General features: G+C 32.1%; 4 protein-coding genes and 3 long non-coding RNA genes across 17 annotated transcripts; 3 read left to right on the top strand and 4 right to left on the bottom strand.

Annotated features, from left to right (window-relative positions):
• Positions 1–2,189: 2,189 nt before the first annotated feature.
• On the bottom strand, positions 2,190–32,144 carry LOC143073069 (uncharacterized). 3 transcript variants are annotated; one of them, XM_076248320.1, is made up of 9 exons: positions 31,935–32,144; positions 27,349–27,426; positions 25,068–26,135; positions 23,169–23,260; positions 8,988–9,020; positions 8,084–8,945; positions 6,060–6,311; positions 4,606–4,842; positions 2,190–2,792 (listed from the first exon to the last, which is right to left on the bottom strand). In XM_076248320.1, exons 2-9 carry the CDS (start codon positions 27,413–27,415, stop codon positions 2,701–2,703), a joined length of 2,703 nt encoding a protein of 900 aa, XP_076104435.1. In that variant the 5' UTR covers positions 27,416–27,426; positions 31,935–32,144; the 3' UTR covers positions 2,190–2,700. The 3 variants fall into 3 exon arrangements, with proteins under 3 accessions (XP_076104435.1, XP_076104433.1, XP_076104434.1); XM_076248318.1 differs by having other exon boundaries at positions 2,191–2,792; positions 8,084–9,020; positions 31,935–32,140; XM_076248319.1 differs by lacking the exon at positions 31,935–32,144 and adding an exon at positions 30,414–30,491 and having other exon boundaries at positions 2,191–2,792; positions 8,084–9,020.
• Positions 32,145–59,280: 27,136 nt separating this feature from the next.
• Positions 59,281–217,596, bottom strand: LOC143073064 (vitamin D3 receptor-like). 9 transcript variants are annotated; one of them, XM_076248312.1, is made up of 10 exons: positions 217,510–217,583; positions 203,205–203,334; positions 199,964–200,044; positions 183,176–183,317; positions 166,047–166,118; positions 135,102–135,211; positions 87,193–87,378; positions 80,774–80,891; positions 71,794–72,233; positions 59,281–67,309 (listed from the first exon to the last, which is right to left on the bottom strand). In XM_076248312.1, exons 6-10 carry the CDS (start codon positions 135,198–135,200, stop codon positions 66,824–66,826), a joined length of 1,329 nt encoding a protein of 442 aa, XP_076104427.1. In that variant the 5' UTR covers positions 135,201–135,211; positions 166,047–166,118; positions 183,176–183,317; positions 199,964–200,044; positions 203,205–203,334; positions 217,510–217,583; the 3' UTR covers positions 59,281–66,823. The 9 variants fall into 9 exon arrangements, with proteins under 9 accessions (XP_076104427.1, XP_076104425.1, XP_076104429.1 ...); XM_076248310.1 differs by lacking the exon at positions 203,205–203,334 and having other exon boundaries at positions 217,510–217,596; XM_076248314.1 differs by lacking the exon at positions 183,176–183,317.
• LOC143070936 (uncharacterized) lies at positions 118,393–119,193 on the top strand. Its single transcript, XM_076245036.1, has 3 exons — positions 118,393–118,475; positions 118,596–118,641; positions 119,116–119,193. Exons 1-3 carry the CDS (start codon positions 118,393–118,395, stop codon positions 119,191–119,193), a joined length of 207 nt encoding a protein of 68 aa, XP_076101151.1.
• A 19,152-nt stretch (positions 217,597–236,748) lies between the features above and the next one.
• Positions 236,749–244,119, bottom strand: LOC143073068 (uncharacterized). The gene is made up of 2 exons (XR_012977385.1): positions 237,815–244,119; positions 236,749–237,451 (listed from the first exon to the last, which is right to left on the bottom strand). It is a non-coding gene; the product is annotated as an uncharacterized LOC143073068 (long non-coding RNA).
• Positions 243,724–246,491, top strand: LOC143073067 (uncharacterized). The gene is made up of 4 exons (XR_012977384.1): positions 243,724–244,031; positions 244,723–244,792; positions 245,048–245,113; positions 246,379–246,491. It is a non-coding gene; the product is annotated as an uncharacterized LOC143073067 (long non-coding RNA).
• Positions 246,492–246,854: 363 nt separating this feature from the next.
• LOC143073066 (uncharacterized) lies at positions 246,855–249,859 on the top strand. The gene is made up of 3 exons (XR_012977383.1): positions 246,855–246,924; positions 247,580–247,643; positions 248,153–249,859. It is a non-coding gene; the product is annotated as an uncharacterized LOC143073066 (long non-coding RNA).
• Positions 249,860–262,159: 12,300 nt separating this feature from the next.
• On the bottom strand, positions 262,160–284,607 carry LOC143073063 (catenin alpha-2-like). Its single transcript, XM_076248307.1, has 21 exons — positions 284,508–284,607; positions 281,085–281,207; positions 280,529–280,718; positions 279,934–280,100; positions 279,300–279,419; positions 277,418–277,507; positions 276,514–276,687; positions 275,819–276,022; positions 273,839–273,919; positions 271,890–272,042; positions 271,275–271,367; positions 270,860–271,016; positions 270,204–270,404; positions 269,789–269,940; positions 269,363–269,432; positions 268,582–268,810; positions 266,936–267,041; positions 266,422–266,556; positions 265,791–265,883; positions 265,391–265,411; positions 262,160–264,077 (listed from the first exon to the last, which is right to left on the bottom strand). The coding sequence occupies exons 2-21, from the start codon at positions 281,193–281,195 to the stop codon at positions 263,910–263,912; spliced, it is 2,715 nt and encodes a 904-aa protein (XP_076104422.1). The 5' UTR covers positions 281,196–281,207; positions 284,508–284,607; the 3' UTR covers positions 262,160–263,909.
• Between the last annotated feature and the right edge of the window lie 3,751 nt (positions 284,608–288,358).

Below are 288,358 nucleotides of genomic sequence, written 5' to 3'. Positions count from 1 at the left end.
AAACATTGAATTTTCAAAAAACTAAGGATGTTCTTATCCTAGGCATAGATTACCTTAGTCGTATTTGGCACAACTTTTCGGATTTTTGGATCCTCATTGCTCTTCAACTTTGTACTTGTTTGGCTTTATATAAATATTTTGATATGAGCGTCACTGTGCACTTAAATTAAAGCCATGCATAATCATGCAAGACGTTGTAAAACTGTGCACTTGAATTTAAACCATGAATAATTATGCAAGCAGTTGTAAAACTGTGCACTTGAATTAAAACCATGCATAATCATGCAAGAAGTTGTAAAACTGTGTACTTGACTTTCAATAATTTTGCCGTGTTTGCTAAAATAAATCGTGTAATACTATGCATGCAGCATTTTTCTAATAGTTCTCGGAACTTATAAAACTGGCTGAATTGTGCATGCCCGATTATTCTGATCTTTGTCTTTTTGGGCATGCCCAGTTCTACAATTATCTGTACCCATTCATACCTGTCACTGATGAGTCTTATGTAGACGAAACGCGCGTCTGGCGTACTAAATTATAATCCTGGTACCTTTGATAACTATTTGGGTATCGCCAGCCGAGTAGTCAATATTTTGTTTTTGACATGAATATCAATAATGCAATCATTTTTAATAATTTCCTGTTTACAAAACTTTGAATTTTATTATCCCAAGCATATATTACCTTAGCCATATTTGGCAAAACTTTTTGTAATTTTGGATCCTCACTGCTCTTCAACTTTGTACTTGTTTGGCTTCATAGATATTTTGATATGAGCGTCACTGATCAGTTTTGTGTAGACGAAACGCGCGTCTAGCGTACTAAATTATAATCTTAGTACATTTGATAACTATTTGGGTAAAACAGATTTTGCACCTTTTCAATGATTTATAGGCTTTATGGTCAAACCGGTCAGAGAACATTTGGTTGTACTTCCTTATTTTTCTTCTGCCAATTTGGGGTTGTTTTTATCTAAATTTTGTTTCATGTTTAGGTTAATTGATTTTAACTTCATAATGATTCATGAAAAAATCATGTGGTCGCAGATAGGTTGACGTATGATCTTTAATAACGTCAATCGGAAGTAAATGAGTGGAAACCGAAAGTTATTTCATGTTTGCATTAATTCAAGTGGAAAGAACTAAGTAACCGTATATTTTTTGAAATAAGCATGCAGTTACTTATCAAATGACACCGGAAGTGACCTTTTGCTAACCAAAATAAGCTAATGATCTACCTAAGAACCTATATCCTTTTTTGAGACAATGTTATGATTGCCCCTCACATTTTGGTATGTTACCGTGAGAGGTTGATTATCTACCTTATATTAAAGAAACAACCCTTACAACCATATATTTTTCAGATCAGTAAAAAAGTCCCTTCATATGACACATAAAGTGACCTTTCTGCTTCGTTTCACAGAAAAGTCCTTGCCAATCAAATATGTTTTTAAAACATTAGGGGAAAATTTCTTTTCATTTATCAGAATATACATATTCTGAAGGGAATTTGCTGAACCTATTTATGTCTATTAATTCTTTTGAATGTATATTGATTCTAAATATTTGTTTAGGGTTAACCATTTTCTCACATATTAAAAGTGTTAACATGAAACATGTTTTAGCTTGAACCACAAACCCGTTAAAAGGGAGAGAAAAAAAAACGTTTAAAAAACTATTAAAGCTATAAACCATTTTGAAAATATCTAAAATATAATTCCATTTAACCGCATGGTTAAGACCGACCCGTCAAAAAAATGTTAACCATAAAAATGTGTAAAACCAGCTTAATGGTTCAGAATATAAATACAGGCCTTTTTTTTTTTTTTTTTTAATATATCAGTAATGAAATTATCACGTTGAAAGACTTTCAAATGTTCTTTGGCCATTTATAACTTAATCTTCTAAATATATTAGTCATACTTGTAATCAAACTTGATTAAAAAACATATATGTATGTGAATTAAAGATAGCTATTGTCTTATATGTACTTCTGACCATCTGTAATGCAGCGAGCAAGTATTTATATTCAAATTTATATCATATTGTGATTTCCAACTATTCAGACTCTCCCAGGCTTTATAACAGTTATTTTGTTTTTAAATATTTCAATTTCGAATGTATCGGTTTGTTTTCTATGAATATTTATTACGACCAAAGACAACAACCACTTTTTTCTAAATTCCAATATCTATTTAATTTGATTACAAAGGTAATCCAATATTTAAGCTAAAAGTATTAACGACTAATTTTGTCCGTAGCAACAACCTTGATGATAATGTCAACTATGTTTGCTATCTCATCTACAGTGAAACTATCGTCTACACTATCTTACAGTCTTTTTTAACTCTGACGGTAACACGTTCAGTATTAGACATCTTTTGATACATCCTCTCAATCTGCATGCACAGTGTGGATTTCTTTCAGTCATCATGTTGCAAATCCCTCAGTTTCTGTTGTTATTGTTTAACCCATGTCTTGGTCAATTTTCTATATTCTCCGACTTCCTCCGTACAGTCGATCGCAAGGGAAGCCTTATTCTCTGTTATGACTAGCCCTTCAACCTTCTGCATAGTGGCGTGAAAGTTATTTCTCAGATGCATTTTTTTGGTGTCGGAATTAAAAAGGAAATAAACTGTTCTTGGATTTAGAATTTGTATCGCAGATGGTTTAAAGGATATAAATTCAAGTTTATCATCATCTATGCATCCTGATCAAGACATTCATAGTACACCTGAACTTTTAGAATTCGACCTTCAATTTTGTGTTGTCTGTTACATACCTGAAGTGCACCTAAAACAAAAACGACCAATAAGACAATATAGTGGTTCACGTCATAGTTATGACAGATTTATTTTGAATTGATTATTAATAATAGCTATTTAAACTAGAGGCTCTAAAGAGCCTGTGTCGATCACCTTGGTATATGTGCATAGTAAACAAAGGACACAGATGGGTTCATGACAAAATTGTGCTTTGGTGTTGGTGACGTGTTTGTAGATCTTACTTTACTGAACAATCTTGCTGCTTACAATTATTCCGCCTATAATGAACTTGGCCAAGAAGTGACAGAGGAAAATGTTTTGAAAACATTTACAAAAATTGGCTATAAAGGGCAATAACTCCTTAAGGGGTCAATTGACCACTTTGGTCATGTATACTTATTTGTAGCTCTTACTTTGCTGTACATTATTGCTGTTAAAATTTATCTCTACCTATGATAATATTCAAGATAATAACCAAAAGCTGCAAAATTGTCTTAAATTTACCAATTCAGGGGCAGCAACCCAACAACAAGTTGCCCCATTGGTTTGAAAAATTCAGGGCAGATAGATCTTGACCTAAGGAACAATTTTATCCGCCGCATATTTGCTCTAAATGCTTTGGTTTCAGAGATGTGAGCAAAAAAATGCATTTCACCCTATGTTCTATTTTTAGCCATGTCCGCCATCTTGGTTCACGGGCGGAGTCATCGAACACATTTTTTAAACTAGATACACTAATAATCATGGTGGACAATTTTGGTTAAATGTGTCCTTGTAGTTTTAGAAGAGAAGATTTTTGTAAAAGTTTACAAAAATTTACCAAAAATTATTAAAAATTGACTATAAAGGGCAATTACTCATTAAGAGATCAACTGACAATTTTGGTCATGTTGACTTATTTGTAGATCTGACTTTGCTGAACATTATTGCTGTTTACAGTTTTACTTTATCTATAATAATATTTAAGAAATTAACCAAAAACGACAAAATTTCCTTGAAATTACCAATTTATAGGCAGCAACCCAACAATGGTTTCTCCGATTCAATTTCAGGGCAGATAGATCTTGACCTGATAAACAAATCTTCTTCAGTCAGATTTACTCTGAATGCTTTGGTTTCAGAGATATAAGCCAAAATCTACATTTTAACCCCTATGTTCTATTTTTAGCAATGGCGGCCATCTTGGTTGGTTGGCCTGGTCATCGGACACGTTTTTTAAACTACATACCCCAATAATGATTGTGGCCAAGTTCGGTTTAATTTTGCCCAGTAGTTTCAGAGGAGAAGATGTTTGTAAAAGTTAACGACGACCGACGACGGATGCCAAGTGATGTGAAAAGCTCACTTGTCTCTTTGGGCCATGTGAGCTAAAAATGTGGATTAAGATAAACACTAAGGTTATTCGAAAAACAATTCGATCATACAAAAATTAGATTTGTTGTTAGTTTTACGTTGCACTTAAACATATAAATGCCTCGCACGACATTTTTCTTCAATATATCGATTTCGTTTTTATACTGTGCTATCATGGAATAGTAGTTCTTTTACCGTTCCAAATTACAGAAATATTCTGCATAATTATTTCCAATGGAAGAATTATTACAGTATTTTTTCTGGCGGAATTAAGTTTACAGAGTATGAGTTCAATCACGAACAGATTTCGCTATGTTTTATTAAAACAAGTTTCCAAAGGAACAGATATAAGTTGACACTGCGACTGTCATACTAATTTTGCTTTTATCAACAGTGGTGAACAACATATTTGAAAATATCAACAATCCTCCTATTTTGAGCATTATACCAAACTGAAAGGTTTATGTACTTTAAAACAACAAACTTACTCTCAGGATCAATGAAGTAGACCAGAAATTTCCCTTCATCTTCCACTAACTTCACTTCCCTTACACCTTCGACCCCTGATCGCCTTTTATTGTCAAAGTAGTATTCCATTGTTTCTGATGATGTATTCTCTATGTATCCAGTGACAACAATACAGTCTGTTATAGGAACTTGGTGTATGCTAAGATGACTTCCATCCAATTGTCTCCTCATACATACTGTCTGTAACTGTTCCATGTCTATAATATGATTTTAATATCACGATAACTTACATATGTTTTAATACATGCTATCTGTTTTCAAAAACAGTTTGAATACAAAAGACCATTTATAAATTATGTCTGAAAAAGAGACTTTGCTTGCCTCAAGTATGAAGTTTTGGGTCCAACATTTGACTGGTTCCAAAACATTGCTTTGAAATTGGTATTTGGTTAATTAAGTCAAGACAATTTAATATTTAGGTGTATTATCAAACGTTTATATTATAGCATTAGACTAATAATGTTATTTATCGGTCGTCCCACTGTCTATATCACTCTGTTCAGCTCTTAATATTATTCCGTATCATGTCTTTGTGACGTCAAATACGTTGACCCGGCCTTAATAACTTTGACACGGACATATCAGCGACGTCATAATGTTTGAACCGACGTTAATAACTTTGACCCGAACTTATCAAGTCATCTTTTGTGTGCTGGTGAAACAAAGAAAACACTTCTGAAACACGCAAATATAGCCCGATAAATCGATTATCAGATTATCTGCATATTGATATTGTAAAATATTAGCTGCTTGATATTATATGAAGGCTTTTTGATCTCGTTCGCTACGCTCACTCGACAAAAAGCTTCATATTATGTCTCGCAGCTGATATTTTACGATATCGACATGTAGATAACCTGATAATCGGTACTGGTCCTTCTGTTGGAGTTTTTCCTTCTGACCTAGCATCTAAAATCTGATATGTCGATCTGATACATTGCAGGTTATATTTTGTTTCATTAACATGTTCTCGTCCTAAATAAACATGTAATATTTGACGTTATACGTTGAACACATCAATCATTCAATTTGTCTTATTTGTGGAGTGATTAAAAACAGTAGAATTATTCAGGCAATACACGTTCAATATTTTTACCCTTTTAAATTCTTAATCTTTTACTTTAAATAAATTTGTTTTATTTAAACCACTGGTGACTTTTGGGCTGTTTTCTACTCTTTGGTATAGTTGTTGTCCATTTCCATTTTCAATTTCACTATTCGTTCTTTTATGCAAATAAACTATAAAAACAAAAACAAAAACAATAGAAGAAAATGAATTCCATTCTAACGATTCACTTACACAGTTTATTTTTGTAATTGGTCACCATTATAAAGATTAAAATGCCATTTTTAATCGTAACATCGGGCTCAAATTGTCATACTTTGAGGTAATTTTGCATAAATTCATTTTTACCTGGTGGTTGTTCAAATGTAACTATTGCAGTGCTTTCTGCCTCTCCAAATATAATCTCTTCTGGGATGCATTTAGATTTAAGTTCCAGAAAATTCTCCAGTCCGTCTTTACTGGTTTTAGGACTGATATTTGTAATGAACACTTTATCTTTATACTTAGGAACATACTGCAGAGGAGGAGGTTTGACATAACGTTTTACATCCATTGTATGTCCATCAAATCGATGGGTCTTACTCATAACTGCTTCAACGGCTGAAATGTATAATTGAAGTGTGATTTTGACTTATTTGTTATACGATCTGAAAATGTGCAAAGTTGATATGGGTTAAAAGAATGATCAGCATCAATTACAAAAAAATGTAATAAAATTCAAAATTTCACACTATAGTGTACTTTACGCCCTTTTCCTTTCACTACTAGTAAAATAAAATAAAAAATTAAACTTTACTAGTTTCGTCTACTATAGCTCATATAAGGTGTCCACTAACGATGCATGACCATCTAGTTATTTCTTACTGATTTTATAATTGTTTGTATGTTGTGTTGTTTCACCTCTGTTTCATGTTAGTGGGTGGGTTGGGCGCTAACACACATTTAACATGTTTAACAAATTTTTTACGTGCCTGACCATGATCAGTGTCCTCTAATTTGGTATCATTTCTCTAGTGGACATCCTTCATAACATGACAACATATACTGTGGATTCATTTATTTTCGTGGGTATCAATTTTAGTGGATTGCTGAAATCCTGCATATTCGTGGATATTTAATTTCGTGGTTTTTGCCAATATCTGTATACAAAGCCTATTGAAAATATAATATTCGTTGAACATTTGAATTCGTGGTTGTCCTGTACCGACGAAACCCACGAAAACTGGTATCCAACGAATAATAATGAAGCCACAGTATACTTATTTTTCATAAGGTATCATTTATTATAATCTTTGAACACAAAGTTACTAACCATCCTCCTCCTCAATCATCTTGATGCTCTGTTCACTATCTTCTACAGTATATGGAAAGTCATTTTTTACTTTTGAATTGGAGATTTCAAGGTTTGAAAACGATAAATGCAAGTAATGTCCTTTCAAATTAATTTGAACTATAAAACTGTATTATCAAAAGCACGAACAAGAAAAGGTAAGTGACCTCCTTACCTACATCAACTTTTATTACTCTAGTGGCATAGTTACAAATCATACTTCACTGCCATACAGACAGCAGATAATAATTATTGTAAGTAAGCTTTATTATATCACTGCACAGTATATATGTAGTGTATACATTCGATTATATCTCTAAGAGAAGTTTGGTAACACTGCTCACCTATTGAAAAGTTTTAAGTCAGTCTGATTTTATTACTGGGGTAGGTAAAATTCAAAATTTAGAGATTTATTATTTTTGATCTATAAATCTTTAGGCAGAAGATGAAAGCTAAATAATTATCAGAATTAGTCTTAGGTCACTCAATTGTAAACGACACATATTCAGTGTTGAAAACATGATATAAAATGCATTTTATATCATGTATTTTGTTTGATGTCACAAGAAATTGAGCAACTGATTGCATTTGTCATGATCTGTTCCATATGGAAAATGACAATTGTTATATTATAGTTCGTTTCTGTGTGTTACATTTTATGTTGTGTTTCTGTGTGTCATTGTTCTCCTCTCATATTTGATGCGTTTTTGGTTTTAGTTTGTAACCCGGATTTGTTTTTTTTCTCAATCGATTTATGATTTTCGAACAGCGATAATCTACTGTTACCTTTATCCATCAACTGTTACAGAAAAAGTAAATTTTGAAGAGAATGGTGTGGATAACAGCAAGCAAGCTTTTCCAATTTTTCAATCCTCAATCAATCCTTTAATAAATGCTATGCAAAGTAAAAACATAGGCTCATAATTGGTTAAGATGACAAAATGAAAAAATCTCCCTTCTGAAAAATGATTTTTTTTTTTAAAGTGAAATGCACAAAACTATGTGTGAACATGGATTTTAATTACATAGAAGGTTCTGTTACCTTTATTCTCCTTTGTATTGGTAGATGAAGTCTCCTGGAAACATTCAATTTCTCTGCCAGCTTCCATTGATTCAAAGTCTCTCCCCTCATCATTGTTAGATCCCACTGGTTTAAATGATCGATCAGAACTATCCGTGTAAGTTTTTTCTGGATTTTGTATTTTTGTATCAACATAAGGTTTATGCATAGGACTTTTAATGTTAATATGGTCCAGGTCTACTGGTGGATGCGGAATTTGTCCTAGTCCTGGTCGAGGTGTTCCCATGTCACCATCTCGGGGATAAGGATAATGTGGATTGACTGGATATCCAGGATAACCTTGAAAGAACTGTGGATAATAAGGATAGGGCTGAACTGAGGGACCTGGAACATCACCTGGACCTTTTTTCTCGCTTAAATTTTGTTCAAGAGGTCCATAATATGAATGTGAACAATGACCTTGTGGCGTGTATGCTCCAGGTTCATTTGGATTATATTCACCTAGTGCATGCTGATTAAAGACTCCAGGTCCATATGGATATCCTATTTTTGGCACATTTTCATCAGGTGGTGGTCTATTCATCTCATGGTCAGATTGCGGTATCTTTAAATCTAGATGAGACGGTGGTCTCTTAAACACTGGTTGTGATGAGTATCCCCCATATGGGGGAAGCTGATTTGAATTATTGTAAGGATATCCTTGTCCCGATCTTTGGGTTGGGTATGGGCAATATGACTGACCTTGGTCACCTTGTGGTTGCTGTGGAAAAGTTGGTCCTGGCATTGGCATACTTTCTGTATGATATATGGCATTATATGTTGGTGGTACGTTTGTTGCTCCCTCTGATTGGTGTATTGCTTCCTCTGGTTGGTTTGTTGCTCCCTCTGATTGGTGTATTGCTTCCTCTGGCTGGTTTGTTGCTCCTGCTATGTCAAAAGAGTCGCTTGAACTTTCTTCCTATAACATACAGTTACCTTGAAATAATTGCACTGATTAAAAAGAAATATGGATCTTCATGATTTTACAATAAAACTGCTAAGTGATAAAACGGAAGTAATATTTAAAGAAGACTTAAATCTAGTGCAACATTCTTTGCAACGTTAATTATATTGGACTAACGCTTCAAAGTTTAGTACATCAGTTAAACGATTGCTTCTCTAAAATTGAACTCACAAGGGAAAACTTCGTGTGTCTGATTTAGATATATTCTTGCAGTTTTATTATAATGGAAATAACAGTATTGTTTTAAAGATATATGGGCATCAGTTTTTGATTTGATGGTCGCAAATATCTGTTTGCTGGCTTTGTGATATGAAACACCGTTATCTCTTAGACTTTTATTTCCATGAGGGAAACATTTTTTTCCATATTTTCCACTTTATCAATCACTTTCGTAATATGAATATGAATTATCATATCGAGATACATTGATGGGGATACTTGAAGATTAATAATCATCATGCAAAATGATGCTTCAGATTGCGTTTTTGTTATTTCACGATAAATGTTTAACTAGTATATTCTTTCAAATACGTCATGCATCAATGGAGGGGTAGATACTCAATTACACACAAAAACACCAATTTGTTCACATACATTTACCAAAATGTATAATGGTATACATTGAGACAGCAACCAAAAGAATTATATACTTTTATGAACAATGTAATTTGATCACAAATTCTAAAGCTTGAAATAAATAACCAGTCGATCTTGAACAATTTAAAAACTATCTGAGATATTTCCTACAATAAGTTATTTCTGTATATTAGATGTTCTTTCTCATATAACTACATGTAGAATTGAGAATGAAAATGGGAAATGTGAGAACAACAGCTCAAGGCAACTAATTGGTCTTCAACGCAGCGAGAAAATTCACGCACATAGGGGCAGGCTTCAGCTAGCCACCAAAAATAATGTATTCTATTTCAACGAAATGGACACCACGAAAACATATAATTGATCAAAAGTTGTAAAACCACAAATCTAAAAAAGCAAAAATTTACCGATTTTGAAGTCGAGGTTAAAAATGTTTTGTGTGATTTCAACCCTCCCACTATATCTCTAGCCAATGTGCAATAACAAACACAATTCTCAGAGTAAAAATCACTTCAAAAGAAATCTGAGTCCGATTTTTATAACATTATCTGCTTCTGTCTCCGAACAATCATGGTATTATTAGTGATTTTGGTTCTAGAAATGAATGAGTTCTCGGATCATATGCCTTTATGTTTTGAACTTACCTTTTCCCCTATATGTCAAAAGAGAACAAATACTGCAACACGCAATTACATTAAATGGGAAACAAGTAAAAATGATGAAAATGCAAAATGTTACAACCTCACAGAGAAAAACTATTGTCAGTTGTGTATAATATTACTTCAGATGTCGACATACAATGCCGTAAGAGAGATAACTCGTATTATTTATGATAGTGTTTTCAAAGTGTTTGGACACTCAGTTTCTATTAATCAAAACATAGATCGTCAAAATCGACCGAATAATGAATGGTTCGATGAAAATTGATAAAATGCCCGAAAAACATTTCATGTCACTAGAATTTTTTTTCTACGTCACCAAACAGATGCAAACAGGAGTGAATACGTAAGTGCTAGAAATTTTTACAATAAAGTGAAACGAAATGCCCAGTACAATTTTAAGAGAAAAAAAGGTCTGGAACTTTGTAGTATTGCAAAAACGAATCCAAAGAAATGTTGGTCAACCTTAAAGCCAAAAAAACAAATCAAAGTGTGTAGCGGACGACAAAGCAATGTTTAGTTATTTTGAAAATTTCTTTGTATGAACCCACCCGAGCTATCTGATGCAGTGTTAGATATTTTAAACAACACTTATTTTGATGGTGTAAATATAGACTTATTAGATACAGACATCTCTGAAGACGAAATTATTAAAGCACTAAAGAGATTTAAATCCGGGAAAAGTGCAGGTAACGATGATATTGTTTTTTTCGCACCTATTTTAGAAACTTTTTTCAACTTGATATTTGCTATCGGAGTATATTCAGAAAATTGGACTGAATGTTTAGTTATTCCTGTTCCAAAAAGTGATGATCTTACGAGTCTGATTAATAATAGACCTATAATATTAGTAAGCATCCTGTCAAAGTTGTTCACTAGTATTCTAAATAAACTCATCATAGATACCAGGACTAATTTTAGTATATACGCCAGACGCGCGTTTCGTCTACAAATGACTCATCAGTGACGCTCGAATCCAAAAAAGTTAAAAAGGCCAAATAAAGTACGAAGTCGAAGAGCATTGAGAACCAAAATTCCTAAAAGTTTTGCCAAATACAGCTAAGGTGATCTATGCCTGAGGTAGAAAAGCCTTAGTAATTCAAAAAATTCTAACTGACCGTTTGTTATCGTGGTCTTAGGACGAAAATCATATAATAGACAACCAATTTGTACGATTAAATTAAATTAATGAAAGTATCTGATTAAATTAATGATTACATTGGCAAAGTAATCATGATTACATCTGATTACAATGAATTTAAAAACAAAACAATTTGAATGATGTGGATGAATAAATGTTTAATATAACTATAGCGTTTTTGAGAACGTATTTTATTTGGTTCAATTATAAAATGATAACTTCAAATTAAACTTCATCTATTTAAATAAACACCAAATTTCACTACATATATATGTTACAGTGAATTTGTATAATCAGGAATGATATGTAGAATCCCTGATTTTTCAGGGAATATGTAGAATCACTAAAATCATTAGCAATTATTTATAATCCCTGAAAATGACCAGTGATTTTACATAATCACTGAACATTTTAATAATTATTCTACAAATTCCCTAATATGATTTCAGGGATTATCAATAATTTGAGGATCCTTTGTTTGATAAAAATAATGAATATAGACAAATTATCATTTTTTTTCTTTCATGTTCCCTTGTCAGATGAAATAATATTGCTTTTAAACACAGGATGATCTCAAAGATATAACCAACACAGGGTTTCGAGATGAAGTTGAAGACTTCAAAATTAATGATATCAGCCGGTGTCAAATGGGTATTCGTGTATTATTTGTACATCCACAGAGCATGTTATTTGTGGTACATGTAAAACAAATAATTTAAAAGATTATGGAACATCTTCTTTTTTTGTGTGTGTTTTTTTTTTTGTTGTTCAAATGAACGAGAAATTCATACTGAGAGAACTTGCGCATCTAAATGTATATAAAAAACAGGCAGAACTAAGGATTGACAAATATAACAAAATTTTAGAGGAAGCTGGAATTTGGTGTAATTGTTCACAAAAAGTCTGAAAAACGATATCGTCTGTCAACGAAACATGGTATCTTGATCGAAACAGTTCAAGGTTGCTAATTCCCCCCTTTTTTTTTGGGGGGGGGGGGGGTGTTTACTGATACTTTATTTCTCTTAGGCGTAACGATAAAAATCTGATTCGATATGTGAAGGAAAAGGTCTTGTTAAATGTGGATTTTGTGGTAAAACCAAATGTGAAGCACATTATTTTAATATATTGTGCCTAACATTTTAAAAATTGGGAGTTATCATTTTGATAAATTGTGCTTATTATTTACAATTTGTGTTTATAATGATGTTTTAATATGTTTTTATACAATACAGTATTTGACTTTTATTCATTTTCTTTATAAATAAAACTATTTCTTCATTTCAGTTATTATGTATAATCCCTGACGTTTTTTCTAGTGATTATACATAATCCCTGAAATTTTTAGTGATTATATATAATTCCTAAACTAGCCAGTGGTTCTACATAATCCCTAAAAATTTCAGGGATTCTACATAATCACTGATTATACAAATTCACTGTAACATATATACATTACACTTTATCACCAATGATCTCTAAATTATTTTGAATTAAATTTAATAAAGATATATCATAATCAAGAGGTTTTTTTGTTTGTCTTCTGACCTCTTTCATAATTTATAAGTATTCCAAGTTGCAGTTTATGGAAGTTTAAATATGGATGAAATAAAGTTACATTTGTACCAGTTAAAACTATGTTAAATTTTAATAGAAATGTTTAATCAAATTGTAAACAATATGTATTAAAGTACTAAAAATCATTGCATTTTACATGTCCAGTCCATATACAAAAAAAAAATTAAACAACACATTTGTCCAACTTTTAATTTAGTTTGTGCTAATTAGATAAATTTTCATGTCTGATTTATCTTTTATCATATATATTTCCCTACAGTTGTACTCAGTTGGTAATTGCAATAAAAACAAACCTTAATTAGTCTCCTACCTGTCAATTCAAAGTTGACAAAAATCACAAAAAATTAACAAAAGATATTAATTCAGAGTTAAAGAAAAGTATTACTTGAATATATAACAGTTATTATTGTATAGCAATATAATATTTCAAACAGAAAGTAACCAAAAGTTAGCGTGCAATAAATTCCAATATTGCACTAGTGCAATAAATCTTCAAATTTCATGACGTCATCAACGACAAAATCTTAGTTGAAACTAAGTTTTACTTTCAAATATTATATTGCTATACAATATATATGCAATAATAAAATTGAGAAAGGAAATGGTGAATATGTCAAAGCGACAACCACCCGACCATAGAGCAAACAACAGCCGAAGGCAACCAATGGGTCTTCAATGTAGCGAGAATTCCCGCACCCGTAGGTGTCCTTCAGCTGGCCCCTAAAATATGCATAATAGTACAGTGATAATGGACGTCATACTAAACTCCGAATTATACACAAGAAACTAAAATTTAAAATCATACAAGACTAACAAAGGCCAGAGGCTCCTGACTTGGGACAGGCGCAAAATTGCGGCGGGGTTAAACATGTTTATGAGATCTCAACCCTCCCCCTATACCTCTAGCCAATGTAGAAAAGTAAAACAATAACAATACGCACATTAAAATTCAGTTCAAGAGAAGTCCGAGTCTGATGTCAAAAGATGTAACAAAAGAAAATAAATAAAATGACAATAATACATAAATAACAACAGACTACTAGCAGTTAACTGACATGCCAGCTCCAGACCTCAATTAAACTGATTGAAAGATTATGTCTTCATCATATGAATATCAGGTACAATCCCTCCCGTTAGGGGTTTAGTATCATACTATCATAAAATATATGAGAAGAACATAACCCGTGTCATGCCAACAACTGTTTTTTTAGAAATAAATGTGTTTAGTTCCGATGCAAAGACCCTATCAGTGAATCAATGTTAAAGCCAAAATATGCAATCTTTAATGACCTGACAACAGTATCGTAACTATATCCCCTTTTAATAAGTCTATTTAAAGGTTTTGTTAGTTTCTGAGGAGAATACTGACATTTTTGTGCTTTATAAAGAATATTTCCATAAAATTTTGGATGTGAAATACCTGAACGTATAAGATGTCTGCATGTTGAGTTATATTTACGAATTATTTCCTTATACCGGTGATAAAATTTAGTAAATGTTTTGACCAGTTTGTGATATCGAAAACCCTGGTGTAATAATTTTTCAGTAATACATAAATTTCTCTCGCTAAAATCTAATACATTGTTACATACACGAGCGAATCGTACAAGTTGAGATATATAAACACCATAAGATGGTGACAAGGGAACGTCACCATCTAAAAATGGATAATTAACAATAGGAAATGAAAAATCATCTCTTTTATCATAAATTTTTGTATTAAGCTTCCCGTTTATGATATAGATATCAAGATCGAGGAAAGGGCAGTGGTCATTGTTATCATTAGCTTTATTTAAAGTAAGTTCTACAGGATAAATTTCTTTAGTATACATACTGAAGTCGTCATTATTTAGAGCCAATATATCATCCAAATATCTAAAAGTATTGTTAAATTTTTGTATCAAATGTTGTTTTGATGGGTCTTTGCTAATTTTAGTCATAAATTGTAACTCATAACAATACAAAAACAGGTCCGCAATAAGTGGTGCACAGTTAGTCCCCATTGGAATTCCAACAACTTGACGATATACGGAATCTCCAAAGCGAACAAAAATGTTATCAAGTAAAAATTCAAGTGCATAAATAGTATCAAAGCATGTCCAATTGACATAGTTCTTTTGTTTATTGCTACTAAAAAATGATCTAAAAGAGTTTGAACATATGTACTCGCATTCCGACTTTTTAAATGCCCAGTTAATTAGGGATGTGAATTTTTTCTTAATAAGAATATGAGGCAAAGTGGTATATAGGGTAGAAAAATCAAAACTTTGAACAGATTCAAAATCACCAATATATGCATGCAATTTATCAAGTACTTCCAACGAGTTTTTGACACTCCAAAAGTAATTAATTCCACTATTTTCAAAGGCCTTATTTGAACAATTTATTATCAGGTTTTTTATTGTACCAAGTGTACTAGTAAGTAAAACAGACAATTTAGTAGTTGAACAATGGCTGGAAGATGAAATAAATCTATATTTGTAAGGTTTTTTGTGCAGCTTCGGAAGCCAGTACATAGTTGGGACTTTCATTGTGTTTGGTTCTGCTTGTAAAGAAGTAGCTAAAAGTTTATGTTTGTTATGCCCGCGTCACACTGTCCCGATTTTTGTATACGATGGACACCCGAATGCGAAAATTGTAAGTTCGTACGAAGTTGGTCCCGATCTCTTTAAAATACCAAAAAGTGACCGAAGCAAGTACGATGAATAACGAAGTCTATACGATGGTGCCGATATTATAAACGATAGCAAAAGATGGACATACGAAGGTTAACCGAAGACGTGTATTTAAGCTTCATATCTCTGCCGAAGCCTACACGATGGATCACGAAGGCTAACACGATGGATTACGATGATGGTGCGATGGCCATACGATGTCAAAAGATACCAACATAATTTCGACAACATATCGTTTCTGTACAAGTCTACCATGCATGGCGGGAAATCGATATTTTTGTCTAATTCTTATAAAACTTAGTTTATTATCCCCTCGCCTACTACATATAAGTTGCGTGTAGATAAAATTGTTATGGACACTCTAGAACCAAAATGCTCAAAACTTGGTATTGTGTTACTCGTTAAGAATATCTTAAGCGCTATTGACTTTCAAGTTCAAAGGTCAAGGTCACAGTGGCAGTTGTAATACAAGGCAATACCACCCTTGTGGACACTCAAAAACCAATATGCTTCAAAAGATTTTAACCACATTTTGGTATATTGTTCCTCCTTGTAATGATCTGACATTTTTTACGTTCAAGGCCAAAGGTCAAGGTCATGCAGATGGACTTATTTTTTCTCCTTGAAATAGAATAATAAACAGGAAATTGGTTGCTAATTTTTTTACCTGCTGGTTCTAAAGATAATATTAAAGGTATTTCCAATTACTGAATGTTTTGGTTGATTTCTAAAAAAATAGTTTATGTATCAAATATGCATATTCAATTTACCATTTTCTGCATGTGTCATATACAAATATAGTGTCCATATTTGTCCCCAATATGTTACATACGAGGGGATTTCACGCTCGGCATTGCCTTGTTTGAACTGTAAAATGTGTGCATAAGTCTGAACAATCACCCATAATTATGCCCATGTTTACTGATCTGTCTTAAAGGTAAGGAAATGGGTTCGTTGATCCCTTTTATTCAAAAAGAGCTGGTTCCAGGAGAATATCACAATAATATAGATAAAAGGAAGGATGGGGGAAAGCAACAAATGCGGCAAAAAATGACATATAGAAAACAAAATGGTTATGGAGTAAACATTCGTGTGACAACAACTCAGACGATACATAAAAAATCAGAATAATGAAGAAAAAGTTGGTTTCCCTGTATACGTGTACCTGCAGTGTTGGTGTACGAGGCGCGTTTATGATTTTCATTATGCTTACTTGATATGAAAAATTGACAAAAAATAATATTTTACTTGTAAAAGTAAATCCTAAGCCTGTAATAGCTGCTCTTCTTGTTCCATTTGAATTAATAGAAACAACGCTGTCGCCTTTCTTGTTCTCGTAGAATCATATGATATGAGCTCCATGTTTTGTGAACGTTTTTCTTAACTGTCGTATTAGACTGACCAGTGCATATCGCGCATGGTACTTAAAATGTATTTTTGTGCGAAAATTAAAATTGAGAATGGAAATGGGGAATGTGTCAAAGAGACAACAACCCGACCAAATAAAAAACAACAGCAGAGGGTCACCAACAGGTCTTCAATGAAGAGAGAAATTCCCGCACCCGGAGGCGTCCTTCAGCTGGCCCCTAAACAAATATATACTAGTCCAGTGATAATGAACGCCATACTAATTTCCAAATTGTACACAAGAAACTAAAATTAAAATAATACAAGACTAACAAAGGCCAGAGGCTCCTGACTTTGGACAGGCGCAAAAATGCGGCGGGGTTAAACATATTTGTGAGATCTCAACCCTCCCCCTATACCTCTAACCAATGTAGAAAAGTAAACGCATAACAATACGCACATTAAAATTCAGTTCAAGAGAAGTCCGAGTCTGATGTCAGAAGATGTAACCAAAGAAAATAAACAAAATGACAATAATACATAAATAACAACAGACTACTACTAGCAGTTAACTGACATGCCAGCTCCAGACTTCAATTAAACTGACTGAACGATTATGATTTCATCATATGAACATCAGGCACAATCCTTCCCGTTAGGGGTTTAGTATCATACCATCATAACATATATATGAAGAACATAACCCGTGTCATGCCAACAACTGTTTTTAGAATAAATGTGTTTAGTTCCGATGCAAAGACCTTATCAGTGACTCAATATTAACACCAAAATATGCAATCTTTAATGACTTGACAACAGTATCGTAATTATATCCCTTCTTAATAAGTCTATTCAAAGGTTTTGTAAGTTTCTGAGGTGAATACTGACACCTTTGTGCTTTATAAAGAATATTTCCATAAAAAATTGGATGTGAAATACCTGAACGTATTAGAAGTCTGCATGTTGAGCTATATTTACGAATGATGTCTTTATACCGATGATAAAATTTAGTAAATGTTTTGACTAGTTTGTGATATCGAAAACCCTGGTGTAATAATTTTTCAGTAATACATAAATTTCTCTCGTTAAAATCTAAAACATTGTTACATACACGAGCGAATCGTACAAGTTGAGATATATAAACACAAGGGAATGTCACCATCTAAAAACGGATAATTAACGATAGGAAATGAAAAATCATCCCTTTTATCATAAATTTTAGTATTCAGCTTTCCATTAGTGATATAGATATCAAGATCGAGAAAAGGGCAGTGGTCATTGTTAGTATTAGCTTTATTTAAAGTAAGTTCAACAGGATAAATTTCATTAATATACACACTGAAGTCGTCATTATTGAGAGCCAAAATATCATCCAAACATCCAAAAGTATTATTAAATTTGTTTATCAGATGTTGTTTCGATGGGTCTTTGCTTATTTCTGTCATAAATTGTAACTCATAACAATACAAAAACAGGTCCGCAATAAGTGGTGCACAGTTAGTCCCCATTGGAATTCCGACAATCTGACGATATACGGAATCCCTAAAGCGAACAAAAGTGTTATCTAGTAAAAAAACAAGGGCATATATAGTATCAAAGCATGTCCAATTAACATAGTTTTTTGTTTATTGCTACTAAAAAATGACCTAAAAGAGTTTGAACATATATATTCACATTCTGATTTTTTGAATGCCCATTTAATTAGGTGTGTGAATTTTTTCTTAATGAGAATGTGAGGCAATGTGGTATACAGGGTAGAAAAATTACTTACATTTAGCTGGATTTATTGCCGTCGTAGTTCCATCTTGTCGCTTTCGTACTTTTATTCGATGGCAACACGACGGGATTACGAGGTCTTCACGAAGTCGTGTTGCCATCGTAAGACCTTCGGGTATCTTCGTGATGCATTCGTGTAGACATCGTAATGTCAAAACTGCCCGATGGAAACGATGGAAACACGAATGCAATACGATGTGCAAAGATGCATTCCCGGTGACATTACGATGGTGAGGATGGTGAAACGAACTCAATACGAACCCTCAACATCGGACGCACCTTCGGGGATTTTTTAACATGTTAAAAAATTTAGAACCCTTCCCGAAGTTGTCCCCGAAGGCTAGAAAAATTGGCCGATGGTATTACGATGGTTAAAGATGGCACTACGAATAGCCCGATCTGGATACGATCAGTCCCGATATTGAAAATTTACATAATCGTGTTGCCATCGGCGTAAAAATCGGGACAGTGTGACGCGGGCATTACAGATGTCGTTTTCTGAAAATGAAGTCAGTTGGAATGTTGGTGAATTCGTGATTTCCTTTTGCAGAACCTCTATATAAAATTTACGTCAAACAATAATGATATTATTAGCAGCTTTATCAGCCGGGACAAAAACAAATTCCTTGGCTAGTTCTGTTAGTTTATTTTTGATACGCGAAATAGGGTTTTTATAGTTTTTGTTGAGGGTAAAATGTTCTTTAAAATGTTGTATTCGAATATCAACTATCTTCATTACTGAATTAAAAAAAGAGTCCAAAGATTTTTTGTCAGCTTTTTCCCGTTTTACCCATTTCAAACAGTAGGCGCGGAGTGAGTCGTTGATGATATTACGACACTCATTCCAGTTAACAGTTGACGGGGGACGATATTTAGGTCCTTTACTGAGGAATGATTTTAACTCTCGGTCGCGAACGATGTTAAGGTCTCCTGTTATAACATGGGAAATTGATCCATAGGTGTATTCTGAATTACTGCAATTACACGACATAGGTGTATTTTCAGTGATATTTACATCTTTACACAATTGGCTATAATTAAACACATATTTTCGGGTAGATTTCTTGTAAATATAACAAATGAGAGGGAGTTCAGTATTATCAAAATATCCAGGAATTTGGTCTTTAACAGAATGGTCGTTAAAAATACCGGCAATATTTACAAAATCAAAACCTTTATTGACATACTTTATTTTAATAAAATGTTTTTTATGATCTTCAGGGCGATCAATTTTTGGAAACAGTTTAGAATAACAATATGCCATTATAATTTGGACAATTTCATACTTAGGATTGTAATATGAAATTGTGTTGCAATCCTCTAAAATTTTATTTAATTTATTTATAGGTAAAGAACAAAGCTTGGTTAACAGATAATGTCTGCCGTTGTTTTTTGAAATGGAAATTAGGTCCGAAATATTTGTATGGTTGGTCCGAAATTTTCTTTGATTGCGATTTTTTCTGCGTCCATGAGAACGCATATATTATTGTATAGTAATATAATATTTCCCACAGAACGTAACCAAAAGTTAGCGTGCAATAAATTCTAATATTGCACTAGTGCAATTAATATTCAAAATTCATGACGTCATCAACGTTTAAATCTAAGTTTAAACCAATTTTTACTTTCAAATATTATATTGCTATACAATAAAAGGGTTATTGCATGAATATTGGGGAATATTGTCGCGAGTAGAATTTTATATTGCACGAGCTTGCGAGTGCAATATATGTTCTACCCTATATTATTGTATAGCAATATGATATTTCCCACAGAAAGTAACCAAAAGTTAGCGTGCAATAAATTCTAATATTGCACTAGTGCAATAAATCTTCAAAATTCATGACGTCGTAGAACATATATTGCACTCGCAAGCTCGTGCAATATAAAATTCTACTCGGGACAATATTCCCCAATATTCATGCAATAACCCTTTTATTGTATAGCAATATAATATTTAAAAGGAAAAATTGGTTTAAACTAAGATTTAAACGTTGATGACGTCATGAATTTTGAAGATTTATTGCACTAGTGCAATATTATACAATTACTGTCTTTTGATGAGGTAAATATGCGGTTTTATTGACTTTTGAAAAACTGATATTCACTGAGGCCGACGGCCGAAGTGAATATCAGTTTTTCAAAAGTCAATTAAACCCCATATTTACCGAAACAAAAGACAGTAATTGTTTTATTCCATATTCCGAGAGAAGAACATGTATTTAAGGAATAACATATACCAAAATAAATTTAACATGAAAAATCTAACCATAACAAAGCGCGTGACGTTTAGCGCGGTGAATAACACTTTCTCAGGTGAATATGCTTTTTTATTCAAAATCCAATTCATAAAGAGAAACCTACTAAAATAATACCAATATGGAATAATAGAATTTATTGCACGCTAACTTTTGGTTACGTTCTGTGGGAAATATTATATTGCTATACAATAATATAGGGTTATTGCATGAATATTGGGGAATATTGTCCCGAGTAGAATTTTATATTGCACGAGCTTGCGAGTGCAATATATGTTCTACGCAATCTCGTAGAACAATTGCGAGTGCAATATATGTTCTAACGCAATCTCGTAGAACATATATTGCACTCGCAAGCTCGTGCAATATAAAGTTCTACTCGGGACAATATTCCCCAATATTCATGCAATAACCCTATATTATCAAATATTAATATGAAGATTATACAACGATGAATATACATGTATGTACAATATCTTTTACAAAGATAAAGGTTTATAATTGTATTATATGTCTCTGCTTACGCTAATGATGACTTTTAAATACTGTAACAGTTTATTTTTTTACTGAAGTAGACATGCTTAAAGTAACCAAACCATTTTAGTATGTTAAAAATTTATCAAATATGAACAAAGAGGTTCATTTAATGATCAAAAACACAATTTTAGATTTTTTTTATTGTAATCAGAATGTAATCAAAAAGTAATCATGATTACAGGGTATTTTTAAAAGTAATTGATTAAATTAAATTACATGATTAATGATTACACTGATTACTTGAAAAATTGTAATCAATTACAGCTGATTAACGATTACAATTACAATTACCCCAAGTCTGGTCTACTGTTGACGCTATATTTACACTACATGGAATTATTTCAAATACTCTTCGGCATAAATTAGATTTATGCTTATGTTGTTAAGTTTGCCATAGCATGTCTATGCTTTTGCAATAAAAATTCATTCATTCATTCATTCATTCATTCATTCATTCATGCATTCATTCATTCAAAGAAACTAAGTAAATTAACAGTAATCAACATAAATCAACAACCGACTACTAACAGTTAGTGACACCTCAGCTCCAGATCTCAATTCAACACAGTCCCTCCCTTTAGGGTACTAGTATCACATCATTTCATATTATGCCAGAAGAATATAGGCCGTATCATGCCGTTTATTTCCGATGAAAATACCATATGAGAGAATCATATGAAAGTATTAATTTTAATTCCAAAAACAATGTTATCTTTTATGTCTTGACAACAGTATCGTCGCTATATCCCTTCTGAATAAGTGTTTAAAGGTTTGATTAGCTTTTGATAAGAAAGACGACATTTTTTGGCTTTGTTCAGAATATATTACTATAAAATATTGGATGTGAAATACCTGAATATATACGATGTCTGCAACGATGATAAAATTGAGTAAAAGCTTTGACAAGTGTGTGATATCGAAAACCTTAATATGATAATTTCTCAGGAATACCGGTAAACATATTTCTTTTGTATAAATCAAAACGTTGGACATGATTTCAAAAGGATGTAGTGTTGATATGTGGATACACATATTGACTTCACAAAACAGCCTACAAGAAGTGGAAAGAAATTTTAATTATGAGCAACATGAACCTCACGCAAAATAGGGGTTCTTACTAAAGACTGGTAGATCCTGTTCTACTAGTATCACTCGTCGTAGGAAATAATTTACGTTTTTTGTCATCATCAACAAAAAATTCCTACTAGAGTTATACCTAACCATTTCTTAAAAAATTGTTGAATGCTCAACTACATATATATTCCCGGATTAGCATTACCAAGTAATGAGATATAAAACAGTCGTTTTAAATGACATACGGAATTTTCAATCGTGAATATAAAATTCAAATTAAGTAACATTATAATGTACTTTTTGTCATCTTCGCTAGCCAAGGTTATGATTCGCTCACTTTCTCTTCACAAGGAGAATGGATCGTAACCCTTGGCTAGTGAAAAATTTTTGTACATTACACCTAGTTTCGTTTTTTTTTTTTTTTTTTATCAACAACAGCTTAAATAGCATATAAGATGTACCACCTGAAACCTGTCCTGTGTAATATCACATGGTCTCGAAAGATAGTTTTCATCTGCTATCTGCATTATCATCTTTTCATTACAGTTTTCGTCCTCTGTGAAGAATACAAATAGATGAGGATCATGAAACCAAGCATGAATATTTTCATTATATAATACAGAGTTATCTAAACATACTATCGAAATTTAGCAAAATGACCTTAACATAAACAGTAAAACTTGTCCTATATAGACATTTCAATTTCTTAATGGAAACTCCATACTACAATTTTCGACAAAAGAGACGATTTTTCATTCATTAATTTTACTATTTTTAGACGGCGATGTTCCATTGGCTCCATCATAGGGTGTCTATTTTTAGACGGCGATGTTCCATTGGCTCCATCATAAGGTGTCTATATATTCCAACAATATTTGTAAGTAAAGTTGGCTGCCCCTTTAGACAAACTTAGTTCGTATCTTATAATTTCTGGTTATATTATTGTACTAATGGCGCTGAAATAACTATGTAATCCGTGTAAACTCATCGAACATTGAAACAAACTTATTAGTAAATGTTTTCTTATTAATGTTCGAGTTGTAATAAGATCTTTGAATATTGTTTGCATTTCATAAATAACGATGTTGTCATCATCAAATAAAAACATAACTAAATTTGTAATTTTTTTTCCGAATGTTTCATTTATGTTCATTTTCTATATTGAGATTGCTTTGACTTTTCATTTAGCGATATTTTATCCAAGGTTATAGTTGACTTTTTTACATTGATTTTTATCGCCCCCTTTTTTTTTATTAATTTTGTATTTATATTGTGTCAGAGATCAAATTTATCCGTTCAGTGTGTTTTTACTTGTTTTTTTGTTAACATGTCGTTTTGATTAAGTTAAACCATCCATTTCCATTGATATTTCATTGTTTGTTGTTCTATGTTGTAATGTTACACTACCATTTCAGGTTAGGGTAAAGCTTGTCGTCTGTAAAAACATTTAAACCTGCTGCACCTGTCCTATGTCAGGAATTTGCTGTTTAGTGGTTGCCGTTTGATGATGTGGTGAATTGGTGTTCCGCGTTTCTCGTTTGTTTTAGTGTAGATTAGACCGTTGGTTTTCCTGTTTGAATTGTTTACATTAGTAATTTTTGGGACCTTAATAGCGTGCTCTTCGGTGTGAGACACGGTTCCGTGTTGAATGTTGTATTTTGACCAATGATTGTAAACTTTTTACACAGTGAGTTTGGATGGTGAGTTGTCTCATTGACAATCATACCACGTATTCTTATTTCTATGATACATCCACTAATGAATCTAGACGTTAAGAACATGAATTTTAATGTTATACTAGTATTCATAAATCACTTCCATTGTTTGGGGTTAGTAAAACATTTTGTATAGATTGTCGGCTTTTTCGCATAAAATTTTGAAAGAAATATCAATTAGGAGATAACTGTATTTTTTTTTAAGTCTGGCCTATGTAAAATTCAGAGTTTACCTAGCGACTCGTAGCGGAGCTAAGTAAACATATATTTGCAGTAAGATAAAGTTTTACGAATGCCAAACTTAAAGTACAAACAGTGAGTTATCTTCATTATTGTGAACATACAAAAATTTTGTCCCGTAAATAAAATATGAACGTGTCCCTATAACTTTCAATATTCATGAAAAGCAGGAGTGGTTGTATATATTCCATTAGCATCCAATAACTGATCAGATGACTTCATCTTGAGGTTTGTCGTTGTATTTTAAGATTATTTTTGAATTTTTGAATTTGTCTTTATTACTGTTAATTTCTACTATTACAGTTTGTGAACATTATCATTGTAGTACTTGTCTTTTGTTTCTTTTAAATAGTTAAATCTACTGAAAAGGTAAAAACTTAATTTAAGTACGGATAGAAGTAAACATACCAACACCATTGTAAAATAACTTCTCCTGCTGTAGAAGATGCAACATAAGACTCTTAGTTCCAGCAATATTTATACTTGACTTGGTTGTCTCAAGGAATAGCAACTTGTTGTCTTGTTTCTTTGTTATATCAACAAAGATATTGCTTTTGCAAAAGTTATTTTCATTTTGAGATGTTTTTGAAAACCCTGTGGCCAAAAAGTTTTCGTAAACAACTGCTTTAACGGCATCTGTGTTGATTTTTGTTTTACTAAAAAGATAGAGATGAGTACTATCAATTGACGAAACGACTTGGAGCTGTTTCTTTTGAAGAGTCGTTTTGAAAAGTTCGGAAGCCTCTTTACACATCAACAGTTTCAGTATCAGTGGGTCAAAGTGTAACGTCTTGTTAAACAAAGCTGACAACAACTTATGTACTTCTTTTTCTGCTTTGTTAATAGTGATATCTCTCCCTTTTAGATACACACTGGAATTGTCTTCCTGCAGACGAACGACTACGTCAGTAAATGTTCTACCGATTGTTTCAGCAATTCCAAAACACTTTATAGCTTCAGTTTTCCATTTATCTTCCAGTTTTACTACCTTTTTAGCAGTTACTCGATGGATCTCGTCAATCTTTTTACATATGTAAGACTTCTTCGTTTCAAATCCAACAATGAATATATTGGTTTTGTCTCGCATAAGGGCGATGCTTTTCTCTTTTAAGTCGTGGGTAAATAGCTCTTCAACTAAGCTTGATGTAAACTTGAGTCTTTGAATAGGTTTCATAACAATTCCATCAGTTTCTCTAGCTAAAGCGCTTTCAATTTCAGTAAGAACATCTTCATCTTCTATCGACTTTAACTTTATTTCCAAAAGTTCTTCTGTCGAGTTAATGCCTTCTACTGTTGAAATATCCAAATTGCGTATAACATTCTGGACTTTTAAGAAATGATGAGTCATTAAAAACTGGATTTTCATTGGATCAAGGTACCCGGAAGAGTTCTCCAAAACTCTGTCTTGGGAGCATAATTTGATACGAAAGTTTTTCCATTGAGGCTTCCAAGTAAAATCATTCTCATTCGTCGAATCTATAAAATTGAACAATTCGATAACGTGCTTAATCTAGTTCATGGAAGTTTTGCTTCTATAGAAAATGATTCCGTGATCACATGATATCTGATTAAAAATGACTATAGTTGTTATTTTCTGTGTCATTTGGTCCCTTGTGGAGAGTTGTCTCTTTTGCAAACATACCGCATCTTCTTTTTTAATATGTTGCTTTGATTAAATCATTTGCTGCATCGGTTTATTTATTTTTATTTTATTTTACAATGCACCGAAATATCATTAAATGGCCAATAATAAAGTACCAAATCGTTTAACATACATAATGTTTTGATAAAATAAAAAGTCATTGATCTAGGTCGACTTACGTATAAACTTTGTTTCCAGTTTGTATTTGGTTATGATTGGATTTTTCAATTATAAACACTCCCTCAAACAATAAACATACAAGAGGCTACCAAGAGGGTTACCAGATGCATTCAATTCTTCCATATTTTTTTCAATGTGTTTTTATAAGATCGTCATGAATATAACTGAAATATTTACTGTGAAAATCATTCGGATGTTCGCTGTATCAACACTTCATGTCTGTATTCCTAGTTATCTGGTACTCAGCTAACTACTACACTTTGTTTGAGTGTAGCGTAATAGTGGCGGATTCATGTTTATATTCCCATTTTGTGTTTAGGTTCTTATATAATTTGTTTTTGTATCGATATTTCTCTGCTATCTCATTTTGAATTTTCTCATTTGCTTATGTAACTTCTTTTTTATTTCAGGGGAATTTTGCTCAAAATACATTTGCATTCATGTAATTTTATAGCGTTTAAAACATTTTTCTATCTTTGGACCCAAGCAATGACCAATATTTTCAATCAATTGTGTACCCAGAACTTTAGATGCGGTAGTCGTTTCAGGCGTTACAGGAGACATATTGGCGCTAAAAGTTTTGGAACGTTTTGGCGTGTTAAAGAGTTAACACCTTTATTTTTAAAGCGATTAAAAATTCTATAATACGTTCATGTGGATATGTTAGGGCAAGATAAAATCTGAAACCTTCATCTGAAACTTTTAAATAAACACCTAAGATTGGATGCGTTATGATCTTTTGTACATTGAGTTTGAAAAAAGACCATTTATGAACATGTTATTTTTAATGTCAGGAACGCCAATCTATAAGCCAAATGCAGTTCCAATGAATATGAGGTTTTTTTGGCTTTTTTTTTTTTGTCTTACCGATCTGAGAGATCCAATTTTCCCAATCCGTGCCACAGGTATCACTGTCGGTATCAGATCCTGACATTATCCTTTTTACTGAAAAAAAAAGAAAACACATTTATTTTATTGTATGATAAATGTAGCAGAAGAATTGATAAATGAGCACTCCATAAACTGACATTGTACATTATGTAAATCGAATATTTCATCTAGTTGGTTTTACCTTTTTATACTAGTCTTCACATTTGGTAAATGCTTTTTATGAACAAATAAATATTGGAATACAGTGCAAATTGAATCCCGGGAAAGCTTTTTCCAAAGTTTTCATAATTTGAAATTATAATTCCTTACAAACCAATGCAATCCCTGAAGTTATAATTCCAAGTTCCCTCGTATTTGTTTTTATACTTGAACGGTCGGATTCAGAAAGGTTAAAACACGAAGTGCAAATAGATTTATAAAGAGCCTATACAAGATTCTTTGAAATAATATCATCAATTTATAACAATTTCCTTAGAATCAAAATATTATTTATTAACTACATATATTGCTGTTCAGGTCAATACCGTAAAATGGTTTCTTGTATTGAAAGATCTTGGCTTTTAAATGTTTCAATGAGCATCGAAGGATATCTTTAATCATAATGTTTAAGTTAAATAATGTTTTTTTTTATTAATACAACTTCAGGTATCATTCGGACGCATATCTTAATAAAAAGAGAGAGTAGACAGATACCAAAGGGACATTCAAACTCACAAGTCGAAATACACTGACATCAACAATACTAAAATTGAAACAATCTGACAAACAACATTACACAAACATTACATAAAAAATAGAGACTGATCAACACGAGCAAAATCTAAAACTGGGGTTATCTCAGATGCTCTGAAAGGGTAAGTAGATACTGCTCCACATTTGGCACTCGTTATGTTGCTCATGTTAATACAAAGCTGGTAATATATCTAATTCGATAGGTCACATTCGTGAAAAAAGGGACGGTATTGTTGTCATGACTGAAATCATCTGTGAAACGGTTGTTCCATAACGGTCGACAAACTCGTAATAACGTCCGTAAAATTAATGAAGGGATGATTTCAACTTTACCTCTTGTAACTCTTAGCTCAATGGCTCATTGCGAGCAGCAATCATATATTAAGAAAATCATGATAGGAAATACAAGCCGTGGAATATTAATCAACTGGAAGATAAATAATCCAAAAGCAGGCGTTGCAGGAATATTGCTACCCATAAATAAATGCTAGTATTTGGTTAATGAATACTCTGACTCGTTTGTTTTGCCCTTTTAGCTGCACTGTACTTTTACGTTTAAAATATGTGCCCTCCTGAACTATTAAGGGTTCCTATGAAGATAATTCCAGAACAAGTGTTGTGTGCACTATTACCAGAATCTTACAATTGTTAGGATTGTATGGAAAAAAAGTTAGCATTATACTTTATGTTCACTTTCCGTTAAATTGATTATGTCCTCTCGATAAACAAACCAAAGATTGCTGACATATTTAATGCATCTATCATATCGAACTTGAAGTAGGAGATACAACAGATATAGTCAAGTCTGTCTCGTATCATGACTTACATTAGACATTAACAATGATTGTCGGTACAGACCAAACGTGATAATTTCAGCTTACCAAATTTAAAATTACTATTTCTATGTAGCAACAGCCCAGTGGAGCCTGAATATGGAGTATATAGATATAAGAAGGTGTGGTGTGAGTGCAAACGAAACAACTCTCCATCCAAATAACACTTTATTAAAGTAAACCATTATAGTTCAATGTACGGTCTTCAACACGGAGCCTTGACTCACACCGAACAACAAGCTATAAAGGGCCCCAAATATTACAAGTGTAAAACCATTTAAACAGGAAAACCAAAGGTCTTATCTAAATAAAAACGAGAAACGAGAAACACGTGTGAACTACATAAACAGACGACAACTACCGTACATCAGATTCCTGACTTAGAACAGGTGCAAACATTTGCAGCGGGATTAAACCAACGGTTTAAGCTATATAAAAAACCAGAAACGAGAAACACATATAAATATCACGCAGGTAATATTCCAGGACTTGTATTTCCTATCATGATTTCCACAATCGGAGGTTGTTGTTAAAATTGAAGCTTAAAACCAAGAGTTCTGAATAGTAAAGATGAAGTCATTCCTTCGAACAATTTGACAAATGCCATCACGAGTTGGTTGACTGTTATGGAATATCTGTTTCACAGATGACGACGATATGTCCCAATTGTCGTTATCACAGTTGTTTCCTCTTTTCCTCGAATGTGACCCCTCCGAATAAGACTAATCATCGAATTTGTTCTTATTATTAAATTATCAACACCAAGGGTGTCACAGTGTATGATTACCCTCCCGGAGCACCTGCTATCACCTTCGGTGTTCGTGTTGGTAAATCTTTAATTGTATATTTTGTGTTTTGTGTAATTTTGTTTGTCTTCAGGTTTTTACCTTTTTAAGCCATAGTGATGTTATTTAATTTCCGTCTCATGAGATAAAAGTTCCCTTTTATATCTTTGTCCTCTCCCTTGTCAACTATTTGTCTTATTTGTCATTGTAGTTAAAGTAACAAGTGATCTTACTTTCTGGTTAATTCTGCAAACACATAAAGACCAGTTTGACCTTCTCTTTCAACTTAGATGGGTGATTCAAACATCTATAAATTATGTCAACGTCATAAACAAACTTTGAAAATGACCAACTTTGAAGAGATGAATGCATGATTAGTTTTATATCTAATTATATTATTAAAACCTGTGATGTGACCCTTACTTTTGTTATCGATTTTCAAGTTTATTCTAGTGGCCCAATTTGCTAGCATAATATTACCAAAATATGTAATCACCATTATGTATGGATACTTCCAAACAGTATGTATAGACCAACCAACAACGGAAACAAATAACTGATTAATAAATGAAATAGTATATCACATATCGCATTTTTTTAAAACAATAAATCTGCAAATTGATAGTGCTTTGCTGCTTAATGTAATTCCGATAATTAAAGTTGTAATGACATAATGATAAATAAACCTTACCCTAATAGATTTCCTTTTTTGTCACTACAATTTTAGAAATGTGAAATATCGATTTCCTTGAAAGACGGAAGAAAGAAACTTCAGTTTCCTGAATGATTCAATAAATTTTAGGAAAGTTTAGATTTGAATATTTGACAGATTATTATTTTCTGAGAAGGAAGCGAAAATAACGGCAGTCCTCAATTTTGTGCCAAATTATGTCATTGGTATGCAAGCATCCTTTGGTAGGTTTGATGACGTCACAAGATAGATAAAGAGCCCAATTTTGAAGCTGCTATATGTGTACCACATAAGTTGTCATATTTAGGAAAGTCAATAACGATATAATGATCTTAAATGGAAAAGAGGCTGAAGATATCAAAGGCACAATACAAACTTGAAAACTTTGACCTATAATGGTTTACTTTTACAAATTGTTTTTGGATGGAAAGTTGTTTCATTGGCACTCACACCACATCTTCCTATATCTAGAGAAAATCAACAAAAGGACAAACAACAGTTTACTTAACACTACATTAAAAATAAAGAGTGAGCAACACAAACCCTATAGGTAAACTGACTGGATCTAATATGTGAATCCTAGTAAAGTTTGATACCAGAGGGACATTGAAACTCATAAGTCGAAAACAGACTGACGATGCCATGGCTAAAAACAGGCAAACAGACAAACAATAGTACACAAAACACAATGTCGAAATCTAAAGACTGAGCAACACGAACCCCACCATAACTGACAGTGATTGGTGATCTGGAAGGGTAAACAGATCCTGCTTCACATATGTTTCTTGTCTTATGTATTATGGAATATCGATTTCATATATAATCCGGATGATCAATTCAATGAAAATACTTTAAAAAACATCCGTTTTTATAGAATAAAGTATGATAGAAGGCAAGGATTAGTCTACTTTATAAAGATTTATAGAGGGCATACTACAGTTTTCAAAAATATACAGGTGTTTAAATACAAAGCCGTAAAATGAAATCATTAAAATCGATCAAATACCGAAAATACTAAAATCGTTATTTAAATCAAAATGGACATATTTTTAGATACCTTTTCAATGCCTTTAGACACATAGATTTAATTTCTTTTTGCACTTTTTTAGTGAACATGTTTTAGTTATGCATACATACGAAAAGTAGTTTGACTGTTACAATAGTCAGATTTTAAAGTTGTTAAATATTAACGAATTATCAAAATTCGCCATTTCCTACCCTTAAATATATATCCACTACATAAATGTAAATGTTTTCTTGCGAAACTGTTCCGAAGTCCTTTATAAATTTTGTCCAGTGAATGAAGTTTTAAAAAAATAATTTGAATGACTTCGTATGGTAGTATTATAAGTATATATCTAAATCGAAAGTACTTTTTTTTCTAAAAATTACTTTTCTATCTACTCTCATTAGTAATTGTCGTCTGGTCTCTAGAATTTCTAGTGATAAAATATATCAACAATAGAATATAATCAAATGACCAATCACTTAAAACATTTAGAATTATTAAAACTTATTTACCTGTATTTGCGTTATATCGTTAACGACAGGAAAGGGATGTAACTGTTAAAGTTAAACTAACACTCCATTTCAAGTTTAAACTAGATATTCTGCATTCCTTGCTCTAATTGTTATACAAAATGCGCGTCTGGCGTACACAATTTAAATCCTGGTATCTATGAATAGTCTTTTTCTCATCGAAGTTTTTTTTTATCAGAAGGGATCTTATTGTCAATCAAAGTTAGATTCATAGAAAATGAATATGTTACTATTTTTTCCAAGATAGACGTCACAACTATAACCCTTAATGTTAAGGGCTTAAGATACGATTCGACAACATGATTTATCTTTGCTTTTGTTTTCGAACATATAAACAAAATTTAAATATCAAAATAACCGAACTCAGAGGAAAATTCTAAACAGAAAGTCCCTGTGTATGTTAAGTGTACACAAAACTAGGCATGCAGAACCTAAATTTCACCGTCACCATGTATATTTGAGGAAGAAACGATTTTTGAATATAATTTATATTTATAACAATTATTAATAAAGTTCTTAAAAGAAATATTTGTCTAAACTTGACATATTTATTTGTTATAGAAAAAAAACTTTACGTAGCTTTATTAACCCCTTATCAAGACTCAAAGCATCATCATTGCAGAACACATAAATCATTTAAAAAAGTTTTCCCGAATCGACTGGACGTACAGAGAGATATTTGCCACTGGTCGTCACTTCAAACAACGATTTACTCATAAATGCATTACTAAAAATGTGATGTAAATTTTATTGTTTGTCTAGTATATCAGATCCGTTAAAATACACTTAGAAATAAAAAAAAAAGAATAGTAACCCTCCCTTTGCCAAATACTCTTTGGAGAAGAAAAACAAACAGAAAAGATAGAAATATAGTGATCCTAAACATCTCATTCCTTTTTCTTCGTCTGTAAGTGTTCTGCTGCAGCCTACGTTTTCTAATGCGTAATTGAGTCATCTTCAGTATCGTTAAACTACTGCAAATCATAAAAATAGCTTTTAGAAAGTTGCAACCACTTAACTTCAAGAAGGGGGGGGGGGGTATGTGTTTTTTCTGAGTCAGATTTTTTCTTCAGTTTTTTTCCCGATGCTAGCTATCAAATATTTTTTTTTAATAATGAGGGATCCTTATCCCGAAATCCCGGGCTTAAAAGGTGAAATCCAGAGGTCCCGAACTTAAAGAAATGAGTATCCCGATATCCCGAAATTCGTAAGAATTCCCGGATGTCGAAAGAACCAATCCCGAAATCCAGTGCTTAAAAACACCCGATCCCGGAGTCCCGATAAAGGCCCTATAATGTATAGGGAAACTCTGCATTCGGAATATTTTCTTTTATCATCTGTATGGCCAGACTTTTTTTTATTACGGAAAACCCCCCTCCCCTTTTTTGAAGCCAGAACAACCTGTCCGAAAAATTTGTATTCGGTTCTACGTAACGAACATTTAAATGACATATAGTTTACAAGTGAGAACAAACTTTATGTACAGGTAATTAAACCAGGTGTATAGATGTGAACAAATTTAATGTGAAACCAGTCTACATGACATTAAACTAATTGTAAACATGTTTACTGTACATGGCTTTTAGTGTGAACACGACCAAAATCAAAAGCTTCAACACATAAAACGAATAAAGGAACCAAAAATTGATAAATAAAAAAAGCATTATAAGCATTTAGTTTGGTTCTGTTTGGTCAAAATAGTCATCAAACCTTCACTCCAGCAAATCAATACTTATTTCTCATTCAGGTGTTTATGCAAACGATCGCATAATTTACCTCAAATGAAGATGATAATGAAAAGCATGTCACCTGGAAAAGTTTAACAAGGAATTCGATAGGCAGACCGATTCAGCTGATTGGGTCGATTAACTCAAACATTATTTTACAGGCTCTGACGCAGAAATTTATTAGACGTTATTTTATTTAGTGCCACTGGGTCGATTGCACTGCTGCTTGACTGTTCGGTGCCAAATGTACACACAGTTACATTCACGGTCATATGATCTGTCGATACTAGTTCAGTGATAATGGACGTCATACTAAACTCCGAAATGTACACAAGAAACTAGTACTAATATTAAAAATCATACAAAAATTAACAAAGGCCAAAGGCTCCTAACTTAGGACGGGCAGAAAAATGCGGCGGGGTTAAACATTTTTTTTTAAATCTCACGCCCCTCCCCTTAATACCTCTAGCCAATGAAGAAAAAACAAACGTACAACAATATGAACAGTTAAACTCAGTTCACAGAAGTCCGAGTTCGTTGTCAGAATAGGTAACAAAAGAAACTAAACAAAATGACAATGATACGTAAATAGACAAAGGACTACTAGCAGTTACTGACATGCCAACTCCAGACTTCAATTTTACTGATTGAAAGATTATGTCTTCATCATATGAATATCAAGCACAATATCTCCCGTTAGGGGTTTAGTATTATACCATCATAAAATATATGAGAAGAACATAACCCGTATTATGCCAACAACCGGTAATGAAATAAATGTGTTTATTTAAGATGCAAAGACCCTATAAGTGAATCAATATTAAAGCTAAAATATGCAATTTATTTTTATGACCTGACAATAGTATCGTAAATTTTGAACTGTAGCACCACTGTCTTATGTTATATATTTTGTACATACATCAAGCCGTTGAATCTCTCGTTTGTATTTTTGTACATGTGTCTTTCTGTTGCCTTTTATAGCTTTCCGTGCTGTAAGGTTTTTACTTATTGTTTAAGACCGTACGGTGACCTATAGTTGTTGACGTTTACAACATTTGTTCTCAGGTGGACTTGTTTCTTTGGCAATCATACCATAGCTTCGTATTTCTATGTAACTATTAAGTTCATTAGTCATCAGGAAATTAACTCTTACTATTAGAACATGCATTCTTTAGCTGAAAACTGGCGTAGATTTGATGCCACCTAAAACAAAACAATTTGACGGAAAGATAACGATTGGAATCATACGTATTGCATATAAGAGCGCAATATTTCATGGAAGTTCGGTAATACAAAAACATGTTCTTTTTATCTTAGCAACAAGGTGCACTTCTATATGTATTTTCCTTTGTTTACATAATTGTATGTTTTTATAGTGATTGAGATAATAACACAATTTTGACTGCTGTATCCCTATTTTTTACATTTTTACTGTCTGTTAGTTTTGTTTACACATTGTTGTCAATATAATTGAATATTGTGCGACTGTCATACAAGTGAGAGAGAGGATTTGCTAGCTTTATAACAAGGACGTTTGTACCAAGTCAGGACTATGGCAGTTGTTTTCCATTCGTTTGATGTGTTTGGGCTTTGATTCTGCCATTTGATTTAAGAATTTGTCGTTTTCAATTATCCTTGGAGTTCAGTATTTCTGTTATTTTACTTTTTTCTATATATTTTTTTTTCATTCAAAAGAGCTTCCAACAAAATTTATACAATGATTCAAACTCCTTAAACTCTCATTTGATATAGATTCAGCTATTCATATGAACCATTTTGTACAAAACATACACTGCTCTGTTCTTTTTGACCGTGTTGAATTAGTGGTGTCGCACGATTAGATGTTTTATTTGTATCTATCTACAAAAAATGTAATTGTTTCTAATCCATTTTGGTTTAATTTAGCAAATTAAATATGTTTAAACTAGACAGAAAAATTAAGAAATGTAATGTTATAAATCATATCGATACTTTTGCTGATGATACATTAGGGACTACCATACCATCAGCATCGGTATCGACAAAAATGATATATTTGGTGCGCTTTTAAACATGTTCTGTATTTAATGTACTGTGGATTCATGTCTTTTCGTGGGTATCGATTTTCGTGAATTGCTTAAAACTTGCATATTCGTGGATATTGTATTTCGTGGTTTTGCCAATATCTGTATACAAATCCTATTGAAAATGCGTTATTCGTTGAACATTTGACTGCGTGGTTTACCTGTATCAACGAAACCCACGAAAATTGGTATCCAACGAATAATAATAAATCTATACTCACTTAAATACGCAAGGAGGTATATTATCAACAGGGATCTGAGAGAATTCGAATATTTCAAGAAAAAGGAATGTTTATAAATGACTATACGGTGTTGTTATATTTTTTTATGTTGGTAACATTGTATAATATAATCTTTAGTTATAAATTACACTATAGAAAAGAATCACATTTTGAATGGTTAGATATGTCAACTTCTGCGACTAATTGTATTTGGTGTAAAGGTACATTGCTTGCAAATACGCTTTACTAATTAATTGTTTATATACACACACAAAAATTTTTTTTTAAAAAAACTACGAAGAAAATTCAAATCGGAAAGTCCCTAACAAGCAAACGAATGGAAAAAACAACCGTCATATATTTTTGTATAAAATGGTGGATGAAACCTGATGTTTATAGCTTGCCCACCAGTACTGCTGTCATTGTTTTTTATGTATTTCAAATGAGATGAATTTCATATCGTTTCCACATCAAATGTATAGGAAAGATACAAAAGGCATCTTGATTCAATTGAAGTTGACATTTTGTAATTTAAACAAATAACCTGTAAGTGTCTGTAAAGTAGTGATAGATTTTTTAAAGAAAATACATATCTGTAATTAGCATAGAATGTCATGTTGACAACAACAGGATCTTGTGTCGATGAAGTAAGGGAAATATGAAAAACGAACAAAGGGAATGCTAATATAGATACAACATTGAGACACCGCGTAAGTTAATATTGCTTAGAAACTTGTTAAACACATCAAACATCCAATCGTTTGATGTGTTTTATCATTTGATTTTGCCATTTGATTAAGAACTTTCCGTTTTGAATTTTCCTCTGAGTTCAGTATTTTTGTGATTTTACTTTTTATTACGTGAATATGCAATGAGAATATTAGAGGGAGGATTTAATATAGAAAACGGATTAATATATGTTAACAGCTAATTTCCGGATCCTATTAATTACTATGCCAAATTTTGTACATTATTCAACTTGAATTTAATTAATAAAATATGCTTACACTAAATAGAAAACTTATTAACAGATTAACGCATACCTTTACAAGAATTAATCAAAGAAATATAGATTCCACAACTGCAACAAGTGTATTACGATATTTCTCCACTCGAGACAGCTAGATTTTAATATTTAAAGCGCGAGGCTTGCCGAGCTTTTTAAATAATTAAAATTTAACTGTTAAGAGTGGAGAAATAACGTAATACACGAGTTACAGTGCTAGAATATGTTTCTCTTATGATTTTTATCCTTCCCTTTCAAAGATGTGAGGAAAGTTGTGTAAATTTGGTGTGACGTCATCAGGCATGGTCGCCTTTTTTCATGACGTTACAATAAGAAAATTCAGAAGAGAAAACAAGAAAAAAACACCACAATTGAATTTCAACCAATCAGTTGCCGAGAACAGATTTTTCACTAGTGAGGAGAAATATTTTCTTAACACCGGTCAGGAAATGTGAAAATAGCACAAAAATTACAGAAACTGAAGTTTCATTATAGATGTTGAGTTTTTAACCATCAGTTCATAACATTTACGTCATAAAAGTATAGCTATTAAATGATAGTCCGAATATGTCTATAATGTGCAGTTTTCGGATGTTTTTGGTCCAACTTAAAAAAAAACATATATAGACGATTTTGTTATATGCTGTGAGTTAGCATTTATATCATATCACATATGTTTGAACATGTAAGAGATGCAAAGATAAATATGTACGAGTAATTACACAGGATTGCTGTGGTGTCTGCTGGAGTAATTCAGAACAATTTGGAAAAAAGTATTTGACACTTCAAGAAGTTAAATCGCATGCTAGAGAAAAAAAAATACGATTTTCTTTCCCTACTTAAAAAAATGAACAGATTTGTAAGAACTGTTGGTTTTCAGTGTTCAAATTTGTAATGGCTTTTGCTTCCCAGTTGTATTTATAAAGTCTCTTCTTCAGATGTTCTTGTGTATACACTAGATGTCAGTGTTTCTAATATACTTTATAAAATAATTAAGCCTGATATCTTTGATGACCTTTCCGCACAATTGATTAAAGAACACTGATGGTTGACGTTCCATTCTCGAGATTATCTACAAAAGACCAATGAGTGACGCTCGAATTAAAAAAAAAAGGTTATACATGTAGTACGAAATTGAAGAGCATTGAGGACCAAAAAATCCTAAAAGTGTTGCCAAATACAGCTAAGGTAATCTATTCCTGAAGTAGAAAAGTCTTAGTATTTCAAAAATCCAAAGCCTTGTTAACAGTTAATTTATAATTATGAACATATCAATGATAACTGAGGTGAACACTTAGTGCTGACTCCTGGGCTGGTGATACCCTCGGGGAATTAAAACTGCACTAGCAACCCAATGGTTGTAAATAAGTTCATCATAGATACGAGGATTGAAATTTATATTTGCGCCAAACGCGCGTTTCCTCTACAAATGACTCATCAGTGACGATAGAATAAAACAAATGTTAAAAAGGCCAAATAAAGTACGAAGTTGAAGAGCATTGAGGACCAAACATCCCCGAAAGTTTTGCCAAATACAGCTAAGGTGATCTATTCCTGAGGTAGAAAAACCTTAGTATTAAAAAAACACCGCTTTGTAAAAACTAACTTATAAATATGAACACATCAATGGTAACTCAAATTCAACACAGAAGAGCTGCCTAGTGCGCTAGTGATACCCTCGGAGCATAAAAAGTCAACCAACAGTTGCATCGGCCTAGTGGTTGTTAATAAGCTCATCATAGATACCAGCATTGAAATTTTATATTTGCACCAGACGCGCGTTTCGTATGCAAAAGACTCATTAGTGACGCTTCTGGGATAGACTTTAGGGAGCTACCATTTGATTTTTATGGGGGGGGGGGGGGGGGGGGGCTAGGATGAAATTTGAAAAAAATAGGCAGGACAGGAGTTTTGAGTAAAAAAAAAGGCAGGATGTGACACTTGCAAAAAAAAAGTCAGGACGACAATTTAGGTAAAAAAAAGTCAGGATAAACTAAGAAAAAAAGGCAGGACCGATTAGAGTGAAAAATAAAAAGGTAGGACAGAGATTACAGCTAAAAAAAAAAATGCAGGACAAAATTTTTCATCCTAGCCCCCCCCCCCCCATAAAAATCAAATGGTAGCTCCCTTAGAACACAATACACGTGCTTGGCGTATTTAATTTCAAGCTTGGGATATTTTGTGCGTTATTGCTTGACAAAAGTCTATTTCATTTGGAGTTGCTTCTCTTTCGCCAGAAATAAAGGTGAATAACTAGGGAAACATACATTTTGTTCCAAGTTTTGAGAACGATATTATCTAGAAAATATCATTATGGGCTATATTTACCCTACTTTTTAACTTTACCCCCGCGAAATGTACTCTTGACAGGCAATGCTCAACTGGAAAAGCATTTTAGTCGCAAATGACCAAGCAAGTTAAAAGTTTCAAAAACTCAACACTTTCCTGGATTTTGATGGGTATTTTTTTCATAGTAACAGATGAAGTTTATAAACTAATATGTATAAATAAAGGCAACAGTAGTATACCGCTGTTCGAAACTCATAAATCGATTGAGAATAAAACGAATCCGGGTTACACTAAAACTGAGGGAAACGCATCAAATAAAAGAGGAGAACAACGACACAACAGAAACACAACATTAAAATGTAACACACACAGAAACGAACTATAAAAGTCGTTGAGATACTAGTAGTTACACGGGTATCATTCGGTTTAACGAGAGAAATGGTCGTGAAAGAATATCTAACGGCGGTCAAGTATTGAGAGACGATCGTGAAAGCTCTGGTAACGGATCGTGAAAGACATTTAATGAAAATTCTAGGTCAGAATCTTTGAAAAAATCGCTTAATTTTCAAAACGCGGAACAAATCCGAACAAAAAAATATGTCTGTCAAAATGATTTAATTTCCTTAACATAACTGTGAAATAAGATAGAGAAAATATGCAGTACTTTATGAAAAAAACACAAAATACGCAATGCATGTCTATGAAATTAATTACAAATAACAAGCTTTTTGTACCTATAATGGTCATATTTCAGTTTATCGTGATATGTTTGAAATTTAATCTTTAGTGTATCTGATAGTACAGTAAAATTAAGGTATGTTCTTCTCTTAAAAGCATTAATTTGTACATGAAAACCTTGAATGTGTTGAATATCCATCAGACTTGATCGTGAAAGATCAGGCAACGCATTATGTTGATCGTGAAAGATAATGCGTGACCAGACTTATTACTAGTAATCAGAAATCCGTATTTCTTTTACCATTTGATAAACCTGCAACTGGTTGAAACCTGTAATTATTTTGATAAGGATGAACATTAAAGCTATTTTCTTTTTATTCAACAGTTTACCTCGTTAGTTAAAAAAAAACAACAACTAAAAACATCTCTAAATAAGTTTGAAAGATTCAGCTCTGAGAATCGGTCAAGTGCAATTCAGGCAGACCGACACTATTTAGCCAATAATATGGATATGCAACGTTTAAACCAAAATGATATCCATCAAACAAAAAGTTACAGCAAAACAGCATCTTTCATGAGTAATTTGAGATTGAACGATAACCAACACTTTGTGCAACAGTACTTTCTTAAGTTCTGTATATACAACGCAGATGTGGATTGATTTAACTATATACAGACTATAGAATACCAGAGCGCAAATGCTGTAATGTCTCGTCTGCTTTACTTATGATAGTTAATTTTTGGAACGTCTATAATATCAAGGGTTTTACTAAAAGTGTCAAATGTGCTTAATGCGCTTAATGTATTTTTGTCCATCAGATGAGTTAAGCCTTTTCAATTGATTTTTATAGTTCGTTCTTATGTTGTATTGTTATACCACTGTCTCAGGTTAGGGGGGGTTGGGATCCCGCTAACATATGTCTAACCCCGCCACATTATTTATATTTTTGCCTGTCCAAAGTCAGGAGCCTGTAGTTCAGTGGTTGTCGTTTGTTTATGTGTTACATATTTGTTTTTCGTTCATTTTTTTTATATACAAATAAGCCCGTTAATTTTCTCGTTTGAATTGTTTGACATTGTCATATCGGGGCCTTTTATAGCTGACTATGCGGTATGGGCTTTGATCATTGTTGAAGGCCGTACGGTGACCTATAGTTGTTAATGTCTGTGTCATTTTGGTCTCTTGTGGATAGTTGTCTCTTTGGCAATCATACCACATCTTCTTCTTTTTTTAAATTATGATTGTCAATGGTTCATAAAAAGAGTGCAAGGTCAGATGAACCATGACATACATATCTCTACAAATATCCCGTAGACCAAATAAATGTGTTCCGATCCTTACAGTGCCTTAGAAACTGACAAATGTAAAAGTTATGCTTGGCCAATTAATTCGAAACATAAGGTCAAAAGTATATGAACCCTGACCGACAGCCATATATAAACATCTTACTATCATTGAATATATCAAATACAATTGACGTCATTATGGTCATATATGAAACATGCAGACAGACATGTACACCATACACGAAATACCATAGCGCTTTAGCATACAGGTATATATCCAAAAGGCTAGACAACATAAAACGAGCATTGCCGAATGATGCATGATAATGAGTTCGATGTTATTTGAAATCTTGCAGAAGTCGAAAATGTACACCTCACAATCACAACAATAGACAGTTATCATAAAGCTTACGAATCCGCGATACGGAATTGACCACAAAAATGAATCTTCATCCATGAAATAAGGCAAAATCGGGGTCAGGTGAATCCTGTCTGACGGACATGTCGTTTATAGGATCCAATATACAAAATGTGGGTATCCTGTAACTCGTGATAAGTGAGTACTTCACATGACAATCAAAAGCTTCATCCTACAATCATTTAACTATTTTACATTTCATTTTCTGAAAATATTAATACTTTGAAAAGCTTAAACCTATTGAGGATGTTGACCTATATAGCTTTTCTCAATACCAATAACAAATATTAATTATGATATAATTGAAGAATAATTTGAACGTCTTCGTAGCATCAGATCTTTCACGATCCTTTTCACGATCTTTAAAAATGCGGTACGTGATCTTTCACGATCCGAAAAATCAATTTTTGGGTAAATAGTTCTTTATTTACCCAGTTTATGTTTATACAAAATAACTATGAGAACCATTTGATTAATTCAAATAGAATGCCCTTATTCGTATTAAAGTAGTTTTTCTAGTCGAATTTGTGAAAAAAATCATGTTTGTTTACATTTTTTATGTCATTGAAATGTCGAGAAGCAATCTGCCTTTTATTGTTTTGTAATAACTATGTACTTTTAAAACTGGATATTCTCACATACTGATCATGATGTTGAACCATTTTGACAGACAGTTTTATTTTGTCGTAAATTTGTCTGTGTAATTAATTAAATTAGAAAATGTATTGACCTTTCATATGTCTTCTCGATTAAATGTCTTTCACGATCCGTTACCAGAACTTTCACGATCGTCTCTCAATACTTGACCGCCGTTAGATATTCTTTCACGATCATTTCTCTCGTTAAACCGAATGACATCCGTGAGTTAGCTGTTGTGACAACTTTATTTCACTTGTATTTAATTGACAATCTTTTTGAAATTCAGATCCTGTGTTCAAGATTTGCAAAGCTAGGACACAGGATTAACATTGCAATCAGATTGTTGAATTCGTTGATATTGATATTAAATATCATGCAGGTTCGAGTTCATATTCCAAAAAGAATTACATAGATAATTACCTTATGATCATACTTTGTAATAAAAAAAAATTATATCATATTAGCGTTTTAGTTTCGTTGTTTTATTCTTTTACATGTACTTCTTAGAGCTTTATTGTTCTAAATATGCTTAAGGATAGAGAATTATTTTGATAATCTAAATCGTCGTTTTATCATCGTACTTGAACAGTATTGAAATTAGTTAATACAATTTTCAATGCACTAAGTCATCTTTTTGCATTCGTTTTTTTGGTAACAAATAAACAGCAAAAGTATTATGATTACTTTATCAGCCATAGTTTACTTGCCATTTACAAAATAATATATACAACAAGTGGGTAAAACTGTTTACCATTTCGGAGTACCTTCGAAGTTGTTTCATCCTCTTTTCTTTGTTGGGTTCGTGTTGCTCAATATTAAGATGTCTTTGCATTGCTTGTTGATTGTCGATAATCTTTTGATCATGCATTTGCCTGTTTTTCGTTGACAGAACCTGTACCATTTCCTTGGTATCTTCTTTTCGTTTTTAAATTAAAAACGTGCTTGAATAAAACTGGACGCATTTGTAATATTCCATGTCATATAGAATTCAACTTTTAAAGTATACATTCCCTAGTAAGATATAACCATATTAATGGATACAAGATTTTGACTCTTTATTGGACTAAGTTCCTTTTACACGGCTGTGAAAACTAGACCTTTTCCATTGTGATTTGATTTTATTGATCGCATTGAACATTTAGAAAAATCTTTTCTTTTCAGTGGTGCTCAAAGCAAGCCTCCGAGCTGGTTTATAAAATTGACTTATATTTCTTGCAATAAACTAGGCATTGCTTTCATCCATCCACTTGGGGTAATTTTTTACAGTATTTATTCATCTTTTAATTTTTCTTTTCATAAACGTTTGATTCAGCCCGGCACGCATTTTTCTATCTTCATCTTCACTCCTTATAACTGACTATCATTACGGCAAATACTAGTACAATAGGATTCGCTAGCCCATGGTTACGACCCAATCCCCTACGATCCACCCTTGGCAGATTAAGCCAACATTTGTGATAACAATGCTGTGCCATCTATCGGTTGATCAAATGTCACACCCATTTCGAATACATTATTCTTGAACAATTTAAGCGCTTGGACTCTCTTCAACATGGTAGCATCTAATGGTAATAAATTTGTGAAGCAAAAAACAAAATACTAGTATATGTTGACATTCCAACATTTGTGCAAGAAACACACACAGGAAATTCCAATAGTTGACAAAGAATATTTGAATTGTCACTTGATATTATCGTATGTTTGTTTTTTGGGGGGAAGAGTTGTTGAACAATTAGAAAGTGCCAACTGTTTACTTACCTTGTTCTACATTTACACGTGATCAGTCAGTGGCGGATCCAGGGGGGGGGCGTAAAGGGCGTACGCCCCTCTTTTGCTTGGACTTTTTTTTTTTTTTTTTTTTTTTTGTAAAAAGAATAATAAGTCTAGACTTCGTGAACTTTGCCATTTCCTGTGTATTCAACTTTTAGGAGACAATTCTTTACATATAAAGATTTTTTTTCGCCAGTATTTACTGATTATGTCAAAACTAAAATTACAAAATACTGAACTCCGGGGAAAATTCAAAACGGAAAGTCCCTAATCAAATGGCAAATTCAAATGATAAAACACATCAAACGAATGGACAACAACTGTCATATTTCTGACTAGGTACAGGCATTTTCAAATGTAGAAAATGATGGATTGAATCTGGTTTTATAGCGCTAAACCTCTCACTTAGATGACAGTCGCATGACAGTAGATAGATTCGGTATGGTTGAGTTGACCAGTTCGTCGAAAAAACGTCACTCAGTCATTTTGAAATTCAAATTACAGGAACACATATGCAATTCTGAGCATGAAAAATCATGACACCTTCAAAGCGACAAAGGAGTGAGCAAGAACGTATTGACGTCTATTTCACCATTCAACCAAACAGAAAGTTATACTCTATTATACTCTCATGAAAAAAAGTTCCATATTAATATTATTTACCTACAAGATTATTTTTAACCACAAACGCCCTCGCCTATCTTAAAATAACATAGCTGAATATTTACCCCCAGTCAGTATAAGCTCTGAATAGATTTAAAGTGCAAGGTACGAACCATTTGTTTGAGGAGGTTTGCATGAACTGATATATTGAATACTTTTTAAAGATCAGACTGCAACCTGCCTGCTGGGTATGGCCTTTATGTCTCCATTTGTCGACCGTCATTCATAATTTCGTTGTCATTTCAGACTCATTCGTAGCCTTTGGTTAATTTTCAATTTTGTTGGGTAAAACATATCAAGCAAACATTTCTATAAAAAATGCTTGTTTGTCTTTTTTAATTCGTGTCGCTCGTATTGTAAAATTAATCGAATAGCGTGGCGTGTATCTTGTTTACAACAAGAAATCTGTGAGTTTATGCTAACTTAACATATAACAAGCGAGAATTTTCCATGTCTATTTTTTACTGACAAGTCCCACATCAATATATCAGTTCATAGCTTTTGACCCATACTATCATTTTATGATAGACAATTTATGGGGAGAATACAACATCAAAAATGTCCAACCCTTACACTTAACAGCAACTATAAAATATACATGCCCCACGTCACGAACCGTTTAAAAAGTGCATTTTACACTTATTTTATCTTTTTTGTAGCCAAAAAAAGGTCCCAAAATTTTTTCGACGAATTTAAAAAACTTCGCCCCCCCCCCCCCCTTTTGCAAAATCCTGGATCCGCCCTGCCAGTTAAGCGCGCTTTTTGGTTTGAGTCAGCCAGTTACAACTGCAACCAATGGAATTCATTACCTCGTGGACCTAATCTGCCAAGGGTGGGGAGGAGGGAATCGGGTCGTCAACCTTGGCTAGCGAAGAGGAATAGGACATGGGTCCTTCGTTAACATATGAAAATCTTAATTCAGCAGATCTGCGTTTCCGATTGCCAATGCACTACAGTAAGTTCTGCAATCGTGTCTATCAGATTTTAATCCGAGTAAATACGTTGAAATTATCTGCGTCTAAGACTTTTTGCAAATAATGAAACACATTAATATGCAAATTATTAAAATGATTTCTTTAACTTCTCGTTTAAAAAATATATATATCAAACAACATTTGCCATTGACGTGATGCCATTCACTCATCAATTCATTAACTAATAGTACCTTATAAAATATTAAAAGCTTCGTCATTTTAGGCTCCATTGTGTCTATTGTAATTCTAAAGTGGGGACATCAAAGAGAAACGTACATTTTTGAATGCATACGCCTGTTGCGTAAATACGATCAAACATTAAGATTGCTATCTTTTTTTAAAGTGTGTTTATCACGACCGGACGAGAAGTATCAACAAAAAAGTAAACAAAGCGTTTCGGTCTCTTCTTTTAGTAAAAGGAATACTGAACAACTGTTGTCTGCTGATCAGAAGCAGTATGTATATTGAATGTATGGTAGTTAGTACAATGATTATATTGACTGTATGGTAGTTAGTACAATGATTACATTGACTGTATGGTCGTTAGTACAATGATAACATTGACTGTATGAGAGTTAGTACAATGATTACATTGACTGTATGAGAGTTAGTACAATGATAACATTGACTGTATGGTAGTTAGTACAATGCTTACATTGACTGTATGGTAGTTAGTACAATGATAACATTGACTGTATGGTAGTTAGTACAATGTTTACATTGACTGTATGGTAGTTAGTACAATGCTTACATTGACTATATGGTAGTAAGTACAATGATAACATTGACTGTATGAGAGCTAGTACAATGATTACATTGACTGTATGGTCGTTAGTACAATGATAACATTGACTGTATAGTAGATAGTACAATGACAACATTGACTGTATGGTAGTTAGTACAATGCTTACATTGACTGTGTGGTAGTTAGTACAATGCTTACATTGACTGTATGATAGTTAGTACACTGATTACATTGACTGTATGGTAGTTAGTACAATGCTTACATTGACTGTATGGTAGTTAGTACAATGCTTACATTGACTGTATGATAGTTAGTACACTGATTACATTGACTGTATGGTAGTTAGTACACTGATAACATTGACTGTATGGTAGTTAGTACAATGATAACATTGACTGTATGGTAGTTAGTACAATGATAACATTGAATGTATGGTAGTTAGTACAATGATTACATTGACGGGAGGGTAGCTAGTACAATGATTACATTGACGGGAGGGTAGCTAGTACAATGATAACATTGACTGTATGATAGTTAAAACAATGATTACATTGACTGTACGGTAGTTAGTACATTGACTACATTGACTGTATGGTAGTTAGTACAATGATTACTTTGACGGTAGGGTAGCTACTATAATGATTACATTGACTATATGGTAGCTATTACAATGATTATATTGACTGTATGGTAGTTAGTACAATGATTACATTGACGGGAGGGTAGTTAGTACATTGATTACATTGACTGTATGGTAGTTAGTACAATAATTACTTTGACGGTAGGGTAGCTAGTACAATGATTACATTGACTGCTAATATAATGATAACATTGACTATATGGTAGCTATTACAATGATTATATTGACTGTATGGTAAATAGTACAATGATTATATTGACTGTATGGTTGTTAGTACAATGATTACTTTGAAGGTAGGGTAGCTAGTACAATGATTACATTGACTGCTAGTATAATGATAACATTGACTATATGGTAGCTATTACAATGATTATATTGACTGTATGGTAGTTAAAACAATGATTACATTGACTGTATGGTAGTTAGTACAATGATTACTTTGACGGTATGGTAGCTAGTATAATGATAACATTGACTATATGGTAGCTATTACGATGATTATATTGACTGTATGGTATGGTAGTTAGTACAATGATTACTTTGACGGTATGGTAGCTAGTATAATGATAACATTGACTATATGGTAGCTATTACGATGATTATATTGACTGTATGGTAGTTAGTACAATTATCACATTGACTGTATGGTTGTTAGTACAATGATTACTTTGACGGTAGGGTAGCTAGTACAATGATTACATTGACTGCTAGTATAATGATAACATTGACTATATGATAGCTATTACAATGATTATATTGACTGTATGGTAGTTAGTACAATTATTACATCGACTGTATGGTAGTTAGTACAATGATTACTTTGACGGTAGGGTAGCTAGTACAATGATTACATTGAATGTATGAAAGTTAGTACAATGATAACATTGACTGTATGGTAGTTAGTACAATGCTTACATTGACTGTATTGTAACTAGTACAATGATTACATTGACTGAATGGTCGTTAGTACAATGATTACAGTGACTGTATGGTAGTTAGAACAATGATTACATTGACTGTATGGTAGTTAGTATAATGATGACATTGACTGTATGGCAGTAACAACAAGGATTCCATTGACTATATGTTACTACAATGATTCCATTGACTGTATGGTAATTAGTACAATGATTATATTGACTATTTAATAGTTAGTACAATGATTACATTGACTGTATGGTAGTTAGTACAATGATAACATTGACTGTATGGTAGTTATTACAATGATTCCATTGACTGTATGGTAGTTAGTATAATGATGCCAATGACTGTATGGCAGTAACAACAATGATTCCATTGACTGTATGGTAGTTAGTACAATGATTACATTGACTGTATGGTAATTAGTACAATGCTTACATTGACTGTATGGTAGTTAGTACAATGATTCCATTGACTGTATGGTAGTTAGTATAATGATTCCATTGACTGTATGGTACTTAGTACAATGATTACATTGACTGTATGGTAGTAAGTAGAATGATTACATTGACTGTATGGTAGTTAGTACAATGATTACATTGACTGTATGGTAGTTAGTACAATTATTACTTTGACTGTATGGTAGTTAGTACAATAATTACATTGACTGTATGGTAGCTAGCACAATGATTACATTGACTGTATGGTATTACATTGACTGTATGGTAGCTATGACAATGATTATATTGAATGTATGGTAGTTAGTAAAATGATTCCACGATGATTACTTTGACTGTATGGTAGTTAGTACAATGATTCCATTGACTGTATGGTAGTTAGTACAATGATTCCATTGACTGTATAGTAGTTAGTACAATGATTACATTGACCGAATGGTAGTAAATAGAATGATTACATTGGCTGTATGGTAGTTAGTACAATGATTACATTGACTGTATGGTAGTTACTACAATTATTACTTTGACTGTATGGTAGTTAGTACAATAATTACATTGACTGTATTGTAGCTAGTACAATGATAACATTGACTGTATGGTATTACATTGACTGTATGGTAGCTATTACAATGATTATATTGAATGTATGGTAGTTAGTAAAATGATTCTACAATGATTACTTTGACTGTATGGTAGTTAGTATAATGATTCCATTGACTGAATGGTAGTTAGTACAATGATTTCATTGATTGTATAGTAGTTAGTACAATGATTACATTGACTGTATGGTAGTAAGTACAATAATTACATTGACTGTATGGTAGTAAGAACAATGATTACTGACTGTATGTTAGTAACAGCAATGATTACATTGACTGTATGGTAGCTATTGCAATGATTACATTGACTGTATGTTAGTAACAGCAATGATTACGTTGACTGTATGGTAGCTATTACAATGATTACACTGACTGAATGTTAGTAACAGCAATGATTACATTGACTGTATGGTAGCTATTACAATGATTACATTGACTGTATGGTAGCTCGTACAATTATTAGATTGACGGTACGGTAGTAACAGCAATGATTCCATTGACGGGTGGGTAGTAACTACAATGATAATATTGACTGTATTGTAGTAACTAAAATAATTACATTGAATGTATGGTAGTAACTAAAATAATTACATTTAATGTATGGTAGTAGCTACACTGATAACATTGACTTATCGTAGTAAGTAAGAAAGACCAGTTATTGCTATTTGTACTACCATATAATCAATGTAATCATTTCAGTAACTACCATACAATCAATTTTATCATTTAAGTTGTTGCCATACAGTCAGTGTTATCAGTGTTTTTACTACCATACAGCGGCATACAGTCAATGTAATCATTAAAGTTACTACCATATAGTCAATGTAATCATTGGAGTAACTACCATACATTGAATGTGTTCATTTTAGTTACTACCATACAGTCAATGGAATCATTGTAGTTACTACCATACAGTAAATGTAATCATTGTAATTACTACTATACAGTCAATGCAATCAATGGAGTTACTACCATGCAGTCAAAGTAATAATTGAAATGACTACCATACAGTCAATTTATTATTGCAAATGAAATCATTAAATACTTAAATATTTCAGATTCACGCGGGAAAATCTGTTAAAAATTAACGACAAAAAGCGAGAGTTCTCGTCGTCTATTGTTTCTGTTCCTTATTAAACGGTGAATCTAAAAAAGAAGATGTGGTTTAATTGCCAATGAGACAACTCTCCACAAGAGACCAAACGACACAGAAATTAACAACTATAGGTCATCGTATGTACATACATATAAAATGTGGCGGGGTAAAACATGTAAGCGGGATCCCAACCCTCCCCTAACCTGGGACAGTCGTGTAACAGTAAAACATAAGATCGAACTATAAAAATCAGTTGAAAAACGCTTAGCTTATCAGATGGATAAAAATACAAAGACTACAAATACAAGTGGACGTGGTCGGGTAATAGTATACATCCCAACAACAAAAAGACATTTAGTACAGATCTGAGAATACTCGCAGCTACTGACAGCTTGTTCAAAGCCAATAACAACTAAGAAAAAATCATGTACCTAAGACTAAATTAGCAAGTTCCTTTGGTCCCATCGTTTTGTGCAAAAATAAGGCTGTTGATTTTTCTCCTTCAATTCTTTCCATGTTTCTCTGTATTATGTCTTGGTTTTGCACATTGATGAAGACCGTGCTATTCATATCGTCGTTATTTTAACTCTTGTGAGTAAGGTTATCTCGGTGCATTCATACCACATCTCCCTGTTTTTATAATAGGCCTAATTTCACTTATTGTCGGGAGTAGTAATTTAACAGTGTAGTTTGTAAACACATTAAAATTTTAAAACCCGAAGACGACCACAATGGTCCATTATCTCATTACAAAATCATGTATAATTCCTCTCATCAATAAGGTGGAAAATGCGTCAAAACGTAGTTTAAGTAGTGTCGTGTTTAAGGTTGGATTTTAATCAACACAACATGACGTAGGTAACACAAATTTTCATGAAGTCACATAAAATTGCAATCGAAATGGACTGTATTGTTTGTTAATTGAGGTAGAGGTAACATTGCAGTACGATATTCATGCAGAGTGTAAAAGTTTGGAGTCGACCACTTACTGGCACCTCGAGCAGCTATCCATTCAGACCCTATCCATTATGGGAATATCCTGTCCTTTTTTTTTTTACTGAAATGCATTCCTTTAGAAAAAGTTATAAGATGAAAGTTGTGTAACGATCATTCCAGTAAAAATATACTTGGATTCAAGCTGTCCATATACAATACAGTGACAACAAAAACCTGTAGCTTTTTATCAAAGTAATTGTTATGTACAAAATTCATATGCTAGTATACACACTGGATCTTTGCAGACATAATTAAAGCAACACCTAACAATTATACTCACATACATAATACGACAATCTTACAGTCTGTCTTCCAGATGGGACGTTCTGTCACTACGAGACAGTGTGAGCCATTACCAGACTATGCGGGCTGGCACAGTCTGTCCTCCGAGTTGGACAGTGTCTGTTCTGTCAACTTGCAATATCTTCTCAAACCTGTACGCGTTTTACCCAGTACAAAGTGTCCTTTCAGTGTACTGTTCGTATGCAACTAATACCTGATAAAAGTAACTTTGATGGTTTACTGGTATTCTTCTTTATAAGAATGTTGGCAGAACTCGATGGGTATTTCACCTTTAACATAATAATATACCCTTAGTCGCATATATTATTTTCTTTACAGTGGTGTTCCCTGCTACTAAATGTTCCCCTAAATTAATTGCATTCCGAACACCTCTTTAACCGTAGACACAGGCGATAACTTTTCCGCCAAAATCTGATCAGCATAACGTTTTCTCAAGCAACAACCAAGCTACACTTTATAAGCAGGATTTAGACTAGAAGACGCTTTTTATTTATGATAATTTTCATTGCTATTCTTTTTGATAAGATCATGAGTAGAGCTCTGTTAGTCCTAGCGTTATGAATAAACAATACGATGACCTAGTAGAGTTTATTTCATTTGCTATGATCTCCTATTGGCGTTATATTGCAATATCAATGTTTTGTTTTTTTCCCACATTTTTAAGTTATATTCCGTTAATCAGCAGTATATTATCATAACGTATTCACAGGCAGAAGAACAAAGCTCTGTCTAATTGGGCGCATCTAATTAGGAATTAGAAACAAATTTAAGTAGACATGAGAAAAAAACAGTTTCCAGATACATGCTATAAAATGGTGCTAATTGACTAGTTGGTTACTGGTACAACAACATCTATGCTAATAATAACCATGAGAGGAAGCACTGACCAAATTTTATCCCGATAAACAGTTTCTGCATGATGATTATTTCAGAGGAATATTTTTAGCTTATCTTTATCCCAAAGAAAGGCGTTCGTACGACTTAAAATATCTGAACGACATTGGGAACAATCTAAGGCATCTTCAAGCTGGATAAAAGTACACCATTAATTAGTTTGTCTACAAAAATGAAAAGAAAGATAAAACTATAAAAAAGAGATTAATTAATTAAAAACTTAAGTAAGATAGATTATAACACGAACCATGTTACTACTTTTTAAAACACTATGATCAATATGCCATTCTGACATCATCTCGATTAATCTTAAGAAATCTTAGATCTTAAAATGTGCTGTTTAAGCTTATAAAATATCAACGTACAAAAAGGTGAACTTGGTATTTATATTTTGTTGTCTAATATTGTATATATAAATGAGAACGTGTGATATGAGCGCCAATGTCATTTATGAGACAACTCTCCGTCCAAGGCACATTGTATAAAAAGTTAACAATTATACTAGGACAACGTACGTCCTTCAACACATATATAGCCATTACTCTCACCGAACAGTGAGCGTTAAAAGGCCCTAAAAAGGACCTGTGTGAAACAATTTAGATAGGAAAACCAACGGGTCTAATCTTTATAAGAACAATTTTAAGGGTTCTGCGGAACTCAGGGTTTCGTCTTTTTTTTGGTGTAATCACAGGTATAACAAAAAATGGGAAAGAAATAATTAAACAAAATCCCCCAGACATTATCGTATAATTTTAAGAAGTTTGATAGAAATCCAGGAATGAGGATGGTTTAAGAAAGTTATTTAAATTTCAAAAACTTTGATAACAGAGAGTAAATATTTGTGGACGACGACGACAACGACGATGACGACACCAACGACGGGAAGTAGGATCGCTATGTCTCGCTTTTGCGATAAAATTCGCAGACTTGACAAAAAAACAGAAACCAGAATTTTAAAATCGAATTTGTTAATACATTATTTTGCATTGTAGAACCAATAATACCAGCTCCAAACAGAAGCATTGATGCATTTACTCTACAGTTACTCCCACTCTCAAGTTGATATTAATAAGATGGTAAGATATCAAAAGTTGATATTAAGATGGTAATGTATCGGAAGTTGATATTAAGATGGTAAGATATTGGAAGTGTATATAAAGATGATTAGATATCAGAAGTTGATATAAAAAATGTAAGATATCAAAAGATGATAGTAATGAGATGGTAAGATATCAGAAATTGTTATTAAGATAGTAAGATACCGGAAGTTAGTATTGAGATGGTAAGATATCGGAAGTTTAAAGAAATAAGATGGTAAGATATCGGAAGTTTATAGTAATAAGATGGTAAGTCTTAGATATTGGAAGTTTATAGTAGTAAGATGGTAAGATATCGGAAGTTGGTATTGAGATGGTAAGACATCGGTAGTTGGTATTCAGATGGTAAGATATCGAAAGTTGGTTTTCTGATGGAAAGCTATCGAAAGTTGGTATTCAGATGGTAAGACATCGGTAGTTGGTATTCAGATGGTAAGGTATCGGAATTTGGTTTTCAGATGGTAAGACATCGGTAGTTGGTTTTCAGATGGTAAGATATCGAAAGTTGGTTTTCATATAGTAAGACATCGGTAGTTGGTTTTCAGATGGTAAGATATCGAAAGTTGGTTTTCAGATGGTAAGCCTTCGAAGGTTGGTAATATCCAATTAATGCATTGATAGATTATGTTGCTCTGGGTGATCTTGGATGCGTTTATTTGCAAAAGAGTCAGAAGGAAGATTTAAAAATAACCCACATCTATGAATATCTGAAATAAATGAAGTATTCTATCAAACACAAAATAAAAAAGGAGATGCATAGACAACGCCAACTAACGGGAACAATCACTAGTAATGGTCCTACTTACCACTAACTAGTACGATTTACAAACATCAACCCGTCTATGCAGACTCTAAGAAAGACAGAGATGAAACACAGCAAACAAGTTTCACAAAGCTCTGAACATGTGAAACTATATATTCATAAGTCAATTAAATCAAGAAGATTGTTTACAAGACCTAACTTCAAACCATTATCTTATTACAGCTCATTTCACTGCCAATTATCCACCAATTCAAATAAATATATGTTAGCAATAATGGATATTCGTATGGCCTTCATCAATGAGAAAACCCGATACCATATTTACATAGGAAAACTTGTCTTTGCTAAAACTGTGTGGAAGTGTAATATGAGGAGTTGAAAAGTCAAAACTGTCCACTGAATCAAAAGACAATCAAAAGCACTTAGTTTATCTAAAATATTCAAAAAAATATTTTTTTTATACCAAAAAATAGTTTATTCCACTATTTTCATATGTTTTATTACAAATGTATTTATTAGTTCTTTGAAAGTAGTTAAGGAACTAAAAAAAAAAGCACGGAAAGAATAGTAGTAGAACAAGAGGCCAAGATGAAAGACATGTTACGGTTTTTTGTGGTAACACCTTCAAATGTTCAAAGGCCTTAAGCTGAACTGTGGTAGTGACATGATTCTTTGTGTTGAGCGCACGGCCTTGGATGCAGTTGAATATGTATTTTCAACGATTGTAATTATATTTTAGAGATAAAAAGAGAATGGCAAAAATATCAGATGCATGTGTTGCGCTCAAGGAATACATTTTGAAAATTGATGAAACATGGTTGAGAATTAAAATATGAAGATTTTACTTATTTTTCAATACTTTTATGTATATCCATTTCCATAAAATCGTTGCTTACAGGTGAATGCTTTCGATTAAAAATTTACTACAATTTGCAAATCATTCAAACGTTTCTATAACATAATGCATCAAAAGCGAACTAATTTAAAATTGTATCTGAAAAGGTTACTGACAGCGATAATTTTATTGAAATCGTGTTTTGGCGATGCATATTTCATATTTTAATTACATATTTGAATGCTGAAAGATAAATCTGTCATAACTGAAATTATTAGTCGTTTTAAGCATTTTAATTGGGTAAAATGTAAGATAAAGAATATGGAAGAATACATACCACATTTGGCTTCACGTATAAAGCTGTGATATTTCAATTGCAGTCAAGATTAAAGGATTTTTTTAAAAACAAATTCACAAAAACCGTTTTGACTGTCCCTTCATATTTGCCTTATTGTCGGCTTTAAAAACTATCAACTACTACGCCTGTTTCTAGAGTAGTTTAATATTTGAAATTATTAAGAGATAGTGGTTATGAGTTGATGTAGACTTTGCCTCTAAAGATATGAATGCCATGAAGATATTTCTCTTTGGCAAAAATGAAGAAGAAAGAAAGTATGTCAGTGGTGGAACCATAATACCACGACAAATATTAATAATTGAGATAAAAATTGAGTATAAATGATATATCTATGCCTATCATGTAAAAAAATATTACGTTCATTGAAATCTGAGACAACTGCAATCTCGTGATAGAACCAATTGAGAAAAAAAGTACACAGACTTTTGTCTGGGAGAAAATGGTTAATTTATTAGTTGAAATAAGAAATCGAACTGGTATTCGCTGAAAGCGATGACTCTTAGATTGGTGCTGTCTGTGTCGTTTGTGTTTGTGCTTAGTAGTGATCTGAGGAGTCAAGCAGTTCCAAACTGATTTTTACAGTTTATTTATATGTTTTGTTTTTGCACCATTTTCCCGAATTGGGGAGAGGGTTAAATAGCACACAAATCATATACCTCGGTCATTTGTTACTCTTTGCAAGGATGTCTTTAGTAACGGTCTCACTATACAAATCCTTACTCTCTGTGGCATGTGTGTCTCTTCATTTTTTAAGTCTTATTACAGCTAGTGCATCTATTATCCCAAATAAACTTGAATGGTGGCTTAAACATACTTTTATTCGTTTCTTAAGTGGTTTAATTATGAATTTAATTGGAAATTGTGTATTTGACTGGTTTTTGGTGATTTATTTGCTTGCATGGAAAGAACAAGATTTAAATCTGAAACAGAAAGAAACAAGAATGTGTCCATAGTACACGGATGTCCCACTCGCACTATAATTTTCCATGTTCAGTGGACCGTGAAATTGGGGTCAAAACTTTAATTTGGAATTGAAATTAGAAAGATCATATCATAGGGAACATGTGTACTAAGTTTCAAGTAGTTGTGACTCTAACTTCATCAAAAACTACCTTGACCAAAAACTTTAACCTGAACTTAGCACTTTCATTTTCTATGTTCAGTTGACCATGAAATTGGGGTCAAAACTATAATTTGGCATTAAAATTAGAAAGATCATATCAGGGGGAACATGTGTACTAAGTTTCAAGTGGATTGGACTTCAACTTCATCAAAAACTACCTTGACCAAAAACTTTAACCTGAAGTCGGACGAACGAACGGAGGCACAGACCAGAAAACATAATGCCCCTCTACTATCGTAGGTGGGGCATAAAAACAATAATTAAATCTGTGTAAAAAAAAATCCACATATATTTAGTACTAACAAGAATGTGTCCCCAGTACACGAATGTCCCACTCGCACTATCATTTTCTATGTTCAGTGGACCGTGAAATTGGGGTAAACTCTCTAATTTGGCATTAAAATTTAAAAGATCATATCATAGGGAACATGTATACTAAGTTTCAAGTCGATTGGACTTCAACTTCATCAAAAACTACCTCGACCAAAAACTTAAACCTGAAGCGGGACAGACGGACGAACGAACGGACGGACGAACGAACAGACGGACGAACGGACGCACAGACCAGAAAACATAATGCCCCTCTACTATCGTAGGTGGGGCATAATAAAAATAAGTGACTCTAGGCAATGCCACAAGCACTCGTCTCAGAAAAATAATAATCCTGTATATAAAGGTATATACAAAAAAAAATCTGAGACGAGTGCCTGTCACTGCCTGTGGTCCATGCACATTGTTAACAATGACCAATCTTCAACTTTATAGACTAGGATATAACTCTTGAATAAGGTTTAGAATTTCTCTATTTAGTCCTTATTAAGTGCAATAACTCCTTTTTGGAGCTGACTTGACAATTTCAGCTTGTTTGACTTGTTTATAGATCTTGTCTTTTTGGTCATTTTTGTTTACATAGTTTTCTATAGCTACTTAGCTTTTATAAAAAAAGAAAAAAAACATCATTAAAGGCATTTACTCTTGTTGTCATCTGTCACAGATATTTTGCTATTTGGCATAATTGTAGGCAATCTGTACAATGTCAATTGAGGACCACATCTGGGTGCGGGATATTTTTTTTTGAAGAGCCATGATTGGTGGCCTTCAGCTAGATAGCACTCTGTTGGTCTCTTTGACATATTCCCCATTTCCTTTCTCAATTTTATTGTTGTGCTGTTCAGTTTCTCTCTATAAATGGCAATACATCCTGTGAGTAGTCATCTAATTCTTGTGTCTGTGTTGACTTATCTATCATTATTTAGTATATGTCTTGCTTATCAGTTTTCTCCCTAATATTTTTCTTTAGCTGTTATAGTTTTGAGAAACTCCTATGACATGTCATTTTACTGTATGTTTGGTACTTTGAGCATATGATCCTCCAGGTTTAATGTTTTGTATCACAGACTTGTGGATATATAACTGTATATTAAATCCTATTAGGTACATGTAGCAGCATTTTGAGTACTTTGCTGATTAGCATAATAACCCTTTTTTCCTGAGAATTATACATGCCCCTGAAAATTAAATTCAACAAGAGTGCAAGTACTGAAATGTCATCCCTGCATTACTTGTCATGATTGAAATTATGTTGAAAGTTTGTTACATAGTAGTATGAAGGTTATAATACCACAAATATCACGTACACTTAATATTATCAAGGATACATAAAATCAGGTCAAGGTCAGATGAACCCTGCCATACAGGCATGCCCCCCTTCACTTCATTTCATACACCATATGGAGTGGCCTAATAGTAGCAAAAAGACCAAACCAGAAAATATTCACATTGTCAAAAACCATGAGAAAAAGGTCAAGGTCAGATGACACCCTTCTAGACGAATACTGTTGAAGGTTGTATGGTTGCCTATAATTGCTTACATAAACTTTATTTGAATTTCAGTGGATAGTTGTCTCATTGGCAATCATGCCCCATCACCTTATTTTCATATGTACACCTTACAATCTCGGTCAAGGTCAGATGACCAGTCACACATGTATACCTTTAAATCATTCCATTCTCTAAATATTGTTGAAATATTTCTTGAAGTATGACAAGTATCTGAGATATAAGCTTGACCACAAAAACTCAAACTTTATTTCTGATCCATGAAATGAGATTGAGGTCAAGTGAATTTGGTCCAACGGATATGTACAGTAGACCTTTCAAGGATCCAAAAAATATAGTGAGTAGTTTCATTTAAAACATGACAAACAAGAATGTGTCCATAGTACACAGATGCCCCACTCGCACTCTCATTTTCTGTGTTTAGTGGACCATAAAATTGGGGTAAAAACTCTAATTTGGCATTTAAATTAGAAAGATCATATCACAGGGAACATGCATACTAAGTTTCAAGTTGATTGCGACTTCAACTTCATCAAAAACTACCTTGACCAAAAACTTTAACCTGAAGCAGGATGAACAGACGGAAGGATGAGAGGACGAACAAACAGATGCACAGACCAGAAAACATAATGCCCCTCTACTATCGTAGGAGGGGCATAAAAACTTTTAAATAATTTTTCAAGCAGTTTTTTATCTATGAAAATATAAATGACAGACAGAAACAAGGGAAATAATAAGAAAAGGGGCAAGTAAAGTGACACAAATCTCATGAATAAAGAACTGAGAATTTTGCAATATGTGATTGTTTGTACCTCTTTGGAACATTCCAAAAAATTACTCTACTACTATTGATCTCAGAATTATAGTTTGACCAAAAGAAGACTACTTTTGGGAGTATAGACAGAGAAAAAAATAAACACACACACTTTTGTAACATGTAACTTTATTTACACTTGAGAACAATGTAACAACACAATGTGTTAATAACTAAAACACATAATGTGACATCTTATCTCATTGTGTACTTTTCTCCAAATTTTTATATTACACAAGATTAAATCATACTGTGCTATGTTTGTTTTGGCACCAGTTTTCCAGCTTTGAATAAACATAACAAAATTTCATAAAAACTTCTCAATATAAAGTTATACAAAATAAATAAACATGATAGATCCAGGATGATTTTTATATCATTTGAAAATTCTCACTCTTTTCAAGATGAGAAAACTAGTATCTTATAAAATCTTTTTTATCTGATAACAACTAAATTTTCTCTGAAAACCATTAAAAAATGGTGCCATGTGAAACAAATATTTCTCAAAGAAACAGGAAAATTGGTGCCATCTTCTATAATATGAAACACAAATGGCACAGTGCTGATCACATGACTAATAACAGCACTGATCACATGACTAATTACAGCACTGATCACAATTAACATGATCACATGACTAAAAATACAAAACAAGGAACAACTAAACTGGCTGTATTAAGGTTGTAGTACTTACTACTTTATAATGAGTGGGTGCTATCAAATAACAAATAAATAAAAGGAAGGCCTTCGTGCTATTTTGTACATGTAACAAATGCCTTACAATTTTGTGATCTGTTCAAGATTTTAAAAGAATTAGCTAATATATCTAAAGACCAAAGCTTCTTCGTCAATAAATTCCAAAAGTTTCATTTTTTTTTTAACAAAAAGTTGCACAAAAGTAAGCAATCCAGCCTTCCATTATATATGGTATGGAATAATTTATCTATGTTTCACCGGTATTCATGATCACCACAGCTAAAAGCAAACGAAAATATTAAAAACTGAAACAAATTGATCTGTTTTCATCCCCCTTTATTTTTGGAAATTATGGATGCAATTTTAATGATTATTTTTCATATGATTTCCTAGAGCTTCCAATTACTGGTAATTTACAAATTCTAACACTTGATTTCATTTATTATACAGAAAAAAAAAACCCCAAAAAAAACAACTTTTGCAGTAGCAAATACTAAAAGCAACCTTTGCTTTTGAATAAAAAGACATCATGAATATTTAAAAGTTGATAAAAGAAGAACGATACATTAAAACAGGTAAACATATACTCTCGTTTCAAGGATCTAAAGAAAGGCTCAAGTTATACAGACACATGCATAACATCAGTTAATTTTTTTGTGCTAAACATATCACTTATGTAACAAGAATATACTAAAACATTTCTACTTAATCATATATTACAAAGTCAAATATTAAACATGATACTGTGGATTCATTTTTATTCGTGGTATACCAATTTTCGTGGGTTTCGTGGGTCACAGCAAACCACGAATTTAAGAATTCAACGAAGAATAATCCCGATAAATGTGTATGGAGTCGGATGTTTATTTCCGGTTATGTTATGCAGTTTTAGTATAGTGTTGACTAGCGATAAACATTGTAACATAACACGTGTTTTTTATTGAAAGAAGATACAAGTAGTTTAATTAAATCAATAATAAATATATCGAATATCAGTGATAATTTACTTTTTAAAATTGATTAAAACTGTTCATGGAAAATAAGTTGTTAATTACCGTGTCATAGTTTGGTTTACTAGTGATTGAAAATCAATAGGATTAAGTACGGGGATATTGCCCGTAGGTAATATTGTTTATGACAGGAACATTTATTTTCACACCTTTTACTTATATGACTGTTTATTATATCGTGATTAGGGAAATGAGCTTTCAATCATAAAGTTTTGATTGCCTTATAGAATTCCGACAAGCATTTATAAATTGTAAAACAAACAAATAATTAGTTGTCTCTGTCCATTATTGTAATAGAAGTTTTCAATGAACACTTTAACCTAAAATGACCAAGCGAGGATCTTGACAATTCAAAACATTTTCAATGAATTCCTTCTTTTTTGTTTGTTTTATTATTGATTAAACCAAGGAGGTTATATGATCTCCTAAATCAAAAACAAATCCACGAATTACGTATCTGATTTTTTTTTTTTTTTTTGTTATCAGCGATCCACGAATTTACGTATACCACGAAATGTCTTTTTTTCTCTATCCACGAAAATTGATACCCACGAAAATAAATGAATCCACAGTATTTAATTAGAGTTGTCTCTCTTTGACAACAAAATATGAAAAGCCATATGTCGATGATCAATAAATGAAAATCAATAAGTAATTTCTTTGTTTGGAAAAAGTTAATAACAAGGAGCTGTTGAATAGTCATGGTTTTATCAAGAACTAATTTTGTTTCTACCATAATAGGTGACTAATATAATTTGTATTAATAATTCTGCACAGTTAATTTGGAAGGTAACCATTATCGAAGTAATGACATATATCTGCCAACAGTTAATTCCTATGATAAGAAACAAAACAACAAATCGTGACCAAATTCTTCACAGACAATATAATTAGCTGACAAATACATATGACTTTACGTCACTTTCAGAACAATATTGATTGGTCAGTTTTCCGAAAATAAAATAACAGACACTTATTCATATTGGTATACAAGTCTTTTATTCTTTTCTATTTTGGTGAGTGGTATTTGTCAGGGCTTCTTATTGTTGTGATGGAACAAGCTAAGCTTTTGTCAATCAACTTACATGGACTTACAAATCTATGTATCTATTGACCAGCCTGCCCTTAAAATGAACAAAGGAAAATGTTTTTTAGTGGCCATTATAATGATGGTACAAAAAGAGCAGGGATTGAGAACAAACTTTTGTATTTTACAGGTTATCAACAGTCTATTCTAATTCAAGGTAGAACAAATATAGAACTGTGCAAGTTTAAAATAAAGTGAATTCAATAAATTAAGAATTTTAATATTTTGAACATGAATATTGAACCCTTATAAGTTATAGTAAGATCATATATCAACAGAATGCTGGATATGCTAATAGAAGAAGCAATGTATCTTAACCAATTAAAGGAAACAGAAATTTCACTTCAAGACTTTGAAAGGCTTCAGTTCTACAAAATCATGCTTGAATTCCTAAACTCCAATAACAAAATTTTCGAAGAGCTCTAGGCAAAATCAGTTAAGATTCCTGTCACATTCAAACAATTCCAAAAGCAAAACTTCCTTGATGTAGATTAATGGATTATTATGACATTTTATAAATAACAGACCATTTGATCCCTGTGCACTGACTGTAGAGAAGGAAGAGGAGTTGACCGTTCTTTTTCATAGTCTTCATAAAATTAAATTATTGAATGTCTGTGAGATATCATATCAAATCAAAATCTGTTCCTTCATAAGGAAAGGCCATTATAATTTAAATTTAATTTTCATGATATCCATTTGGATAACTGAGCTCTTTTATTAGTCAAGAAAAAAAAACAATTTTTGGCTTTATTGTTCAATCATAACAATAACGATTTGATCCATATTTTTTCCTCCAACTATTGAATAATTAAGAAACAAAGCTTGTTATCAGTAGAAGCAGTGATACCTACACAAGATGTTTAATCAAAACAACCCAGAAATCAATACTCGTAAATTTCCTCGTTAACAAGTTTGATGTTTTTCACCATTGATTTTCTACTCTTTACAATTCCTCAATGCATAATTTGATCAATTACGACTACCTTCACCACTTGGCCTACATTGTTACTTTTACTGCACAAATAATTCTTTATTCTCTTGAATAATTTGTCATTGTTTACCTGTTGAGTGTTAATTTCTGATTTTGAAATGATATACTTGTCAATTTCAGATCTGATCCAAGATAATTCCAAGTCATTTAATCAATATAGTGCAAATTAAGAAACAATTTATTTTGACTTCTCAATGCAAAGTTTGTTTCAAAGTATAATTAAGTTCATGCCAAAACAAGAGAGGCTTTCATTATTAAATATATTCACATTTCGATCAAGTTTAAAAATCTGGGTTTTTTTACATGTGATGTAGATTTTAATCTATAATTGCTTTTTATTTTAATTGGAAGCAATAGTTTCACATTATAACTCTTGATTAAAAATTACTGTCTATAAATAACTAATAGACCAATCTTTCATTAGCTATTTACAATACAAGCAATACAAAATTCTATTTCAAGCAAAGAAGCATGAGAAAAGGTTTTCACACAATAAATTTCAATTCTTCAAAAGATTAAGTAGAATAGTATAAGTTGCATTTTCCTTAAAAAATCTAAACCAAAATATAAGTCTATAGACTGATTATGTCAAGCAAACATTCAGATACAAATAAATGTCATTGTATACTACCCTAAATACTTATATCACTTGGCTTATATCCATACTAACAAAAAAAAATCCATTTTTGTGACGTTACATTTTTAATGTCATAACAGGACAAATAGATGGTTAAAACATGAACTTGTGGAAATGAAAATGTATAAAACCCACAATATTCTTGTTTTTGCTCTAACTTTTTATATATGACAATAGATACAAAATCGATAATACTAATAAGTAAACCTAACTGGTTGTATACTATGTAAGAATCATGTGGGCTGTAATTCCTATTGTAAATAAACATAAATATAAGCTTGTTTATCCGGTATACAATTTTATAATTATACTCATTATATGAGTTATAGCTCATTATTAGAAATTATTCTGATTATATTATTACAAATGGTCTCCCAGCCTCTATTCTATCAATTTTTGCTGTTTTAAAAGAAAATTTATGATTGCTGACTTCTTTAAAAAAAATAGCCTTCTTCTCTGGAAACTTTCTTGCTATAGAACAGATTTCCTTTCCACAGGTAAAACAATATTCTTTGCAACTAATAGCCATATTATTAAGGAATGGGTTACAAACAAAAACCTCCCTTGAAGTACAATATTTTATCTGTAACAGCCATTCCATTCATTGTTTTTAACAAAATATGTATGCTCTTTGACCCACACTATTTATCTCTTTTCACTGCATATGATCTCTATAATAATTGAATAAATTTCACAATTAAAAAATAAATAAGTTAATAAACAAAGGAGACCACTGGATGTATTTTTCTTTTCTATATACAAATTTAATAAAAATTTAAAGACGTTCTCAGTCTGTCAATCATCATATATTACTGGTAAAATTCATCTTCAATTATATTCCTTGAATTATCTTTAATTCTCTTTGATATAAAACCATGACAATTTAAAATCATCTTCATATGTATTATGGCTGTGAGTTTCTCTTCAGATTTGCTGTACATATATAACTTTTACATTAAGTCTATTCTAAATAAAAGTTTAACAATAAAAAATCTAAATTTTAGAAATCAATTTATGAAATGATATGCAATATCATTTAACCTCTTTCTTCATTGTATTGTGAAAGTCACTTTCACAACTTTTTGTGTGGGGGTCTGAATTAAACTGAAAGTTTATCAATTTATATATCTATACAAATTTAATAATATCATTTTTTTACTTATATTAAATATTCTACTACATCATTTCATTTTAATGAATTTCAGCTAAATTTCTGACAACAGTCAATAATCAGATACTCTTTTGTGTTAAAAAAAAGTTTCATTTTCTGCACAGAAGACAAATTTAAAAACAAAAAGTTTTTTTTACAAAAGTCAAAGCATTGCATTGCAATGTTTTTCCTGATTTCTGAACAGTATTATATTATTATGAGGTTAAAAATGTACCCTATAGATCTTGATGTATTAACACAATACTGTTTACTAACCTTGGTATGTACCATTTCATTACTCAATATCATTAAACCACCATTAATTCAAATATCTAATGATATTAATTAATATAAAATGTCAAAGTTTCAAAGCATCTGTTATCCTGGCTAACTATTACCATAAAATTCTGCTATAATTTACCATTCAAATACCAAGAGAATTATTATGTTTCACATTCCAGCTGAGACGTAGTGGACCTCAATGTACTTTTTAGTTATTGAATATTATTATTTATCATGGTTTGGGGAATTTTAATTAAGCGTTTTATTTTGTTCTCCTGTTTAAATAAGCAGAACTCGTTGTGCTTTAAAAAATAAAATTCAAGCTGATATAAAATATTCCAATCTTTTAAACATTACGTTAAAGTTAATAATTCCAAAACATTGAAGAAATGATGTAATATCCAAAATAAAAATGCATTAATTCCAAAAAATGGTATCTTGTATGAAAAACATATGCAGATGGAAGAATCATAATTCAATCCCTTTTCTTTTCCTACTTCAATAATCTTGTCATTTCTTTATTTAAGTCTTAAAATAAAAGTATGCAAAATGTTTGGTATAGCACTCTACTGAAAAGTTTAAGACTTTATCAAATATTAAGAAAAAAATTAAAATGTGTATATGTACTTTATCTATATCAATGAAGGTAATTGTGATTCAATATCAAAAAGTTCTAAAATGTCTTTACAAAATTACAATGTAAGCAACAAAGCAGCTAAGTACAAAACTGTTCACTACAGAATCATATATGAATGTGGTGTATTTTACAAAAATGTTGAAGTTAAATATTTCTGTTCAATGATATTCACATCGATTTTGTGTCTTCATATCTAAAGAAGTATATAAATAAAATATTTACTAATAATAAGTGAAAAATTTATACATGTACATCTGAGAATTATAATAAATATGGTGGTTACAATTCATTGTTACTGTATGTATATAGAGACCACTTAATTTAACAATGAATTTTCATGCTCTACGATATACACCTTTTATTTGTATCAAAACAAACTATTAAGTAACAAATAAAGATCTTGTTAATTCAGAAAAGACGTCTAGTTTTTTTTCTAGAAAAATATCTGAATTTGATATTATGTTCTGGTATGTTCCTCCTAGGCTTAAGTTTGTACCTAGTTTTTCTGATAATGTTTCACAATGAGTATGAATGCATAGGTTAAGAGGTAAACAATTTCCTGAGATTTCAGCTGATATCAAATAAACATGAAGATATGAACATTTCTGTAAATTGTGACCACCTTATTTTCCAAGAAATTTATGTTTTGTATTTTATCTTAATATTCGTTCATACAACACTGATTGTGTACCTTATAAGCCTCCAATAAATTTAGAAAGCAAAAAAAAATAAACATCAAACAAGGAGACAGCTGATATACTATGGTGTTTTTAAATAAAACTAAAAAAATTACAGCGATACTTCCTTAGTACAATGTGTGATGTCTGTTTTTGAAACTAAGTATCACATGCCCCTTTTACACAACCATTTGAGATCAAGAGGCCCACTGGCACTATACCCATTGCCAATATTTATTTGTGCATTTTTTTGGAATGCATGCTGGTGTTATCAGGCAGTTTTAATAATGTATTGCTGCCAGTGACTTGGGAAAATCACTATTTCATATTTATAAAATGCCCGGAACATTTATGATTTTTATAACCATATGAATTCAATTTGAGCCGTTAAACATATAATCATAAACATGAAACAATATTAAAAGTACCAACATATATGACTCAAATTTCCCTCACATTGTTTAATATCTCCTGTTCACAAATGTTTACTTCTGTAAATTGAATACTTCTACCAGTAAGGGCTCAAGTCTTGTAATATCTAGATGTGATGCTAGTTGAGCACTTGACTCACCAAGACTTCGTACATCCAATAACTTCATGAGAAGTTTGGGGTAAATAATCTTTGCTTCACCCACTGGGATTTGTGATTCAAGATATGCTCGCAGCCATGTTGAGAATTTCTCTTGTCCTTTTGACACAAGGTCTTTATTTATGAGGTTTGGTCGGTCTGATGAAAACAGTTCAATGACGAATAATAAGGTCATTATTGTTTTGTTTGCACGAGTAATTTCATTGAGACTGCGGATAAATTTGACATGTTCAACGTACATCCCCGTTCCTAAGTTCTTCTGAATAACTGTTGGATCTAGTCGTTTCTCTCCTTCTTGTTGATTTGTTTTTACCTTCCACTGCATGGCACATGAATCGAATCCCATTGCTGATCTCAGAACCATTATTTCCATGATGCCACCCTGAAAAAGATAACACAAAATTCCATTACTTCTCCCTTACAAGTAGTTATCCTAATTTTCCTATATTATAAAGTAGGAGTCACCATAAAATATGATTCTCCTTCAGCATCAACAACACAACACTGGTAACTATCTTTTCAGAATATTTTGATATGAGCGTCACTGATGAGTCTTATGTAGACGAAACGCGCATCTGGCATTCTAAATTAAAATCCTGGTACCTTTGAGAACTATTTACTTAAATGGCCTATAGTTGTTTATTTCTGCATCATTTGGTCGATTGTGGAGAGTTGTCTCATTGGCAATCATACCACATCTTCTTTTTTACCAGTATATTGAAAGCTTAATTTGATGTGGTGTATAGTTATATAGAATAACAATGTTCATGTATGTACAACGATGTTTATCATGTTCTCTTTTGTAGGTTGCTGTCTCATTGTATACAATACCATAATAACATTTTAACAGCCTCCTCCACATAAAACATTTCCAGACATCTCTATGATGTCACAACAAATTAGATCATTTCTTTTCAACAAAATATTATCAGGAAGTAACATTAAATGAATTCTTTTGGGATCTATTATTTACAATTATCTAAGAAAATTCTGTGAGGGAAAAAAATCAATAACAGTATTAACAATATATATAACACACAAAACAGCACATAAGTCAACAACTCATGGAACTGTTATCTAAACCAATCAAAGGCAATTGTTTTTATTAAGAATGTATATGTTGTTGAATATTCTAATAAATGACACACAGTTGTAAAATTTGTATTCAAAATCAAGAGCAAATATTTATATTAGTCCATAGTACATATTAGTGTAAATAGAGAATGCATAAAGGCAAAAGAATATACTCAGGTTAGAGAATGGAGAAAAGCCAAAGAAAATATTCAGGTTAGAGAACAAAAAGAGGCCAAAGCACATACTTAGGTAAGAGGATGGAGAAAGAGGCCAAAAAACATTCTCAGGTAAGAAAATGGAAAGAGGTCAAAGAATATATTCAGGTAAGAGAATGGAAAAGGCCAAAGAACATACTCAGGTAAGAGAATGGAGAAAGATGCCAAAAAAAATTCTCAGGTAAGAGAATGGAAAGAGGTCAAAGAATATATTCAGGTAAGAGAATGGAAAGAGGCCAAAGAACATACTCAGGTTAAAGATTAGTGAAAGGCCAAAGAATATACTCAGGTTAAAGAATGGAGAAAGGCCAAAGAACATAATCATATTAGAGAATCCATAGGGGTCAAAGAACATATTCAGGTCAGAGAATGGAAAGAGGTCAAAGAATATACTCAGGCTGAGTATAGTCAGGTAAGAGAATGGAAAGAGGCCAAAGAACAGACTCAGGTTAGAGAATGGAAAAAGGCCAAAGAATATACTCAGGTTAAAGAATGGAAAGAGGCCAAAGAACATACTCAGGTAAGAGAATGGATTAAGGCCAAGGAAAATATTCAGGTAGGAGAATGGAGAAAGGCTAAAGAATTTACTTAGGCTAGAGAATGGAAAGCGGCTGAAGAACATACTCAGGTAAGAGAATGGAGAAAGGCCAAAGAACATATTCAGGTTAGAGAAAGGAGAAAGACCATTGAAGAACATAATCAGGTTAGAGAATGGAGAAAGGCCAAAAAACATAATCAGGTTAGAGAATGGAGAATGGAAAAAGGCCAAAGAACATAATCAGGTTAGAGAATCCAAAGGGGTCAAAGAACATATTTCAGGTTAGAGAATAGAAAGAGGCAAAAGAACACATTCAGGTAGGTGAATGGAATGAGGCCAAAGAATATATTTATGTAAGAACATGGAAATAGGCCAAAGAAAGGAATGATGAACTCGGAAAAAAGTAGTCCTAAATGAGATATACTGTTTGCAACTGGACATTGCACAAAGAAACATTATCCCATCAGAATAAAGGGAGGGACAGCAGATTTAAATGTTGACTCTGATACAATCTGAAGCATATGCATCACTGGATAAAACATATTTCTAATTTTAGTTAAAAAGTGTCTTATCTTTCAAACATAAAAATCATAGATAAATTAAATTACAAAATAAACCATAAAATGTGAAACCATTAAAACTTATACATATGGCCATGGAAGATAAAATACTTTCAGATTTATTACATTTATTATCAATTTTATGTGTTTTGCTATTTATCTAACATCTTTTACTATGAAATAAAAGAGTTTAAATTTATTTATGTTCATGCTCTTAAATATAATAATTTTTGTAAAATTATAAAACAAATTTACTGCAGTTTCATACCTACATGTTTTATTAAGCAATTATCATATTTTTATCATTAAATTGAAATTATGTAAATATATTTTACACATGAATAATTTAACTATAATCTTTTTAAAATTTGTAGTCTGTTTTTCTTAAAGAAAACTTCATACCAGGATTGTATGACCTTAACATTCACCCTTGCTCAACAATGTACATAATTTTTGACAAAATGTATTTTGATGATAGTAATTTCAAGGTTATGAAAAGATAACATTATTTAATTTTAGGGTTTTCCAAAAATGAAACACTGCTATAAAATATGCTCAATAATTTACATAACCATACTATTATAAAAAGATACAATTTACATTTCAATAAAAAATGTGTTACACATATTCTCCTTTTCGTCCATTATTTACAAATATTTGATTTCAAATCAGCAAGAATTGAGAGAAATGCTTATTATTACTGTAGGAATCAAAACGACAAAAGGGAGACTCCAAGGATCAGTGACTTCAAATCACCAAGAAATAAAGTTAACCTTTTTGAAACTGTAAAAGTCAAGGCTAATAAAGAGAGATGTGGGATAAACATCAATGACACAGTAACCCAGCAACACACAAAAAAAAAAACAACACATCTATAGGTCAATATCCATTCTTCAATAAAATATCGTCCTGAACATGTATGAAATGTTTGCCACTGGTCATTAAGCAACCAACAATCAATTAATCAACAAAATATACATGTCTTTTCAGTAAATCAAACTCTTACTTTATCTTGACTCTATAAAATGGGAATAATGTTAACAGAGACCAAGATAGCCACCTAATTTCTTCAAAACAAACACGGAATGGTTTCTGACTTGGGACATGAACATGCCATTTCTCCTGATTACCAATTATTCTCATTAGTTGTTTCAAGGATCTTTAATTTCAAGATTAAAATACTGTACAAGTCTTTATTTTCACACATTTTTTAAGGAAGTGTGGCCTAGTAGAAAAAAATGTAAAATATTCTTGCTAACTAGTAATAACATTACTTGTATAACAAGACTTTTACATTTATGGCATATATAGAAACATACAACATCAGTAGTTTAATCATCACGGACACCCATTAATATATTTGGGCTAATACTTTCATAAATGAAGATGTAATAGCTATGGATTCTATGTATTAAATACTTATACTTCACTGTTTATGATGTAATTTTTAATTTTTAATTAGCTATTACAAAGTAGACAACTTTTATCACAAAAAAACTTACTAAAAAAATCTTGTATGTCATCATTGTCATGCATACTTCAGTATAACTTACGATTTTTTTATTTTTCATTGTAAGGTAATTTTTTTTTTCTGAAAAGAGCCACAGACATATATATGACTCATCTACAAAAATCTAAAGTTTAAAATTGATTGTGACACATACATATTTTTTCAAAAGGGTGGCAAATCATTTTAATTTTTTTTTACATATATATTTGGTCCCAAGAAAATGCTCTAACAATGAATAAACAAGAATTAAGATTACTATATATTATATAATGCTTTAATATCAATTTGAGTACCATTTATGCAAAACCTTTGATTACAGAATTGGTGAACTGGTTACCTAGACATTCAGGACTGTTGAACTGGTTACCTAGACAACTGGTGAAATTGTATCCAACAGAATACAACAGTCATCAAACAAAACAGCAGAATTATAGAGAAAGTCAAATTAATCTAAAGACCAATCAATCAATCAATTAATTTTCCTAGATACATAAAGTCTTATAACTACTCTCACAAAATATGTGAAAGGTTGAAAACTATAGTAAAAAAAAAAATGTCAAATTTTGTTGAAAACCCAGTTTTAAAATATATATATTGAAATGGACTTAAATTCCCCAAAAATATACATTACAAAAATGCAGAATGAAAGGTGATAAATAGCAAAGATTGTAAGAAAATAAAAAAACAAGAATGTGTTCATAGTACTGTGACAGATGCCCCATCCGCACTATCATTTTCTATGTTCAATGGACAGTGAAAATGTGGGAAAATTTCTGGTTTGTCATCAAAATTAGAAAGATCATATCATAAGGAACATGTGTACTAAGTTTCAAGATGATTGGACTTCAACTTCGTCAAAAACTACCTCGACCAAAAACTTTAACCTGAAGCGTGACGAACGGAAGGACGAACGAATGGACCCACAGACCAGAAAACATAATGCCCATAAATGGGGCATAAAAATCTTACCTTTAATAAATGTATCTGATCTTCCTGAGGCAGAGCCCTGAATTCTGGAATATGTTTGGCAAATTTTATAAGTCTGCGTATGAATATATCTGTCATATTAAACAGCTCGTCAGGAGATCTGGGGTCACCAGTTAGTTTCTGAACCTGTTCCTCTGTATATCCAGAATCAAAGACAATTTTATACTGGGTTTCCAGATTTTCAATCTCTTTCCTGTATTCTTCATTGAGTGGCACTATATAGTCTTCGTCCTCTAGATCACTTTTAAGGGGGGACAGATCATCCATAGGGCTCTTATTGGAGTCCTCGGACATATACGTCGTTGAAACATCCTCAGTACTACCTGGAGAATCCTCCATCTTCCTTTGTTTATTTTTGTGAGTGATGCAAACACTCTTTTCTGGCTTTGTAGTTGTTTTTCTCTTGGCAAGTTGTTCATCACCTGAATATAAATAATAAACATTTTAAGATTTTTTGTGGAAGGTAAAAATCAAATCTGAAATTATAGCATTTAGAAATGGAAATATATATAAAATATGAAAAAAAAATGATATGGTATATATATGAATTCATGCCAATATATTTAATATATAAGAGGGTATCATATTCAAATTCATAACACAAAACCACACCATGGCATGTACTTAACAAACTGATAGAAAAAAAAGTGCCTTTGTTGATGTTTTTCATCTTAGGAGTGATAATGATACGCCTTCAATGTCTGTAATGTCTTAATTAGAGCAGATGGACTTAGAGTAGAATTTCTTGTAAGATACTAAAGCACTCTACATCTGTCCATTGATTCAAGCTAGATTCAGTAAATAACAGATTTATATTAATATTACAAATATGGTCAAAAATTGTCTTCCAAACTCACACTTGTTAATAGATATTGCTCCTTTTTTTGGGTATAATAATAAAAATAAAAATATCATCGTAACAGAAATAGACTGCCTTGCTGATGTGAAAATGGCTTACACAGGTCAATTCAATATTATAAAGTTCCTGATCAAATACCAAATAATTCCTGAATACAGAAGCTGCAGAGAATCGAATAATGAAAAATTCCTAGCACAGTATCAGAAAACAGGAAGTGAATTTCAAGCTGAACTTCAAATCACTTACATATAGAATTACTGAATTTTGAGAAGCTCAAGACCAGACAGACAGACTTGACAGGTGAATTGAAGATTAATGGAATTTCAAAATAACTTGCACTCTTTGAGGATCTTTGAGTTGAGGTAAAAATTAGGAAACACACAAGACACAAAAAGATAATAGTTAGAAATGTTTGACAGAAAAAAAAAAGCTAGATACTGTGGAATCATTTATTTTCGTGGGTACCAATTTTCATGGATTGAGGAAAACTTGTATTATTGTGAATATTTTATTTTTTGGTTTTACTAAGGTTTGCCTGTAGAAAATTTGTACTTCGTTGAACATTAAAATTTGTTGTTCACCTGTAACCTTGAAATTAATGAAAAATTGGTATCTAACACATAATGATAAATTCACTGTAGAGAAAATAATTAAGGGGGAAAAAAACTGCTATCACTGAACAAATTCAAATATTTCATTTATTTCTGAAAGCCACATCAAAACTTCCTCCCATTTTCATTTACAGTTAAAATTATTCTCTAACCGATTTGATGGTTCAGCAATTACTGTGCACACACAACCTACACATCTGGATGAAGCAGAATTTTTAGGGTTTCTATCAAAAAAATAACAAACTCACATTTTTTCCCCATTACAAAAAATAGAGATTTCACAAAGGAAAAAATGCCAACACACAGCTAACAGAGCATATCAAAATTTGCCTTCTTTCACAGGCTACATCTGCCTCATATTATGAATATTTATGAAATTTAGATTTCTTGTTGATTTTTTTTAAGCCTTAAAATAAAATACATCTGTTTACATGGTAACATTTTAATGTTATTGTGCATATGCAATTTTAAAATCTTTGGTATATATTAGACTCCTAGAACTTTTTATATCTTCAAAATAAAATGGTTTTGATATGTGAAAATCAATTTTGAAATGGTATTCACGAAAATCGGTCTTAATTTTGATCATAAATAAGTTGTACATAAAAAGGCCATTGAGCATTGCCATCAATTTCACAATGGTATTATTATACTCTACTTTAATTTAGCCTGTAACCATTTGCTTCTTTCAAGGTGAAAAGTATGTACATGAGAACCTCCCATCTGAAAAAATCAATCTTGAACCTGATTGAGCATATATACAATATTAAGTTTTAAGATAATTATTCTATCATATTTTAATTTCAAACTAGGAGTTAATAACTCAAGAAAAGATACCACTTGACCCAAGATTTGATTATTTGTTAAAATAGGGCCAGAATTTATATTGTTTCTTGCACAATCTCATGATGTGTCTTACATTTTGAACTTTAGAAGGACTCTTGTGCTCACAATGCAAATGGACAAACAGACAGAAAGACAGAAAGACAGATTGGTTACTAAATAGTAATAATATACCCCAAATCTTTTGGTTGCCGCAGATAAAGAGATGGTGTAACAGACTAACAGGTGGTTCCTACATAGCCCCCAAAATGTGGTCCCTTTTCCTTTTGAGGGGTATAACCCTTGGCACAAACTCCCCATAGAATTTTCTTAATCTACAGTTCTCACACCAAGGCGAAACAACAAATCACTTTCAACTCTATTATGCAGTCCTTTCATCTCATGTACATTATAACTCTTAATAAACTCATTGAACTAAACTGAAAACTTTTTTCATGATATTTTATTTAGTCCAGTTGAAAGACTCATGCTTATATATATACCAGTAATCAGTTATTCAACAGTGTTATATCTAAAGACTTATTGATTGTAATGGATAGTCAGAAATTAATTTCTTCACCTTCTCTGTCAATCTGGACACACTGGGACGTTGCGCACGGTGATATTGCGGCACCCTGGCCAAGATTTACAGTAAATGGGAAAACTTTAAAAAAAAAAAAGAGGACATTTTGTATAAATGAATAAACCTAGTTTTACAGCTAGCTGCATATTTCATTTGTATGCAAGTTGCATCAAATCTCATTAAACTGAATAAAACTAAAAGACACAATAGGTAAAAGTCAGTGACAATAAAAGGAAAAGAGCAGTCAACATAGTGTAACAATTCGACATAGTATATAAAAATATAAATAACTACGTAGGACAACAGGGTAATTTAATAGTCTAACAACCCCTGATAACATACAAAGAGAGAAAACAAAACCATACTAGGAAACATATTCAAAAAATCATAACACTATAACTAACTGGTGGGATGTATAAATACCGAGCCTCGTCAAAGAGTATTCATCAAAATACACATAGAAAGAAACAGAGGTGAAGGTAAACCGCAAACATATAATTAAACTCAAAACATTAAAGAGTATGGAAAAGCCTTGGTCTGACAAGCGAAAAACGTTGATAAGACGCACATCAGTAAATAAAAGTTCAAACCATAACCAGGATGGAGTACCACAAACCCCACATAAAACTTCTGTGGTGTAAGTATGATGCGTTAATAAAATCACATTTGGTGGTGAATGAGTAGTATAAACGGCCGCGAAGGTTACAAATATGATGTTAATTGTCTTCTAATTGTTGAAATTATAATTCTTAAAAAAGTTACGGACATATTATGCATTTTTTAAAGTTGACCTTGCGCTTTAGTGAACTCTATATTAACAAATTTATGGTAATTGTTAGTCATTTCTTTATTCAATAATCCTATAAATATTTACATTCTGCATGAAAAACGTCGCAAAAGGTACCTTTTGTATGAATTAAATATCAACGAGTTTAGAGTCCGCCATCTTGGGCTGTGGGTAACTTAAGTTACCCACAGCCGTTTAAGCACAGTGTCTATACAAAACGGTCACTGTTATTAGCCTTTAATTAGAACTAATGTGATATCATGTATCAGAAACAGACGGTCACTGTTATTAGCCTTTAATTAGAACTAATGCGATATTGTGCATCAGAAACAGTAGACATAGCAAGCTACCATTAAAATAGACAGGCACTCATACCACATCTTCCTATATCTAAAGCTAGCTACAATGAAAAAACACCAGACCTATCAGGCTACAATATAAACACCAGACCCAGCAGGTTACAATAAAACACTAGACATAACAGGTTAAACAACACACATCCATCATGTTTGAAAGTGCTTGAAAAATCAAGCAGATCATTTACTAAGAAAAAAGTTGAACGTCCTACATTTCAGTAATTTCTGATTTATGTCTCAAGTAGAGATATTTCTCATGCTTAAAGTTAATTCAATAGTGAGCATGTTGTGTTATACAAGGTTTAAATCTGAAGCATTTGTTCTCTTTGAAACGAAAATTATCTCCAGTTGAAAATTTCACTGTTTTAAGAGATAAAATTGCAGCTTGGGAAACTTAATTTGAAGGCTTTAGGTCTAACATCAAAATTTTATGCCAAATTTCTAATTAGAAATATAAATCAAAGACATCAATCTTAGAAATTTTACTTGCGGTTTTTTGCAAACCTGTATGAAAATTATGATCACTTTGATACCATTGTATTTCATTTATTTATAGACCATCCATGCCCTATTGATAATAAAATCTTATTATTAAAACGCAAAACAAGGATGTATAATAGCTTAATTATGACCAAAAGGGACATAAAAGAATTATTGAATAGCCAAATCCACCTGTGTATTTGATGGAAATGAATGAGTTGGAACCTTAGTACCTGAGTCCTCAATACATACTTTCTACATTTATCAATGGACAATTCAGAAATATAAGAAATTGGTGTCATTCAAATACATTTCAAAACATATTAAATCTGACTAATCATACATGATACCTAATTAAAATGTTATAATAGGTCTCATACTAACGGCCAGACTGAATATCCTTAAACATCCATCAAATATGACCAATCAATTATATATAAAGATATATCGGTCAAAGATACATGACCAGTTGAATTATGTTCATATAGGTATTGACCTAAAATCAGTAAATAAGACATTAAAAACTATTTCATCTTGACGGGAAACAGCATAATGAACTAAATGAAATTGTATGGGCCCCAAACATGACATATATAGATAAAAATAGCTATCTGTGGTTGGTTGTTATATAGTTTAAAATTGAGAATGGAAATGGGGAATGTGTCATTAGAGACAGCAACCAAACCATAAAGTAGAAAACAGCCAAAGGTCACCAAAAAATCTTCAACACAGCAAGAAATTATATTTTTCTCCAAGAAAGCAGTATGAACAAAGTCTAATATAATCTCACATTTGACCTCAAAAGATCATTTCTAAGGAGTTTAATAATTTTTAACAAAAATTTGGAGAATTTTTTTGAAATCCCTATGTTAAGTTAGGTATGATAACAAAATTCACCAAGACAAGCCATGAGACCAGGGTAAGACACTATATATTTAAGATCTATAAAATCACAAATGGGTATTGCACTCCCCAACTAGACAAGTCATAGGACCTGGGTGAGACCCTATATATTTAAGTGCTGTAAAATCACATAGTGAGTATTGCACTCATTAGCTAGACAACAGTGTATTTTCCATAAATAGCAGTCATGAATAATTCACAGATGTTAGTAATTACATCAGCTATCAATATGTCCACATGTTTCTCAGTTCCTACAGAAGGATCAACAACCAGGAAGTAAAAAGAAATATTGTGTAGAATGGATTCACAGAACATTGAAAACTTTAAGGCTACACTCTTTTAATAAACTGAATATTTTAATTGGAAATGAATTAATATAATAATATTAAACTGACTGACTCTATATAAACCCTTGGACACACTTCTAATGTCATACTCATTGGGAAAAATAGTTAAGTAAATTTGATCAACAATAGATGTGAAATAAATTAACAATAAGTTCCTGGCCAGCAGGGCCATCATATGTGTCCCAGCCTGGGAACACACATATGATGGCCCTGCTTGCATATAACATTTTAACAGGTTAGAAAGGTAAAATTGAAACAACCCAAATTGGAACTTGATCTGTGTTTTGTGGTAATAAGCATTGTGTATGGGGTATGTATTTCATACCAGTATTTTTAGGCAAAATAAAGTTAGAGAACGGAAACTAATTTTATAACTAATTACAGACAGACAGGGTTATACTTAATATTTTCTCAGGGGACACTGACAAAACCAGAGAAAGGTGAACAGTGTTAAAACAGTAAAAGGTTAAACCCTTAATTCAGATCTAAGAATAAAAAAAAAATAAAAAAAAATTATAACTTTATTTTACCATAAATGGTAGTCACTGAGGCAATCACAAACAACTTAAGATTTGGTAAATTATTAATATTCAGTTCTAATTGAGCAGAATCTTTTAGAATATTTTTATTTCAAATTCAATAAAAGACACATCTGACTGAACGTTTAGTTTGTAGATAGATGGTCAGACACCTGGCATTCTACTTCAGGTTATGAATGTCTTAAACTGAATCATGTAAATTTATTTTACATTGCAGTAACATGTTGAAATTGACCCAAGAGAAAATAAATCTGGAATTCCACTGGAATCCCGGCTGGAATTTTGATGGGATTCCAAGTGGGATCCCACCTAATTCCACCGGGATAAAATTTCGGGAATCCCGCCAAAAGTCCGGGATTCCCGAAATTTTATCCCGGTGGAATTAGGTGGGATCCCACTGGGATATTGTGGGATTTTGATTGGGATCCCACTGGGATAAAATTTCGGGATTCCCGCTAAATAAGCGGGATCGGGATCCCGATGTAAATGTATTGGGATAAATTTCGGGATTCCCGTAAAAGAAGCGGGATCCCGATGTAAATCCCAGTGGAAATATACTGGGATTCCCGGAAAAAAAAGCGGGATCCCAAAAATAAATACCAGCAGGATATACATGCACCAATTTAAATTGCACTGCCACTGGGAATCCTGGGTTATTTATGCAAAAGGATACATGTCATGTTTTCCTTTCTGTTAATCAATTTGCTGTCTCTGTACTTCCAACTAGAATTGCTGAGTAAATTATGGTAACTGGAATATCTGCATGCAATCTGTTTCGTTGGAAGCTCCATTTAAAAAGATCAGTATATCCCCTAAAAGTATCAAAAAAATCCACAAAGAATCATTTGTTCAATACGTTTTGAAGCAACAAATTCAATAGAAATATTATTGCATGTTTAATGTTTATAGAATACAGTAGATTGGAAGCTAGTCCAAATAATTATGAAGTCTTGGAAGGTTATTTTAACTTTTTGGCAAATTAATTACCTTCCCCCTTTTTTATCTCCTGACGATAAATAACTATAGCGACTTTTTATTTTCACCAAATAAACATACACACAACTGAATTAAATTTTGACATACCTTCTATTTATGCCTGTTATGTGACAAGTTAACAAGTTTATTCATTGTAACTAAATGTTAAAAATAAATATATTTTCAGTTTATGCTTTCAGACTTTCTGATGTTGATTTGCTCAGATAAAAACCACACAAATCATAGTTCCTCAATAAATTATTTTTATAATCATTATATGCACATGTACACATGTTAAATTAAATTATTAATGCACTTATCTGAAAACATCTTCATCTTCGTCCTGTCCATAATTCAGCGTAAACAAATTTTGATGACGTTTTTACCAGTACACAAACGTCGACGTGACAATCTCGCCCCAAATTATATCGGCCAAGTTGATCTGTCTCCGTAACGGTATTATAAATAAATTAAGGGTATCGCATAAAAGTATTAATTACTGGCCAGTTTTTACTAAATATAAGAAAATTATACTTTATTAATCGGCACATGGTGCATGCGGATAAGATAGTGGCCGCATTATTTAGGACAGTAGTCAGTATTTTCTAGGGTCGAACTGTCCCGCGACAGTACAGTTGAAAACAAAGCACGTGGTTATGATTTTTTACAGTTTACATAAGTTGAGAAATCAAAGTTTTACGATGTCGATCATTATCTTATCATTGATGCCGGACGACAACTAATAGAAACGCACTTATGGGAACTTGGGGAACAACAGAAACGCCCAAGCTTTTCTGGCAAAACACTCGTTGACATTTCTCGGACGGCCGCCCTGCCATTTTTATCGCGAAAATCTCGGCATTTTTCTGACTTATTAATATCTGTCAAACTGAATATTAAGTGACACTTAAATGTGATTGGCTTCAACTGACAGCTTTGGTGTCATACGCATTGTTAATTAACACCAATAAAAATAAAATTGAAAATGGAAGTGGGGAATGTGTCAAAGAGACAACAACCCGACCACAGAAACATTTACATATTTTCAACAACATAATATATGGTTCATACAATTTCCCGTTTTAACTAGACTGGGATCCCAGCTTCAGACAGTCATCCCGATTGGGATCCCGGCTTTAAACAGTTCCGATTGGGATCCCAGCTTCAGACAGTTACCCCGATTGGGATCCCAGTGTCCGATATTTATCCCGTTTCATCTTGACTGGAATCCCGGCTTCAGACAGTTATCCCGAATGGGATCCCAGTTTCAGATATTTATCCCGAATGGGATCCCGCCTCCAGATGCTTATCCCGGCTTATCCCGACAATTTCACCGGGATTGCATTGGGATCCCGATGGATCCCGTTTTCGTTTTCTCTTGGGGAAGCATTAAATTTATTCATCTATGATATGGCATAAAAAATCTTTTATTTTTCTAAAAGTCTAAAAAAAATGTGTATGGATTTTATTTCTTGGGTATACCAAAAGATAGATAAGAACATATGTTTAATCTTCAGGTAGTAAAAAACTATGCTATATTTTTGTTCCTAATTATCATGTATCACTGTGTGAGGTTTATAATATGATTAATTTTGTTATGTCATGTTCGTTAATATGTCTTCTCTGTCCTAATTTTCTTCTCTTTAGATCTACACGTCTGTTTATTGTTTTCTGTCTAATTATCGAAAAACAGTACTTACTTAAGATCCAGTCTTTACGCATGCCTATATCAAAGCATTTCTTCAGTCGACAACCTGAACAAAACTTTCGTGTGTGTGTGTCCAACTTACAATTTCCATCAAAGCTGCAGGTGAATACCTGGAAATAGATAAAAAGAAATCATCAAAATTCATCCAGAAAGTCTTTCAATTAAGTGATCTTGTTAGATAATGTATGAAGTTAGTAGCATAACAACTCAACTGCAATGTTTGTCCTCAAATTTACATTATGCAATTAAGCATAACAAAATATGATCTAAAACTTAAATAGTCATTATTGCATATAGTATAATACAAAGCACAACAAAATGAGATCTCTCCAAATTCCTTGATTAACTAACTATATGGTTCCAAAATGACCAAAACTAAATTTTTTTGCAATGATAAATTTAAGGGTATAATTTTAATTGAACAAAAAAAAAACCTCCAAAAAACCTCATGCTAAAAAGAATGCAAGGACCCTAGATTATAAACTAGCATTTCTTTAAAATGTAGCTGCTTTTTATGCACCATTTATGGCCATTATTTTTTTAGGTCCGTGCATTTGTTTGTTTGTACGTCTGTCCCGCTTCAATTTTTTGGTTAAGGTAGTTTTTAGATGAAGTTGAAGGCCAATTAACTTGAAACTTATAGTACACATGTTCCCTATCATATCAGTTGTTTAACTTAAAGACAAATTAGAGTTTGACCGCAATTTCACGATCTGAACATAAAACAAGAGGCTGTCACAACGACAGCAAACCGGATTTATTAACATTTATTTGTGTCCGTGCAATATCACAAGAACCATTACTGATGAATGGTGAAAGTGAAAATCGTCAATATCAAATTTGACCTCCATTTTGTCATCAGTATCAACATATTAAAATTTAAAAAGCTTAGATTGAATGGTTCATGAGTAAATGCAACAATGTGAATGGAAACACCATTTTACGATCTTTCAAGAACCATAACTCCTGAACGGTAAAAGTCAAAATAGTCATTATTGAACTTGACCTCTATTTTGTCATCAGTAACAACATATTAAAATTTCAAAAGCTTTGGTTGAATGGTTCATGAGAAAATGCACGGACACGACGGGAAACACCATTTTTCAATCTTTCAAGAACCATAACTCCTGAACGGTAAAAGTCAAAATCGTCATTATTGAACTTGACCTCCATTTTGTCATCAGTAACAGCATATTAAAATTTCGGAAGCTTTGGTAGAACAGTTCATGCATAAATGCACGGACACGACTGGAAACTCCATTTATCAATCTTTCAAGAACCATAACTCCTGAACGGTAAAAATCAAAATCATCATTATTGAAGTTGACCTCCATTCTGTCATCAGTAACAACATATTAAAATTTGGAAAGCTTTGGTAGAACAGTTCATGCGTAAATGCACAGACACGACTGGAAACTCCATTTTTCAATCTTTCAAGAACCATAACTCCTGAACGGTAAAAGTCAAAATCGCCATTATTGAACTTGACCTTCGTATAGTTGTCAGTAATAACATATTAAAATTTTAAAAGCTTTGGTTGAACGGTTCATGAGTTAATGCACGGACAACATATGATTGACGCCCGCCCGCCCGCCCGCCCGCCCAGCCGGCCGGCCACCCGCCGTACATCCCCAAATCAATAACTGACATTTTTGTCACAAAAATTCGGTTAAAAATGATAGTGCCATGTACTATGACCACATTCTTGTTGTTACTTATTTCTTTCCATAAATCTGTCTTGTGAACTGAATACAATCATGCATTATGAAAACATTAAAAATCAATTACATTTATTGTAATGAGCCTCTTCAGATTCATAGTGCAAGTTACAAAAACACCATTGATGAAAATTGTTTTTATTACAAACTGACATTTCACATTTTCAAAATTATAGAGGAAAAAAAACTTCTTTTGAAAATCTGCCAGGAAATGAAGGTTTTATAACGCCATGTTGCATTCTGCAGTTTCTTGGTTAACATATTAGTATTGCACAATAATCAACGTTTATGTGACTTAGTAGATAAGATGTTGTTATTTAAGTCTAATAGAAGATACCTAGCCATAACCTTCAACATCAATAACTACAAATCAAGCTTTATTCAACAACTCATGTCTACTTAGGTAAAACATAGTAACAAATGTAAATAGTACAAAGATGAAAACACTCCCCAGAAAATGTTCTGATTAGTAAAGGGTTCACTTTCTATTCTTTTTTAATCATTTGATATTAAAGTCTGAGCAACTAACTTTTATGAAAATCCTGTCACAATATTAAGAGAAATTGTAGATACGCAATGACAATTATTTAAAATGACATAAGGTAGTTTAAATAAAAGGTTTAATGAAATCCAGTGACAGGGTTAGCAGGAGTCATGGATACAAAATGACAATCATTGACAATGTCATTGGGAGTATTGATTTAATGAAAGATTCAATGAAATCCAGTGAAAGATCTGGATTGCAGGAGGCATGGATACAAAATGGCAATTATTGACAAATGTCATTGGGTTGAAATGATTTAATGAAAGATTCAATGAAATCCAGTGAAAAATCTGGTTTTCAGGAGGCATGGATACAAAATGACAATTATTGACAAATGTCATTGGGTAGTAATGATTTAATGAAAGATTCAATGAAATCCAGTGAAAGATTTGGTTGGCAGGAGTCATGGATACAAAATGACAATTATTGACAATGTCATTGGGTAGTAAAGATTTAATGAAAGATTCAATGAAATCCAGTGACAGGGTTAGCAGAAGTCATGGATACAAAATGACAATTATTGACAATGACATAAGGTAGTTTAAATGAAAGATTCAATGAAATCCAGTGACAGGGTTAGCAGGATTAATGGATATGAAATGACAATCATTGACAATGTCATTGGATAGTAAAGATTTAATGAAATCAAGTGACAGATCTGGTTTGCAGGAGTCATGGATACAAAATGACAAGCATTAACAAATGTCATTGGGTAGTAATTGTTTAATGAAAGATTCAATGAAATCCAGTGAAAGATCTGGTTTGCAGGAGGCATGGATACAAAATGACAATTATTGACAAATGTCATTGGGTAGTAATGATTTAATGAAATATTCAATGAAATCCAGTGAAAGATCTGGTTTGCCGGAGTCATGGATACAAAATGACAATTATTGACAATGTCATTGGGTAGTAAAGATTTAATGAAAGATTCAATGAAATCCAGTGACAGGGTTAGCAGAAGTTATGGATACAAAATGACAATTATTGACAATGACACAAGGTAGTTTAAATGAAAGATTCAATGAAATCCAGTGACAGGGTTAGCAGGATTTATGGATATAAAATGACAATCATTGACAATGTCATTGGAAAGTAAAGATTTAATGAAATCCAGTGACAGATCTGGTTTGCAGAAGTCATGAATACAAAATGACAATCATTGACAAATGTCATTGGATAGTAATGATTTAATGAAAGATTCAATGAAATCCAGTGACAGGGTTAGCATAAGTTATGGATACAAAATGACAATTATTGACAATGACATTAGGTAGTTTAAATGAAAGATTGAATGATATCCAGTGACAGGGGTCAGCAGGATGAGTCATTAAACAAAAAGACAATCATTAACAATGTTATTAGGTAGTAAAGATTCTTTGAAAGATTCAATGAAATACAGTGACAAGTTTGAGGAAGGATGATAAAAAGTAACAAATTGGATATGCTGTAAAAATTTTGCCTCTTTTACCAAATATTTACTACCTCTATAGAAAATCATATTCATCCATGAATGAAAATACAGGAAATGAATCTGAAGTTCATTACAGTTGTTTCAGCCTAAATTGTGGCAAATTTCATCAACATCATGTTGCCCAAAAGGAATGTCTTGATTTTATGACACTTCGATGGCATTTTGACAGAACTGTTCATACAGAAAACAATAGACTGGACTTTCTATTACAAATGATAAAAAGTGTTGCAAGTTTTATAAAATAGTGATGTGAGCTGATATAAAACTGTTGCAAGTTGATTAAAAAAAAAACTTTTGAGTAAACATATATGTCTGTAGCTATCAAATAGGTAATTCAAATGCTTTTGTTTACAAAGTTTTAACTTAGTACCAAATAGAAAGAAAATATGATTAGAAGTTGATGTGAATCAATGTTATATTACATGTAAACAACATACGTTACATACATGTATTTGTACGTTACATACATGTATTTGTACAAACAGGAAGTCAGGGAGAAAAAACAATTGAAAACATGTCACACTTGACATCTAGTGTGACATCTTACTCAGGAGAACATGTGAAACAATATTAATAATTATAATTATTTGTTACTGAGAAAAACAAGAATGTAGCCATAGTTCACCAATGCCCACTGTCTCGATCATTTTTTATGTTCAGTAGACCATGAAATTGGGGACAAAACTCTAATTTGGATCAGATATTAGGGAACATCTGTACTTAGTTTCAAGTTTATTGGATTGATTTCATCAAAAACTACCTTGACCAAAAACTTTTAACCTGAAGCAGGACAGATGGACAGACAGACAGACGGAAGAACAGACAGAAAAAACATTATGCCCATAGAAAGAGTATAAAAATATTAAAAGTTTATGTAAGAATGCAACAAAAAGTTGAGAGCAATCCCAAGACACATCTTTTTACACAACATCCATCTCATCATACAGCCTTAGGACATGCTATAAAACGCCAGGAAGTCCCTTTAAAAAATATTTATATCCTCTAGATCTTAAAATAATTCTTGTACAATTAGTTAATGTTTTTATAGCATCAACTTTTTGGAAAATAGAATGGTGTTCCTTCTTGAGCAATGTGAAATATAAACACCAATGTCCAGATCAGAACTTTGATATTTGGATCAATTAGCCCTTAAAGTGTAACAAAACATTCTATATCTGTACAACTGTGAATTCACTATTATTCAATGGATACCAATGTTCCTAGATTCAGTGGGAACAGTTTGAATCAAAAGTACAAATCTTCTTTAAGCTTGAATACAAACTTTGGCAAAATTAAGAAACTGAATATCCATGAAAATATAAATTTTCCTTAACTAATGGTACCCAAGAAAATTAATAAATCTGCAGTACATGTACAGGAGAGCTATAAAGCCAGCAAACAAGATATTGATAAAATGAGTAAAAAAATATATCTTTAACGGAATCTCTCAATACCAAGTATGAATATTTTACCATAGTTAATTATGATGATTGGAAAATGCTAACAATAAGTTATGTATAACAGATGCACAGATACATTCACATATGTTTGTCAAAAACTAATTGGAACTTTAAACTATAAACTATAAAATTTTCTCATTTGAATCAAAATTCAACTTATTGTTGATCTGATGATATTGTCAACAGCTGACATTTTTGAAGCAATGTCATTTAAAAGGTACTTCAATTCAAAGTATGTCCCTCAACTCAAACTCATTTATAAAAGATGTTTAGATGTCTTTGGTTAGTTTCATAGGGTTGCTGTCTCACTGACTTATTCCCCGGGTTTCATTGTATCCATTTGATAATCTTTTTAGTGAAAATATAAAATGACAATGTCAGGATTATACATTAAATTTCATGTTTTCAGCTTACGAAAATCCCTTTTTCACCATATTCATTAAACTTCTTATCACAACAAGAACTGAAATGTCTATTAAATCCTTTCTATTGAATTTCGGTGTAAACCTACTGGGTATTTACTGTAACTTTCTATTCATAAATTCTCTTTATAATCAAAAGAAAATAGAATTGAGATTGATTATATGGATATTCCATCATTGTGTGCACGGTGTGTGGTTGTTACGTAATTGTCCCTGGCACTGACACCTCAATTAGCTTATAAGAATAGATGGCTGAAGGAAGAATGCTGTAATGGTTTGGAGTAAATATAATGTTTTCATGTTTTGTCACTAGAAAACTTTCTCTTTTTTTTCTCTCAAATGAACACATGGACATTTTTACATCTCAGCATAGATCACTACAGTATGAGCTTACATTTTATTATTCATAGACTTCATCAATCTCAGTTTATTCTATTTGATTATAAAAAATTTAAGTTTTTAGTGAACAGAAAGTTGATAATCCATGATTGTGAAAAAGCATCACAGCAATAATGCATTATAACTAAAGCTTCATACCAAATATTAAAAGCCCAGATTTTGCAGTTCCTGGGAAAAGTCAAACAAAATGTTTATGAGACCAAACAGACATATGGAGACCCTCCCTTGAAGCATAAGTTTAAAATCCTTTCTGACCAAACAATATATTTCTATTTTATTCCCTTTAGAAGTGACTTCATTTAAATAAAATATCATGGTTTTATTATGTTGTATTCCTAATAAATTAAATAGTGCTTCAATTTTAGCTGAAAAATTACAGTGAATGATAAAATACCTTCGTTTTGAGAGCATTACGCCTGAAGAATGCCTTGCACGATTCACAAGTTATGGCATCAAAGTTATATCCAAGTGCCTTGTCTCCACAGACACCACACACCAGTAAGGATCCATCTTTTGGCTTTGGTCGTCTTTTCTGTTCTCTGGCAGATTGTTTCATAGAACTGTCAGGGGAACCATAGTACTGAAATAGATAAAAAGATATAAGTATAGAACTGTCAGGGTAAGGAAAGTACTAAAAAAACAATGGATAAATATAAACACAGAACTCTACCCACCAGTAATGGTCTCATGTTCATGATATAAATAACTACATATAATGTAATTTTGGATGTAACGCGTCTTCTGATCTTCTGATTGGCTGACATGTGATAGTCATGTGACTGTGACGTCATCAACGTGTTTTCATGGTCTTCTACGGTTTAAAATTGAATTTAGAATTAAATTATAAGAAATGACTGTTATATTTTTTCTGTCTATTCGAAATAACATAAAAAAAATTGGTGCACACTGTTAAATAACCCGCTACGCACGTTATTCAGTGTGCACCAAATTTTTTATGTTATTTCTTCATAAAAATTACAGTCATTCCTTAAATACATTTGATACTTTTTCCTGTGCTGTTGTTTTAATATATATAAAGAGAGAAGGTGACTAGTCAGGGATAGACCAATCCAACAACCATAGTCAGGGATAGACCAATCCAACAACCATAGTCAGGGATAGACCAATCCAACAACCACAACAAAATGTTGAGCACTGACAGATAAACATTGCATTTACATTATACGGCAAGAAGTATGCATTAGGCAATATTTTGAATTGGAGTTATCTTCCTTTGTCCATAATTATAATTTAACCTATTTTTAGCACAGACAGATTCATACACCATACACAATTTCAGTAATTTTCAATAACATAGTCTTTTTGAGTTGATTAGTTTGATTCTACGCATACACATAATTTGGTACCTTAAATATATAAGTTAATGTACAAAAACAACAACAATGACTTAAAACATATAAACATCATCAATGCATATAAAGTTTTAATCACTAAAAAAGGATGTCTTTAGAAAGACTTTATTCAAATAAACAAAATTGATTCCATTTAACTTCGAAAAGAGGCCGTGAACAGATTTCACTCCAGACTATTTTTTACCAATTGATAAATTCTACTGACATGTTAAAAATCACTACAATGGCTTCAAATGATGTGGGACAACAATCTGCTTTGACATAATTATATTTGTTGATAATGATGCCAAGCAATTGCTTATGATTAAGATGCTGTTGACTTTGCCATCATTCCACTGAAACATTAAGAATTTCAGCTGCTCTTTGTCACAATCTACTTTGACAGAAAAGATATAGCAATGTTATAATCTCAAGGACTGTCTATCTTAATAAAATGTATGTCACTAGAATCAGGGGTATAAACAAGACAAGATAATGTCCCATATCTAAGACAAGGTAATTACATTTTCTGTGTCTCAAGTAATAAATTTGTCTCGCCACAGCTTTAAATTAAATCAGTATTGTGACCATAAATGCACAGGATTACAGTCACTTAATTATAAAAGTGGAAAAGAATTATTTTTCTAAACTTTAAAGAAGACTTGATGAGGGGAGAGAATGAGGAGAAATACAATTGTACAACTACTCACAGGTTAAAAAAAGAACACTAGAGATCATTTCAGTCAAAAGTTGTAGAATTGAAGTCTTGTTATTTCATTGTCATAAATCTTTAAAACAAATTATTGGGGATTTAGGAAAAAGAAATAGAACAGCTGACCTTGCCAGATCCTCATGGGTCAATAATTCAAAAACCTTGTGGAAATAGAGCAAGGAAGTGTTGAAAGGGCTGAAATGATTAGAAAGGTCAGGCAAAAAGCTCCAAACTTATGGAAGGGGTGAAGCAAAAAAAAAAGGAGTTAGTTCTAAAGTAAGATGTAATTGTTTTTTTGTCTTTAGACACTAGATGCAGAAAAAGGGCTTCTTTTTGTTTTCCTACAAAAAGATGTATATGTTTCTATCCAGGTCAAATCTGTAAAGATGTTTGAACCATGTTAAAAGCTGTCGTATAAGCTTGATTGAATCACTATAATAAAGGATAGGCTTTAATAAAAAGATTTCACCTTAAGCTTGAGCAAACAACTTAAAAGAAAAGCCTAAAATAAAAAGCTGTTGAAAACACACATTAGCAAAGATACTGTAAAATAAGGCCATCTACGGTTACTTAATTTTTTTTTTTTTATAAAACCCAGAAAAAAAGTGAACTCTTTGTACATAATGTGGTATAAATCTTCAGAGGAATGATGGTGTGATTTGTCCTAACTTCTTGACAACAGTTTGTTGCTTATAAATGATTTTTTTTTGAAAATTGACAGAGATATAAAAGAAAAAATGAGCAGACTACATTTAGTAAGATTAAGTGAAGATATTTATATGGTAAGTGATTTTTCATCACTTTTGTGTGTTTATAATCCCCTATCTATCTTTGTCTTGTCATAAAAAAATTTTGTGATATATTTATTCTCAGATAAAGAACAACACAGTACCAAGCTGTTCTTCATTCAACAATTACAATGATACAGAAATTCAATATTATCAACATATTTTATCCTCGCTTTTTATTTGCTTTACATTGCATAAGTCACTTTAAAGTAATCATGTCATAAAATGTTAAATACATCCAAGGTCTTAGTATATATCTAAATCAACTTCACTACCAGGAGGTCCCCTAAGGACCTTTAGACATAAAAATGAACTTCTACAAAACATAATTTTTGCATAAAAACTATTAACAGATTTGTATGAAGGTAAAACTGAAAGTTTTCAAAAAACATAATGAAAAGCCCAAAGATTTGAAAGACTTTATTTCACTCATATTTTTTCGTCCAAAACTTGAATAAAAAACAACCACTTAGTAAATATATTTGTATCAAAACACTTATAAGTGTCTTTACTTATGTAACTATATTGGATCATTTGATATGGATTCTAAAAATATGTTTTTAGTTTTGAAATGCAACTTCAGATACACGTATTTGGAGATTATTGAATTTATTGATAATTTTATTGAAAGTAACATTAAATTTGCCAAATAAGCCCTAATTGCACCCTGTCTGTTATATAAAACAGTAATATATTATAGTATCTCTGCCCTGTCTGTTATATAAAACAGTAATACATTATAGTATCGCTGCCCTGTCTGTTATATAAAACAGTAAAACATTATAGTATCGCTGCTCTTAATATTTTGAACTCTTATGTGTAGTTGTCACAGAGTGGGAGTTATAACAGAGTGAGTATGAAAACGAATGCAATGATCAATCTAAATGAAGATTTCTGGAAAGATTTCCTTCTTTTTACTCCACCCACATAAAACCATGAAAAAAACCCAACTTGATTGCACTTGAAATTGCAAGAATATTTCTCATTGTAACTAGTAACATGTTGTTACATGGAAACAAATAAAGTTCACAATTAGATATAATCATGATGACACTAACAGTAACTGAGACAGACATGTAATACATTGAAGTGTGATTATAAAACTATCCCTAACATAACCTAAGATCATATATAATATATTATATAAGCAATGGATAATTTGTGGCAAAAAAAAAACCTTGTTATTTTGTGTGCCCAGTGAGTGAGTGAGAGAGTATTATTATAACAAGAGGCTCCTAAAAATCTAAATATCTTGCCAATAGTAAACACTGGCAAATGCTTGCTAACTAGTAACACTGTCAGCTGCTTCCTAATGGTAAACACTGTCAAATGCATGACAATGGTTAAGAACCGTATCCTAAGTTCAATGCTTGCCAATGTTAAACACTGTCAAATGCAAAAGACACTGGTAAACTGACTTTCAAATGCTTGCAAGTTGTTAATACTGTCAAATGCAAAAGACACTGGTAAACTGACTTTCAAATGCTTGCCAATGTTAAACACTGTCAAATGCAAAAGACACTGGTAAACTGACTTTCAAATGCTTGCCAATGTTAAACACTGTCAAATGCAAAAGACACTGGTAAACTGACTTTCAAATGCTTGCCAATGTTAAACACTGTCAAATGCAAAAGACACTAAGGTAAACTGATTTCAAATGCTTGCCAATGTTAAACACTGTCAAATGCAAAAGACACTGGTAAACTGACTTTCAAATGCTTGCAAGTTGTTAATACCGTCAAATGCTTGCAAGTTGTTAATACTGTCAAATGCTTGCTAATTATAAACACCTTCAAATTTCAAAGTGTGAAGATGTGTCACTTTCCCATTCTTAATAAACACACAGTCAAACTCTTCCTTTAAGACCGGGCACATTTAACCATTATGCCACAGTCAATAGTCAACACTGTAATACTTCATAGAACTTTAGCCCAATATACCAATATACAAAGTTCTCTATGTCAGCTCTACAAATAATGTTTGTTTTCCAACCTTCTGGCCTCCCTTTAAGAGTATTGTAATAGCTTGACAATTTGAATTATCTGTTTTACGGAACAAGTAAGTCTCCTGGGAGGTTTTCCTTGTTATGATTTGTGATTTATTTACCAATCAATAATAAGTACAGATCAATACAAAATACACACACTAATGGGTCAAACTGTCTCTGGTAGTGTTAAAAGAAAAATTGCTTTCAGGTCTGACTCTTGCACTCACAGTATACCAATACAAAATACAACACATACTAATGTAATAAGCTATCTCTGGTAGTGTTCACGTATATAAATGAAGGATGTGAATGCCCTTGCTGAAGCTTTCCAATTTAAAAGGTTAAAAAGGGGCATAACTCTAGAATGGTAAGTGACTCACTGTTCAAATTCAGATTAGAAAAACTAAAGTAAGAGTGCTGAAACTAAAATGGGACAGGTGGAGAAAAAGATGGAAAGATGAAAAGACAAGGGAAATAACAGTCAAGGGTAACACTTAATGCCCCAGTTGGCTTCGACAGGGTATTAAAATACAACACAATTAATGCATCAAAATGTCTCCAACACAGTACCATTAGTACTGGTACAAAATACAACACACACAATGAGTTCTGGCACTGTACAAATATTTTGCAACTTTGCTAAAAATCCTTTATAAAATGTGTATACCTATATGTACACAGGATTCAAACATGACCCAGCACTAGTAAACCAAAATGTGAATCCTAATTTAAACTTTCTAGTATTTAAATATTTTGACCTTTTGTTAAAAATAATAATTTATCTATATATGCTCTGTAACAAAAAGCTCATTTATTTTTGAAAAGAAGGCCAATTAACTATAACCCCAAAAAATACCTTATTTCATTTGACAACTCAAATAACAAAATAGAGAAAGTAATCTTTATGTTTTGTAATTAAATAATGAAAATATTGTTCTGACACTCTTCAATACAAGTATAAAGGTGTGTTAATTCAGTACACAAGAACTTACAACATGATATTCAGACACAAGAACTTACAATATAATATTCAGACAAGAATGTCACATTTATATATATATAATGTCAATTCATCCTGACATTTATCTATCCTTGATAATAATCTATGGAGTGCCATAAGTTTCTAAATGAAAAAGTAAAAAAAAAATCCCACTGGTAAATAATAATTAACTGATAAGAAACATTATATCAATTATAGAAACTAACTCCTTAAAATCTATGGAGAGCCATATGACCAAAAAGAAATGAAATACATTTACCAGATGTGTATATCCACTTGGAAGTATTTTAAACCAGGGATTGAAAACATTTTTTAATTGAATCCCTAATGGGAACTGTCAATAGTCAAAGGGAGATAACTGAATTCATGGAGAGATCAATTTGCTTTATAACACCCTTTAAAGTTTTAATATTCTAGGTTTCTACGACCAATCAATGATGAATATAAAAATAATATGATAATAATGAAATCACTAAAATCTTCATTATCTACACATGTATGAATTTAAGCCCTAGTTTCAATGTTGACATTTTCTGTGATACCATCAAGACTTAATAAGTTTATGTCCCACAACAATGTTTAATATTGATAGAACCAATGAAGAATGATCACCTCCAGGATTCAGGCTTCGTCAGTTTTTATAATGAATATTAAACATTGATGAACACCTCTAGCGTGTGTCAGATATACAAGTAGAAAAAAACTGCATTGTGAAGACAGAACTATATAGATTTTTGATTTATAATGAAATCAGACAAAAACTCATACATAGGAAATTAAGATTTTTTTTATATCATCTTGGAATTAAGTAATAATTTCCTATTGAGTAAAAACACTTTGATTGAAACCTTTTTGGTAAATAATGTATATTGGAAAATTTTCAATAATATAATTTTTGCTAACATAATTTATAATTTTACTGCAAACTTTGCTTTATTCAAAAATAATTCACTGTCAACTAAACAAATTGATCAATGCTATAAAAATGTGAAAAATGAACACAATTTTCTTAGATCAAAAACCACAAACAGGATTTAAAACAACACAATAAGTACCACTTAAGCAAAGCAGGAACAGCACTTAATTTTTGGAGAGCATCAGAGTCACTGTCTTGTGTGTTCACTGTCTTGTGTGTTTGTGTACCGCTGTCAAAATGGAACCATGGTTAGCTAACCATTGATAACTATGGTCAAAACTATGATGGTTGGATGTGCTTCAACTATGGTTTGGTTTTCCACTTTTGTGACAATGGTTTACCAAGCTCAAAACTCAGTTGTTGACCATGGTCAATCTGACAACGATGGTTTTTCTACCTTTGTAACCATGGTCCTACATCTGACCATGGTAGACATTCTTATGGTGTTTTTAAATGTGTTTCCCTCCACACCTTCAAACATTTTCTTTTGGTTGCATCAAATATATCAGGTAAATATTATTATATATAATTAGCTTATAAATGATTCTTATATTAATTTAGCTCTGTATACTTTCTGTGGTCTAGAAATAGACTAGTATTACAAAGACATGTAATGCTTAGCAATTATATCAGAAGACATAATATTACAAAAACACAGGAGACTCTTTAATCTGAACATTGTAAACATCAGAGGTTTAACCTTGATTCTCTTCAGCCTTCAGTTTCTTTACCATCTCAAGGACTAATTTGTCTAAATTTTATAAGATTTTAGACCACTACACTTTCACTGCATCAAAACAATAGTTTTAAAGGTTAGAAAAATCAAGAGAAAGGTCAGTCACGTGTTATTCAGTATACTCTCACTTTACATTCACAAGGTTAATTATTATATTAATAAATATGACGAATGATATTAACACCAGCCTTCCATTCACACATCACCTAATTTCAACAGCTGTTTAATGTAGTATTTGGATGATTTTTTTATCTTTAAATTTCAACTATCATTTAAGTTCGTCTATCACCTTTTAGTACATTTATGCTCAGTCATTGTTAAACATGGTCAACCTAGCAGCATTTCACAGGGGTAGAACAAAATAAAGTCTCCCCATAAATTATTCCAGCCCTCAGTTCCTATTAATTTGACCTGTTCAATATTATGAATGAAAGAAACATAACAAATATTACTATACTTTACTAATAGTAAACGCCAATAGAATAATCCAGATATTAAAGACTGAATTGTATAGTTTTTTGGTCAATATCTCCATATAAGATGACATCATGTGCATTGCAGCAAAAAAAAGCAAAAAGAATTTCCCAATCATGCCCAATTATATATATTCTACACAAACCATTACCGTAATGTTATAAAATGTCATCTCACTAAATGTTTTATAACAAAGAATACAATGATACACTAAGATCTATCCCCCCCTAAGCCCTTTCATTAGCTTTCTATTTTCTTCTGAACATAAAAGAAAATTGCCAATTGACGTCACAAGTCAGTTAAAAATAGTTAATTTTTAATATCATTGCATCGCTGTTAAACTGATATTTTACTTGTTCCAAGTTCATGGTAACACGTACGATGGTCTACTGAATTTCATGGAGCTTATAATACTTGTGTTGGTTCAATTATAATGATTCAAAGCAATGTTTTCCCATGAGCAGAAAAACAGTAAAGAGTAAAAAGTAAACATTAAAACTAGTAAAATGCAGGGATGCATTTACTGCTAAGCTTTCCTTTGATGGTTTTTATAGAAATCAAGTTATATTAGGAAATGGTTAAAATTGACAAATCAAGGATTTTTTGTGAAAGGAAGACTCTGCAGTGCGACTCTTTTGACTGATAATTTCCGCACCTACACAAAAAATACTCCGAAATATTTCAAGTCAATAGAGCAGGAATGTCTGTCTCATTATTAATGTGTTTTTAATTTCTCTTTATGCTAAACTGTTTGTTCAATCAGTAACTGGTGTAATTCAATTTTCTTACATAATTTTAAAGCTGCTTGAAATTTTCTGAAGACTGCCAAACTTCATGATTTCTGTATGTATGTATGTTTAAACTATTAGCCTATGAGACTACAGACACACAGAAGTTAAACAACTTTGTCAAAAACTATCACAAATCCAAGACATCAGAACAACTTTGTCAAAAACTATCACAAATCCAAGACATCAGAACAACTTTGTCAAAAACTATCACAAATCCAAGACATCAGAACAACTTTGTCAAAAACTATCACAAATCCAAGACATCAGAACAACTTTGTCAAAAACTATCACAAATCCAAGACATCAGAACTTTCTTCCTGTTGTCACATCTTCAGACTATAGTAAAACTTAAAGTATTAACAAGAATGTGTCCAAAGTACACGGATGCCCCACTCGCACTATCCTTTTCCATGTTCCATGGACCATGAAATTGGGTAATTATTTAATTTGCATTAAAATTAGAAAGATCATATCATAAGCAACAAGTGTACTAAGTTTCAAGTTGATTGGACTTCAGCTTCATCAAAAACTACCATGACCAAAAACTTTAACCTAAACTCCCACTTTCATTTTCTATGTTCAGTGGACCGTGAAATTGGGGTCAAAAGTCTAATTTGGCTTAAAAATTAGAAAGATCATCTCATAAGCAACAAGTGTACTAAGTTTCAAGTTGATTGGACTTCAGCTTCATCAAAAACTACCTTGACCTAAAACTTTAACCTGGACGGACGAACGGAACCACAGACGGACGGACGGACGGACGAACAGAGCCACAGACCAGAAAACATAATGCCCCTCTACTATCGTAGACGGGGCATAAAAACATACAAAATTACTCAACTGTGTGTCCTCAAGATTCTTTTTATCGGCACAGGTTAAAATCCAACTAAGATTTGAACATGTAGAAATGACAGAAAGACACAGTGCATGTGTACAAGTTTTGTTGTGGTCTGGTTGGTGAAGAGTTGGAAATTATGGCAGAGAAAATGTAAATAATAATCTGTCATCTCAACTACATGTACAAATAATGGTAGTCAAGAATATCTGCAAGTTTTTTGTGTACAATATAATAATGTTTAAAGAAGCTCCAAAAAGTAATTAGTAGAGAGCCTCGCTATGACATCATGACTGTCTCAATGAATTTACAGCCATACATTTTAATGATTCATTCCTTGGAGGTTCAAGGTTATACACTGTAAAAAAGAAAACTTTTCATAATACATATTTATTATGTATCACACCTATATGAATCTTAACCTTGAAGCAGAGATTTTTTTAACCTTGTTTATAATTTCCTACAATGGTAACTTGATAAGTCGGTGAAGATCGGATGTAAAGCTTTCTGCACTGATTTGACTTAAACGTAAGCCTTAATTAATTATAGGGTGTACAACTATCTAAACTTTATCTAGCTAATTTAACTGACAAATAACAGGCTTTTTTTCTTCAAAACTGTCAAAAAAAACCTGAACACTTAAATACCATAGAAAATATCATAACTTCAAAGATGCTCAAGATAATAACCTTAAAAATAAACAGTGAATGACCTATTGTCAAACTGAGTCTTGTTGTTTTTCCTAAAGAAGTCATGCTGATTTTAAGAAGTTTTTACAGCTGAGACTTTAAAGTCTTGAATGGAGTTTTTATTTTATTCCTTGAATGGAGTTTTTATTTTATTCCTTGAATGGAGTTTTTATTTTATTGACAACTATTAAAATTTCCTAAAAGGTAAAAGACTAAAATTTTGAAGTAGGTTGCTATTTCTAAACAAAAGCTTAACAAATTATCCCAGTCATTCTCAGATCCGGACATCCTGGCATTTAAATTTTTTAAGGGGTGATGGAGATAGGATTCCTCTAGATTTTTCATCTATTCGAAGGTGATAACTGATTATTTATATTGTTGATTATTTTTTAACCAGAGGACATAGTGCACTTTCCAACCATGGTTAGATGGTCTGATAAAGGTAGAAAACCATGGTTGTCAAATTGACCATAGTCAACCACTTGAGATTTCAGCCTGGTCAACCATCTTCACAAAAGTGGAAAACATTAGTTGACCATGGTGTAAAGCACATCCAACCATGGTTTTAACCATGGTTATCTATTGTTAGTAATGGTAACCATGGTCAACTATGGTTGCAATTTGACAAGGGGTAGGCTAATACAAAAATACTGCTTTTGGTTAAATGATTTTCTTTAAAATAAAAAAATATTTAAAGATCACCAATTGTCGTAAATGGCATTATGCATCAAATTCTGTATTTCTATATATTTTTTTTAGTTTAGTAATTTTAAACTGACCCACATCAAATTATTTAAATGACCATACTTTTTATTCCACTCTTGGACTCTTTATTTCTTCAAGTTTGCTATACCTATAAACTGATATACATTGATTGATTGCAAGCTATAAAAGTATAAATGTTCCTTTAACTTCCAACATGCCCTTACATGAACTACTTTTATGGCTGCCCTTTATATCAAGTAGATATGTCCTTATTTTTGTCACCATAAACTATCCTATGCAAATGAGGTTCCATAAATCAAGCTGAACAATTATCTTCTGTATAAATTTTATAGGGTATAAAACTGTGAATTATGGGTATATTTTCTCTCCAAGGAGAAAACTAAGATGACATATGACATTAACATGTGTGTGAGCAGTTGTTATTCAACTATTAAAGTGTAACACAAATAGAAAAAAATCCTATCTTTAATAAAGTAAACAAACTGTGTCATTCCAAACAAATTTTTAGAGATTTAAATAGTTACCTTCTGTTGCTAAATTTTTTACCCCCATTTTTAAGGGGAAGGTTGATTTTAGTGACAATTAATTTACAGAGGACAAACACCTACAGCTTCATAGTCTGTTAACCGTAAATTACTTTCCTGAACTGACCTAAATTTTCCTCATTTATAAATTTAATTTGACATCATTAGTGTAATTCTAAAAGAAGCTTTGATAAGAGGCGCCTGCTGTAACTTAATTATAAATCCTAACATGAATCAATTCACATATAGGCATGTAATCATAATTTAAATTTGAAATATTATATAATAATTTACTGCTAACCTATATTAAATTAAAACTCATGCATCTTTGAGCCTCTAAAATATTTAAATGTTTTAGACTCAGTTACACTATGTTTTGTTTTTGTCATTTTCATAAAATTTAAAACACAAGATAATTGACAGTTTGATGAATTCAGTTATAAGAGGGAACTGTGCATATCCACTTCTACTTCAATTCTGCGTATAATACTACAAAATTCCTCAAAATTCCTTCCTGCTTGAGTATCAGATGAATTGATATTGATGCATTTTCTTTTTTCTCACTTTTTTTCATAAACTTCATACCTCTCATTTCTTATACATGTTTAATTATTTTCATACTTTCACAATCATACTTATCACACAATCACACATTTCCAATAGTGTTTACACATAAAATACACATGCAGTAAAACATGGTAAAATGAATTTGACATGTCATGCATGTGTATAATTTAAAGTATATATTTGTTACACTTATACAACACAGTTGCACATAAGAAATTGCATTTGACAATCTGCAATGAAATGAATATCTGTTGTTGAATGATATAAAATAAAATGAATTATATTTCTTATGAAAGCTGTCACAGTGGGAGTGTGATCAGTCTACTGAAGTTTAATGTAAATAAAAAATAAATAAAATAAAATTTTCAAATTTTTTTTAAATTATATTTCAGAAAGTTTTATTTCCTACTTTTTTAAATTAAATATTTGAATTAATGAGAGATTTACTTTATTTTCCATAAAAATTAACCAGTAAAATTATGAGGAACCTGAAGATACAGGGAAGATAATCTACTAGCTAGGAAGTCTATGTACAAATAATCAGTTAACTAATTTTACTAGTAAATAATTTCTAACCTGCAGAAAAATCAAGTACATCCAAAGTTCCAACAGAAATAAAACAATAAACCTGTCAAAATAAGTTTGTCTTTTTCTTGGCCTTTACATCAAACAAAAGTACATCACAAACGATAATAATTGTGGTTTATTACATTAAATATAATATGACTTTATTAATCTTAGTCATACTTAGGTACTTTTATCCACCATGAATAACACAAGAACATTTTTTGTAAACAAACAACCTCAGAGCTTTTGTTGGCAACTCATCCCCCCCAAAAAAAATTTCGAACACAAAATATACAAAAAAAAAACAGTTGCTCAGGGTATCTGACCATGAGAAAAAACATTTATTATTTATGTCAATTCTTGGATTTTCAAATTAAAAATTTTGATAAAATCAGGAATAATCATTTCAAAATGACTAACTTACTATTCACATTTGATATGCAGTCATGATAGATGGAATTTTTACAAGATGCAAAAAAATAAATGGTATATATGTAGCAAGCAATAAGTACAAAATAAGTCTCTAACCACTGAATCTTATTTTCAATCAATTTTATCATATATATATATAAAGATATAAGAAGATGCGGTATGAATGCCAATGAGACAAACTCTCCATCCAAGTCACAATTTGTAAAAGAAACCATTATAGGTCAAAGTACGGTCTTCAACACGGATATAATATACTCTGTTTTAAATTAAAGTACTTGGAATTATATACATGTGTGTCATGTCAACATTATCTGTTTTAGTCCTTCACTACTTAAAAATGTATCTTATTCTTCACATACAATTGTATATTATCTTTCCAGACAGATCTTTCTAGTAATTTTTAGTGAGTTCATAAAGTACATGTATTTGCATTAATTATGAATATATCACATCAGTAATGAGTACTAAGTGTCTACAAAAAGTTAATCAACTTTACAAAAACAATCATGGTTTGAGACTGTTAGAATAACATTAATGGTACCAATCTTACTGTACCAGATACCCATATCAACAATTAATGTCACTTCAGTGATACTCAGGAGGCAAAAAATTAGAAAATCCAAGACTTGATACAAACATTGAAGAGCTGATAAAACCATAGGGGATCACAAAGAACTGATGGTACCTTTCATGGAATTAGAGCTTATAATGCATATCGAAGGAAGAACATTCCTTAATTTCAAATAGATCTCAGCCATTTAAATGTTGGACAATTTTATACAATGCTCTGAGTGAGACTCAGCTGTTGTAAAAGTATTTTAAACTACAAAAGGGGAAAGGGGGTACAATATTGTCCCCACATATAAAAACTAAAATTCTGGTGCTGTCATTTTTAGCTAAATTAATTGACTGTTATGTCATCATGATATTGATTATAAGCTTCTTCTGCGATTTCACTTTTTTTAGTTAATAAAACTAATTGCTGATCGCAGGTTGTGTAACATATATACATGATTTACAAAAGAATGAAAATCATAGTGAGATTTAACACATTTTCCTTCTATAAACAATTGTAAGTAACACATACTTCACAACTAATATACTCCAATCCTGTTGAAAATCTAAAAATTAACCAAGGATTTATATCTAAAAATATAATTTTAATGCAAAAAATATTTTAACATTCTTCACACTCAGAACAGAAGTAGAATGGTTATATTTATAATTACTTATATATGAAATATTTTAGGCAACAGTTGCTGAAGTATACTGCAGTTCAAAAGTCAAAAAGTCGATAAGCAAAAAAATGTGTTCACAGCGAAACCAAAACTGAAGGAAACACATCAACTATTAGAGAAAAACATATTACAGAACATAAAGAACATTGACCTGCGACAAAAACAAATGCGAACAATGAACATACATAAGGGACAACATCAAAAGATCGATGTAGGATAAAAAAACTTAAATCGAATAGTTTGGGGGTGGGGGGGTCAACATAGCTGAAAGTTTTGTTAATCTAAAATCGATTTTACATATATCCATATAGGTAAATCAATTTTTCCTAAATTAAGTTAAGAAGGGGGGTAGGGGGGTCAGCGAAAAAACTATGTGAATTAAGTTTTTTATCCTACATTGAACTTTTGATGTCGTCCCTAATAAAGAAATATTTGATAATAACTGCCAATATATTCCTGACTTTGTACATGTGTTCTTTGACTCAGAAAATTATATCTGCACAACTAGCAGCTATTAGCTGACTATAATGAAATTTCAAAAAAATCAATTGTGCATTAGGTATTTTGAAATTATAAAAATTATTAATACAATTGCATTTAACTTCCTTTTTTGTCTGATTTTGGAAACACATTTTCAGTAGGTTTTCTTGGATTGAATTTTTGTTTTGAAATAAATAGAAATATTTTTGATATGAATACCAAATAGTTTAATACCATGACAGCACTGTGATTGTAACTTTATAAATAACCTAACTGCATTTATTTTTATATTATTATTGTTGTGGTTAATTTATTTACAAACTAAATTAGTCATTGTCATAAAAAAGTAATTAATTAATTGCTATTTATAATTCATGAAAGGAAAACATTCTATTTATAGAAAATACTTTGCATGCAGTTTTAAACATGTAGTGTTTTATAGCACACCGAAGAAAACATTCACTTATTTCTATTGCTTATGATCTTGACAAATCAAATTAAATCTTATGGCCATTAAAAGTAGAACTAATTGTAACATTTCTGATTCTGTGCAACCTTCTGAAACAACTATCTATTAGATGGATCTAGATAAGCAACCAATTTACATACATAATATGTACAATAACATCACCATAATGTAGAACATACATCTAAGTGCAGCCATGTCATTGACTTACCAATTGCAATGAAGAACAATTTTGCAGAATTCCATTAGACACTATGGCACACATTATACTTCCTAGATCAGAGAGATTGGACTAAAACTAACCACATTTGGCAGATTTAATGTAAAATGACATTTGGGACAATTACAGATTATATAATTTAATCTATAAATCAGACATGGCTTTTCTAAAATTTCAATATTCCTCAGAGTAGAGGATAGTTTGGTTTATCACATAAATGGTTTTATTATTTTAATATGCAGCTAAACATTTTACAGTGTTCTTATTACTTCCCAGTGCATTAACTGCCATTAATCTAAATCATCTTGTCCTAAATTTTATTTAAAAATTAAGTGTAATATAAATGATGATGTTCAAGGTAATAAAAATTCCCCATTTCCATTCTCAATTTTATTTTGCTGCTTAATTTCATCAGACATTAATTTCCTGGAAATTTGTACTTTTCATAACTGGGTTCTCATGTCCCCTCTTTTTTCTTTGTTTCCATAACAATAAGGAAACAGCGTGGTCACCATTAATCTTTTTATACCTACTAATTCATGACTCTGGTGTTATAATAGAATAAATAGGGGTGTGAATCAGAAGGTGGATTCATTCATAATGTGAAGAAAAGTATCATTAATAGGAGTGTACACGATTGTACAGGTGCATGTATGAAAACAAGTTAAAAGTGTGAAATTTTATGCTATTTGTACAGAAATAAAACCAGATGCTCTGCAGGGCGCAGCTTTAAAGGACCACAGAGGTCAAAACCCTGAACAGTTGGGGCAAGTATGGACACAATATTCAAGCTTGTCATACAGCTCTGAATTTGGATTGTGATAAAATAGTTGACACAACATAGGTTTCTTACACGGGGCCCCCCATTTTTTAATTCTTCATCTGCATGAAGCAAAATTTGAAAGAACACTGCATCCAGTCCCAGATCCATGCACAAGAAAGTGAAAATTTCATATCTTCTCTCAATTATAAAATGGTTAAGTAGTGCTATAAATCTGTCATTTCATACTGATAAGGCGACCAATAATATTACTTAACTAACAGATGTTTTCAACACAAAATTGTAAAACTTTTAAATTTTTAGGAAAATGCACAGGCACATTTGGGGTTGACCCTCCCCCCTTTTTTCTAAATTAAAAAAAAAAAAAAAGAATTTGAAAATATTCTTTGATGTATCCTGCCTTTCAAGATTTATTTGAAAACTAATTATTTTTATATATGGTTTTTAGATTATTTTAATCTTGCAATTTATTGAAAAAATTTAATTTTGTAAAATATCAAAATCACATATATATAATGAAAAAAAAAAACTTTTCTTTTTATGGTATTGTGTATTTCATTAGTGTCCCTTCTTGCAACAATTGTCACCTATAGATTGAGAGAGAAACCATGTGGTGTCTGTGAACTAACATAATATAATTGATGTGACAGTTTAATTTGAAAATATGATGTTTTCTAAGTGGTGCAGGAGATAAGTTCACTTTTTATTCAACATCATTTTGATGCAAATTCTTGGGCTCAGTTCATAGACTGCATCTATGAATTGAAAAGCTGGAGACTTTTTGGAATATATACACCAACCTGCACATGTGCTAAATACACATGACTTTAATTTGCACTTTAGAAGTACATATCACTATCAGTTGAAATTGCATTAAAAAAAATAAATTGGTCGAAAACAGTCCAAAATCTAGGACAGTGTGATTTAAGTTATCTTCTCTTAACTTATCTGTTCAAATTATTATGTAATTTGTTTAAATTCGAAATTTCAACAAGGCAGATTATTTAGTAATTTTGTTTATCCTAATTAAATTCAGAAGCATCTATAAAAGCAATGTTACTTTTCATTTTGATTTTTTGATTTTTTTAGTCAACAGATTAATATTAAATGACACTAAAAAACATAGAATTAGCCATACATTGTCTTGAAATATAAAATTTAGTAACAGGTAAATTGTTAGGCTTTCCCAGGTGTTTCTATCATGCTTTGGGCAGAGTTCAAATAAAACTTTTATTTGAATATGAACTTAACATTTTCAGTAAGATATATAATACGGTAAATACCCTCCCCCTCCCCTCCCACAAAAAAATAAAAAATAAATAATGAGGTCAAACTGAACTTCTGGCACTCGGAACAGAAACTAGTTTATATATGTTATACAAAACTATATGTAATGTCAGATGATATTCAGCATCAACAGAAGCAACACTATATATCCTTATTGATCCAGAAAAACTAGGTCAAAAACCTAATTAACCCACACAAAAAAAAAGACAGAGCACATTGACTCCCATAGAAAACTCATTTATATTTTATGGTGAAAAATATCAACTTCAAGGGAATCATAATTCCTTCATTAATATGAATAGAAAAATGGTATATATAAACTACGATGTTATGTCTTTCTGAAACTAAATGTTTTTTTTAGATGCCTCACGGTATGATATCCTCAGCCTTTTCATTTATTATAATTATAGGGCTTAATAATTACTTGTGGTTCTTCATTATTCCAAAAAAGAGAGCTTCGATGGCAGTTTAAAAGTATAATTTTGATTTAAATTGGCTCAGTGTTATTAATGTTGTTTCAGGTTCCAATTGGCCCTGGTGTGAGGGATACTTAATTTTGTTTAAGGTTCCAATTTGGTCCACTGATTTCAAAGGAAAAAATATTTGTTGTTTGGCACACTCGGCCCACATGGTTTCAGAGGTTAAAACATATTAGTGGTTGTAGATTTCAATTGGCCCAATGATTTCATTTTTTAAGGAAAAAATATTTATCTTATATTGCAAGATTTTTGTAATTTAAAGAAGTTCAAAGGTACGGGTACATAATCTTGTAACAATTAAATTGTATCAACAAATCCAGAAATCTATCCTCCATTTGGTTAAATACAATATATATTTGTGGGGTTTCTTCTTCATGATATTTAAAGAAAATCAGAAAAAACTAAAATAAATTGAAAACATGGACACAAATGCTCTTGCATGTAATTTTATAAAGGGACATAACTCAATGGACTCAGATTTATAAAGGGACACCACTCAAAGGACTCAGATTTATAAAGGGACACAACCCAAAGGACTCAGATTTATAAAGGGACACCACTCAAAGGACTCAGATTTATAAAGGGACACAACCCAAAGGACTCAGATTTAAAAAGGGAAATAACTCAATGGACTCAGATTTACATGTAAACTACAGATATGATAAAAACCATATGATGAGTGTAAACATGTCATAAAGATAACACTCACTGAATAGCATGTACCTGGGTTTCTAACTTTTAAGATCTAATAAAACAATTATTCAACAAAATGTCAACACAACTTATCTATTTATAAGCAAGTTTGTGTTTTTTAAAGATTCATCAATATACTGTTAAATGTTAATATTAGGCACGAAAAATGTCCACCGGTTTTTCATACCCAAATCAGCTGCAAACAGTTAATTTTTCAGTAAGAAGTCTGACACTAGGGGGATTTCTTGGTAACATGATGATAAAACTGGTAATATAGTCTTACACAAAATATATATAAAGGTACATGAGTACCCGAGACAAGTATATATGGTATCCAACTTGGTTGACATGAACCTTTAAGTTTAAGATAGTCCTTGGTTTTTAACCAAAGTTAGTATTACGAAGTGAACTGTCTGTACATGTATGTACAAGTACATAGATAGCAGATTATGTTTTAAAAATAAAAAATAAATGTAATATAATGGATTTTTTCATCACCATATACCAAGCCTGCAACAGCAGTTTACTGAGGCGGCAAATATGAATAAAAAGATTAAGGAATACTATTAATTGTTAGTTAGACCATGGTCGGTACATGTACATGTACATCTAATAAATGCCAGGAAAGATACCAAAAGGGATAATCAAGTCATGTAGTCTTCAACAATACTGACACAACAGAATGTTGAGTTAGCTCTAAGTTTACTTTAAATAGCCTAAGACGGAGTGCCATCAATCTAAAATTCTCAAAATAAAAAATGACTTAACATTTTGGCATCTCAGATTTATAATACCATGATCATTATGACCAAAATTTAAATCCTATTTGTAAGTTGAGTAAATAGGTTCTATCATGATTTTAGTAACAATCTTTCATCAAAACATAATATAGCCTGTTTTCTATAATCACCCCAAACCAAAACAATATAGACATACCAATGCCTAAATTCCGACGTTAATTAGTTATTCAATCTTCACAGTTTAATGGCCATATACTATGTCGGGTGTGGCATTGCAATAACATTATTAAATTACAAATATAAGACAATACTTTATTTATGTACATTCAGGTAAGCAGTCAATGGGCGGGGTTTAATATTTTCTTACCAAATATGAATTGACTTGTTGTTTTCAATTGACCTACTTCCTGAAATTAATATCTACATAAATTTTAATATATGAAACTTATGCATTGTTTAAGTATTGTTGATCGAAGTACATTTATTTTAGTATTTACTTAAAACAACATGCAATAATGGAAAGGCAATTAAAGTGTGATCCATTGGTATGAAAATATATTTTTTTTAAATTTAGTGTTTGATTCCGAAATAAAAGATAAATTGCAGCAATAAATAAACATATTAAAAAGATTTATTAGGTTGATTTTTATTCAGCAAATATTTTGAAAAGAATAAAAATCATCCCATGTGTGTACAAAAAAACATTTATTTTACATTATATATGCACTGGAGAGCCCTTCACTGGAGCAGAATTCTGTTTCACATGATAAAGATTTTGTTAGGTGTGTTTTTCTCTAACTTTAACAGCCAGTCATAAAGAACTCAGATGACATTGAAAGCGACTTATCCAAGTTAGCTTAACCACACAATTATTTGAAATTAATCTATAGAAAGTCCCCATTCAGATCAGAATTGATTTTTTCATACTATTTCAATTAGTTTATTTTCTATACCGAAGTTGTTTGAATGGTTGCATAAAAAAATATATGTATAAGAAAATAACAAACTTAATGTAAGGAAGAATTAGAAAATGAAAAAAAAGGTACTTGTTTTTAAAGTCTATTTTAAGTGTTTAAATATTAAAAGCTTTCAAAAAAAAATTTTGAACAGCTTATTTTTAAATGTATTCAAACCTTAATTGAAATGTGTCTGAACTCATGTCTTTTTAAAAATACTGAAAATAGTAATGGTGTTTATTTTAAAAATATTTTTTTTGTGTATTATACTACAAAATTAAATTAATGGGAAATATAAAAAGTTTGTTTATACAAGTTAAGCTCCAATGTAGGGTGTATTTAACTTGATAAGGAAACAAAAGAAACTTAATTTCTGGAATACATCAAGCTATATTTCATGTCACTGTATAAGAAAAATAATGTTCTTCCTACACAAAAAATAATGAATTTCATAGGTTTTTTTTTACTTTTCAAATGTTAAGAATTTAAAAGGGAATATTATTTGGTTGATTGCATTCTTTTCAAGCATGAATGTGTTTTTCATATATCCAGAAAGAAGGTCTTCAATTAGAATTATTAATAATTGAATAATGAAAAAAATACTTCAACAATTCTAAGAAAGGTTTTAAATTGTTTGATACAGTAGAAGTTGCAAAAAGTAATATTTTCATCAGGTTGAATACAAAAATCAATACAGATTCTATTTCCTAGACATTGACCGTGACACAGATTCTCATGAAATATACAAATGTGTACAAACATACAATAAAGACCAGCGAAAATGAAGGTAGTGTATATTAAACTTATTAGAAAAGAAAAATGATTTGTTTTTTTACCTGATCACTGAAGCCATCATGATCATGATGATGGAAGTCTTCCTCTATTCCATTGTGTCCAGCATTAGACGTTGTTGTTACATTGTTTATATCGTTAGTAGACATATTATGAAACCAATCCGTAATACTCTCACACATTTTGACTGTTGTGCACAACACTTTTACGTACGTTAAAAGATGTGCATTCAATTAAACGAATTCTGATCAAATTAAATACACAACAACTTATAAAATAACGTATTTTCCTCTCTTTCCTTTCCACTGCCGTAAGATAGTAGTGTGTTTATTGCACCTTGCTTTCTAACAAACAGGTAAACTTAATTGATCATGTAGATTTCTCAACGAATCGTTGATTGCATGTGTATTGAAAAATAAACACCTTTAACCTCGTTGTCCCCGTTCAAAAGTCAATACTTGTCAGTTAATCAGTTGCAACATAAAATACATCACTATTTACGAGTAAATATTACTAAAGGATGCAACACATTGTAATCCTTTCTACACACAGAACTTTAAATAAACTGTTGTTTTCTAATCATAATAATCACCACTGAACTGATGTTTTTTTTCACATACAAGCTCGCGTATAAAATTTATGTGGGTGAGAAGTGTCAATGGCACATATACCTTGATTTCCCGTCGAATATCTTTGTGAATTTAATAACCTCTAATCCTACGTAACGCGACAAACAAATTCTGCCTGTCCGTCAAGGTAATAACACTCAGGTGCGATCAAGAAAAGCAGTACTTTTTTACATGTGTATCTACGCGATCTTTCCACTCCAAATAGCACGGTTAAAATCCAATCATATAGTATTTTGGTTAAGTTATGAGGTAATTTGCCTTACGGTTTTACAACTTCATGATCTTAATCATAATTTGTTTGTAGTGAAATATAGCCTTCCTACTTATTATTTTTTCACCGTGTTCTGTCTGCCCTCGTCTATTCTCCGTAAACGTTGTAATTTGATGCAACCCTCTATCAGAAATATGCCGTTAACCTACTTCAAACTATAAGTAGCAGTAAACCGCCTTGATAAGAAAATTCAACTTTTTTTTTAGATAACCGTACTCCACGACACCGAAGTTATGCTACGCCAAGGCCATGGTAAATTAATTTTGAACTAAGATTCTGTTCACAAAATTTCTGTTGTAATCAAAGCAAATAAATACCTCAGAACTCAAGCAAAAGGTCATATAAGTCCTGTTAAATGTACGTAAATATTGGCTTCATATTGACAATGGCTAGTTGTATTTTAGTTTGTAAACAAGCTATTGAATGTGCTCGAATTGGAAAACTCGACAGAATTCTTTTAAAATTTTTAAAATAAATTAGACATCCCTTGAGCTACGCAAGACTTCAATTAGCCAAAAGTCTTTGAAGCATTTCTATCAACAAACTATAGCCTTGTATTTGAACGATAGCTATATACTGGTGGGATTAACAATAATTAAACATCAATTAAGTGTACATAATAGGTTTTCAAAATTGAAAAAGAAACTCCCATTCTATCTACCACCAACTTGCAACGTCAAAGAGAAGAAAATTCGAGGAACTGACATTTACTCTCCCAAGTTTTCATGCAAAAAAATATGTTTCAAATGACTTATTACACTAGCCTTGGAACAAAATCATCTCGACGCAAATGATTTACACCAGACCAATTGAAGTTGGTTTTCATATGGATAATAAATAAGTTGATTCAGAGGCGGATTTAGGGGGAGGCCCCGGGGCCTTCACCTGTCCTTTGTAGGAAAAACCCTCTTAAGCAGTCAGTGCCTCCCCCTTTATATGAAAATTTCTGGATCCGTCACTTGCGATAGAGACAGCATTTACAGTCCTGGACAGTCGACAGGTGTCCCTACAATCGTAAAATATACCGACACATTTTCAGCCGTATGATGGGCATGTTTGCATATACATGCATAACTTTTCATTAATTATGTTTATTAACATCGATGACTGAGGAACCTTGATTTTAAGCTTGACATACTGTACAGACATGCGTCAACTGTTGAGGAACATATGACTTTCGATAAAGACTTGTGTCCTCTGCTGAACACATGAAGGCAAACGTTAAAGACATGTGTCAACTTCTGAACACGAATATGACGATATCGTTGTATAATTGGGCTGCTATATTATTTTATTCTTCATTATTCATACTGAAACAAGCTATAACATTGGGAGCCATGAGAATGCATGAACTTGTCTAAGGTCACACAATTGTATGAACAACGCCACATACATCAGCATATATAATTGGCAACCGACCAAGAATGTCAAGGTCATTTACATCACGATATCGGCTAATGTCCCTAACTGACCTCTACTTATCAGGTCACCTGTGTGTTCATTGATGTAATGGTCAGTTGACCTTATCAGTTTACTATCAATAATCTAGGTCAAAACCAGGCCGAAATATTAGGAAAGTTAAATACAACATCATTAATTATACTACCAACCGTAGCTGCAACCACATCAACTGACGGAATAATATGCACAAAGATTCCCAATTCACTACTAATGTCCATGCTAAAAAAATATGATAAACCAAACTTTCCATCATATGAATCAAACATGATGGGTAATATTTATGTGCGTATAATAAATACAACTTAATCAAGTCAGGGTTTTCTTAGTTCTGCATATGAACAATGAAAGGATGCATCGACGTTTGACATCAGTGTATCACAGGCACATGTGTCACGGTACACCGAGCGGTACACAGTTATTACTCTATTAGTGTAAATAGAGGATGAGATTGCATCAAATCAGCTCCGAATGAATATGGTGTATTGGAGTCTGACAGTAGTGTATATAGTGGAGGGTCGAGTCCATTCACATGAGAATGAAGGTGTATTTAAGTTTGACAGGAGCGGATAGTGTTCAATCAGCTGAGAATGAATAGGATGGTATTGTAATTTGACAGTAGTGTACAATAGAATAGGAATGGAAAGTCCATTCCCCTGAGATTATAAATAAGATGTATTGTAATTTGACATTAGTGTACATAGAGGGGATAGAGTCAAATCAGCTGTGAATGAATAGGGTGTAAACTTCACTGACCAGTAGTGAACACAGAGGAGAAGATAGCGTTCATTCAGCTACGAATGAAAAAGACTTTGACAGTAGTGAACAAAGAGGAGAGTCAAGTCTATTCAACTGAAAATGAACAGGGTGTATTGAAGTTTGACAGTAGTGTAAATAGATGAGGGGATTGCATTAATTCAGCTGCGAATGTATAGGATGTACTTAGTATTGGAGTTAGACAGTAGTGTACATAGGGGAGGGTCTTGTCCATTCACACGAGAATGAACTGGATGTATTTGAGTTTGACAGTAGTGTATATAGAGGAGAGGATTGCATTAAATCAGCTTCGAATGAAAGAGACATTTTGTAGTTTGACAGTAGTGTAAATAGAGGATGAGATTGCATCAAATCAGCTCCGAATGAATATGGTGTATCGGAGTTTGACAGTAGTGTATATAGTGGAGGGTCGAGTCCATTCACATGAGAATGAAGGTGTATTAAAGTTTGACAGGAGCGGATAGTGTTCAATCAGCTGAGAATGAATAGGATGGTATTGTAATTTGACAGTAGTGTACAATAGAGGAGGAGATATCATCCATTCATCTGAGAATTAATAGCATGTTTTTGTATTTTGAGATAGTGTAATTGGGGAGGGGATTGCATTAAATCACCTGTGAATGAATAGGGTGTGTTGGAGATTGACAGTAGTGTACATAGAGGAGGGTCAAGTCCATTCACATGAGAATAAACAGGGTGTGTTAGAGTTTGACAGAAGTGTATATAGAGAAAGGGATTTGATCAAATCAGCAGAGAATGAAAAGGGTGTATGGTAGTGTGACAGTTGTGTACATGAAGGAGGATCGAGTGCATTCAACTGAGAATTAACAGGGTGTATTGGAGTTTGACAGTAGTGTACATAGATGAGGGTCGATTCCATTCAACTGTGAGTGAATATAGTGTATTGGAGTTTGACAGTAGTGTACATAGATAATGGCCGAGTCCATTCAACTGTGAGTGAATATAGTGTATTGGAGTTTGACAGTAGTGTACATAGATAATTGCCGAGTCCATTCAACTGTGAGTGAATATGGTGTATTGGAGTTTGTAGTGTAAATAGGTCAGGGATATGATCAAATCAGCTGAGAATGAAAAAGATGTATTGTAGTTTGAAAGTAGTGTAAAATAAGGAGGGATTGCATTAAATCAGCTGTGAATGAATATGGTGTATTGGAGTTTGACAGCAGTGTTCACAAAGTAGGTGATAAAGTCAATTTGGCTGAGAATAAATAGGAATTATTGGAGTTTGTCAGTAGTGACCATAGAGGAAGAGATATTATCTCTTCATCTGAGAATGAAGAGGAAGTAGTTGTAGTTTGACAGTAGTGTTAATAGAGGAGGGGATAGCGTACAATTAGCTGAGAATGAAAAGGATGTATTGCAGTTTGACAGTAGTGTTAATAGAGGAGGGGATAGCGTACATTTAGCTGAGAATGAAAAGGATGTATTGCAGTTTGACAGTAGTGTTAATAGAGGAGGGGATAGCATACATTTAGCTGAGAATGAAAAGGATGTATTGCAGTTAGACAGTAGTGAACACAGTTGAGAATGAATTGGTGTACTGGAGAATGTTAGAAGTGTACAAATAGAAGAAGATAAAGTCTATTCAGTTGAGAATGAATACTTTAATTGATTTCTTGTTTTTTTAATTTCTGGGTAAAAAAGGAGTGTTTTACTGAAATAATTTCCACTCCTAAAATGTATAGAACAGATGTGTTAAAACTTTTTTGCTTCAATCAATTTATTTTGAGAATATTTTTGCATAATGTACATGTAGTTGTTAAAACAAACTGCTGCTTGAGAATTATAATCATTAACGTGTAACATATTTGAATTTTAATCATAATTTAAATAAGATTTATGAATGTGAAATCCTCAATATAAATCTGTTTACATTTTTACAAAGAGCTAAAGTTGATCTAAATCTTATTTACAGTTAGGCCCTTACACTGTAGATCAAATTTTAATGTGTTTTTTTGTTTTAAATATGTAATTACTGATATTGGTTTTGCTTATCCTAACAAATAAAATACGATATGATCCACAGATAGAAGAGGGATGAAAGATACCAGAGGGACAGTCAAACTCGTAGATTGAAAATAAACTGACCATGCCATGGCTAAAAATAAAAAGACAAACAGACAAATAATAGTAGATTAAAGACACAACATAGAAAACTAAAGACTAAGCAACACGAACCCCATCAAAAACTGGGTGGATCTCAGGTGCTCTGGAAGGTTAAAGCAGATCCTGGTCCACATGTGGCACCCATTGTGTTGCTTAAGTTATTACAAATCTTGTAAATAGTCTAATTTGGTAGGTCACATGCGTAAAAAGGGAAGGGTTTTGTAGTTACAACATAAGGAACATATCATATCATCTGTGAAACGGTTATTCTATAGTCACTTTGCATTCTATGGGCTCTATAACATTTAAATAAGTCTTGGACAATGTATTTATTTATTTTTTATGGGCTAAAATCTTCTGCTACTCTACTACCAGTATTTATTTATTTAGATGACTGAGTATTTCTCTCTCTCTTTCTTCAACAGTATGCACAGTTTATGGCCATGAAAAGTAGCAAAAAGCTAATCTGGCTTCAACAACATATCAGTTAAAATAATTGCGATAAAAAACTTTACAGTTCTGCCTGGAGTTTCATGAACAATTCTAAGGTTACCAAGACTTGAAATCTTTGCTGACCGAAATCAACTAATTATTCTGTAATTTGAGAATTAACCTTTTAGTAAAGTTTTATTACCTTTGTCAGCTGTAATCAATAGTTGCTGACAGAAGCCATTTAGAGTGGTATACCATATATATTTTTGCAGTATTATTTCAAAGGTTTCATTATATCTTTAAGCTTTATCGCCAAATCATACAGCTGATGCAATAGAGTATTCTATACAGATAATTTACTCTACTCTATCTTTGTCTTTTTCGTGTAGGCGTTCTTTAAGTATTGGAAAAAAGAAAAACAACAAATAATTGAATTTCCTTGGTGATAGACTAAGGAATATCGTCCTTGGATTACAGAAAGGTTGTCAACTGTGGAGAAGAAATCAATTTTGGTATTCTTAACCTCAATTTTATTTGATAAATAAGCTCCAAGGGAGAATTGTCATAGCATTTAATTTATAAAAAAAAACATAAAAGGGCAGGCAACATGTAAAAATTATGTAAAAACTAATACAACAAAGCACAGATGAAAATTACATAAACAATTTCTAATCAAATCCCAGAAGGACTGAAAGATGATGATAAAAAAATAAATCAAGTTAAAAATGAAATAGGACAACAACCGATCAAAATGACTAGTTAATTTGTACGAATTGGAATGGGACAACTATGATATTTTACATATATATATATAAATTAAAAAGGCAACAACAATAGGCTTAAACCATAATTTTCTACAAGACATCAATTTGAAAAGAGCAACAATAACATGGAAAAAGGTAACATTTGTAAGTCAGATAAAGTAACACTTGTAAGTCAGATAAAGTAACATTTGTAAGTCAGATAAATGAAAAAGGACAACGACAGTATGACAAACTGCAACAAATGGTCAGGGTGAATATTGAAATAGATTACAATTTTTGATTTTTCAGATTATCAAACATTATTATAGGACTTATTCTAAGCCTCACTAAGTGGTTGAACTTGATTTCTTGAGTTCTTTAAACTGCCGATACTCATGGTAATTCAATTTGGTCATCAAACAAAGTAATTTCTAATAATTTAAGGGATATTTCTGTTTTACAGCCATATTGGAAGATGGTAGTTGCATCAGTTACAACAATGCAGTGTGTCCAAAATTTTTAATAGAAAGAAGTATAAGAGTAACAAATTGGTTATCCAATCATTTGTAAATAGCATACTTTATGTGCTTAAATCATATCTGGTCATTATTAAAGGCCTAGTCCATGTGTTACAAACTTTGTCCAGCCATTTTAAATGGAAGATAACACTTGGGCATAAAGCTTCTTCATACAATACCTTAGGAAAACAGAAAGTTGACCATAATAATACACACACTGTTTATAGATTTGATACAAAGACCACAGTCTCACCACTACGAAAAGTTGCAAACAAAATGGTTCTTATCAGATATCTGTCTATGTGATACAACCAAATAATTCAGACTTTAAAAACAAAACCCTACATGTGGAAAAAAAGTCTGTGGGATTTAAATTCTTTTAATACTTAGATTTGCCACAAATAGAAACAAGGTTGATAAAATATTCAATTTTTAATTTGCATTCCATTATACACTTCTGCCTTCATTCTTTAATTTATTTTCCAGATAAGAAAATTTTATGATAAACATGAAATTCATTTTTTTTATCAAGCCATTGAACATGAATATATAAAGATGAATTATGAACTTCTAGATAAGTATGATGTCACACAATTCTGACATTATTATGTCAGCTTTAGGCAATATTTAATATTTATAACATGGAACGTGAAATCAATCATCTCCAAAACAGAATTTAATTGATCTTTTCCACAACATTCTTTTTCACAGTATTTTTTTTATTATTCTTCATCCTTAGAGTATTAAAGGCTTTGTCCCAACTATATAGCTAGAACTCAACAATCAACCAACCCTGTATTGTTTGTATAATAAACACCCAGTAAGACATGATTGGATGAATCTAATTTACACCAAAAAGTCAGGGCTAACACAAATGGAAAGACTTCAATAATTTAAGAGACTCGGGTCTTCCACGATTTCATCCTTTTTTAGGTAAAAGAATTATAAATGCAGGTTATCCCATTACATTTAATGAGTTCTTGGTTGGTGTAAATTGTTGTGAATTCAGAAATAACACTGAGAGCATATAATTACAGGAACCTATCTAACATTATGGCAACAATAATTTCACCTTTGAATAGCCCTTTAAATCACTATGGTTTAAAGCTCTTCTAAAATTCGGAGATCTGATTACAAAATTGAATGATTGGGCTCCTGAGATTTTGATTACAAAACTGTATGTTTGGTCCCTTGAGATTTTTGTTACAAAACTGTATGTTTAGTCCCTTAAGATTTGATTACAAAACTGTATGTTTGGTCCCTTGAGATTTTTGTTACAAAACTGTATGTTTAGTCCCTTAAGATTTGATTAGAAAACTGCATGTTTGGTCCCTTGAGATTTTGAATACAAAACTGTATGTTTGGTTCCTTGAGATTTGATTACAAAACTGTATGTTTGGTCCCTTGAGATTTGATTACAAAACTATGTTTGGTCCCTTGAGATTTGATTACAAAACTATGTTTGGTGCCTTGAGATTTTGCAGGTTACAAAAATGCATGTTTGGTCCCTTGAGATTGATTACAAAACTGTATGTTTGGTTCCTTGAGATTTTTGTTACAAAACTGTATGTGTGGTCCCTTGAGATTTGATTACAAAACTATGTTTGGTCCCTTGAGATTTGATTACAAAACTGTATGTTTGGTTCCTTGAGATTTTGGTTACATAACTGTATGTTTGGTCCCTTGAGATTTGATTACAAAACTATGTTTGGTCCCTTGAGATTTTGAATACAAAACTGTATGTTTGTTCCCTTGAGATTTGATTACAAAACTATGTTTGGTCCCTTTAGATTTTGAATACAAAACTGTATGTGTGGTCCCTTGAGATTTGATTACAAAACTATGTTTGGTCCCTTGAGATTTGATTACAAAACTGTATGTTTGGTTCCTTGAGATTTTGGTTACATAACTGTATGTTTGGTCCCTTGAGATTTGATTACAAAACTGTATGTTTGGTCCCTTGAGATTTGATTACAAAACTATGTTTGGTCCCTTTAGATTTTGAATACAAAACTGTATGTTTGGTCCCTTGAGATCTGATTACAAAACTATGTTTGGTCCCTTGAGATTTTGAATACAAAACTGTATGTTTGGTCCCTTAAGATTTGATTACAAAACTGTATGTTTGGTCCCTTGAGATTTTGCAGGTTACAAAAATGCATGTTTGGTCCCTTGAGATTGATTACAAAACTAAGTTTGGTCCCTTGAGATTTGATTACAAAACTGTATGTTTGGTCCCTTGAGATTTTTGTTACAAAACTATGTTTGGTCCCTTGAGATTTGATTACAAAACTATGTTTGGTCCCTTGAGATTTGATTACAAAACTGTATGTTTGGTTCCTTGAGATTTTGGTTACATAACTGTATGTTTGGTCTCTTGAGATTTGATTACAAAACTATGTTTAGTCCCTTGCGATTTGATTACAAAACTATGTTTGGTCCCTTGAGATTTTGCAGGTTACAAAAATGCATGTTTGGTCCCTTGAGATTGATTACAAAACTGTATGTTTGGTTCCTTGAGATTTTTGTTACAAAACTGTATGTTTAGTCCCTTGAGATTTGATTACAAAACTATGTTTGGTCCCTTGAGATTTGATTACAAAACTGTATGTTTGGTCCCTTGAGATTTGATTACAAAACTATGTTTGGTCCCTTGAGATTTGATTACAAAACTGTATGTTTGGTCCCTTGAGATTTGATTACAAAACTATGTTTGGTCCCTTGAGATTTGATTACAAAACTGTATGTTTGGTCCCTTGAGATTTGATTACAAAACTATGTTTGGTCCCTTTAGATTTTGAATACAAAACTATGTTTGGTTCCTTGAGATTTTGGTTACATAACTGTATGTTTGGTCCCTTGAGATTTGATTACAAAACTGTATGTTTGGTCCCTTGAGATTTTGCAGGTTACAAAAATGCATGTTTGGTCCCTTGAGATTGATTACAAAACTGTATCTTTGGTTCCTTGAGATTTTGAATACAAAACTGTATGTTTGGTCCCTTTAGATTTTGAATACAAAACTGTATGTTTGGTCCCTTGAGATTTGATTACAAAACTATGTTTGGTCCCTTGAGATTTGATTACAAAACTGTATGTTTGGTCCCTTGAGATTTTGCAGGTTACAAAAATGCATGTTTGGTCCCTTGAGATTGATTACAAAACTGTATGTTTGGTTCCTTGAGATTTTTGTTACAAAACTGTATGTTTAGTCCCTTGAGATTTGATTACAAAACTATGTTTGGTCCCTTGAGATTTGATTACAAAACTATGTTTGGTCCCTTGAGATTTTGCAGGTTACAAAAAATGCATGTTTGGTCCCTTGAGATTGATTACAAAACTGTATGTTTGGTTCCTTGAGATTTTTGTTACAAAACTGTATCTTTATTCCCTTAAGATTTGATTAGAAAAATGTATGTTTGGTCCCTTGAGATTTTGAATACAAAACTGTATGTTTGGTCCCTTGAGATTTTGAATACAAAACTGTATGTTTGGTCCCTTGAGATTTGATTACAAAACTATGTTTGGTCCCTTGAGATTTGATTACAAAACTATGTTTGGTCCCTTGAGATTTGATTACAAAACTGTATGTTTGGTTCCTTGAGATTTTGCAGGTTACAAAAATGCATGTTTGGTCCCTTGAGATTTGATTCCAAAACTGTATGTTTGATCCCTTGAGATTTGATTACAAAACTGTATGTTTGGTTCCTTGAGATTTTGGTTACATAACTGTATGTTTGGTCCCTTGAGATTTGATTACAAAACTGCATGTTTGGTTCCTTAAGATTTTGAATACAAAACTGTATGTTTGGTCCCTTGAGATCTGATTACAAAACTGTATGTTTGATCCATTGAGATTTGATTACAAAACTGTATGTTTGGTCCCTTAAGATTTTGAATACAAAACTGTATGTTTGATCCCTTGAGATTTGATTACAAAACTGCATGTTTGGTCCCTTAAGATTTTGAATACAAAACTGTATGTTTGATCCCTTGAGATTTGATTACAAAACTGTATGTTTGATCCATTGAGATTTGATTACAAAACTGTATGTTTGGTCCCTTGAGATTTGATTACAAAACTATGTTTGGTCCCTTGAGATTTGATTACAAAACTATGTTTGGTTCCTTGAGATTTTGAATACAAAACTGTATGTTTGGTCCCTTGAGATTTTGAATACAAAACTGTATGTTTGGTCCCTTGAGATCTGATTACAAAACTATGTTTGGTCCCTTGAGATTTTGGTTACATAACTGTATGTTTGGTCCCTTGAGATTTGATTACAAAACTGCATGTTTGGTCCCTTAAGATTTGATTACAAAACTTATGTTTGGTCTCCTGAGATTTGATTACACAATTGTATGTTTGGTCTCCTGAGATTTGATTACACAATTGTATGTTTGGTCTCCTGAGATTTGATTACACAATTGTGTGTTTGGTCTTCTGAGATTTGATTAAAAAATGATATGTTGGGTCTCTTGATATTGAGGTTTGATTATAGAATTGTATTTTGGGTTTTTAAAGATTTATTTAAGGTCTTGATAGTACAGAAAGTAAGAAGACAACAAACATGCCATAAGGTGTTACAAATAATCAACTGGCATATCAATATTATGTGGTATCTTAGATACACTTCATTTCTTTCTAATTTAACTGTGTTCAAACGCATATCACTGTGACTGACCCTAAAAGGAACAAAGCTCATCAATTTCTTACAAATCATATTAAAAGAAAGAAAAAATAAGTAATGACATATTTTTACCAATTTGATTGGCATTATTATTACACTTTATAATTCTTTCATGTTGTCTCGGTACTAGAACTGTTTCTGTATCATTGTCTTTCACCAAATGTAATTTCCTTTTCCTGTGCATGTAGGCGGAGAAGATAGATTTTTCCACATCTTTTGTGTTTATTCATTTATATCTAAGCTGTATACTTATTTTAACTTGGATGCCATGAACTATAACTAAAATGAATCCATTAAGATGTAATAAAACCTAGTAGATTATGTTTCTTTTACAGCTTGTAAACTGGACCATTAAATATGCAATTAGGAAATAAAAACATGTGTATAGATGGAGAAATAGAAAGAAATTACTGAAGCAAATTCTACAAGATCATTACATGTAACCTTTTGTTATAATTCAGGTGATGATAATTTAAATTCACATGCAACCACATCAGTGAAAAGGAAGGTTGTATCAAATAAAAAATATCTTAGATATCGTAATTTAATTATTATTGACAGAAGCTATATTTGTTTTTTCCATGTACTCTTCTGCATGCAAGACCATGTTTTAGAGTATAATCTGTATTTGGTAAAAAAAAAATAAGTCTATAAATAGGTTTATGCTTGCCTATTGAGAATTCATTAATACTAAAAGGTGAGGAACAGATCATGTACACAGTTTCACCTATTCATTCCCTTCTTTGTTAGCCAAGGGTTTCAATTTAGTTCTCTTCTCTCCTAGGTTAAAGGCAACCAGATCCTTATCCTTGGCTTGCAAAGAAGGAAAGTCTCATAATAAGTTAACTAGGATCAACAGTTCATCAGGAACACATCATGCCAAGACTTCATCAGGAACCCTCTGACAAAAAAGTGCATTAAGATGCAAAAGAAAAGACATGTATGGTTTATTAATTGGTGTCAAAAGATCACTATATGCACATTAAATAAAAGAAACAAGAAAACACAGTAAAGAAAATAGGAATATTAAGGACCAAAGGCTCACTGGGATCACTTGTCAAGTACATTCACAGCCAAAAGTCGGTGGAAATATTCTTGGCAAAAAATTCACAGATGACTCTGCAAAGTTTCAGCAAGAACATCTTGACAACCAATGTTGACATCAACATTATTGGACAAAATTCACAACGAATAGTTTAATTTTGAGCCAAAAGTTTACTTGGCAATAGTTCTAAATAAGCACTTTGAGCCAAAACTTTCACCAGGAACACTGTGAGCCAAAATGTCAACCAAGAATACTTTAAGCCAAATGTATCTTCATGAAACCCCTGCCTGTTAATGAGCTAAAAATTCCACCAGGAATATTTAGTATAATGATCCAAAAGGCACACTTCCAGAAAAATTGCAGACACACAAAAATGTATAAAGTATTTTTTTAAAAACATGAAAGCATGGAAATTTGGTTTTAAAGCTGTCAATTGAATGTTTCAATATGTTTACTTAAACAGAAAAACACTTTTTGCACTAACTCAGACAGAAATTGGGATTTTATATTCCTTTAAAAAAAAAAACCAGCCATTTTTTATCTGTCAAATGTTCATGACTGTACACCTGCTTTAGATTTTCATACTCAAACTGGTTATAACACATGCAATAACAGTAATATTAAACTTGATTGTCAGTTTATCAAACAGCAATTCCAGGTTATCTAGTAACTTTTACATTTTGTAAAAATTAAAGAACCTTAGTGAGCACGCTCACATACCCCACGTGCCCACATTGTCATTGGAGAAATTAAATAAGTGTAAGAAAAAAAAAGAAAAAAAACTTTGTTGCGTGGGGTATAAAAATGGTATAAAACTTTAAGTTAACTCTACTATATTATGAACTCCAAAACTAGTGATAATGAAACTATGAAAGCCAGAAAACTGCCAGTAAAAAAGTAAAAAGCTCATTGAATTTGAATTACTGTAAAAGATGGATATATGTTGACTCCTGTAGTCTTTTAGCTATTTGTGTTATTTCAACTTTTATCCATACATATGTGTAGACTGAGATATGTCAATGTTCTTGGAAATATTCATGGTTTTTTTTTAATTTACTGTTTATCAAATATAATCTAACTTGTGTATAATGATTGTTAACACAACAATTTCTTTCATTATACAGTTATATAAGTGTTTATCTATGATTGTGTTCCAGCAATCCATCTCCTAAATTACACTCAACAAAATTTATGTAATACATGCATTTGGCATGCATCAAACTATACAGCACACGTGTATGCCTTTACTTCAAATGTTAAAGTTTGTTTGATATCTGCACAGAAATTTGATTGTTTTATTGTTTTTTCATAGACATTAAAATGTCTGAGGGATTTATGAAGAATTACTCAAGTTGGATTTTAATATATATAGGAGAACATCAAATGTTCTGGCGTGAACTGCTCAGTTGTTTTTGTGAAGTATTACAAATTGAAAACATGCTAGAATTTCATGCCATTTTATCATGATTTCAACAATATAATTTGTTTAGAACGAGGCTAAAAGTAAACATATAATTACAAAATATGCAAAGATATCGGACAAACTTCTGACACATTAGAACATGTATGTTTTTTTTTGTTGTTTCAAACGACATTGGCCACAAAACATCCAAGACTACTGTGATTTTTTTATCTAATCCATATACATCGGTATAACAAATTTATTAAGGATGAAGACAGAACAAATGTCTAGTTTGTTTAAGTTTTTTGGATCATAATTATAGGTTTTAAAAGTTCAATTTTAGTGCAAAAACACTACATCAACTTTAAACATATTCAATCTGTGTGTTTCTCCATACATGAAATTGAGATCGAGACAAACTTTTTTATAATGTGTGAAATTTGTATACTTTCACCAATAGTCCATATGGCAATGTTTATCACATCTTTCTAAAAAGACTATGTTTCTCATACTTTGTGGTTTAAGGCAATGTCTATCACACATTGTCATTTTATTATTACATTATTACATAGCTTTTATATAGCGCCTATCTAATAAACATAATACTCTAAGCGCTTTAACATTTAAGGCAATGTTTATCAAAATTGTCATTGAAGGCAATACTAATAGTACTTTGTCATTTAAGAAAATGTTTAATGCACCTTGTCATTTAAGGCAATATTTATTGCACCTTGTCATATTAAGGCAATATTTATCACACCTTGTCATTTAAAGCAATATTTATCACAACTTGTCATTTAAGGCAATATTTATTGCTAATTGTCATTTAAGGCAATATTTATCAAACCTCTTCATTAAGGCAATATTCATTGCACCTAATTGTCATTTTAGGCATTGTTTACTGCCTCTTGTCATATAAGACAATGTTACATTGCACCATGTCATTTAAGGTAGATCTAGCTGTAACTGTAAACAAGCTAAACTTCAAGTCATTAGAACATTGTACCCTGAGGACCAAACAAATCTTTATCCATTACTACTGATTACTAAAGTTTTTTAAACTTTATCAGGGTGAAACATTCTTAGTATGAAGATTAGTAATTTGGTAAATTAAAATCTGCACTTACAATTATTGGAAATCTGAAGCTGACAATATATATAGAGGTAGTTTCATATTGCCAAAGTACAGCATGATTTCTAAATGACTGCAAACTGAGATTTTGATTATATGGTTGGATACTTTTCATTACATAATCCTTTAGCAAGGACAGGACATGTCAGTCTAACAATTTTCATAACAATCCTACTGGTAGTAGAAATAGTATATAGCAATATGATTAAAGCTAAATTTACATGCAAGAAGAGATTTCATTCTTTAAGGAAATTGGTTTTCATTTAAGATAGACCATGAGTAGTTCAGAGCAATTCCGAGCTAATAGATAGATAGATAGTTTATTCTCATAAAACCATGCAAGTACAAAGGTTACAGAGAAGTTAAAAAAATAGTATACATAAAAATAAAAAATGCATTAAAAATGCATAAAATTCAAAATTTCGGATGAGATAACATATAAAAGAATATATATAATGACATATCTTAAATGCACCATCTAAGACCCCCCTCATTTAATAATATATTTGCAATACCAAAAGAAAACAAGTTAAACTAAAATCCGTATGTTCTGTAGTGGTTATATCATTAATACTAACAGTATATATAAATAACTCATCTGTTTCTCATGTGAACTTTTTTTTAAGCTAATCCAATCAATTTCCTCAAACAAACAAAATACAGACTCCATTAAACATTGAAGGAAGGAATACCAGCCTAACTCATGAGCTAACAGTCTATTTAATTAATTAATTTGAACCAGTTTATTTTTAACCAAATGATTTTATAAACTTATATGAAAAGCAAGTTTAACTCCATGTTAATATGTCATGACACAAATACTTTCTTTCAATCAATAACATCAAATGTAAAAAAAAAGGTGAGTTCAACGAACTTCCATGTTTTACTTGATTGCAGACAACAAACAAACACAGCAGTGTATTACATAGAACTATAAAGCCTGAAGCATTTTTACATGTGTGCACCAGGAGACCCTTTGTTTGAAAGAAAGAATAGCAGCTTTAATGTCTGTCCCAAAATGTAGAAATGATAACTGAACGAATAAAAAGACACAATTAAAATCTGCTTGTTAAGATGTGAGGAATTAACAAACATTCAGTCTAATTCAGTAATGAGTCTCATTATCAGGGGTACAAATAATTGTTATTTCACCAAACTTTTAGAAGGCAAGATAATTTTGATATGACAAATATGCTGAAGGTATTTTCATTGCTGTTGTGCATATATTCTGGTGCAGTTGCATGATTTATTATAGCATCACTGAAGAGACAATTATTATCTAAATGCACATCTGGTCTGCAGTAAAATTGGTTCTGTTTAATGTTTTGGAGGACATTTTTAATGCTTATATGCTGCTCCATTGTAATTAATATTGACTGCTGCATATGCTGGTTAGAGAGAGGGATTTCTAATTAAGCAATGCTGGTTACAGAGGATATGATGTATGCTGATCACAAAAGGTCGAAGGCTGGCTTTATGCATGTTGGTCGTAGACAAAAGGATGTCTATGTACACAATCAGAAAGGGAAAAAAGAAGATGTGGTATGATTTGCCAATGAGACAACTATTCAACGGATTCTAAATAAGGTGAATTTAACCAATCAATAGGGCACCTTACAGAGAAAGATATCTATGTATGCTGGTCACATAAGGAAGGTTATCTAAGGATGCTTATGCTGGTTATAGAGAGACGAAAGTCTACAAGACATGTTTCATTGATATTTCTATGGTAATCGAAACCCTAAATTAAAGTAGGTCTTGCAAAGACCTTAAAGGCTAAGCACTGACATTACACATTTTAAATTTAAAACATACCTTCACTAAGCTTCTTTAAATTAAATTAAGATGTATACATAGCATTATAAATTGCCTCTACAGTTTCTATGATTTATAGTCAAGTTAATTTTAAAAATATAACTCATTACCCTTATGTTTATTTAGCATGCATGTTTGATGAATGAATTAACATATCACCTGAAATGTTATTTTGTGAATAAATTTACTATAAGGATAACATTTTTCATTTTTTCCCCCGTATATTGACTCTAATATTTATTGATATATTGAAGCAACAACAGCTTCCAAAACTGTTAGTCCCATAGTTCAGATGTTTCCGTTAGAAAGAATCGATGTTCTAGAATGAATAATAATAACAGTCAATGGAATGATTTTAGATTTTCACAAACACACACACACATATATACATATTCCATTAAAAAAGATGTTGGGTAAAATTGCAAATGGGACAGAAACCCAACAACACAAAAAGACCCTTTTTTAAACATACAAACAATAGACAAATGTGTTTACAATAACAAACTTTAAATTGTCCACAACAGTCTCACTCTAAAATTGATGTCAGAAACTGAAAAGTGTGTCTTATGAATTTTTCTAAGAATATGAGGCATACTTATTGTTTAAAAAATAATTTTAAATCAAAAGTTGCCTATTAATTAAACAAGAATTGAAGAACTGTTCCCAGCAAGTAATAGAATAATAGTTTGCTCTGAAAACTATTCGGCATTCAAAAACATAACATTGACATTAAAATGAGAATGAAATTAGAACAAATGTATTCATAAGTAACTTTTAAGACAAGATATATGTTTTGAAGCTTGGAGCAGAATGTTGCTTGTGGATGCTCAAGTGTCCTACAATAATGTTTTTTTAATATCATGATGATGTCATATCAACAATGTCCAAAGTACAATTCTACTGGAACCTATTTTTGCTCACTAATTCCCTAATATATCATTGAATGTATCCATTAGTGTCTGATCCTTAGATTACCTGAGGAATTAAATTCTTTTAACCTTCTTTGATTTTATAGTTTTTACAACTCATTTCCATAGCATTGCACCAAATTTACAATTCAGATTTCTTGTCAGTAGGAAACTATTTGAAAAACAATCTGAAGAACAAAGCCAAGAACTGAGTGATCTTTTCATGTTCTGATTGATGTCAATTTCCTGTAATGAATTTGATTCTACTGGACAAAACAAACACAGGTTTTAAATTCTTATAAGACTTATAAGGCTGTAACATTGTCCAGATCAATAACAATACAATATTTGAGTATAGAAAATAAAATAGTGATTTAATTCCTTTAAAGTTAAATAAAAACTACTTATATAAATATATATAAATTCATGTTTACTTTACAGCAAGTTCGTTTAAAGTTGGAGGGTCAAAAACCAATGTCATGTAGATATATTTAACTACATTAAAAGTATCCAGCAACAAATATTTTGAGTCATTAATTTGTTAGGGGGATCCAGTCATTTACAAAAGAGGGGGTGGGGGTGGAACCATATGTCCTGATTCAAATGCATTGATTTTGAAACATGAATATGTCTGCAACATTCATAAACATGACATGTCTGTCTATATTTGATTCAATTAGAGGCAAAAGTATTTGGTGATGTTCATATTTCATGCATCCAATTTTGATATACAAATCAAGCAAGAAATTAAACACACAAAAAAAGTTGGAATCTGATCTTTTAAGTGGTATCTAAAACTGACCATTTTATTTTCTGGTAAATTCAAAAATCAGAACATGACCAACTAAAATTTCAAATAAATACAATATTTAACTTAAAAGACCACATATATCACATATCCTTTTGAGTGAAAGAAGAAACAAACCAAGAGTCTGGATCTTATAAGGAGCAGACTAGGAGGTATGGGTTTTACTCTTTGTTGAAGGCTGTAGGGTGACCAATAGTTGTTAATTTCTATGTCATTTGGTCTGTTTTTGAGAGTTGTTTCATGACAACATCTTATTTTTATATTGATTATGCAGGAATGACAAGTTTGAGATATTACTTCCTGGTCCCCTATTAATCCATTAATGTATTATATAATATCTTGTCACATAAGCTCACTGTCATCTTTTTTCTTAAATGCTTCACTTAACAATATTTCTGTAACAACATCTGTTTCTACAGTTCTATATTTATCACATTTTTTTCTCTAAATCAGATAATTTTTGTGATCAAAAGAGATATAAATTTATAAATCATATTATGATTAGACATGAATTTTAATAGCAGTATTTTAAACCACTATTACGCATGGAAAAATTTTATCAATCCAAATAAAAATGCCTTAAATCAACACATTACAAAAAGCTGGTGATAAATTGAAAATCGATAAGCTTTATTTAATTTTAAAATCATTTCAAACCATTTATTCTTTATGACAGACAACATGACACCCTTTTTAACTTTATTGTGCATTGAAATATTTGCCATAAAAAAAAATAGATTGTGAACTGATATTTCAAAACAATTATCATTCTTTCTGAATGTACAATTACTTGTACATGATGTCTTTATTTTATTGAAAAATTGAATAAGGCATATTTTTATCCACTTCTTGAATTTATATTTTCTATTTGGAAGATTTCAATAAATTCAAGATCAAGGACTGAATTGAATTTATGTTGGAGGTTATATCATATAACCTCCTTGGGAAAACTAAAATATTATTCAACAAAATTTTCTGATTATTTTATGTCCTCAAAAGCTTATTTTTATATATTTGTGGTTCACATTGAATCTTGTTATTATTTTTTTTATTATATTCCCCACACTTTGTAGGTCTCTTTTATAAATCCCCAAAGTTTCAATTTTAAATGGAGCATTATAATTTGCTTTCTTAGTTTCCTATTTCTAAAACAAAAACAAAAAAATAGAAAAGATTACCAAAATACACTTTTGTACAGGAACAATTCTGAAACTCTCATTTCCACTTAAAAAAAATTTGATATAACTTATATTCTAAATATCTAACAATCTTCTGGATTTTAAAAAAATCTAAAAGATCATTTAAGTCTACATGTCCTCAGAAATCAACCTAGAATATAGTATTTAAAAATCATTTCATGCCAAACTTTGAGTCTGGACTGATTTTGATAAAAAGAAAAATTCAATCAATATCCTTTTTATGTCCTACAATATGACTTGCAAATTTTTTTAAATATAAATTAATCTTTTAGGATTTATAATAAGTATCTACATACTCCATCTAACCCTTAAATATCTGGCTGAAGTTCAAATCATTTTCATACTTTGGTCTTTTATTGAGGAGTTCAGAGTTAACATGTATTTTTCTTTTATTAAATCAATTTTATACCTTGGTTCTTTTTTGATGAATTCAAAGTTAGCATGTATTTTTTCTTTTATTTTAGGTGTTAAACTGACTGTTTAATCAACGGTTTAACTGTTTAATCAAAGGGAATATATCAATTTGAAGTGAAGATAATATAACTTAAGCATTGAAACTATATATTTTGATTCTTCATCGTTCATTTCAGATTTTAGCATTCTATTTTCTTCAGTTAACACTTAGCAAGTTTCTGATATTTCACCAAAGATTTCTGTCTATATTTCAAATCTAATGGCTCTGTTGAAATCAGGTTATTATCAGACATTCTCAAAACTTGGTCAGCCGAGCTCTATTTTTTACAAACAGATTTTGATGTCCCACTGAAATAATAGATATTTCATTATACACCTCATATCTCTGTATGCTTAATTAACTTGTTAAATGTTGCACAAGTTTGTGAATAACAAATCAGTGAGTTATCTGCCCTTTAAAGATGATCTGTTCTGTATTTGTATGAAAGGTGTTATTAATTTATTTCCACTGTCAAGGTGAGACTAGGATGACACCTTAAATATATGTTTTATTTGTCTATTGTTAGGTTACTGTCACATTGATATATGCTCTAAAACTCTGGTAAATAAATCTGAATACTCAAATTGTATTCTGATTCAAAGAAAGAAAAAGTTTAATAATAAAGCCTACCCCTGTCAGTGTGCAGTTTGAACCATGGTTAGAACCATGGTTAACCATGGTCAACCATGGTTGTATGACCATGGTTGACCATGGTTTGACAAAATTGTTAATTGGCCGACCATGGTTAACCATGGTTTTAATGACCATGGTTGACCATTGTTAGAACCATGGTCAACCATGGTAGGAACCATGGTCAACCGTGGTTACAACCATGGTCAACCGTGGTTACAACCATGGTCAACCGTGGTTCGAACCATGGTCAACCGTGGTCCCAACCATGGTCAACCGTGGTTCCAACCATGGTCAACCATGGTTGTTAATGAGTCAACCATGGTCAACCATCTCCATTAAACCATGGTTGGCCATTTAACATTCTTGTCAAATCAATCTTCAATTATCTTGAAACAGTTAGTCTACTTGTTATGGAGCCTGTATACTTCTCTTCCTTTTTGTGTCAGGACTACCAACAAATGCTAAATTGCATGAAACTCTTTAAAGCTACCCTTGCAGAAATGTTCATCCATAAAATGCAAAGCAGTTTCCACCTGCAAGAACATAAAATTTTCCACAAAGAATCAATTGTTCTTGATAATTTGTATACAATAACAGATTTTAAGGATCAAAAATGTTTTATCTTCTTTTGCAAATTTTCAATAATAAAAACACCCAACAAAATAAACATTATGAACATGTTTTTGTTTAAACAAATAATTGTAACCCCCCCTTTTTTTTTGGTTTACCTTTCAAACAAAAGAATGATTGTGTAAATTATTTTACCATTGACAAAATTTTCATATTGTACAATTTTATCAGTTACACCTGGAATTAAAAACAATTAAATATAAAATTTATGTTGATATGGATAACTGACACTGACAAAAAAATTTAAAGACCCATTTCAGGTGGCATGTGTTCAATTAATGAAAGCCAAATCAAATACTGTAACAATTTTTACATCTTTTAAACAAAATATCAAACAGATTTCCTGTGAATGTACTTATCTGATAACAAATCTTCTTTACGTGACAACTCTGGACATCAAATCCTTCACTTGATTTTTAAAGCGCGAAATAACTTTACTGAGATCACGTGACGTTTGTTCCAAGTCATTTAAATGTTTCGCACTGAGTGAATCATTGTTAACGGTTGGTGATAATAATTGATCATGACGTCGCATGTGTTTCCGGTTGGGGAATAACATAAACAATAAAGACTAAAGATATCACTCTGAAATGTTTTCAAGTTCTTAAAATATGCCGTATAATGATAAAGAAAGGCAGATTTATGAACTTGGAGAGAAAGTCAGAAATTACGTCTTTGGAAGAAAGAAATACATCGTTAAATGACAGCGTACAACTGTTAAAAAACAAGGAATACTGATCGAAAGTAAGTTCCAACTTCCAGTTTGTAAAAGTTTGTAAGTCCCAAATTTGACCCGACTGTAACTAGCATTCTCTGCCACTATAGCTTTACTGCTCAGTTTATGTGTGTTTTAAAATGTATAGAGAATATATTGTTATTGAAATAATCATGAAAGGTCACAATTTACCTCTTGGGAAGAAAGAAATTAAAAATTGTCAATAACATTGTACCAGAGACATATTATATGTCTCTGATTGTACCACTGAAAAAACGAGCACGATTTTTTAATATTGAAAGTCTCAAAGTAATTTACAATTTGTTATAAATTCCCATGGCTATAATCCAGATCAATATTTATTCACCATGGTCCAGGTTGTCAAGTTGACCATGGTCAGGTGCAAGACCATGGTTGTCAAATTGACCATGGTTGATTAGACCATGGTCAACCATGGTCAGATGTTTACCATGGTCACAAACGTGGAAAACCATGGTTAACCATGGTTAAATAGAGCATGGTCAACCATGGTCAGATGTTGACCATGGTCACAATCATGGTTAACCATGGTTAACCATGGTTTTCAGCACAGTCAACCATGGTTTGACCATGGTTATCAATGGTTAGCGATGGTAACCATGGTCAACCATGGTTGCATTTTGACAGGGGTAGGACTCTCTAAACATTGCTGATTGTCACTACTTTTGTAATCTGTCTGAAGTCAATTGTTTGACAAACAGGTGTATAAGCTTTACTCTTAACAAAGTAAACAATTTCTAATTCAATATAACAACTTCAACTATTGACATGAGATAAGTCAGAGTGTTTAAAGGAACCAGTGGTCAGTTATTCTAACTATTCATCAAAGTTAAATACGTGTAACATGATCGTACCTCATGCTTGAATAGGAAACACTTATTCATTTAGACATTAAGGTGACCAAATTTTGAATCCATTATTTCCTTTTGTTTAAATATATTTCTGTATGAATGTTTCAAAAAAATAAGTTATCACGAGGAGACATTTCTAGTTTTATACTTTTATACCTAAGACAATACATTTCAATGAATGGAAAGAAACGTACAGCTTTTTTTCATTTTGTTTCTCAAAAATAAATAGTCTTATTTTCTAGAGCTATAAAAACATGAATATATTCTGGAGAACTTAAGTTGTAGATTTTAATTCCTTGAAATGTGCCTTAAAATATCAATAAATCTTGACAAATCAAATAAAAATAGGTTGGTTTTCCTTAGCTCTGGGTGCTTATGAAACAGATTATACAAGCTGATAAACTATATAATTAACCATTAGGGTCTCATTTCAAGTACTGTTTCAGGATATTTTTCAATGAACTAGTTAATCTGTGATATTTATAGTACTATAAGAAGGATGACATATTTATATAAATAAGTTCATCTGAAATATTACAAAATCTGAGTACATACCATTTTATTGTTTTTCTGTTGTTATAATATCTAAGGGACCTTTCAGTTTGAAGTTATCTTTCGGTACCATGATTTCCCGAGAAATACGAAAAAAACATTATATCCTCAAAACAAACTGATATATCCCGAGAAAAAGATTTTTTATGGTGTTATGCTACTTTTTATAGTGTTATACTACTTTTAACAATATTAAAGAATATTAATTAGAGATATTACACGTTTTTATTCAATAAAAGTGTAATTTCATTTAAAAATGATGAAATCTAATTTTGTTTCAAATTTGAGATTAATCCTTTTAGAAATTAAAAAGTTATTAGCATTTTTTCATTTGGTTCTGTCTTTCTATAAATATATGATTATATAAAAATCGATTTTCTGAAGATTGCATGTATTTTTATTAATTATGAATGCCTTAAACCTTATTAGTGTATGCTGTTACACTAATTTAAGCAGTATAACACCTATAACACCATTAAAAATCTTTTTCTCAGGATATATTAGTTTGTTTTGGGGATATTACTTTTTTCTCGTATTTCTGGGGAAATCGTGGTACCCGTTATCCTTGAAGTTTGGTATTATTGTTATTTTACTTTTTGATGAACTCAAAGCTTTATTAACTCAACTTAAAAAACTTGTTTGAACAGCTAATAACTTAAAGTAGTATGTAGGCCAGAAGAAAATCAGGGACCCATGTCCACCAGATCCCTTTGAGATAAAACAATGTTGACAGATTGTAATAAACATGATATTTTAAAAGGCTTAAGCCAGATTGCCTGTTTTCAATCATTTAAAAAGCATATTTCATTTATTAACAAGAATGTGTCCCAAGTACAAGTATGCCCAACTCGCACTAAAATTTTCTATGTTCAGTGGATTGTGAAATTAGGGTAAAATTTCTAATTTGGCATTAATATTAGAAAGATCATATCATAGGGAACATGTGTACTAAGATTTAAGTGGATTGGATTTCAAAAACTACCTTGACCAAAAACTTTAACCTGAAGCAGGACAAACGGACGGATGAACAGACGAACGTACGGACCCATAGACCAGAAAACATAATGCCCCTCTACTATCGTAGATGGGGCATAAAAATAGCTGCACGGTCCATGCCACCAAAACTACGTTTGTTATAAAATGACGTATTATATCAGATACACATCCTAACAAAATTATGATGGTCCATGCATCTCTGTGGCCTGAATGTTGCGATAAGCAAAAACATCAAGTCAAAATTTCATCCTAACTATGTCAAAATTTCATCATAAATTTGAACAATTTAAGGTCACAACTGACTACATAATGACATCATAAGTTTTCTCAGGCCTCAGAGCTTAAATATTTTACATTTTTTTCAGATAGTTTTACATATTTTGTCATCAAATGTTAACAAATATTACTATCAAAGGTTCACTGATGATACTTAATTTGAACTTAGTTTCAACCTTTTTGATACTTATGTTGCTATACCACTTTGATCAAACACACGGCCATTTTACTACAATAGCTTTGATTTCCCCCTGTGATCAAAACACATGGCCAAAACACACTAACAATGTTAAACCACTTTGTTAAAACTCGGTGATCAAACACATAGTTTAACCACACCCACTTAGTTAGAACACTGTGATCAAACACATAGTTTAACCACACCCACTTTGTTAGAACACTGTGATCAAACACATGGCTCAGTCGTTTAGGAGTAAAACTAAACTGAACCCTGTGTTATTGAAACCAAGTCATGATTCTTGTTGTTAAACCATTGCCATCAAACACATAAGTTAACCACACTCTTTTGGCTACACCACAGTGATCAAACACATGATCTAACCACACTCATGTTGTTAAACCACTGGTGTTTAAACACATGGTTTAACAACAATCACTTTGTTACAACATTGTGATCAAACACATGGTTCAACCACATTCACTTTGCTAAACCACTGTGATTGAAACATATGGTTTAACCACACTCACTCACTCTGGGATCTAACACATGGTTTAACCATATTCACCTTGTTAAACCAGTGTGAAGAACCACATGGTTTAACCACATTCACTTTGTTAACCACTGTTGTTTAAACATATGGTTTAACCACAATCACTGTTACATCACTGTGATTAAACCCATGATGAGGCAAAAATTATGTGATTGCAGGGTGTCACATAGGAAGTGTGGTTTGACCATAGTGGTTTAACCACAATCACTTTGTTTCTCCACATGGTTGAACCACATTTAACGTGTTACACCACTGTGATTAGACACATGGTAAAACCACACTTCCTATGTTACACCCTGCAATCAGAGTTTTTGCATTGTCTAAGTCAAAGAATCACATTATTATGTGTTAAGTGGGTCAACTGGAACACTTTTATAAAAGGTCTGTTATTGCTCATTACACAATTACATATCAAATCTTAATTTAAATAATATCCACAGGGATAACTGAAAAAAACATATATATCCCTCTGGTATTAAGTTATTTCTACTCATCCTGACATTTATATAATCATATTGATTTTTATATACTATTGACTAGGAATAAGAAGATAATGACCAACTAATCTGCAATGGCTGCCTTGTAGGTGCTATATAAGTCTATTTATCTTTCATTTCTTTCAGTTAATTTTTTTTACACTGTACAGTTATTCATAAAATTTTGTTTGCATTACATGCCTTGAAATTAAATATGGAAACAATTTTTTTTGCTTTCATTTTTTACTCCTAAACGGCTGAGCTGATGATGATGCCCGTTTTAGAACTACCGCAACATAAGAATATTCATTGGTTATCCTGATAAAAGGTTTAGCTAAGAAAAGTTTCTGCTTTAGAGTTCCATTTAAACAGGAATGCTCTTAATAACACAGGGTTCAGTTTAGAAAGGTTTAAACATAAAACGAGTCCATGCCACAGCTCTGAGATTATACTGCATTACGTGATAGGAAATAAAGATGAAAAAAAACTTGAAAACAACACATCAAATTTCATACATTTGAAGCGTTTTTCTGGATTAACCTTCATCAGGAACGCTAAAAAGCCAAATATTTGAAAGCCAAGGAATTTTAAGGACCCAATAAGTGTAATATGATTGCTAATGACACAACCATCCAACAGAGTCCATAAAACCTAGAGTTTGGTCAGCTATAAAAATCACAGACTTGACAATACGTGAAACATTTTTTTCTATGAAAATTCCTCCAATAATGTTTTTCAAGGACTACATAATAAGACATGCAGCTTACCTCTCCATTGGTTGACATAGGCTCCTCCTCCATCCGGGAGTCTATATCTTGGTACTGAAAGGGCCATCTGTCCCTCAGTGAGTTGGTTGAGTCCATCATAGAAAAATCATCTAAAATAAATATAAGTAGCAATCTTTTTATTCTTATCTTTGTTGCATGAAACTTTATAAAAAGAAATTTCTGAATAAAAAAAAAATTACTGTAAATTCAGATGTTATTGGGTGCATTTATTATATTATTTATGTAAAATGAACAAAAATGGAAGATTTATTACAATTTCATGAAAAACTGCATACATTGATGTATTCAAAATGAGTTCTTAATTTTTGTGACACAAACACCCAGTTCCATTATTCGCATTTATAAAAACCTCACAATAATATCTCAATTTACAGTGAGTAAAAACACACCAGTAAAAAGCTATAAACAAAACTCAAGTCCTACTGGAATTAGGACCTCAACATAACAAGTATTGTTACTGATATCAGGTTCCAAATATAACAAGCAGCATATCAATATAAATTACAGATATCAAGTAACAAACATAACAAGCAGCATATCAATATATGTTACAGATATCAAGTAACAAATATAACAAGTAGCATATCAATATATGTTACTGATATCAGGTACCAAACATAACAAGCAGCATATCAATATATGTTACTGATATCAAGTAACAAATATAACAAGCAGCATATCAATATATGTTACTGATATCAGGTACCAAACATAACAAGCAGCATATCAATATATGTTACTGATATCAGGTACCAAACATAACAAACAGCATATCAATATATGTTACTGATATCAAGTACCAAACATAACAAGCAGCATATCAATATATGTTACTGATATCAAGTAACAAATATAACAAGCAGCATATCAATATATGTTACTGATATCAGGTACCAAACATAACAAGCAGCATATCAATATATGTTACTGATATCAGGTACCAAACATAACAAGCAGCATATCAATATATGTTACTGATATCAAGTAACAAATATAACAAGCAGCATATCAATATATGTTACTGATATCAGGTACCAAACATAACAAGCAGCATATCAATATATGTTACTGATATCAGGTACCAAACATAACAAACAGCATATCAATATATGTTACTGATATCAGGTACCAAACATAACAAGCAGCATATCAATATATGTTACTGATATCAAGTAACAAATATAACAAGCAGCATATCAATATATGTTACTGATATCAGGTACCAAACATAACAAGCAGCATATCAATATATGTTACTGATATCAAGTAACAAATATAACAAGCAGCATATCAATATATGTTACTGATATCAAGTAACAAATATAACAAGCAGCATATCAATATATGTTACTGATATCAGGTACCAAACATAACAAGCAGCATATCAATATATGTTACTGATATCAGGTACCAAACATAACAAACAGCATATCAATATATGTTACTGATATCAGGTACCAAACATAACAAGCAGCATATCAATATATGTTACTGATATCAAGTAACAAACATAACAAGTACAAATGTAGTATATATACACAATTTAATGACATGTTGCTACTCGGGTATCAGGACCCAACATAACAAGCAGTACATTCATGCAATGTCACAACATTTTTGTTTTGTTATCAGGACCCCAACATAACAAGTAGTATAATTACACAATGTAGTTACATGTTGATACTTGTATCATGACCTAAACATAACAAGCAGTATATCTTCACAATGTGATTACATTTTGTTACAGATATCAGAACTACTAAATATCAAGTATATTTCTACACAATGTTAAACAATAGAAGCAATTGACCTTATTTTTTCACATAAATAAGGCCGTTTGTTTTCCTCGTTTGAATTGTTTTACATTGTCTTATCGGGGCCTTTTATAGCTCACTATGCGGTATTGGCTATGCTCATTGTTGAAGGCCGTACGGTGACCTATAGTTGTTAACGTCTGTGTCATTTTGGTCTTTTGTGGATAGTTGTCTCATTGGCAATCATACCACATCTTCTTTTTTATATTTCAATGTTAAATTTGAGCATCTTTCATATTTTGAGCAGCTCGTTGATTTCAATAAAAGAGAAACAAATCTTTTAATTTGTCTTGGACTAACACACATATAAATGAAATAAAAGGTGATATAGGGTACAAGTTAGTAATCCAAAAACAAATTGTCTATTATACAAAAGCATTATATGGTTTTAGGCTATATTATAAAATAATTCCTTTAAAAAGCTAAAAAATTTTGTTTAAAGCTGTTAAAAAATATTTCTCAAACAAAGATATGTATTAAACTACCCATGCACTTACAAATAGTGCAAATCTTTGGCATATCAAAACGTACATGTATGTACAAGTTATTTCCCACATTGTGTTTTCAAAAATAGTATAGCAAATATCAGCCAAAACCTGGTGCAGCCTATATCATAATCTTTGGTATATATTTTAGATAAAAGATAATAATGAAATTCAATTGCATTTTAATTTCTAATTACATGACACATCATAATAAAATGATTATATGAATAAAAGGTTGTGTTCTTTTATTTTCATTTTTTTTTTTCCCAATGTTTTTTATGCTTGTTGCCAACAAATATAAAATTCCATTGAATGGGAGATAACCTCAACAGAACATTGAGTAAATTCAATAGATGTTTCAAATATGCTTGTATCTTAGGCTTGTATTAGTAAAAGCTTTCATCACAAGTTTGCTGTTTGTTGTTTACTATTGCTAGTCAGTTCACTTTACCCCACACCACCCTATTGTTTAGTGGAGTTTATGGTACTAAATTTTTGTTTTTTGTGAAGTGTTTATTGTGTGTTCTTGGTCTTTTCACTTTTGACAATGGTCTTGTTATTCAACTCATGTTTTTTATTGGCCTTGGTATCTTAAGTTTTTATCAGTTTTTAAGACATCTAAGTCATTTGTAGTAAGTCAGCACAATTTTTCGATTACTTCAGTAGCTGGTTTAAATGGTGACTGTATTGATTTCATATTTCATTTAAGTATCCTCTACATATATATCAGAATTTAGTATTCTTCAATTCCTCTGCAGATGTCTGTATAATTGAAGTCTTTTAGTAAAGCTGTAAAATTGTTAGAGGCAATATTATAAAGAGAAAATTAGGAGGTGGCATCATGTAGCAAGTCTGTCGTTTTCATAGAGATCATCAGGGCTAATATATCCCAGAATCATAAAAGTCTGGCAGCATTGACATTTCTTTTTTTTAATAGAAAGAGCTTAACTTCCCAGATCATTAAATAATGAGTGCATTACTTATTACTCTCATAGACAGAGCATAATTTTACGAAGATAAAACAATTCTGGATGCATAGAAAAATTATCCATTTTCATAGAAATGAAAAAAATCCTCTTCATTTGACCTAACTACATTGAATTGTAAATTGGATCTAAAAGTGTTCTTCACAGAACTCTTCGATGCTTCAATACCAATTTTAAGACAATAACAACTTAATCATTTTTTTGCAAATTTCCAACAGACCTTTAAGAATGACAATTAAAGGTTTAGGACCAGCTGCAATGTAATAATCTAATAAAAGGGTGTGTTTGATTAGATTGTTTTTTTCAGCATAATATGAGACCTAACTACATCTGATATTGGTTGATTACCGGTAAGGCCATGTATGAACAAGAACTTTTTATACATTGTCCCCAGTTTTCAGTCCATCAGATTTGTGTTGTCTTCCCATTTAATTTCTCCACATTTCTTTCACTTCGTTCTTCAGGCTTAACTCACCATCTATCTCTCCTATACTTTAATCGTGCTGGCAAATACTTGTTTGCTCTATTTCATTTCTTTATTTTTCTCCTCTCAATATCATATACACAGTCCATCAATTCAAGGTTTAAATATTTGAAAAAAACATTTTTGTAGAAATTCTACACAAACCATTAATTAAACATCTGTAAAAAACATTCTTTCAATTTACATTCAAACATATCAGTTTTACCCCTCAGCAAGGTGCTCATATTTTTGCAATTATAAAAGCATAATGTTAAAACTATCCTCTAGGGAGATGAATTTCCTAATTATGAAAAAGCACCACCTATGAACCAGCAATATACATAATTCATTATATAATACCACACCAGATTCACTAGGCATGTTTTATGAATTAAGATTCCATTCATACAAATAGCTTATGTCATCTGAGAGATACAAACATAACAAGCACACCTTCTTCTAAAGCACAAGTGCACTATTTCTAAAATGTCTTTGTCATTGTTTGTGTAGAACTAAAGGTACCAAAAATCAAAACATATTTACATTTCTGACAATGATACAACAAAAACAGGAAAACAACAAACATTTACAGCTCTGAATAAATAAAAAGAACTTGTTGTGACATTTTCATTTCCTGAATGGTGTTGAATTCAACACCGCTTCAATTTGCACCTGATGAATAACAAAATCAATTAATTATAAATGAAACTCAATATAAAATATAAAAAATACAGAAAATTGCAATACACACCTCATGGACTTAAGGACAAGAAAAGACTTGTCCTGTTATATCAAGGTGCTAAACTTGAAATGAAAATGGCTTCAAAAGGACTTCTGATGGGACACAAAAAAGGATGGTATCTTGACTACAAAAACAAATATGTTTGGCAAGTTGGGAATGGATAGAAAATTTAGAACTTTGTAGCACTTTTTCTCTTTTGCAAATCTAAAATGGGATCTTTTGAATGTGTTTGAAGCTTCAGGGCCTCTCAACACCTGGTAACTTGAAAGAAATTCATGAAGGTATAGATTTCTTCACTAAGTATAAAAAGAAGAAGAGGTGGTATGGAAACCAAAAGACAACTCTCCACAAGAGACCAAATGACACAGAAATTACCAACTATAGGTCACTGTGCAGTATTCAACAATAAACACAAAGCCCATATCACTTAGTCAGCTAAAAAAGGCCCTGAAATCACAAATTTAGTAAAACACATATCAACATTGGAGGTGTGTACAAAATTTGAAGGACCATGAATTCTTAAATTAAAAGCTTCATGTTCTTGAGAAAAGTTTTAGGTCAGATAAGGCCTTGTCCTTAAATTATTTTCCTATTTCCATTAAATTATTTAAGCCCAAGGTAAAACTGCAAAATTTGAACTTATCTTATTATTTAAACAAGCACACTGTAAAACACATTGAAGCTAGGTTAAATATATATTTCAAAAAAACCTTACAAGAAATATCAGTCAGTCATTTTTGCTTCTGGATGATCAAAATAGAAAACAATGCAGTAATTAAAGATGACCAACTTGGGAATATCAGCCAAAGTCAGGAGTTCAATATGACCGCAACAGTCTTATAATATCCATTAGAAACACAATAGTTATATGACAAGAACACTTATGAAGTTTCTTACCCTACGTATTATTACAGACAGTGTGACACGTCTAATTATCTTCAGAAACAAGGAGTGTCAAGTTTTTCTGTCATTTATCTATTGATTTCAATATATATACCAAACTAAATAACAATACCACTAGCTATTATCTTCAACTTGAGTCACAAATTATTGGCACACCACAAAAATAGATGAGTCTGGATCATTTCTCTTTATTCTAAATCTCATTGGCAACTAAAAAAATTGGATGTTCATTTTTCATTTTCCATTATTGATGTGCATTAGTAATGGCAACCGATATTTTCTCTGTATTAGATTTGTCAAATCAGCAAATTCTGATAGAAAAGTTCTTTATGAGTTCTCTAAATACTACACTCCTGCAAAAGGTGGATTTATTATTGTTCTTTTAAGGAAGTCCGACATGACATAATATATATATGATTGGAATACGAATTTGAGACTAGTGTTAATTATATACATCAGAGAGGTTTCGGTCAAATTTGATATATACTGCATAATTTTGAACAGCTATTTCTTACCTAATTTTATCTAGAAAATTGTTCCAATGATTTACTATATGCAGCCAGTAAAGTCTGAATGTACTTATAGCAAAATGTAGGGGTAGGGTAATGATGAAAGATGGTCTCACATAATTTGATATCTACAAGATTCATTATGTAATATATATAAATGATTTGACTTTTAGATAAGTGTTAAGACATTTTGGGCAATCTTGGTGATGTCACTGACGTGTGGGAAACAAATGTACAATACAAATTCTAATAAATGTCACATCAATAATCAAATAAGGTTAGATAAACATTGCTGAAATAACTGCATTCCGTTTTTATATACCCTTGACATGTATAAGGTGGACATTTGTCTATACACGAAAGTACAGGTTGTTAATTTAGCTTGATAAAACTGGTTCCATCATATGCAACATTTCATCAATTCAGATGTTTTGGCAGGTTTCTTATTATTGTTTTCCTCCTTTTTTTAAATGCCATATAACAATCCTTCATTAATTTCATGAGTGGGAAAGCTTTTTTCTGTAGTAACCTTTAAAAACTGAATATTCAAACTCAAAAGTTTTAAAGTTGAACTTGCCAAATAAGACATTCTTAGAGCATCTAGGTATAATTTTACATATGGATCAACATATTCATTTTCCAGCTGTGCATGTTGACAGCTGTTGATGCATGGCTGTATCTATTTTATATCTATGGTTGAATATTGCATATCTTGCTTGACAGGTTCCATTCTAATTTTCTTATTTTAATGCTAAATGTTTTAAAAATATAATATCATTAGTAATAAACGTATATTTACAATTTTGGTCTTTAGCTGTATTTTGCCTCCGAATGACCTTATATCACCTCCGAATAACCTTTTGACGTCAAGCAACAATCACTTTTTAGTTGTGACTTTAAATGTTTTGAATTTCATGATGTCAAAGTTTACGGGAGTCTGTGTGATTTTATGTAAAGGCGGACAAATTTGCATACAAGTGTAAATACGTCTATTCACATTACTAGAAAGCCAAAGAAATTGGGAAAGTGAAATAAGGTGTGTTTGAATTTAAAAATAATTTTGTGTTGTTCTTAAAATGCACTTTTCACTTGTAAATTTATTAGACTTTATTTTATGAAGTAGAATCTAGACTTTTTAATAATCCTCTTGATGAAAAAGTCCTATAAGAAGAGAAGTCTGCAGGCACACTGCTCACCTCCTTAAACTCTGCTAAATAAATTCTAGATGACAGATTTATTCTTTTGGAAATAAATCTGAGTTCCGAAAAAATCAAATTTTATGTCTTAAAACTTCTGAGAATTCTGAATAATTGTTGTTTTATTGAACTTTCAAAAATTCATCCTGACAACCAACCAGACAATTATTTTAAGTACTGGTAGTAAAATGGCATAAAGTGGTAAACTTGATCAAATAATGCCTTAATAAGTAGTAAGAAGAAACATTTGTCTATATAAAAATATTTTTGGAAAATAGAAAAAGCTATGCTGAAAAAAGTTCACTGTTACTTTACACAAATTCAAAATTAGCTTGGATAGAGAATTTTATTAAGCTTTCAATGAATTTTCTATTAGAAAATGCTTCCCTAAGTTGAGAATTAGTGACCATATGTAATGTCAAATAGAACAAAGTGGCTTAATTATGAAATGCTTTGGAGGGATAATATATGTAAACTGTGCTAATTGCTAGACGACTAAAAACACTTCCTCCTTGACTGTAAAATTACCAAAAAACTAAGAGATAATCTATTTGTAAATTATTTACCTTTTCCTATATGATATATATACAAAATTAAATTTCCAAACTATCTGGACATGACACAATCTCAACAAGCTCCAATTTTTGTAAGTGATTTCATGAACCACTATATGCCAAGCTATAAGATTTTTCACTTGATGATTATTTGAAGCTAAAACCAGTTAAAAAGATGAAATAAATTAAAAAAAAACCAGACTAGTTTATTTATTATATCATTAAAAAAACAATAAAATTATAGCATCAATTAAAAAAAAAATTGTAAGATTCAAAAGCTCATAATAAAATAAAATAAAATATTCTGCAGACTAATTTCCATATATGATTTATTGAGTTTGGAATTGCAATGCTGTCATCTAGACTTCCCCTGATTTTTTTTTACACTGCTTTGAAATACAAAACCCAATTATATCATTTATAGATTTCTACCACAAAAAATCAGACAATGTACTTTTACAGCTCATTGTCACTGTTAAATGAGAAAGTCAAGTGACTTGAAATGATGATTTGGTTAACAATGATTGGGATAATGATGATTATAATAATGATCATTAGCTAATGTTAATGATATTGAAAGTTAATGCAAGTAGAGACATACTAAGTACTAATGTGTGGCCAGTATAAAAGTTTACCATAATTATGAACTTAATTGAAGTGGCATCAAAGAAATGTTTTTACATGAAAGGCAACATGCATGTTATCAGGAAAAGATGAATGAGCTATGTGAAAATTGTGAAGTGGTGAAAAGGCCTACTGTAAGATAATTTATGAGAAAGGCCAATAAAAGAGGGACAGAAGATATCAAAGGGACAGTCAAATTCATAAATCTAAAACAAACTGACAACGCCATGGCTAAAAATGAAAAAGACAAACAAACAACAGCACACATGACACAACATAGAAAACTAAAGAATAAACAACACGAACCCCACCAAAAAACTAGGGGTGATCTCAGGTGCTTCGTCAATAAAGTTCACTTAGGGACGACATCAAAAGTTCAATGTAGGATGTAGTTTTTTCACTGACCCCCCCCCCCCCCCCCCCACCCCCCAACCCCCCTCTTAACTTAATTTGGGAAAAATTGATTTACCAATATGGATTTATGTAAAATCGATTTTGTATTAACAAAGCTTGCAGCAATATTGACCCCCCAACCCCAAACTATTTGATTTAAGTTTTTTATCCTACATCGATCTTTTGATGTCGTCCCTTAAGTACATGTATGTTTTCAATTTGTGGAATGACAACATACTATCTGAGCATGTTTGAAGAAAATGTTATAGAATAATACTTGACATGGTATCAAGAAGTGGTATGAAATGTCATTCAAAATTATACAATTGCTACATAATGTGACTGTTAATAGAAGATAATCTATCAACAAATTACCAAATCTGTATAAAAACAATAGTAAGCAATTCTATATAAAAGCATTTAGCTTTTATCCTTTTAGTCATATATAAAAAGAATGGAAAATACCATAAAGGCTATCAAATGCCAAAGATGATGGAAAACAAACAAAAGTATGACTTATTATAATGGCCATAAGAGAATTTAAGACATACAATGAGACAACATTCCTCAAAACACTTACTGGGACAATAGCTATAGACAACAGTGCTCGTGGCCATAAACACTAGGAAAACAGACGACATTTCCCAAAACAGAATACAGTATTGAAGAAAAACAACATTTCTCAAAACAGAAAACAGTATTGAAGAAAAACAACATTTCCTAAAACAGAACACAGTATTGAAGAAAAACAATGATAACAGTATGTAATTTATTGGACATAAGAAAATAACACAAACAACTTTCCTCAAAACACTACACAGCATTAGTTTAACCTGTTTAAATCATAATGAAGTTAACATCATCAACATCTTCTAGCATAATAGCTTTTACTTTTTTTTTAAAATTTATAATCTCAACATTGTCAATGTCATGGTAACCTTATCCTCCACATATTTTTGCACCAAATAACATTCTGTTTTCTTTAAAGAATGGTTCTAAACTGAACTTTACTTGGTAATAACAAATCTGATTAAAATGGACTCAATAAATATGAAGAGTAATGATATCAATTGTGTACTTATCAAGAACGAAATCCAATAGATGTTACATCATTGTATGTTATTTTGCTTATTCTCTGTAGCTGTTATTGATTATGCTGACGTCTTGGCACTGTAAGTACTGTACTGGGGCAGGTCACTGACTTCAAAGTGTATTGTCCTTAAGGCGACTATCTAATAAAAAATATCCTGTACTTGGTATTCCTTTCGGTAATGACCGCCTACTTTCAATACTCTTTGTAGTCCCTTTGACCGTGAGTCATGATATTTTGGCCCTTGAAAAAAATGTTGCCATTGGAAAAGAATCTTTGAATAAAATAATTCTGAAACAAAAGTCATTGATAAGGTCAATCCTAAAAGAAACTCGAACACTAAGCATTGGGTTGTACTTGTGCTCTATTCAATAGTTTATTAATTCATTTCTTCTGCAAAAAATATAGAATTATGTAATAAAGCAATTTCAAAATTTTCAGTTCATTTTGAAAATGTCAAATGCAATGAATAAAATATATCTAATAAAACTTTAATTCATCCTGAATTGTGCATGCATATCCTTTTTCCTAGTTGGATCAAAATCAATATTTTGGCTGGCCCTTCAATCGAAATGTGATATACCACTGCCCAAGGTTACAGAAGAATGTTCAGTGCTCACAAATATGTTTCACCTTACCACATTTTCAATGATCCTCTACAAAAGCAGGAACATAATTCAGTGTGTAAATAAGATCTGTACTCTAAAATGGTTCTAGTGATCTGTTTAACTTTGACATCTGAAACCTTGAACAGCAAAAGCCATTAGATACCTTCGGCTTCAGATATTATTAGATCTGTACAGATTTTGAGTTGACAGTATTATGCACTTTTGAAAATGACAGGACACACAGTTTTGTACTGAATCAAGACTAGAAATATTATGATGGCAATGCTTCTGCTGCATCAACTAAAATCCTGAAACCTTTTTTATAACAAGACTTGAATTATTTCCAGTGTATAGAATCAGATACAGTTCTGTACTGCATCAATGCTTGAAACCTTTGATTATAGAGACCTATAGCAGCAATGCTGGAAACCTTTGATTGCAGAGACCTAGAGCAGCAAGGCCAGCAGCCTTTGATAACAGAGACCAATAGCAGCAATGCTGGAAATCTTTAATTGCAGAGACCTACAGCAGCAAGGCTGGAAGCCTTTGATAACAGAGACCTATAGCAGCAAGACAGACAACCTTGGATTACAGAGACATATAGCAGCAATGCTGGAAACCATTGATTACAGAGACCTATAGCAGCAAAGCTGGAAAGCTTTGATTACAGAGATCTATAGCAGCAATGCTGGAAACCTTTGACTATAGAGACCTATAGCAGCAATGCAGGACACTATTGATAACAGATACATATAGCAGCAATGCAGGAAACCATTGAAGAAAGTGCTTTAGCAGCAAGGCTGGAAACCTTTGATTACAGAGACCTATAGTAGCAATGCAGGACACTATTGATTACAGATACCTATAGCAGTAAGGCTGGAAACCATTGATTACAGAGACCTATAGCAGCAAAGCTGAAAAGCTTGGATTAGGGAGACATATAGCAGCAAGGCATGAAACCTTTGATTACAGAGACATATAGCAGCAAGGCTGGAAACCTTTGATTACAGAGACCTATAGTAGCAATGCAGGACACTATTGATTACAGATACCTATAGCAGTAAGGCTGGAAACCATTGATTACAGAGACCTATAGCAGCAAAGCTGAAAAGCTTGGATTAGGGAGACATATAGCAGCAAGGCATGAAACCTTTGATTACAGAGACATATAGCAGCAAGGCTGGAAACCTTTGATTACAGAGACCTATAGTAGCAATGCAGGACACTATTGATTACAGATACCTATAGCAGTAAGGCTGGAAACCATTGATTACAGAGACATATAGCAGCAAGACAGGAAACCTTTGATTACAGAGACATATAGCAGCAAGGCATGAAACCTTTGATTACAGAGACATATAGCAGCAAGGCTGGAAACCTTTGATTACAGAGACCTATAGCAGCAATGTTAGAAACCTCTGATTACAGAGTCCTATAGCAGCAATGTTAGAAACCTCTGATTACAGAGACCTATAGCAGCAATGTTAGAAACCTCTGATTACAGAGTCCTATAGCAGCAAGGCTGGAATCTTTTGATTACAGAAACATAAAGCAGAAAGGCTGGAAACCTTATTACAGAGACATATTGCAGAAAGGATGGAAACCTTTAATTACATAGATCTATAGCAGCAAGGCTAGAAACCTTTGATTACAGAGACATATAGCAAAAAGGCTGGAAACCTTTGATTACAGAGACATATAGCAGAGAAGGATGGAAACCTTTGTTTACAGAGACCTATAGTAGCAAGGATGGAAACCTTTGTTTACATAGATCTATAGCAGCAAGGCTGGAAACCTTTGTTTACAGAGATATATAGTTGCTAGCTAAGGTATCACCAGCTCAATACCGGTAATTAGCATTCCAATGTTGAAATCCTTGATTTGGTTATTTTTCTCTTCTTGAAATATTGAATTCTTTGAAACAACAAGGTTTTTCAACCATCTGATATAGATAGTCTAGCTAAGCCAAATTTGGCACATCATTTTAGAGATTTTCGGCTTTCTGTGATGTATTAAATTAACTACATAGTTGATTTGCCTTTAGAACTGTTTTGAATCAAGCACTGCATTTCTCTAGACAACAACACACATCTAATGCATGAAATGGTTTTTGTGATGATTTTTTTCCCAAATTATTATTTTCACAGCTCAAAATTGATTGGACGACGGTTGGTAAAAAACCCTCTACAAACACTTTTACTATATCTTGACAGAATGACAGTCAACTTTTTATGGAGTAAGCCTGGGTCCGTGGGTCCCTGAAGATATGACTGACTTTGTGTACTGTCTGTACGTTATTATGAATATAATTGAAAAATATATAAATGACTGGTGAATACTTGATATCATATTCACAATCTGTAGATCATTAAAACTTCTCTATTTCTGGAATGTTGGAAATATCTAAAATTCCTTGTTGAACTCTCAAACAATTTTAATTAGCACTACCTCCTTATATTTCTATCCAAAGAACTAAAAGTTGTGTTTTTCCTCATTTAGAACACCTGGAAACAAAATCAAACATACCATCATGGCTTCGCTTCATAATTAAGCATTTATGTTAATTTCTTCTATAGTGTTGACAATAATGATTTGAATATTCTTACTCAGTGTTTGTTGAAGCACTCCTTTCATCTTACTATTTGGCAAACTGTATGCATCAAACTATGTTTTTTACAAAATAATAGAAATACGTACTCGCTTACCTATTCTAGTGTACATTTTCTGTAGTCAAAATATTCGTAAATTATGTCATAATTCAAATACCAGACTGAATAGATCAATTCAAAATGTCTGCAATGATGTCTGAAACATCAAAAGCAAAAACAATTAAAATTAGCTAAAAAATTATTTCTGCAATTCAAGGATCAAAGATGTTCACACTCAATAAGATGTGTACTATGTAATAAAACCAACGTCACACTTGGATTTATAATAAAACAAGTTTTTTCAAAACTTTTTTCACCAACACATGCTATTCAAGTTTAATTGCCATTTATGCATACTAAAGTATTTTGCATGTGCATTTATTCGCTGCACATGAATAAACTTTCTATTTCACTGAGTGAAACAAGCAAGTGGGTACAATTTGACATGTTTCATTGCCTGCATAAAGCTGAACAACGTATTATCAAATATGATAGAAAATCCCATGATACATGTTTGAGTGTCTACCTTGCATGAAAGACAGAAGATAGTTGAAACGGCTGTTAAAATTTAAAAGTCAAAGCAAAATAAAAACCCAATGGCAAAATCGGAAAGACAACCAACAGTCACAACACAATAAAAAAAAAACTAAAGTCTGAGCAACACAACCGACCTAAACCAGCAGTGCATATCTCAGGTGCTCTATAAGGGTAAATAGATCATGGTAATCAGTTGGCATCATCAGTATAGCTCATGTAGGTACAAATTTGGTGTCAACTCTAATTCAGTGCTGTCACATTCAAGTAAAGGGTGAGATTGTGGTTTCAATAATTGGAACACATCCATCGTCACCTGTGAAAAAGATATTCCATAATGGTCAACAAACTTGTGATGGAATTTGTAAAATTGAAAGGGATGACTGCAACCTCATAATAAATAGTTTCCTCATAATTAGCAACTTTCTTTTAAGGTAATCATGATAGGAAATGTTAGATCTGGAATATCATATTACCTAGGATGTATATACCTCCATATGAAGGTTGCTACATAAAAATAGAATTTTCACAATTGGGTAGCTGAAATTATTCCTTTTGTTACTAAGCTTTGTTCTTAACCAACTTTCATTACCAATTTGTAGATGTAATTCTAAATATAAGGCAGTCTTAATTGTATCTACTGTATCCTTAATTTCAAGTTTTATCAAATAGACACATTGAACATAGTACAATGTAAAACAAACTTTGATTTATCAATGGAGTAGAACATGAAGTTAAAAGGAAGTGATACCTTATTACAATATATTAGTAGAAGATTTTCAAAATAACAGTTGACTTTTATCAACTATATTTTTGATTCCTGTTAAATAAAAAAGTATGAAATTTATGCATTATTCAATGCTGTGGACAAATTAAGATGGATTTGGTTATAAACAAGAAATACATTGTATTGTGTATGAATAACATGCTTTAAAAGATTCCATACATTCTTCTTAAATATCCAGACACAATCCATCATAATTTTAACACAACAAGTCTCAAAAATATACAAAGAGATCCACAATTATAGGTATACAACAACAAAATTACCATTTAAAGTTGTGGTAAACTGTAACCACGATTTGTTGTCTGAAGTAAACACAGCTTTCCTTTCTAAAAAAGCTTTCTCCAATTCAGCACAAAACATTATAACCACTGGTTCCCAATAAATCACATAAAATAAAAGGCTATAGCAATTTGTCTGAAGCAATAAATTATAGAACAAGAGTGCACACGGTGAAATGTCTCGCCTTCTAACTAATCATTGATATTATGTTGATAGTCCTAAGTATAAAGCTAAGCTTTATTACAACTGTCACATAAACTTAACATTAACCAAGATAACTAAACAAAGACCAATGAACCTTGAAAAAGAGGTCCAGGTCAGATGAACCATGCCAGGCAGACAGGTACAGCTAACAATGCTTCTATACAACATATATAGTTGACACATTACTTATAGTTTAAGAAAAATAGACCAAAACACAAAAACTTAACACTGTGCAATGAACCGTGAAAATGAGGTCACGGTTAAATAAAACCTGCTCGACTGACATAAAGATTATAAAATATCTCCATACACCAAATATAGTTGACCTATGGCATATAGCATTAGATAAAAAGACCAAAACTCAAAAACTTAACTTTGACCACTGAACCATGAAAATGAGGTCAAGGTCACATGACATCTGCCCGCTAGACATGTACACTTAACAATCATTCCATACAACAAATATAGTAGACCTATTGCATATGGTATGAGAAAAACAGACCAAAACACAAAAATTTAACTATAACCACTGAACCATGAAAATGAGGTCAAGGTCAGATGACACCTGCCTGTTGGACATGTACACCTTACAGTCCTTCCATACACCGAATATACTAGCCCTATTGCTTATAGTATCTGAGATATGGACTTGACCACCAAAACTTAACCTTGTTCACTGATCCATGAAATGAGGTCGAGGTCAAGTGAAAACTGTCTGACAGACACGAGGACCTTGCAAGGTACGCACATATCAAATATAGTTATCCTATTACTTATAATAAGAGAGAATTCAACATTACAAAATATTTGAACTTTTTTTTCAAGTGGTCACTGAACCATGAAAATGAGGTCAAGGACATTGGACATTTGACTGACGGAAACTTCGTAACATGAAGCATCTATATACAAAGTATGAAGCATCCAGGTCTTCCACCTTCTAAAATATAAAGCTTTTAAGAAGTGAGCTAACGCCGCCGCCGTAGCCGCCGCCGCCGGATCACTATCCCTATGTCGAGCTTTCTGCAACAAAAGTTGCAGGCTCGACAATAAAAATTGTCCATTTTAACCATTCTTTTTCTAGGATGCTATAATTAGTGAGGATTGGTAGGATCCTAAAAAAAACACCAATCAGAGGAGCATTCTTAATATAATAAAATGTACTGTAGTTGAACCCTTGACCTATTTATTTTATCAATAAAAGCAACATTTTATAAACCTAAAGATGTGGGGTAATAGAAATTATTTTGATCAATATGTGTTTGAAACTGGAGAATATTGCAAACGCCAGTGGCATATATGTACTCTAATTTAACCATAGCATAAACTTAAAGAACTAGATAACTGGGAATGATTGTCAAATGAATTGACAGCATAGTTTGTTTTCTAATTATTCTGTGTGGTCGTTTCAACAAAGTTAGACCTTCCAAGAACATTTTCTGTAATCAAAATAATGAAATAAAATGATAGCTTCAGTTCTTTCCAAATTGACTTTTGTCTATCATACAAATATGACGAACTGCACAATTTAAAATTGGATTTCACATCAAATGAATAAGCACTAGAAAAAAGATTGGATGACATTATGCACAATATACATATCAACATGAAAAAATACAGCAGTTGATATGAAATTAAATTTGTATAAGAAGAAAATGAATGGTTTCATATGTGTCACAAAAACAGCAACCCAAAGATATAGAATGACTAATTCTAATGCAATTAGTTTGTATCAATGGTTCTGATTGGATGACAGTTAGCATAAAATTCTCTATCTCCTTGTCTGTAACTAAGGAAGCCGACATTTTGAATTGCTGAATGTATTGACATGTAATTTCTACAATAATAAGCCAAAAAACTCACAAGTTGCACCTAAAAATCTTCTTTTTATCAAATTTTATTACATTTTGAAGCGGCACAGAAGCCAGAAAATGCCCGCTGTTTATGTTTGACGCCGGAAGCATACCTATGACGTCACCTAGTGTAGGGACCAAAAAAGATAACATCTTTTTGCGGAATTTTCTTTAATGAAGATTTTACACTGAAATAATGATTGAAATTTAATTATGAAAGTGTTGTGCATTAGAATAGAGATAACTGATAGAGATAGAGATAGCTTTTATGGAAGTCCATCGGTAGTTTTAATGTCGCAAATACCCGTTTACCTGTCTCTGCCCCGCGTCGCCAGGTAAACTAAATTTGCGACAGTAAAACTACTGATGGACGTCCTTAAAGCTTCAAATACAATACAGTTATGTCTTAAATACAATTAAGAGATTCTAATAACAGGAAGACATTAAAAATTACAATCAAATCAGTTAAAGGTCAAGAAATGGTCTGTCCTTAATTTGTCCTAAAAGTCACCTGCAGACAAAATCGTACCCAAAATCCTTCATTTAAAAAACATAATCTACAATTCTTCTTAATTAATCACTGCCTCCAATCATTCAATCATAAACTAGGTCTGCCTCAAATCATTTTTTTGTAAACTGGGTTTGCCTCTAACCATTCAAATATAATTAGTTATCAAAGGTACCAGGATTATAATTTAATATGCCAGACGCGTGTTTCGTCTACATAAGACTCATCAGTGACGCTCAGATCAAAACAGTTAAAACCCAAACAAATACAAAAGTTGAAGAGCATTGAGGACCCAAAATTCCAAAAAGTTGTGCCAAATACGGCTAAGGTAATCTACTCCTGGGCGTAAGAAAATCCTTAGTTTTTCGAAAAATTCAAAGGTTTGTACACAGAAAATTTATAAAAATTACCATATAATTGATATTCATGTCAACACCGAAGTGCTGACTACTGGGCTGGTGATACCCTCGGGGACGAAACGTCCACCAGCAGTGGCATCGACCCAGTGGTGTAAATAGTTATCAAAGGTACCAGGATTATAATTTAATACGCCAGACGCGTGTTTCGTCTACATAAGACTCATCAGTGACGCTCAGATCAAAACAGTTAAAACCCAAACAAATACAAAAGTTGAAGAGCATTGAGGACCCAAAATTCCAAAAAGTTGTGCCAAATACGGCTAAGGTAATCTACTCCTGGACGTAAGAAAATCTTTAGTTTTTCGAAAAATTCAAAGGTTTGTACACAGAAAATTTATAAAAATAACCATATAATTGATATTCATGTCAACACTGAAGTGCTGACTACTGGGCTGGTGATACCCTCGGGGATGAAACGTCCTCCAGCAGTGGCATCGACCCAGTGGTGTAAATAGTTATCAAAGGTACCAGGATTATAATTTAATACGCCAGACGCGCGTTTCGTCTACATAAGACTCATCAGTGACGCTCAGATCAAAACAGTTAAAATCCAAACAAATACAAAAGTTGAAGAGCATTGAGGACCAAAAATTCCAAAAAGTTGTGCCACATACGACTAAGGTAATCTACTCCTGGGCGTAAGAAAATTCTTAGTTTTTCGAAAAATTCAAAGGTTTGTAAACAGAAAATTTATAAAAATGACCATATAATTGATATTTATGTCAACACCGAAGTGCTGACTACTTGGCTGGTGATACCCTCGGGGATGAAACGTCCACCAGCAGTGGCATCGACCCAGTGGTGTAAATAGTTATCAAAGGTACCATGATTATAATTTAATACGCCAGACGCGCGTTTCCTCTACATAAGACTCATCAGTGATGCTCAGATCAAAACAGTTAAAACCCAAACAAATACAAAAGTTGAAGAGCATTGAGGACCCAAAATTCCAAAAAGTTGTGCCAAATACGGCTAAGGTAATCTTCTCCTGGGCGTAAGAAAATCCTTAGTTTTTCGAAAAATTCAAAGGTTTGTACACAGAAAATTTATAAAAATGACCATATAATTGATATTTATGTCAACACCGAAGTGCTGACTACTGGGCTGGTGATACCCTCGGGGACGAAACGTCCACCAGCAGTGGCATCGAACCAGTGGTGTAAATAGTTATCAAAGGTACCAGGATTATAATTTAATACGCCAGACGCACGTTTCGTCTACATAAGACTCATATAAACCTGGGTCTGCCTTAAATCATTCAATCATAAACTAGGTCTGCCTCCAATCATTCCATCATAAACCTTGGTCTGCCTCAAATCATTCCATCATAAACTTGGTCTGCTTCAAATCATTCAATCATAAACCTGTGTCTACCTCCAATTACTCAATCATAAACTGGGTCTGCCTACAATCATCCAATAATAAACCTGGGTTTGCCTCCATGCACTCAATTATAAAATGGGTCTGCCTATAATCATTCAATCATAAACTGGGTCTTAGGTAACCTCCAATCATTCAATCATAAACTGGGTCTGCCTCCAATCATTCAATTATAAACTGGGTCTGCCTCCAATCATTCAATTATAAACTGGGGCTGCCTCTAGCATTCAATTATAAACTGGCTCAGCCTCCAATCATTCAATTATAAACTGGGTCTGCCTCAATCATTCAATTATAAACTGGGTCTGTCTCGTAGCACTCAATTATAAACTGGGTCTGCCTCCAAGCACTCAATTATAAACCTAGGTCTGCCTCCAAGCACTCAATTATAAACTGGGTCTTCCTCCAAGCACTGAATTATAAACTAGGTCTGCCTTTAATCATTCAATTGCAAACTGGGTGGAACTCCAATCATTCAATTATAAACATAGGTCTGCCACCGATCATTCATTATAAACCTGGGTCTGCCAGCAATCATTCAATTATAAACATAGGTCTGCCACCAATCATTCATTATAAACCTGGGTCTGCCACCAATCATTCATTATAAACATAGGTCTGCCACCAATCATTCAATATAAACCTGGGTCTGCCACCAATCATTCAATTATAAACATAGGTCTGCCACCAATTATCCATTATAAACCTGGGTCTGCCACCAATCATTCAATTATAAACATAGGTCTGCCACCAATCATTCATTATAAACATAGGTCTGCCACCAATCATTCAATTATAAACAGGTCTGCCACCAATCATTCATTATAAACCTGGGTCTGCCACCAATCATTCATTATAAACCTGGGTCTGCCACCAATCATTCATTATAAACCTGGGTCTGCCTCCAATTATTCATTATAAACCTGGTCTGCCACCAATCATTCATTATAAACCTGGTCTGCCACCAATCATTCATTATAAACCTGGTCTGCCACCAATCATTCAATTATAAACATAGGTCTGCCACCAATCATTCATTATAAACCTGGGTCTGCCACCAATCATTCATTATAAACTGGGTCTGCCTCCAATTATTCATTATAAACCTGGATAAGTACAAATTTACAGCACAAGAACTGCTTTACAGTAGCATTTTATCAATGAGACCACACTAACAGAGTATTGGAAAGATATTGATTAGTTTCCCAGTGGGAAGGTGTGTACAATGATCAGCCAGGTGGGAAAAAGAATGTTAACTCCATCAAGGAGGGGGATACAAATAATTGTTCCCCACAATTCAACTTTCTAAGTACTGACTTTTTTCCAATTTCAGAATTTTTGTAAAGGGAAACAACCCCAAGATATTAAAAACTGTATCCCTGCTTATATCAACCTGTATGTAAAGCTTTTATGAATTTTCCTTGCTTTATCACCTATTTCATAATCCCATTTTACCATTATAACTGTATTATGCTGTACAAAGTATTGTCAGATCCTGCATAATGCACCATGCTCACTATACTTGCTTCGTTTAGCCGCAGGGAATCCTTTTGTCATAATAAACCATAGTTAACACCTAGGTTAATGTCATATGTCCATGTACCTAAATATAGATTTTTCAAGCTAACATCAATGACCTATAGTAGTTTTTTTTTACGTCAAAAAACTCTTGTATTTTCTTTCTTTTTCTTCTTGTTTTCTGTGCATTTTCTATCAACTTGTTGTTTTTGGTGTATTTGTTTTGGGTGAACTTTATTTAAAATTTGACTTATGAAAATTAGCAACTGCAAAAGCACATGATTTATATATAAGAGTATAAAACAGGGAGCAGTTTAAACAGTATCTTGGGCAAAGGCTAGAAAAATAAAGAAGGATAAAAAGTCATGCTTCAGGCATGATTCCATATATAATCAACCAAATTTTCCCAACAAAAGGGGAGGGGCAGAATCCAAACACCCCCCCCCGATCTGCCTTTGATTTATCAATATAAAGGAATGTATAGACCTCATACTTTGTCCTCAGTCAATATACTATTTCAGGTTTATAATTCCTTGTATCAACCTAATACACTAGGATTGTTTTAACCCTTTCCTCTATAATGACGCTTTTCGAAGCCACCCCCTTTACTCCATAATGACACCTTCTGATGCCTGTGTAGTACCTCAGTTGAAACACTTTGACCATGCAATGTCTGTATCAGACTTAATAAAATTTGTATCTAATATGAAAAGAATATACATAAGAATATCTTGACTTAAAATTATTTGATGAAATATTTGTTTTTTGCAATGTATTAATACTTTAAAGCATATTTTCAGCATTTCATTGAAAAATCTTATGCAAATCAAGTATGCAAAAAAAAAATTCCATTGAGAAAAGGGTTAAGGAGTACAATCCTGAAAAGGTAAGCAAACTATGTCTGACATTTTAAAGATATATGTCAACAAAACTTACTAACATTTTTCCAATTGCTACCTCGTTAAAATAATGACACAGCAAATCAGAACTGAAGTACTGTACCATAGTCTTAATTTGAGTAGGGATTATATATTTCATGCAGAAAAAACTATCAAGCATCAAAAAAATTCCTCTTGTATGAAATCAATTCTAGAGCCTCATATGATGTATGTAGGAGGTGCCTATTAAGATATTATGTAAATAGTAAACTAGGTCAGGATTTATGAGCAATCAAAGTCATGAATAACAATAATGTTAATTTACAGACAATTTATCTTGTCAGAATTATGCAGTTATGAAATATTGCTATTTGCTCTTCTTGTAGGGTTTAACAGATTCAATGATAACAGAAAACGTCATTGATAGTCTTATGTCATATGCTAATGCTATTTTTTATTATTTGTAGTATTTTGAGTAGCTTACAGATCTTTGGTAGTTTTTATATAATGAATCTGCAGCTTTTGAAAATATAGACTTTAAAAGGACAAGTTTAAGAGCTAATATATTGCATAGACACATTTTTTTTGTTGAAGTTTGTACACTGCACTTTAGAAATGTTTGATAATGTCGTGTTGTTATGTTGCTGTCATTGCAGTAAAATCTGTACACTGCCATTAATCAGTAGAGAAAAGGAGATCAGAAGATTAACATTTGTGTTTATATGTTATATATCCAAATTCTTGATATCTATTTAGCTATTTTAGTATTAAGATTTTAACATTGCTTTTTTTCTATTCCAATAAATTAATTACTCAAATATATCTTAGCTACTTGAGTAATGTGTCTAAGTTTGCCACAACAAAGTCAAAGCAAACAGTCAGCGATGTGTACAGCAGTCCAAAACAAAGTCATGGTAAACAGAGCAATGTGTTACAACATGACACAACAAAGACAAAGTCAACAGAGCAATGTGTTACAACATGACACAACAAAGACAAAGTCAACAGAGCAATGTGTTACCACATGACACAACAAAGACAAAGTCATCAGAGCAATGTGTTACAACATGACACAACAAAGACAAAGTCATCAGAGCAATGTGTTACAACATGACACAACAAAGACAAAGTCAACAGAGCAATGTGTTACCACATGACACAACAAAGACAAAGTCAACAGAGCAATGTGTTACAACATGACACAACAAAGACAAAGTCAACAGAGCAATGTGTTACAACATGACACAACAAAGACAAAGTCAACAGAGCAATGTGTTACAACATGACACAACAAAGACAAAGTCAACAGAGCAATGTGTTACAACATGACACAATGAAGACAAACAAATAACAGAGCAATGTGTTACCACATGACACAACAAAGATAACAAAGCAAATAACAGAGCAATGTGTTACCACATGACACAACAAAGATAACAAAGCAAATAACAGAGCAATGTGTTACCACATGACACAACAAAGATAACAAAGCAATTTGTTACAGCATCAAACAATAAAGTCAACAAAGCCATGTGTTACAGCATAACACAATACATTCAAAGTAAACAGAGCAATGTGTTACAGAATGACACAAATAAGAGACAAAGCAGAACAAAGCCATGTTTTACATCATGACACAATACAGTCAAAGCTAACAGCAATGTTTTATGGCATGACACAATAAAGGCAATGTGTTACAGCATGACACAATAAAGGCAATGCATAATAAAGCCATTTCTCATGGCTTAACACATCAAAGGCAAAGCAAACAAGCACACATCTCTGTTGGAGTAATAATACAACACCACAACAATTAAATAGGTTAAAGACCCAACATTATTTTAGCCTTGGTAAAGCAGCTGTAGACAACAATGCAGCAACATTGCATATTTGATAAATTGATGTTAAAGAAGCCACAACATTTGCTTATAAGTAAAAGTATTTACATCAACCCCACAACATATTGGAACCATGGATGAAAAAGAAGTCACAACATTTGTGTCTATCTTACCTGATTCACTCTTCCACATCTTGATTCATAACCAAGTTCAATGGGCCTAATGTAGAACTGCTAAAAATATAATATCTAAACATTTAGTAACCAAATATCTCCTGTTACAAATCTTAACATTAATTCAGGGAGACAAAAAAACAAATTAAAAGTGGACATGATGAAAGTTTTGTATGTTTTTTCTGATTAGACTGAATTATATAAATGAGATTCAGAACTTAGAATAAACACAACAAAACTAATAAAGAGGCACAGACCAAAATTACATAATGCCCCTGTATTATCGTAGACCGGGCATAAAAAGCCTCTTTTTTTGCATACCTTGTACCAAGAAAATAGAATCAAGGACAAAGTACATAATAATGCCCAACACAAAATTCAGAATTCTCTGATTTAATAACAAGACATAGATTATCTTTCTGAGACAAATTATTTCTGAATTATATAGATTTTAACAAATAGTTAATGTTGTTGTTACCACTTCCAGATTAGCATTCCTATTTCTAGCATTCTGTGAGACATTCATGACAGATTAAACAAAAACTGCATCAATATATTCAGTCATTTTAACATTCTTATGCATACATATAAGAATTTGTATATCTAAAAAGGTTACAATGCCCCAAGCTCTGCTGAATAGATTATCTTTGTCTCCATTCTGTGACATTCATCAAAAACAAGATAATAAAAAACATAAATCTCTCAAAACTAAGATTTTTATATATGGTACAAAATGTATTATTATCCCAAAAAGTGATATGTACATCAAAAATTGTTGATTTTAAAATCCAAAGTATGAAAACTAAATAGCCAGTCTTCACAACAACTTTTATTATTTTGCGAAAAGTTAATATAATAATTAAACAAATTGAGATAAATAATACTGTACAGTATTATACATTCCAATGCAAGGAATAGAGCAGAGAAAATTTCCAGTCCCAAACATTCAGTTCTCAAAATTTGACGTTTTTAATTCTACATATTTTCTTTTCCGTTTATTATTTGATATGAATATAAATCTTATAAAAATAAATGTCTAACTATTGTATTCTTCTTTCCATAATTCATTTCTTAAAAGAACTCCTGGTACTTAAAGGAACTCTGTAACTTATATCCAACAAATCATAGACAGAAAGGTGATAAAACATGAAAAGACCTGCTGTATATGATCTCTGTATCTACATATATACTACAAATACAAATACTCAGTGATACAAGATTTATTTGCTAAACTTTCAAATGCCAAGACATTAATAAATAATATACCACCTATAAGTAGTATAAATGTTCACTTAAGGTGTTATAAGTCATATCTCAATGTCACCTGAAGCGTGAATATCTACCAGATCACAGTCTCAAAAAAAGACATATTTAAGAGCCTGTTTGTCTGTTACGATGATGGATAACTACAAGAATTTGTACCGTTATGGTGAACAACCTTCCCCTTGTTTTCAAAAAATAACCTTAAGGTGACGACCACCTTTGACATACATTTCTGGTGGTCTATAGAGGACCATTCTCCTACAATCTCTTCCTGTGACTACATACAAGTCATCTACAGGCATTCAATACTTCCCTATCAAGTTATGAGCTGTCAACATTTAAGGCTCCAGTCTGACTTAATTAAGAATGGGAATTATGCTCATGGCTATAATATCTATAAATAGACTAGACCTCACGTATTAACGCCACTTTTAAGCACCGCATATAGGCTATTTCGTGGCGGCCAGTTTTTATTGAAGGAGGAAGCCGGAGTCCCTAGAGAAAAACATAGACCTTCGATAATTAAGACTGGAGTCAAGTGCACCCACAGGAGTGAGGTTCGAACTCACAACCTCAGTGTTAACTGGCTAGTGATTACAATAGTAACTACTTAGACCACTCTGCCACCGAGGCCCCTGATCTCAGTAATAAGAAAAGGTTCAAAAGCCATATCATTTAATATGGAAACTAATTGAGAGGCTAAAATATTATAATGAAAAATAATTATTCAAGGAAAATGGTTGGTTTGAATTTGCCTAGTGACTTTAATTCAAAAGTATTATTCTTAGCTACAAATAAAACAAATACTGTTTTAGTGATGCATGTGAAAAAAAGAATCTGAGACGTGTTAAGTAAAATCAAAATTATAAGAACAATGTCCTTTAAAATCAAATTTAGTGTTTCAATCAAAACTTGTCTGCTACAAATTATTTAGAATTACTATAAGAGAGCGACAGTTTTTTTGAAAGTCTAAGAAAAAAGAATTGATTATCTAATAAAATATTAAAAAATTAAATTACCTGCTGCTTTTTTTCAAACAACATAAAGAAAAGGAAGAAGGCAATTTATTAGTTTAAACATATTTATTTATAGTGGATTGGGAAACAAATTTTGCAACTTATATTACTCCCTTTCCACTTTGCGGGTGCGATTGCTGCCTTGTAGCGGCATTAGCCTGCTCTTTTTCGAAATCTACAAGGGTGTCTTTAATGTGCAAGAGATATGGCTCTCTCTTAACACGGGTCAGCCTTTTATTGTCCCCTTCTGACGGACTATCATCGTTTCCTCAAGACCATACTCACAAATGGTGTCAAGGGAGAGCCGAAAATTCAGTGCCTGAAATTTTCATCCCGGAACGGGAATTGAACCAGGAACCTTTGTGTGGCAATTTATTATTAGTGACATCTTTGTTATTGTGCATTCTATCTACTTTTACCAAGTATGTATTGGATAAACCAACAGTTATTCTAGTTCAATGGCATGGTAACCAGTTGGGTGCTAATTGGTTAACGTCTGTGGGTGTTGCCACACCCTCTGTCAATGTACAGTTTCTAATCATGGTACAATTTGAACCATGGTTAACCATATGCATGGTCAACAATGGTGGCATGGAGCACAATAAGCTTCTAACATTGAAAAGAGCAAAAGAAGCAATATAACTGGTAGTATTTTAATATAGACCATACTTTATACAGTAAAACATCAACTTTACAATTTCCAGTATTTATGTAAAAGCCTTCTTATTCATTATTAAAAGAAAAGGCACAATTAAGTTCAAACAAGTCCATTTTTTTCCATATTTGTCAATTCATTTATTCTAATTTATTCATAATATAATGTTCCAAGGGACATAACACAAAATATTTAAATGTTGTATTTATATATTCCAATATAAATTTTATTTTATGATAGAAAATAATTCATTTATCTTGAAATAATGGTGTTTAAATTATGATTTATCACAAATCTGCAATGTATCATAATGAAGTACACTTAATTTTTACCTTTCCTAGATGTGGTGTGTACTTTTATTACAAAAATAAATGTGACAACTGGTTAATTGATACATAAATTTGTCAACACTCGCATAACTTATCTCTATGCCTAAAGGTTGTGTCATGTGCAGTGTGTTTGAATACAATGCACTTTTAAAAAATATAGAGTCACTCCATTCATCCTGATAAAAAATGAAATTTGATCAGAACTTGAACAACAGACTTTGCATTTTAATCATTCTTTTAATATCAAAGTTCTTTTAAATGCTTATTATTAAGTAAGGATAAAATTTTCTGAAATAGCAAATTTGGAAATTTACCAGTTTTATACTTTTTTGAATGCAATTAAATTACACAAAAATCAAAACTTAATTTCCAATCTGCCTCAGAATCAGTCCTCCTCAAGATTACATTATTTGAGTTCAAAATGTATATAATAATGGTGCACGAATATAACATTCGTTTCCTTCTTTCTTTTCTCAGTATTTCAAGAGATATAATTTGGTAGAAATGCACTAGAAATTAACAATTAATGGGAGCTAACTCAGTAATTTACAATCATTCTAACTAAAAGACGTTATCAAGAGATTTCTTGAATTACCAGAAACACAGAACTAATAGACCTATTATTTTTTACTCCAGATAAGGGTAACTTCAAAATAGAATATTTAGGTCAGCAGGGTTTATTTTGCCTTCTGAAGTTTGATGGCCTGTAGTAACAGAAGTGTAAGGATAATGCAAGGGCGAGTGGAAAACAATATCCTTCATACAATGGATCCATATAAAATAAGGAAGATATGTTATGATTGAGCATAGTTCAATTGACCTATACATAAGCAGTTATACTGGTCATAGTAAAGCTCTTTACCTTATTTTTTTCTCTGCTGAAATTTTATAATTATATGTTTCATAACAAGCAAGAATTGGATATCACTTGAAATCTTGATAACCTATATTTCTCTTATGGTCAGCACTTTCAATTGTGTTACATTAGAAATTCAATGAACTGTAGATCTTGTAGTCTTTTGCACATACAATATGCTGTGTGATGTCATATGTCAAATTTTGGCATCAAACTTAAACATCAAACAAAAAGATTACTGGCCACAACCATAAAGAGAGAATATCTTTTATACAATGAAGATGATTGTAAAACTCTTCAATTATTAGAGCTTATGAATTAGTTGATGAAGGATTCTCAAAGGGATTTTTGAATTAGTTTACTGTTTTCAAAATAAATTGTATATGCATTATTAATAAAGGTGTTTGTTATGTACACATAAAAATTTAACACTTCATTTTCCCATTAACTAATCAATCAAGAAGATTAATGGCTTTTAATGTCAAACAGAATATTAAATTAACTTGTTAACTTGTTAACATTTTATTGGGAGTATCCACCAATAGATTTAGATGGGAGAGAACTCTTGTATGATTACTGAAATGCAAAACAAGTAACAACCAGTCTGGTGTACTAAAAGTAAAACTTTACGGTACATTTTCCTGAACTATTCAATTCAAACCTCAAATATGTAGTTGGTACAGGGGATGCATATTTTACACACAACTGTTTCTTTGATGCATTTTATTTCTTCAATTAAAGAACCTTAGTGAGTGCGCTCACATACCCCATGTCCCGACATCGTCACTGGAGAAAAAAATAACTGTTAGAAAAAAAAATTGAATACGAAAAAAAATTGAATCATAATTTCCTGTCGATATACACAGCTACATAGTATGTCCTTATTATATACAGTTTCATGAGATTCAGTTGTGTGGTTTCAGAGGAGTTGTGATGACAAACTGTTGCAGTAGTATATTGAAACAAACAATTTCAAAGGGGCGTAACTCCTAGAAAAAAATTGAATCATAATTTCCTGTCAATATGCACATCTGCATAGTATGTTCTTATCTAAAAAGATTTAATGAAAATCTGTTGTGTGGTTTCAGAGAAGTTGCGATGACAAACTGTTGCAGTAGTATATTGAAGCAAATTAGTTCAAAGGGGCGTAACTCCAAGAAAAAAAAATTGAATCGTAATTTCCTGTCGATATGCACATCTGCATAGTATGATCTTATTATCTAAAAAGGTTTCATGAAATTCTGTTGTGTGTTTTGAGAGGACTTTCGATGAAAAGAAACAGGACTGACGGACTGATGGACAGATGGACGGATGGACAGACATAAGGACAGACAAACGGATGGGTCAAAAACATTATACCCTCCGCGACTTCGTTGCATGGGGTATAATAGAAGGGGAATGGATTATCAGGGACCCCCTGTATACCCCCTCAAAAGTGTCATTCAAGATTTCCTTTGGAGTTGGTTTCCATTATTAAATGCCACTAACTCAAAAGGAAATGACAAAACTCCAGTCTCAAAAACCAATACTACTGCTTTGCAATTTCATACTAATAATATGATGTTTCAAACCATTATTTTGTTCTTTATTTCAAAGGGCAAGATCATTGAATAAATACTCATTTTCTTATTTAATGCTACTCATATTCATATGGGTAATTTTATTTCCCTACCTTATCTTGGCATCTAGAAATAAAAATGATGGTTGAAACATTAACATTGTGACCTCAGCCCCATTGAATTTTTTAACATGCATTTGGAACACTCATATACTGACCATGCAAAGACTAGGAGTCGATTTCACAAAAGTACTTACAACTAAGGTTGATCGTATTAGTCATGAACAATTCAGTATACTTACGATCAATCTTAGTCGTAACTTTTTTTGAGAAATAGACTCCTATTTGGTAAACTTGTGGTTCTAACAAGAGTGCACACGCTGAAATGTCTCGCCTTCTATACTAATCATTGATATTATGTTGATAGTTCTTAGTATAAAGCTAAGCTTTATTACAACTGTCACATAAACTTAACATTAACCAAGAAAACTGAACAAAGACCAATGAACCTTGAAAATGAGGTCATGGTCAGATAAACCATGCCAGACAGACATGTACAGCTAACAATGCTTTTATACAACATATATAGTTGACCCATTACTTATAGTTAAAGAAAAATAGACCAAAACACAAAAACTTAACACTGTGCAATGAACCATGAAAAATAGGTCACGGTCAAATAAAACCTGCACAACTGACATAAAGATCATAAAATATTTCCATACACCAAATATAGTTGACCTATGGCATATAGTATTAGATAAAAAGACCAAAACTCAAAAACTTAACTTTGACCACTGAACCATGAAAATGAGGTCATGGTCACATGACATCTGCCTGCTAGATATGTACACCTTACAATCATCCCATACAACAAATATAGTAGACCTATTGCATATAGTATGAGAAAAACAGACCAAAACACAAAAATTTAACAAAAACCACTGAACCATGAAAATGAGGTCATGGTCAAATAAAAACTGCACGACTGACATAAAGATCATAAAATATTTCCATACACCAAATATAGTTGACCTATGGCATATAGTATTAGATAAAAAGACCAAAACTCAAAAACTTAACTTTGACCACTGAACCATGAAAATGAGGTCAAGGTCACATGACATCTGCCCGCTAGACATGTACACTTTACAATCATCCCATACAACAAATATAGTAGACCTATTGCATATAGTATGAGAAAAACAGACCAAAACACAAAAATTTAACAAAAACCACTGAACCATGAAAATGAGGTCAAGGTCAGATGACACCTCCAGTTGGACATGTACACCTTACAGTCCTTCCATACACCGAATATACTAGCCCTATTGCTTATAGTATCTGAGATATGGACTTGACCACCAAAACTTAACCTTGTTCAGTGATCCATGAAATAAGGTTGAGGTCAAGTGAAAACTGTCTGACAGACACAAGGACCTTGCAAGGTACGCACATATCAAATATAGTTATCCTATTACTTATAATAAGAGAGAATTCAACATTACAAAAAATTTGAACTTTTTTTTCAAGTGGTCACTGAACCATGAAAATGAGGTCAAGGACATTGGACATGTGACTGACGGAAACTTCGTAACATGAAGCATATATATACAAAATATGAAGCATCCAGGTCTTCCACCTTCTAAAATATAAAGCTTTTAAGAAGTGAGCTAACACTGCCGCCGCCGGATCACTATCCCTATGTCGAGCTTTCTGCAACAAAAGTTGCAGGCTCGACAAAAATAGTTGAGATCTGATTGGGAAGTTTTAGACAAAAGTATGAAAGATGAGGGAGAAGTGTTCTTGATTGTTAAGACTGTTGGCTAAGCCAAAAATGTTTAGCAGTATCAATAAATCTTACCGCTTCTTTCAATATCAAATCTTTGATGTTCTTGACTCTATTCTATATATCTTGTACTGATTCTAGCTGAATCTAAGAAGTAAAATTGAACAGAATATAGTATAAATAACAACATATGATATTTGCAAATTGTATTTATCAAACTCAGACCAGTGCACCTGCTAACCTCCTTGTGGAGCTACATATATGGTTGATGCATATGAAACTTCTTGCAATGGTTTATTTAGTACATCTACTTAGTAAAAATTTATCATTTAAGTAATTGTAACATCACCCACTTGAGGAAACTTGTCACAATATCGTAACAATACAACAATTATACTACTTAATATCATATTTAAGGAACTCCACCTAACGGCTGTCAGGAAGTTAATTGTTTAAGAATATATTTAATATATTTTTATGCAATCATTATTAATTTAATTTAAAACACACCAGATTATTTTCACCTTATCAAGGACGCATGTACTTTTACAGTGATAAATCAGAATTCGTGACAATGAACAAATTTTGTACTTTAAAAACAATCCCAGTCAAAGTTTAATATTACATGTCCAAATTTATGATAAGTAGGGGAAAAAATATCCATTGCACCTGACGAACATAGGGGTAAATAAACATACTACTACAATAATCTGTTATATAATACATGATAACTTACATAAATATTTATAGATTTATCAGTGACACAGATATTATCCCATTCAAGATATAAAAGTACAGGTGACCTCAGAAATTATCTACATTCTATAGGGATATAGATTTATACTAGGAATGTTAATACCTAACCAATGGATTTATTTTACAACTGTTAACACCTAAACACCAGCTTATCCATTTAACTTTCTTCTATTCACCTAGTCCTTTTAATTAAATAAATGGCTTTATTCATTTTCCAAGTTTAGTTTTTCAGTTTTTGCATTTACTTTAAACATATTTCATTTGCAAAATATGACAAAAAGGATTAGACACAGGCCATTCAAACTTAGATCTCTTCTCCTAAGATACAATAGGATAATTAAGTCAATAGAATTTCATAGCAATTGCATTCATTATTACATAATTCAGATCAAAAACCTATAATTTATTGAGAGACATAAACAAACTGTATAAACTAGAGGCTCTAAAGAGCCTGTGTCGCTCACCTTGGTCTAAGTGAATACTAAACAAAGGACACAGATGGATTCATGACAAAATTGTGTTTTGGTGATGGTGATGTGTTTCAACACAGTTTGTAGATCTTACTTTACTAAACATTCTTGCTGCTTACAATTATCTCTATCTATAATGAACTTGGCCCAGTAGTCTACAAATTTTATGAAAATTGTTAAAAATTGACTATGAAGGGCAATAACTCCTTAAGGGTCAACTGACCATTTTGGTCATGTTGACTTATTTTTAGGTCTTATTTCATGTACTTTGCTGTACATTATTTCTGTTTACAGTTTATCTCTGTCTATAATAATATTCAAGATAATAACAAAAAACAGCAAAATTTCCTTAAAATTACCAATTCAGGGGCAGCAACCTAACAACCCGTTTTTTGATTCATCTGAAAATTCCAGGTCAGGTAACTCTTGACCTGATCAACAATTTCACTACCTGTCAGATTTGCTCTAAATACTTTGGTTTTTTAGTTATAAGCCAAGAACTGCATTTTACCCCTATGTACTATTTTTAGCCATGGCGGCCATCTTGGTTGGTTCGCAGAGTTACCGGACACATTTTCTGAATTAGATACCCCAATGATGATTGAGGCCAAGTTTGGTTTAATTTGGCCCAGTAGTTTCAGAGGAGATGATTTTCTAAAAGATTATTAAGATCTACGAAAAATGGTTAAAACTTGACTATAAAGGGCAATAACTCCTAAAGGGGTCAACTGACCATTTTGGTCATGTTGACTTATTTGTGAATTTTACTTTGCTGAACATTATTGCTGTTTACAGTTTATCTCTATCTGTAATAATATTCAAGATAGTAACCAAAAACAGCAAAATTTCCTTATTAACTCCTATAAGCTTTTAAAATACAATCCAATATATTATAATTTTGGCTACAGTGGCCGAACAGAATGAAAAAAAACACAAACTTTAAACTGGATACACAAATTTTAATATGAAAGACGATAGATGTCAAAAGAAGACTCAAAGTGAGGGCAATAGCTCATGTTGCCCTGTGGGCCATGTTAGCTAAAAAAAAACTAGAGGCTCTCAAGAGCCAGTGTCGCTCACCTTGGTCTATGTGCATATTAACAATGGACACAGATAAATTCATGACAAAATTGTGTTTTGGTGATGGTGATGTGTTTGCAGATCTTTCTTTACAGAACATTCTTGTTGCTACAATTATCTCTATCTATAATGAACTTGGCCCAGTAATTACAGTGGAAAATATTTCCTAAAAATTTACAAAAATTAGCAAAAATTTATGAAAATTGTTAACAATTGACTATAAAGAGCAATAACTCCTTAAGGGGTCAATTGACAATTTTGGTCATGTTGACTTATTTGTAGATCTTATTTTTAACTATATACCCCAATGATGATTGTGGCCAAGTTTGGTTTCATTTGGCCCAGTAGTTTCAGAGGAGAAGATTTTTGTAAAAGATTACAAAAATTTACGAAAAATTGGTCAAAATTTACTATAAAGGGCAATAACTCCTTAAGGGGTCAACTGACCATTTTAGTCATATTAACTTATTTGTAGATCTTACTTTGCTGAACATTATTGCTGGTTACATTTTATCTCTTTCTATAATAATATTCACGATAATAACCAAAATCTGCAAAATTTCCTTCAAATTTACTTATTTCGGGGCAGCAACCCAACAACCAGTTGTCCGATTCATTTGAAAGTTTCAGGGCAGATACATTTTACCCCTATGTTCTAGTTTTAGCCATGGCGGCCATCTTGGTTGGTTGGCCGGGTCACGCCACACATTTTTTAAACTAGATACCCCAATGATGATTGTGGCCAAGTTTGGTTAAATTTGGCCCAGTAGTTTCAGAGGAGAAGATTTTTGTAATAGATTACTAAGATTTACGAAAAAAGGTTATAAATTGACTATAAAGGGCAATAACTCCTAAAGGGGTCAACTGACCATTTCGGTCATGTGACTTATTTGTAAATTTTACTTTGCTGAACATTATTGCTGTTTACAGTTTATCTCTATCTGTAATAATATTAAGATAATAACAAAAAACAGCAAAATTTCCATAAAATTACCAATTCAGGGGCAGCAACCCAACAACCAGTTGTCCGATTCATTTGAAAATTTCAGGGCAGAGAGATCTCGTCCTGATAAACAATTTTATCCATGTCAGATTTGCTCTAAATGCTTTGGTTTTTGAGTTATAAGCCAAAAACTGCATTTTACCCCCATGTTCTTTTTTTAGCCATGGCAGCCATCTTGATTGGTTGGCGGGGTCACGCCACACATTTTTTAAACTAGATACCCCAATGATGATTGTGGCCAAGTTTGGTTAAATTTGGCCCAGTAGTTTCAGAGGAGAAGATTTTTGTAAAAGTTAACGACGACGCCGGACGCCAAGTGATGGGAAAAGCTCACTTACAGGGCCAGGTGAGCTAAAAAGCTAATTTATTAATGTAATAAAGGCATCTCCTTATATTTACTAGTATATGAATGCTTACATACCCGTAGCCAGGGGGTTCGGACGAACCCCCCCCCCTCCCCCCCTTGAAATCAAATAAGCACTGTTAAAGTCAAGGTTTTGTTCAAATTGTGACTGTTAAAGTCGAGTTCATGAGTCCAACGAACCCCCCCCCCCCTTGGAAATTCCTGGCTACGGGCCTGGCTTAGTAGATGCAAGAGCATATCATTTTCCAATTGCAACAATTATAACAAAGATGTTGTGATCAGCAATATAGTTCAAATCCATGACTTCAAAATTCTAGCCATTAACAATAGACAATCTGTTTTGAGGGAAAGAAACAAATCATATTCTGATTGGCCAATAGAATTAAAGGATCTATTTTTAGCAGATTAAAAATAAGTCAATTTGTCAATGCTGTCAATGATGTCAGAGTTAAATCAATTTAGAGACACAAAGTATTCATGAGAAATATTTCCTTTTGACTATTCAGTTAAGAAATTTTTACTTGTTCATTAGACAAGTGCATTGAAGCTTAAATTGGTTGTCCTTAATATGAGTTTCACTTGTCTCAGACAATTTGACAACTGTTAATGTCAATATATGTTATTACACAATTGAGAAGCAAATATCAAAGGTCTATCTTATGTACTAGAACTGAAATATAAAACTTATATATCATAACAGACCAAATCCCTTAGATGATTGAAAAACAGCAAAACTTTGGATTTGTTTCAGGCAAAACAAGAATACACAGACTTCAAATATAACATGATCTCAGCTATGCAGAAGGCTTAATGTCAAATTTGTATGGTATTTGTGTGTTGCTGTAAAAATAATCTGTTTTAAATTCATGTAATTGAACATGTATGAAATATTTGCCACTTGATATTTAAAGCAACTAACCAACAATCAATCAATACATTACATAAAGTCAGAAATTTAATTTAACAATCATTATATGTATAGCACCCCCACCTGTAGACCCCATCACCAAGTATGACTCCTGCCAATAAAAGTACATTAACATTCCACCTTGAGAGGTATAGAACGACCTTGTTTATAGTATATATAGAACATAAATATCTTTATAATGTATATACATGTACCTACATCCAGTAGTTTCAAATTTATCTTAAAACTTTGTCAACATTAGATAAAAGGTTTTAGGGAAATAAAGGTAAGTAGTTTATATGGAAGTGTTTTCATGCAGTCTGTAAGGGAATTTTCAATGATTTATCTTTGAATCATGTACCAGAAACCTAAAGAAAAGACAATTACTTCCATAAGTCCTATTGATTATTATTTTGAACATTAAAAGCTATACTTTTAACAATAACTAAATATATCCAAATTAGTTAAAGTATACATTGGAGTTTAGACATTGGCTTACTGTTAATAAATGTAAAAAGATTTGGTATGAGTGCCACCTGAGACAACTCTCCATAGGATATCACAATTTGTAAAAGTAAACCATTAGTGGTCAAAGTACTGTGAGTCATCAACATGGAACATTGGCTCCCACCAAAGAGCAAGCTATAAAGGGCCCCAAAAATAATGAGAGTAAAACCAATCACACAGAATAATCAAGGTTCTAATCAATATAAAAACCAGATGCTCCACAGGGCACAGCTTCATACGACCGCAGAGGTTGAACTCTGAACAGTTGGGGCAAGTATGGACACAACATTAAAGCTTGATACAGTTCTGAATTTGGATTGTGATTAAATAGTTGACACAGAATGAATGTGGGCTAGTGAACTTAAAATGTTAATTTTGCTTTTTAATAATACACTATGCTGTTGGATATTATCCCCTCAAAAAACTAGAGGCTCTAAAGAGCCTGTGTCAATCACCTTGTTCTATGTGAATATTAAAGAAAGGACACAGATGGATTCATGACAAAAAGGGGTTTTGGTGATGATGATGTGTTTGTAGATCTCACTTTACTGAACATTCTTGCTGCTTACAATAATCTCCGTCTATAATAAACTTGGCCCAGTAGTTACAGTGTCAGTGGAAAAAGTTGGTAAAAATTTACAAATTTTATGAAAATTGTTAAAAATTGACTATAAAGCGCAATAACTCCTTAGGGGGTCAATTGACCATTTTGGTCATGTTGACTTATTTTTAGGTCTTACTTTACTAGTCTGTACATTATTGCTGTTTATAGTATATCTCTCTCTATCTATAATAATATTCAAGATAATAACCAAAAACAGCAAAATTTCCTTAAAGTTACCTTTTCAGGGACAGCAACCAAACAACGGGTTGTCTGATTCATCTGAAAATTTAAGGGCAGATAGATCTTGACCTGATTAACAATTTTACCCCGGGTCAGATTTGCTCTAAATGCTTTGGTTTTTGAGATTATAAGCCAAAAACTTCATTTTACCCCTATGTTCTATTTTTAGCCATGGCGGCCATTTTGGTTGGTTGGCCGGGTCACCGGACACATTTTTTAAACTAGATAACTCAATGATGATTGTGGCCAAGTTTGCTTTAATTTGGATCAGTAGTTTCAGAGAAGAAGATTTTTGTAAAAGTTAACGACGCCAGAGGACGACGCTGGACGACGAGGCCGGACGCCAGACGCAAAGTGATGAGAAAAGCTCACTTGGCCCGAAGGCCCTTCAGGTGAGCTAAAAATTAATAAAGAAATTTTCTTTTTAATTTCTGAAATCTGATATGAGAAAAATTGTACCCTCTTCCTTCAAATTTCTAATGGAGGTAATCAACATATCTGTATAACAGTATTCTTTAAATTGAATTGGATTACCTCCCTTACACAGCTTTTGAACTGTCTAAATTGTCCTTTAACCAGAAAAACCCTTGTTTTTCCACCTTTTTTGCCACTAATTGCTAAATGATTTGAGCCATAACCTCCCCCCAACCCATAACCATCCCTTTGTAGTATGGAAACTTGTATAATTTCAGAGAGATTTATACACTTAAACACAAGTTATTGACTGAAAACTACAAAAATGCTTTTTTGGGCCCCTTTTTTGGCCCCTTATTCTAAACCTTTAGGATCGTAACCCCCAAAATCAATCCCAACCTTCCTTTTTTGGTTATAAACATTGTGTTAAAATTTTATTGATTTCTATTTTTCATATACTAAAGTTATATTATCTGGGAACCATTCGTCTTCGGACGACAACTCAGACAACATGATAGCATTATACCATGTAAAAAAAAATTGCAGTCGTATAAAAAACAAGAAAACATTTATGAACCACTTAACATCAGGTTCCTGACTTAGGAAAAGTGAAAACAAATGCAGTTGATTTAAACATTTTAATAGGTACCAACCTTTACCCTGACTTGAAACAATAGTGTAGCATCACAACATAGAAAGACACACTATCAAATATCAATTGATATATTAAACCTGGAACTACCTTTTCTTTTATTTGAATATAAATTCACCACAAATACATGTACCAGGATTAAAATTTTGTACACTATACCACAATTTGTCATCAAAAGACTTTTGTTTAACTTTCAGGGTGAGAAAAGAAAATGTGTGTTTATATTAAGTTCCATTGCTTCAATCCTTTTCAAATGCATAAGAAGAAAACAAATAATTTACCTCCTATTTCTGTTAAACAATATCCTGTTTTCAATTTTGTAGAATGTTCCATGTTAGAATAAACCATGATCCACTAGACACTTAATAATATAAGTTCAACCTCATCACACTAGTTATTTAATAACTCAGTCATAACATACCAGTTGACACAGAAAAAGAAATTGTGGTGAAATTGGAAAGAAATTCAAAAAGTCCCCCACTTCTTTTGATATTTTAGTATAAGAAATAGTTTAATTATTTCATTAGCAATGAATTTCTCTTCAAATAACTCTTTCTTGATCAAATAGTTCAATAAAATATGTATTGATCTCCACAATCAATGCTAATGTCTACATTTATTTATTTTCTACCAAGAATGTCCTTTTTCTAGGTAACATAATAAATGTTAATAACAAAACTATGTCAGTTCTAATATTGAGTGGTCTATTTGAAAATTGGAATGCATTATTTATTTACACCTTAGTTTTGAAAATTACTGAACAAAGCAAAATCTAATTATAAATATGCATCCACAGCGTGCAAAGATATTAACAAAATAAACAAACAGTTAAAACATAATAGACAATATTTAATGTTGCTTTATTTGCATCATTGGTCTAACGATTCAAAGCCAAGATTACCAATTCATATAATTAGTTGTTTCTATCTTTAGCTTCTTCACAGCTTAATGTCATACAGTACTTCAACAGCATGTCATGACGTAAGACAGAACTCGTTCAAATGAAACTGATCACCATCAAATTATTCAAACTCAAACAATATTTTTTTTAATTCTTTTTAACATTTTTTCATTGATCATTGGAAGATATTTTCTCACTTTTACTCTCGAGGAATTAAGAGCAAAAAGGTGTGAATAAACCTAATTGTGTATATTGATGTTTTGTAACCTCAATACAGCAAGCAGACGATTAACTCAGATAATGGTTAGAGAATACGCCTACATCCTTATAAAGTACTAAGTTACTTTACTTTAACAACTAGAGGCCTACTTTAAATCCTTTCTCATACATATTTTCAAAATCATTCTTCATAGGAAAATAATTTCGACTTTAGAAAAACCTGATATTTTAATGATCGATGAATAAAATATGGATAATTACATTTTAATGCTCCTTTTTCTTCGATTTTTTTTCCATAAATATGTACTAAACAAAAATAAAGGGAGAAGATAAATTATATGCACCATTGAAGGACCCAGTAATCAAAAACCATAATTCAAGAAACACAAGAGATAAAGCCATGGAGACAAACAAACAAACAACAGTCCATTAAATATACTACACAGAAATTAAAGACTGAGCAAAACAAGAATGTGTCCATAGTACATGGATGCCCCACTCGCACTATCATTTTACATGTTCACTGGACCGTGAAATTGGGGTCAATACTTTAATTTGGCATTAAAATTAGAAAGATCATATCATAGTTAACATGTGTACTAAGTTTCAAGTTGATTGGACTTCAACTTCATCAAAAACTACCTTGACCAAAAACTTTAACCTGAGCTTCGCACTATCTTCTTCTTTGTTCAGTGGACCATGAAATTGGGGTCAATACTTTAATTTGACATTAAAATTAGAAAGATCATATCATAGGGAACATGTGTACTAAGTTTCAAATTGATTGGACTTCAACTTCATCAAAAACTACCTCGACCAAAAACTTTAAACTGAAGCGGGACGAACGAACGGACGGACGGAGGCACAGACCAGAAAACATAATGCCCCTCTACTATCGTAGGTGGGGCATAAAAACACCACTAAAAACCATGGGTATACTAAGTAGTCCAGACAGAAAAGTAATTCCTGTTCCACTAAATCACCCGTCAAGTTGCTTAAGGCAAGGCAATCTTTAGCGACAAAAATTATGTACCAGTATTTTACGAAATCACAATTTTAGGAGGAAAGGGTTGTGACAATATTTTAAACAGTTGAACATATATACAATATATATATATATTTGCAAACATCCAATTACAAGTCTATGATAATAATCTCCCAACACAAGTCCACTAACTCCTGATCAAATTACATCATAAATAGAAATCCAATGTTTGACGTTGGACAATATATATCATAACATATAGCTGATTAAAAGGGTGATAGCACAGATTGTTACCCCTTTATATCAGGGTTACAACAAAAATGACAAAACTTCCTCAGTGTTAGAGTAATTTAAATGACCTGATATGTGAAACAATGTATAATTTAGTACTGGAAGTACTGACAAAATCTATCAGCAATTTTAGAATTTTCCCGCCAAACTTACTTGAGCAAAGGTAAACAACTCAGATTCAATACATAAACATACTTTAGTTTGTATCTCATAAACATGTTTAACCCCGCCGCAATGTTGTGCCTGTCCCAAGTCAGGAGCCTCTGGCCTTTGTTAGTCTTGTATGATTTTAATTTTAGTTTCTTGTGTATAATTCAGAGTTTAGTATGACGTCCATTATCACTGAACTAGTATACATATTTTTTAAGGGGCCAGCTGAAGGTCGCCTCCGGTGCGGGATTTTCTCGCTACATTGAAGACCCATTGGTGGCCTTCAACTGTTGTCTGCTCTATGGTCGGGTTGTTGTTGCTTTGACACATTCCCCATTTCCTGTCTCAATTTTATTATTTAGTTGTTTCACTAATATTAAGCATTTTTCTTTCAGTTTATCATAATCAAATTTCAGAAATCTATGAAAGAATTGAATTACTTTTGAAATATAAGGTGATAATGGAATATGACAAAGTACTTAATTTTCAAAGGTATCAAAAATCATAGGATGATATATATGAGTTCTTAATACAAGTGAAAATTTGGGATATCAAATCGATTTCTTTCCAAAAATCATTGTTAAATAATATGTTGATGCCTCAAACAACAAATTGAACAATCAGTTGATTTATCATAAAACAGATAAAATGTTATTTGTTATGTATTATTAAAGAAAAATCAATGACCTTACAAGTGATATTAACCTTGATGACACATGAAAAAATTGTGCAGGCTCCACAAAACTCAGGATATATCTTGTGATGTTTTTTATGAAATCTGAAATGGCAAAAGATCCCTGTGAATTACCATTTTACTTTGGTCTACGTAATACCAAAAAAACATCTTTACTATGAATGAAAAGTAAATGCACATAGATATATGGAGATGTGGAATGAGTGCCAATGAGACAATTCATGTCACAATTTGTAAAAGTAAATCATTACAGTACAAATTCACAGTACATTCCTCAAAACAGGGCCGTGGCTCACACTTAACAGTAGGCTATAAAGGGCCCCAAAAATAAGTCCTCTTTGACCCGTAAATTTTGACGTCATAATACAAAATATCTGACGACACAATGGAAAAGTGATTGTTTTATGACATCAATAGTTCAAGCAAAGCAAATTCTCAGGGCAACCATGACAGATTTCCAAATAGCGATAAGATGTATTATTAAATTTAAAGTTAAAAAGGAAAGCAAAAAAATCTTACCATCTTGACCAAGCGCTTGATTGTCAATAAAATTGTTTATTGTACTTGTTTAAACCTTATTTAAATCATAATTATCGCTGTCTCCTACAAGCATTATTTAAAGTAAATCAAAAAGGGCAATGTTTTGTTGCTTGAACAACACAGGTCCAAATATGGTCAATATGTTTTCTCGATGACATTGCATAAGATTTCTGAATATAGAGTTATCACACTCCAGGACAACTACAGCAGTAACATTATACCAAATTAGAAACCAGACCTTTTACACCAAGTTTCATTAAATGGTATGTGTACAGATAACATGCAGTACACCAGTACTCCATAGACATCAATAGTAAAGACGTAAACAAAATAATACCGATATCAATTGTAAGTCAAAAAGACGTAAACAAAATAATACCGATATCAATTGTAAGTCAAAAAGACGTAAACAAAATAATACCGATATCAATTGTAAGTCAAAAAGACGTAAACAAAATAATACCGATATCAATTGTCAGTCAAAAAGACGTAAACAAAACAATACCGATTTCAATTGTAAGTCAAAAAGACGTAAACAAAAATTTCATATTACTACTTGTATAATGTCACTTATTAGTCACCTATTATATTAAATATAGGTTATTGTGACCAAATGTCATTATAATGTGTTATATTTTAAGAAATTATATATCTGTGTAGTATTTTACTATTAAATATATCTCAAAGCTGTTGCTAAAAGATTTTAATAAGAAAAACATAAAGAAAAAAATTGTCCACATTAAGCTGCCAATAAAAACATTAAAATCTATAAAAACTGTTTTCACACTTTTTAAATATCAATAAATACTGCCTTTTGTTTATGCCAAAAAAAAAAAACCATTGTGTTAAATTCTATTATAAATACCAGATAGGTCAAATAAAACTTGTGATTGTATCAAAATCTGGAGTTTAATAAAAGAAAGTGAATTCAGAAATAAAAAAATGTTAACCTCATTAATATTAAATATAAGTCACAGAAAAACTAAGAATACAACAGTTAAATCATTGACAAAAACATGAACGTTATGTGAACTTATAACCATCAAGAGAGAACTATGATGCAAGCCAGCTCAAATCCAAAGTGATTAACATGGTATGAATTAGAAGCAAAGTATTACTGGAGTCACGACAATAGAACAAAATCATTTCAAACTGAAACTGTATGATTTTATAGAATGATAAGTAAAATCTTTCTGAAGCATCTTCATTTTATTGAGTTTTAGAACTGGATGCTATTGATAATATCTTGTCATTTTCTATCAACTCTCATATGGCCAAAATTTGTAATGAAATTTGTTAAATTGAATCAGCCCTTACATGTAAACCTAATCTCTATCTCCATTATATGTACATGTAATTATTACTGGAACAGTCTGTGTTTTCTAATAGTTTTAAAAGCAAAATTAAAATTATTTTAATTTGTTGGTCCTGTTATCCACAATAAATAATAGCTTATTTGGTCCTGTTATCTCCAAAAAATACCCAATAGCTTATTTGGTCCTGTCATTAATTCAACCAAAATTAACTAGAATGAACAAGAATATGTGTTCATATTAGTTCATTGTGTATTAATTTGTGTTTTTTGATTGAGTTAAGCCTTCCAATTGATATTTTATAGTGTCTCTTGCTATGTTGTGATGTTATATATACTATTGTTTCAGAAAAGGGAGAATGTTTGGTACCATTAAAACTTTAATCCCGCTGCAAATGTTTGCACCTGTCCTAAGTCAGGAATCTGATGTACAGTAGTTGTCGTCTGTTTATATAGTTCATATGTGTTTCTCGTTTCTCGTTTTTATATAGAAAATTAGACTGTTGGTTTTCCTGTATGAATGGTTTTACACTAGTAACTTTTAGGGCCCTTTATAACTTGCTGTTCTTTGTGAGCCAAGGCTCCGTGTTGAAGGCTGTACCTTGATTTATAATAGTTTACTTTTTTAAATTGTTACTTGGATGGAGAGTAAATGTCTCATTGGCACTCATACCACATCTTCCTATATCTATATAGAATATCATGCCACTTTCACATCATCACTATGTCCATGTTCATAAACCCAGAATTTTGAGTCAACTCTATCTGGACATTATGTTAAAATGTTCTCATCATAATAAAGAACATGTGTATTAAGTACCGAGCTGATGAGACTAAATATCAATGTTAACTACTTAAACCAACTTTAAGTTTAACCAGAGATACCAACAGACAGAAACACATTATAAATGCTCCTTCAGGCAGGGTATGTAATATGTGGATTCAGTTATTTTTCGTGGGTACCAATTTTCGTGGATTGCAGAAGTGGTTGCCAAAGTCTGCGTAAAAACCAATGGCAAATATGCATTTAAGTTCGTGGTTTACCAGTGTACCCACAAATTTCACGAAAATTGGTATCCAATAAAAATTAATGAATCCACAGTATATCTTGTTTAAGATATGATATAGTGGAGTATGAGTGAACACACTGGGATGAAACCCTTTCCTCTATGCAGAACTGTTTTTATATATTTCATAGGTTAGATATTAAAATGAAATGCTATTAAAAAGGTGACTTTCATGAAATAAAAACATGATGATGGTGATAAAAAAAATTATCACTTTTTAAAGTAAGAAACCATGTCTGTAAACTAGACTGATATTTCATAAATATATTTTCAACCATGTCTGTAAACTAGACTGATATTTCATAAATATATTTTCAACCATGTCTGTAAACTAGACTGATATTTCACAAATATATTTTCAAAAGTTTTAAAAGATTAAATAAAACGTTATTTTGAAGAAAAGGTTAGGTGTCATAATGGAAAAAAAAGGAGGCATAAAAAGTCATTATAATATTGGAAAGGTTAAGAGTCAATATACATCATTTATTATTGAGTAAAGAGGAAGGTGTCATAGGCAGTATTCATGGAGGACAGGAGAGGCAATCAAAAGGCATCATTATGGAGGAAAGATGTAGGCATCAAAAAGCATCATTTAGAAGGAAAGGGGGAACAATACCAACAAAAGGTTTTTAAATGAAGGAAAGGTTAGATTCAAAAGGTATGACACAGCAGAAAGGAGAGGCTTTCAAAAGGTGTTAATATGGAAAAAAGAGGAAGGCGTCATTGGCATCTAAATGGAGGACAGGGGAGCCATCAAAGACCTCATTATGAAGACGGCGTCATAATGTGGCATTAAGAAGGAAAAGGGAAGAAGTAAAAAAGTGTCAAGTTATGGAGGTGTTCAAGATAGAGTGGTGTCATTGTTATTATTCTTCTTGACTGTTGCTGGTTGCTCTTCAATGATGGAAAAGTGAACTCAAACCATTAACTGATTAACAGAAAAATCTAGGTGGCTTTTGCATATGGCTAATCACTTAAGGGGTAATCTTTAGAAATAACCAGTGCAAATAGCTTTGAATATGTAACCAATCAGATGTATGCATTACTTAAGTGATCATCTATTGATTAAACTATTCAATTCTACACTTTGAAAAATGTCGTTCAAAAAATGATTTGACATTTATTTCACTGAAATATATGTTCCTTTAAAGTACCCCTCTGCAAGATAATGTTAATACCATGTAACGGTTAACCATTCTTTTTTTTTCAGGACCAAACCTTTAATTACTGAAATATAAGAAGGACAGAGATGTTAATACTGTACTTTGTAACTCCTAGCTACAGTTGATCCTATGTATATAACTAATATACACTGATATAAGTTAATGCTGTTATTTCTTTAAGAATTGAAATAAGCCTATTTACATCATCAATTACATGTCTTACATTTCCATGTGACTATTATACTCACTTAATGTAAGTTTCTTCCCCCTAAAAAATGATTTATCAACCTTTTTCCCATTCCTTTTCTTTTAAGATAACACTTCAAGTCAAATAACATTTGTTTGTTCTAAAAAAATATCATATAAATCATAAAATCAAAATAACCACTGAAATTATATCTTGTACATGGGCCTTTTAGGCCACATAATACACTGTAATGATTTACACATGAGAAATCAGGTCATATCGACTTAAGTTTTTTCTTATCAAATTTTACATGTTCATGAATTAAAAAACTTTCATGGTAATGTAACCCCTTTAATCTTTCCCCCTGGTTGACATTATCTTGTGATTTTTGAGGTTTAAATAACCTTATATATAGTTAACCCCTAATTACAGGTTTAGTATACAGAAATATGATTCTGATGCTTTAAGATGTCATACCTTTGTTATTTGATCAAGGCACAGTGGCAAATATTACATGCAAATTACAATAAAATGCTTCACTGAGCACAGCCTGATACGACTGCAGAGGTTGAACCTTGAACGGTTGTGCCAAATTTGGACACAATATTCAAGCTTGATACTGTTTAAATATAGATTGTTATCAAATTTTTGACATAATATAGGTTTCTGACACAAAACAAATGTCAAGATCTTACAAATCTATTGTGCAATACTGTGCAATTAAAGATTTCTTCTTGAAACTTTATAAAAATTTGAAATTTGAAAAATTTTGAAAAAAAAGTGAACCCCTTAAAAAATTAGAAACCCTCAAACACTTTTTGACACCCCCCCTTGAAGCAAATTACCCCGTCACTCTATCCCTGCCTTTCCTTTGTAGTATGAACCTTGTAGTACAATGTCAGAGAGATCAATACACTTAAACACAAGTTATTATCTGGAAACTAGATATATGCTTGTTTTTGGCCCTTTTTTGGCCCCTAATTCCTGCATGAATGGGGCAATAACCCCCAAACTCAATCCCAGCCTACCTTTTGTGATATGGAACCTCGAGATACAAAGTCAGATAGATCCATACTCTTACATACAAGTTATTTTCCATAAACTACAAAAATGCTTGTTTTTGGCCTTTAATTCCTAAACTGTATGCACCATAACCCCCAATAAGAATCCAAACCTTCTACTTGTGGTATTAAACATTGTGATACAATTTCAGAGCAATTGAAATACTTATATAAAAGTTCTTAACCAGAAAGTAGAAAAATGTGTTTTGGGCCCCTGTTGGGCCCCTAATTCCTAACAGTTGGGACCATCATCCCCAAAATCAATCCCAACCTTCCAATTGTGGTATTGAACCTTCTTAATAAATTTCAAAGAGATCCATTGATGTAAACTAAAGTTATTGCCTGGAACCAATGTATCTTCGGATTATACGATACCAAAATTTGTTTGTTGTCATATAAAAATTGAACATTTTTTTTTTATTCTAACACAGCAAATTATATCAATACTTCCCTGAATTTTAATAGCAATAGTGCAAATGATGAAATGTCTTGTCTGCTTTACTTATAATGATTGAATTAATGTATTGAAAGTGTGTAATATTTTCAGGTTTTAAACAAATATCACATACAATTAACATGATAAATGTAAAGGAGGTCAACTGTCTGGTCAGACAAACACTGCCAGACAGACATGAACACCTTACAATCATACCACAAGATTGCACACTCGTAACTGTCTCGCCTTCTTTACTAATCATTGATATTATGTTGATAGTCCTAAATATAAAGCTTTATTACAACTGTCATATAAACCTAACAATAACCAAGATCACTAACATTGACCAATGAACCATGAAAATGAGATCAAGGTCAGATGAATCATGCCACGCAGGCATGTACAGCTAACAATTCTTCCATACAACAAATATAGTCGACCTATTGCTTATAGTTTTAAGAAAAACAGACCAAAACACAAAAACTTAACACTGAGCAATTAACCGTGAAAATGAGGTAAAGGTCAAATAAAACCTGTTCAACTGACATATAGATCATAAAATATTTCCATACACCAAATATAGTTGACCTATTGCATATAAAGTATTAGAAAAAAAGACTAAAAACACTTAACTTTGACCATTGAACCATGAAAATGAGATCAAGGTCAGATGACACCTGCCAGTTGGACATGTACATGTACACCTTACAGTCCTTCTGTACACCAAATATACTAGAACTATTTCTTAAAGAGTCTGAGATATGGATTTGACCACCAAAACTTAACCTTGTTCAGTGATCCATGAAATGAGGTCAAGGTCAAGTGAAAACTGTCTGACGGGCATGAGGACCTTACAAGGTACGCACATACCAAATATAGTTATCCTATTACTTTTAATAAGAGAAAAATTTAACATTACAAAACATCTTAACTTAGTAGTCACTGTACCATGAAAATGAGATCAAGGACATTGGACATGTGACTGACGGAAACTTAGTAACATGAGGCATCCATATACAAAGTATGAAGCATCCACAGGTCTTCTACCCTCTGAAATATAAACCTTTTAAGAAGTCCGCTAACGCAGCAACTGCCGGATCACTATCCCTGTCAAGCTTTCTGTGACAAAAGTCGCAGGCTCAACAATAAAATTAAATATAGTTAGCCTATTGCTTATACATCTGGTATCTAAGAAACATACCTTATTACAAAAATTGAACATTAACCAATGAACCGTAATAATGGGGTCAAGGGTCAGATGAATCCTGCCAGACAAACTGTACACCATGCAATCACTCCATATCAATACACCAAATATAGTTGACCTTTTGCTGTAGTATTATCTAAAACAACAAAATGATATATATGAAACTTAACATTGGCTTTATGAAATGGATTACAAGGCCAGACGAACTAGACTGAGTCAATTAGGGATTTCACATCATTCTGTACACCAAATATAAAATCCCTGCTGCTTATAGTGTCTGAGAAAAATAACCAGCTATAAAAACTTATCATTGTCAAGTTAAAGTTACAGGGGTAGCCATTTATGTAGGCTGGTTCACTAGAAGTTATATACAACTATAATTTGTATTAAGGCTTAAATTCATCATTTGGAAAGAGCCAGTGGAAGCAACTGTCAGGATCCATTTAAGGATTATCCCAAATTTTATAAGCTCTACAAATATGTCAGTTTTCATCATTTCTTGTGAATACAATGCAGTTTTATAAATATCATAATGGAATTAAACAACTGAATAAATTCATCCCTGTTATGTTTTAACTGTAAAACAGAAGTAATAATGGCCTTTGGGGGCAAACTTCCAAATAAGGTCTACAATGTCAATGTGAACTGCATACATTTGGCTAACTACCAACTTCAGTACATTTATAAACTAAACAACAAAGTACCACTTACTTTGAAATACAATATTAACCTTTGTCAACAAAAGTTTACCACTATATAGACTACTGACACATATTGACCTTCCGTGTAACTTTAAGGCTTTCAAGCATAAAGCCAATTTTGCATTAAGCTTTCAAGCATAAAACCAATTTTGTATTAAGCATTCAAGCATAAAATCAATTTTATAACTACAAGTAAATGTTGAAAAAAACTTTTAAATATACAAACAAGGTAAAATAAAAAAAAGTCACATATAACATTTTCCTCTTATCTAACGTACATCCATGAAAATAAATAAAATTAGGCCACTTTCTTTACATGAAAGTCTTATCAATAGCACAATATATCCATATCATAACTCTTATGAAGAACTGAGGCATAACTGGACTGATATATTTGTTACACTACATGATTTTATATTTGGTGACTGAGTTGATAAGGCCATGATGTTTGAAGACCTTTAGACAAATTTTAAATATTGTCACGACTACAGAGTCATTAATTTTTTGTGGGTAGCACTTTTTGTGGTTTGAAGAAAATGTTTTTTTTTTTTGTGGATAATTTAATTAATTAAATATTGGCTTATTCTGCTAATAGTCTATAGTATTTTTTTGAAATTTAGTTTACCTATATCCTAATCCATAAAAAGCTTTATTTCACAAATAAAAATGAATCCACAGACCTGGAAATCACACTTTTATACTCCAAGCAATCAATATAACTTAAACAGTGTCCTCTACACAAGTCCACTTATATCCGGAGTTCACACTCCAGCTCTCCAATACAGAGTCAACAAATCTTAGACAGTATTTCCACACAAGTGTACATGCCCAGAGTTCACACTCCAATTCTCCAAACAGAGGTAAATATGCCTAAGATGGTTAGTGTCCTCTACAAAAATACACATACCTCAAGTTCATACTTGAATTTTCCAACGAAAGGTCCAAATGGCTTTGATGGTGAGTGTCCTCTACACAAACCCACAAACCTTGAGTTCACACTCCAATTCTCAAACTAGGTGCTCTGCAGGGCGCAGCTTTATATGAACAGAGAGGTCGAACCCTGAACAGTTGGGGCAAGTATGGAAACAACATTCAAGCTTGATACAGCTCTGAATTTGTATTGTGATGAAATTTTTGACATAATATGAGTTTCTGACACAAAACAAATGTCAAGATCATACAAATCTATTGCACAATATTGTGCAATTAAAGATTACTTCTTCAAACTTTTCAAAAATTTGGAATTTCAGAAATTTGGAAAAAAAAAATGAAAACTGCTACTACCCCCCTTTTTTTTGCAATTAGTCCAAAACCTGACGTTTCTTTATACATAATTTACAAGTAGTGTAAGGAAAGTTAATCAAAACATACCCAACATTGTATGTTAAATGTTTTTGAATTACCCCCCTTACACTGCTTTTAAATTGTCTTTAATCAATTGTCCATTGACCAGAAAAACCTAGTTGTCCTCCTTTTTTGGCCCTTTTCCCCTAATTCCAAAAAAAAATGAGCAATAACCCCAAAAGTTATGACTAACCACCACTACATGGTATGGAAACTTGTGGTATAATTTCAAAGAGATTCATACACTTAAATCACAAGTTATTGTTTGAAAACTACAAAAATGCTTATTTTGGACCCCTTTTTTGGCCCCTATTTCCTCAACTATTTAGAGTCAATCCCAAACTTCCTTTAATGGTATTGAACCTTCTGGTAAAAATTTAAAAAGATCCATTCACTAAAACGAAAGTTATTATCCGGAAACTAAATGTGTCTTCGAACAATACAGACGACATGATACCATTATACGACGCAATAAACGACGTATAAAAAGAGGAAAATAAATGCCTTAGATAGTCAGTGTACCCTCTACATAAATTCTCATACCTCAGTGTTCACACTTGAATTCTCCAACAAGCAATCAATATATATCATAGTCAGTGTCCTCTACACAAGTCTGTAAAGGAGAATTTCACATTCCAATTCTCCAACAAGAGATCAATATGCCTAAGATGGCGAAGGTCCTCATACCTTAAGATCACACTCTATTTAAATAATCAATCAAACAGTTAATATGCCTTAGATGGTGAGGGTCCTCATACACTAAGTTCACACTCTAATTATCAAACAAACAGTTAATATGCCTTAGATGGTGAGGGTCCTCATACACCAAGTTCACACTTTAATTATCAAACAAACAGTCAATATGCCTTAGATAGTGAGGGTCCTCTACATAAATCAACATGCATAGAGTTCACCCTCTAATTATCAAACAAACAGTCAATATGCCTTAGATGGTGAGGGTCCTCATACACCAAGTTCACACTCTAATTATCAAACAAACAGTCAATATGCCTTAGATGGTGAGGGTCCTCATACACCAAGTTCACACTCTAATTATCAAACAAACAGTCAATATGCCTTAGATGGTGAGGTCCTCATACACCAAGTTCACACTCTAATTATCAAACAAACAGCCAATATGCCTTAGATGGTGAGGGTCCTCATACACCAAGTTCACACTCTAATTATCAAACAACAGTCAAAATGCCTAAGATGGTGAATATTATTTACATAAGTCCACATACCTCCAGTTCACACTCTAATTATCAAACAAACAGTCAATATGCCTAAGATGGTGAGGGTCCTCTACATAAATCAACATGCATAGAGTTCACACTCTAATAATCAAACAAACAGTCAATATGCCTAAGATGGTGAGGGTCCTCTACATAAATCAACATGCCCAGAGTTCACACTCTAATTATCAAACAAACAGTTAATATGCCTTAAATGGGTAGGATCCTCTACACAAATCCACATGCCCAGAGTTCACACTATAGTTATCAAACAAGCAGTCAATATGCCTTAGATGGTCAGGGTCCTCCACACAAATCCACATATCTTGAGTTCACCATCTAAATATCAAACAAACATTTATATGCCTAAGATAGTGATCATGAGGATCCTCTACAAAAATCAACAGACCTCGAGTTCACACCGACTATAATTATCAAACAAACAGTCAATATGCCTAAGATAGTGAATGTCTCTAAACAAGTCCACTTACTTAGAGTTCACACTCTTATTACCGAACAAGCAGTCAATATGCCTAAGATAGTGAATGCCTCTAAATAAGTCCACATACTTGAAGTTCACACTCTTATTATCGAACAAGCAGTCATTATGCCTAAGATAGTGAATGCCTCTAAACAAGTCCACATATTTAGAGTTCACACTCTTTTTATCAAACAGTCAATATGCCTAAGACCCTGTTCACACTTGGACATTTTTATTGACTTAAACTAGACCGGTTTACTTTAGAACGGTTTAAGGGCTAATGTGAAAGCTTTGAATCGATCTTCAATCGGTCTAAACTAAAACACCCAAAGAGGTAGTTTAGTTTGAATCGATCTAAAGTAAACCGATCTTACTTTAAATGTGAACGCAGAGATCGGTTTAATCTAGTACGATTAAAATCGAAAATAACGTATGCGCATGTATAGCGGCAAAACTATCTCATATGTTCCTTGTTTAACCCATATTTCTCTGTTAAAAGACCTTTAAAACAAAATGAAAACATGTTGTCTTCGCCGTAGCATAGATTTGTGAAATCTGTGTCTTTTTTTCTTATGTTGGTTTATTTTCTTTGCCTGAACAGAAGTATTTCCGGCATCATTTTGTAACTTGGTTGCTCCAGTTATTTTTTTCAAAATTAAACAAAACTGCAATAAAACCAGTATCAAAATTTTAAATTGTGATTCAAGAGAAACACTAACTTTATCCAATTTTTTCCCAAGTGTGTGTATCAGTGTATCAACACATGAACTTGATAATTCAGTTCTATTTATACACAATGTTTACAGTTTTACGGGTAAAAAGGTTAGATCGATTGCGCTTTTAATTGTAGTGTGAACGCCGTGGTTCAGATTAGATCGATAGAGATCGTTATGATTAAAGATAATGTGAACGCCAACTGGTTTTATTTAGATCGATTCAAATTAGATCGATAAAGAAAAATGCTAGTGTGAACGGGGTCTTAGATGGTGAGGGTCCTCTACACAAATCCACATACTAAGAGTTCACACTCTTATTATCGAACAAACAGTCGATATGCCTAAGATGGTGAGGGTCCTCATTCACCAAGTTCAAACTCTAATTATCAAACAAACAGTTAATATGCTTAAGATGGTGAGGGTCCTCTACATAAGTCCACATACAGAGTGCACACTCTTATTTTCAAACAAACAGTCAATACGCCTTAGATGGTGAGGGTCCTCTACACAAATCCACATACTTAGAGTTCACACTCTTGTTATCAAACAAACAGTCAATATGCCTTAGATGGTGAGGGTACTCTACACAAATCCACATACTTAGAGTTCACACTCTTATTATCAAACGAACAGTCAACATGCCTTAGATGGTGAGGGTCCTCTACACAAATCTACATACTTAGAGTTCACACTCTTATTATCGAATTAAGAGTCAATATGCCTTAGATCAGGTGAGAGCATAAGTCCACATATAGAGTGCACACTCTTATTTTCAAACAAACAATTAATATGGCTAAGATGGTTAATCTATGGCCCTCTTCACAAATCCACATACATAGAGTTAACACTCTAGCAATCAATATATCTTAGACAGTTTTCTCTACACAACTATAAACATAACTAACAAAGTATTGAGAAAACTACTGAAAAGAAGTGGAAAAATGATATCTTAAATCATCTTACTTATTAAAGTATTTTTACTTGACTATATAAGTACTTACTGATAATAAGATAATCTCAGTAGGTAACACAACATATGTTGCTAATTTATGTCTATTATTCAAGTGTGGAAAATTTATATTTTCATTCATAAATTGTACTTGTAATATAATTAGATGCAAGAAAAATTCATATATTTCATTTTAAAGTGCAAACATATGTATGAACTCATATAAAGGTATATATATATGTGTTTAAGTACAGATATACACAGATTAAAAATATTTTTTATGCCCCACCTACGATAGTAGAGGGGCATTATGTTTTCTGGTCTGTGCGTCCGTTCGTCCGTCTGTTCGTTCGTTCGTTCGTTCGTTCGTTCGTCTGTTCGTTCGTCCGTCTGTCCCGCTTCAGGTTAAAGTTTTTGGTCAAGGTAGTTTTTGATGAAGTTGAAGTCCAATCAACTTGAAACTTAGTACACATGTTCCTTATGATATGATCTTTCTAATTTAAATGCCAAATTAGAGTTTTGACCCCAATTTTACGGTTCACTGATACAAAATGATAGTGCAAATTTCAGGTTAAAGTTTTTGGCTTCAGGTTAAAGTTTTTGGTCAAGGTAGTTTTTGATGAAGTTGAAGTCCAATCAACTTGAAACTTAGTATACATGTGCCCTATGATATGATCTTTCTAATTTAAATGCCAAATTAGAGTTTTGACCCCAATTTTACGGTTCACTGAACATAGAAAATGATAGTGCAAATTTCAGGTTAAAGTTTTTGGCTTCAGGTTAAAGTTTTTGGTCAAGGTAGTTTTTGATGAAGTTGAAGTCCAATCAACTTGAAACTTAGTATACATGTGCCCTATGATATGATCTTTCTAATTTAAATGCCAAATTAGAGTTTTGACCCCAATTTTACGGTTCACTGAACATAGAAAATGATAGTGCAAATTTCAGGTTAAAGTTTTTGGTCAAGGTAGTTTTTGATGAAGTTGAAGTCCAATCAACTTGAAACTTAGTATACATGTGCCCTATGATATGATCTTTCTAATTTAAATGCCAAATTAGAGTTTTGACCCCAATTTTACGGTTCACTGAACATAGAAAATGATAGTGCAAATTTCAGGTTAAAGTTTTTGGCTTCAGGTTAAAGTTTTTGGTCAAGGTAGTTTTTGATGAAGTTGAAGTCCAATCAACTTGAAACTTAGTATACATGTGCCCTATGATATGATCTTTCTAATTTAAATGCCAAATTAGAGTTTTGACCCCAATTTTACGGTTCACTGAACATAGAAAATGATAGTGCAAATTTCAGGTTAAAGTTTTTGGTCAAGGTAGTTTTTGATAAAGTAGAAGTCCAATCAACTTGAAACTTAGTATACATGTTCCCTTTGATAAGATCATTCTAATTTTAATGCCAAATTAGAGAATTTATTCCAATTTCACAGTCCTTTAAACATAGAAAATGATAGTGTGAGTGGGGCATCCGTGTACTGTGGACACATTCTTGTTTCAATATAAAATTCAGGATACATTTTAAGATTGCCAATGAGACAACTATTCACCAGTTTGAATGCAATAGATGTGAGCAACTATGGGCCATTATACAGCATTTAGCAATGAGGGAACCCCATACCATATCAGTTTAAGGCCACAACATGAAAAGTATGAAACAATTCAAACATGAAAATTATACAGCATAATTTACAACAAAACAATTTACGAAAATACAAGTATAACGACAGGAATCAATGACAACCACTGAACTATAGGCTCCTGACTTAAGGGAAAGCATAATGTGGCAGGGTCTGAAACATGTTGTGAGCACTCAATCCTCCCCTAACCTAGGACAATGATGTGAAAGAACAACAAACTGTAAAAATCATTTGCAATTGACCTAACTGAAAAGATTAGTATGAGGCACAAAAAAAACTTACATAAAAATAACTGCACAGCAACAATATAAGAGTACCTGCAGTTATTAAAGCCAATTACAACTAATTAGTAAATCATGTTTTTCCCAGACAACTTTTTTGGTCTTACAACAATTGTAGTTATAAATTATTAGGCTAACTGATATTGTCCACATATTCTGCAAATTATTTTTACTTCATTTAATCTGTGTGAACCTACAAACTTTCTTTTTTTTGTTGCTAAAAGTGGGAATTTAAAAGGGAAAAAACTCCATGTTTATCATGTCATCTTTTTGTTTTTTTAACAGTGGCATAAGTATATCTATCTTATAATATCTTTGTTACTTTTATCTTTTTTATGCAATTTCATCAACCATTGCACTTTTGGTTCACAGATTCAATACTAAATAGTTAGTTTAAACATATTTTATTGTAAAAAAAAAATGACAAATGGATTAGACACAAGTTTTTCAACCTAGTAACGCCTTCTGCAAAATACGCTAAATGTATCTGAATGAAACAAATCACTGAGGTCCATTAAAAAAAAAGCCTAAAGTTATTTTTAGGGGTGGAAATTTGAGAATGAAAGTCTATATAACACACGTACTGCATGCAATTTCAGCACAAATCAGTGGAGTGGAACCAAGCATAATCTCTATCTGTAACTTATCCTATAGTAGGCACACATACTGAAATAAAGCTCAATAGGCAAAGTCTTTCAGACAAAACAAGAATGTGTCCACAGTACACGGATGCCCCACTCGCACTATCATTTTCTATGTTTAAAGGACTGTGAAATTGGAATAAATTCTCTAATTTGGCATTAAAATTAGAATGATCTTATCAAAGGGAACATGTATACTAAGTTTCAAGTTGATTGGACTTCTACTTTATCAAAAACTACCTTGACCAAAAACTTTAACCTGAAATTTGCACTATCATTTGCTATGTTCAGTGAACCGTAAAATTGGGGTCAAAACTCTAATTTGGCATTTAAATTAGAAAGATCATATCATAGGGCACATGTATACTAAGTTTCAAGTTGATTGGACTTCAACTTCATCAAAAACTACCTTGACCAAAAACTTTAACCTGAAGCCAAAAACTTTAACCTGAAATTTGCACTATCATTTTCTATGTTCAGTGAACCGTAAAATTGGGGTCAAAACTCTAATTTGGCATTTAAATTAGAAAGATCATATCATAGGGCACATGTATACTAAGTTTCAAGTTGATTGGACTTCAACTTCATCAAAAACTACCTTGACCAAAAACTTTAACCTGAAGCCAAAAACTTTAACCTGAAATTTGCACTATCATTTTCTATGTTCAGTGAACCGTAAAATTGGGGTCAAAACTCTAATTTGGCATTAAAATTAGAAAGATCATATCATAGGGGACATGTGTACTAAGTTTGAAGTCGATTGGACTTAAACTTCATCATAAACTACCTCGACCAAAAACTTTAACCTGACATGGGACAGACGGACGAACGGACGAACGAACAGACGAACGAACAGACGGACGAACGGACGCACAGACCAGAAAACATAATGCCCCTACTACTATCGTAGACGGGGCATAAAAAGTTTGTATATCAAGAAATGTTCAAAGTCCATAGCCTCCAGCAAAATTTGGTGGAGCAGAATGAAACATTCGTGTCTTTACTTGATCTGTAACTCATCATAGTAGACTAGAGTACTAAAAATCAATATGTGAGTGTTTGAAAAAAAGTCTGTATATTAATTACTGCATATTGCAGAATGATGAAATGACTGAATAAAGGATAAGGGAAAAATTATATGGCCTGAACCACTTTGAGGCTGACCAAAAAAAAATTAAACAAGTATGTGTCCATAGTACACAGATGCACCACTCCCACTATCATTTTCCATGTTCAGTGGACCATAGAAACTCTAATTTGGCATAAAAACTGGAAAGATCATATTATTAGGTACAAATTGTACTTAAGTTTTAAGTTGATCGGACTTCAACTTCATCAAAAAATACCTTGACCAAAAACTTTAACCTGAAGCAGGACAGACGGACAAATGGACAAACAAACGGATCCACAGACTATAGAATATATAATGCCCCTCTACTACTATTGTAAGTGGGGCATAAAAAGTATTGATGTAACAATAATATTTATGCTCTGAAAGTATTGAGAATCTTGATGAAGTGTGGGTCCCTGAGCCTTGTATAAGTTTGTGTTACATGAGTTCTTAACGATAATGTATGTAACAGTGCTATTCTAGTTCTCAGTAAGAAATAACTTTGTAGAAAGACATGATTTGAGATAAAAAAAAAAATTGTACTTACTCAGGCCTGTAGCCATCAATTTCCAATTGATACAATCATAATCAACATTAACAGTGCTTATTTGTTTTCAATAGGGGTTCATTACTTCATACTCTCGTAACCCCCCTGGCTACGGGTGTGATACTCAACAACATTACAATTTAATGATAGGACAGTCTATGGCCATTATTATAAATGTTATAAGTTCAATAAAAAATTTCAGAACAACGAAGTGCCCATTTAAACCAATATTTCCTAACTTAGCCTTTGTAACAGATTCTGATGAATATGTATATAGCTATAAGTATACAAATTAACATAAAACTCCTTCTAGTATTTTTTTAAAATGAAACATATGTTTGTTTTATAAATATCTATTATAAGATATTGCTAGCTATAGTGACAAAGAAAGTAGGGCATTTCTTAAGTTATTTCTACAATTTACATGTACGTTAATTCAAGATACATGTCATATTGTATACAGGGTGTTACTTTGTTTTATTTTTTCAAGGTTTCAGTATTGCAGTTGGAATCAATAATTTCTCTGATTTTTTAATGTATTCTGTGATTTTATAGAAGGTTTACACTTAAGGTTGTTAAACTCTTATATATTTCCCTCATGAAGAGATATTTCTTGTATCACACTGTACTCTTCACACTGAACAGAGTTAACAGTGTCAATTATACGAGAGAGTGATATCAAAAAAATGAAAGTAGAAACTATTTCACCATAAGAGGGCCTGAAACGCTCTTTTATTACAAGAATTAAATCGCAATGCTCAAATTAGTATCAAATTTATCCAATTATCACTTATTTTTAAAATTATATGATTTGCTCCCTTCCTGAACATATATTTTGTCATTCTTTTGTAAGGCTCTCTTCTTCCTATGAGTCTGTGACTCAGTCACACTTTTTTAGGATCTCTAACTTTTCTAAATATATTCTGCTTAGTTTTATAAGACTCAATCCCTTTCATGAACATATATTTTCCCATTCTTTTGTAAGTCTCTCTCTTTCCTGGACATATTCAGGCACTCTTTTATAAGGCTCTCTAATTTTTTACAAATATATTCTGCAATTGTTTTATAAGGCTTTCTCCCTTTGAATTCAATAAACTGTAAACCAACTAATTTTCCCAACTTTCCCAAATAGAAAATTATCAAGAATATAAATTGTCGTGAATATATGTAAAACTTGGATTTTTCCAAACTTAACAACATCAAGTGAATTGAGAATAGCGAAATTAAATCGGTGAGAAATGGGTTAGAAAGCGCTTAACGAGAAATAAAGAATCTGCGAAAAAAAGTTGGTTTACAGCTACATTTTAGTTGTGCTCCTTCCCCATTCCTTTGCATCTCTTAAGATGATATTTGATTTGATTTTACATGATGAAAACGATTTCGTTAATTATTTTTTACAAAAATCTGAGTTAATTTTCTATTACTTTTAGTAGAAAAGATTCTATTTCTTAGATATAAAAAAAAGTACATTTTATTTTTTTCAAAATCGCAAATTCATGAAATTTAAATTTTCAGTAAGCATGTAACCATGAAGTTGATGATTATTCATGAATCAAAGATAGAATCACTTTTTTGTCCACTAAAAATCATTCCATCCTTTTTTTAACGTACTATATGCTTAAAGGTTAAAAAGCTTGTATATATTGTATGGATGTTGAAATTTATTTCTGTAAATAAAAGTCATTACTATTACTTAACAATCTTAACAGGGAATGAAAAATGTGTATTTAATAGTGTTTATAGTCAAGTGTTTCTTTATAGTGATGATTAAAGCATAAAATATGAGCATGTCTACCATCATTAGTGTTAGCTGTTAAAGAGAAGAATTTTTCACTTTTACTTTGTTAAAAGGGTTTTTCATACATTTCCTCAATCTTTTGAGGCTAATTCTATCAAGTTCTAAAAATTATGCTGAAACAACAGCCTGAATTTAACTGAAGAAACTGTCTATTAATAAATTGTTTTACTTAAAACTGTGATCGCTTACATTAAAAAAAAATCCTCTAGACCTTTCACACTAGCATCTTAAAGTTATTGCACAAGAGACCAAATGACACAGAAATTAACAACTTTAAGTCACCGTAGTCAGCCTTCATCAACAAATAGAACCCAATCCACATATATCACAGCTACTTTTGAATAGGTACTATTTCTGTACCAAAAATATGTGGTACTGGAAATCTACTTTTAATATTCAGTACTATTTTGTTACTTAAGAATTATTGTAATATTTAGGTACCTGTATTTTACAATACTTGATTTATACTTGAAATTTAAGTACTATAGATTTTTGGTTGCACGGTTACATTTTCAGCATTTTGAAAGTTTGTCTATTTCAATTCTCTTAAAGTTATGATGTTCAAACATGGAATACTGTGATCATTTTTGGTATTTTTTTTTTGTAACAATATTTTAAGTACAAATTAAGTACTGGAAAATACAGGAACTGTACTAAATATTAAAAGTAAATTTCCAGTACTACAGATTTTCAGTACAGAAATAGTACAAAAATAGTACCTTATGCAAAAGTAGCTGTGTAGTCAACTATAAAAGGCTCGAAATGACAAATGTAAACCAATTCAATGGAGATCATTAACGGTCTGATTGATGTACAATTATGAATGGACAAAAAATATGATATACAGTGCAAATGACAACCACATTATATAAATTACAGGCTACTGACTTGGGTCAGACTCGGCACATACAGAATGTTGTGGGGTTTAAATAGTGTGAAGTCGTGTCAACCCTCCCCCCTGGGACAGTGGTGTGTAACAGTACAACATAAGAACAAACTATAGAAATTAGTTGAAAAGGACATAACTCTTCAGATAGATACAACATTTCTCTCAGTTAGGAGACTTTCATTACAAAGTATAACTTTAGAGGTGGAGTAATTGGTTCCAATAAGATTGGGATAGCAATGGTTCTGTAAAAAATATAAAGTTTTTCAGCAGTAAAAAAAGTTGAGAAATGAAAAAAATTCAGCCAATAAATGGAGGGTGTGCCTCCCTTTGCCCTCTATGCCAGTTGATATGCGTGCAAAGCTATGAAACACCAGCTGTTGATGCTTGAGGATAAATTTTTTTTTCTAAAAGGACAATTATATGTTTTTAAAAAAAGATACTAAATTCTAGTGCAAAAAAATATTGAAGATGTATAAGTATTTCCTTAATCTTCAGTTTACTAATACAATTAAGATAAGCTCTTGCATTCACTTTAACTTCCTGTTGTTTAAGTTCATTCTTGAGTCAATAGGAAATAAAATCTTATCAATTTTTAAATTACAGAAATAACTCAAATATAAAAACAAGCTGTATCTAAATACAGAATATAAAACAAGTTTATTTTGTCTATGTACCGAAAATGATTCAATAACAATGAATAAGCAAAAAAAAAATTATGTCATATTCATATTAGTTAATTACATAATTAGCTGACTCCTCTATGGTGCAAACTGATGCCCAACAGAGCCTTAACCAATTATGTGGAAACTGTACTGCAGGGGTGTGGAAATGCTATGCCCGACTCGCCCGACTCGTACATTTGAACAACCGGACAAGTAATTATTTTTGTCTTGGTTGCCCGTGGACAAGTAAAAAAATATACAAGACAAAGTTCAAATCCAACAAAAACATAAAATTAATTTCAAAACATATAAAGATGTTTAATTTATGTAAAAGAAACCAATATTCAGCAAGTAAAAACATCAATTGTCCATGACGATAGATATTACATGATACCGGAAATAGATCGATTACCAAAATAAATAAAAATAAGTATGCGAACCCGAGTCGCGTAACATTGCATTGGCTTTGTCCATTGACCCGGGATCGTCGATTAGGTTTTATCCATCATTTAACAGAAGTGTCATTTCTTTAAATTTTGTATCGAGATTCAGATTGATAAATCCTTAATAAAAATGTGGACAAGCAAGACAAAAAGAGTCATGAGTCGAGTAGAAAACCTTAAATGCAAATGGAGGACACAGAGTATTAAAAAAAAAAACGGAAGCGAGAATTTCAGACATCGTGGATATCAAATTGCCCCTGGCTATCTATGGAAATTCGGAAAATAAATAATTTAAGTTTTTGTCTTATTTATAGATGAAGTCTTATTTATAGATGAAAGGTCATTGACAACATTATTTGTTGTCAAAGTGGAAAATAAAAGGGATGCATTAATTGCCCATCAAGACAATAATAAATAATCAAGAAAAAAAACCAAGTGTGTCAGTTCAGAGAAACACCACAAAATCAATAGTTTATCTATTATTTATTTTACATTTCTTCAATCACTGTCCTCAGATTTAGTATATGTACCTACTGGCTACAATTTTTATTCAAAAACTGCTGCAAAATTCACGGTCCTTTACATGTCATTTCATTGGTTGGTTTGCTGTTAGGTTTCTGTCCCATTGATGTCAACCCATTTCCTACTTTCCTAATTTTTTACACATATAAACAAATATATTTCATTTGTTTGTGATGCACAACAGTGCTAAGTAAGAGTCATATATTAGGTAACAAGAAATACTTCAATATTTATTGGGATCATCAGGGCAAGTAATTTTTTTTCCGGACAAGTAAAATTTTAGGTTTTACTTGCCCGGGGACAAGTGCTCACAACAAATATTTCCACACCCCTGCGTAGCATTGATCATATCTCCTTTTAATTTTACACAAATTCTTGGAATAGAGGAAAATACTTAACACATACAAATACTGTGAATTAGTGCAGACCAAATCTTTTTTTGTTTTTAATGAAATGGTCTAAATATAAATAAGATATGGTAGGATTAGCTTTTAGTCCTTTTAGTCAAATACACATGTACACCAGAGATCAAGGGAAGAGAATGTAATTAACTTAATAGCTATAGGGCACTGTAAATCTTTTAACAATGAGCAAAACATAAACTGTAAATAGTAACCTAGAAATAACGAAGTGTGAAACATTTCATAAGAGAACTGCTTAATAAATGCTGAAAACCATGAAGGAATAACCAATATGGCAGACAACCACTGAATTATATACTCCTAAATAGGCATAGGTACTTAACACAATGTTAAACATAGTTGTGAGTGTTCAACCCTTCCCTAGCCTGGTACAGTATTGAAAAAAACACAACAACTAGGATTTTTCTACTTTAAGCAAGGTTTTACAAATCTTCATTGTACAATAAGTAACAGAAGCCTCCGAGTCTGTGACCTACATTTTAGATAATTTTCACAACAGTAACAAAGGTTAATCAGTACATTACAAAGATTTTTACTAAAAATATTGTATTTCTACTGATTCAGCATTTTTAGGAACAATTCATAAAACAAGTTTCTTCAAAATGTACTATCAGCTCAATAGTACAATACAAGAAAAATAAGGTATAAAACTGTCACTTATAAAGGTTTGCATTATACAACATTTTATGTAAAGTTTAGCCACTATTTCAGAAATCCTTTTGTATTTTTATATCAAAGAATTCATCATACACTTAATGATCTACATTTCACACTTGACTGAAATTTAAATCTATTTCTGAGAAAAAATTTCACATTATTATTTATTATACTTCATGTAAAAATACCCTGTAATGCAAGGGAGATAATTTACTCTATCTCATGGCAAATACTCTATTACCCTTCTTGGAGCAATGGGGGATCCAGAAATTTTCAAAAATGGGAGCCCACTGACTGCCTAAGATGGGGCCTGCTCTGGTCATGCTTCAGTGATTTGCTATATAATCAACCAATTTTTTCCCACAAAAGGGAAGGAAGGGCCCAGTGTCCCCCTCTAAATCCCCCTCTGCGGAGTGTGAGTTTATTGAATATGGATGGTTGTTAACTACAAAATGTCATATTTATTTATTTTAATTTGAAATTTAATAGATAGTAATAACAGAACATTTAGTACAATAAATTAATGAACATATATAGCTGAGAGGGTGATAGAGCAGATTGTTACCCGCTCGAAAAGACATTGTCAACCTTGGCTTCGCCTCAGTTGACAATTTATTTTGGGTATTACAATCTGCTCTATCACCCTCACAGCTATATGTTATTTATACAAAATCCTCTAGTGAATTCAACACCATTTGAGTCACTTATGTATGTACCAGTATAGCTGTGGAACCTTCTTTATATTTTTTTATATTGAGGACCATAGGTTAGTCTGCAAATTGTCAAAATATAGCAAAAGGACTTTAAAGCGCTACAGTTCTGTAGCTGGTACAATTAAGACCTAAACATGATGATGCAATAAATGGAAATCTACCCCCTTGCAGTTTTAAAGAAATTTTATTTGGAAACCATATACCAAGTTGCATCTGCTCTAGGCTGTTTGAATAGGTTTCTACAATACACCATTTGAATAGCGCGCCATTTGCACGGATCCAATGTGGACATAAAAAAGAAATCGCTATATTCAAAACCAATAAATACAATTTCTCAAAAATCCAAATATCGAATAAATATAGCCTCCCCTGTAATTTCTTTAACAATGACTAATACTAAACTTACCATACAAATAAACACCATTTCACATGTACTGATGAAAAAAAAATCATCTTTTGTGATTCATCTTAATCCAAAAATATGTGAATGAAATTTTGATGCACTGATGAACAGCTTCATTTAAAACTACACAACCTTATATGTAAGAATATTCTATTTTTAACTAACAGTTAAATTTATGAGAAATTAACCCATGCATTATGCATATTATAAAAAGAAATATCAAAAATTGATATTGATTTAAAAAATAGCTTTTGTGACAATAATTCAGACAAGAATCATTGTATATTTACTCTACCTTATGATATATAACTCCCACTTATTGTAAAATCCGGGGGTAAATCAAACTTTCTAAGTACATATGTAAAAGTTCATTGTGTACTATAACTAAAATAACAAATGTGTGTACTTCTATTACAACTACTGTCAATAATGTTGTTCACTGTATGTACACATAAAAATATTAAATCCTAAATAAATTGTATTATTAAATGCACCAAAGTCAACTAGTTGTTAACAATAGTTTGGACAATACTTCACAAAGAAGAGAAATATATTACCACTCCTAACTAAACGTCAAAGTTCTTAAAGTACATTTCAGAGTAGAAATAAATACATACTTACTTAAATATGTTGTCGTCTATTTTAATAATATATAACCATCCTTGTCATACAGCCATGCTTCGTTGACAGTGGGCTTAATACCTGTAAAAATCAGTCATATCGTTCGTATCAAAGGAAAAACATTATATAAATGGGAAAAAAATAACACAACCTAATTATATAATACATGTAAACATCATTACATGAAGCAAAGAAAGGGAGCTAACTACCTTCTATTTCTGATTATTGATTCTGTGTCTGTAGCAGGTGGCTAAGTACTGAGAATAATGTTATTGCGACATTAGCATAAATGATTGTGTTGATGGTTCTTGTTTTTGAAATTTTTTCGAGCAAAAGAACATTGCTTTATAAAAATGTAATAATGCTTAAAATAACATTTTGTAAAAGCTGCTTAAAGCACGTAACAGATTTGTTTAACATCAAAATATAATTTTGTTAATTTGAAATGATGCATAAAGACACAGATCTGAAAAAATGGCTGGTTAAATCAACAATCACTTGTTGTACAAGATGTGGTCCATGGGTCTAAGTCCTGAACAGTTATCAAACCATGAACATTTAATGTTTTTATATACACAAGCTTTAAAAAATCATCAACAGAAATATATAGGCAAATTCAAAACCAATCGCTAATACATTACAATGTAGGTTACATTAGAAGTAATAGCTGAGCCATTCAATTCACATTAACTTTGTACAGAAATAGAGTTTGACTCTACTTTATAGCTGACCTGACCCAAAAGGTCAAGTAAAGGTCATGTAAGCATATCTCAACACTTATGGCAGGTGAGGATCCAGGATTTTGAAAAAGAGTAGGGCGAGGGGGAGCATTCTGGCAGGTAAACATCTCCATAAGAGCCCCCTTCTCCTTAATCCACCTCTGCTTGGTGCCTGTCCTCTATTTACTATAACCTAATAAATGGGGAATGTGTCCCAGAAGATGCCCCCGCTTGAATATAAAGTTATAAAGGGACATAACTCAGGAACTGTAAAAGGGATGCTACCCAAATTTGTACTTGATCTGAGTTTTGTGGTAATAATAAGCATTGTGAGTACGTGTCATAACATTTAGTTGAGGCAAACTAAAGTTACAGAAAAGAAACAAAAAATTCAGAACTTTTTCCATTTGGAAAGGGGCATAATTTTAATACAGCAAAAGTAATGCCACCAAAATTCAAATAGAATCTAAGTTTTGTGGTATTAAGCATTGTGTATAAGTTTCATAACATTTGGTAGAGGCAAATTAACGTTAGAGATAGGAAACGAAAAAATTTGGCAATTTTTTCATTTGTAAAGGGCATAACTCTAGAAGGGTACAAAAGACCCCACTAAAATTCACACTTGGTATGTGTTTTGTGGTAATAATCATTGGGTATAAGTTTCATAACATTTGATTAAGGCAAACTAAAGTTAAAGTATGTGAACCAATTTTCGGGGTGTACAGACGGATGGACGTACAAACATGCAAAACAGACAGACAAGGGTAAAACTTAATACCCCCTCCCCTATGGCAGGAGCATAATAAAAATGTTTCCTCTGAAACAAACAAACCAATGGGAAACAAACTTAGCCACAATTATCTTTGGGATATCTTGTTTATATAATGTTGTCCAATGATTCCACTTTCCAAACAACATGGCCAAAATGAGCATAGGTAAATTAACTTATTTTCGATAATATTATTTCTCTTTTAGCCCATTCTAGTCCACTTCACAGCTTGTTTAGTTTTGCAAATTTCAAATATATATTATGTGGTTGTATGTTTAACCCCGGCCACATTCTGTATGTATGTGCCTGTCCCAAGGCAGGAGCCTGTTATTCAGTGGTTGTCGTTTGTTTATGTGTTACATATTTGATTTCGTTCATTTTGTGTACATAAATTAGACTATTAGTTTTCTCGTTTGAATTGTTTTACATTGCCATTTCGGGGCCTTTAATAGCTGACTATGCTGTATAGGCCTTGCTCATTGTTGAAGGCCATTCAGTGACCTATAGTTGTTAATTTCTGTGTCATTCTACTCTCTTGTGGAGAGTTGTCTCATTGGCAATCATACTACATCTTCTTTTTATATTAGATATTAAAGACCAAGTAAATTAGTTGGGTTACAGTATCTTGAAAACCATATTAGAGAAATTCAGACAAGGGCAGAAATGGTCAGAATGTTTCTACCTCGTGTCAATTTGCTTCATTCTAAAGAAATATTCTTTAAGAAGGATGAATTTGTATACTATGCAAAACCATTTATAGAGAGAAACAGATAAAAATATACTAGATCAACAAAACAAGAGATATTAGTCATGAATTATATCCTAGTCTTTAGTGTTGGAGAGTTGCCATTGTTAAAAATGCACATTGACCCAGTTGAGCAACAAGCGGCTCTTTTACCCTTACAAAGGCAAATGCTAGAAAAAAAAGTAAGATATAAATGGTAATCAAAGGAATCTCCACTAAAAAAAAGAAGAATGGGTCAAAAGAGATAAATGCCCTCGCTCAAGCTTTGCAATCATCTATACATGTAAGACTCAGACACGTCCGGTCTCTAATCGACGTCCGTTCCTCAAATCAATGACCAATGCTGACGTCACAATAAAATAAGATTCCAAATCGACGGCCAATTCTATCACCCTCTAATTGATATCCAATTTTTGAATCCTCTAATCGATGTCCAATTTTTAGCTTCTTTAATCAACGTCCCTTTTAATGGACCTATGGAAAGATCAAAATGCTGAGACATTTTTGGCCAACATGCCGTATTTTACAGAAATATATCTAAAACAAATGAACAAAACTGCCGAAATAACAGAACTAAAACTTGGAATGTCCGAGAGAGTAGTAAAAACAGTTCTTGGTCAATATTTTTACAACCAAAACATAGTATATATATGTCAAATAAAATATATTAAAGATTCTATTTTTTAAATGTATTACCGATGTTTACAGGTCGGAATATTAATTTTTATGTAATCTAAGAGCTTATTAAAAAAACAATGAGATGTGGCGTGATTGCTAATCGGACAGCTATACACCAAATGCAGTCTTCACGCCGAGTGGCAGCCCAGGCAGCCCAGGCTAGTAAAATTGCACTCAGGCCTGTAAAAATCATATCTACAGGCCAACAGAATATAACTAAAAACTAAAAATTTTCAAAAATTGAGATCTGGGCCTGTAGATTTAACAGTTCATCGTGAAGACTGCAAATGTTCAAATGAAGTGGATGTAAGCAATTATATAGCCCTTTACCTTTATAGCTTGCTGTTTGGTGTAAGCTAATGCTTCGTGTTAAAGGCCTGTATAAACTGTGACTTGGATGGAGAGTTGTCTCATTGGTACTCATACAACATCTTCTTATATCTATAGGCAACCGTACCTCCTTCAACAATGATAAAGTCGGCAATTAAAGGCCAGGACATGAAACATATAAGATAATTATTATAGAACTAAAACATTAACTTATAACAAAAAAAAGTCTGAAAAACAAATGTGCAAGACATAAACCAACGACAACCACTGGACTACAGACACATACAATATTTGACTGGGTTTAACAGTACAATATCTGAAAGCGTTTAGAAAAAAAGTCTGTATAACTATAATTTTCAACAATTTATCCATAGCCTGTAATTATGGCAAAAATAAGCAGAGCAGAACAAAGCTTAAACTTGATCTGTAACTCATCTTGGTTAACTCGCATGCCAAAAATCATCCCAATATCTGAAAGAGTTTAGAAAAAAGGTCTGTATAACTGTCATTTAATTTTGGCAAATATTAGCAGAGCGGAACAAAACTTAAACTTGATCTGTAACTCATATGGTTAACTCACATGCAAAAATTATCCCAATATCTGAAAGAGTTTTGATAAAAGGTCTGTATAACTGTGATTTTCAACAATTTATCAAAGCCAGTAATTTCCGCAAAAATTAGAGGAGTGGAACAAAACTTAAACTTGATCTGTAACTCATCATGGTTAACTCACATACACAAAATCAGCCCAATATCTGAAGGCGTTGAGAAAAAACTCTGTATAATGGTTTGTTGCGGAATGACAGAATGACTGAATTTCGGAATTACAGAATTTTGGAATTACGGACAAGGGTAAAACTATATGGCACCGACAACTTTGTTGTGGGGCCATAAAAATAATAATTCTTGTGCAAGGGGACATTAGCTTTTATATTGGAGGTTACAATATTGCTAATGAAACAATGTCTGAACCAAACCAAGGATGTGTATAGTACTATACAAATCCTTGACCAAATTTAAGGCTAATGAATAATTATATTTAACCCAATACCAGTGGCTATGTGACTTATTCCTATGTATTGTACTGATAATTATTTCTGCAGATAACAGTTTACATCTCTATTGTGTAAGTTCCTTGATAATTAGTTTTAAAATGTTGATGCTTATAAATTAATGATCATTAATGGCATCAACTACTATGAAAAGTCAGTTGTTGATTTCAGTCAGTCATAATGGCATATTAAGGCCTTTAGTTTTCTCGTTTGAATTGTTTTACATTGTCATTTCAGGGCCTTTTATAGCTGAGTATGCGGTATGGGCTATACTCATTGTTGAAGGCCATACAGTGACCTATAGTTGTTAATTTCTGTGTCATTTTGGTCTCTTGTGGAGAGTTGTCACATCTTTTTTCTATTTGTAGATCTTGTATTGTTTATCATTATTGCTCTTTACAATATTAGTCAATTTCACCTTTCAAGATATATTGTAACAGCAAAAAAGTGTAAATTTGTTAAAAATTATCAGATTAGGTAGTGTTATGTAGTTAGGTTAAATTTGGTTCAAGTTAAGGGTTATTCCAGGTTATTATAAGATGTCTAAATTAAAAACAAAAGATTATTTTAATACACAACCAAATTTTAGTTTAGAACATGCCATTTAAAAAACATAGTTAAAGGACATATATATGTAACAGCTAGACAGATTGTGCATTATTGTCATATTTTGTCAAGATTATAATGAATTTTAATATGAAGTGCTTCTTTGGCTTTGTGAACAAACCCATGTTCTAAATCCAATAAAATTTGTTTGCACAAGCGTATATTTATTATTGACTACAGCAGAATAATGAATTTTTTCAAATTGGTATGCATTTAATATATTTTATTAACTTAAAACACTTCCAAACTCTTAAATGATGCACATGTTGTTACCAATTCATTTATTATGACTGTAATGTGTTGCAATTCGAAATTGACATATTTGACATAGATTCCACAACCTTTCATGCTAGCTGTTCAAAACTCCTCCCTCTGAAAAATCACATTGCCAGTCGTTTGCTTTTTTCCAAACAAAAAAGGGATGTTCATGGAAGAGTCTACACAATCGCTCTATACTTATACACATCGGACATAGAAATAACCTTGATTGTCTTAATCAGAATCGAAATAATTGATGCAAGCAATACTTTATTGTAGTTTTTACATGGGTAGGCATTATATTCGTGTTATTTTAGCCCTCACGATTAATGAAACCAATATTGAGTAAATAAAATATTATAGAATTTTTAGATAATATAAAAGAAAATACCTCTTATAAAAAATATGTGCTTTCAGAAAATAGAAGAATTTTTTTGGTAAAAATAACTCATTTTCTTGCTACTAAACAAAATATGTATATTTTCTCTACATTCCTTTATAAAATGATATTATCTGAGTTTGTCTCTTCTTATATTGCTAAGTTAAGAAATCAAACAAAATTTTTTTACATTTGAAAAATCAGTAGTATGGGATAATATTTATAAAATAAAACATATAATTATCTTTATCAATTGAAAAATTTTACAAAAGAAATTTTGCCTCAAAATTGAGTATTTCATTATATAACAATAGAGACTGATGGGGGTCAGGTTAGTTGATTAGCAGGAATATAAAAGACAAACTTTATACTAAATGCCTAGGATTGATTAGACTATGTTTAGTTCAAATTGGTCCTGTGGCTTTAGACTAGAAGATTTATTCAAGTTTCATAGAATCAAAGTTTATTTTGATGGAGAAAATGGAAAAGTTAACCAAGACTTTACAAAGTAAACCTTAATATATTTATTTGTTTTCCACAAAACTACATGTAATCACTTTAATCTTGAATGATTTCATTTACTTTCAAAATTGTGAAGATTTTTTACGTAGTTTTTACCACATGTTATAAATATGAAAACATAGAGCCTACTTAGAGTACATATGTAATTGAGTGGAAGACATGTTTGTTAAACAGCTGGAAAACATGTCTTTTCTGTCAACCTAGTTTTTGTAATGAAATGTCACTATTTCTGTCACACAATTGTCTTTCAATCTTCATTTATTGTTTTTATATACATAATAAAGTACATAATTAATCAATTGTTCTAATTTGAAACATTTTCTCATATGCAAAAGAAGGTACATGTATGACCCACTGATGGCATATATGAGGTGCTCAATATGCACAAGATTACATTAGGAACCACTGAATAGCTGGTCAGTTTACAGTTTGCAACAAGAACTGATTAGAAGCCACTTGTTACATCAGAATGGATGGTTAGGTCCAGATTGACACAAAAATTAGAAAGGGGCCACTAATTTCCACATAATGGACAATTAAATACCAGTTTTTTACAAAAAATTGTTAGGCCACTGATTGCCACTGAAACAATGACTAGTGCATGTACTAAGGAACCAGATTACAATAAAATTGGTAAGAGCCACTAATTACCACTGAATGGATGGTAAAGTACCATATTGCCCTCACAATTGGTAACAGCCACTAATTACCACTGAATGGATGTTAAAGTACCATATTGACCCAACATTTGGCAAGAGCCACTAATTACCACTGAATGGATGTTAAAGTACCATACTGCACCCACAATTGGTAAGAGCCACTAATTACCACTGAATGGTCTATGAATGTTAAAGTACCATATTTCACCCACAATTGGTAAGGAGCCACTTATTACCACTGAATGGATGGTTTATGTTAGGTGTTAGATTGCCACAAGAACTGCTTTAAGAGTCCTTGAATATAAACGAATGGGTGTTGTAGTACTTGATTGCCACAATAACTGTTTAGGATCCACTGATTACCAATTCAATGAATGGATGGTTTATTAAAATTAGTACAAAACTGCCACAAGAACTGGTTACTAGAACCTGAATACCACTGAATAGATGGTTTATGTTAGGTACTGGATTGGCAACAGAACTGTTTATGGAGCCACTAAATAAAAATGAATGGCTAGGTATCAGAAGAAATGATTATAAGCCAAATTCACAAGGATTACCACTGAATTGATGGTTAGGTGACATAATTTTTTCGTTCATTGATGTACATTGTGAAGTTAAATCAGTCCTTTCAAGCTTTCCCTTAGATTTGTCTTATATATTTTCATACAGTCAGAGGTCTTTTAGAGATTTCAACTCCTACATGGTATATTAGAAAAGTTTCATTTTAAATAAAGGAATCCAGCGGCCATGAGTTAGTGGCTTTACCCAATTATGGTTTGATTAACCGTAATATTAATATTCATTTGAGGAGTAATGTTTCATGCCAGACAGTATTATAAATTACAACACAATTTATAATCACCACAGAGAAAATCAATAGCTATTATCAAACACATAAAAGTGTGAATTTTTACATGAATCACTTAATAATGAAGTAAAAACATCAAATCAACATTTTTTTTTTGGCATTTTCAAACAAATGCATATTTACTTAGAAATTCCACATTAGTACATTTAATACAACTCCTACAATTAAATTTCTAGTTAACTAACAAAAAATATCAATTGAACTTTGTATGGATACAAATTAACATATTTTTACCAATATCTTCAAAGAGAAGTATTTTTATAGAAACATAATGTTTTCAACAATTGAATATTTCAGACATCAATAGAAAAGACTTTATATTTTTAATGTGAAGTTACATCTTGTCAAATGTAACATAATGGTTTACAAAATCTGTAATTTTCAAGTGTAAATAAGTCATGAGTTCAATAAATAACATTCAATCTCAATATTATTAAGCCATTATGAAGTAATATTGCGATTCTGAAAACAATTTTAATATTGTCTCTACTTTTATATAACTTTTCCTACAACTACTAAGAAAGAGGGAAAACAACCTGTGTGGAAGGTTGAGCTCTTACAAAGAAAATTTAACCCCCACATTATTTTTTTGGGTCCCATGCCAGAAACCTGTAATCAAGTGGATATCATTCAGTGGTTGTTTTTTGTATTTGTTTTTCATTCATTGTTGTTGTATTAATCATGCCTGCTGCTGCTTAAGTTTTTAATTTTGAATGTTTTCACATTTTGTCATACCAGGGACTCTTATAGCTTAGTATATTGTAATATCGCACAACATCTCCTTATTCTTTAGATAAAATTTAAAGAGACTTTTTTACTCAGTCAGAGGGGCCTGAGTGGCCGAGTGGTCTTAGTACAGTAATTACTAGCCAGTCAACACTGAGGTTGTGAGTTCAAACCCTGCTCATGTGGGTGCACTCAACTCCAATCTTAATTGACTAGGATTTTCAGGTCATTGTTTTCTCCGGGAACTTAAGCTTCCTTTACCAATAAAAACTGGCCACCACGAAACCGGGTGCTTAAAAGTGGGGTTAAAAAATCAAAATAAACACAGTCAAGAGATTTATGCAAAATCTGATTATTATATGTATTTATACTTTTTACAATGAGCCCATAATAGGTTAAAGCCCTTTTACAATTTAAAATCATATTTCATATTATTGACGATGTATTAATAATGAACCTTAATAGTATTACAGACAAATGTTTGCACCTGTCCTAAGTCAGGAATCTGATGTACAGTAGTTGTTGTTTGTTTATGTAATTTATACATGTTTCTCATTTCTCATTTTTTATATATATTAGACCGTTGGTTTTCCCGTATGAACGGTTTTACACTAGTAATTTTGGGGTCCTTTATAGCTTGTTGTTCAGTGTGAGCCAAGGCTCTGTGTTGAAGGCCATACATTGACCTATAATGGTTTACTTTTATAAATTGTTAGTTGGATGTAATGTTGTCTCATTGGCACTCATACCACATCTTCCTATATCTATTATGTATAAATTTTGATATAATTTCCAAAAGAGGAACATGACCAGCCAAATTTTCAGCAGCACTTAGTACAAACCAGGTGCTCTGCAGGGCGCAGCTTTATACATCCGCAGAGGTCAAACCCTGAACAGTTGGGGCAAGTATGGACACAGCATTCAAGCTTGATACAGCTCTGAATTTGGATTGTGATCAAATTTTTGACATAACTCATTCGATTATCTGACACAAAACAAATGTTAAGGTCTTACAAATCTATTGTACAACTTTGTGCAATTAAAGATTTCTCCTTGAAACTTTTCAAAAATTTGGAATTTGAGAAATTTGAAAAAAAAATGAAAACTACTACCACCCCCCTTTTTTTGCCAATTAGTCCAAAACCTGACATTTCTTTATACATAATATATATTTGACAAGATGTAACTTCACATTAAAAAGTAGTGTAAAGGAGGTAAATGCTAAACATACCCAACATTCTAGTTAAATGTTTTTTGAATTACCTCCCTTACACTGCTTTTAAATTGTCTTAATTGTCCATTGACCAGAAGAACCTAGTTTTCCCCTTTTTTTGCCCTTAATTTCAAAACATTTAAAGCCATAACCCAATCCCCCAAAGTCTATACTAACCATCCCTTCATGGTACGGAAACTTGTGGTATAATTTCAGAGAAATTCATACACTTAAACATGTTAAACATGAGTTTTTGTTTGAAAACTACAAAAATGCTTATTTTGGGCCCCTTTGGCCCCCAATTCCTAACCTATTGGGACCATAACTTCCAAAATCAATCCCAACCATCCTTTAGTGGTATTGAACCATCTGGTAAAAAAATTACAGAAATCCATTTGCTAAAACAAAAGTTATTGTCTGGAAACTAAATGTGTCTTTGGGCAACGACGACGTAATTGCAGAGAATCATTGTATTTTCATCAACTATGTTCTACAAGTAAGTTGCAGGATTTTCTTGCTGTGTTGAAGACCTATTTAGTGGCCTAGGACTGTTTTCTGCTCTTTGGTTAGGTTGTTGTCTCTTTGACAAATTCCCTATTTCCATTCACAATTTTATTGAAAAAATGATCCTAATTTAGTATTATATACATGTTATCAAAAGACTACAAATAAGTGCTAAGTTTGTTGCCATAAAACTTTGATACACAAATATATGTATCAAAGATTGTCGCAAAAGGTATTTAAATTGTAAATAATTTTCAAATGTTAAAAGACTATTTTTTTAGCTCCAGCTTTGAAACTATTTTTATGGTGAACCCTTTAGCCCTTTTTTATTATGAAATAAATTTATAATTAAAATTAACTTTTTGTGGATTTTGGTATACATGTATATTGCTTCTAATAGTAATTGCAATAATAAGTTAAAGAACTGCTTATTTTCATGGTGTGCCTCTGAACCATTATCATAGCTTTTATCAACTACCTTTCACTCAATCACTATTGATGATGTTCTATTACTCTGTCTTTCTAATCATAATTATCAATAAGTCTGCTCTATTATATATATATATATATATATATATATATTCCCTCTAGCTTACCAATAATTATCAAATTACATTCATTACATGTCATTGCTGTAAAATCGGTCACCTGTATTCCAAATCAGAATCCATTTGTCAGATCTGAGGTTGTTCAGCTGGTTATAGTTACTGAGTCCACATGTCCCTACTGTCAGGTCAGAAAAATCAATTGATACTTTTGTCAACTGTCATTTATATAGAATCACTTTTCACTGTAACCTTATAATTATTAATTAACATTCACTTTTTTCCAATTGATACTTTTGTCATGTAGAATAATAATCTAATGTGTGGTCAATTATCACATTAACCTTAATATTAACCATTTTTTTTACCAGAAAGTAAAATGTTTACATAATCAGGTTAAACCTTCCTTATATAAGAAGGTTATTACACAGTGGTGGATCCAGAACTTTTCCTAAGGAGGGGGCCCGCTCCAGTCATGCTTCAATGATTCCCTATATAATCAACCAAATTTTTCCCACGAAAGGGGGGCCTGGGCCCGCCAGGCCCCCCACCCCCCACCCCCTGGATCGGCCTATGTGACACTTTTCCATTTACATCAGCTTTTGCTTTTTGTGTTATTCTTTAGGGAAAAAACAGATATATTTCTAATTTTTAAGCCTTATTTGGTCTTTTTCAGTACTAAATCATGTGATATTATTATAATATATACTGTTGTATGTGATTGATAATTCTTTAATTTACCCTTTTTCTCAATCATCCAGGGGTAGCATTTTATTACCAAAGAAATTAATTGTCTACAGAAGAATCAGTTGAATTTAGTTATCAAAGGTACTTATAATTTGATAGGCCAGACACGAGTTTCATCTACATACATGTAGGACTACTTTTGAATTTAACCAGTCGATTTTAACTTATATCAGTCCACTTGTCCCATTGAATACAGGGGCAGATCCAGCCATTTTCAAAAGGGGGAGGGGGAGTTCGAACCAAATGTCCCCATTCAAATGCTTTGATCGTCATAAAAAAATGGGGGTTCCAACCCCCCGCAATGGGTTACTTTACCTTGGATCGACCACTGAAATAAACACAATATGAATAAAGCTTATGATTACCTCACAGTATATATGCAATTGAATAAATTTATTGGCTAATAAAAGATCATGTATTGTGAATTAATTTGGATATCTTCAGCCAAATCGGCTGGGTTAGTGAATAACCTCAACCAATTGCACTGTCTAGTGAATAACACTATTATTCATCACTAGGGAGGCCAAACTGAATGCCAATATTTGTTTTCAGTACAATAAAACATTTACTATTAACCTTATAAGTCAAAGAAATTTCCTTCCTCAGAGGTCAGTAATATAATACATGTATTTATTCAATGTGATATTTATTCAATGTGATATTTATTTGAGACTAACAAAAAGTAAAGTTGGCAGGTGAGCTAAAAAAGAAGTCTGTGCAGAAATCTTCTCCAACTACTTTAGTCCTAAGACAAATATTCAGACATTTTCCTTGTGAGTCTAAACAAATTTTTGCAAAAAATTACTGGTCTGAATAAAATTTTACTAGTCTTGGGGATCAGACTATTGGCTAACACGTAGGCTGTACTAAGGTATATATTTTAGTTTATAGAGTATTTTAAGCAAATTATGTCATTGGGTTTTTAACTATTACACAATCAAAAGGTTTGTTATAGTATTTATATAATCATTTATTGACAATCCTAACTCTTCAGTTCAAAAGGGTTTGGTTCAAAACTTATTCAATTATTAACTTCAGATGTCATTTATGATGGAACATATAGATGAATGTCACAGTGATCCAAGGCCATTATTGACACAAATTTACGCCATTATTGACACAAATTTACACCTTTTGCCTTACCCAAAAGTAAAATGTTAACAAGTTTAACCTTTCTAAAGACCTGGCATTCAACGAAAGGTCTAAATAATCTAACAACGACAAAGCAAAACTAGAGCCTGTGTTGCTCACCTTGGTCCATGTGCATATATATCAAACAAAGGATACTCTCCAACATTGTAGACAACAATAGTCATCATGACAAAAATCTCTATTTTGTTGATCTTGTATTACTGTTCTTTCAGTCTTTTTTGTTCTCTCTATCTACTTTAGTTTTTGCTCAAAACACAAAACAGGGTGAGAAAAATCCTCATTTAAGGAAAATCTCTCCTATGAACAGTGACAGTCAGCAAAATTTGACTTTTAAATAGATCTTGCCTTGAGAGAGGGGGTTATGAGCTTTTGTGTCAGTCAGACATATTTTTTTCAGTTTATTAGTTTATTGATACTTAAATTCAAAATTAAACACTATAAGGTAAGGGGATAAACAGGATTCAATATTTAATACAACTGCTTAACCACCATTTTTTCATCAAATTTGGGATTAGAATTTTTATTTTTAGGAAAACACCATAAAACCCCTCCACCCACCTCTTGAAATTTAATGATTGTTTCCTCAAGAATGCATTGAATATTGGTATACTGTACATGTATACATCTTATAGTATCCTAAAATGTGGGAGATTTGTTTGCTTATTGTTGTTTTAGTGTTATAAATCATTTCATCATTTTCAAAGCTATTCAATAAAATAAACATTTACAAGTTTGAAAAGAAGGAAGAAGGCTCATTAGGTTGCTGAAAAAGCTTTATTATAACATATATAAGTTTTAAAAAAATAAAGAAGAAAATATGTTTAAAATTACTTTCAAATAAGTATATTATGTATATATATATATATCATAGGTTATTTTGATTGGTTAAATAAAATTGAATTTATGTAAGAAACATTCTTTAATGTCACTACATTGCATTGAATTTGGCATTCATTTATATCTTTATTCATAAATATAGTTTAAAGATATATATTTGGTAAAATGTTAAATAAAAGGGCAGGGTAGGTTCTCAAAATTGCTTGCATTTTCTTAAATGTTAATAATAATAATAATCTTTATTGTCATATAAACAAATCAACATGTTTGTGACAAACTAAAACAAAACAAAAAACCAAAAAACTAACATACACTCATACATATAATAGATATGTATATAAATAAATCAATTGTTGCAAATATAAAATATAGTGACAAGTCAAAATACAAATTACAACATATCAATATACCACAAAACTTTTAACCATGGTAAATCAAGAGTCCCCTGTCCTCAGTTTCATTGACTGTTTTAAAAAGGAACCTAAACTTTGTACCTGTTGAAAATTTGATGGATTGAGTATATATTGTAGCTTTTTTTTATTAGTGCAACTCGTAAAGTCAGAATTTTGAGAAGCAATTTCAAAGAAGTAATTATTTCTTAAGCTTTTCTTTATTTCGCAATGAAAGAAGAAGTGATATTCATCATCTATATCTTTTAATAGGGCAAAATTTACATAATCTAAGATTTCGTGGTACTTTTTTATATCTACCTAATTCAAGTTCCAGACTATGATCACATATTCTAAATTTAGTTATAAGTTTACGAAATTCAAAGTTTGAATGTGACAAGTAAAATTCTGTCTCAGTATCTGTTTTGAGATCTTTGTAATGAAACAAGAACAATAACTAGATAAGACGCTTTGTTCAATTTTCTGGTTTAAAAACCATGAAAACACCAAATTACATGTACATGTACCAATACATGTATGAATATATAATGATGCAATTGACACACTGTTTAAATTTATATTGACTTTTGATTTCCTGTACATTTGTACCCATAGTGAGATTGAACAGGATGTATACAAAATATAATAAATTTTCAGAATCATAAGTATAAAGATTTAATAACTTTTTAAAATTTTTATGACACATAAATGACATAATCAATACTGTTGATACAATTGACCGATTATGAGAACAGAATTCTCTTTTCGTTAGGTTCTGAAATAAGGATGCCAACATCATTTAACAAACAAAAGGATAAATGTATTATTGTAACTTTGCTAAGTTATAACTTAATAAGCAGCTGCGCCATGAGCACATGATATGCCCATTGCGTTTTTGAAGAATAAAGCAATTAAAGTTCAATCACTTTTCAATAAAACAAATCAGAAATTCATGAAAATTTGAGTCAATAGATATAAATAATTAACCAAAGTTTAATAAGAACTGCTAAAAGCATTTTGAGTTATTGTCCGAAAACTGGAATATCCCCGCTTTTTTAATGAATAAAATCCCAGAACTTGGAAACGTAAAATCTATAATTTATAAAAAACAAGAAGGTGTCCAAAGTACACGGATGCCCCACTTCCACTATCATTTTCCATGTTCAATGGACCGTGAAATCTGGTAAAAATCTAATTTGGCATTAAAATTACGGTAGAAGAATTATACTAAAGGAAACATGTGTACTAAGTTTCAAGTTGATTAGACTTCAGCTTCATCAAAAACTACCTTGACCAAAAACTTTAACCTGGAGCAGGACGAAAGGACGGACGAACGGAGCCACAGACCAGAAAAGATAATGCCCCTCTACTATCGTAGGTGGGGCATAAAAACAAAGGGAGCTTGCGTCAATAGATATAAACTATTCATCAAAGTGTCATGAGAACTGCTGAAGTATTTTTGAGTTATTGTCAGAAAACTGGGAAATTCCCCTTTTTTTATGAATAAAACCCCAGGACTCAACGTAAACTTGAAAATTTATACAAAAAAAGGAGCTCATGTCATTGATATAAACAATCCACCAAAGTTTTATACAAATTGGTTAAAGCGTAAATTAAATGCCCGACATGTTGACAACGGACAGACGGACAGACAAAGGTATACAAACAAACCTTAAGCCAACTTATTTTCTTGAGCTTATGAATTTTAAAGCTGCATGAATGTGAGAGTACATGTATATAAAAATAACACAAATCTAGATCTGTAATTTTTTTTGTGTGATCTATAAAAATTAAAATGCTCTTTTTCTAGCATTTTCCCAAAATCTTTGAGATCTGTGTTTGTTAAGTACTTTGAATAATAAACAAATGGCTGATTATCATAACTAGGGTGCTCGCAGTTTGGATGATAGAATTCAACCATAAACCGCACATTCAATTGTTCATAACCATTTCACACAAAAAAAAATATTCATAGAACCACAGGGCATGTACCATAGGCATAGATGTGTAACCGGAGAGCATGTATCATAATCTACTCTACAAATTTATATCGTCACCACTGGGATTCGAACCCCGGTCGCCTGCGTGACAGTCAGTATGCTAACCCACTGAGCCAAATTATCGATTCCCTAGCTCAGATGATTAAGACTGGCTTTATATGTTCTACAATGTACCTGTACTAAGGAGGGGAAGCAACCCTGCTACACTATTCCCCCACCACAATAGTCATCATAAATTTATATGGGGACAAAGTCCCCAATAACAGTAGAAAAAAGTAGTAAAAAAAAAAAAAAAAATCGGGAAAATTTTCCTGAAATTTTCATTGTACTAATGAACTCAAAATCGTTCAATTTTTTGGATGTCATGTTTTGAATTCCCGCATCTGTGCAGAAATCTACAATGTACTTCCTTTTTCCGGTCTCGTTTGTATGAAACTTTAAGTAAAATATATATTTATCCGTCTAGTATAAAATAGGAAGGAACGCAATACCGATTTCATTTTTAATAATTCCTTGATATGAAAAAACGTTACCTGAAGATAACATTTCTTTGTTTACATTGCATTATGACGTCATAACTTAAATAACGTCACAACTAAAATCCCTAACAACAGAACCAAAATCGGAAACGTTACGGTATTTCCGTTTCTTTTTTTTAACAAATATTTAAGTTACAAAAAAATAATTCATACAGACTTCGTCCCTATTTACAGGTAATGCCTGCCTCATATTATATGACTCTAAACAACACAAACCCTGGCTATACTCCAGATAACTATCATAGATTTTTTAGTTGGGCGCCTAATGTAACCAGAGAGCATGTATCTACTCTACATATTTATATCGTCACCACCGCGATTCGAACCCCCATCACCTGCATGACAGTCAGTGCCTTAACCCACTGATCCAAAGAATCGATTCCCTAGCTCAGTCGATTAAGACTGGCTTTATATGTTCTACCTGTACTAAGGAGGGGAAGCAACCCTGCTACAGATGTTTTGGGCAGATATATCATTATAAGGACAATGTATAACACATACACATGTACTAGCTGACTTCTATGATACTTTTCCCGAATTTTTCATTGTACTAATGAACTCAAAATCATTCAATTTTTTTTGTCGCGTTTTAGAATTTCCGGGTCTGGGCAGAAATTTACTTCCGTTTCCGGTCTTGTTTGCATGAGACTTTGAATAAAATGTATATTTATCAGTCTAAGAAAGGGACTTAATACTAATTCATTTTTTAAAAATTGTTTGTTATAAAAAAAAAAACGTTACCTGATGACAGCGCTTCTTTGTTTACATTGAATATGACGTCATAACTTAAATAACATCACAACTAAAATCCTTAACAGAACCAAAATCGGAAACGTTACGTTATATCCGTTTCTCTTTTTAACATGTTTGATTTAAAAAAAAATCTTACAGACTTCGTCCCAATTCACAGGTAATGCCTGCCTCATATTACACAAACTCTTATAATACCTCCCCTTCCATGTAACGCCATGTAAACCAGAGCAGCTCATTCCTAAAACCGAAATAGGAATTATCTCCTGTTGTATATTGACTTATTGTGAATACGGATCTGTAACAAAATTCATCATGAACCTTTTTTCTTATAATTTGTCACTGAACCATTTAAATGTCAAGGCTAGGTGGAAGTTGTCTGCAATACATTTACACAATATGTAAGATGCTTACGGATATTCAGATACTTGTTGCTGTACGTTGTACTAAGTGACCTTTCGTCATTGATTGAGTTTTCCGTGGATATTTCAATGTAAGTTTTATGAAAATTACCCTTTGTTTTAACGTTGTGTGTCTTTTAACCTTCTATACTTACATTTAAGGCTTTTGGAACGTTTTTCCTGGTAAAAAGGGCAAAATATCGATGTCGATCAGAAACTAAATAGATTTAATTTCCCACAAATCTTGTAACCGGATATTTACTTTCAAAGTTAAGAATTTGTCATCTTCCATGTGGATCTGAATTCTTTCCGGAAATAATAGTTAACTGTACAAGTACAACTTTGTACCAGGGACACACAGGCACTTGTCTCAGAAAAAAAAATCCTGTATACCTTAATATAACGCCAAATTTTTAGCCGTTGGAAAAATTATTACGATTGACATACTTGGGTAGGATTTCTACGGGTGATTCCAACAACAAATGTAGGCGAGTTTTCACTATTGTAAAGATAAATCAATTTAGATTTACGATATTACAAGTTTAAGAATTTCGTCACCGCCTGACATTTTTCGAAAATGCAAGTTAAGTACCTTGTGTTATATTAAGGTATATATGAAAAAAATTCTGAGACAAGTGTCTGTGCAGAGACAAATATATGCTATGTATCCGAATACATGTTATGTCTTTGTTTGTACGTAACACATTTAAACAGAAAAAAATACAACTTGAGAAAATTACATAAAGACGATCTTTTAATCATTTTTACATATGACTTTCCTGTTTACCAAACTTTTGAATTTTTCGAAAAACTAAGGATTTTCTTATCCCAGGTATAGATTACCTTAGCCATATTTGGCACAACTTTTTGGAACTTTGGATCCTCAATGCTCTTCAACTTTGTACTTGTTTGGCTTATATATTCAAATATTTTGACACGAGCGTCACTAATGAGTCTTATGTAGACGTAACGCGCGTCTGGCGTACTAAATTATAATCCTGGTACCTTTGATAACTCTAATCGAACTATATAAATATTAGTATCAGTATTAGTATAAGTACAACTAGGTTTTCATTCATTAGGAGTCTCTTCCTATACCGAGGAGTAACTTATCATTATGTGAGTATTTGACCTGTAACGGACAGAGTGCAAACCTAAAGTCCTCTCGACTTCGTCGGTAGGGGACGAATAAATGAATAGGTGCTGATAGTTTCAATCTTTCTGTTAGGTCAATAAAATATTATTTAGTACGTGATTTTTTTCCTGGTGGTTTCTAATGGTTTTTCGCCATCCAGTTGGCAATGCAAGGCATGATGACGTTCGCATTACCATGCAGTTCTGTTGATTCATTAGACACATCAACTGACAAGTCAGGATTGCTCTGTTTTATTTGTATGACTAACATTCCACATACAAATAGTTAGTTTGTTGTGGCTAAGTGGGCCGGGCTAAGTTAATATCTATGTTATATCAGGTCCCCATTTCTATAGTCCTCGGGTGTATCATTATTTTTATAACGTATCTTGTGATAAAAAAAAATGTTCTACCGTTTCATACATTATAAGTTATATGGTTCGCTACTGACCCCATACGGATCCATAGAGGGTTAGTAAAATCCATATGGGGTGAGGCCGGAGGCCGAGTCCCCTATGAATTTTATTCACCCTCTATAGATCCGTATGGGGTCAGTAGTTAACCGTATAACGAATTTATCGGACGCTGGTCTTTTTCTGCGGCGTTTTGTTGAAAAATAAACAATGATACACAACAACATTAATAGATGACGTCGCCATTAACGCGTCATGAACCCCATATGAAACTTACTAACCCCATACGGTCTCATAGGGGGTCACCAAGTGACGGCATTTAACCAATCACAACGTGATAATTCATCTGTGGTCCGATAAGTTACATTGTCTAGCTATTTCTGTTTTGCTTATCCCCCGTCTACCACTTTTGCGTTGTATTGTTTTGAACCCCGTTTTCCACGTTCTGTAGTGTAAAAACATTATTCTCAGTGGTTCTAATGTTAGCTTACTATCTTTTTTCAATGATGTTTGCTTTTTGTTTACCCGAGATGTCTGAATGTCAGAGTATCCACATTATAAGTGTATTTGTAAATTAAAACGTTAAGATATGATTGCCAATGAGAACACTATCAATCAGAGTGCAACGGAAGTGGATGTAAGCAATTACGGTAACCGTTCGACCTTCGATAATCAGCAAATTCATACCGCGCATATATAGTCAGGTAGATAAAAAAAACTCAGCTGTTCAGTTGTGTACCATATAAATATGAGTATTTCTTATATTTGTTACATTTACAAAAAAGAAAAAATACGGCAAGTATCTATTTTTTTTTTTTTTTTTTTTTTTTTTTTTTTTAACATAACTTTGAAACTTACTTGTTTAAATAAATCAGTTGTAGTTTAAATAGTAATAATAATGTAAAGAGACCTACTAGCTTTCTAAATACAGCAATCTATATAAAATCCCCAACTTGAAGAGCATCCTTTAGAACTGTCCATTATCAGTTAAACGCGAAGAAAATGTGAAAATAAGATCAAATCGTAAGAATGGAATTCGTAAAATTATCTTCTAGATTAACATAATACAAACCTCATATGCATTCGGTTTCCAAGGTGTCTTGTAGTTTAGACTCAGGACAAGAGCAGTGACAAAAAAATCACATTTAAAAATAACCACTCAAATAATAACTACTGTACATGAACTCATTCAAGATATTATCAAACAAATATCAAAATATAGGAGAATTCAAAATTAAAATCATTCAATTGTTAGAAAAAAACCTTGACTAGAATAGTCTGTCATTTCATGCATTGATCATTTTACTTCATTTTACACTTTCTTGAAAGGGGGTTTTTAAAGGTCTTATTTTATTCATGTGACAATAGAAGCAATGTGCGACTAAAGCTATATCAAATATTTATACAAGAGATGTAAATAACTGTTTTGAATGACTTTTAACTAGGACATTTCGTTTTCTGGTTTAGTGGACTATAGTTCGTAGAACAGAGTCTTTCTCCCACCGTTTCTTGTCTGAATAACAAAGAGTAAAGACGTGAAAGGGTCATGACGGTTGCGGGCATATTTTTCAAACATACCATTGTCTAAGTTATATAATACTGGTATCTGAGTATTTCAAATCTAACTGACACCACTTCAAATTCATCTTTAAATTACCTGAATCACATTGAGTGACTTTGAAGTGGACGGGATTGCCATTATTGAATTGGTCAAGGGTTTTCATTCTGATTTTTTTGTATTGGCAAGGAACTTTCATTTGATTTTTTTTTTTACATAATTACATTGTGTATCTCTTATTATTATTTTCGACCTTGTTTCTCATCTCTTACTTAACAACTTACTTAATATCAAATTTCAATAAATGTCCACTTTATTACAGCTCTTTATAAGAACCAGGCAGAGTTCTATATACATGTGATGTATGAGGGTTTTCATATTTTATCTATAATTGGCCAAATAGAAGCAGTAAATGAATAATGCTCAAAAAATAATTTTCAGTGGGAAAATATGAGTGGTTGCCATAATAACGGGCACTCTATTTTGGGGTTGTTAAGCGTGGTAAAGTATTTTAAAAATCAGCTAAATCACTACAATTCAGAGCCTGATTATGAATAGAATCATGCATTTTTCATTAATGTTCAAATGTAACATTGATACAACTTGGTATAAGCTTCATTTTAGTGAAGATTGCATGTCAACCAAATTTGTGTATTTTTTGAAAAATTTTCCCAAAAAATGCATGTTTTCAACTTTTCTGAATTATTTTTTTTTGCAAAATTATAAAATTTTCTCTGGTGTTTTTCACAAAAGTGCAAATGTGTTTGGAATTAGCACTGCAGTTATGAAGTTTGGATACTACTTTACCAAATAAAATAGAAAAATGCGTGGGACTTTCTTTAGTTTTATCACCATAGCAACCGATTTTTTCCTTGGAAACGGAGTTTTTATTTGCAGAATATTGCAGTTTAAGAGCTTAAATGTCCTGAGCACCTGGTTTTCACTCTTTTGATTCCTTCATTAATCCCCTATCGATATTTACTAGTGTTTTGAAAAGTTAATTAATTTGAAACTGAGATGCGAAAGATAAAAAAGTAATTAAAAATGCGCAGCAACCTCAGTGTTGAAAAAATAGTGCACTGGAAATTCTGTAGTAGAATTTTTCAATTTATCTTCCTATTTTTTTAAATGAAAAAGGAAACGCTTCGCTTCCCTGATTCAACCAAGATAACTTACGATGCCGGGGTGAATGCCCCCTCCACTACGATGGTGGCATTCCAATCTAATTAAAATTAAATCCTTTAATTTTAATCAGATTGATGGCATTCAAACTTATTACAGAGTGAAACATTCTTTGTAATATCAAGACAACTCAGCAAACTCAAAGACTTGAGTTATTGATGAAGAATAGAGTATAAACAATAGACCGAAAGAAACCTTGCAGCATGAAAGTCGAACTTGAGGATATTGTCAGTATAATCTGATTGTTTGTTATAAGATATATAATTATTCATATAGAATTGTATATTCTTAGAATAAAGAAATGACGACGGTAATTGCAATGTTATAGCACATAACTGCTTGATAGTTTCTGCTTAGAATGTTCCGTTATTGTCACAGCAGTCCATTACTGGAAGTCCATAACTAGGATTCCAGTAACATCATTATGCTGTGTATGATTAGCATTGTGGTATGTTAATAACAAGTGTATTACATGAGAAAATTGTAATCTTTCCTAGAGAGGTCAATGTTCCCTCCCCAAACATGAACAACAACAACAACAACAACATTCATTTCTAAGAAATTTGATTCTTTTTAATAGCTGCGAATACAGTGTGACACTGTATTAATTAGTATTGGTTTAGTTTGATCCTGTATATTTGTTATCTATTTATTATATAAAGCCCGGTTAAAGTATAAAAAAAACTATATAATAGAAAAGGTATAGTTCATACACTGAGCTTAATTTCATGGGGATGGGGTTGGAACCCTCCTTTTGTTTGATAATGAATGCTATTGAATGGGGACATATGGTTGGATCTCCCTCTTATATGACTTTGCATGTGTTGGAACCCCTTTTTTTAAATTTTATTTGCATGTGTTGGAAACCACATTTTAAAAACGGTAATCTCAAAAATGGCCAAACATGAAGGGAAACTTCATCCTTTTTTGGTTTCAAAATAGTTGCATTTATTATACTTGGTTTAAAAAATTACATTGTCATGATTACCCTTTCGTATCCCAGATCAAATGAAAACAGGCAAATGAAAAAAAGTTTAAAGACAATTATAGGATAACAGAACATTCAATATACATGTAGTATATTTAAAAACAGCTTTAACATATTACTTTTTTGGGTAATTACTATTCGATCATTCAGCCTCCCAGCTATCAGTTATTTCAAAATACCATCAATGAGGTTGTATTTGCCCTTTACCTTCAGTCGTCAAAAGACCATTTTCGGCTACCGTTAGCGTCAAATTGATTAAAATTTTACCGCGATTCGTCAAAATATTCTTCTCGTGATTCGCAGGGGTCTCAAATAAATATCGTTACGTTTGTTTTGGGGAAAAAATATGATTCTCCAAAAATTCACAGGGTTTTTCTGTTAGTAGGCCCAGGGTTCTTCTGAGTACACATACTTTATATTGTGACTGTCCTAGTAAAAGGTTTATGTCACGGTTTCAAGGTTTTTAAAAGTCTGTGGTTTGTAGATTATTCACATTATGATTCTTTTTTTCTAAAAATAGGCACAAAAAAGTCACACTTCAAAAAGATAACTATGTGATGATCTGTGATGAGATAAAAAGACAGTAAGCGTGTTAAACAAGTTATCTTAATATACCCTTCCATTACTCGGATTATTTTTACATGTATTTTCCAATTTCTCTGAAAGTTAGTTGATACACATATGATGATATTCAATGCGCAACACATCCATTTCCTCTGAAATGACAGAAACAGCATAATATAACCGTACGTTAACGATTTAGTACCAATATAGTAAACGATGAATACAGCCTTTAGTTTCAGGAACACTTCAGTTTCAGCAACATGTCATAGTTTCTTTAAATTCGAAATAAAGGCTCGTATTATACTTATACTGCTAATAATCTTTAAAATGATTTTAATTAGTTGTAAATTGAACGTATTCAAAGTAATTAATAAGACCATAACATCAGACTACTAGCAGTTAACTGACATGCCAGCTCCGGACTTCAATTAAACTGATTGAAAAATTATGTCTTCATCATATGAATATCAGGCACAATCCTCCCCGTGAGGGGTTTAGTATCATACCATCATAACATATATGAGAAGAACATAACCCGTGTCATGCCAACAACTGGTTTATTAATAATAAATGTGTTTAGTTCCGATGCAAAGACCCTATAAGTGAATCAATATTAACGCCAAAATATACAATCTTTAATGACCTGACAACAGTATCGTAACTATATCCCTTCTTAATAAGTCTATTTAAAGGTTTAGTTAGCTTCTGAGGTGAATACTGACATTTTTGTGCTTTATAAAGAATATTTCCGTAAAATATTGGATGTGAACGTATAAGAAGTCTGCATGTTGAGCTATATTTACGAATGATGTCCTTATACCGATGATAAAATTTAGTAAATGTTTTGACTAGTTTGTGATATCGAAAACCCTGGTGTAATAATTTTTCAGTAATACATAAATTTCTCTCGTTAAAATCTAAAACATTGTTACATACACGAGCGAATCGTACAAGTTGAGATATATAAACACCGTAAGATGGTAACAAGGGAACGTCACCATCTAAAAATGGATAATTAACGATAGGAAATGAGAAATCATCTCTTTTATCATAAATTTTAGTATTAAGCTTTCCGTTAATGATGTATATATATCAAGATCGAGGAAAGGGCAGTGGTCATTGTTAGTATTAGCTTTATTTAAAGTATGTTCAACAGGATAAATTTCTTTAGTATACATACTGAAGTCGTCATTATTGAGAGCTAAAATATCATCCAAATATCTAAAAGTATTATTAAATTTGTGTATCATATGTTGTTTCGATGGGTCTTTGCTGATTTTTGTCATAAATTGTAACTCATAGCAATACAAAAACAGGTCCGCAATAAGTGGTGCACAGTTAGTCCCACTTGGAATTCCGATAACCTGACGATATACGGAATCTCCAAAGCGAACAAAAATGTTTCTAGTAAAAATTCAAGGGCAGAAATAGTATCAAAGCATGTCCAATTGACATAGTTTTTTTTGTTTATTGCTACTAAAAAATGACCTAAAAGAGTTTGAACATATATATTCACATTCTGACTTTTTAAATACCCATTTAATTAGGTGTGTGATTTTTTTCTTAATAGAGAATATTTTTTTTTGACGTACTTAAATGTAACAAACCTTAACATTTCGAAAGTATGTTCATTGTTATCTCCCGTTGACCATTTAACTTCTGAATTAAACAAAAATCGTATATTTTGACGTACGTAATACACCTTAACTTGGTCGTTGTAAAATTGTGTTTGTCTCCCTTTCTCCGTTTAGTTCAAATTTATTTAATATAACGTATTGCACGAGCAAGACTCAGAGTATACACTTGTCTTATACCAAAAGGCCAAATTTTGTTCGCATGGACCACAAGTATATACTTAGAAATTTTCTGGCTGAAATAATAATAATTTGCGGCTCTCAATATATACAGTTACAAATGTTTCATGTTTTCGTGCAAAACGAGTTTCTGTGGTCAACCAAATTGTTAACATGGCGTTCAAAGAGTATACGGGAAAATGAGTTTTTTTAACATATATATTCTAAAAAGGATAAATTTTATCAAAGATAAATTAAGGACCTTGTACAAGTTCAGTAAATTAGGTGAATAAATATACATGAAAGTTGTGATGTTTTTCTAATTTTTGGGCATATTAAAATACCATGATTATCTGATTATTAGATCGTTCTGGGAGTTATTTTATTTGATTGCCTTTAAAATGAGTAAGGACTTTACTTTTTTTTTGTCTTATTGATAACCCAGCTTTTCTTTTTTTTCAATGAATGATCTGTGTCGTGTGTGCCATAACCTATCAAGAAAAGTAGTTTGAAAACTGGGACAGCTGAAGGACGCCTCCGTGTGGGGGAGTTTCTCGCTGCATTGAAGACCAATTGATGGCATTCGGCTGTTGTCTGCTCTATGGTTGGGTTGTTTTCTCTTTGGCACATTTTCAATTTCCATTCTCAATTTTATTTTCCTTGGAAAGTTCATTATGGAAAGTGAAAAAATAACATATCGCTGTGTTATACATTTGCCATGTTTCATGTTTAGAATTCCTTGAAGGATGTAGGTTCAAGAGTGCCAACAGGAGTGTTACGAACAGACAGACCGACAAACAGACAGAGGGATTTAAAGTATCAGTGTGTTACTATTACCCCTCGAAGCATTGCTGGGGACAGGTAATTACTCTAAAAAAAGAAGGCTGTCTCGTTAAGAGAAAAGTTCGGCGTTTCGACAAAAAAATCCAAGCCGACATGTAAGTTATCAAATACAAGATACGGTATCAAATTACGCAGAATGGGTTATAATATCTCTAACATTTATGTCAACGAAGCATGGCTTGATTCTAAGATTGTTGGACCCTTTTCCCACGATCAGCGCATAAACTTTAGAAATTGACTGTCACATGGCATTGTTGTACAAGCTAAGCTGTCAATCAAACCGATACATTACAATGACAGGTGTACCATGTCGAGTAAGGTTTTTGGAAATAGTAATCTTTACATTTTTTTTCCTGTTGCATTCCCTTAAATATTGGAACTAATTTATGCATAAGTGACAATCAAGCAATAAAGCAGCATATTTGATTTGTTTAAAATTTCTGTTTTTAATTCGGATAGCTATCAGACTAGTCTTATATGCATGATTATTTTATTAGTTGTTAGTGGCCTTGAACTATCCGTCAGTACTCTTAGATCTGTTCCTAGTGTCTTTACATTGTTGGGATGTACAAGTACCCGGCCACATCCACTTGTAATTTTGTCCATCTGATGAGTTTATATGAGCTAACTTAAATTGTTTAACCCCGCCACATTATGTATGTATGTACGCGTACGGTGCCTGTTCTTAGCCAGGAGCCTGTAATCTAGTGGTTGTCGTTTGTTTATGTGTTTCATATTTGTTTTTCGTTCATTTTTTATTATATTTCGCGTTTGGATTGCTTTACATTTTCATTTCAGGGCCTTTTATAGCTGACTATGCGGTATGGGCTTTGTTCATTTTTGAAGGCTGTACAGTCCCTATAGTTGTTTATTTCTGTGTCATTTGGGTCTTTTGTGGAGAGTTGTCTCATTTGCAATCATATCAAATCTTCTTTTTCATACATCTGCTTCATGATCATACAGACTACAAGAAACTTGGATATATAGCAAAATCGTGGTTCTATGGCGGTAGATAAGTAAAAGGGGCGGATCCAGAAATTTCAAAAAGAGGGGTTCCAGGATAAAAAGGAAAAAAAAACAGTTGTTGTCTCCTTTTCTGTAATCTTCCCGTAATCTTTCGAATTTTCCGAAGAAGAAAAATTTCCAATCACAGACCCGCACCCCTGGTACAGCCACTGAGTAAATTATTGTAACTTTTCATCTGTTGTACATAGTAAGCTTGGATGGTCTGCATGTAGGCAAACTACCGAGTATGACATACGATATTTGACTTTCTTCTATTCAACTGAAATTGATGCGCAGAATTCCATGACCCTGACCTTTGACATTTTTAGGTTTTAAGTTTATATTCTTTTCTGAGTCATTTTTTTTAAATAGATAATATATATCATTAATGTTCAGTATATATTTTTTCTCCATGTACCTAACAATTATTGTGTTTCAAGTAATGTAATCATGAGACAAAGGTTTAAGTTATTTAACTTGTTTATTCTAAATTAAACTTGATGCACATAAATGTTTTCGTAGTGACGACGTGAAACTTGCCACTAAATATTAATAATCAGACTGAAACGACCAAATCGAATTGAAAAGTTTAGATTTTTCAGTTTATACAGTTCAATTTTCAGATAACAGTCCTTGCTGTGTTGCTGTTATGTATATCAGTTGAGTCTGTTTAAGTCTCACTCACCTACACGAGTTGGTATAAAAAAAGATGAAAAGGACCCGTCCTTACTTAATTAACCACAAGGACTGTAATTTGAAAAATGGACAAAAAAAGGTTTTTTACATATTGACAATTTTATCTTTTAAAAAAGAAATTTAAACAAATCTTGACTTTATTCTGCAACCGTAAGAACATCTTGTTCTTCATCAGGATCATTTATAAATCCAGCCCTTCTCTTTGCAAGTCAAACACATAACTCAACTTCACACGACGTTTAACCTTTACACTTGTCAACTTGTCGACCTATGCATTTATCGAATTTTAAACATGTCGACCTGTCAAATTGTCGACCTTAACACTTGTCAATACTGTGGACCTTTTTAGAGTCAACCTGTCAACCCTGTCTAGTGTCAACCTGTCGGCCTGTTACTTTGTCAACTTATGAACTGTAACATATAAACCGATTTACTTCCGAAGTTAAACCGATTTACAACTACAGTATCGTTTATCTTACTTGACCTGACCTTATGAGATATAGTCAGATAGTTGAACAGCTTTCTGCACATTTCGAAGCAGACCTATAAATTTTGTATAGTGAGGTCGATAATTCCCTTAGTCCCGAGAAAACGGAAGACGGATAAAAAAGATAGGAAAATATTGACTATCAAAAACAAAGAATACCAAAAAAGCTTTGTGGTAAACCTTTTTTCTGTAAATGTATTATATTCTTACTTTTGAACACATTTTACTTTCGTTCAGCTAAATGCATGTCCATGTTTTTGATAACTGAGGAAGCAACCCTTTTATTTTTAGGGGCGGGGGTACATGGATAAATTTGTTTTATTTCTAACATTTTTGGAGAAATTTCAATTGAGCCTATTTTGTCATTGCTTGCCTGCGTGATTCTTTCTATATTCTAAACAACATGTTTTGCGGCCATTTTTGATTTTGGTAATCGATCATTTAATTTTTCGGGGGAGGGAGGGGGGGGGGGAGAGATATTGATTGGGAGATTTTGTTTTGAAAATTATCTAATGGGCAGAAATATCTTCTTTTTAAATTCACAGCACGCCCCCCTCCCCCAATATCGAACGGTCCTTGCTTAGTACATGAATGTTAATTAGAATTAAAAGAATATAATCCGACTGAAATTTGACTAGTGAAACCGCCGAAGGGAGACAACCACAAAATAATTTATGTCTTATAAGTCCGTATAATTGTAAGCCTACATTTTTGTAAGTCACTTGCGTTTACGTACGTAAGTTTCGTTTGAAACTTAAAATTCTCTAATGAGAATGTGAGGCAATGTGGTATATAGTGTAGAAAAATCAAAACTTTGAACAGATTCAAAATCACCAATATAAGCATGCAATTTATCAAGTACTTCCAACGAGTGTTTGACACTTCAAAAGTAATTAATTCCACTATTTTCGAAGGCCTTATTTGAACAATTTATTATCAGGTTTTTGATTGTACCAAGTGTACGTACTGGTAACAAGAATAGATAATTTAGTAGTGGAACAATGGCTTGAAGACGAAATAAATCTATATATGTAAGGTGTTTTGTGTAGTTGCGGAAGCCAATGCATAGTTGGGACTTTCACTGTTTTTGGTTCTGCTTGTAAAGCGGTAGCTTAAAGTTTATGTTTGTTACAGATGTCGTTTTCTGAAAATGGAGTCGGTTGGAATGTTGGTGAATTGGTGATTTCTTTTTGTAGACTGAACCTCAATGTAAAATTTACGTTAAACAATAATAGTATTATAAGCAGCTTTATCGGCTGGGACAAAAACAAATTCCTTGGCTAGTTCTTTTAGTTTATGTTTGATACGAGAAATAGGTTTATTGTGGTTATTGTTAAGTGTAAAATGTATATATATACATAAAGCACATTCTTATGTGGTTATCACATCCATTTTCATTCGTGAACCCTTCTTAATGTTATATGACTAGACGAATACAATTCAGGTCAGTTAGAAGACATTTCCTTGGACAGACATGTTTATGATGTCTCGTAATACTAGTATGGTAAAACGAGAAAACTAGTGGCCTAATTGTTAAAACAAAATAGTTCACGAAACCAAAACGAACCAACAACCGGCACTGTTTGCATTGCAAAATAGGAAATATAACACAAGCACCTAACTTGGTAATAGCACATACAGAATGTGGTGGGATTAAATATATTCGTGGGCGCTCGACACTACACCCCCACCCCCCAAAAAAAAAAAAAAAATACACACAAGAAAACTCCAGCTGAGGACAGCACACAATAGGAAATAAATGTAAAATATCAATTACAATTTGCTTCACTAAAACTGTAGAGGTACGGGTTACAATAGTGTGTAATGTTTGTAAGCCATGGGTACATATCGGAATATAAGTGTTTTTTTAATAAACAATTAACTTACAAAAAAGCACCGAAATAGGAGCACACGCATTTACAAAAAGCTATGACAAAGCCAATTTCAACTATTATGATTATAGTCTTCCAGACGGGTTGTTCTTTAATAACGAAACAACTACTAACGAGATAAGATCTATGCACAAATGCTACATTTATATAAAAAAGGACACACATCATCATGAAGTGACAGACATTAACTGCGAAAACATGTATATTTATTATGGTTGTGAAACGACAGTTTGTCAACCGGATATAAGTAGGCTTTTAATTTTGAGGCTTTATTTGCATTATTGAAATTCAAGTTTACTAGTTATTAGGGATGTCAAAAGATCTGAAATTTAATACTCGGATATTCGGTCATGATACTCGAGTACTCGCGAGTACTTGGATAAATCTTAAACGTCTATTGAAAAGTTTTGATTTTAGGTGGAATGCAGTGTTTTTGTTATCACCTTTCATAAACATAAGAAAATTTTATTACAAACATAGCTTGGTCTTAATTAAATATATGTTGGTTTTTTTTTTTTGTGCCAATTAAACAATGAATTACAGACCGCCGTTTCTAAAAATAACCTATCATACATAAAAGCAATTATTGTTTGTTTACGTGTTCATGAACCCAGAGACATATAATACAATAATATGAATGAACAAAATTCCAATAAAATTAAAAATATTTGCATAGAAAGTCCGACAAAGAAGACTACATTTTTATCATCTGTTCCTGAGGAGTCGGTATTTTTTATATTACGACTTGTCCATTAATTTGTCTACAACAGTATTGGACTTCAAATTATTTGTGCTTTTTCGTGTCGCTCAGTCTTACTTTTTTTCTGTGTGTGTGTGTGTGTGTTTTTCGCCTCGGATTTTTTGCACTATCGTTTGTATTTTTTTTTCCTTTTTTTTTTAGCTATGTCTTTTTTGACATTGTCAGTTTATTTTCGACTTTTAGTTTTGAAAGTTGATTTCGTACTTTCGCCTATCTTTAGTTAAGTTTCAAACACAGAGTAATTAAATTATACATCTCATACCAATCACGTTTATATAGAAGTCTTGATTAACCAACAAAGGTAAGTTTAACACTCGTGATGAGTTAATTATTAACCCAAGAAAGTGTTGATCCGTGTATGAACTCCGTTCAAATGTCTCTAATCAGTTGCGTAGGGTTCACCGCAGGTCACTTTGTTCTTATTAAGAAATTTGATCTGGTCAACAGTTTCAGACGAAAGACTGTTTTGACTCTCTATTTTTTGTTTCAAGTAGTGCACATGAAAACATTCCCTCGGAAGAAAAAGACGTTGATGGTACTACTATAACAAATAGTAAGTTAACCGAAGGAAAACATATTTATGCTGTTAAAGATGTACTTAGGTGAGGTTTTGGAATAAGTGTCAAATGTTCGGACTCCTCGGTGTTTTGCATACGATACAATGTAAAATAGTTTGCCCCATAACACCTATCTATCTTTTAACATAAGACTTTATAATTCATAAAAGGTCATTTAACAAAATTTAATCAGATTCCTGATTTTCTTTCTTTTGATTTGAGACCCAAATAATACCAATGCAAAATTAATGTAAAAGTCCGCGTCAACCTTTTCTCGCCATATTTTATAAATCAAATATCTCGAAAAGAAGCTCCATGAGCTATCAATATTTTTAGCTTAGTTTGATTCTTTTCCAATACTCTTCCAGCTTAAAGTATCAATTTCTTGATTTATTTATAGGGGATATTTCATCTGAACTAAAGTGAGTGGAAATGTGAAGAGAAATATCTCAAGATGTATAACAGCAAACGAGTATCCGAGTACTAAAACGGCAGTACTCGAGTACTCGGCCTTTCGAGCGAGTACCCGAATACTCGAGTACTCTTTTCCATTCCTACTGAAAAAATATTTGTGAGCGTAAAAATCTAATTCGTACTCTGTATTGTATAAATATAGTGAAATCTATACTACGTGGGGGGATTGGCATGGGGGAAACGGGACTATATGTATACGTATTGCCAAATTTCCGCATGGGAAGAATTGCAATGATTCAAAATTTCCTCGGCGGAAAGATTGACTCATGCCAGTTTTTCCCCCGGGGAAAAAACTGGCAATTGAGAGGGGGGGGGGGGTATATATCACCGGTAGTTTAGTGGTTGTCGTTGGTTTGTGTCTGTCATATTTGTTTTGCGGAATTGTTTTGTTATAAATAAGACTGTTTGTTTGCAAGTATGAATTGTTTACATTTTACATGTAGTTGCCTTTCATAGCCGATTTTACGGAATATTTTTTTTAATGTTGAAGCCCATACGGTTGTCTATTATTGCTTACATCCACTTCATTTGAACTCTATTGCATGATTGTCCCATTGGCAATCATACCAAATCTCCTTAGATTTATATAATCTGTTAAATTTAAAATTGATATCACAATCTGTATAAACATCGGACATCGGATAAAGTTATGACGTCATTGCAGCAAATCAATAAAGTGGATGTCGATTTGAGAACAACAAAAAAGATGTTAATTTGTGGGGTATAAAGTTGGCCGTCGATTTAGCATGTTATTTAAATGTCGTCGGATTTGGTCGTCGATTTGAGGAACGGTATCAAAAGAGTTATTTCGTGTGATGCTACGTTTCGATATTTGTTGTCATGATATATAGTGCGACTGCAGTTTTCTTATATTTGTTAAACATCTTACGCCAGGCGCGGATCCAGGGGGTCCAGGGGTTGGTATCATGCAATTTGGGATGCGTGGTTGCATGAATGTTTTATTATAACAAAACCTACACGAACTTTTTCACTTATGAGATATATCATTTTTTCTGGATTCTGTTCGGCTAAAAACTTCAAAATTATGTAATATAGAATTACGACCTCTTGTTCTCGCTCTAAAGCTGAAATTCTTTTTTATTGCTTGTGTCGATTTTCAAGGAAATAAATAGTTCATTCTGTTCTGTTTTTTTGTGTGTTCTTGTCTATGGATGGTACAGAAGGCTCTGAATATTTCCAAAAACTAAATAGAACGTAGATTTTGGTATCATTTCAAAATAGAAAGTAAGTTTCCTGGATGCAATTTTTCTAGAATTAAGGAACAGCCCATTAAGACTCTTTCCTATATTTCTTGTTCAAATTAAGATCTATATAGCCAGTGAATATTTTTAAAACTTTAAAAAAATGTTTTATTAAATTATGAACTTAGTCGCACTTTAAAGCTGAAATAAAATTCTCCTGCTGCATGTACGTACTTTTCGTCACTGGCATATCTGTTCGTGTTTCGGCCTTAGCCAAAAGTTGAAGGATTATTTTAATTAAGAATTGAATGCTTCTTTCTGTAAATTCAAAGGGTTGACAGAAATACATCTTGTATGAAGCGCGATCAACGCTTATACATGTACAACCCTACGAAATTACTTAAGAAGCATTAAAAACTATACTTAAACCTATTGATCTGAACATTTACTAAATGATACTGCAGGGACGTCCATGTGAATATTTGTTACCGAAAAGTCTCTGCTGGGTACATAATTAATACATCGCCCGAGACAGAGATGATATAAGAAAATTATTGTTCATGTGTGACGCGTTTCCAGTCAACTTGTTTTAAAATTACCCGATGCCAGTGTGATAAAATCCACTAATATACCAGTCAAAACATATGAATATATAAACTGTAATAATAGGTCTTCAATGCTCTTTAACTTCGTACTTTATTTGGCCTTTTAAACATTTTTGAATCGAGCGTCACTGATGAGTCTTTTGTAGACGAAACGCGCGTCTGGCGTAAATATAAAATTTTATTCCTTGTATCTATGATGAGTTTATTGACTAGATTCGTGAAACACGCCTTCCAACAGTATTAGTTATATAAATTATACAGCCTATCCGAATTTCGAGTTTTGACACTTTGATGATGTGTTTGAAATAGTACAGCATACTAGTATGCTACAATTTGAAAATATAGCATAGTCAATGTTTGTGATATAGCATATGCGATAAAAATGCAGCATAACCAGACAAATATATATTGACCCTTTTGGGACGTCAAATATAGCTTATGCTACAAAGCAGCATAAGATTAATTTTATAGCATATGCACCTCTTTTTACTTTTGACCCTTTCCGTACGCCATAATTTTGCTATAAAAAAGATATGCATCACTCTTTTTTAATTTGAGGTTTCATATGACTTTAAGATTATCTTAAGATTGTCTTAAAAGATGCATTCGATGGACAGTCTAAGATATATCCTAAGATAGTCTTAGGGCTATCCTATAATTTGTCCGAAGATATATCTTAAGACAAATCTTAAAACACTTTCGATGACACGGCACCAGCCCCAATTTCTCAGTCCCAGTTTAACTGCATATTGTGTTTAAATACTAAATATTGTGTTTATTACTGAAACAGTTTTTCCTTCACCAATAGCTAATATCCAAATTTAATAAATCGAGCAAAAGGGTAAAAATCCCCCCCCCCCCCAAAAAAAAAAATCGGTTAAACAGAAAAAAAACATAAATGGTTGGTGCTTTAGGGACGACATCAAAAGTTCAATGTAGGATAAAAAAAACTTTTGATGTCGTCCCTTTATATTAACAAAGTGTTAAAAAAGTTCTTGAATCTTTGGCTCGATTGGGTATCATTCTGCAATAATAGATACTGTATAGATGACTGACCGTTACACAACTGCATTATAGAAAATTTATAATTGGCATGAATGTATAATAAATAATTCATTGTAATATTAATTATTCATTCATAAAAAATAGACATACTATTGTAGATTTATCCATTTATTCTAGCATTGATAGTTTAAAAAAAAAGTTATACGAATGGAGAACAATGTATAAAAAATAACTTGCATGCCATAGACGAAATTTCTGAGCTCATCAATACCCCCTAAAACTGATCCCTTGACAATTATGGAATTTTAGAATGTTAGCCTGTTACATTGAATAGCTGCTATGGAAGCACACATACTAGAATGTCAATTAATTTTTTATTACATTTTTGAATAGTGAAGTGTTTGATTGACTTTATATTTTAACTTTCCCTTTTCTGTTACATAATTTGGTGAAAGACCTTTGTCAGGTTAAATTATTTTTGTACACAGCCAGAGTTACTCAAGTGTGAAGTGAGTAAATGTGAATAGATTAATTACTAATATGATCATGTGACCGAAAGGCTAGAAGATGGCTCCCTTTTAGTTTGATATTTACTTGGACAATAAATACATGCATTTTATATTAAGAGTTTATTGAGGAGTTAAAGGTAGTTACAATGTAATAGTATAATAAGTGGCTTCAAGTTGAAATGTTTAGGATTTTAAACTGTTTAGTTTGAAAAAAATGCTTTTGAAGGATCAAAATATTTTACCATTTTTCATGCAGAATTAAAGTAACTTTAATATAGTTTGATGTGAAACTAAATGATGTCTTTTTTCTGTTCTTCACATTGGTTTATATGTAAAACATCTTCCAAATATCTGTACATGTGTCTTTAAGTTAAAAAGTTTTTCAAAAGCAGAGGTGGCAGAGGGGGGACTGCCTTGCCTCCCCTTATAAAGCCACATTTATGGTTAATGTTAACTTTTTAACAGTTCCACTACAAACGTTTCTTGTTTTTGTACTGGTTAAGAACAACCTATTGAAAAAAAAAATTCATTGACCTAATATTTTAATATTAAACATTTCTTTTCACTTCTTGCAGGACTATAAACTAACTTAGTTATCTCAATTTGTATTCAGATGCATTTAGGAAAGCCAGACAGTGTAACTTCTCTAGACTTTCAACAATGATAGACCCAATATATACAGGTATACCATATATATATATACACTATAATAGTCAATAGTAAATAGAAATAATAACTTTCACAAACACTGGTTTTTGTGGAGCCTCAGTGCGACTTCTGATCAGTGCCTTTAAATAATTACTTAAAAAGCTCTATATTTAAGAAGGTGAACGAACTGGATGCTTCATATATTGTATATAGATGTCATATGTTATGAGGTTTCCATCTGTCATATGTTCATTGTCATTTTCATTGTTCAGTGGCTTATTGAAAAAAAGTTAAGTTTTTTTTGTAATATAATTTCTCTCTTATGAGTAAAGAGGATAGCTGTATTTAGTGTGTGGTACCTTGCAATGTCCTCATGCCTGTCAGACAGTTTTCATTTAATGTATTAGTGAATATGAACAATGCAAGGTATTAAATAGTTCATGTCCATATATCAGATTCTGTAAGCAATAGGTCTACTATAATTGATGTATAGAATGATTGTAAGGTGTACATGTCTGTCTGGCAGGTATCATCTGATCTTGACCTTATTTTTATTCTTCCTTTTTTTCCTGTAGAGCTTTATGTTTTCTGTTAAGGCCTTTGTGTATGCTAATGTTTCCTTCTTTTTTTTCCGGCAGAGCACGTGTTGGGGAAAAAATGAAGGAAACATTAGACATACAAAAAGGCCTTAACAGAAAACATCAAGCCCTACAGGAAAAAAAAAGGAAGAATAAAAGGCCTTTGTGTATGTCTAATGTCGCTTTCTTTTTTTTCTTGCAGGGAGCGTCCCAGATGGAACTTTGCAGGTATGTTTTCTGTTAAGGCCTTTGTGTATGTCTAATGTTTTTTTTTTCCTTTAGGTCGTGTGGCCTATGGAACATTCGCAGGTATGTTTTCTGTTAAGACCTTTGTGTATGTCTAATGTCACTTCTTTTTTTTTCTGGCAGGGTGGTCGCAGATTCGCAGGTATGTTTTCTGTTAAGGCCTTTGTGTATGTCTAATGTCGCCTTTTTTTCTGGCAGGGTGGTCGCAGATTCGCAGGTATCTTTTCTGTTAAGGCTTTTGTGTATGTCTAATGGTTTCTTTTTTTTCCTTTAGGTCGTGTGAAGGTATGTTTTCTGTTAAGACCTTTGTGTATGTCTAATGTCGCGTTCTTTTTTTTTCTGGCAGTGTGGTCGCAGATTCGCAGGTATGTTTTCTGTTAAGACCTTTGTGTATGTCTAATGGTTCCTTTTTTTTCATTTAGGTCGTGTGAAGGTATGTTTTCTGTTAAGACCTTTGTGTATGTCTAATTGTTCCTTTTTTTCCTTTAGGTCGTGTGAAGGTATGTTTTCTGTTAAGACCTTTGTGTATGTCTAATGTTGCCTTCTTCTTTTTTCTGGCAGGGTGGTCGCAGATTCGCAGGTATGTTTTCTGTTAAGGCCTTTGTGTATGTCTAATGGTTCCTTTTTTTTTTTCTTTAGGTCGTGTGCAGGTATGTTTTCTGTTAAGACCTTTGTGTATGTCTAATGTCGCATTTTTTTTTTTCCTTTAGGTTGTGTGCAGGTATGTTTTCTGTTAAGACCTTTGTGTATGTCTAATGTCGCATTCTTTTTTTTTCCTTTAGGTCGTGGGCAGGTATGTTTTCTGTTCAGACCTTTGTGTATGTCTAATGTCGCATTTTTTTTTCTGGCAGGATGGTCGCAGATTCGCAGGTATGTTTTCTTTTAAGGCCTTTGTGTATGTCTTATGGTTTCTTTTTTTTCCCTTTAGGTCGTGTGCAGGTATGTTTTCTGTTAAGACCTTTGTGTATGTCTAATGTCGCATTCTTTTTTTTTTCTGGCAGGATGGTCGCAGATTCGCAAGTATGTTTTATGTTAAGGCCTTTGTGTATGTCTAATGGTTCCTTTTTTTTCCTTTAGGTTGTGTGCAGGTATGTTTTCTGTTAAGACCTTTGTGTATGTCTAATGGCGCGTTCTTTTTTTTTCTGGCAGGGTGGTCGCAGATTTGCAGGTATGTTTTCTGTTAAGACCTTTGTGTATGTCTAATGGTTCCTTTTTTTCCTTTAGGTCGTGTGAAGGTATGTTTTCTGTTAAGGCCTTTTTGTATGTCTAATGGTTCCTTTTTTTTCTTTTAGGTGTGTGAAGGTATGTTTTCTGTTCAGACCTTTGTGTATGTCTAATGTTGCCTTCTTTTTTTTCTGGCAGGGTGGTCGCAGATTCGCAGGTATGTTTTCTGTTAAGGCCTTTGTGTATGTCTAATGGTTCCTTTTTTTTTCCTTTAGGTCGTGTGCAGGTATGTTTTCTGTTAAGACCTTTGTGTATGTCTAATGTCGCATTCTTTTTTTTTCCTTTAGGTTGTGTGCAGGTATGTTTTCTGTTAAGACCTTTGTGTATGTCTAATGTCACATTCTTTTTTTTTCCTTTAGGTTGTGTGCAGGTATGTTTTCTGTTAAGACCTTTGTGTATGTCTAATGTCGCATTCTTTTTTTTCCCTTTAGGTCGTGTGCAGGTATGTTTTCTGTTAAGACCTTTGTGTATGTCTAATGTCGCATTTTTTTTTCTGGCAGGATGGTCGCAGATTTGCAGGTATGTTTTCTTTTAAGGCCTTTGTGTATGTCTAATGGTTTCTTTTTTTTTTCCTTAAGGTCGTGTGCAGGAATGTTTTCTGTTAAGACCTTTGTGTATGTCTAATGTCGCATTCTTTTTTTTTCTGGCAGGATGGTCGCAGATTCGCAGGTATGTTTTCTGTTAAGGCCTTTGTGTATGTCTAATGGTTTCTTTTTTTTTCCTTTAGGTCGTGTGCAGGTATGTTTTCTGTTAAGACCTTTGTGTATGTCTAATATCGCATTCTTTTTTTTTCTGGCAGGGTGGTCGCAGATTCGCAGGTATGTTTTCTGTTCAGACCTTTGTGTATGTCTAATGGTTCCTTTTTTTTTCCTTTAGGTCGTGTGAAGGTATGTTTTCTGTTAAGGCCTTTGTGTATGTCTAATGTCACATTCTTTTTTTTTCCTTTAGGTTGTGTGCAGGTATGTTTTCTGTTAAGACCTTTGTGTATGTCTAATGTTGCATTCTTTTTTTTTCCTTTAGGTCGTGTGCAGGTATGTTTTCTGTTAAGACCTTTGTGTATGTCTAATGTCACATTCTTTTTTTTTCTGGCAGGATGGCCGCAGATTCGCAGGTATGTTTTCTGTTAAGGCCTTTGTGTATGTCTAATGGTTTCTTTTTTTTCCTTTAGGTCGTGTGCAGGTATGTTTTCTGTTAAGACCTTTGTGTATGTCTAATGTCGCATTCTTTTTTTTCTGGCAGGGTGGTCGCAGATTCGCAGGTATGTTTTCTGTTCAGACCTTTGTGTATGTCTAATGGTTCCTTTTTTTTTCCTTTAGGTCGTGTGAAGGTATGTTTTCTGTTAAGGCCTTTGTGTATGTCTAATGTCACATTCTTTTTTTTTCCTTTAGGTTGTGTGCAGGTATGTTTTCTGTTAAGACCTTTGTGTATGTCTAATGTTGCATTCTTTTTTTTTCCTTTAGGTCGTGTGCAGGTATGTTTTCTGTTAAGACCTTTGTGTATGTCTAATGTCGCATTCTTTTTTTTTCTGGCAGGATGGTCGCAGATTCGCAGGTATGTTTTCTGTTAAGGCCTTTGTGTATGTCTAATGGTTCCTTTTATTTCCTTTAGGTTGTGTGCAGGTATGTTTTCTGTTAAGACCTTTGTGTATGTCTAATGTTGCCTTCTTTTTTTTCTGGCAGGGTGGTCGCAGATTTGCAGGTATGTTTTCTGTTAAGGCCTTTGTGTATGTCTAATGTTTCCTTTTTTTTTCCTTTAGATCATTTGCAGGTATGTTTTCTGTTAAGACCTTTGTGTATGTCTAATGTCACATTCTTTTTTTTTTCCTTTAGGTCGTGTGCAGGTTTGTTTTCTGTTAAGACCTTTGTGTATGTCTAATGTCGCATTCTTTTTTTTTTCCTTTAGGTTGTGTGCAGGTATGTTTTCTGTTAAGACCTTTGTGTATGTCTAATGTCGCATTCTTTTTTTTTCCTTTAGGTTGTGTACAGGTATGTTTTCTGTTAAGACCTTTGTGTATGTCTAATGTCGCATTTTTTTTTCTCTGGCAGGATGGTCGCAGAATCGCAGGTATGTTTTCTTTTAAGGCCTTTGTGTATGTCTAATGGTTTCTTTTTTTTTCCTTTAGGTCGTGTGCAGGTATGTTTTCTGTTAAGACCTTTGTGTATGTCTAATGTCGCATTCTTTTTTTTTCCTTTAGGTCGTGTGCAGGTATGTTTTCTGTTAAGACCTTTGTGTATGTCTAATGTCGCATTCTTTTTTTTCCCTTTAGGTCGTGTGCAGGTATGTTTTCTGTTAAGACCTTTGTGTATGTCTAATGTCGCATTTTTTTTTCTGGCAGGATGTCGCAGATTCGCAGGTATGTTTTCTTTTAAGGCCTTTGTGTATGTCTAATGGTTTCTTTTTTTTTTTCCTTTAGGTCGTGTGCAGGTATGTTTTCTGTTAAGACCTTTGTGTATGTCTAATGTCGCATTCTTTTTTTTCTGGCAGGATGGCCGCAGATTCACAGGTATGTTTTCTGTTAAGGCCTTTGTGTATGTCTAATGGTTTCTTTTTTTTTCCTTTAGGTCGTGTGCAGGTATGTTTTCTGTTAAGACCTTTGTGTATGTCTAATGTCGCATTCTTTTTTTTTCTGGCAGGGTGGTCGCAGATTCGCAGGTATGTTTTCTGTTCAGACCTTTGTGTATGTCTAATGGTTCCTTTTTTTTTCCTTTAGGTCGTGTGAAGGTATGTTTTCTGTTAAGGCCTTTGTGTATGTCTAATGTCACATTCTTTTTTTTTCCTTTAGGTTGTGTGCAGGTATGTTTTCTGTTAAGACCTTTGTGTATGTCTAATGTCGCATTTTTTTTTCCCTTTAGGTTGTGTGCAGGTATGTTTTCTGTTAAGACCTTTGTGTATGTCTAATGTCGCATTCTTTTTTTTTTTCCTTTAGGTCGTGTGCAGGTATGTTTTCTGTTAAGACCTTTGTGTATGTCTAATGTCGCGTTCTTTTTTTTTCTGGCAGGTTGGTCGCAGATTCGCAGGTATAAGTTCTGTTAAGACCTTTGTATATGTCTAATGGTTCCTTTTTTTTTTCCTTTAGGTCGTGTGAAGGTATGTTTTCTGTTAAGGTCTTTGTGTATGTCTAATGGTTCCTTTTTTTTTCCGTTAGGTCGTGTGAAGGTATGTTTTCTGTTAAGACCTTTGTGTATGTCTAATGTCGCATTCTTTTTTTTTCTAGCAGGATGGTCGCAGATTCGCAGGTATGTTTTCTTTTAAGTCCTTTGTGTATGTCTTAAATGGCGTATTCTTTTTTTTTCCTTTAGGTCGTGTGCAGGTATGTTTTCTGTTAAGACCTTTGTGTATGTCGAATGTTGCATTCTTTTTTTTTTTCCTTTAGGTCGTGTGCAGGTATGTTTTCTATTAAGACCTTTGTGTATGTCTAATGTTGCATTCTTTTTTTTTCCTTTAGGTCGTGTGCAGGTATGTTTTCTGTTAAGACCTTTGTGTATGTCTAATGTCGCATTCTTTTTTTTTCTGGCAGGATGGTCGCAGATTCGCAGGTATGTTTTCTGTTAAGGCCTTTGTGTATGTCTAATGGTTCCTTTTTTTTCCTTTAGGTTGTGTGCAGGTATGTTTTCTGTTAAGACCTTTGTGTATGTCTAATGTTGCCTTTTTTTTTTTCTGGCAGGGTGGTCGCAGATTTGCAGGTATGTTTTCTGTTAAGGCCTTTGTGTATGTCTAATGGTTCCTTTTTTTTCCTTTAGATCATGTGCAGGTATGTTTTCTGTTAAGACCTTTGTGTATGTCTAATGTCGCATTCTTTTTTTTCCCTTTAGGTTGTGTGCTGGTATGTTTTCTGTTAAGACCTTTGTGTATGTCTAATGTCGCATTTTTTTTTCTCTGGCAGGATGGTCGCAGATTTGCAGGTATGTTTTCTTTTAAGGCCTTTGTGTATGTCTAATGGTTTCTTTTTTTTTCCCTTTAGGTCGTGTGCAGGTATGTTTTCTGTTAAGACCTTTGTGTATGTCTAATGTCGCATTTTTTTTTTCCTTTAGGTCGTGTGCAGGTATGTTTTCTGTTAAGACCTTTGTGTATGTCTAATGTCGCATTCTTTTTTTTTTCCTTTAGGTCGTGTGCAGGTATGCTTTCTGTTAAGGCCTTTGTGTATGTCTAATGTCACATTCTTTTTTTTTCCTTTAAGTCGTGTGCAGGTATGTTTTCTGTTAAGACCTTTGTGTATGTCTAATGTCGCATTCTTTTTTTTTTCCTTTAGGTCGTGTGCAGGTATGTTTTCTGTTAAGACCTTTGTGTATGTCTAATGTCGCAGTCTTTTTTTTTCTGTCAGGATGGTCGCAGAATCACAGGTATGTTTTCTGTTAAGGCCTTTGTGTATGTCTAATGTTACATTCTTTTTTTTTCCTTTAGGTCGTGTGCAGGTATGTTTTCTGTTAAGACCTTTGTGTATGTCTAATGTCGCATTCTTTTTTTTTTCCTTTAGGTCGTGTGCAGGTATGTTTTCTGTTAAGGCCTTTGTGTATGTCTAATGTCACTTCTTCTTTTTTCTGGCAGGGTGGTTGTAGCTTCGCAGGTATGTTTTCTGTTAAGGCCTTTGTGTATGTTTAATGTCGCTTATTTTTCTGGCAGGGTGGTCACAGATTCGCAGGTATGTTTTCTGTTAAGGCCTTTGTGTATGTCTAATGTCACTTCTTCTTTTTTCTGGCAGGGTGGTCGTAGATTCGCAGGTATGTTTTCTGTTAAGTCCTTTGTGTGTGTTTAATGTGGCCTTTTTTTACTGGCAGGGTGGTCACAGATTCAAGGTATGTTTTCTGTTAAGGCCTTTGTGTATGTCTAATGTTTTTTTTTTTTTTTCCTTTAGGTCGTGTGGCCTATGGAACATTCGCAGGTATCTTTTCTGTTAAGGCCTTTGTGTATGTCTAATGTCACTTTTTTTTTCTGGAAGAGTGGTCGCAGATTGGCAGGTATGTTTTCTGTTAAGGCCTTTGTGTATGTCTAATGTCGCCTTTTTTTTTTCTTGCAGGGTGGTCGCAGATTCACAGGTATGTTTCCTGTTAAGGCTTTTGTGTATGTTTAATGGTTTTTTTTTCCTTTAGGTCGTGTGGCCTATGGAACATTCGCAGGTATGTTTTCTGTTGAGGCCTTTGTGTATGCCTAATGTCACTTCTTTTTTTTCTGGCAGGGTGGTCGCAGATTCGCAGGTATGTTTTTTGTTAAGGCCTTTGTGTATGTCTAATGTCGCCTTTTTTTCTGGCAGGGTAGTCGCAGATTCGCAGGTATGTTTTCTGTTAAGGCCTTTGTGTATGTCTAATGTCGCCTTCTTTTTTTTTCTGGCTTGGCGTGTCGCGGATGGAACATTCGCAAGGTATGTTTTCTGTTAAGGCCTTTGTGTATGTCTAATGGTTCCTTTTTTTTCCTTGAGGTCGTGTGGCCTATGGGACATTTGCAGGTATGTTTTCTGTTAAGGCCTTTGTGTATGTCTAATGTCGCCTTTTTTTTTCTTTCTTGCAGGATTTTCTCTGTAGTGCATACAGGTTACACTTGTTTGCAAATTTGTCCGCCTTTACATAAAATCACACATGTTCCCGTAAATTTTGACATCATAATTCAAAACATGTGACGTCACAACTAAAAAGTGATTGTTGCTTGACATCAAAAGGTTATTCGGAGGTGATATAAGGTCATTCAGAGGCACAATACAGCTAAATACCAAAAGTGTAAATACGTTTATTGCATAGCGAGAATGGCCGAGTAGTTACGATACTCTTATCGCTAATCCCACCTGACCCGGCCACTTAAACTTTTGACGCACACAACAATCACTTTTCCATTGTGGCGTCAGATATTTTGCTTTATGACATCAAAATTTAAGGGGAACCCGTGTGATTTCCAGTAATGGCGGACAAATAGCGATAAGGTGTATTGTTTTCTACTTGATTTATCAATAAAATTAAGGGGGGGTCTATATATTTGTTACATTTGGACACCTTATAGTAGTCTCAGATTATCCTGGAATGTTTTCTTTCTTAATTTTTTTCCTTGACTTTTTTTACTATTTGTTTGTATTTAGGTGAGATAAGACTTCAATATTTTGTAATTCGTTGTGTCCATGTGTCCGGACACATAATGCATGCCAACTTTTTGCACCGGAACCTTGCCCTGATGAAAATAAAGGTTGAATTTCCCCTTCTCGGAAGCTCTCTGGCTTTATCCATACCAGTGTCCTTGTGTTTGAAAATGAGCAGCTAGTTTTCTGAATTTTTAATATGTTTTGGGATAAAAGTCAAACTTTATACACACCAAATCTTATCGGAAAAGAGCAGGTGGATTTTTGTTAATTGTCATTATGTTTTGATAGACAATTAAGGGAAAATAACTGTGTTCTCCGGCCTAAGAGGACAATGGACGTTTTGGCCCCAGATTTGCACCATTTGCTTTAAATTTGAAATGCAAAAATATGTTATTGTTAATTTATAGTAAATGATTGGAAAACAATTTTTATGCCTATTTTACCATATTTTGGGGTTGTTAAGTTTATATGTTGAAACTTTTGAGGCAAATCTCAAATCAGGGGCTCATAATTTTTCTGTTTTGAGCAAATTCCTACTCATTCTGATAAAAAAATATTTCATTTAAAGGACTTATTCCAAAATATTGAGCAAAATTATAAGAAAAAACTGCCCCTAAGTAATATTAAATTAAATGTTTATCCTATTTAATTGGTGTAAACACCAATTTCACTTATCTTTTTGGAGGATTTGGGTGGTCCTTAACGTACAATGACCTTTGATTGAGTTGCTGGTTTGCTGTCTCATCTATGGCGCTGGTGGTAGTTTTCTCTTGCAGTTAGTACTATGGCTAACAAAGGCCGGCAATTAATTCTACAAACTGGTGTTGATGTTATACTTCTGTGTACATGCAGTAAGAAATCAGAAAAATATTATGTAAATGTTATATTGACAACGAAAATGGATTTGTAAAATATAAAATGTATCCATTTTAATAATTTTTTAGGCTCTTTCTGTGACATGTTTTTTATGGTATTTGGAATAAGACTTGGTGGTCAAATACAGCTTTTACAAAGGTAGGTACCAGTATTTTGTTCCATTTTTAAAAAGAATACTGTGGATTCATTTATTTTCGTGGGTACCAATTTTTGTGGATTGTGGAATGCATGTATTTTCGTGGATATTTTGATTATGTGGTTTTGCTGAAGTCTGCATACAAACATATAGAAAATTTGCTATTCATTGAACATTTAAATCCCTGGTTTTTACATATAGTATATTACAATTATCATTTTAAACAGTTTTTAAGGATGAAGCATTTTATATTTTAGATTAGCTTCACAGCTTGTCTTTAGGATTGATGCATGGAATAATGGCCATCTGAGCTGACTTTTATGGTAAGTATCAGTCAGATTTTTTAACTATTTAACCAGCTGGGAACAGTATATCTTAACGAGAAATGAATCTGATAGGCTTAAAATTTTCAGTATAAAATTGATAAAATCTCGGACTCCCTAGACTTCCTGAGACTTCGCAAGATTTATGGATTTTGATCAGGTCAAAAACTATCGGAACTGCTCAATGAATTAACCACATAATTCTACTCATAAAAACAAATGTGGAAGTTTTAACATAAAGTAGATATATTTGGTCATATAAAATGACCAAAATAAGTTTGATTTATTTTGTGTGAAGTGTTTTATAACGGGAATGCAATTTGAATTAATATCATCAAAAATTATTAGGATAATAGCGAGTACATTTTTACACATGTCCGTTTCCTTTAGTATCTTTACTAACTATGACCTGACGATAAAATCGGAAACAATTGGGTAGTGTCAAGTCCCATCAACATATAGGTTTCTGATTCAACCTATAGTACCACTGTAGATTTTCATGTTATAACTGTATATCTCTAATTCTATGGAAATTTATCCCTTTCCTAAACCAATTGTATAAAAAAAATTGATCAACATGTGGTTGCTGATGATCTTTGGATGATTTTAAGGGTCATAACCTTTTGAGCTAACTGGATGAATCAAAATATGCTAATAGGTGTTAATGAAATTGACAACTTCGTGGAATGTGAAAGGCTGGGACTTTAAAATTGATAATTTAACCATCTCGATTGGATAAATCCAATAATCCACTGGTATCAATGTAAGAATCTATATATAAATTGGAAGGAGGTATCAAGATAAAAAATAAGGGATACATTATCTTTTTATTTTTTTGTTGTCATCTTAACTTGTTCCCTTATATATAGAAAATAAGAGATATGGTATGATTGCATTTGACATTTATCAAGCAGAGACCGAATGGCAAGGATGTTAGCAACTAAAGATCAAAACGGTTGTCAACAGTGAGCAAAATCTATACAGTAAATGAGTATAGTAAGCTGAGTAAGTCCCCAGAATGTCAAGATATGAAACAATTCATACCAAACTCCAATGGCTTGAGATATGATAAAATGAAAACCAATAACAAATGTGATAAACAGCAAACAATGACTTTTTCCATCGTTTTGTGCCAACAAAAACTTGTAGTTTAAAAGATATGTCAACATGTCACTTAAAGCATAAGTAAAGAAATGTTAAATTGTATATTTACTCAGTTAATTATTCTTTTGCATTAAATATTGTTTCAATTATTTTTCATATAGATTTTCCATATTGCAGCCAGCAGAGCAATTCCATTGAAGATGGTTAAATAAACATTCAACCAAGTCAGAAATAAGTCTGCAGTTTTACCTAGAAAATAAAAAAGGCAAGTTTATTTAAGCCTTACAATTTCTATACATATACCAGGTATATCAACAAGATTTCCTATTAAAATTAGAAAAAGTAAGCCTGCAGATTGGAATATTACATCCAAGGGGAGACAATTTCAACCAAGATTTGTTAATTCAATAAGAGATAACTCGGTAAATATTGAAATTTTTGGGCAGTTGAAATTCAGGTCATTATTCTTCTACTTCTTTTTTGTATTACATCGTTATATGAATTTTACAAACTTACGTGTTGATATAATATTATTCTGATTATGTAGTAAGAAATCAAAACAATATTTAGTAAATGATATGTTGATAATGGAAATGGATTTGAAAAATATTTAATGTATCCATTTTATTTTATTTTTAGGTTCTTTCAGTGAGATGATTTCACGGTGTTGGCCAAAAACTTGGTAGTCTTATACAGCTAATACAAAGGTATGTACCAGTTTTTTATTTTGGTAAAAAAGCAGAGAAGTCTACTCTCATTTATCAGTACCAATATATGAGTAAATTAAAGTATATCTTTTAAATGCATAAGTAATTGCTGTGTTGCTGGATAGCTGTCTAATCCATATATTCTTTACATTTATTAAGCCTTTAGAATGAAATTCAAAACAGTGTGGCTGTGGCCATTGATTGACACATTAAATTCATCCATTGACTGGGATAATTTACGTGAACGTTTGTCTGTAACGACCACTGTTCACGACGTACCTACGATAGACATTTAAACTGTGGGGTCACCAAGGTTTCTTTACGCCTTTAATTATAAAATAATTCGAAAAATTAATCAGAAATAACCTTTATGTTTTGATTTATATAATTGATATAAATCAAAACATCGTGTTATTTCTGATTAATTTTTTCGAATTACTTTATTAAGGTGTTGAGAACCTTTGGTGACCCCATAGTTTAAATGTCTTTAAAAAGTACACAGTGAGCAATGGTCGTTACATACAAACGTTCACCTAAATTGTTCCAGTCAATGGATGAATTTAATGTGTCAATCAATGGCCACAGCCACACTGTTTTGAATTTCATTCTATATACTATAAATCAATTTTTGATGATGAAGCATTTTATATTTCAGGTTAGCATCACAGCATGTACATTAGAATTGAGGCTGGGTATGGCCATTGGAGCTAACCTTTATGGTGAGAATCTGTAGATTTATGAATTATTTATCTAATAGCATGTCAATGTTGATTTTAACCACTGTAATAAATTAAGAGATGTGGTGTGATTGCCAATGCAATGAGACAATTGACACATATGACAAGGATTTAAGCAACTGATATCACTTTACCACCTTTAACAATGAGAAAAACCTATACTGTATTGTTAACTATAAAAGTCCACAATATGAAAAATGTGAAGCGTTCAATTGTTAAACTAATGGCCTGATGAATGATAAATCAGTTATAAAGAAAAACAAATGTCAGACATCAAATAAAGTTTTGTTCATCCTATTTTGCTAATAAAGACTTATGTTTTAAAAGTTAATAATGCCACCAAATCATTAAAAAAAAAAGTAAAAGAAAAGTTATGTGTATATATATTATTCTTATTGTTATGCCCAGATAATTATTCTCTTGCATAAAATAGTGTTTCAATTATATAGTGTTGACTTAGATATGTTTAAGAATCTATATTTCTTTTTCAGGTAGCTTCTACTGTGGCTGCATGAAAGGTTTCTGCAGAAAAATACAATGTAATTCAGACAATTTTTCACAACAACAACAGATTTCATCGGCAACGCCGACCTAAAGCTGCAGCAGAACCAATAAAGCCAAAAGGATTCCACCGGTAGTAGCTAGCACTAAACAGGAAATAATTCCAAAATTTAGAATCTTTGCAGCACCATCTAAATACCCAGCCTTACTACTGTTAACACACAACAGACACCAGAAAAATCAACCATAGATATACTAACAGAGAATACTTGCATATACTAACAGAGAATACTTGCACATCTGCAATCCTGAAGATTAAGATGATGATGTAATATGTGTTAAAACCACAGGATGGCAGAAATACAGTACAAACCACTATGGCTATATACAGGAAGAAGAACAAAAATACCAGACTTTTTTATAGCTTTAGATTTTACAATAGACATTTTTACATTTTGTATTTTATGCATATTATGTTTTTCATTTTATTACACATGTTACTGTACATATGTTTATTTCATATCTTTTTTCAATTCGTCCCTTTATTTGTAAGTAAACAAACTAGCATATTTTCTTATATTAATTTAATATAATTTTATCAAAGTATTTCTCACAATATCTTTTTATTTTTGCTTTAAATCAAGCACCAATTGCTTTAATTTGTTTTAAATTATTCCACATTTTCAGACTTTAATTGTAAACAATTTTGCAGAATTAAATAATTCATTTTCATATAATAAAGAAAACCCAGGAAAAATAGATTTTCCTGAATGCATACCTACAAAAATGCTAGTCCACTATCAAACTCACACATTGACCTCAATAATCACACATTAAATCATATACCATCAAGCTTCAGTTTCCAAAGAACTTCCTTGAAATTTTATCTCTGTACCATTTATTATATCTCTATTTTTGTCAGCATTAATTAATATCACTTCCCCTTAAAAAAACTGATTGTCCACCATGCCAAAATTGAAGTTACTTGCATTTTTAACAAAACTTTTAGATCTGACAATGAAATTCATTTATTAGATAAAAATGCCTGGTATGGCCCTTTCAATGAAATAAAAAAAAATTATTTTTTAAAAGAAAAAATATGTATAAAAAAATTCTGCTTATTTTTATAAAAAAAGTATAAACTGACGACCAAGAATCTAAAACTTAGGGCCATCCTATCAATTAATACATGTAATTAGAAATACATTGTACTAGGAACAAACTTATTATATCAAACATTACAAACTATAACCATACAAAATCAGAACCTTTATCATATTTATAAAGTCTATTATCTTTTGATCAGTTAGCAGTATTATTCCTTCAAAGAACATTTGTATAATACTAATCATATAATTCATTTATTTTGTTTCACATAAACTCTTATTAAATCATCCACAAGTACTGCTACAATACACTATTCAACCATATTTTATATACAAGCCACGCTTTGGTTAAACTAAAACCTTAACTTAATGAGCCATCAATACATGTCTTATCTATAAAAGTATTCAAATGTAACTTGAAAAGATGTACTAAAGGGACGAAACTCACAAGACCATACCGACACATTAAATTGATTTTTTCGTTACAATATTTTGTTCATTATAAATGAAGTTTATGTTTATCAAACATTCAAAATTATCTCTAAAACAACTTTTCACAATTAAGACTTAGTCAACCTGGCCTTGGGGGTATAGGCAGTACTAACTTTTTGAAGTTCGCGATCAAATTTTTATTTGTGCAGTCACCAGAAACTCATTCTCTGGATTTCAATCAATTGAGTTTTATTTTTTTGTTGTTAATAATATTGATGTGTGAAACACCTCCTGAAGAGTCCTATTCACACATCCATATTACAATACTTTGTTATCAATTTCTATTCATTCCAGATTTTGATCTTTTACAACCTTACTTCCACCTATATAATTAACATTTTGCAATTATTTTCACCTGAAGAATGCATAATAAAACAGTACCTATATTGTGACCTATAGTCTAACAATGCCCTTTAACAAGTATTATATCAATAACTGCATTTAACAGTTTCTAATCATTTTTCATTCAAAACCACATTTTTATACGCCAGTCTCATACAGGACGTATTATTAGTTACATGGTGTGTTATTGACCTATATATATATATATACATTGATATATGGGGTCAGTAAATTCCATATGATGTGAAAGCGAAGCACACCGTGTAACGAATTTATCTTACCGACTATTAGCAGCCTATCAAAGTGATCATTTTAGTCATCAATATTTAGTATTAAGGTCCTGCTATACTTCTATTTGTGTATACAGAAAACAAATGCCAACAATAACAACGTTTTAGTTTTAATTTTGTTGCATGAATTCCTTTCAATCATATTACACATATTTATTTCTTCCTCTGTTGAATCCTTTCAGATTTCTTTTTTTGTTTGTTTTGAAAGGGAAGTAACTCTGTTATGCCAACAGTAACAACTTGTTAGCTTTACTTATGTTTTATGAACTTATTTCAACATTTCATCGTCAATTTCTTCGCCTATTAAATCCTTTCAGATTTTTCCTCAACACTGGGTTGTTTTTATAAAAGTTTGTGGCATCTTTTTTTGTTTTGAAAGGGAAGTAACCCCTTACTAACCCAAAATGGTTGCTAACCATGTATTATTTAGGACACCCTATACCAAATGTACATAGTTACCGTGTTTAGTCAATTAACCAATCATATCCCTATAAATCTATAGAAGGTAAGATAATATGGTATACTGTTGTCCATCCGTCTGTCTTCCACACTTCAGACAACTACTAGAAAACACTTCCTCCTACTTTAATTTGAATATGGTCAATGGTTTTAGCTGGCTGTTCCTGGCCAGCAGGATTGTAGACGATAGAGACTTAGCCATTATTTGGTAAAAGCTAAACTTTAAATATAGCACACAAGCATTTCATCAATTATAAATTTTATGATTTCCTTTATTTATAAAATAATAATAAATAAATATATAAAATAATAATAAATAAATATATAAAATAATAATAAATAAATATATATTTATTATTGTGTCACATTTTGATTGAGAAATATTTACAAATCACAGTATTCAATAAAACAATCAATACCAATTCATAAATTTGACTTATGAGACGCTTATTTATATTTTAGTATGCTTATGATTTGTATTCATGTTTATTGTTTTAATAATTGTTTTTCCCTGTGGTTCATATAGTAAAGCACGAAATATTGTATTGTCGTTACATTTTCATAAATATTCATATTACTAGGCATGAGAAAATTGACCAATCAGATTGTCGAGTTTTGTGTTACAATATCTTGATATTTTTCAATTGCTTCACTTTCTAGGCATCATTCAACATAGTAATTATATATAAGGGCCTTTTTATAATTACTGATTGCAATAAAAGTTGTTTTTCTAATTTTCTATTTATATACCCTTTTGCTAATTAAAGGTGTGGTCCAACACTTTTATTCTGAGATAGGACTGAGCATTGGCATGGAATACAAGTTTCCATTCATATTCATATACATATAAATAATGATTGTTGGTTTTTCCTGGACGGCGTTGACTATTTCTAAAGGGTAAAATTCAGAAATATAAGCAAATACACTATTGATACAAATTTACATTTGGGTTTTAGTTTTATTTAGTCATTTTAGTTAGAACCCTGTGTCCTCACAAGCTTTCCAATACAATAATTTTACAATAATTGTTCACAAGTTGTGGCTTGCCTTTGAAAGTGGTATTTCATATATCTCTGGATGATCGTTATAGTCTACTTGACCCAATCCTTTGAAATTGTACACACTATTGTGGATCATCGAATGCAGTTTAATGTCTATTTTTGATGGTTTTTGTAGAGCCTTTTACTTCTGTCGCAGAAAGCTTGACATCATAGTGATCTGGCAGCGGCTTTAGTTAACTTATTAAAAGCTTTATAGTTTAAAAGGGGGAAGACCTCTATTATTTGTCTTATTTATAAATGACCTTCCCCTGTGCATTAAAAATTGTAAAACAGACTTGTATGCTGATGATACTACTCTTCATAAATCAGGGAAAAGTATAGAAAATTTACATGATGATGTTCAAGAAGATTTATGCAAAGTTGAAGAATGGTGCAAAATGAATAATATGTTCATCAATACCAAAAAAACTAAATGTTTGGTTACTGGAACAAGTCAGAAATTATCAACCCAATCTTTTCAACCAAATTTAGTAATAAATTCAGAAACACTACAAAATTCATCATGTGAGAAATTATTAGGTGTTAAAATTGACAGCACACTTAGCTGGAAAAACCAAATTGATCAAATTTGTGCTAGCATTTCATCAAGAATATACCTTCTTTCTAAATTAAAGAAATTTTTAGATATTAATGCCAGGAAAGCATATTATAATGGGTATATTCTGCCTCTCATCGATTACTGCTGTATTATTTGGGGAGAATGTAAAAATGAAGGGATAGTAAGAATATTAAAACTTCAAAAAAGAGCAGCAAGATTAATTCTTGATGCAGACCCATTATCCCCATCAGCCCCCTTATTTAAAAAACTTGGTTGGATGACAGTAGAAAACAGAATCAAATACCATAAATATTTATTGCTATTTAAATGTATGCGGAAAGAAGCACCACAGTACCTAATTCAAAAGTTTCAACTTATATCTGTAAATAATCCTTATGCTTTAAGGGTTGTTACTCAAGGTAATTTGATAGTTCCAAAGCCAAAAACTGAACTGTTTAAAAAATCTTTTGCTTATTCTGGATCAGTTTTATGGAACGGACTACCTTATGAAATGCGTAAAGTGCAAAACACTTATTCTTTTAAACAAATTATAAAACAATACTTGAGACAGTCCCAATATTCAGTCTGAAATGATTGCAACTACATTGTATTACTCTTAGAATGTATGATTTTAATGATTTGTATATACTAGGTCTATTTACTACATGCGATATTTAACTGTTTTATATCTTTTAATCATGGTACATGTACACTGAACTATTATGTCTATACAATTGTGTTTATATGTTGTATGATTGCTTTTTTCTTTTATTATTACCATTTTGTTTTTACTTGTATTGCATACATGTATATGAGGGCCTCAGGGAAGATTAGTGATTGTAACTAACTGTGTTTACCCTCTTTAAATAAAGAATTTATTATTATTATTATTATTATTATTATAGACCGGGATGCTTCATACTTTGTATATAGATGTCCTATGTTAAGAATTTTCCCTCTGTTACATAGATATAGGAAAATGTGGTATGAGTGCCAATGAGACAATTCTCCATCCAAATAACAATTTATAAAAGTAAACCATTATAGGTCAAGATACGGCCTTTAACATGGAGCTTTGACTCACACTGACCAACAAGTTATAAAGGGCCCCAAAATTAAAAACAATTCAAACGGGAAAACCATTGTCCTTGACATCTTTTTCACGGTTCAGTGACTATTGAAAAAAAGTTAAGTTTTTTGTAATGTTAGTTGTTATGAGAAATAGGATAACTATCTTTGGTATGTGCGTATCTTGCAAGGTCATCATGCCTGTCAAACTTTTTTCACTTGACCCTGACCTCAGTTCATGGGTCAGTGAACAAGGTTTAGTTTTGGTGGTCAAGTCCCTATCTCAGATACTATAAGCAATAGGTCTAGTATATTTGGTGTATGAAAGGATTGTAAGGTGTACATGTCCAACTGGCAGGTGACTCTAACCTTGACCTCATTTTCTTGGTTCAGTGGTTATAGTTAAATTTTTGTGTTTTGGTCTGTTTTTCTTATACTTTATGCAATTATTATAGTGACTAATGATTATTATATTTGGTGCATGGAATGATTGTAAGGTGTTCAAATCTAGCCGGCTGGCAGGTGTCATTTGACCTTGACCTCATTTTCATGTCTCAGTGGTCGAATTCAAGTTTTAAGTTTTGGACTTTTTTCTAATACTACTACTGTATATGCAATATGTCAACTATATTTGGTGTATGGAAATATTTCATGATGTACATGTCAGTATCACATGATTTTTTTTTCCCTTGACCTCATTATCATGGCTCATTGCTCAGTGTTAAGTTATTGTGCTTTGGTCTGATTTGATTTTCTTAGACTATAAACAATATAATATACAAAATATATTTGTTGCGTGGAAGGAATGTAAGCTGTACATGTCTGCCTGGAATGGATCTCCTGACCTTGACCTCATTTTCATAGTTCATTGATCAATTTTCAGTTTTCTTGGAAAGTTCCTTAGAAACTATAGGTTGCAATTCTGTAAATGAAGACAATGCAATTGGCAATAGGAACTCAGACCTTTGCAGCTAAAACTGTGACACTTTTACTAGGAATTTTCTTGAAAAATAACATCCCAGAACAGAAAGTTTATATGCACTACTACAGACTCATGACAGAGTTGTCAAGCCACAACTGGACATTTGAGTTTGGGTCTCATAACTGGAGATTTTTTTTTTACTCTTTTATTGACGTATGCAATGTTTTTTGTGTGTGTTGAAACTGCATATCTTCCTTTTTTGTTAAATGAACAATGATTCCATACCTTTAAACACCTGTATAGCCATTTTTACTTGATAATAATAGAAGATAAGGGGTTTTCAAATTTTTATTCATCATATATAGTTCAAGATATGTAATAACAAGTTTCAATAACAGAACAATATAAAATTTCAAACAAAGTTACAGTAGTCACTTTGTTGAATGTTTCTTATAATGTTTATCCTAAAACACTAAATGAATAAGTTATTTTAAACAACAGTTAAAGCACACTTGTGTAAATGTAACAAGAGAACAAGAGAACAGTCACGATCTGTCACAGTTTCCATCTGTTTTATTGAATTTGTACATTTTCTTAAATACTCATTGATTATTAGGAATTAAGAAACAAAAACATTCTTGAATCTTTGCGGAATATAAATTTGAAACAGGGAAAACTAAGATCATATATCGAATAATGTATGGTATGTTTTCTTAAAGTATGTCGAGAGCTTTGACAACAAATACCCTCACGATAAAATCTAATGAGTTCCGAGTAAGGTCATGTGACCTTCACCATTGGTGTTTGTTGGCAATTGTTATATTTTAATGAGGCTCGAGGGTACAACAAAATCAGCAAATAGAAACATTTGTTTTTTCATTACAAATTTTATTTATTACACTAGTAGTTGTTTCGTTTTGATATGGTACAAAAATCAAACAAAAAAAATCAATTTGTTTTTCCCCAGATGACTTTTAAAATGTTAATATCATTGAAAAAGCTCCAAATTATTTCCCTTTGATGAAAAAGTCAATTTTTTAGCATAAAAATTTTAATAACATTCTTAACTCATTGGTGACCTATATTTTTTTTATCATTTTTTTCAAATAAACTGTACTTAAACTAAACTATTTTAGTTTTTTTTTTCTTTTAGATTTTACATTTTTCTCTCCTGTTAATTCAACAGAAAATGCATGCTTCTTTCGAAGGCAGATTGTGAGCTTAAAATAACGGTGACCCCATATTTTTATTCAATTTTTCTATTTAGTATAGGATAAAGTTTATAAATAGAAAAAATAGCGAAATCCTATATTTAGAAAAAAAATGATTTAGACCAGCGAGGCCCCTTAAAAACAGAATTTAAACAATTTTTCAAGATATATTTAGATGTCATAGTTTCCAAAGGTAACATATAATCACATATATTTAATTCTTCCAGTAATTTACATATACAAATTGTCTTTAGGCAGCAACCATTTGATTTTCTGGGGGGGGGCTATGGTTTTTTTTTCTGGACAAATTTTTTTTTTCACCTGCGGCGAAAAACAATCCATTTTTTTCGCGACAAGTCGAAAACAATTTTTTCTTTCAATTTCAGCATTACATATAGTGGCAGCTGAGGGTGAAACAAACATTTTTTTTTTCTCAGAATCAAAAACAAATTATTTTTTTCTCCAAAAATTGGAAACAAACTTTTTTTTCTCCAAAAAAACCATAGCCCCCCCCCAGAAAATCAAATGGTTGCTGCCTTAGTAAATAAAATCTAAACTTAGACGCCACAAAAAAGTCCCTACTGAAGAAGGAAAACTCCTGAGACAAATTTTTATTTACATTTTTACATTTTTGTTTGGATTTAGAAAGGATTTAATTAGATATGTACAGCTATATAAACTAGAGCCTGTGTCGCTCACCTTGGTCTATGTGACTATTAAACAAAGGAAGCAGATGGATTCATGACAAAATTGTATTTTGGTGATGGTGATGTGTTTGTACATCTTACTTTACTGAACATCCTTGCTGCTTACAATTATCTCTATCTATAATGAACTTGGCCCAGTAGTTTCAGTGGAAAATGTTAGTAAAAATTTACAAATTTTATAAAAATTGTTGAAAATTGACTATAAAGGACAATAACTCCTTAGGGGGTCAACTGACCATTTCGTTCATGTTGACTTATTTGTAAATCTTACTTTGCTGAACATTATTGCTGTTTACAGTTTATCTCTATCTATAATATATATTCAAGACAATAACCAAAAACAGCAAAATTTCCTTAAAATTACCAATTCAGGGGCAGCAACCCAACAACGGGTTGTCCAATTCATCTGGGCAGATAGATCTTGACCTGACAAATAGTTTAACCCCATGTCAGATTTGCTCTTAATGCTTTGGTTTTTGAGTTATAAGCCAAAAACTGCATTTTACCCCTATGTTCTATTTTTAGCCATGGTGGCCATCTTGGTTGAATGGCCAGGTCATCGGACACATTTTTTAAACTAGATACCCCAAAGATGATTGTGGATAAGTTTGGATTAATTTAGCCCAGTAGTTTCAGAGGAGAAGATTTTTGTAAAAGATTACTAAGATTTACGAAAAATGGTTAAAAATTGACTATAAAGAGCAATAACTCCTAAAGGGGTCAACTGACCATTTCGGTCATGTTGACTTATTTGTAAATCTTACTTTGTTGAACATAATGGCTGTTTACAGTTTATCTCTATCTATAATAATATACAAGATAATAACCAAAAACAGCAAAATTTCCTTAAAATTACCAATTCAGGGGCAGCAACCCAACAACAGGTTGTCAGATTCATCTGAAAATTTCAGGGTAGATAGATCTTGACCTGATAAACAATTTTACCAATGTCAGATTTGCTCTAAATGCTTTGGTTTTTAAGTTATAAGCCAAAAACTGCATTTTACCCCTATGTTCTATTTTTAGCTGTGGCGGCCATCTTGGTTGGTTGGCCGGGTCACCGGACACATTTTTTAAAGAAAATACTCCAAAGATAATCGTGGCCAAGTTTGGATAAATTTGGCCCAGTAGTTTCAGAGGAGAAGATTTTTGTAAAAGATTACTAAGATTTACGAAAAATGGTTAAAAATTGACTATAAAGGGCAATAACTCCTAAAGTGGTCAATTGACCATTTCGGTCATGTTGACTTATTTGCAAATCTTACTTTGATGAACATTATTGCTGTTTACAGTTTATCTCTATCTATAATAATATTCAAGATAATAAGCAAAAACTGCAAAATTTCCATAAAATAACTAATTCAGGGGCAGCAACCCAACAACGGGTTGTCCGATTTGTCTGAAAATTTCAGGGCAGATAGATCTTGACCTGATAAACAGTTTTACCCCATGTCAGATTTGCTCTAGATGCTTTGGTTTTTGAGTTATAAGCCAAAAACTGCATTTTACCCCTATGTTCTATTTTTAGCCATGGCGGCCATCTTGGTTGGTTGGCCGGGTCACCGGACACAATTTTTAAACTAGATACCCCAATGATGATTGTGACCAAGTTTGGTTGAAATTAGCCAAGTAGTTTCAGAGGAGAAGATTTTTGTAAAAGTTAACGCCGGACGCCAAGTGATGAGAAAAGCTCACTTGGCCCTTCGGGCCAGGTGAACTAAAAAGAAGATGTGGTATGATTGCAAATGAGACAACTCTCCACAAGCGACCAAAATGACACAGAAATTAACAATTATAGGTAACCGTACAGCCTTCAACAATGAGAAAAGCCTATACTGCATAGTCAGCTATTAAAGGCCCTGAAATAACAATGTAGCAATTCAAACAAGAAAACTAAGGGCCTTATTTATATAAAAAAAAATGAACGAAAAACAAGTATGTAACTCATAAACAAACGACAACCACTGAATTACAGGCTCCTAAACTATGTTTGTTACATAATACTCTCAGAATACTAACACCAATAATATTCAAAGATTCCCTCCTGCATAGAGGGTGGACGAGTAAGCAGGCTAGGGTTCTTTTCATCTGATAACAACTGTCAAAACCACTATAATCTTATTTTAGATATTGCATTTAATGGGTCATACTGTCATAGATGAGACAGTGAGTTTAATCAATATGATGAATAGATTATATAAGTAAACTCATCATAGATACCAGGATTAAATTTTGTATTTACCCCAGACACGCGTTTCGTCTACAAAAGACTTATCAGTGGCGCTTGAATCAAAAGAATTTTAAAAAAATTAAAAAGGCCAAATAAAGTACAAAGTAAATGACCAAAATTCCTAAAAGTTTTTGCCAAATACAGCCACAGTTATCTATTCCTGATGTAGAGAAGCTTTAGTATTTCAAAAATTCAAAAGTTTAACAACAGTTAATTTATAAATATAACCATATCAATGATAATTAATGTCAGCACCAGATTATCTCCCCCTTATTGACAACATAGTGTAACTTCCTATTTTACTGAATTTTACACATTTGAATTCTAACTGATACATGATAAAAGATATAAAATGGAATTAAAAACTTATAGGGTTGAAAATATTCTATATTTGATCACTTTGCACTTTGTTATTCTTGACAGTTTCTTTTGAGCAGTTGCTTCAAATTTCTTAACTAGTTGGGCAGTTTGATTTGATGAAACCAATTGCAATTTGGTAAAACTTTCAATTAACTGCAAGAGAGATGGGAAACACTTATTATTGATCATTTCTCAAATCACAGTAACAATATGAAAAAAAAATGCCTAAATCAATAGAATCTTATTCTATCATATGAAATTCCAAAGCAATACAAAATATCTAGAATTTTTCAAACTTCCTGCACACTGACCAAGCGAGTATTTTTTTTAATTTCGAGCTTTGAAAAGATTTTTGATGGTCATGTTCGCCATCTTGCTTTTAGTATTTAATGTTGTTTAGCATTGTTGACATTACAGTAGCAATAGGATAATAAACAGCTGCGCCATGAGCGCATGATATGCCCGACTTCTTGTGTGGAAGTTTTATGCAATAATCATAAATAGTTTCTGAGAAAGTTTAAAGCAATTACCATATATTGTTTTTGAGACAAGGTGGGACATGTGAAACCCCTCACCCTGTTTTTTTTTTTTTAACTAAATATCATTAAAATAAAATTTTGAATCAAAACCAAAAAGTATACAGATCTTTATAGATTAATATAACAAAGAAGTGTGTAAAGTTTTTAGCAATAATCATAAATTATTTTTGAGATACGGTATGACATGTAAAAAAACCCTCCCCTGTTATACAAAATGCTCAAGAACTCAAAAATAATATTTTGAATCATCACCAAAAAGTATACAGATCTTTAGATTAATATAACAAAGAAGTGTGTAAAGTTTTAAGCCATTATCATAAATTATAAAAAAAAATGCTGACCAAGTGTTGTTACTTTGTAGCCGATCCATCATCCAAGATGGCCGCCAGTGGGGGACTTAGTTTAACATAATACCCTACGGGAAATACATACAAATGTCTTCTTTTATAGTGAACCACTGAATGGAATGAAACCAAACATAGCATGAATGTTCCTAATGAGATACTGACCAAGTGTTGTTAATGACAACAAAGTAACAACACTTGGTCAGCATCTCATTAGGAACATTCTTGCTATATTTGGTTTCATTCCATTCAGTGGTTCACTAAAAGAAGACATTTGTATGTATTTCCCATAGGGTCCTATGTTAAACTAAGTCCCCCACTGGCGGCCATCTTGGATGTTAGAATTGCGACAAAGTAGTTGTCATTGCAACATCTAAGATGGCCGTCAGTGGAGGAACTTAGTTTAACATAGGACCCTATGGGAAATGCATACAAAAGTCTTCTTCTAGAGAACCACTGAATTGGATAAAATCAAGCATACCATGAATGTTCTTTTCCTTATGAGGTGCTGGCCAAGTGTTGTTACTTTAAGCCAAATTTTACGTTTTTTCATATGATTTCAAAAACCCAAGTAGAATCAGGTGAGCAATACAGGCTCTTGAGAGCCTTTAGTTGTTATTGCTCAGATTCCTGAAAATCCAAGTTTGTTGGCCCCTTTTTTGCCCTAAATTACCTAAATGGTTTATGCTATAAACCACAAAATCAATCCCAACCTTCCTTTTGAGATATGGAACCTTGTGGTATAACTTCCTAGAGCTCCATTCACTTATACACTAGTTATTGTTCTGAATGAAGAAAATGCTTGTTTTAGCCCCTTATTCTTAAACAGGAAGTATGTTTACCTCCAAAGTCAATTCTAACATTACTTCTGTGGTATGGAAAACAAACATCTTTGATAACAAGGAAGGACAACAACAATGTCGTATCATTATATAGACTTCAAAAATTTTGTGGTGTTATAAAAAAAGATGGGCCGGACTTTTTCCAAGTTAACTCAAGGAGAGAAAGCAAACTGCCACACTCCCCTCATACTTATGACCTTTCCGGATTTTTTCCAATTTATCAGTTTGTCGAAATGTTTCCAACTGCAATTTGGGAAACCTTTTTAGCATGGTATTGTCAAAGGGCAAAGGACTAAATATGCACAATTGCATTTGGCTCTCATTAAGCATGTCTGAGAAAATGTTTGATTGCTAAATTCATATGCCATGCATGCACGCAATAAAACGAAGAGTTTCATGGACCTAGTGTTCATTGTATTGTTTTCAACAGAAGACAGGTTTCTACATAAAATGTCAAATTCTCAACGACCATTACATTATAAAGTCATTTCATTACATTTGTAGTTTAAGCTTTCTCCATGTCAGGTTTAGACACTTATAAATTTTCTTTAAATTATATCCCATTTTTCATGTGGAAGCAATTTATAGTGAACGATTCAGTATGGGTTTTTCCAATTGTTGAACTCTGTACTGTAACATATAATTGTGTATATCTTTTTTTATTTGAACTCCGGTGTATAAAATTGAGAAAGGAAATGGGTAATGTGTCAAAGCGACAACAACCCAACCATAGAGCAGACAACAGCCAAAGGCCACCAATGGGTCTTCAATGTAGCGAGAAACTCCCGCACCCGTAGGTGTCCTTCAGCTGGCCCCTGAAAAAATATGTATACTAGTACAGTGATAATGGACGTCATACTAAATTCCGAAATTATACACAAGAAACTAAAATTAAAAAATCATAGAAGACTAACAAAGGCCAGAGGCTCCTGACTTGGGACAGGCGCAAAATTGCGGGGGGTTAAACATGTTTATGAGATCTCAACCCTCCCCCTATACCGCTAGCCAATGTAGAAAAGTAAACGCATAACACTACGCACATTAAAATTCAGTTCAAGAGAAGTCTGAGTTCGATGTCAGAAGAATTAACAAAAGAAAATAAATAAAATGACAATAATACATAAATAACAACAGACTACTAGCAGTTAACTGACATGCCAGCTCCAGACCTCAAATAAACTGATTGAAAGATTATGTCGTCATCATATGAATATCAGGTACAATCCCTCCCGTTAGGGGTTTAGTATCATACTATCATAAAATATATGAGAAGAACATAACCGGTTTCATGCCAACAACTGGTTTTCAAATAAATGTGTTTAGTTCCGATGCAAAGATTTGGATGGAGAGTTGTCTCATTGGCACTTATACCAATCTTCTTATATCTATGTATAGTTGTCTCATTGGCAATATTGCAACCACATTTTTTTTCATTTTCACAAGTTTGCATTCAACACAATATCCTTTACATAACAACAATAAAATATTTAGTATGAAAATCTTTTTTAATGAAGTCCATGTAATTCAGATGTATAAAGTAGCTTCTATTTCTGATAATGACTAAAGTATGCATGTTGAAAAATAATTGTAAATGTACACTATAAAAAAAAATACAACATAAAAAATTCTCACAACCATTATTTAAAATAAATAAACAATCTCTCTACAACCAGCAAAATTAAACTTTGTCAAAACAATTTTCTTTTAGCTGTTTAATTATTTTACTGAATATCACTGCATACACTACATTAGAAAATTTGTGTTTTGTTTTATCGTATGTTAACTTTATAAATTGGTTTATTATTTCTGCCTCAATATTTCAGGTAATAAAAATCAATTAAATTAATGAAATTTAGATATTAAATTTCCACATAGATATGGATATATTTTGGAAATAAGACTGTTGTAACAATAACTTGCTCAAAAATGAGCATCTCAAAGTTTATGAAATAATAATTCCATTGTACATAAAAGAGCAAGACTAATCTTCAATCAAAATTAAATATTTGTGTCTTTTGCCCTCTACCTTTCCTTAAAGCTTAGCAAAATACAGATTTTGATTTTTTAATTATTCAACTAATAAAACTATGAAAAATATAATGAGAGAAATCTAAATGAAAAACTTAACTAGATATAAGGGGAAATAACTCTGTAAATACCAACAATGTGTTTAATTAAATAAATGTTATCATAAATGGTGTTAATAAATTTTAACTTTTTATATATTTTTTATTTTCTATACTTTTGAGAAACATTTATGTAAATTTTCGAACAGCCAAACTTATCAAAACACTGCCTGAATTTTCTAAACAGACATGTGTTTAAATAAAATAATGAAATGAAAAATGTGATCAATAAAAATCTAGTAAAATAATTAGAAGTTAATAAAAATTTAAGTAGCACAATAAAATGATATGTGTTTAGTTCCACAACACAGTCAAACTACATGTATGTAAATTAACAGACAACTATATGAGATTCTGTTACAAAAAATGATAAATCCCCATTGATGATTAAACAAGGATGTAGATGGTTGATTTTACAGAACTGATATTTGTATGACATTGATACCAATATGGGTTAATATGTGTTACATATTTTTTGAAAGTATGCTTTAATGCTGACTTGTCTTCATGTATATAAATAAATCAAGTTCTATTGCAGTTCAAATACTTCTAATGTGAAACCCTTCAATGATATTTGTCTACATCAATCACCATTTAGTTTCAAACTCTGCATCATTTTCAACATTTTATATTTGTGAATGAATTCTTTCCTATGCCATTTTTAATATTTTACATCACAACCATAATATAGAATTCTTCCTCAAAATATTACTGTATATAAAAGTCTGTGTTATAAAAAAATCTTCTAAGTAAACAATGTATAACAATTAAAATGACTTATTGTGGTCCTTAAATAATGTGAAAGGTTTGAATGTAAAATGGCACCTTCTATTAATTCTATCTCCTCTCTGTCAAATAATAAAAGGTACCCAATATTTTAAATGCTAATAATTTCTCCTACACATGTAATAAATATAAAATTTATTTGTTCCAACTTAGGATCTTATTTTTAACAGTTACAAAACTAAGAACATATATTAACATACACCTGTTTTTGATGCCTTTCAGGAAGGACAACCATATATTTTCTGTCATGTCAATATAGAACATTTACATTTGTGTAGTCCATAAACAATATCTGTAAAGATAAATACACATAAAACAATTTTCTCAGCAGAAACTACTAGTATCTATTTCCTGGAATTCACTAAGTGCTTTCACTGGTTCTACATTCTTTTTAATGGCACTCTTTTTGATCTGAGATCTTAAGTCTTTAGCATCTTCTTTCCTTACTAATGGTTTCTTTTCAGGAGCTTTCATTTTCCACATCACAACATTCTGTAATTAACAAAGTTAAGTTATATGAAACCTCAAATAAAAAAAAAATGATGCATATGTTTTTTATAATTAAATAGATAGTTTTCATTATAAAATTTATATACATATACTTTTTTTGAAGAAAATTCTCTCATTTGTCCATATTTAGAAGAAGTTTACTTTTTGGAAGTAAGCAATTTGCCAAAATATTTTTTGTATGCACGTAACCTAAGTGTGACCCTTCTCGTAGAAATCCGGTGATCGCAATACGCATGGATCTGTCATTAAAAATTTCCATGCTTCTTTGTTGATTGTTTACCAGAAGGCGACAATCAGTTAACTACGGCTTCAAACCACAGCAATTTATGAGCTGTCATATTTTCACTCATAACAGTTAGACTAAAAAAAAATTGACGATTATACGATATTTTTGCGCAAGAAATGAAAAAATCCTGCACAGAATATATGTATATCAAAATATACATGCATTGGTTTACAAATTGGATAAAGATTATTTTTCACAAGTCACTCGTTTCATATGACTAAGTTATATAAATTGCAGAGGTCCAACCCTGAACAGTTGGGACAAAAATAGACACAATACACAATATTCGTGTTTGATACAGGTCTGAATTTGGATTGTAATTAAATAATTGACACTTAATAGGTTTCTGACACAATATAACTGTAGTCAAAGAACTCAGAATTAGTTATGTGATTTGAATTTACATACAATTATTGGATTTTGTGCAATACACTATGCTGTTGCCAATTTGGTGGTTAAAAGTGAGGTGATGCTTTGAAATACACATGATCAGTTTATTCATCATGTATGACGCATCTATGAGAATACAGTAATTTGATTCAGTTATAAAAACTTATAGCTATCTATCATGCTTTTCGAGTTGAAAAAAGAAAAGAGCATCACTCTTTTTTCTTTTAGAAAATAAAATTTAATAAAGAATGCATTCATATCTAAGGAATAGATCCCACTAACACTACTATAAAAACTCCACTCAGGAATTGAAGTTTTTTATCTGAAATTAGATAATCTTCCTAAACAAAGGGCACAACTCAAAGTTGTATTAGCCTAAAAATTTAAACAAACACAGTTTGTTTTCTGCAAATTCAGACTGACTAAAATCTAAGAAACAAAATTATTTGTCATCAATACCAGGATCAGATCATGACATTCATGGAAGACAAAACGTTTTTCATATTACTAATAATTTTTAAAAAGAATCTTTCTTAGGGATTTAGCTTCTTCAAAACCTAAGGTTCAACACAACTCTGAATAAAAATATTTCAACATAGACACACATAAATAAACCTACCCTTTGTCCAGGCAACTTGTACTGTAATAGAAAGAAAACAAATATGTATAAATAATATCACCTAAATCACAAATGAAATGGAAAGTCTCATACAGGCGTGTTTTCTTGTTTTTTTTGTGTTTATCAAAAATAAGAAGATGTGGTATGATTGCGAATTTTAAAACTCTCCACAAGAGACCAGGATTAATTTGTTGGTTGACTGTTGGTGCTTTAATTTCCAATACAAAATATCTCATGAATATTCTGCAGTATGTGTTTTAATTCAATTTTTTATATATAACATTAATATTCAGAATTAATTGGATGGTTGACTATTGGTGTTTAAATATCTCATGAATATTTAGGATGAATATTATACAGGAATTATGCATCTTATTAATTTATAGATTGTATTGTTTACCTTAGTAGAAGCAACATAGGCAGCTTTGACTGTTAATACCACTGTATTCATCAAGTTCTTGGCTGCTTGGATTAAAGATGTAGCACTGTCTAACTGTAAACAAAATATTTCAAACATGAATAAAAGAATTAATAATTTGAAATAAAAAAGAAATAGTAAAGGGTTCTACTGTAAAATGTAATAGTGTGATTGATGTTGATTCCCAATATAACTATCAGTCCACTTATGAGTAAAATTCAGAAATATGATGGAGACAAAAATTGCTTAGGTTGCTTTTATTTTATTATGAAAAAGATTCAGTTGCAGTTTAGTAAATTGTAATGACAGATGATAATTAAGTCAATGAAGTGGAGGGGAATTGAATAGTAATATTTATCAATCCAGCCATTAAAAATTGAATGAGAATTGAATTTGTTATTTATAAATCTATTGAAATTAAGCCATAATTCTTCTCTAATATCCTTTCTTTTAAAGCCCATAATGAATAACATGGGTAAAATTACAAAACAAAATAATTTAAGATTTTGAGAGTAAATTCTACAGTTAGGTTATCTACATCCTTGTTTACAGTATAATTAAATGATAACACTGACATATTGTTTGTGTTTCTATAGTAACTGAAGTTATTTACCCCTGATACAATAAGTTCCCCACTAGCACTGGTAACATCAGCCTTGACTTTACTGGTGATATTCAACTGATGGCAGTATAGGGCTATTCTCTGTAAGTAAGCTTCTAAATCTTTCTTGGAGGCAGAATCTGGACACTGAAATGAAAGAAAAATATTTAAAGTTATTTTCTCTCAACCACTACTGTATATTCAGGAATTATTGTGTGCTTTTATTAATGTGATATGTCTACACTTATTGCAAAAAGATAATGATTGATCAGATTATTTCTTCATTCTTGCTTGTGATTCCCATTACTCAATGATTACTTTTCACAGATACAATTTGCATCCCAGATATTCTTGACACCATTTTAATAAAAATTGAACTTGGAAAATATGATTATTTTGACACATTTTCAGTCAAAATTAAGATAAATATAATAAATTGCTGGAGTATATAGAATTAGCTCATACTATTTAGTTGATTCAACATATTTTTAATGTCCAATGTGCATATAATAAATTGAGAACCTACCATATCAAGTATAGTTCTTGATAACTTATCAAGTTTTGTTCCAGCTTCTGAGATTTTCTTTGCTGCATTGATGACATCCATGGTACTCTTCAATGGACCTCGTCCTCTGGAAAAATCATACAAAATTAAAATAAAATTTGAAATGTATTTTTTTAAAGTCTTTAGTGGGTCTTTGTTGTCAATGTAGTGGTTTTTTTTTATTAACTTTAAGTGTGTCTGTCCACCTTTTAAGTTATGATGTTTTATGGTGTTATGTCTGTATTTCTTCAATATACAGTTAACTCTCGTTGTCTCGAACTCGGTTGACTCGAAATTTCGGATGAGTCGAAGTTTTCACTTGGTCCCGAACTTTATTCCATACAAAAGTATGTAATTCGACTCCTGATGAGTCGAAATTGGATGAGTCGAAATTTCGGTTGAGTCGAACTAAATCTACGGTCCCAAGGTTAACAAAAGCATTCAAAATTCATTTTTTATCTCGAACTAATACACATATGTCAAAACATGACCTCCGGGATTTAAATTGATTGAAGAGTTAATCTGACAATAAAAGTGTAATTAAATTTCCGGTCATTGACCACTGTATTGATTTTTGACATGCTATTTCCATGAGTGTTTACCTAAGATTATCTTTTATAGAATTTTGATAAATAATTAGTGATACATTGTTAATGTTCATGAAAAAGTATTTAAAATGTTTACAAAACAATTAATTTGTGATTTACACTAATGAGCTTGGGTGTGTATAAAGTGAGGATTATGGCTTCAGTTGATGATCACCTAAAAACTACTCAAACGGCGTCTTTGATCTTGTTATATTTTCTTTTGAAAAGAAAGAGTGAGATAAAACAAAATGAATAGAAATAAAAATTTTCTTAAATCTTTTGTATCCGAGAAAAAACAATTTTGTCAGCTATAACCGACCTGAATAACGAAACTATCGATTGGAATTTACACTCTTGGAAAAGCCATAGGATTTTTTTTAATTGAAACAATTGAATAAGTAAAAATAATATAATTATAATAATAAAAGACTGTGACATACAAACACATCGATCTGATACTAGAATATCGATCCCCTTGCCATATTCACCCAGATTTATTTTAGCTTTACCAAGCTTAGCAAGAGTTGTGTCCCTTAGATTGTCGAACTTCCGGTGTTCGTTTGAGTCGAACTACGTGTATCTCGAAATATTTCTCTGGTCCGGCTGACTTCGACATAACGAGAGTCGACTGTATTCTATTTCAATTTAAACCTTATTTGAGTAGAATTGACAGCTCTTCTATAAAAGCATGCAAAACAAACTTTGATCAACTTGCTTGCTATGTTGCTTTGATGTTTGCACACAATAGGTAGGTGGAGTTTCAGTCTGTTTTATATATACTGGGATTTGAATGGACAATAAAAATTGACATGAAATGAAGTTAATGGCTAATGTTTATTGTCCAATCAAATTCAAGTATAAAGTAAACAGACAGACTACTTACCCGTTGTTTACAAACATCCAAACAAACATAGCAAGCAAGTTGATCAAAGGTTTGCTTTGCATGCTTTTATAGAAGAGCTGTAAATCCTTCAATAAATAGCAAATAAGTCATATTATATCACTATATACATTGATTAATATTTATTCCTAAAAGCAAACCTTGTGAAATCTGTCATTTCCATCATAATCATACACATCTGTTTGGCCAAAACAATGATGTCATTTCCGCTGTCATCCCATTTCCTTATTTCCTGGTCCAATTCTCGTTTGGCAGTACGGAATTCCTGGACATGTTGTTGGATAACTTCCTTTTCTTCTGCAGGCAGATGAGCCATAATCCATCTCTCACTCTTTTGTCCTGAGTAATCTTGTTCTGTTGTGTAACTTGCTATAATATAAAGGAGAAAATTTACCACCACTGTAACCATTTTTGACTGCATTTCAATTATGCACCTTCACGTTCAATTTGACATGCAAATGTATTAGAATGCTCAATTTAATCTGCAAACCTAGCAAGGAGTTTTGTTCTAAACTAGATAATTTTTCTTTCAAGCTAAGCTTTTCACATCTAACTAATTTTCTGTAGCATGTAAAAATAGTTTTCATTAATATTTTTTTGAAAGATGTTCCCTAGTTTTAAGTTTAATTGGCCTTATTTTTTTCATATATATATGAAAATGTGGTATGATTGCCAATGAGACCACTCTCCATCCAAGTCACTATTTGTAAAAGTAAACCATTATGTATCTATCCTATTCAAAGTCTCCTAAAATGAGTCATTCTTTGTTATATTTATTTCAAATAATTTTTTATTCATGTGTGTCATATTCATATTATTGTTCTCATTATATTCATCTTATCTCATATTTATTCATTTGTAACTCACATTTATCATAATTCATATTTACTAATGTGTATCATATTCATTGAAGAGACTTACATTTACTCATGTGCGTGTCATATTCATCTTCAATATCATACTCTGTGTCTGTATCTATTTCTTCAGGACTCTACAAATATAAAATAGGTGTCAAGAACCTTTTTTATAGGAAAAAATAGTTGGAACAAGATTTAGATGTTGTGGTCCTATTGTTTGGTTATTATAATCTGGTATCCATTTAAACTTGCATTATCTCTAGATTAGGACACCAGTTATCTATATAAATATATATTACTAGCTTAAAGAGCAGTTCAAATATCCCCCCTCAATAGCATCCATTATTTACAATATTTAAATTCAGTATTTAAAGTGGCTTGTGATGTGTCCATAAAAAAATTAATATTCTCAAAATAGATGTTTTATTTATCGATATAATTACCAAATATTTACTAGATTAAAGCAATTTCACAACTAGTATATACAAACCCTGTTTATAAGAACTGCCTGTCTGATTTCTCTGACTCCATCATATACCAGACGACTAGCATCAATAAATTCATTCTCATCTATCTCCCTTGGTGGATTACAACTCAATGCATCCACTGCTATCTCCACTTTCTCAGCAAAGTTTGGCATAACTGAAATTTAAAGTTCAACATGTAAATTAAAAACATTATGTTTGCTTGTGAACGGTAAATTTAAGAATTTTGTATAAATACATCTGAAAGCAACAATCAACTGAAACTTGAACAATTCACCTTATTTTCCCACTAACTGTATGCAACATATTGAACTTTAGAAAATTAATGTTTAATAGTTTTCCCTTAAACAATAAGTACATATCTATATCTTTTAAGGTTAAAAAAACTAAAATCTTTAAGGTTTGGCCTAAGAATTTTACCTTGATCTCTGAGCATTACAACAGCCTCCATTACTCTGTCTGTGTACAGACCAGGTTCATAATTGTCCATCTCAGCACTAACAACATTACAGACTCGTGATGAACGACCTCGGATAGCTCCGGCAGTACGATCTAGATTGTCAGGGTCCATCTCTTGTAATGCGACCACACATTTATTCACATCTTCCAAGATGTGGCTTTCTGTAAAAAAAAGTATTAAATTATAAGCAATGAAAGTAAATAAAGAGGATTTTGATAAAATCTACCCTTTTAACGGCAAATGTTTTCTATTTCCAAATAACTTTTGAAATCATTTGGTGACATTAAAGAGATGGTTGAAAGAAGCAATTAAAGTTTTATGTCAGTGTAAGGATACATATTCAATTTTCATGTTTCAAACCGCTAATCACTGACTCACAGTGTTGACCTTTTTTTTTTAATGATTACTGCCTTAAGAATCAACATGGCAATGGACTACAATTATCCACTTTTTATTACAAGTTAACTTTGGATAAGAGAAAGTAACTATTTGAAATTGAAATTTGGAATTAGTATGAAATATTTTCCAAATTGCATAGAGGCAGTAGGACTTCATGTTAATTAATAAAAGCAATTTTAGATAATGACTTATAATTTCAATTTATGTAAAATATTACCGGAGACAGCTAAGAAATCATCAATAGTTGTAATATCATCCACAGCATCTGTGAGCAGACGCACTTCTCTTTCCCAGGCATCTTTGAAGACATCCATATTTTCCTGTGCCACTTTAGATCGTGGACGAGCAGCCAGTACTCTAGCAGCATTTATAACCTGAAGCATAATGAGAAATTATTTCTACAAAACATTTCCCTGTTGAACATTTGGAAGACTATCAAGATTTAAAGCCAAGTTAATGCAGGGTTAAAATTTAAATAAAATCTAACTATTCTTTAACATTGAAATAAAATCCAATGAATGGTAGAACCTTAGATTTCTTTTGAAACATTGTTTGAGTCTTTCGTTTTTCGTCTCATTTATGCATATCAACAGTACAGTAAGGTATTAAAAAAAGTAAAATATATTCCATACCTGTGGACAAAGATTTTCTAATTCTGCAGCGGCAAGTCTGACCATTTTAACACCATCCTCATTACTGGACATTGAACAGGCTAAGTTGGCTACCTGTTAAACATCGATTCAATAAAAGTATTATATCTTCTGTCAAATATCCATTATAACTCACAATTAACTTAAAGCTAATAAATCTTTTATTATATTCTTAAGTTATATTATACTTCAGATAAGTGAAATATGTAAAGTGTTGTACCGAAATAACTTATTCTGAGGTAACATGGAAACGAAATAATGGAAATTCAGATAACTCAATCAGTTTTTAAACAGAACTTTCCTCATCTAACATATATCTAACCAATTAACCATACACTCCAAAAACAAAACTTTTTGCCCTGGGCCAAAAGGCTTTCCAAAATTCTAATAAAAAATATTTGTTAATGTTGCACTAAACTATGAAAATTGGGTACAATGATATTTTATGGCATACAAAAAAACGAAATTTAAAATATTTCATAAACAAGTAAACAATTTCAAAACAATATACAATCCTTTGATAAGACAGTCAAAAAGTAAAAATACAAATAATTTTGAAGTATTTGCAATTTTTACATAAAAAAGATGTATCATTACCTCTACAAGCTTATTGGCATGTTCAGCAAACACCTGGGCATATTCCTCTACACCTTTCTCATCCCCTGCCTTTGCAGCCTCTATCAGGACTAACAATGGTACATTGGTCTCTAAAAATGAGTCAGATACATGGTCCACTACTGCTTTCCTCAACTAAAATGCATCAAGAATAATTTGTTAAAGAAAGATTGACCAAAGTACTTAATTTTCTACCTGCAGGGCTCACACTACTTCAGAATTATAGGGAGAAGTGACTTCTCTTTTTGAAACTGATAGGGAGAAGTGGTGAGATTTGAAAGAGAAGGCTCATTCGCGCGGTGCGATACAATGTTTGGATTTTACAATAGTATAAAGGGCCATATGTAAATAATGTTCTTTTTATACTGTTCAATTCATATCTGAGTAAAAAAATTCCAATTAAAGTAACATTTGAAATTAAAAGTTGTTTAAGCTTGTGAGAAACTACCAACTAAATATCAAGGATTTGTATAGTATTACTATACAAATCCTTGTAAATATCTAGCACTAAAAAAATAAAAAATATTTTAAAAAATGTAAAGAAATTATATATCAATTACAATTTAATTAAAAATTATCTTGTGTATGACATTCAGTGTTTCTCATAAAAAAATATAAAAGTTATTAAGCTGGGCCATAATATATTGATATTAGTATAATAGTCTCAGAGTTAAACAACTTTAATCAATAGTTTGAAACAATCCATAAAAAATATAAGGAATTATATACACCAATCAATTAGATGTTACCAAAAGTCTCTTAATGCGTGTGGAATGCGTAATTTTTCCCTTTGGGATCAATATTCTTCTGTCAGCTGTTCCATCCGTGCGTCCGTAGTAATTATTGTAAAAGTACAGATTTCGGTCATAGCTGGTCCGGTTCAGATCCGGAGATTAGAAATCAGTCGATGGCGGACGAATGCAAGAAAATTTACAAAAATAAACGATGTTTGACAAGTTATTTGGAAAGGAACATGACGTTTTTAATGCAATAAATGGATTAAAATTTACTGGAGGCAACTTTTATCACGTTTAAATGAAGTAACAAACTTATTTTGCCGCCGAAATTGAGGTTGATGTACGTTTTCGAGTAACAAGCACGGTACTTGCGGAAATGCACGAAGTGATAAAAAGTTGTATTTTTATCAAATAACCTGCTACACACTGCGAAGACAATGCTTCAACCTCTTTTCAAAAGATAATGAATCGTTTATGTCTGAATTTCTTTAATTATCAATAAAAATTTGATGTTTCATCAACTTGGTAAAAATTGAAAATGTTTGATGACGGATGACTGAAAGCGACTGTCGTCAAGAACAGGGCGACTTGTTTTCGCTTTTAGGGGTCGGGGAAAGCGAAGTGACGGTCGGGAAGGCGACTTCTTCGCCCAAGTCGCCTGGTAGCGTGAGCCCTGACCTGAACAAGTTTTTGTTAGCAATTTATTTATAGAAGCTATACACAAAACAAATTTTCCTATGATTTTGCCTGACTATGGGACAAAAAAGTATATTCCTTCTGTTTTACAAAACTCCTTCATGTTTTCACCCACTTGTTATAGACACATGACTTGACTTTGTATTTCTTTGAGAACAAATTCTAGTGTGAGGAAATTCTCATAAATACCAAATAAAGCTTCCACAATACCATTTCATTTACAAGAACTTTGACAATAAACTTCACCATGTGCTTCCATTCAATAAATTTTGCAAAGAATATATCCAAACCGAAGGAATATTGGGCATACTGGGGCATATATACAATAAGTTAAATTGTGTTTTTTGCAGACTATCTCAGAAAGGTCCTATGACATTCCAACTTGTTATATATATGCTGCTCATACATCATCCAAGCACAGTTTATAGCTTTCTAGAAATATCATCAAATTAAGAAGGAGTGAAAAAAGAAGACTGTAAACAGACAATATATACAAACCTGTCTCCTCAGATCTTTTGTCTTTTTCTGCATGTTTTCAATTGCTCTTTCTAATCCTTCACTTGGTTCTGAGTTACCAGCCTACAAGAATAAATTCCATTAAGCATATTTTCAAAATTTAATATTGACATTAATTGATATTTTTTCTTGAATTTTATAAAATCTATTCATTATTTCATTCCTGTTTCAATTAGTATAAAAATAGATGTGGTATGATTGCAAATAAGACAAATATCCAGCAAAGCTTAAATGCTTGCCACAAAATTATGAAGCAGTAATGAATGAATACAAAACTTTGCTTAAGCAAATAAAATGCTTTTTTGACTAAATAATAACAGCAAAAAGTTAGATTTTTCTAGTCAACTGTTCTATCATTTAATAATCCACTTGTAAAATAAAATAAATTCATGTTCCACTTTTTAGCATGATTCAGTGTTTGATGTTTGTGTATGAATAAAAACTCAACACCTGATTTTTAATTCTTATACGATTTTCCTGTGTTAAAATTCAGTATATAGTATATAAATGTTTGTTGATTTTTTCTTTCTATCTATGTTAGAAGTTTTTTTTGGTTATTTTTTTAAACCTATTACTTAATACTTATTAAATTAAAATGACAATAAGCTCTATAAATCATTTCTTTCTACAGCAACATTTCTAGAGTGTATCAAACATAGTTTTGTCATGGCTGTGCTGTTAGTAAAAATATTACTATACATAACATTCAAAGGATCAAAAAAGGAATTTGTAGAACATTCTATTTATAGGTTTAAACAACTTAAAATGTCACATTCTATTTATAGGTTTGAACAACTTAAAATGTCAATCTCTTGTTTTATATCTGGAAAACGATAACATTGCAACAAGGAATAAATCAAAAACTTAAACAAACAAAAAATCAAATAAGAAAGAAACAACAAAAGTAAACTGTATACAAAATATCAACTCCTGCTGAATACGTCACTGTTAGTCACACATGCATTTCAAGTATTAATTCTTACAACATAAACTGGTTTGTTCCATATACAAAATATATTTTTCTTCCGACTGGAAATAAATCTAAGTAATACAAATATGCAATGTGTAAATTTCTGAACAAGAAACTCATGCTTTTTATTACATGATATGGACGAAATCCTTGGAGGTACGGATCAATATGTACATCTCTCCAAAATGGTGAACCTGGGTGTGGCTTTGTACACTGTCTCATAAAAATAGTCACACATTGTTTAAATACATGAAAAATAGTCAAACACATTGTTTAAACACAAGAAAAAATAGTCAAAAAGACTTTGTTTAAACATTTGTTAAACACAAGAAAATAGTCACAAAGACATTGGACATTGTTTAAACATAAGACTATAATTGAATGTAACAATTTAATTATAGGACTGGTTGACCAAGTTATTCATTACATAATGACATTTATGTAAATCTTATGAATAATAAGAATTACTAGATTCACCAGATTATGACAATACAGATAAATATGTGGATAAAGACCAAAATTACTTTTTTTGTGGTCTGAAAATTCTAAATTACTGAGTTAATTTACAGATTTTCTATTTCCAGCAATCAATGTGTCAACACACAATATCATTGAATTATTGTCCCCCCATTTCATCCCAGGCAAAAAAGGCAAATCTGATATAGGTCTTGTTTCAATTCGAAATCTTAATTCCATTTCCATTCATTTTTTCTCTTTTGCAATTATATTTACAATTTTCTCATGTGTAGGTTGAAAAGATTGAGGCGGTTAAAAATAGGAAATACTGAATTAACAGAAGTCTATAATCCTATTCAGATACTTAAAAAAAATCACAATTTCTTAATTAATCCACCTGCTATTATTTTTATTTGTCTATCAGTCGTATTTCTTTTTTAATATCAAATAAACTAGTTCTTGATGATCACCACCTCCAGTAACAACTTACATAAACAAGTTCTCGATGATGATCACCACCTACAGTAACAACTTACATTGTTCATATATTCTGTCAGTAAATCTTGGAGAGCTTGTCTGACAGCATTACATTCCTGTACGATCCTTTCTCTACGATCATCTCGTGTACAGGATGAGTCAGCCATTAAAGCAGCACCACTGATTATACTCTCAAGTCTTTCTTCTAACGACGGCCTCGTTCTGATTTCATTGTACGATAATGGATCCATTATTATCTTTTGCTGAATTAAAAATAACAAAATAAATCTAGGCATGTATTAAAGTATTCAGAATATTAAAAAGTGAAGCAAAAATAAATATATATGTGTTGATGATAAGATAAAAATTTGTTTGAATTATGAAATTTTGTATTTATAACTCAATTTGAATTTCATTGCAGATTAATATTTGTTCTCTTACAAAAAATAACTTCTCAGTTTTAATGTTAAACTTTGAATTACCAGATTTCAAAATAACCTGTTTTATATTCAGTCTGTTTTTCAAAGTTTTGTTGTATGCAAATTTTAAATCTAACTGACAGTAATTACAAAATACAAAGAAAATCAGAAAATATTTAAATACACATTTTTTTCCCAGATTATATTTGTGAAGCATAAAATAAATTCCCAGAAGCAAGATTTAGTTAATTATTGTCTTAGATTTTGGTGTGTGGTTCCTTTCCTTAATTTAAACTTTTAGCATTTTTAAATACTTTTCTCAAGCATAATCTTACCATTAATTCATCAAGAGCTGATGCCAATTCTCCAGCTCCTTCGTAAGGATGAGCATCAGATTGTCCAGATGCTTGGGCCACGCCAGAGATTGTGCTGATGGCACTTCTGACTTGTTGGTAAGCATAGTCACGATTAGCTCTGGCTGAGGCTAATTCTGGATGTCTCACATAAGCCTAGAAGAAAATCAAGAAAGAACGTTATAACATAAACTCAAGGAGAGTTAAAAAGATCATTTGTATGAGATAACAGAAATTGTGTGCTATGATAAAAATATATAATTCTTTGATAAAGGCAGTCAAAACATAGTTTTTTCAAGGAAGAAATGGTTCATTGAGATTTTCAATGATATTCTGACATAAGATTTGATCTTTCAAAACAACCTTTTTAAAAATTAATCTAGATTAGTCAACCAAACATATTCTAATTGCAGGGCCATAGTCAAATATCATGAAAACTCAACTTAACCAGATACCTGACACTGTGCCAAATAAATATGTTTGAAAGAAGCAGTTGTTTAGGATGTTGAAAATGTCTTTTAATTGAATTTTATCTATTGCATCTTAAGAATACAGGTTTGTAGAAATTTTACGTCTCCAGCTAAAAGCTTTATTTTTACTCGACTTGAAACATGATATAAAGCTTTGCAAAGCCTCAGATTCTACTAGTTTCTAAGCCATATTCAATTAAATTTTATATTTTGAGACAATGTTTTGTTTTTATATATACATGTATATATATATGACTAGTGCAGGGTCATGATGGTTGTACATGTATCTGTTAATCAACAAAATAATAATTTCACACCTTTATGATCTTGTGCAGTTTTGATTTTTACAAATATACACTTAATTACCCTTCATAAAATTTTGTGATATTAAGCTGTGACATAAACTATTGTTGTACCTTAGATGCAGTTAATAACATCATACTATTTTTCTTTAATAAAGCTCGAGCTGCAGCCATATCTTCCTTTCTTCTTGGATCCTTTAGATCCTATAACAAAAAGTAGAAACATATTAATGATAAGTTTATACTTCTGAACTTGTATATCTATGAAGGGAATACATGTAGATGAAAAGTGTACAATGAATACGCATCTATGCCTGGATTTCAAAAAAAAGTAATTTTACTACGTTACGCTTACTATACAGGATGGTTTTTTTCATTGTAGAAGGCAGTATAGTTGCATATTATTTCAAAATCCCTTGTTTGAACTCTTCTGGATAGTTGATTCATTGGCAGTCATACCCAATCTCATTATTTTTATCTCATTTCAATCACCTTTTGATTGTAAGTATTTAAAGCAAGCAGAAAATATCCTTTGGGTATCAAGTTTATCATAATGAGTTCTACTTATATTGAACATGTTCCTTAAAGTATGAAAAGACATTAAACTACAGTCAAAGGTACATCATGGACTCATCAAAATCTACTGGGACTCACCATAAAAAATTCCTACTAAGAAACCTGTTTATCAATGCAGTTAATTAAGACTAGTATAAAGACATACATTGTTGCCCAGTTCAAAAGGTAACACATTTTAATGATATCTAATGCAATATCTTCCCAATTTTCTGATGAGATTTTTTTTTATTTATTTGAGTGTAATGAAAAATTTTAAATAATGATAACAAGAGTGCACACGCTGAAATGTCTCGCCTTCTATACTAATCATTGATATTATGTTGATAGTCCTAAGTATAAAGCTAAGCTTTATTACAACTGTCACATAAACTTAACATTAACCAAGATAACTAAACAAAGACCAATGAACCTTGAAAAAGAGGTCCAGGTCAGATGAACCATGCCAGGCAGACAGGTATAGCTAACAATGCTCCTATACAACATATATAGTTGACACATTACTTATAGTTTAAGAAAAATAGACCAAAACACAAAAACTTAACACTGCGCAATGAACCGTGAAAATGAGGTCACGGTTAAATAAAACCTGCTCGACTGACATAAAGATCATAAAATATTTCCATACACCAAATATAGTTGACTTATGGCATATAGCATTAGATAAAAAGACCAAAACTCAAAAACTTAACTTTGACCACTGAACCATGAAAATGAGGTCAAGGTCACATGACATCTGCCCGCTAGACATGTACACTTAACAATCATTCCATACAACAAATATATTAGACCTATTGCATATGGTATGAGAAAAACAGACCAAAACACAAAAATTTAACTATAACCACTGAACCATGAAAATGAGGTCAAGGTCAGATGACACCTGCCAGTTGGACATGTACACCTTACAGTCCTTCCATACACCGAATATACTAGCCCTATTGCTTATAGTATCTGAGATATGGACTTGACCACCAAAACTTAACCTTGTTCACTGATCCATGAAATGAGGTCGAGGTCAAGTGAAAACTGTCTGACAGACACAAGGACCTTGCAAGGTACGCACATATCAAATATAGTTATCCTATTACTTATAATAAGAGAGAATTCAACATTACAAAAAATTTGAACTTTTTTTTCAAGTGGTCACTGAACCATGAAAATGAGGTCAAGGACATTGGACATGTGACTGACGGAAACTTCGTAACATGAAGCATCTATATACAAAGTATGAAGCATCCAGGTCTTCCACCTTCTAAAATATAAAGCTTTTAAGAAGTGAGCTAACGCCGCCGTCGTAGCCGCCGCAGCCGGATCACTATCCCTATGTCGAGCTTTCTGCAACAAAAGTTGCAGGCTCGACAAAAATTATGTACTACTTTATGACATTCTTTCTGATGCTTCACTTCTACACTAGACTCACATTTTGTCTGTGTGCTGCTTTATTTGTCAGATCCATTATACTATCTCCTAAGTCTTTAAATGTTGCCATCAGATCTTGCTGGCTTGTGGCATTTAATACTCTGTCTAGGTCACCCTCAACCTGAAGAAAACAAATCTTAACTTTTAACCTTAATCATGCAATAATCTGTAATCCATATTTCTACCAATTTTCAATCATATGATCTTTCAAAAGACCTTCTTAATTAAAAGTATGATCATTAGACAAAAATTTTTACTGTACATATTTTAATCAAGGTAACAGGTACTCTTATCTTACACTTTCATCCATTTCCTAGAACTTATTTTTTTTTAGATAAAAATCATAAAATCATAGGTACTCTCCATTTTTTATTTTTGTGTCGAGCTTAGTGTTATTTATCCAAAAAAAAATAATTACATAGTGATGCAATTACTAAACTTTTTGTTCCTCTTAGAAACCAATTTTTTAGCAAAGTAAACAAACAGTATCATCAGATTTGAATGAGAAAACTGGCTTCAAAAATGTTAGAGAATCTAGATTGATTTTATAATGAAAAAAGTTTTAATACTGTAACTTTAATTCTAATTTTTGGATTTGTAATTAGATACAATAAGATGCATAAAAAAATGTTTACCAGATTTAAAGTCTTCAACAGTAAATGTACATCAACCATATCTGCCAAAATCATCAGTCGTGTGACAGCAGACAGTAATGCACGTGCAGCACGAACCATAGCACCTCTTTTAGCTAAAGAACATGGATCAGCAGCAAAGTCTTGTGATGCCTCTGTCATTGCGTCACCTGAAAAATAAACAATTTTTAATTGTGTCTCCTAAATTTATGTTGGAAGCTCAAACACAAATATCACAGATGTCAGTGGTACTTATATAGCTCTCTCAATTTTATTGAGGTTAGTTAAAATTGTAATACATTTTGTAGGAGGGAATGGCGCCAGCAAACTAGTTTAACTCCATCATATTCTGTATGGACCTTGACAATCATATCACATTTCCTTAAATTTTAATATGTTAACTAAATAACACCAGTTGAGAATTAGCTCATTTCATTATTTGCTACCAGTATTTTCCATTTCTTCTGTTTAAGTAGGAATTGACAATGATTTACAAATGCTAAACCCTGTGAACCGTCAAGTTGAAATAAGGAAGATGTAATGTCTGGATCAAGGTATTTTATCTTCAGGTGCTATAAATTCTAGACAAAAAATGTACCCGTTTTCTTGACTTCATCTACAGCATCCAGCATATCATTTCTGATGTCTGGATTTTCATTGGCAATTGTTTCTCCAGCAATGATAAAGTTTTCTGTTGCCTTCTGTACAGCAGCACTTAAGACATGAGCTTTCTTTGACCTTCCTTTCTTTTTATTAGATGGGGATTTCTGATTGACGAGTGTAGTAACCTGAAATTTTTTTGAGATATTTACAAAGAATTCTATCACGTCAATAGTCACACACGTGAAGCATGGTGAACCAACTTTACCGTAGTTTGTTGAAAAAGTTTCTATGCAGTGTTGTAAAATTAACAATTATGAATTTAAAAAAGCTAAGTAGACAACCTAAAATAAAGTAAACTGTCTGTATTTAATCAGCATGCTTTGCCATTTTTTTGTAACAGAAAATTGATGATTTTGAAAAAATCTGCATAAAATGTCTACCACTAGACACTAAATTTAACATGTTTAAATAGATTTAACCACCAATAATTTATGTTTTATTACATTCTTGAATGTATAAAAGTCTCATATGTTCCTAAAAGACAATTTTACCTGTGTAACTAATGGTTCTAGAGTTTTTTCTACAGACTTTGTTTTGATTTCCAAATTCTTTGGATCCCAACGGACTTGAAGTGTCCCCATTTGTGGGGCATTCAATGCCATTGTGTCTTTATTCTGAAAAAAGATTATAACATGACGTAAACATAAGTAATTAGTCAAATGCAAAAAACAACTAGGGGAGCCTTTATCAATCAACTGACTTCTATTCCATTGTATTCAATCAGAATCTAATAGTGTCTCAATAGAAAATTTGATGATATGGAAATTATTTAGACTGATTAGTGGTTCTACCATATCCAGCATTGAAAGCAAATGACAAGAACATGTTCATGTCTTCATGTTACAGAAATATTTCTATTTTGATTTTTGAACTCAACAGACAGTCTAAGATTATTTACCATTCAGTAAGATCAAATGCATGTAGCATTAATTTACCTATTAATAAGATTAGAGTTCTTAATTAATTGCTATGAACAGCCATTGAAAGAAATTCTGAATAAAAATGAATGTAACAATGAAACCAATAATGCTCCTGGAAACTAGCCAGTATTTTTCAAATATTTCCCATAATTTTGTGAGAAATATATTATATTTCATAAATATCTGAATAAGTTTACATGTACATTTGTATCAAACCGCAATACCATAAGTATTATATTAATATCTTAAAAATAAAAGTAGGGTGAATGAACCATGGGCCAAAATATCAGGGAATCTACTATCTTGGGAACAGTAGCTCTTAGGTTCTTAGAATATTTTTTACTATCTGCAGTCCTTATTATATAACTAAAGGCTCTAAAGAGCCTGTGTCGCTCACCTTGGTCTATGTGCATATTAAACAAAGGACACAGATGGATTCATGACAAAATCGTGTTTTGGTGATGATGATGTGTTTGTAGATCTTATTTTATTGAACATTCTTGTTGCTTACAATTATATCTATCTATAATGAACTTGGCCCAGTAATTACAGTGGAAAATATTTTGTAAAAATTTACAAAATTTATGAAAATTGTTAAAAATGGACTGTAAAGGGCAATAACTCCATAAGGGGTAAATTGACCATGTTGACTTATTTTTAGGTCTTACTTTGCTGTAAATTATTGCTGTTTACAGTTTATTTCTATCTTATTAATATTAAAGATAATAACCAAAAGCTGCAAAATCTTCTTAAAACTACCAATTCAGGAGCAGCAACCCAACAAAGGGTTGTATGAATGGTATGAAAATTTCAGGGCAGATAGATCTTGACCTAATGAACAATATAATCCAGTCAGATTTAAGAGATATGAACCAAAAACTGCATTTTACCCTATGTACTATTTTTAGCTATGTCGACCATCTTAGTTCGCAGACGGGGTCATCAGACACATTTTTGTAAACAACATTCCCTAATGATTATTGTGGACAAGTTTGGTTAAATATGTCTTAGTTGTTTCAGAGGCTAAGATTTTTGTAAAGATAAAAAGAAATTAGGAAAAATTGTTAAAAATTTACTATGAAGGGCAATAACTCCTTAATGGGTTAATTGACCATTTTGGTCATGTTGACTTATTTGTAGATCTCACTTTGCTGAACATTATTGCTGTTTACAGTTTATCTCTATCTATTATCAAATTCAATATAATAACCAAAATCGGCAAAATTTCCTTAAAATTATCAATTCAGGGGCAGCAACCTAACAATGGTTTGTCTGATTCATCTGAAAATTTCAGGGCAGATAAATTTTAGCCCATGTCAGATTTGCTCTAAATGCTTTGGTTTCAGAGATAAGCCAAAATCTACATTTTACCCAAATTTTTTATTTTTAGCCATGGCGGCCATCTTGGTTGGTTGGCGGGGTTATTGGACACATTTTTAAATTAGATACTCCAATGATGATTGTGGCCAAGTTTGGTTAAATTTGGCCAAGTAGTTTCAGAGGAGAAGATTTTTGTAAAAGTTAATTACGACGACGCCAAGGGATGAGAGGAATATATATTTTTGCTTATGATTGTCTGCTATAAAGAAACATTTAAACACAATGGGACCACACTCTTTTATAACTAGATCTGGTTAGCCTAGAAACATGGGCCAATGACAGGAGTATGCGCTGTTTAACATTGTCATTTTTGGCCTTTTATAGCTGATTATGCGTAATGGGTTTTGCTCATTGTTGAAAGCTGTACAGTGACCTATAGTTGTTAATTTCTGTGTCATTTTGGTCTATTGTGGAGAGTTGTCTCATTGGCAATGCCAATCATTATCATACCAAATTTTCTTCTTTTTTTTAAGAAAACAGTATACCTGGCTTTCATTGGCTAGATCTATGATGGAATATGATGCAATTGAATGGGACCCTTATACATACACTGTAGAACAACATCAACCAACTAGAAAGAATTCAAAGAAAGAACTTAAAACCTACAGTCCAGAAGAACAAGCCAAATACTGGTATTTCTAAATAAATTGGTTGAGGGTTTGGTCCCAGGTATCAAACCTGACAAATTTTTAGTTAAAGGCAAAACTAAAAGGATTTTGAAAGCCCAAATATAGTTAACAACTCAGTAAAATACAACTCAAAGGCAGTTGAAACAACAAACTGTAAAACCGAGCAATTTCTTCATCAAGACTGCGATTCATTGGAACCATCTCGAAAAAGATATACACATTGTGTGCGCCAAGTCAGTTGAGAACTTCAAAACAGCTCTCCAACACCGTCAAATTATAGGAGCCCTCTCTCCCTACGAGTTCAAGCTAGTATTGGTACTTTCGAGGAAACGATACAGATAAGAGCAACAGTTTGGCAGCTAGGAGTAGGAGTCTACTGCCCTAGCCAAGCGTAATTCAAAGGGCGGTACCTAAAATATATTTTTTTCAACTACAATTTTGACCCTACATTTTGTATATGAGGGGGGTTGGGCTTTTAACAGGACTCCGGGATCGGGTGTTTTTAAGCTTGGGATTTTGGGATTGACCCATTCGGGATCCGGGAATTCTTTTTCGTAATTTTGGGACCTCCGGATTTCGCGTTTTTAACCCCGGAATTTCGTGTTTTTAAGCCCGGGATTTCAGGATCAGGACCCCTCCTATCCCCCCTCTTATATGGACACAGAGCGAAATAACGAATGCTCATTTTATATTTTATAAATATGTATTAATACTTTTATAAATATGTATTAATACTTTTATAAATATGTATTAATACTTTTAAATATGTATTAATACTTTTATACTATTAATAACTATTAAATTAATAGCCTGTTTTTTTTCTAGCAGCCCAGACAAATGGTTGAAAATGAAATGCCTTGCTACACAGACACAGTGCAGCTATCAGGATAAAATAGTATACAATCGCTTGAACTATTTGGTAAAGATATTCTTTTCTATTGATGCGAAACGCAAAGACTTATGTTTGACGTGAATTCCTACCAACCTGTTTCAGAATGTTTGTAATATTTCTAGTGAATAATTCGCTTCCGGACTCATTAGTCACAACATCCGCTTTTCCACTTCCGTTTATAAATTCCTCCCAGGCAAATAATAAATGCTGAAAACGTTTTATTGATAGTTTGATATTTGATTTAACACGACATAGTATAATTAAACAATAAATTATTGATGACTACAAATTAAGTTCAAACAATAAATAATGTAGAAAAACAAATAATATATTTATATTTCAGACATATTTTACGAAGTGGGTAATTATTATAGAACAGCTAAGAATGTGATCACGTGTTTATAGGAATTCGGTGCGCGACATTACGAAAACTTCCCTCTGTCGTCTAACAAAATAATAATACACAGGGGCAAGGATTTGTATAGTCTCACTATAGGATTTGTATAGTCTCACTATACAAATCCTTGACAGGGGTTAAATGTAAACAAAAAACCGAGTTTGATGATCATAGCCAATCTTGACACAGATCATGGAGACAATTTAATAGCACTGTATTAATTTTTAAAAACAAGATCACTAATGATGGTCCGATAAAACGCCTATTCAATTACCAGTGGCGGATCCAGGGAAAAGGGGGGTGCGGGGGTTGGAACCCCCCTTTTTTGGACGATCAATGCATTTGTGAATGGGACATGTGGTTGGAACCCTCCCCCTTATCCAGTATTAGGAACTCCCCTTTTTAAAATGCGGCTGGACCCGCCCCTGCCTACTGTTTAATTTAATTGATTGAGTTAATACTTTTCAATTCATATTACATAGTGCGTCTTTCTATGTTGTAATGTTACACATATATTGTTTCAGTTGAAACCTATTAAAACTTTTAAACCCGCTGCATTTGTTTGCACCTGTCCTCAGTCAGAAACCTGATGTTCAGTAGTCGCCGTTTGTTGATTTGGTTCATAAGACTAAGTGTTTCTCGTTTCTCGTTTCAGATTTTCAATTAGACTGTTGGTTTTCCTGTTTTAATGATTTTACACTAAGTCTAGTCATTTTTTGGGCCCTTTATAGCTTGCAGTTCGGTGTGCGCCAAGGCTCCGTGTTGAAGACCTTATACATAAAATGGGACACTGTATCGAAGGAAAAGTCAATAAGTGGATTGCAAGCATTCTGTCTCGTAAGTCGAAGCAGAAGTTGTGGATGGAGAAAGCACATCACATATTGATGTAGTCTTACTAGAGTCTGGAGTACCACAAGCCTCAGTACTTGGGCCTTCACTATTCCTCTTTTACATTAACGATATCCCCGATGTGATTACATCTACTGTCCGACTATTTGTAGATGATACAATAGCTTACCTCACAATATCATCAGACAAAGATTCACAGGTTTTACAACTTCATAGAGCTTACATGATCATATTCTTGAATCAGTCAGAAGTGCAATATACATAAGACTGCACATTTACATCAGAACACGGAGGGAATGATAATGTATAAATAAATAATATAAATAACAAGGCAAATTGAACAATTGGTTTCCTAAAAATAAATTTAAACAAATGATCAATTTTAGTAAAGGAGAATGCCTACAAAACACTATTACGACCAATTGTAGAATACGCCATTCCAGGATGGGATCTATAATTTAAGACAGAGACTGACAGAATCGAGATGACCCAAAAGAAGAGGAGTTCGCTATGTATCCAACAAACATCATAACCACTGAAACGTTAGTAGTGCGATGTTCAAACACCTTAAAAGGACATCCATAGATCAAAGAAGGAAAGAAGCGAGAATAACCCTGCTCAACAACATAGAAACAACAAAGTCGCAATGCCAAAGGGAGGTCGCCTCATTCAACCAAAAACGACTGTCAAAAATGTGCTTCCAGTTACCATCGACATACTGTTATTATCGCAAACCTCATTCTTCCGAAGAACCATACGATATTTGAACGCTATTTGACCTGGGGTTAAGAATCAGCACCGTCAGTCAAAGCCTTTCTAGCCTCGATGACAAAGTTGAACTAAATTAAAATTAGGAGAGGGGATGGTATGTGCACCAAACACATGCCAGTATAAATAGTTCGTTGGCAGAAGTAGAAACAGAAGTACCATTCCGGAGCATCGGATATCATATCTGGTATTTGGCGGGGAAAGGGACATGTGTGAATGATCTTACTCGCTCTGGAAGGGTATGCAGACCCGGTCGTGTTGATGATGTTAGTACACACCCGGTGATAAGTCTATTTCGGTAGGTCACTTTTGAGAAATGAGGACGCAGTTGTAGATTTTATGTAATTTATATATGCAAGTCATAATCCATGAAAACAGTTCTGATAGTGAGTTTAAAGCATTGTCTATTGCTTGCATTAAGCCAGTAAGTTCCTTATATTTCAGCTCAAAGTTAATGTGGTTTTTTTTATTTACGACTTGACATCCGATTTGTTTTAAATAACATCAATGAAATCTATTTGCATTTGCATAGGGATACATATTTAAAAACTGCTTTCTCCAGGGTTGGAACCACCTTTCAAAAATTGCTGGATAAGCCACTGGAGGGGTCTGATACAAGTTTTCTACTTCTATCCAAACTTTGCCCCAAGATTGTAGTATACAGTATCCGCATATCATCCTACCAACTTTGCATGTTACTTACCTATTGTACATATTGCCACTTTTTTATCAATGGTATATAGGAACTATTTGCATTTGAAGGTTAAAATTGGAAGTTATGTTTAGTATGCTCTGACTCTTTTGGTTGTTCAGCAGTACATCATTCGATCAACAGATACATTTTAACGACAGTGATAGCTAATAGTAATAAATAAAAATATGACTGGGTTAATGTGGCAAAGTATCTGTCCATAAAACCGAGACGGATAAAAATAAAAACAATTTTACTGACCACATACACACATTGTTTTACAACGAAAAATGTGACAGCACACTTTAAATTCGAATTCGAATAGATGTGGATGATAAGTTATGGTATAACAAGCCTATGAAAGTCATAGTATAAGTATACTTCATCTTATCGCAGTTTCAGAAAATAGGAGCAACGAGTTGAAGAGAAAGTGGGAATAATTGACAAAGAAGGTATTGTATACGATTATCATGTATGAGTGAAAAGATTAACGCATTGGTAAGGGGGAAGTAAAAAAATCATAGAAACTTTAAGGATGTTTTTGTCTGTTAAGAGGTTAGTGTTTATTATACTATTTGTATACTATAACAAAAGACCTTCTGTCTGTAGTCCTACGTACAAATTATACAAAATTTGATTTGCTGGTCGGGGAGTCATAGACTGTAAGTTTTGTTGTTGCAAATGGAGTAGAGAACCGGTATGTAAGACATGTAAGTTTTGTTGTTGTAAGGGGAGTAGAGTATACAAGTTTTGTTGTTGAATGGGTAGTGGAGTATGTAAGCTTTGTTTTTGTAAGGGGAGTAGAGTATGTACGTTTTGTAGTTTTCAGGGGAGTAGAGTATACAAGTTTTGTTGTTGAACGGGAAGTTGAGTATGTAAATTTTGTTGTTGTACGACGAGAAGAGTATATAAGTTTTGTTGTTGTGCTGGGAGTATAGTATATAAGTTTTGTTGTTGTAAGGGGAGTAGAGTATGTATGTTTAGTAGTTGTACGGGATAGGAGTATGTAAGTTTGGTAGTTGTACGGGGAGTATAGAAGGTAAGTTGTGTTGTTATACGGGGAATAGAGTTTGTAAGTTTTGTTGTTGTACAGGGAGTATAGAAGGTAAGTTGTTTTGTTATACGGGGAGTAGAGTTTGTAAGTTTGGTTGTTGTACGGAGAGTAGAGAATGTAAGTTTGGTTGTTGTACGGGGAGTAGAAAATTTAAGTTTTGTTGTTGTATGGGGAGTAGAGTATGC

This window comes from Mytilus galloprovincialis, chromosome 4 (genome assembly GCF_965363235.1).
Source record: "Mytilus galloprovincialis chromosome 4, xbMytGall1.hap1.1, whole genome shotgun sequence".
Classification (NCBI taxonomy): domain Eukaryota; kingdom Metazoa; phylum Mollusca; class Bivalvia; order Mytilida; family Mytilidae; genus Mytilus; species Mytilus galloprovincialis.
The sequence above is the reverse complement of the archived record's forward strand: the minus strand, read 5'-3'. Positions and strand labels throughout refer to the sequence as shown.

Coding starts and splice junctions, on each gene's coding strand:
- LOC143073063 (XM_076248307.1), bottom strand. CDS start 281,195: ATGGCATTGAATGCCCCACAAATGGGGACACTTCAAGTCCGTTGGGAT. Junction 268,811..269,362: donor TGACACGCACATGAGTAAAT/GTAAGTCTCTTC, acceptor TTTATATTATAG/CAAGTTACACAACAGAACAA. Junction 265,884..266,421: donor GGGAACTTATTGTATCAGGG/GTAAATAACTTC, acceptor TTTTGTTTACAG/TTAGACAGTGCTACATCTTT.
- LOC143073069 (XM_076248318.1), bottom strand. CDS start 27,415: ATGTCAGGATCTGATACCGACAGTGATACCTGTGGCACGGATTGGGAA. Junction 23,261..25,067: donor GTTATTTTACAATGGTGTTG/GTATGTTTACTT, acceptor TATTCTTCACAG/AGGACGAAAACTGTAATGAA. Junction 4,843..6,059: donor TACATTTGAACAACCACCAG/GTAAAAATGAAT, acceptor ATCATATTATAG/ACATGGAACAGTTACAGACA.
- LOC143070936 (XM_076245036.1), top strand. CDS start 118,393: ATGTATGTTTGGTCCCTTGAGATTTTGAATACAAAACTGTATGTTTGG. Junction 118,476..118,595: donor AATACAAAACTGTATGTTTG/GTCCCTTGAGAT, acceptor GAGATTTTGCAG/GTTACAAAAATGCATGTTTG. Junction 118,642..119,115: donor TGAGATTTGATTCCAAAACT/GTATGTTTGATC, acceptor TGGTTCCTTGAG/ATTTTGAATACAAAACTGTA.
- LOC143073064 (XM_076248308.1), bottom strand. CDS start 108,208: ATGTGTGAGAGTATTACGGATTGGTTTCATAATATGTCTACTAACGAT. Junction 80,892..87,192: donor GTAATGCTCTCAAAACGAAG/GTATTTTATCAT, acceptor ATCTATTTCCAG/GTATTCACCTGCAGCTTTGA. Junction 72,234..80,773: donor GCGTAAAGACTGGATCTTAA/GTAAGTACTGTT, acceptor ATTTATATTCAG/GTGATGAACAACTTGCCAAG.